Source organism: Rhinolophus sinicus, chromosome 12 (assembly GCF_057876585.1).
Source record: "Rhinolophus sinicus isolate RSI-liver-muscle chromosome 12, RSI-T2T, whole genome shotgun sequence".
Lineage (NCBI taxonomy): Eukaryota > Metazoa > Chordata > Mammalia > Chiroptera > Rhinolophidae > Rhinolophus > Rhinolophus sinicus.
This window is the reverse complement of record NC_142512.1, coordinates 12,078,519-12,319,685: the sequence shown is the minus strand read 5'-3', so window position 1 is coordinate 12,319,685 and position 241,167 is coordinate 12,078,519. Positions and strand designations below refer to the sequence as shown.

The following is a 241,167-nucleotide window of genomic DNA, read 5'->3' as shown; positions in this document are numbered from 1 at the left end:
AGTTGACATGTACATGAGGAAGCAGAAATTCAGAGGTGAAGTGACTTCCCAAAGTCTCCATAGTAGACATCTATTTTTTTTAATTCACCCTTCTTATAGTAGTAGCCCCCAAATTTTCCCCTTGGAAACCACACATCTCCTACTCTCGGTCCATAAAGTTTGAGTTGTCCCAACTCCATCCTCAGCCCCAAGGAAGGACATGAAAATTTGTTTGGCCAATCAGAGTATGACACCCCCCTGGCACCAAATATTGGATCAAGGATGGGCATATAACCAATCAGAGCCAATTAGAGTCAGCCCTGGGACTTTGGCTAGGACTCACAACAGGAAGGTGTTTCTCTTTTCTGCCGAAATTAGAACCATGAAGTTAGCCTGGATCTGCTGGTGGCCATCTTGCCAGCGTGGGGTAAAGCCTGCCTGAGAATGGAGCCAGCACAGCAGAAAGCAGACCCAGGAGGTGGAGAACGAGCCCTAAGACACTGTTGGGGACCATGGACTGAGCCAGACCTCAAACTAGTGCTACTCCTGGAATTTGCATGAGTCAATACATTTTTATTTGTGCAGTAACAACTCATATTGGGTCTTCTAGCCCTTGCATCTGGAAGGGTCTCGATGACATAGCTCATCACCACCTCTATCTCTTTCTCTTCTCTTCAGTTAAGTTGGACTTTACACTGCTTCTGGGTTCTCTAAGCATCTGCCCCACAGAATGCCCTAGAGCTGTATAGAGCCCCAGCCCAGGAAGCATTGTCAGCCCAAGCTAACCTAAGATGTGCTCATTAGATTACCACTCTTGGGTTTTCCACTGCCCAGAAGATCCAGTGGCCCCAGTATGTCTCTCATTGAACCACGGACCTGCAAGATTATTATGCAGCATCTATCCTTTTTATCCAATGACATGGATGCTCTGACCTCAGAGTGAAGTGAAAAGCCCCCAACTTCACATCCTAACCAACCAGATTCACTCATGGAGGTGGTGTGTGGGGTCGAGAAGGAGCCCTGGAGTGAGGCATTGAGCCCTTTGGTTCTATCCTGAGACCACCCTGGGCTGGACCCAGGGTCCTTCTTCTCCCCATGAGTTGGCTCCTGGGTGGTCCACCATGTCTGATACCAGAGCGGTGCCTTGGGCAGGTAATTCTAATAACAACTCTCCTCCTCCCAGAACCACTGGACCAGATGCTGTATAGCCCCCTCTCCCTTCCTGCTCCCGCATTGTGGGGTCCCAGAATTCTGTATCCTGTTATGTCCAGGACAAAACTGTGAGACAGCCTGGTGCAAGCAAAGGGACTCTGGTTTAAGTACCAAATCCTATTCTCTCTTTGTGGTCTCAGTGTCCCCATCTATACTACGGAGATAACAGCACCTCCGTCAATGAAATAATGCCGAGCATCTAGCAGGATGTCTGGCTTATAGGAAATGCTCCATATCTAAGTGTTAGAATTACTTTCAAGTTCACACAATGAGCAGTACTTTATGGTGGTGTTGATTGTGCCATCGATTTGGCTAAAGCTTGTGGGGGGATCACACCCAACACCAGCAAGAGGAGATACCCCTGCTTCAAGGGATTGCACATAGGTTGGTCAAGTGTCCATGACATCAAGGTATTTTTTTGACCTTATCTTGGAACTTCAGGCTGGAGAATACATGGGCCTTCAAAACAATGACTCCTATGATTTTGAGAACCCACATGTGGAGTGATTTTTGAAGTGTTGCGGGCCCTGGAGCTCTGGAAAGTCAGTGTGGGCCAGTGGGCAGTCCTGGCCTGGCTCTCTGCTCATTAGCTGGCTGCCCCAGGCCAGCTGCTTGCATCTCTGGACCTCCTTTTCCTGTCTCTAAAATGAGGGGCCTCCAGCACATTTGTCTTCGCCTCTCACAATATCAATACTGAAGTTGTTGTTATCCCGAAAGCAGCAACTGTCCCTGTTTCCCATCTCAGCAGATGGCATCACTATTCACCCAGCACCTAAGCCACCTACCTGGCTGCCATCCTTGTTTCTCCCTCCTCTGCCTACAACCAGAAAGGTAGATTCTGCCTCCCAAATATCTCCAGAGCGGTCCCATTCTATCCCCTGGCCCAGGCTGCCTGGGTGACTATAAAAGTATCACCTCCAGCTGCCCTGTCACCCGTTGTGCCCCCTCTGATTTATTTCTACCCCGCCATGGGGTTCTCTAAACACAGATCCCTCTTACTCCAAACCCCACAATGGTATTCACTCCCCCCACGGTAACACCCAAGACTTTCCATGGACTGCAGGGAAGGTCTGGCGCGGTCTGGCCCCTGCCTGCCATTCAGGCTTAACTCACAATTGGCTCTCCTTCCTCCCTCCGCTCCCTGGCTACACTGGCCTTCTCACAGGAAATGCTCATTCCCGCCTTCGGGTCTCTGCTGAGACAAAATGCTTCCCCACCCTTTCCCCCACCACAGTGCACTGGGTCTTAATTCAAATGTCTCTTCATCAAGAACAACTTCCCTGATCTTCTGGACAAGGCAGCCCCTCCGTGACATCTTCCCACAGTGCTTTGCAAGTCTCCATGGTAACCTCCCCACTTGTGATGGCTTCTTCAAGGTCGGTAGTCCCCTCTGCACCCTGCGCCCTGCAAGGGCGGGGCCGAATCCATCTCCTTCACCACCACAGTGCCAGCACCCTGGCTTGTGGCTGCAGAGGCAACACATCCCTGTCTTTGAGGCTGAGCCCACAGCAATCATTTCCTTTTCCAGTTCAAGAACGACCAGGCAGCTGTGTACCAAGCTTCTCTTGCATTTATTTGAACCTGCTTACCCAGCAATCCACAAAGGAGCTTACATGGGGGTGATATTTAGGACTCTGGTGACCTAATCCTGGGATTATCGTGGGAGGCATGGGCTGGCGGGCAAGGGCGAGCATGCGGGGAGGTATAATGGGAGGGATTCTAAAGACATACTGTGTTCCCCCGAAAAATAAGACCTACCCTGAACATAAGCCCCAGTTAAGATCGTCAGCCAGATGGACGCATTTAGTAGTACGTTACAACGATTTTCCAGAAGAAGATGACATGACTGCATTTGAATAAATGTAGATTGTTGTACATGAAAAAATAAGACATCCCCTGAAAATACGCCCTAATACGTCTTTTGGAGCAAAAATTAATATAAGACTCTGTCTTATTTTTGGGGAAACATGGTAGAGAAGAAGGAACCGGTGGATTGCCAAAGACACTTCCGTTTGGCAGGGAGCTTTGCTGTGTGTTTAATGTGCTGTGGGTTTGGAGGCCTCTCTCTTGGCCCCTGGGGTGTGTATGTGTGTGCACATGTGTGTGTGAGTGTGTCTGAGCAGTGAGGGGCAGCAGGAGAGCTAAGCAGTTGGCATCAAGGGTTCTTTTCCTTTTCATTTAATCTTTCCTTCACTTTTTGAGGCTCAAATTGGATCAGTCGCAGAATTTCCCTATTGGCCAGGGTCCTCTCGATGAACTCTTCCTCTGTAAGTTTATCTGTATATGGGGAAACAATACTACAGTCAGGATTGGCTGTTCCACGCTTCAACAAAGCTGATATCGGCCAGCATGCCCCATGCAGATGTATCTATTATGAAAATGCTGAGTCTCAGTCCCAAGGGTACCCCCCACCCCTGCCCTAGACACCCAAATCTTCCTCCTGGCCCCTGGATCTCCCCATGAACCAGCAACGAGAGGGTTAATGACAAGAATGGCGAGGGGTCCAGGATGCATTCCAGTGCTGTGTGTCTCTTCTGACTGGCCAACGCCTCTGTCTGGCTGGTTATTACATATTTTGAATGTTACCCCCGGTCTCAAACCTCAAGTTCTGGGGGGATTTCTAGGGGACTGAGCAAAGCAAATAGAGCCTCAGCACAGAAGCAGGGAACAGCATCCACCAGGGAGAAGGGAGTTAAAAGTGAAGGGTCCGATGTGGTGCCAGGCAGAGCCTGGCTTATGGAGAGTTCTCTCTGCCCGCCCTAACACCTGGGCAACCCTACAATTCCCGGCTGACAACTCCTCCATGATTCTTTCCTCTGCATCTCTGCATCCCCCATCTACCTCCCCATCTGAGACTCTGAGAGAGCCTTGCCCCCACCTACTATTCAGTTCTATGCACTTAAATGCCTCACTGAGCCAGCCCTTCTTCTGTGCCAGGGCCACTGTGCTTGGGGCTGGGGTCACTGCAGGAGGCAGAGGGCACGGTGTGGTACAGAAGGGAATGAGATAAAGTCCCTGGCCTCAGGAAACTCCTTGTCTGGCGGGGAAGACAGTCACCTGTAGAAATAAGTCTGAAATGAGAACGGTGCTCTTTCAGCTCATGATTATTCTCCTAGTTGCCTGCACGTAGCTCGGTGCTCAACAAGGCTTGGCTGAACTGAATTGTACTTAAGCCTTAGGAACATCCTTAATCCCTCCTGGATTGGGATCCAGGCTGGTTCCCTGTGTAGGTCTGAGTGGTGAAACTTGGGTTGTAAAGTCCCAGCTGCCCTGTCAGCCTTACAGGGGGCTAAAACTGCCATCAGAGCCCAGTTCTGGAGTGAGGTGTTGTCTCCAGGTGGGCTGCGTGAAAACACACACTTCACCTGGCAAGAGTAACACGTCAGCCGCCTGACACCACCACCTCTTGTGATGCTGACCTGGGTCAGTTTTCAAGTTCACAAGTAGCAGAACAAGTGACTCAGCACATGGCAGACCCACGGGGATGTTATGGGGGTTAAACAGCAAATGGGGTGAGGTGCCACAGGGAGTCATCTTAAACAGCTAGGATCTGTGTGAATGAGGAGGAGAAAAGGTGCCTAAAGGGGAGGTGACATCAGGGCTAGGACTAGGGTGAAGCAAGGGAGGCGCCTATCCTGCAAAATTTAAGGAGGCGCTCCCTTTCAGGACTGTGCAGCCCAGGTGTGTATCTAAGAATGAGTGCCTCCTTAAATGTTGTGCCAGGCACCTCACTTGCCTCGCCCTAGTTCTGGCCCTAGCTGTCAATGACCTTCTTGTTTAGTAGGGCAACCGTGTACTTCTCTCACTTTCATCATCCTGGCCCCTGTGGCCACGTGACATCAGCTCCTCTACCGTACCCTTCCCAAGGTGGCCGTAAGCGTCATGCTCTAGCAGCTCCAATTCTGGAATCCATCACCTCTTTCAGTGTAAGAACACACTCCTCGGGCTGTTCCCAGCCTAAGACTGGACAGGGCAGGATACCAAGACAGGTCAGCTCCTTGAGAAGGGGGCTGAAGGACACCCCATCCACTTTGCCAACACTTTCTTAGAACAGCACTGCAGTCTGAGACTTTTTTGACCCAACCTTCCTCTCTGCCCACAAGCACCCCATTCACTTTGCAGTCTGAGCCTTCCCAGCCTCTTCTAGATCCTTCTCCATTTCCTCTCATAGGGTTTTTCCTCAACAAATCTCTTGCAATCTAATTTAAATCTAATCCCATCTGGCGGTGCTTCTGGGGAAACCTAAACTAACTTCCGAAGTAAAACCATATAAATTGAGATCCCCCGTGCGTGGGATCGATGCTAATTCAGATGTAGGCTGAGCTGAAGTTTGCCCTGTCCTAACCGTCCAGAAAGCGTTTTTAAAAACAATAAACTGACATGTCTACACACTGGCACTTCGCTTAAACAGAAAGTGGTTTGCAATTCCTCTAAACTCTCCGTCTGCACACAAACTGCTAACAAGCTGTTGCCTTGCTTTTTACTATTCCTTCAATATGGGCTAACTCTGTTATAACCAAAGATGTTGCTCTTCAAAAGCACTCCATTTCTAGCTTTCCTTCTCCCCCATAGACTCTCAGGCCAAGACAGAGTTGTATAAGCGATAGAGTGTGGCACCCTTCCCATCAGCAGTGTCAGCCCCAGACAGGCCCCAGCACTGCGTTTGCTGACTGTTCTGCCCATTCCCCCCAGAGGCCCTTCAACCAGCCCTGCACAGGTGCATGATGGGATAAGGTGTCCCCTGTCCTGCCTGGGCACTGGCACTCAGTAGGATAAATCTTGTTGGGTCTCGGTAGTGAGGGAGGAGGCATTCACCATCATCTTTCTTTCCAAAGAAGCCCCAGATCTTCTCAGCTCGCTTCTCAGGGGTATTTTCGTCATCTGGAAGGTGCTTCACGTCCTCAGGACTGATCATTTTGAAAATCGCCTGCAGCAAATCAAGAGTAACAACACATGTGGGGAGCAGTAGGGGCTGGCGGCCCTGGGGAGGCCCACGTCGCTGACCAGGCATCCTCCACGGCAGAGGTGAAAATGCAGATACCCAGGCTTCATCCTGCCCTACACAATCACAACTCTTGGCAGGAGGCCGGGCATCTGCATTTTTGAGATCTTCAGATGGGAGAGGGAATGTCGGGGAGGGGTGGAGAAGGCTTTCGCTTCTTATTTTGTTCCTTTCTGAACTGGTTGAATTTCCTAACTATGTAAACATATTACTTTCACCTTACTTAAAAAAAAAAAAAAACAAAGAATAAAAAGCTCCTGATGTTGCAGTTTGGGAACCACTACCTTGAACCCTACCTCCCAGAAGTTTTAGAATATCTAACGGCTTTCAGAGTCCACGTGATACCCAGGTTTCCCAGCCAGGTTGGCTTATGGTAATAATGGCTAACATTTGTTGAGCACTTAACATGTGCCATTTTTTCTAAGCATTTTTACATGTAACCTTCATAAAAAACTTTATGAGATAGGTATACCAGGCCTTATTTTACAGATGAAGAAACTGAGAAAACTAACTTGCTAAAAGTCAGCCAGCTAGAAGCAGGAGATTCTAACCCAGGCAGTTGATTCTACAACCTCCATACTTACATTACCTCACCCGCCTCCTGTTCGTATGCCTTGGAGAACATTCCAGTGGCTGGGGAAGGGACAGGGGAGGTGTCAACAAGAACTTCCCGAAGGTCTCCCCAGGGCACAAGAAGCCCCTCATTTACCCTTCTGCTCACGGAAGGAACCAGAGAAAGGCTTGGCATTAGACTCAAGGATCCTTCTCACTTCCCTCTGCTCTTACTAATCAAGGACCCGGATGTGCGATGTGCGGCAAAGGAGGAAGAACCTCTGGACCTGCGATCAGGGAAAGGGACAAGGGGATCTCCATGTACCCTTCCAGCTCCAGGTTACTTCCAGCTCAGTAACTCCAGGGCTGGCCAGGCCCAGAGAGGACACTCAAGGTCATGGCCCCCGAGCCTGTTCCAGCCTGCACCCTCACCTCTTGAGGCAGGCCCGGGGTGCAGGCAGTGTGTTGGGTGGGAGCTGAGAGAGCACCTTGGAGATACCTGGGAGCACGGCCAGGCAGGGACAGTAATGCCCATGAAATTAGCCTGGAGGGAAGGTCACTAGCTTTTAGAAGTACCCTTTTAGCTCCCCATCCCCGCCCTGTGCTATAACAAAAGGAGCAAGGAAATCAAACCGAGCAGCTTGGGGCAGCAGCCTTGGCTGGCAAGTGCCCAGCAACTGAAGGGTAGGTGGCTCCCTTAACTCTTCTCTCTGTCCTGAGCCATGGGAACGATGTGCAGGCCTGATGGCTAAACACTGGGAGTGGCTGGCGGCCTGCCCCACTCTGCTTCTAACACCAAAGACAGACTGTCAGGGTCTCGTGAAAGAACTGAGAAAGAACCATCAAATGCTCACCCCGGGACCTGGGAGGTTATATGGTTTTTCCAAGGCCATGCAGCTAGTTGGTGGCATAGCTGGGATGAGGACCTGTAACTCTTGACTCCCAGGTCAGTGACTTTGTGATCTGGTGAATAACAGAGCCTCGGTACCACCTTGCACAGCCTCAGCCATGGATGCTCCCCCTCTCTCTTCCCTTCCCCTCCCCTCCCCACCTCACCCTTCCCTTTCTTTCTTCCTTCTTTCCCTTCTCCCCCTCCTCCACTTCCTCCTCCTTTTCCTCAAGGAGCATCGACTTGTAGGCCTCTGCTGAGCCTGGCATCCTTTAGGTGGTTCTGAGGACGTGTCTCCATCCCAGGCTCCCCGCCAATCCAGGGGAGATTGATCTGAAGGCCCTGTCCAGATGCCAGTGTGGTTTCCACACATGCCTGCCCTTAATGGGAGATCCAAGCAGAGTCCACTGACCAACCGTGAGATGCATGTTTGGCAATTTCATTTATGGTTTCTCCTAATAAGAGTGGAAGAATTGCTCAAGTGAAAGCAGAATTATAAATGCATAAAAAAATTATATAAAATATGCTAAACATTCTCCCTCTTAACAATAATGGAATTAGAGAAAAAAAGCAAGTGGCGTGGAGTAGAGGGATAAAAAAGATCAAAGGGAAATACAAATAATATAATAGGGAAAAATGGAAACATCCTAATTGCCCCAAAATATGAGAATCATTAAATAAAAATATGGAAAACATTAATAACTAAACAGTAATTGAAAAGAGGATAAAATCATATAGGAATATATTATATTTCTAAAATTATTTTAAATATACAGATAAAAGACTAGAAAGGTATATACCAACATGTTGACAGTAATTTTTCTCTAGATGATGTAAGTAAAGGTAATTTCAATTTTCTTTTGCATCTGTTTCTAAATTTCATGAATTATTTATGTATTAAATAAAACTATTTTCAAGACACCTAAAATCTTCACAACAAATGACCTGATACTGGACCAATATGGACAGAGAGGAGAATGCATGTTGGGAAGCACTGGCCGCCAAGGAGCCTGAGGAGCCCGTGGTTCGGGCTAGAACACAGGACGGATGAGAAAGCTGAGGCGGGCAGGGTGAAGTGACCTGCCCCATGTTACGTAAACAATCAGAGCTGGCACCCAGATTTCACGTCCTCCACTCTGGCCTTTTTCTACTGTATTTGAAACATGTCGAGTATTTAAAATGAATTGTGAAAGAATTTGAATATGTACTGGTGAAAGTTTTGAAGGACATTTTAATGAAAAAAGGAAGGAGGGAGGGAGGGCGGGAGGGAGGAGGAAGGAAAAAGGAAGGAAAGAAGAAATGTAAGCAGGCAATTCCCAGATTCTTCTTCAGGAGAAAAATGAAGCTGTGGGAAAGTGCCCAGCTTTCCATTAATATCGGTATATGAGAGACCCCCTCCTCACCAAGGTCTCAGAGCAATTGAGTCACAGTGGACCCCCCCACTCCACCCTCCAGCCCCGCCCCCAGCCCCGCCCCCAGCCCGCCCCCAGCCTCGCCCCCAGTGCAGCGCACCAGCAGCAGTATCCGCAGCAGGGAGGCCCTGACCCTGGGTGACCCCAGGCCCACCCAGCCATCACAGGGGAGGTGGAGACTGACCATGACAATCTCGAGCACTTCGTTCTTGCTGATGGCCCCATTGCCGTCCACGTCGTACAGGGAGAAGGCCCACTCCAGCTTCTGGTTGGGCCTGCCCGCGGTGGTCATGTGGAGGGCGATGACGTACTCCTTGAAGTCCAGGGTGCCGTCGCTGTTGGCATCGAAGCTGCGGAACACGTGCTCAGCGTAGGCCTTGGGGTCAGAGTCGGGGAAGAACTTGGCGTAGATGCTCTGGAACTGCTGCCGCGTGATGCGGCCGCTGGGGCACTCCTTCCGGAAGGACTGGTACCAGGCACGCAGCTCCTCCGCCGTGAACTTGGTGTTCAGCTGCAGCTCCTCCAGGATGTCCTTGGACAGGGACCCGCTTTTGCTGTTCCCCATGGGTGAGGGGGCGTGGGCCCTGCCCGGCAGTCGCCGCTGGACGGGTGGGAGCGACGGGTTCTCCGCGTGCCCGGGCTCGGTGCTGCTGGCGATGGATGGATGTTGAGATGTTGCTGGATTAGGAGGATTTGCAGCAGGTTCACCCCAGTACTTGGAGGGAGGAGGGGCTGGGAGCTCATGGGGGATCGGGGCGGGGGGGCTCCCAGAACCCTTCTGGGATTAAAATAAAGAGCTGACCGCAAGTGGTCAATCCATCTTGGTCTTCTGGGAGGACAGGACAGGCGGTCAGAAATTTGAGAGCCCAAGCCTTGGGCCAAAGCCTTCCCTTACCCTCTCCCAAACTCGAGGTCTCTAAGAGCAACGATGTTCACGGCATGGCCTCCCGCCTAACTCTGAGGTCTGGTGGGTGGCTCTTTCATTGAGCTCTACAATGCAGGGGTTAGGAGCCAGGCTCTGGAGCCAGCCCGGGCTTCAAATCCCAGCTTTGCGATTTACTAGTTGTGTGACCCCAGGCATGTTTTTTCACCCCTCTCTGCCTAGAATGCTGTTCTCCCATTCTTTCACCTTCTTCGTGGCTTTCCTTAAATGTCACCTCAGCAAGGCATGTACTGTCCATTCTATTTACAATAGCAAGTCCCACTCCCGACAATCAGCACACCCCAGGCTGTTTATCCTGCTTTGTTTTTCTCCCTCCCCCATACACCTTCTGACGTACTGTTTTTTTATTCCATGTGCTGGCTGTACCCTCATCAGAATGAAAGCTCCATGGAAGCCAGGATCTGTCTCTTTTGTTCCCAGCTGCATCTCCATTGCCAGAATGGTGCCTGGCAGGTTTGGGCCCTCAGTGAATATTCCTTGAGTGGACGGGCATAATAATAGCAATCGACCTCATTGTTATTGTGAGGCTAGAGATAATATGTGCAACACACTAAGACTAGAGCCTGGCACATAGTAAGTGCTACATACATGTTAATTTTTGTTATTATTCACCTATGACAGGGATCAAAAATTAAACTGCCTACAGGGGCTGGCAAGCAGAGGGAGGGAAGCAGCTGGAGCAGGGAGATAATAGGGAGAGGTGAGGCCAGTGTCACACATGGAAGAGGCTGCCAGTGTTCGATCCATTTCCATGTGGTCGTATGGGATTATGGCCCCGTGTTACTAAATTTTTTGATTATCCACGAGGCATCCATAAATCAGATTGTTAGACAAAATTTCCAAACTTTTAAACTTTGGTTAATTCATAAATTTCAAAAACACGGTGTGGGCCAAATACAACCTATCTGTGGCTCAGTGTCAGCCCGCACGTTGTCAGTTTGCTACCCAGCCTGGTGTCCAGAGCTTGCAGACAGAAACCCAGGCTTGTTGAGTGAGTGGAGAGGTAAATGGGAGACAGAGAGCTCTGCAGAGGAAGACTTCCCGTCCCTGCCGTCAGCTCAGGTGCATGTACAAGACACAAGGAAGAACGCTGGTGAGTATATTTGGTAACTGAATTCTCATCACCCAAAGGAAAGGTCCGTGGTGCCCTGGCTTAGCAGAGCATGCTAGAGGGGACATGCCTGGAACCCTCAAATGACCAAATTGGATGGGAAACTGTCTCCTCTTTGCCCAGGGGTGGTAACTACAAAGAACAAACCCCACAATGTCTAGGCAGGTGAGTTGGGGTTTGCACCCTATTTTATAACAGGTTAATACTAGCAGGGGACAGCAGGTCCCCATTCCTGGGAGAAAGCCACTTGCCAGGCCCGCCCTGATGTTGCTTGGGAAGGACTGAGAAGTTCAGGCGCTGACCTCGCCCGCTGTGGTTCCAGAGCATTTCTCAGGAGGCCTTAATGTTAGGGTGTGTGTGTGTGTGTGTGTGTGTGTGTGTGTGTGTACTTCCCCTTCAGTTTGTGAGAGCATATTATTTCTTAATAGGTGCCCTTTCTCTTCTTCTAGACTTTCACTATTCTGTAGCAAGGCATTTGTTCTCAACAGCAGTGAGAAATAGGACAGTCACCCAACTCAAAAACCAGCAAACAAACAAAACCCAGGCCATGAAAACGGGGCCAGAGGCTTCACCTGTTGCCTCCGAACCAGGTGTGGGAGGCCATTAGAAGTGCCCCTGGGTGCCAGGCCTGTCCGCAGCAAGCCTGCAGGTGAGGCGAGGCCAGTGTTATAGGGAAGAAACAGGGCTCCAAAAGGCATGCTTCCTGCTGGGATCACACAGCTGCTGAATGGCAAGGCCTGGAGGAAAGCCCAGCTCTGCCCGGCTCCCCGTTCATGGCTCTGCTCATTACAACTCCTTTCTCAAGGAGGCCTGAGTCCAGGGGCCAAAATGCTCCATTTCTGTGGATGAGGAGCTGGGGTTGCCATAAAAATGGACAAGGCCGTGGGCAAGGAAACAGGGCCCCAGGTTAATGCAGAAAGCAGCCAGAAACCCACCAACCTGCCTTGCCCTTGGAAGGAGCTGGAACCAGGTCGGAAGCAGCCTGGTGCTGTCCACAGTCTTCAGGTTGCCATGCCCGGCATGGGTGGGCAGGGTGGGGGGGGCCCAACCGTGGGACGGAACCACAGGCAGCTGTGTTGATGCTGCTGAGACAAAAGTCATGACCTGGAGGTTTGTTTGAAAACCTGCATAAACATCTTCTGTCAAAGGGACTGTTTATGCTCCTTAGCCAAACAAGTTGTTGGAGATGATGTATTGTGAGTGGATTTGTTAAGTCTGAGCTGGGGCCCATAAACTCTCCCCAAACCCCAAAGACCATTGGGGAGAAGGCCTCGTCTTCGGTCGGAGTCTCAGTTTGTGTCTTCCCTCCCGGTCCTGCCTTGACTGAAAGAAGCAGGCTCTTCCCAGAGGCTGGCCTGGCCATACCCCAAGCCAGGAGCTCTGTCTTGGCTGTTAGTCGGGGCCCAGCCCCGCAGCCCTCACCCCCATTCCTCTGCCTTCCCCTGCCATGAGCTGAAAGACAAGATGACCCTTCTTCTTCTGACCTGGAACTGGAGCCTGCACACAAGTCTGCACCGAGAGGGCAAAGGGGGCATGGAGAGGGTGGGTGGGGGGCAGAGACTAGGAAAGAATGCTCCTCCTACAGCTGTCCCATTGCACTGAATGGCAACCCATCCTTTTGGGTGCTTAGACGGAAATCCTCAGCACCTTTCTTTCTCCCACAACCCCACTCCAGTCTGTCAGAAATTGTGTTGGCTCCACCTTCAGAGTACATTCAGAACCTGACCATTCTCCCCATCTCCACCTCTCCACCCCCTCAACCTGTCCTGCCCTTTCCAAGGGCAAGGAGGAAGGAGCTGGAACCAGGTGGGAAGCGTTCTGCTGCTGTCCGCATTCTTCGCATAGCTTCTGCGTTACTGCATCTTTGGCTTCCTGCTTCTGCCTTGTCCCTTATAGGTCTGCAGCGAGCCCTGTAGCAATGAAGCCAGGCCGTTTGCTCCTAGGCTCAGACCCCGACTCAAACAAAGGCAAAGGCCTTCCATCACTGTCAAAGCCCCGCAGAAGGTGCCCCTCCCCACCACCCCTCTGCTCTAGCCACAAGCAGCCCTCCCCACCCCACCCCAACTCCACCCTGGGCCTTTAACCAGGCCACATTCTCTGTCTTTGATCTAATGCCACATTCTCAATGAGGCCACCCTGACTTTCCTATTTAATATAGCAACTTACCCACCCTCACACTCTGCCCTTTTTCTTTCTCTGTAACTCTTAATACCTTCCACACCCACAATGTGTAATTTTTTTATGTCTATTGTTTTTGTCTGTTATCGTAAGCTCATGAGGGCAGGAATCTATTTGTTTCAGTCACTGTGTTCCCAGTACCTAGAGCAGTGTCTGACCTATAGTAGGTGCTCAATAATTATTACAGGCAAGCAGGCAGGAATGGATGGATGACTGAGAAAAAAAGCAATAGCCAGGAGCCCCTTCTGTCCATAGGGACAGAAGTCACCAGGGGAGAGGACTGAGGCCTGGGTCAGGTGTGTGGGTCTGGCAGCATGGCACCCACCTGGGGATCAATGCCCAGGTGCCCTTTGTCCCTCTGCTAAGTCATCAGGAGTAAAATTATCACCAATCCTGGGAGCCTGGGAGGAACACTGAGACCGTTTGTACAAAGGAGTGTGGCAGCCCTCCAGGAAGGAGGGTCGCCCAGTGGGACCCAGTATCTCTGGACAGTTTCTTTCACATGGGATGAATCAAAGCATCTCAAGTGTACACACAGCCAAAGGAAAAAAATAGGAGAGCATTTAACTTCCTGAAAACGCTTTATAATAATGCAGAACAATTATATATAGCAAACGCCTTCAAAATTTAAACCCTTTAAACATTTAATTCTTCAGCATTAATACACACAAATGCTATTACGGGGAGTGGGGAGGGGTTGGCAAGGGCGGATAATAGCCTCCATAGGGATCAGAGTTTCAACAGTGTTACTTATAAATTATATTACATCAATTTTATTTACTGATCTAGGCAGCCAGAGGGTGGAAGGATATACAATGTGGAGTAAACACATTCATACCGGGATGAGGAATGCTGGCAGGAGACACAGCCTTTTAACATTAAAAATGTATAAAGTATTTAGCAAAAGTTACAGAAAACAGACCAAACAAGCAAGTTTATTTTGTTAGAAAATTCCACTTTCATAGGATTTGCTGATGTGCTCGTGTCTGTGAAGGTCGACCCCCACCTCCCATCCCATGTTCTCCTTCCCCAGGGAAGGGCAGAGATGTCAATTTGGGGCTGGTCACCAAGGGTGGCTGGTGTCCCTTTGGATGTCTCTCGCTGGGTCCACATGGCTGCCTGGAGGCCACAGCTCCTGAAAACCGGTCTGCTGCATGTGATGCTGGAAGAGGAGAGTCTCCACTTGACAGATGAGTCCACAGAGGTGCTGGGAGGGGATGTGACTTCAGGTTATGAGACAAATGAGACAGCAGAATGGGGTCGGTCCAGTGCTCTTGCCCTGGTACATACGTTTTCCCTCTCCGTCCGTGTCACACCCACCCCATTAGAGCACCCATGTGCCAGACCCTTTGCATTCCACCACTGCAATCCCCTTAGAAATGTCCCTGAAACACAAAGAGTCAATGTCTCCTGAATAGCAGAGAGATCGAGGGTGGTCACAACCCCTCGCCCTCAGTGGCACCTCCCAACGAAGGTTCCTGAAAGAGCCTCACCCTCCCATCTAGAGGGAAAATGGAACATTGCTTTTTTGTCACAGGTCTTATTCTTAGTCAAACCTGCTAAAACAGTAATTGGGTCCCTCACCTTTGGAAAAGACCTGACAGGAATAAAACTCCTGGGTGGGGGGGGAATGATGAGAGTCCCCCCTGGCAAAATTCAGCCCAGAATCATCCCAGCAGCATAGATCCTTGGCTCCCCGCCACGGGACCCTGTGGGCCTGGGCTCCCATTCCTGACCTTCACCTGGCCAGGACTCAGGTTTTGCTTGGAGAGGTGCCTGGTTGCCTTCCAGAGCTCAACCTGTCACTGAACAGGGCATGATCAAGACACGGCTTGGGGGAGTCGTCACCATGGGGGGTCCTAAGAGGAGCTGCCTCATTCTCAACAGCTCTTAATTTTAGCTTCATTTGTGTCTCCAAGGAGACATGCCAGGGTATCCCCCTCATGAGGATTTCAGGCACCACCACGCACAACTGTGCTGATGGGACCCAGAGTCGGTATGACCATGTGCATAGGGTATAAAATTGGAAATGAGAAGGGGAGGAGATAATGCAGTAACCGGAGGAGGCCTAAGTGACCTTCTAGAACAAATACTTTCAGTTTGCAGATGAACCAAGAGACCCAGGAAAGGGTCATGATAAGCCCAAGGTCACCTCCCGCCTTCTTATCCATGTGCCTTCCACATCCCAAGTGCTCAGTGAATGCCAAGGACTCAGTGAGCTGACATGAGGGTTCCCAGGAGGAAGTAGATCTGCTAGTTGAGGGCACAGCAGCAGTGGAAGGCAACTGAGCCCTGCTCACCCTCTTCCCCAAATCCTTGCAGCTTTCTGCGTTGTCAAATCCTAACATGAACCAAAAAGGCAAGTGTGGGCCCCAAGAACTGCCCGTGGGCACAGCTGGCGTTTGGAGTAGGCTTGTGAGCCATAGGAAGCAGGCTAGAAGCAGCCATGCAAACAAGCTGAAGACCCCAGAACAGGAACTTCTGGGGCAGACAACTCACTTTAGCAGCAAGGAAGCAGTGTGGTACACCCATGCAACGGAACACTGCGCGGCAACGCAAGGGAAGAAATTATGGACACACAACTACATGGGTGACCCAACCACACTCAGCTGGGTAGAAAAGCCACTCAAAAGCTACGCAGTGTGACTCCATTTATAGGATGTTCAAGAAAAGACAAAACTATGGGTCAGAAAATCAATCAGTGGTTACCAGGGGCCGGGGGTGGGAGGAATAGATTGACTACAGAGGGGTCTGGGAGAATTTTTGCAGTGATGGAAATACTATGTTTATTTGGGTGGTTGTTACGAGGTTTTACACATTTGTCAAATTCACAGAACTGAATACTTCAAAAAGGTGAATTTTACTGTGTCTATAAACCCCTACACTGTATGTTAAATACTTCAATAAACCTGGAAAAAGAAAAGGCAGTGTGTCTTGTAGGGGTGGGCTGGGTTAGGGGAATAAAATCGTGTGCTGGCTAAGTAAGCATGCGACTGACCTGTACCCCACTTAACATTTGCAAAGTGCTTTCCCTACCTACATAGTAACCAGCGGGACGGCAGAATCCTGTGTAAACTCTCCTTGTCAAGGCCGCTCACAGCTGGAAGTCAAATCATTTAAACAAGCCGAGGTCTTTGACGTCCTTTGAATTTAATGGCTTGTATTTCCAAGAAGGGACTTTGGCTCAGGCAAGATTTGTATGCACCCACCCACTAAATCTAGTAATTGGTTTCACAAAGGGAATAGAAACAAACCCCTGGTTTACGAGTGTGCACACTTTCTGTTTGCTTCAGCCACTGGCCAGCCCCAACGAGCAAAGCGCCTCGTACTGCAGAAGTCCTTCTTGCCCAACAGGCATTGGGTGGAGGTGGAAAGAAGGCCCAAGGTGAGTCCGCTGGCAGAACCTCAGGACAGCCATCCCTGTGGTTCAGCTGGCCAGTGCTTTGCAATACTGATCCAAAGCACTAGAAAAACTAGAGAGGAACAGTGGCTTTTCTTGGAGGTTGTTGTGGCAAACAGCTCACTGGGAACACCACGTGTCTTAGAGATATTTCTTAAAATCAGGTTTTCACAGACAAAACTAAGTGCATCTGTGTCTCCCAGGTGGAGGCCAGTAGAAAGGGCTCACCTGATTTCAAACATGGAACAATGGATGTGCTCAAGAATAACCCAGACTCACCCACTCTGAACAAACCCAGCCAAATCCTCTTATAACCTAAACACTGAAACATAAACAAAAACAACAACACAACAACCTAGAGCGCACTTTTAGATACTCTAGACTTCATCCTGAACTTGACCTAGTGGGGGGCCCTGTTAACAGGGACCGAGGGCCTGGACTCTCGGCTCCAGCCCTGCTCCTCATTCCCTGTGTTCATCTCACAGCACTTACTGGCCACACTTGGGCTTCATTCTTCCTCTTTGTAAAGTAAGGAGAGTTATTTAAAACAAAAACAAAATCTTGGAAATTCGAGTTGGGTATGGGCTGTGAGAGTCTCGTGACCAGGTGATTGAATCCTTGATGCTGTCTACCTTTGACCCAGTGTGTAAATGCTGCTTGGTGGTCGCTTATATTGTAATTACAGGCTCACAGTGGGTTAAATGTGGAAGGGATGCCATGTTCTCCTTCTCCAGAAAGGTCTACATAGTCCCATCTACATGGAAAATAGAGGGGACGGCGGAGCGTGCCTGTCTTGTGTGCCAAGTATCTGCTAAGTAAAAGAATGAATGAATAAATGCAGATCTATCAGCACAACATAAGAGCATCTCTGAAAACCTAAATTCTGCATGGAGTGTCTTGTATGTAAGACAGCCCGGAGAAAAGATAAGTCTATACAAAATAAGAGATTGTGGACTTCCCTGCTCACAGGGCCACATCTTGCCCTCAGATCTTAGCACAATGCTTGGCCTTAGCTAAATACTTGACGAATGAACAAAGGAGTATGTGAGGAAGCTATCGAGACTGAGGTGAGGGACTGAGAGGGAAAGAACAACTTCAGAAAACAGACTGGCCCACAATGGGCCAACTCGGGCTACTCTGGAAAAGGCAAGAGCTCCGTCTGTCCCAGGGAATCCTCAGATGGGAATGAGAAGACAAAAATCAACGAGCCATATCCACTCAAAATATCTGTGTTAATAACAAGGCTATTGGCTTTGAATATTTCAAAATCATCCACAAATTAGTTTACTAAGCGATTACTACTAGCACCCATGTTCAGTAAAGAAACCAAGAAATCATATCTTAAAATTGGTAGCTGGTACCATGGCCAGACTCCAAATCTGGAAGGAGTGGTTCTCCATGCCATGGACAGATCCATTCTAATGACCTTCAAGTTGGTTAAGGCCTTCCCTCACATTGACCTTTTTGACTGGGATGCTTCAAGTAAAAAAAGAAAACTGACAAAATTTGATTTGCTTTAGTATATATTTGACATCTTTCTACCATAAACTAAGAGAGAGTAATTCTGACAATGAAAGAAGTGCAAAAGATTCAAGATTAATAAGTCATCAGTTACCGACATGGAAGATTGTGAGAAACACCAGTGAGCTGTGCGCTTAGAATTCTGCCCTCCTGTGAAGTATATGGGTCCTGTAAATTTGAAGTAATTGATGGGAAAGATTAACCAAGAAAGATGGGTTCTTAGGGTGTGGGTTCCAGGCTAGAATTGGCCCCTTGGCTAGCTGTGTGACCTCCTTCAGGTCCCTTTTATTCTTCTGGCCCCTTCAAACTGATTCTCAAGACTTAACATGATGGAGAACATGGTTTGGAAAGGGAGAAAGTGATAAGCAAGGACCTGATGGCAGCCCTGAAAGCTGTCTAAGTCACACTCTGACCAGGCTTTTCCAGGAATCAGGAGATGGAGAAAGGGGACGATGGTACCAGCACCAAGCCAGGGCTCGGTGGAAGGCTCTGGAATGTGCAAAAGGAGCTAAGAAGCCAAGGTGGTAAGACACTGCCTAGTAGGTGACAACTTACTGTGGCCACATGAGTCTTCAGTGCCTGCACAGGGACCACCAGTGAGAGAAATCCATACAAGGGACAGCAGTTCTGATCCAGCCATGCAGAAGCAGGTAGAGCATCTGGGGGATGACAAAGACTTGCCCCAACCCATCTCCCACACAGGACGGACCCAGCCCCATTAAGGGCATGGGAGCGGGTGGGGTAGGGAGAGGGAGTGTCTGAAGGTTGGGTGCATTGGGATGTCCAGAGAGGAGACTTTACAGAAGATGCCTGCTCTAATAGGAAACACAATTCAACGCTCTGACTCAGGGCTAATTTGCTGAATGAGGTAGTTCCATCCTGACCTCTCCAGGCAGGGTCAGTCTGGGAAAACAGGAGCCAAGCCATCTTCCCAAGACCCTTGATGATGAAACGTGACAGAGAAGAGCAGGATGTGGGCTCCCAGAATGCAATGGGAAAAATAGAGGACTGCAAAGGATTCTGAGCGTGGGCTGTTCAGATGAATGGTGACTTCTATCCACAATTCTGATCCTGACACTTGGCTTGGAGACAGAGACGTCCCTCCCCTGACACTTCAAAGCCCTGGAGACAAGGGGGCCAGCTGGAGGAAGGGCTTTGGGGCTTCCAGGGGCGCACACATGTGACATAGCTGGCTCTGGGTGGGGAGGTGACCCATATGTTGCTCAGCAGGGATCATAAAGTTCCAGCCTCAGTTTGTTCTCGGAGCGGCAAGCACGGCACGGCAGTTGGGGGGGCTTCGGCCTCAGAGACAAGAGCAGGGCTGTGAATCCATCTTCCTGGCCTGGGAACACTGGGGAGCTCCCAGCAGGGCCATCCAGGCTGTCCTGGAAAAACCAGCTTCTTGGGGAATCAGCACACCCTCCCCTCTCCTCAGTGGACCAGGAGAGTGGGTGGGAGGCAGCTCCACTCAGCAGCAGGCCCCATGATGGGAACCACCACCTCCTCTCCATTGGTCCCTCAGCCCCTCTCCTTGGCAGGACCCCCGGGGCCGCACGCGCCCTTCTAGATCTCCATGTCCACAGGGCGGATGTTGCCTGTCTTGTGCTCTCTAACCCACAGCTCCCTGTCTTTGGCTGGGTCCACTTTTCGAAGCAGTTGGTCCACAGGCTCGACTGTCTGCAAGGGACGGAGAAGAGGAGACACTGTCAGAGGCAGCAGCCAAGCCAGGGACATTGCCTCTGAGCCATTCTGCTCAGGCCTTTGCGCCTGTCAAAGCAGCTTCTACAGAGGGATGTAGGGCCTCAGGGGAAGCCCATGGGAGGGACAGACGTGCACAGGGCAGTGCCAGCAGGGAGCCTGGACCTCTCCTTCCCACCTTGCTTCTCACTCAGTGCACTTTACCCTGCAGACCTCACGGCTGGATGAAAGGGCAGAAATGTCTCCAGGTCTGTGACCAGTTCCTCCATTTGTTCTCCCATTTACCACCACAGAATAGGACAAATAGAATTTCAGCTTTAGACATTCTGAATATTTCTAGAAGTTCTTGAGGGGGGGGTGGTGGTAAGAAATTCCCTGGGGTAGGCAATAATGTTTTTAGGTATTTTAACTATGATGCGCTAATTTCTCCTCAGGGTAACAGCTCATGTGTGTTGCATCTATTTCATGCATTTCAAATGGGTTCACAGGGGCATCCAGGACAATCTACAATCCATCCCAAGAGGTCGCCCGCAGGCCCGAGAACCTGGCCACTGCCCATCTTCAGGACAGATTTATTTGTAGTGACCACTTACTTAACCTGCCATGGCACAGTGGCAGTTGCTCTCTTTGGCCTGGGGTACCCCCGGGGTCCTGCTGGCCTCAGCCTGGGGAAGGGGAACTCACGCTTTGGTTGAACATATCCGTTTCATGCCGCAGCTGTGTGTACTGGCACAGATGTTGCCGGATCATCTCCACCCTCTCCACCTCCAGCCGCTCCAGCTCCTGCACAGGAGGAAAGGACCAGAGACCTCTGAGCATGTCCCCTCAACTTGGGGACCTTCTCACCAGACAGGTCTCAGACCACCTTCTATGTACAACACAAGCTGCCACCTGCTTAGACCCGATCCCATCTGAGCCTCTGGGATATGACAAAGAACTCACTCTGTATCTAGAGGTGCAGGTGAGGATAATGATAACACAGCAGCTATTATTTCCTGAATCCTGTCCTGCAGGCACAGTGGGTGCTAAGAGCTTTACACGTATTACTTAACTGTCCTTACAATAATTTTAAGACATAGGTTCTGTTTGTATCTGCTTTGCAAACAAGGGAATAAACCCAAAAAGGTAACGTCATTTTCCCAAAGCGCCATGGAATTATGGGAGGGGTGGGGTTTGAACCAGGGTCTGTCGTGGTCTTAATCATGGTTCTGCACCAGTGCAGCCCCAGCTCCAGTTCCCCAATGGGGTGGAGAAATGGGACACATGAGGGAGTGTCTGTGCCCCAAACTCCTGGGGCTTTGTCCCTGGGCCTCTGCTGGGCAATCTCTCTCCTCTGTCCACCCCTAGTGCTGAGGGACAGACCAGGCCAGGGGAGGCGGGGGAGGTGGGGGTGGGGGTGGGGGGGTAGGGGGGTGGGAGTGGGGTGGCCCCTGTCAGAGGGAAGAGTGGAAAGGGTTTGTCCTTTGGTTTCTAGGTGGTGCTGCATCTTTGGAATTTAGGGGATCAGGCTGTTATTCTGTAAGCAACTAGGTCACTGCCCAGGTGATTAACCAGAGGGGGAGTAAAGCAGGGGGCTTAATTAGGAGATTAACCAGGAGGAAAACCGGGTCACCATTCTGTGCTGCATGGATGGGGATGGTTTCGGGCAGTGGGACAATGCGATAAGCACCTGGCATGATGCCTTCTTTCTCATCTGGCCCAACAGCGCCAAGTACCAACTACATTTCACTGCAACAGGTACTGACTGAGGAGGAGATGCGGCCCCATTCACAAGAGAAACTCAGGAAGGCAAAAAGAGGGTCTTGTCTATTCCTCACACCCCTTGGTCATGGGCCTCCCCCACCCCAATTCTTCCTACACAGCTCCCCAATCTCACCATTTATGCACCTTGCAAGGATCTCCTTTCTAGGACCTGTGACTCATCTGGGGGTAGGAGGGTCACACTTCCTACAACTTGGCTATTTGTCCAAAAGGGGCCACTGTCCACTTAATTGAGGGCATCCTCAGTTGAACCTGATTCCTCAGGGGACAGTCAAGGAGGATATAGCAAGACTCACCCCTTGCCTGGGTTCATTCACACAGATAGGAAGTGCCAGAGCAAGGACTTGAATGAATGGAGACTAGCCCAGAGTCAAGGTCTTGACCCCAACACTAGAGCAGATCTAATGCCCGTCTCTATAGTCACCTCTACTCTTGGACCTATATGCCTGCCTGCATTGATCCAGGGTGTCCTGAGCGCCAGTCCCTAGACTGACATACATACCCATTTCTGGGCACTCACCAATGTGGTGGTCACCATCTCTTCAAACCACTTGGACTGGGCCTGGTTGTAGAGGTCCACACAGCGCATGAGGTCATCTCCTGGAAAAGACCAATACCACAATCACGTTCTGCCCTGTCCTTGCCATAGCTGCCCTCTCCCACGTGCACCCCACAGCCATGCCCTCTCCTCTCCTCGGGGTCATGGAGGCCATTGGAAAGTGGGTGGGAGGGGAAAACACAACAAAGAGAGGGGACAACGCAGCACCACAACAGACCAGCTTCAGAGTGCCCATCTGCACTTGACCTCAAACCCCAAGAATTCAGGATGGGGGTTTCTAAGTGTATGTGTGTGGGGTGGGGGTGAGTGGTGGGTTACTCCTAGGACCTACAACCCTATCATGAGTCCAAGAAATGCTTCCTCTCTAAAGATGGCAGTTTCATTTCACATTGGAGAGTCTTTCTTGGTTAAAACATGTCACAAGCAACTTGGTACTAGTTAAGAGTAAAAGAAGAAAAATTTTCAAATTATGGCTGTGTGTGTGTGTGTGTGAGTGTGTGTGTGTGTGTGTGTGTGTGTGTGTTTACACGCATGTGGCAGGATGCCATTCTGAAACACAAAATAATGTGTCTGATGGTTTATGGCTCATCCATGTGTGGTAATGGTATGAAAACATGAACTAGAGCGTTCCACACCAATGTCAGGATAGCGCTTATGTTGGGAAACAGAAAGGATGGGTAGGAGGAAATGAGCTCTTTTTATAGCATTTCATTTCATAAGAAAGAGATCTCAAACAAACAACTATTCCATCTTGATGACTAGTACATTGTTTTCTGTAATCATATGTACGTTTGAAACATTTTGTAACTAGAAAGAAAACGAACTATAAAGTAATTGCAAACATTACGAAGGTACCAGCACCCCAGAATCCTGCTACACAAAACACAGTTCCTAGAACAGCAGCATCAGTTTGCCCTGGGAGCTCGCTAGAAATGCAGATCTCAGGATGTGCCTGTTACGTGGTGAACCAGAAACCACATTTGTACAAGATCCTTAGGTCCTCCGTGGGCACATTACAGAGAAGCAGCTCTGGAACGCACCTCTTGGTCTAAATGTAGGTTAGATCATCGCATGGTTCCAGAGAGCATCAGGGTCTTTGCTCTTGACGGAAAAAACTCATGAGCCAACCAAAGCTACCTGATTTACTCTTTAAATCTAGTAACTGGAGCAGATTCAAAGTTATTCCTATAACATCACCTTGTTCATATGTATTCTCATATGAAAGTGAAAGAAAACATGACCCAGGGCCTGAACAGTAGCCCCCTTCCCCCTGAACCACACCACTGGCTAGGAGACGACCCTTGAGTAGCGGAACCCAAATCAAGGCCTTCGTTCATTTTGTTCTTGGTTCAAGGCCAAGGACTGGGCCCTTGATCCCAACTGGACTGGAACTGGAGGGAAGAAAGTTGATACTTCACTACAAATGCATGCCCACCAAGACCCCGTGCCTAACCCAGCATGGACTTAGCATTGTTGTCCTATAAAGATACAACCAACATAAAATTCCCAAAGCCCTATTTGTCAATCCTGATTTTGAGAACATCCTTTGGTAACTTCCACAACATCAGGAAATAGGGGAGTTGAAGGAAGGTGTGTCTTCTCTCTGCAGCGCAAGGGTTTGAAATCGAACCCTTCTGAACAGTACATGGATTCTGGAACCAGAATACCTGGGCTGTCACATCAGCTCCACTGTTTACTAGCCATGCAACCTTGAACAAGTCAATGAACTTGCCTACTTCACTTTCCTCATCTGTACGATGGGGATAATAATGGTACCTTCAGAGTCATGGTGAAGATTAAATACATCAAAATATGTAAAGTGCTTGGAACGGACACTGACCCAGAATCAGCAAACTGAAACACGAGCTACAGTGATGAGGATGATGAGACAAAATAAAGTCAAGCCATGTGAGGATCCAGCTGCCCTCCCTTCCAGTAGTCTTGGAAAAGATAATGGAGGGGGAGGAAAGGGAGCAGTAGGAAAGAAAAGACGGCATTTTGGGGGTAATAGGCTGTCCAGCAAAATGGTGACAAGTAAAGTCTTTGGAATAAGAGAAGAAAGAATTCTGGGCCACACGCTCCATAACTTAGGCCTTGGGGATGTTTCTCATCCTGTTTGCAATCAGTTTCCTCACCTGTGAAAGGGTATTTAAAAAATATACCTCCTGGGCAGCCGGTTGGCTCAGTTGGTTAGAGCGCAGTGCTCATAACACCAATATCGCTGGTTCGAGTCCCACATGGGCCAGTGAACTGCACCCTCTACAACTAGAGTGAAAACAATGGCTTGACTTGGAGCTGAGTTGCAACCTCCACAACTAGATTGAAAACAACGACTTGACTTAGAGCTGATGGGTCCTAGAAAAACAAACTGTTCCCAGTTAAAACAAAACAACCTCCCTACAGGAAGACTATGAAGATTAAGAGAGAGAATGCTCTGAGGCACGTATGTAGCCTGGTGCCTGGCGCACAGAAAGGTGGTATGTTTTAGAGTTGGGTCTAAGGACTAGTCATTTTCATCACAAAGAATTCCAAGCTATAGGGATAAGAAACTATATTATCTGATGACTGCAATAAAGCGAGAAACAAATATCAAGATTAGAAAACAATAGCACAAAATCTGAACTCATGAAAAGATTGTATTTTAAATTTGGCTCAAAGATGAAATCAAATCACAAATAACAAAATATCTACAATATGAGAATGAAAACCCTGCAAATCAGAACTTAGGGAATATGGTTAAGGCATGGGTGTGAGGAAAAATAAGTGTCTTGTGGCCTACATATTTAAGTTTTTTTTTTAACCTGAGGCCAAAAAAAAAAAAAAAAAGGAAAGGAAAAAGTGATTTAAAAAGGGAAAGGTCTTTCTAAGTCTGTCAGTCACAAAACCTGAACTCATAAGGGAAAAGGTCACTATACAAAAAAATAACAAGAAACAAGCCCCAAAAAGCCCCACCAAAAGGCAAAAGCACCAAATTAAAAGATAAACAACAACCTAGGAAAAGTATCTGCAACTCAAAGACAAAAGAATATTTTTCCTAACACATAAATAATCCGTATTAATCAATCAATAAAACGACCAGCCACTAGAAAATGGGGAAAGGATATGCATTATTCAGTTCACAGAAAAAAGTCACAGATGACTTGTAAGTCTATTTTTAAAATGCTCAAGTTCAATGAAAAAAAAAAGTAAATTAAATTAACAATAAGATAATTATTTTTCACCAGAGAGCTATAATGTCACAAGTTGATAACACACACAGCATTGACAAGAGTTTAGGGAACAGGCATTTATCACTGTTACTGGTGGGCATAGCTCTCTGGAAAGCAGTTTGGAAATATCAATCAAAATGAAGATTTAGTCTCACACACAGACACATTTACAAAGACATAGCATTGTTGGCATTGCCAAATGCTCCGAAACAATCTGAAAGTCCTACAAAAATCAATTAGGGAAACGATGAAATAAATCTGGATAACAATCATCCTTGGAAACTCTTCAGACATTAAAAATGTCTGATGGACATGAATAGATGGATGATTAAATGTATTGGTAATGGAATGTAGCTATCTCTATGAGTTATCAATTAAAATATAAGTTCAGAACAGAGAGTACAACATGATCTAATGTGTATACATTTAAATATAAATATTTAAAAGCTTTAAAAATATTAAAACACTAGGAAGTATTGACAGTGATTATATCTGGCAAATTAAGATTTTATATGCTTATGTGCTGTTTAAAAATTTTTCCCAAGCAAAGATATTGATTTTGCAATATAATTTTATTTAATAATTTAATAAATTAAATGAATTTAAATATGCCTCTCCTCAACCTGTTTCCCTTCCCACTTCCAACAAGTATATTATGCCTTCTGTTTCTGGATCCAGTCATTTAGCACTGTGTGTTATATGATCTTTATATCAAACGTTATGTTTATATTCTATTATTTTGTTACTGACTTATATTTATACCATGTTATTTCAAAATGTCCATATGGTGGCGGCTTCATTCTATAATGAACTCATCAGAAGTTGAGGTGAAAGGGATCTACAGACCATCTTAATCCTACAGCACACATTTCAATGCCAGAATGCAATTATGTATTGTCCTTGCATGCAGTGAAACTGTTTTTTGTGGTTTTTTTTTAAATAAATATTTGGTAAGTTTTTTACTATTAGGTTGGTGCAAAAGTAATTGCGGTTTTTGCAGTTGTTTTTAACCTTTTAAACCGCAATTACTTTTACACCAACCTAGTAGTTCTTAACTGGCTTTTCTCCCCCTTCTTTGGGCATTAGCTAATTTTTACCACTAGGTGGAAGCAGAAACCAACTCACTGGAGGCATCTTTTAGGGAGAATCTGACATATGGTTATTTCATGGAACAAAATGTCAGCCTCTGGCTGGGGCAGGAGCCCATCACCAAAGGTGAATCTCTGGAGTATCACCCCCTGGGTGGGTGGGGTTTGTACTTCTCCGAGGGGCTCTACACAGGGCCAGGACCCCTGAATTCTGGGTGCATGGAGGAGTTACCACCTCCTGGTCAGACAGCCAGGGCCTGGGCAGGAAAGAGCCCTTGCTGGGGAGAGTGGGAGAAGCCCAGTCACCACCATGGCCTGGAGACAGCTTAGCCTGCTCTCCGCTCCACAGCCCCACCCGCCAGCCTTACCAAGGGCGCTGTACCTTCCTGGGACCTCATCCCCCAGCCCTCTCCTTGCTGTGCTGTGTTGCCTTCCCCAGGCGAGGACAGGTGGGCCATGGTTCCCCGCACTCACCAGCCTGTGTGGACTTCCTCCTCGCCTTTTTGATGTCCTCCTCTGTCTTGTTGCTCAGCTTGATCTCCAGCTGCTGGGTCTTCATCTCCAGGTCTCTCTGCCGTTCCGTGAGGGCTTTCCGGGCCTGGGGGCCAAGGACACGGAGAAGCTGTTCACAGGGCTCAGAGCGACGAGGGCCCCACGGCTCATGTGGCCCAGCCTTCCCTTTTCTAGGGAAGAGTCCTTTCATTTGTTTTTGTGGATGACGCCACTTGGCTCCGAGAAGAGAAGCAACTAGACTAGCGTTCCTCAGCAGAGGCTGCAGCACGTCTTCTCACCCTCACCTCTTTCAGCTGCATCCTGACCTGGCCTACAGCAAGCCTCTCGGACCACATTTTCATTGGGACATGTGCACGTACTGAGGGCCAGGCAGTCCTAAAATCACAGTCTTTCCAGGATGGAAGGAACCACAGGTCATCTATGTTACCTGGCACCAGTGCTTAGCAGATGGCAGCACCAGTCACACCATTCTGGGGCAGGACAGGCCCTTTGGTGGCAGTTTGGTGGTGGCAGCTGGCAGGTACCTGCAGCTGAACATGCCCTTCTCCTAAACCCTTCCTACGGCACTGGAGTCAGCCCCTGGGGAGAGCTCTCTTCCCTCCAGAGCTGGCCATCAGCTCCCACCGAGCTCAGACCTCTCAGGCCTCTGGCAGGGGAGTAATTCAGTCAGGAAGGAATCTGCCAGGCAAGGCCCACACAAAGGGGCCTTCTGTGGTCAGACAGCACATCCAGGCTCCATGTCCCACAAAAACATGGGTGTACCTCTCATGTCATGTGCCTGATGGAGCCCACTACATCTCCCATGGCAGGTGTACCCTATAGAGCCTGATCCCACTGGCCCTCCAAGCAGTAGTCCAAGCTCCATGGGGAAGTAGCTCCTATCTGCCCTTTGGCTGCGGAGACAGGTAGGTCCCTCAAGTGTGGGCTGGAGTGCCTCCACCCACCCATGCTGCCCTGGCACACACAGCCCCTGCTAGTTCATAGCCCACCCTCTTCCAGCGGCCCCCACCTCCCGCCCACCCAGAATTCTGGGCCCCCCCACCTTCTCCACTGCCGCGTAGCGGCTGGCGAGTTGCTTGCGGAGGTCAGCGATGTGGTGGTCACACTTTTTCATGTCTTTCTTGAAGTTCTCACGGAAGTTCATCAGGGGCTTCTCTACCTCGCTGTGAAGCTGTCAAGGAGAGTTGGGGGGAGACACACTGAGGACCCCAGGACATCAGCTGCAAGCAAGTGGAGGTAGGAGGGGGCATTCTCCCACCTCTTCATGTAAGGATGCGGCCTGAGACGGTGGCCTGGTCCCTCTCACAGGAAGGGTAGAAACGAGTGGCTGCTTGTCAGGTTGTGGTTTAGGAAATCACGCCAGGCCCCAGCGTTCACACCGATGGTTGGACGGGTTAGAGTCTGGAGCTTTCCAAGTCCTTTGTCAGCTACCTCCTTCCTCCTCTAAGCTCCCACAACTTCTTGGAGGGCTCTGCTTGGGTGTCCATCTCCCTTACTTTCCAAACTGGGAGCTTTCTGGGGGCAGAAACCAAGCCACCCTCTCTGTCTGTAAGACCTTGGCACACAAACGCCGTGTGGATGCTAATTAGGTGATCTCAGGTCGATTCTATTTATTGAATATCTGCTATGTGCTGGGTGCAGAGATTACGAAGGTGATCTGGACATGGTCCAAAGCTCAAGGAATCTGTGGTGGGAACCACCTGAAGTGCGGTGGGAACTTACAGGGTCCCTCTGGTGGGCTGTGCTCAGGGGGGTTCTCACCTCACTGGTCTGCAGAGACTGGTACACTTCCCATCCCACCACAGGGAACCAGCCTCATAATACGCACGCCAGAGAAAGAGTTTTGCTCTGAGAGGAGCTGGGTGACCTTGTGTTTCCAAACTTTTTTTCCTTTTCTTCTATTCCCTCCCTCTTTCCCCTTCCACTCCCTTTTGAAGAACTTTTACTTAAAACTTTTTTTGGTTTGGTGTGAACATGAGATGTATTTGATAGGAAAACAGATCAATGTGGACCTGTTGTGGTCAAAGCCAGTGAGCCGCCTAGAGGCCCCCTGACTCAGCCTCTCAGAGTCCCTACCCACCTCAGCCTCCTATGCCCTCCTGACTTGCCCTTCTGGGACCCCACCAACAAGGCTTTCCTGGGTCCTTTGGCCTCTACCTGTCCCAGAAGTACCTCTGGGAAGGAAGCACAGCTGAAGTTCCCTGGACAGATGACCCCACACCCACCCACTTGGGGATCCTGTGACTTCTCTCGTCTTCCTCCTCAGCAGGCTCTCGTGACCTGATCTTTTCTCTGGAGACCTGGAGGACTTAGGTGTTCCTAGTTCTACACAATCAACTACACGTGACTGTGAGTTCCAAGAGGGCAGGAGCCGTGCTGGCTTAGCCACCAAGAAGTCCGCAGCATCTGGCTGGAGCCAGCGCGGGCCGAGTGCCCTTTCCCTACTGGGGAGAATGACAAAATCTTCAATGCCTGATGCGCTGGGTGACAAAACAAGTTTTGTTGGATGACCTTTAAGGCTCAATAGGGAGTGGGCCATCCAAATGCCCCTCACCTTCGTATGTTAGTTGTAAATGTCTGTTATTTTTCTGAGCCCTTGAAAGTCTCCTTGTATAGGTAAACACCCCCATCTGGTGGCAGTTTGTAAGATGCTACAAACTTGAGAGCTACGGAGGGCAGGGCAGGCAAACCCCTTTCCCCCTTTTCCACACAGATGAGATGTTTGCTGGGGAGACGGAGCTGCATAACTTAGCTGCCTGGGCATGTATGAGGGTTAACTCACTCTGCCTGTTGACTCAGTAACTCTGGGGTCTATTTCTGAGGACCTGGAAAGCAAGTTGATCTCTAGACTTTAAGGTGCCCAGGAGGGGCTTCTCAACATTCCAGGGACCCAGCCCCAGGCTCCGTCAGCCTGCCTACACACCAAAATGCTTTCCCCAAATGGCATTCTGGAAACACAGTGCTACGCACTGTCAGGAGTGAGTCAACCCCATGGATTCTCCCTCTGTATTTTAAGTACGTTTAAAAAACGTAATTTCTTTTCTTTAAAAAAAAGTTAACTGGGTATCGTTTTATACTAATTGTTAACTTTTAAGTATTTTTGTTTCACGGGAAGTCAGAAGTCCTTCCAGAAGCTTATCCTCATGAACTCTTGAGCTGGCCTGTCTTGGGTGGGACAGGCTGTTGGAGCCATTTAGTTTGCCTTTTTGGAACTGCTGCACGCTTAGCCTCTTCCTCCTTTCACCTCACACATCAGAAGAGAATTAAGAGTCACATGAAGGGGAAATTTCAGGGACTACCTGGTCCAGTGCTTTTCAAAGAGTGGGTTGCTAAGAGCTGTGAAATCAGTTTAGGACCAAAAAGCTGGTTCAGGAGGACCGCCTTTTTGATGGGAATAGACCAGACATGAGGAAAATATCAGAGTGCATTTTAGGCAGAAAGGTAAAGTACTGTTTCATGAAATGTGTGTGTTGGCCATGGACGTGCACGTGTAGCTATATGTGGATACTGGGTGTGGATACCTGTGTGTCCTGGGTAGCCACATAAAATGTATTACTGCACGTTGCAGTCAAATAAATTTCAAATGGAAGCTCAGAGGTGCTAGTGACTTGCCTAAGGTCAGAAAGCTTGTTACTGATAACACGGAAGTAAAACTCATGTCTCCTGACTCCCACGCTCTCCCCCAAAATCTTCTGACTGGAGGAATGCATGGCCTCTCACTGCATGATTAGATTTTTCTCCCATCAGAAAGAATTTTTCTATTCTCCCTTCTTCAGCTAGAGCCAGGTGTAACTTCCTTTGTACGAGTACATAGCAATCTTACTTCTTTTTAGCCTGAAACATGGCCATAACAAAATTGCATTTCTTAAAGAGCCCTGACACAGAAGAGTAGAATTTCAATGAGCCTTTTAGAGGAGAGGTTAAAATGGGTTTCATGCACATGGAACCATATTATCCACAGTGAATAAATCCTTGGAGCCCCTTTCTTTTCAAAGAATAGCCTTACAACCACTAGGCTGCTACTGCGATCGCCTGAGGCCACCAAAACGGACCACAGGCTGGAAGCAGCAGAGGTTCTAATAAAACAAAACAAAACAAAAACCAACCTGTTTTACATGACATTCCTATGCCTTCCATTAGCTGAATGGTGACGTCAGCCCTGACTTAAAACGTCATGTCCATTTGGAGGGCCAGCTGCACCACCCTGGACAGCCCCTTAGAGAGGGCAGAGTGCGCCTCAAAACAGGGTTTTATGGTTTAAATGCCACCAGTCTGCCTGGGGAAGAGGTCTGGGGGTCAAGTCTCCCTGTCCCTCAGTCCTCTCCATCGCTTCCTCTGTAGCTGAGCCCTCTAGGCCATGAGACCATAGGCTATGATTTAACCTCTCTGCCCCTTCCCATTTGTCAAATGGAGATGCTGTCTTGTAGGGTGGTTGATAAAATCAAGTGAGATGACTTACATCCTGCACGTCACCATCTAGAACGTTTATATGACTGTGATATAATAACAAATACATACGTTGGGTTTTGTCCGTGGCTCCTGGCTAGAGCTCCTAAACCTTTGTAATTTCCTAAGCGATAAACGTGCTAGAAGCATCTTTTGTTTTAATATTTGGTCGTTGACCCCAGTTCCTGTCACAGAGCTCCTAAATCCCTGGGAATTTCCTGGGTGACTGGAGTGCCTTTTGTTTGAATGAGGTGACTCTTGGTGGGCTCCTGAATAGCTTCAGGATGGGCGCAGGTACCCGCAAAGACCAAACCATGATTTGAAGCTTGAAACTTTCAGTCCCACTCCTCCACCTCTGGGGAGGAAAGAGGGCCTGGAGATTGAGTAAAATAATGGATCATGTCTACGTGATGAAACCTCCATAAAAATTGTAAACTACAATGTTCAGAGAGCTTACGTCTCTGAAGAGGATGGTGAACACATCCATGTGCCAGGAAGGTGATGCACCCCAACTCCACAGGGACAGAGCTCTGGGGCTCAGGACCCTTCCAGACCTTGCCCTGTGTATCCCTTCATCTGCATCATCCATCGTATCCTTTAATAGATAACAAACCAGCAAACCTAAGTGTTTCCTGAGTTCTGTGAGTCATTCTTACAAATTATCAAACCTGGGGCCGGCCCGGTGGCTCAGGCGGTTAGAGCTCCGTGCTCCTAACTCCAAAGGCTGCCGGTTCGATTCCCACATGGGCCAGTGGGCTCTCAACCACAAGGTTGCCAGTTCAATTCCTAGAGTCCTGCAAGGGATGGTGGGCTCTGCCCCCTGCAACTAAGATTGAACACGGCACCTTAAGCTGAGCTGCCTCCAGGATGGCTCAGTTGTTGGTTGGAGCGCGGGCTCTCAACCACAAGGTTACCAGTTCAATTCCTCAATTCCCGCAAGGGATGGTGGGCAGCGCCCCCTGCAACTAAAATTGAACATGGCACCTTGAGCTGAGCTGCCGTTGAGCTCCCGGATGGCTCAGTTGGTTGGACTGTGTCCTCTCAACCACAAGGTTGCCGGTTCGACTCCCGCAAGGGATGGTGAGCTGTGCCCCCTGCAACTAGCAACGGCAACTGGACCTGGAGCTGAGCTGCGCCCTCCACACTAAGACTGAAAGAACAACAACTTGAAGCTGAACAGAACCCTCCACAACTAAGATTGAAAGGACAACAACTTGACTTGGAGAAAAGTCCTGGAAGTGCACACTGTTCCCCAATAAAGTCCTGTTCCCCTTTCCCCTTCCCCAATAAAATCTTTAAAAAAAAAATTATCAAACCTGAGAAAGGGGGCTGTGAGAACCCCTAATTTGTAGCTAAGTCAACAGAAAGGTAGGTAACCTGGGGACCCACGACTCGCCACTGGCATCTGAAGTGGGGGGCAGTCTTGTGGGGCTGAGCCCTTAACCTGTGGGGTCTGTGCTGACTCCAGGCCGTTAGTGTCACAATTGAATTATATTGCAGGACACCCAGCTGGTGTCAGAATTGATCAGTGTGGGGAAAACTGTTTGGTGGCCAGAAGTGTTGGTGCAGGAGTAATAGTGACAGGAAATAGTAGAGGAAAAGAGAGCACTGGAGCATGTTCTGTCACCTGGGTGCTCTATAAACCATCTAGAACCAAGGGTCCTACTGATGGAAGGTAAATGCCATCAGGATTCCTGGGGACCCAGCAGGAGCCCTTTCAGGGGCTCATGCAGACCGGGCTCCCAGCCCCACCCAGCACAATGGCAGCCTTCCCATTCATCTCTCCAGTCATGGAGGTTTCTACCTTGCAGAGGACAGAGCTGCCGAGGGCTAGGATGGAAGGGAGACCCCGAGGGTACTCTACCCATGATCTGCAGCTTAAAAATAACTTGTTGCTCTGTATGCGAGGCAGAAAAGAGCCTAATTCAGAGCTTCTCTACCAGAGTGTGAGTGGCAATTTCCTTGGGAAGTGCTTGGTATAAGTGGTTAGTGCGCTATTTGTGAGCCAGGAATTCTCACTCACACCTCTCTGGGTATCAACTCACTCTTTGGGCACTAACATCCTTTAGAAGTGGGGAGATGGTAATAGCACTGTTCCTTCCTTCCATCCCAGCTCCTTATAAAGCTCCTTCACGTGTCTCAGCCATTGAAGTCATTCATTCTGCCTTCTGTGTACAGGGAATCATAATGAGGGGGTGTGGGGAGGCCTGGTACAAAGCCAGACTCCTGTCCTCCAACAGAACACATTCCGTGGGGATCCCAAAGCCCAGCTTTGCAAATGCCCTGGGGAAAGTACTAGAAAAGAGACAGGACCTGTGAGCATTGAGTGTGGAAGCCCCAAGAAGGAGCAGCCATCTTTGGGGGGATACTACCTGCAAACAAAAAAAGGAGGTAGTGTGCCTCCTAATTGAAAAATGGGGGCTTGGAGAGGTTAAGCACTTTGTCCAATTGCCCGCTCAGGCTGTCGTGTCTTATTGGTGATGGTGGGAGGGTGGAGGGAAGAGTGTGGGCACCCGGAAGCAAAGGTCACCGGGAATGGAGCCGCTCTCAGGGGTGTCTCTTCCTTAAATGGTAAGCATGCTAGTGGGTAGCCCCACATCCTGCACACTTTAGTGTGAATTATTTCATTTAGATACCTGGTTTATTTTTCCCCTGAAAAGTAGCTAAGAGCCTGAGGGAATTGGTAGATATGAGCCAGGGAGTAGGGAAAGGTCATTTGGAAACATGGAGAAATCTTGAGAGAAAATAGGCCTGAAAAGAGTAGGGGGCCAAGAGGAGATAGTCAGAGGGTCCCATTCATGCATTACTTCAGAAAATATTTACTGATCATCTACCACGTACCAGGCACCAGCCTGAGTACTGAAGGCAGAGTGAACAGGACAGAAACATCACTGTCCTCAAAGCCATGGTGCTAGAGTCTTGAGAACCAAATGAAAGAAGGGTCAGTTACCTAGTCTGAAATTTTGTAACAAAGCAAAACAAATCTCTCTTTGGCGTAGTCTAGTCTCTCCTGATACCAAGAAGCAGCAGAACATGAAGTACATTCTTTCAAAACCCGCGCAACATGATGGCAGGTTTTCATCACTCAAAAGCCCACCTGAGGAGCTGCGGGGGAATCCACCCTCATCTCACAGAGGTATGCTGGGGCAGCTTGTACTGGCTCACCAGAGCCGAGTGTTAAATTTGTAGGAATTGTGTGAGCTGGTTGCTAAAGATAGCCAGTATTAAAAATTAACTGACCTAAATTTTCAATTAATACATTACGTTGAAAACAAGGGTACTAAATACTCAGCATGCATCACTTCCTAACTACATTTTGCTAACATCCATGCTCTTGGTGGATATTTCTGGTTATTGATACTATTGTATTGGTGTGGTGGAAACATTGTCCAATAGTGTGCTACTGTGCATAGATTCCTGACTCTTGAAATTTACCGTCACAGCAATTGGCCAACACTATACATTGAGAGGACAGCTGTTCCACATTTAACAGCACACCTTGTTTAAGACCAACCCAGACAGGCAGTGGGGAGGGGTTACCTTGGCAGAGAACTTGAGATGAACTTCTGCCTCATCTGCAAGGCTCTTCTTCACCTGTGCCCATGCTTCTCCCAGGGAGCTGCAACACGAAGGAGAATGTCAGACTCGGAGACAGCCACAGCGACATTATGTCTGACACCACAGCCCTTCCTGAGGCGGGACAGTGGCTCTCGACCCTGAGTCTTGGGGACGCACATAATACCCGAGACCGTGGGTTTGCATGAGGCAGAGGCCAGGCACAAAGCAAACTTGAGCATTGCATTTCAACCCATGGGCCAGATGAGCCATCCCAAACCGAGCTGAGGGAACAGACTGTAGCAGACAGCCGAGGAGCTAGGGAAATACCCAGAAATGCAGGACTGGGGAGATGCAAGGAAGGCGGGATGCAGCTGCAGTGAGGGCCGTGGTACCTAGCCAACCACTCTCCCCATCGCCCCTCCCTGGTTTGTTGACAAGGGGCACAAACGCCTGCTGGTAAATCATGGAGAGGGGACAGGTGCCTTCTTGGGGAACAGCCTTGTCAAATGGAAAGTACCACACAGCCCTGTTTGCAGGCAAACCTCCAACAGCCTGACGTTGCCAGGGTGGGCGGGGGGCAAAGGAGGACCATTTGGGTCTAGGGGCCTCCTAGGGATGCCCACACAGCAGAGAAGGCTCTCCATCCTCATCAGCAGGATTGTGGCCCTCCACTGGTACTGATTCTGGATTGTGAGCCCTCGTGTTGCACACAGCTTACTAGAAAACGGCAGTCCTCTAAGCTCAATCACTTTCACTGCAAGATGCTTCAAGCAGAAACTATCTCCTGAAGTCCCCAGGACTTTGGAATGTAGGCCCCCAGGCCATACTGTTGTTATTTACAACTCTTTAACTTTGCCAACATCCCAAACGATCCCCCTGAGACCTTGTTCCAGACCACTCCACCCTGAATGTTCAGTTGACTTCACTTCATCAAAAAGCCACTTCCTCCGGAGAATTCATTAAACTCCAGTGGCAAAAGCTGATTAAAAGATAGCATGCTGTGAGGCTTCTGAGTCTCAAGCAGAGAAGCCAGCAGTTGAGAATTACCCAACAGAACATAACGGATCCCTTTGATCACAGTCCAGGCCTGTCTGGTTGTGGTGCTGGCTCAGGCTGAGGTGGGTGTTTATGGGAAATGACTGACGGATTTTATCTCAGAGTCTGGAAGCAAAGAAAGTTCCCCTCGGGTGATCCCGGCTGGGGAGCCCACCAGAGAAGAGATGGAGTGATAAACGGAGCAACCCAAGCTGCTGACATGTGTCTCGGCCTCAAGGGTCTGAGTTTCAGGGAACTGTGCTATGGCAGCTCTGGGTGGCCTGGCTCATCACCTGTTTTGGCAGGTGGGTAGGATGTCCAGGACAGGGGAAGGAGGGGGTAGAATCAGACATGGTCGTCATATAGATATGGGAACAGGTCCAGAAACAGACTCACAGGAGCGGGTGATTGAAGTGCAACACGGATGCCAAATTATCTCAACGTAGGATGGACAGTCTTTTAACAAATGGTGCCGACACAACTGTATATCCATAGAGAACACAAGGAATCTTCACCTTGACCTCATGCCATACACAGATTATCACAAGATGGGTCACAGACCTGAAGTGAAAGTCAACGCTATACACAGCATACAGAAACAGTCTTAGGAGGAGTGGGGACTTGATAAAAGGGTGATGGAGAGGGGTTCATCCCTGCAGCTGAGCTATACGTATGAGCCTGCAAAGGTGAAATAAAAGCCCACAAGCCAAAAGGCCCCGGGTAGGACCGAGAATTTGCAAGTCCACCATCAGCAGAGCATGTGGTCATTAAGTGGCCCAGTGACTATTGTAGTGGCCTGGGAATGTCATCTGAGGGCTATTGGGAGGACAGAAGGAAGCAGTTACACACTTAGGACAATGCCCTCAGCCCCACCTCTAGGCTAGGCATTCACAGATGTAAGGACATCAATCAACTAGCCTGTCTGAGCTAATATATCCATGCAAACCCTCCCGGCCCCGGCCCCCAATATTTCTGTCCCCTTGGAGCCACATGACAATTTAGAAAAAAGGCAATTTAGAAATTCTTCCATTTGAAGAGAGATTTTTTCATTTGATGAGTTAATGAAAATAAATGAAATCTGAGATATAGTTCTATTCCAATCAAGAGTCTGAGGCATGCCAGATCAGAATGCATGTCACCGTCACAATTACCAACCAGAAAAGACCAAAATCCCATTTCGTTTCCACACAGGAGAGAAAAATTGAAGGCAAAATAAATAACCTGATTCTTTTTATTTACCAATGTGCACATATCCTATGGAATCTAATTTGGACACAGCACTCGAGTTGCAAAAGCAGCTCAAGTCTCCCCATCAGCACCTTCCTAGGCTGCCCCAAATTTCTAGGCTCCAGCACTGCGCTTAGTTTCAAGGTGGACCGGGCTAATGTTGAAAGCTGTGTATAAATGCAAAACGGCATTGCAGCACATTGTGAATAGGGGACCCATGTATTCACCCTCCCCCCACACACACACACATCCCAACAGTGCCTGCTGGAAGGAAGAGTGTGCGTGGGGTTAGTGTGTGAGTGCAATGGCAACGGGGCATGTGTTTGTGCCCGTGTTGGAGGTGAGTGTTACACACGGATGTGAGTGTGTTGAGTTGCCCCGTGTTTGTAGGTATATGTGTGTACAGCTTGGTGGTACAGGCCCGACTCGTTCTGCTGGGAACATATGCTTATGCATGTTGGCAGGACGGACTGTCCTTGGCAGCAGCCTAGGCCGAGGAGTTGGAAGCAGGAAGACGCTGGGGCAGCACTGCAGTCACAAGGCATGGAGATACCTAGAAAAGCGCCCGGCCCAAGTGGGAGGGGTGACTCCTCCACGAGCCCCCTTCCTGCCCTGTCTCAGGCCCAGTGCATGGAGCAGAAGGGGGCCGGAGGTAACCTCATTTACGTCCGTGGAAGAAGACACTGGCCCTGCAGGGCCACCTTGTGGCCTGTGGCCAGTGGGTTGGTGAAAACCATTCAGAGGAGCCCTGTTGGCTGCACAGCAAGCCCATGCAGAGGCCTTAATCAAAGCCTCATTTGGTTGGCAAAGCCATGTCCCCTGAGAGATGTCAAGCCATGCACGCAGATCTGGACTTGTTTAACATCACAGCCCTCTGACAACCACAGCCATCCCACAACAGAATGTCTTCCTTCCTCTGGGGCTCACTTCTCCTCACAAGAGGGGTTCAGACATTGCACTGGAGGGGGGTCGGACTAGACAGAGGACCTCGGGGACCTTCCAGCTCTAACTTCTGGAGCCTTGGCTTTTATTATAAAGGTGAAATTCACATAACATAAAATCAATCATTTGAATGAGAACAATCGAGTGGCATTTAGTACATTCACCATGTTGTGCAACCACCACTTCTATCTACTTCTGAACTATTTTTATCACCCTGTTATGGACTGAATGTTTGTATCCTGCCCAAATTCCTACGTTGAAGCCCTAACCCCCCAATGTGACTGTTATTTGGAGATGGGCCCTCTATAACAGTAATTAAGGTTAAATGAGGTCATAAGGGTAGAGCCCTGATCCGAAAGGATTCGTGTCCTTATAAGGAGACTCTGGAGACCTTGCTCTCTCTATTTAGCAAAGAAAGGAAAGGCCATGGCGAGAAGGAGGCTGCCTGCAACGCAAAAGGAGCATTCTCACCAGACACCTACCCTGCTGGCAGCTTGATCTTGGACGCCCAGCCTCTAGAAATGTGAGAAATTAAACTTCTGTTGTTTCAGCCACCACCCAGTCTATGGCACTGTTACAGCAGCCCAGGTAGAGGAACACATACCCCCACCAAAAGAAACCCCATGACCGTTAAGCAGTTACCCCCCGCCCCCCACCACCCAAATCCCTCTTTTCCTTCAACCCCAGGCTGCCACAAATCTTCATTCCGTCTCTACAGATCTATCTATTCTGGACGTTTCACATAAATGGAATCATACAATATGCAACCTTTGTGTCTTGCCCCTTTCACTTCATCCACATGTAGCATGGATGGGTACCTCATTCCTTTTCAGGGACGAATACTATGCCATCACACATCCTCACAGCCAATGTGGATACAGCACAATTTCTGTATCCAGTTATCCCTTGATGGACATTTGGGTTGTTTCTACCTTTTGGCTATTGTGAATCGAGCTGCTCGGAACATTTGTGCACATTTATTTGTTTGAGTATCCGTTTTCAATTCTTTTGGGTATAAACCTATGTGTGGAACTGCTGGGTCATACAGTCATTCTATGTTTAGTTTTTTGAGACACTGCCAAACTGCTTTCTACAGTAGCTGCACCATTTTACGTTCACACCAGCAGGCTGAAACTTTGTTAACGAGACAGAACAGAGATGGCTGCAGTCTTCCCTCCATTAGGGATCCTTCTGTGGCTGGCGGGGTGGGGCTCTCCCAGCCCAGGGCCCACCCAAGGTCTGGAATGTCACCACTAGAGGGGTAGGGGAGCCTCGGCCTCCGGCCCATAGCAGAGAATGCTAAAGAAGGGGCCAGGTGCAGAATCCTCTCACACCATTTCCTACCAGCCAGCCCTCAGAGAAAGGAGAGTGGGAATGGCTGTCTGAGGGCTGGTGCCCAGCTACCAGGGGACAGGGCAGAGGGGTCCTGACATACTCCAGCATATGGCATGAGGCCCCTGGCCATGAGAGAGATGACAGTGTGGATGTGCCAACCCTGAGCATACATGCCCACATGCGGAGTCATGGCCGCCCACCTTGGGCCAGGCCTGTGGAGACTTCCCCACCACGGGGCCATGGCAGTAAGCAGTGCTTGGTGAAAAGGAATCCCCCCTCCTGAGTGTCCCTTCTTCCTCCCCACTCCCCTCGCTGTCCTCCCCACTCACCCTTCTTCCTGTGCGGCCAAGGAGTTCTGAGAAAGCTTAGCTAAGTTCTTGGCATAGTCTTCTTCAATCTTTATCCTGCAAAGGGAGAAACGCCAACACGTCAGCTCTCCAGTGCTAGACTGTGGGTCTGACCTGCAGCCCTGCCACTTATTAACCGTGTAAAGGAACGCATTGAACCATAAGCTCTGAGAGTACGTGGTTCTTGCCTGTCTGTCTGACACACGGTGAGTACTTAATAAATATTTGTTGAATGAATGAATGAATGAATGAATGAACGAAATTGTCTGAACCTCCCTCTCTTCAACTGCAAATGGGATAGTCTCACTGATCTCTCTAGGCTATGAAGATGAGCTGTCATTTGCATAGCTCCTAACACAGAGCTGGACACATGGGAGACCCTGAAATGAATATAACTTGTGCTGGACCACAGGGACACAGGGACACGCAGGGCTGTCTTCCACTCCCTTCCAGCCCCAGTGCTCTGGGTTTAGATGCTCCAAGGTGGTGTCGGCCCCTCAGAAGCAGAAATAGAACCTTTCCCTAGGTCTCCCAGCCCCGCAATGCCTCTAAGTGTCAAGCCTGCAGGGCACAAGTATTTCCATGGAAACCAATCTCCCCAGAGAGGGAAGTTGCCTTGGATTTTGCTTCCAGCAGGCAGGCCCTTGACACACTTTCAAGGCAACTCTCGGGGAGTGTTCTGTATTATCTGGCACATCTGTGTTCAATGTGTTGTCAGGGGTATTGTCCGCTGCCTCAGGGGCCTTGTGGGACATGGAGGAGCTGTCCTTGTGACATCAGAGCCGGCCTCAGAAAGCCCCTGGTCCATCACTTGGCAAATAGTAAATATGCAGAGTCTCTCCCGGAGCTATAGCATCTGCTTCCCGGCCGCTCAGAAGCTGCTGCCCAAAGGGGGTGATGATGTAGAGATGGCAGCCTGACCAAGCCCCATGGCAGCATTTTGAGTAATAATTATTTCACGATTTAGCCCAAAAATAATTATTTCACTGAGAGACCCGCAACCTTGTCCTTCTCTGCTTTGCTTTCAATATCATCTCTGGCTGGTCTCTAGGTCCTCCTGTGTCTATCTCCTGCCTCCATTGCTTCTTCTTCATTCACTCTGCCTTGAGCCCCCAACGTCCTCAGGATGACAGGGACAGCCAGCCTGAAGTCTCCAGCCTATGGCCAAGAGATCTCTCTGGAAAGCGGATCTAACCATGTCACACTCTGAACTTCAAACCTCCAAGGGCTCCACAGTGCCAACCACACGTATCAGGCACGGTATGCTCCCTGGGCATCACCTCCAGAGCCAGGGCCTGCATCACCTCCCCCTCTGCCTGGCTTCCTTATGCTGAGGCCACAGAAACCACCAGATACCTGCCCCCTGGCCTGGCACGCTCCCCACTCTGAACCTCAGCTCTCGCCTCTCCAGGCTCTGAAAGGCTCTCCGTCTGAGATCCCAAGTGGACTGAGAAAAACTGCAGGAGCCTGCACTTCTTACAGAAGACCAGAGTTCCATTTATTTGCAAACATGACATTTTTATGAAAGCATAAACCATAAATGTGTTCAAACTTCGGCTTTCACAAACAACCATTTTCCTAGTGGCCTGTTTGATACTACGGTTTTCTTGGACCTGAGCTATATAACCTCTCAATTCCCTACCTGTTTAATGGGTCATAAAGATTTCATTACATAAATAGAAAATGGGCCTCTTAAGGAAAAGAGATGCTTTAAGGCCAAATAATTATAACTTGATTATTGTTGTTACAACTAAAAAAGAAGTATTTTTAAATATATTGCAATTTGCTATAAATATTTCCAGTGTGCTCTGGAACTCCAGGTAGAAAGTTGTGTATACACACGAGTGCACACTTTTGGGGGGGCAGGGTATGTGCATCTGGGGGTGGTAGAGATGCAGGTGTGTGGGTATGTCAGTGTGTGCTTAACAGGTTCTCCGAACTTGGAGAGAAGGACGTAGAAAAGGAACTTCTTCTCTCGTAGCTTTTCCTATTTCGATCAGGCTGAACTTCTTAGCTCATCTATGTTCAGATAAACCACTATTATAATCCCTGCACTTATCATAATCACCTTCTCTAACTCTCCCATTAGACTGAGCACCTTGAGGCAGGGATGGGATTGGCAGGGTCGGGGGTTCTGTACGCCTAGGCCCGGGACACAGTTTTGGTTCAATGATGAACTGAAAGGTAACATTCTCCTTTTTTGTTATGATAAGGGACAGTGCTTCCAGTGAGGGCCCCGGAGGTAAGTATAGGAGCCAAGCAGTCTGTGTGGGGAGACAGTAGGGAATGGTGAGGACTGTGGCAACCTGGGAACACATGCTCCCTCTCCAGGGGTCGGTACTCCTCAGCTCCAGCCAACTGTTTTGTGAGGGATGCAGAGCCACTGTTCCCGGACTTATTGCTTTCTCCAGAGATGCTAGATATCCAGATTTTAATGTAAAAAACTACCAATTAAAAAAAAATGTTGGTTCAAATCTTTAAAAATGCTGTATCGGCCAAAGCAACACATTTGCTGGCCAGATGTGTCCTGAGGGCCATGAGTCTGTGACTCCAGTCTCACGCTCCCTGTGGTGCTACCCAAGCCCAGTCCTGGGTGAGCAGTGCTCATTCCTGATGCTGACTCCTCTCAGGCAAAGGGCCAGCGTGGGTGTGCCACCCGCCCCGGAACTGGGAGGGCCCAGGCCTCACCTCTCCCGGATGAATTCTGACATCTCCTTCTGCATCTGTTTTCCCTTCAGTTGTTTCTGAAGCAGCAGTTCAAACCCAGCCACTGTACCGTTGCCTTGAGGGTCCTTCTTATCAGCCTAGAAAGGAAACAGAAGCATGAAAGAGGAGGTGATGGCTGGAGCCATGGGGAATGGAGGACTGGGAAGACAGACCCCAGAAGGGCCCCTGATGCACCTAGCAACTCCGACCTCAGCCTGAGAGGGAGGATGGGCGCCCAGTCTTGGCTCAAAGAAGAGGAGGAAGGGCAAGTGGCCAAGACCACAGGTCCTTTTACTTTCTGATCCCCAATGTCCTATTACTTTCAACCAGGCAGCTGCTGAGGCCGGCTGGACCCTCTGGGGAGTCTTGGCATCCTGACTGTAAGCTGGCACAGTCTGTGACCTTGGGGACACGTGCCCCTAACCCTGTGCCATCCCATTTCCTGTTAACTTCTTACACCGGCCAGGCAGTGACATCCTCCAAGGCACATTCATAAAAGATCACAGTGGCTTCTGGGGAGAAACTGGATGGAAGGGAAGCCAGAGTGGAAAAGGGCAGGCTGCCAGGCTTGACATCCCAGCTGGGGGACCTCAGACAAGTTCTTCACTCACTCCAAGACTGAGTTGCTTCATCTGTGAAACTGGAGAAATGATGGCACCTATTGCATATGGTCATTTTGGGATAAATGACATGTGAAAACGGCTTAGCACGGTGCTCAGCATATATTAAGTACTCAATAAATAGTATCTACTCTTAGGTATTTTTCAATAAAAATCAGGACTCAGAGAAGATGGCCAAGTCAATAAAATGGAAACTTAGTATCCAATTCATTTTGCAAGCAAAGACTCTTAAATTTTCAAAATTAAGTGCTTTGGCTTTGTTTTGGCTGTACTTCCTCAAGGATGTTTGCATACCTCTTTCTTGCTCTCCCCCTGCCCCACCTCCTGCCTGGCACCCCCAGCATGACATTTGGCATCTGCCCTCACAGCCATGGCTGCTGGAGAACAAGTCTCAGAGCCTCCCCAGGCCCTGGCTGGCACCTCTTCCATCACAGCCATTCCCCACCAGGAATCCAGGGTCAAATGCTTTGATACTTAATGGAAGGAGTCAAAAAAATGTCCTTTGACATCCCAGAGGAATGTAGGTATGTCGGTGAGAATCCTGACCCAGGGTCAGCTCAGCCACTGGGTGACAAGGTCAGGTCCTTCCAATCCTAGGCTGTGTCCTCCCACCCCCACCCCCACCTTTGAGATAGGAGTGAGTTGTATACTCAAGATCCCTTCCAGAACAAACATTTTAGGAAGGGAATGGTAAGGGGTTGCTGATGCCTGGAGAAAACACCACTTACCATTGTCAAGTAGATGAAGGTTTTATGGACCCTCCCAGCTCCCTCCCAACGAGGGATCCTTTCCTCAGCTGCCCTGACCCAAGGCCTCTGAGCCACACTGTAATACCTCTCGTGACAGGGAAATCACCACCATATGGAGTACACCATGTCACAACGGGGCTGCTCTGGCCATTTAAAAGTTTCTCCAAGTACATTTAGGATTTGTGCTATGAATGAATGCTACATCTTGATTAAAAAGCAAAAGAAAAATGATCCAAAATACTGAGCCCCACCTTCCCCCACAGAGGATGGATACACCGAGCAAGTCATCCACCCTGGGAAAAAGCAGCCTGAAGCAATGGGCTCCAATGGCTGTGTCAGCAGAGCAGGGCCCGCGAAGTCTTGCACACTCTAAGCCCTGCTCACCCTCACTTCTGAGCTCACCCCTCACCAGGTCTGTCAGATGCCAAAGCCAGAGCCCTATTTATAATATTTGCTGCCTCTGCACAGATCTCAGAGGATCTGGAAGAAACACAGCTGGGCCAAAGAAACACAGCTGGGCTGATAGGAACTGGCCCTGCCAGGAGGCAACAGGAATCATTGAATGTCTTCTACAGCACAAGTGATTTGGTAGAAAGAAAGAAGCACTTTTACCTAGGGTAATACTTGGTTAGCAAATTTTAAAAGTGTAGAGGATCCGTTCTAAATAGTGGTGAAAAAACATTTTTATTTTATTTTTTTATGTTCTTCAGGGTCTTTGCAAAAGGTTTTTTGTGTGTTTTTTGTTTTGTTTTGTTTTAAGTGTACACAGTTCAGTGGTTTTCAATGTACTGACAAGGTTGTGCGACCATCACCACTATCTGATTCCAGAATGGGCAACATCATTTTGAAACTCATGCTGACTTTAAAATGCAAATGCCCAGGACTCTTCCCAGGGTTTCTGAGGAGGTGAACTATGCGTTTGTCAAAAGATATTTATTTGTGGAAAAATGCTCATAACAAAATTTACCATCTTAACCATTTTTAAGTGTGCACTTCAGTGGAATTAAGCACGTTCGCATTGCAGCACAACCATCACCACCACAGCTCCAGAACTTTTTTTATCTTGCAAAACTGCAGCTCTATACCCATTAAACAATATGCAAAAGTTCTGAAACCACAGAGTTGTTAAAGCAGGAGCTCTCCTTGTGCCCAGCCTCCTCAATTTTGATGGAAGGGGGGGGGGGGGGCAGTAGGTGAAGCCCTTGTCCCAGGTCACGTACAAGAGTGACAGAGCAGGTCTGGAGCTCAGATTCCTTTACTGAAGCTGATTCTAGTCTCCTGCCTTTACTGAGCAGCAAAAAAAGTGACCCTCCAGCTTACCTGCTTTCTGGCTGGGGTTTCTCTGTTGCCACAAATGAAAACCCTAGAAATTCTCTCAGATTTATGGAATGATCTGGACTCCAAGAGGGTCTTAAGTTCCTGCCTCGGATGCTAAATCTACTGCCAGCCCTTTAGGGGCCACGAGAGGCCCCTGCCTTCTTTGAGCTTGTGGCCCTTCATGCCCCTCCTGAGTATTGACTTCTGGGCCTTGGGGCCACAGTGTGGGGGAAATCGAGGCACCACTTACCCAGAAATAGTCACAATAGCTCCACTCAGTTGGTTTCAGCAGTTGCTGCTCTGGCATTGTGTCTGGATGAGGGAATGTCACACAGTTTATCTGTAGGGCACAGAACAGGAAAGAAAATGACTTGGCTGGAGGGTTGGGAGAAGCTGGGAAGGTTTTGCTCCTGGATGCAGCACTACCAGGCCTCCCTTCAGGATCTGCTTGATAGAACATGCACTGGGATCCTGAGAGGCTCCAGCAGCCAACATTTCAAATGAGGGGCAACCGGCACTCACACCCGCCCCACAGGGGCTGGCTTTGGTACAAACCCTCTGGAGGGCGGAATAACCGGATCCATCAAAATTGTAAACACCCACAACCTCTGACCCAGTGTTTATACTCCCAAGAGTCTAGCCTACAGATATATCTGCACATGTGTGCAGTGACATATGGGCACGGTTCTTCACCACACAGCACTGTTGGTAGTAGCATAAGGCTGGACATAACTCCACTGTCCATCAGCTGGGGAATGGTTAAACAAAGAACGAGACAGGCACCTATGGAAATTGTATCCATGGTGATAGACACAGCAACAAAGTTCTTATGGATGGATAAGAAAGGTGTGTCAGGACAGACTAAGGGGGAAGGGCGGGAGCAAGGTGTACAACAGTACTTACTGTACGCCACTGTTTGTGTAAAAAAGGGGGGGATACATACACATTTGGTTATTTACATACAGAATACTTCTGGAAGCTGACAATATCATTTGCTTCCAAGGAAAGGAATTATGTGGCTCAGGGTCAGGGTGAGAGGGTTACTTTGTGCATTTTATTTCATAATGTATTCTATGAACAAAAAGTGGTTAAAATTATAATCCATGTGCACTTTGGGGGCTGGCCCTAGCCCAGAAGAGTGCAGTGGAGAAATCTGTAGGATCTGTCTCAGACTTTTCTTCCTGAGCATGTTCCTGGTACCCCTGGTTTTCACCGCTTGGTGGAAGTGGCTTTGCCACTTCTCCTGCGGATGTCACTTCAAGCCCCGATCCCCTCCTATGGAGCTGGATAATTTGGTTCTTTGTGGAAGCCGCAGAGCCTCAGGGAGGCAAGGCCTGAGCCCTGTCAGTCTTTAACCCTTCATCGCAGCCTCAGCATCTGCTGAAGTAGGAGCCATCATGTGGTCAAGGCAAGAACAGTGCAGAAAAAACCCCCAGTTTTGGACAGAGGCCACAAACTCCAATGCCAGGCAGTTCATGCAACAAGTGAGGTGCTTGCGTGTCACAGAAACGGCAGCTCGAGCGTGGGGAGGGTGACCAGCTTCTGCTTCGGGAAGGGGTGGGGGTGTATGGAGATCCATCTAAGGGGCAGATTCCTCTCAGCTCCCACCACCTGTTATCAAGCCAGAATGAGGAGTCTGATGTTGTCAGGTTAGGTGATAACACAAGAGAAGCGAAAGATTGGCATTTTTATGTGAAGTGTCTCAATTTTGAAATGTTGGCAAATTAATTCAAAGTTAAGAACTGTAACAACGTCAACAATAAGGCTGTCTGTGTAAGTCAAACCAACTCCTCTGACAGCTGATTCAGGCCCATGGCCCTTAGCCACGACCTCTGGTTCAGGGGCCTGAGGGCAGCTGGAGGTAAATCGAGGCCTCCCGGCTGCCCCGGGTTCAGTCCTGCGAGGAGAACATTGGAGAAGTCTAGCCAAGGAAAGGAGGCCCCTCCTCTCAAACACTGACATCAGGCAATGGTCTCCCAACCCCGCTTTTCGGGCTGACACCCCAAAGTATGTCCAGAGGTGAGTCTCCTTCGGGGCTCTGATGACCCACTGTGGCATGGGGCTCGTTTGCAGCAATCACGGAAATAAGGGACGGATTCCAAAGTTTCACAGTCTTCATTTCATGTTCCAGCTAGTCTTGTTTCAACAAAAAATGGTGATCACAGTCCATCTTTATTTGGCTTAATAATGTCGTCCATGAAAATTGCAACCGAACTTAATGATAAATTTACTATGACATTAGGCATTGAGAATCATGGAACTAGGAGGTCGAAGGCACTCAGAGTGGTATAAGTGCCCTGTTGGGGGTCTCCAAGGCAAGGGGTCCTGCAAGTGGCCCAGTACGAACCACTGAAGGAGAGCTAGTTGGGTTGGGGGAGAGGGGCTGGGAGAAGATAATGTCTCATCCCCCTTGTGGCTTATGCCACTTTGAGAGAATACTAGCCCTTGGATGGTCTAACCAGCGGCCGCAGGGTAATTGTCCTTACCTCTACGGACTACGGTTGGGGGATCTCTCACTCCCAGGTCTCCCACAGGGATTTCCCAGAATCCTCACAGAGCCCGGCACCCCCTGGTGGTCACCTCGAGAACTACACCTTGCTGCCTTCCAGGAGGTGGTTGTAAAGATGGGTGGAATTCCCGGGCAGCCCTTCCTCAGGCACCCTGCCAAGAGTTTTGCATGCATTCTCACTTCATCTTCCCAGCAACCCCATGCGCTGGGTAACACTGGCCTCATTTTATATGAGGAAATGGAGGGTCACAGAAGCTAAGTACGAATCCAGAAGAGCTGACAGCAGAGCTCAATCCCTCACCTCCCAAGCTACCCAGTGAATACCTGCTCGTCCACTTTCCATGCAAACATTCGTTGAATGGCTACTTGGTGCCATGCACTACACTAGATCTTCCCAGCACTTTGCACACGCACATGTGTAATTACACTTCTCGTGACTGTTTATTTAGCATCTCTTCCTTGCCAGACTGTGCCACGAGGGGAGGAAGACCATCGGTTCCTGTTGTTTCCCTAGTACCTGGCACAGCCAAGCACTTGACGGGTGCTCAGTAGATGTTTCTTGGTGCAATGACTGGAGGCAAGAGGCTTGGTGCAATGACTGCCTTTAGTGGTTTTACAGCCTCATGAGGAAGGCAAACAAGTAAATAAGCAATTGCAATACTTTGGGATACATCAACCAGTGGGGTAAGCACGGGGTGTTGAGGCTACAGGAAGGGGAGGAAGCTGGGAGAGAATATTTAGGTGAGGCAGTCGGGAGGGTACGGGGTGGGAGGTGAAGAGTGTTGCAGGGATAAAAGAGCCTGGGGGTCTGAGGACGAACTACGCAGTTATGGAGGGCGCTGCTGTGGGCTGGGGCTGAGTCAGAGAGCAGACAACACTGAGGCAGGAGGGGGTCTTGCAGGAGTGGGAGCCACAGAAGCACCTGGCATGGGAGTGATGTGAGCGGGTTGCGAGCACTCCCGCTGGTGTGGAGGACAAATGCAGCCGACTTAAGCCACCGGGGCAGGCCCCGCAGCGACCAGGAGGTGTGAAGGTGGCTCAGAGCAGTGCAGTAAAGTGGACAAGCAGAAAAATGTGGGGTCGACATCGCAGACAGACTGCAGAGCACCATGAAGTTAACTCAATGACTGTCCACCAGGGGTGACTTTGTCTCCTCCACCCCAGGGACATTTGTCAATCTGGAGACATTTTCATTTGTCACAACTGGGTGGGTGGTGGATTTGCTACTGGCATCCGGTGGTAAATATCCCACACTGCACAGGACAGACCCCCTCACTAAGGACAGTTATCCAACCCCAAATGTCAGTAGTGCTGAGGCTCAGAACCCCTGAGTTGACTGGGTGGACAGGAGTGCTTCAATTCACTGGGACAGGAAACACGGTGGGGGGTGGAGGGCTCAATTGGGGGAGAGAGAGGCTGTGGCAGGGGAGCGGGATGGTGAGAGCGGTGGGGTGTGCTGATGTCCTGAGCATTTAGAGCTGAAATGTCCACTTGCAACGACCTAGTGCAAGCTCATGCACAGACAAGGAAACTGAGGCACTGAGAGGTTAAGTCCCTTGTCCACTACCATGCAGCTAAACAGTGGCACAGCAGGGTCTAGAGTCAGTTTCCTGGGCCACCACTCTTACCATTGCCCTGTACTTCTATGGCCTTAGGCCTCAAAGTCAAGGCTCACACATCTCTGGATTAGAAGGGCGGGCAACGGAGAGGCAACCCTGGGCTCCATCCAGCATGGCTCCAAACTCCAGAGGGAAGAGAAGGTGGGAGACGCCTTACCCCATGGAAACCTCCACGTATGGATTCCCATCCCCTCCTGAGTGACACTGTCCAGGTGATTACCACCACCTCTGCACTTCTGGGACACAGCTTATCCTCTCCTAGGGCCTCCTGGGCACAGCAAGAGCCCCGATCCCTATCTTCCACCCGACAATCACAGGGGACGTGGTAAGGAATCACCTTCTGCTCTGACAAGAGCTCATAACGTGCCAGCCTCTGTTCTAAATGCTTCACATGTATTACCTCATTTAATCCTCACAGCTTACTGTTATCCCCATTGTACAGATGAGGAAACTAGAGCACAGAGAGGTTAAGTAACTCACACAAGATCACACAGCTTGTGTGTAGCGGTGGAGTTAGAGTCTGCAGCCTGGCAATCTGGCACTTAACCCATGTCACACTGCCTTTCCAACATGCTGAGGCGTCCACCCCAAGGACACATGTCTTGCCCCCACCCAAGGCAGGGGCTCAAGTTGGAAGGGATCCTTGACAGGGGGCAGGAGAGGGAGGCTATGCACTGTTTAGGGAAAGTTCCAGGAGCCAATCCCACCCTCATGCCCTGAGATCACCATCTGCAACCAGCAGCATCGTCACTCTGACACCAGCTCTGTTTGCTCTAACCCTCAGATAAATGGAGTAAATGCACCCCCTTCCCAACGAGATGGCATGGTGCTCACTGTGCAGCTGAGGTTCTTCCAGAGCCATCCTGCAGAGGGGCAGCCAGAATCACAGGTCTGCCCCCCAGAATTTGGGGAATTCCGCGGGGGTTGTAGTCACCACTAAGAAACCTGGCCATGGCACGAGAGCCACTGAACAGAAGTGTGACCCACCCCAGGGGCCTGACATGGGGCGGCCCTGAGCACAGCCCCGTCCCCTTCCACCCAGGTCTTGGCCCCAGACCAGCACAGAGGCTGTGCTGGAGGGCAGAGGCCACAGCTCCTCGCCCACCTATTTGGCCAGCCGCCTGTTCAAAGAGAAGATGGTTTCACAACCAAGCAGGCCTTGAATTTTCTCCTGGAGGGAGGCTGATCTGGGAGGGCACAGGAGAGGAAAATGTCAGAGCTGGGTCTGTAGAATGAAGCAGGAAAGAAATGACACCAAGGACACCCTTCCAGCCCGTGAACTCTCACACAGGGTTCCAGGGACCCCAGCAGGCCACAACAGTCCCTGGATTCCTCTTTCCAGGACAGGAGTATGGCTGAGTGGCTTTGTTGTCATTTTTCAGGAATTGTCTAAATTCGGACATATCATGTTTATGCCGAGAGCTGTGAATTGCCATTAGCGTCCACCATTCTGACCAAGCAGCTCCCTCCATTGCCAGCCAGGCCCACAGCTCCACTGCACTTGTCTGTCCTTTCAAACCTCGCTCCAGGCACTGGGGGGGGTGAAGAAGCTGGAGTGTCAGAGTCAATCTCAGTCCTCACTCCTTGCCCCACCAAGACCCAGGCTGGCACCTGGATGCACCACCCTTTCCTTCCTAGGCCCGCAAATTTCTATGGGATCAGACAGTGTGGGAAGTGCTCACCCCAACCCCACACGCTGGAGTGGTCAGCTGTGCCCCAGCCTCCTAGAAGCCTGGACTCCTTGCTTCCCTCCCCCAAGTGGCCCTGCAGCATCACACTATAGAGCAGCTCTGTAGGATCAGAACCCAGAAGCAGGGGCTGGGCGCAGTGAGCAGTGTCATGTGGAAAGGAAAGGGCAGCAGACAAAGGTCTTAGCCCATCTCCAGCCTGGAGACGTGGGGCACCTGGGTGGGCAGCCAGCAGGCCTTGGTCAAGTCTGGGGCTCTGCCCCTCACTCATTCTACCGTTGGCCAGTCCCTCCCATGCTCAGTTTCCACAGCAAATACTTCCCAGGGCTGGAGTGCTTACTTAAAACCCTGGGGGGGACTGGTTACCACACAAGCCCGGCCCCAGAGACAATGGACTATACGTCAGAGAGTCCATTGAAGAATCCTGCATTTGAAACAAGTATCGCAGAGGCTTCAGATACTGACTACACTTTGCAGGCTAGCTAGTGAGAAGCACTGATTTCGGTCAGCAGTAAGGAAGAGGGAAGATACCTAGAGATGGACAAAGTGTGCTGTCTGAGAAGATCCTGGGCCATACTTGGCCCACTCTGACAGAGCCCGAAGCTCTGGTTCAAAGACAAGGCACAGCTCTGGTTCAAAGATGGCCTGGGCCATCACCAAAGGTCTTTCAGGTAATTTTGGGAGGCCTCACTCTCTGCGTTTCACTTTTCATTTCTTTTTCACTTATCTCCTCTAATTCTAACATACCAGCCCCCCCCCCCCCTTATGTTCTTCTCCCTCTTTCCCCTATTTCAGGGGACTCTGGGAAGCTCCTGCTTTGCTCTAGCACTCTGGGGCATTTTGTGGCAATTTGAAGATGAGGATTGTGCCCTCGGGAAGTCTACCCATGGCCTGTCCGGCCCGTCAGCTCCAGTAAAACAAGGAAGCTGCTGCTGAGCCTGTCCCGTGGGGCTGAGTCACCCTGGCCTGCCCTCAGGAGGCAACTTCCACCGGATGTATTGCTGGGGGGTGGGGGTGGGGGGGAAGGAACACAGGTCTGGAATCCTGATGGTCCCCAGCTGTGTGGCCCTGGGTGGGGTGTGGCTCTGTGCCTCAGTTTCCTCATCTGCAAACAGGGTGAAGAGAAAATGAGTGTGCATGGAGCATTTCCTGTGTGCCACCTCTGTTATAAGTGCTTTCTGTGTAGACTCAGTCCTTACACTGTCCCTAGGGCACAGAAATCTCATTATATAGATGTGGACACTGAGACACAAAAAGGCAGAGAAACTTGCCCCAGGTTGTTAACGGCTGACAGGTGCTGCAACTGACACTTTGGCTTCAAAGCCCAGGTTCATAATCACCATATGTCATCGGTTCTATCACCTACACTACACACACAGTGAAAGGAGAGCTAAATGAGCCACTCGGAATACCACTTGTGCATAATAAATGCACACAAAAGTGGCAGCAATTATTGTCATTGTCATCGTTTGCTTAACCCTCTTTTTCCTCCATAGCAGGATTTTCAGCCTGCATGAGCCAGGGAAGTGCACCCACTCTTGGATTCAGCTCCGTGGGGGTGGCCAGAAATGCTCAGAACTGCGTGTGACGGAGCCCGAACAAGCAAGTCCCTATTCCCAGCTCTGCTGTGCTTGTGGCCAAATGGCAAGCCTAGGACCACACTTCTCACATGTCCACGTCCTTGGCTGTTTGAGCAGCTGGACAGCTCATCCGCCCACTTAGAGAGGACACTGACGTCCAGTGCCCACTTTCCCCAGGGACAGGGCTGATGGGTGTGTGTGGGGGGTGGGGGGGGAGGAGTCCTTCTCAGCCTGCACGTGGGGACTTGGTGGCCTTTTGGAAGAGCCCTGGGAGGCAGTGTGGCCAGTCTAGGCAGGAGCTGCCTGCCTCCTCTGGGGAACTTCCAGAACTCTATTCTTAGGGTGCTTTCTCTTGCCTTTAACTTTGACAGCTTCCAGAAGTTACCTTGTACAAAAGCAACACTGCTGCGGCTATAATTTACACGTCACGTCACTTGCACAGAGCACAGTCCACCCCCCTCAACCCACTCCTGCCCGCCCTGCAAAAATGGCTTCTGCCATCCTTCCACTCATTCCTCCAGAGAGAAAAGTGAGATATGAGATCAACAGAAGAGGGGGTCCAGGAGGTAACCTCGGCTACATCCAAGCTTCGGGACTTCCCAGATTCCAGGCTGGGCATCCCCACTTGGTCCGCGTTGTCATGGCAACAGCCCTGGCCGAAAGCCCCAGCTTGCCGCCCAACCTGTGAGCGCTCTGTGGGAGGCACTTACCGTGATGGTGTTTTCCTTGCTGTGCTTTTTGCCTGGTGAGGAGCATCCCAGGTTCTGGGGAGAGACACAAGAAGCATCATCAAAGCTGTTCTCCATATTGGACACTCTTTTTTTCATTCGGGTTCCCTGAAGGGGGTGGGACTGGTTACAAGCCGCGTGCTGAGGAAGTTCGAGATGCTCAGCCTGCCGTTAACTCCTAAGTCACCATATTCTGGGAGAGGGCAGGCAGGAGTTCCCCTGACTGCACGCTGCTCCTGTGCGGAGCTTGAAGGCGAACGAAGTAGGGGAAGCCTCCAGCACCGGCTCTGAGGGAACTGCTCCAAACCAGGCTGGCCTCCTCGGTCCCCAATCTGTGATATGGGAGTTAACCCCTCAGCTGCCCTCTGCTGGTGAGTGATTCTGCTTGCTGCTTGCTTCCTGAACCTGCAGAACCCACTGGGGAGCAGAGAGTTAAGGCAGATTGCCGGCCACCACCTCCTGCCACTGAGGATTCAGAACATGACATCTTAATCTGAACCCTCGGGTCAGACACATCAAACCCTATATGTGTGTCATGCGCACTGGGGCACTCAGCCACCTCTGTGCCTCCTGCTCTCCAACCCCGAAAGCAGGGAGGGATTCCTCAGCCAAGAGCGCATTTCAGCTTTCATTTAGACTTTGGATTGCCTTTTTATGTCTTCCTGTCGCTGGCAAGAAAACCACTGTCCCAAGGACCTCGGAGCCCACAGGTCCTCAGCAGCAGCTTGCCCCAGTCCCAGGATGGTTCTGGCACAGAAAATTAAGGACGGCCAGCTGAAAATGCCACATTGGTCATAAGAGCCTGTGAACCCAATGGGGAAGGTCAGTTCTGGTCTGCATTGTCCCACTAGTAGCAGTTACATGAGGGATTCAGTAGGGTCCTTAGGCAGCACAGGTGATGTCCACTCCTGAACTGAGCCACACAACGGCCTGGGAAGCAGGTTAGCCTGTGAAAACTGTGTGGCTGTTGTGAATCCTTCTTCCTCTAGTGGAATGCAAGGAAGTGGCTGTCAAGACTTTATAGATAAAAGCCCAGGAAAAGCATGGAAGGACTTCTCCAGTGAACCTCAGGGACCTAGCACCCTTCCCCCCACCCCCGCCACACACACACACACCCGCCAGGCTAGCACAGCCCCGCTCCACAGGGCAGGAAAAATGTCTGGGGATGGGGACAGCCCCATGTGCTAATTAGGCAACCCCGGGAGCTTGACTGAGTCCCTGCTGGGTCTCCTCATGCCCTTAGTCCCACCTAGACCTACTTTGCCTGGTAAGTAGAGTCAACAAATGAAAACCAATGTCCTAAGAGCTCTAGATAAAGAGGACCTCATAGATCATCCATGCCACAGACAAGAAAATGTGCCAATTAATATGACTTCTTTGAGCCTTGTTTTCACTATGTTACCAATGGTCCTCAAGTTTTGGAGTCTCAGAATTAACTGAGAAATTTGCCCTAAATCGAGTCAGGTTGCACCTCCCAGAGCTTTTGATTCAGCAGGACTCAGGGGAGCTAGCACCTCTGATAAAGAGTCTGGGGACCTCCCTTGGAGACACACTGATCTATGTTCTGTCATGTCATAGAGGCTCCCTACATCCAGCAGCCCTAACAGGATCTGGGGCAACGTCATGCTTGTGACCAGGTACAGCTTCTGTAGATGCTTTTAACTCATCAGCTCATCCAGCTTACCTACACTGGAACCTCCCAAGTTATCAGCTCTGCCCCAGGGCACTTGCCAAAGTCAGGGCACTTGCCAAATCCTGGAGGAAGGCAGACAGATGCTGCATGGCATGAACCCAGGTCCCATTCTCCAAGGAGACGAGACCGGTGCAGAGCTCTCTCAAAGGTTCACTCACTGGCCAAGCAAATACAGCTGACCCTTAAACAACGTGGGCTTCAACTGTACTGGGTCCACTTATACATGGATTTTTTTCACTAAAGATACAGTCGGTCCTTTGCATCCTAGGTTTCACATCATAGGATTCAACCATCAGCGGACTAAAAACAATATATTCGATCCGCGGCTGGGAATCCAGAGATGCAGAGAGTGGGCTGTATGCATTGATCCATGCCTTGTATATAAGGGGCTTGCATATCTGTGGATTTTGGTACCCACAAGGGGTCCTGGAACCAATCCCCCATGGCTACCGAGGGAGTATAGTTAAATTTGGGGGAGTCAAAAGTCATCTGTGGATTTAACTGCACAGGGGGTCGGCACCCCTAATCCCCGCATTGTTCAAGGGTCAACTGTACAAGCCCCGGAGGGAGAAGGGGGAAGAGAGAGAGCCTCTGGGATGGATTCTGCAGTTTACAGGAGTCTCCCTGTCACTCACACACATCACCACCAGCCCCACCATGCTCCCACTCCAGCACACCAGGAAGGGCAGCCAGTGCTCCAGCACCTCTGCTGAGAGCCCACGAGTCTATGCCGATGCTGTCAGTGATGAGAAGGGGAAGGATGAGGAGGGTAACTACCGGAGGGGGCAAGCTCTGCGAGAGCCCCTGGATGCTTCTGCTTAGGCAGCAGACACCAGGATAGGCATGTGACCTCATCTCATTTAATCCTCACAACCCCAGCAAGGTCGGTGGCATCACCTCCGTTTTACACATGGTGAAACTGAAGCTGGCAGAAACCAACTTATTTGTCCAGGGTCACAAGGCAGTTAAAAGGAGGATACTGGAACCCAAGCCGGAATAACTCTTCTCTGTCTCTGCCATCTCTCCACTTTGAGACCTGGGACAATCTCTTGTTTTCCAGGTGTCTCTGCAGGGGTCAAAAAAGATCTCCATCATCCACAAACACTTACTTTGGGATCACTATGTCCAAGGCTCTGTGGAATGAGGCAGGACCCAGGGGTCAGGATAGGGTTGCAGGTAGTGACATTGCAGGGGGAATGGTAAGTGTGGGCGTCAGTCCTTCCTAATTTGGGACAATTTGAGCATGAATATGAAAAATGACTACAAATGATTAACTCCAAAAGTGGTGGGAGGGCGGGGAGGGCAACGTTTCTTTACCGAAAAAAAATGCCAAATAAAAATGTATATGGAATTAGAAAATCACCATTTGCAAACCAAAACGTCAAAATGGATTCCGGCCACGATCATCAATGATGCTCAAAGTGCTGAGTGAAAAGCCCGTTAGGGAACAGGGCATGTGCGTGGTCTTACCCTATCAGCCTACAGATTATGGAGAAGTGACAGAGGGGAAAGGTACCCGTGGTAAAGGAGAAATCTGGTCGTCACCACGTTAACCGAGAGCTCAGCCTCAGCATCAGCCAGCAGGGTGGTAACCCTGAGTGTGGGTCTCCACACATACATAATGGGAAGTACTCAACCAGCCCCAGGAGCTATTCTCCGCAAAACTGTGTAACCTGCATAAGAAAACAATTAGACCAAGAATGTAGGTCCTTCTACAAGACAACTGACCTAGACTCTTCCCCAAAAACATCAATGTGAGGAAAGACAAAAGAACAAATGGGTAGAAAATATAGTGTCGATTAAAAGAGACTAAAAGGATAATTTAGACGAAAGAGTAAATCCATGCAATGGAATATTATTTGGCTATAAAAAAAAAAAGGAATGAAGGACGGATACATGCTACAATATTAATGGACCTTGAAACAGTATGCTACGTGAAAGAAGCCAAACACAAAAGACCACATATGGTATGATTCCATTTTATGAAATATCCAGAAAAGGCAAACGTATAGACAGAAAGTAGATTAGTGTTGCCTAAGGCTTAGGGGGATTCTTTTTGGGGTGATGAAAATGTCCCAGAATTGATTGTGATGGTGGCACAACTTTGTGACCACACTAAAAACCACTGCACTGTACAATTTAAACAGGTGAATTATATGCTATGTGAATCATACCTCAACACAGATGTTTCAAAAGGAGAGAGAGAGAAACTAAAGAGATACAGCAACCAACGTATCCATGTGTGAAACTTGAATGGATCCTGGACTGGGGAGAAAAGCAGCTGTAAAAGACATTCTGAGGACAATTGGGGAGTTTGAACATGGATTATATATATATATTAAATGATATTACTAAATTAATGTTTTCTTAAGTGTGCTAATGGTATTGTGGTTATGTCTTCCCCTTTAGAAATACATACATTAGGAAATGTTTACATTTAAAACAATATGTCAGGAATTTGCTTTAAAATAATCTAGTGGGAGTCGGGGGAAGGAATGGGAATATAAATGAAACAAGACTGGCGGAATTGTTGCTGGAGTTAAATGATTGGTCCATGGTCCTTTATTATAGCATTTCTTCTACTTTTATAAATGTTTGCAAATGTCCATAATAAGTTTCTTTCTTTTTAACTGCCTGTACCAATGATTTTAAAGTGGTTCTCCTTCCCTTTTTTAAGTGACACCCCAGCCTGGTTTCCTAACCTCACCTGGGCCTCCTAGGCCACTGTGAGCTGAGGACAGATGGACCGAGGCTGGTGTTGGTACATGAGGCAGTCCTTGGTAGACTGCAGGGGGGTGAAGGGGGTGGGGTGGGGTGGCGGGGGTGGTCATTCACAACTGGTTTAGCAAGCACCCTCCCGCCCCTGCATGTCTTCTTTACCCTGTCTCCCTGCCCTGTGACTAGTCTGGGTACTACTTCCTCAGCAGGTTGGATCCACTATGAAACCGCTCAATGGCTTGCCAGTACTATTAGGACAAAATCCAAGCTCCTTACAACAGGCCTGTGCAGACACCTCCGGCTTCATCTTCCATCCACCCTACACTTGCTAATTTCGCAAACTGCAGCCCTACTCAGCTTCTAATGGGTTCTTTGAAATCACTGCTCTCCTTCTTGCCTCTAAGCATACACGTGTTCTGTTCCCTCCACCTGGAACTGTTCCCCCCACCTGTTTGCCAAGTCACACCCTTGCTGATCTTTCCAGTCTTAGCTTATGTACCTTTTCTTAAGGCGTCTGTCCCTGACATTTCCACGACTACTCACCACCACCCAGCTAGGTCCTTGTAGCACACACTTCCTCCAGCTCTTATCACTGCTAAAATGAAATAATCATGTTCTCATGTCTTTCTCCAGCACTGGTTCTAAACCTCCATCAAGGCAGGGACTAGATCGGTCTGTGACTAAGTGCAAAGAAGACGTGCAGGAGAACAGGTATTGTTGAATTGGGGTGTGGGGGTGGGGGGGCATTAAGTAAAATTAAGTAAATGAGCTCAGCATTTCACCTTTCTCTACCTCAAACTCCATTCTCCAGTGGGACCCTTAGGTTTCCCACCCTCAGTCCCCCTCCCTTTCCCCTCTCCTGTGTCTTCCTGGGGGGAAGTTCAAGGGAAGCCAGAACAATTGAAAGGTGGGTCACAAAAGGACCCGGGCATTGGTGGGCAGGTCCCTTGCCCTCCTTATCCCTGTTCAGGGATCAGAGAGGGACCCCACCACCACAGCACCAGACAGGCAGGCGTGTAGGGGACAGGCTAGGACGTGCTTCTACAAAGGCCAGCAAGACTAACAGCCTTTGATTCCCCTGTCCCCCCAAACAGGTGGGCCCCATTTATCCGGTACCCAGGAAGCTGGAACAGGGCTGCAGACTTAAAAACCGCCACTGGGTGGCACCACATCACCATCACCTGGGCCCACCCGTGAAGGTCTCCCAGGGCTGTCAGGAGAGGCAAGCACTCCAGGGGCTGCTGGACACCCAGCCAGGACAGGGCACAGTGGGGACACACGCCTGGTTTCCATGAAGATTAGGTATGCTCCCACCCCCACCACCTCCAACATTCCTGATTCCTAATTTTCCTGATTCATTTGTTCAAGGAGGGGCAGCTACCAAGTAGCAGAAAAAGAACACAGCCGGGGTTTGAACGAGCCACTTATAGATCCCCACCCTGCATCTCAAATAGCCCTATGTTCATGTGCTCATTCATTCTTCCTTCCAATATTAAGTCATAACTGTTATTAATTCTACCTGACAGCCTGGGATAGCGTGAGTAAATACCATGCAGACCCCAGAGAACTGTGTATGCTTTGGGTATCATCTGCTGGCAGCACTGTAAATATCAAACCTTCGTATTCTATTTCCATGATTGGCCTCTAGCACCTTTGTGGATAGCAGCTCCGTAGGCTCACAAACCCTTTCACAGCCTCAGAGCACAACATTCTACCTTCCAGTTCTGGAAACCCGTGAACAAATGCGCATTTGCTCTCTCCACACACTGCATTACTTATTTTTGGTACTTGGATGACACCTCAACTCTCAATGTTACCTTCCAAAAAGAATATACTCAACTCCACCTGCCCTGAAGCAGTCGTTGCTTGCCCAGGCCTGGCTCTCCAGAGCTGACCTTCTCTGCTGGTCATCCCCAATTCCCGTGCCTCTCTTCTAAATTCTTTTTTAAAATAATGCTCATTATATCCTTCTATAAAAGAAAAATGTGTCCATTTTAAGAAATTTGAAAAGTATTAAAAAAAAATTACCTTAGACTAAGGTCGCTCAACCTCAGCACAGTTCATCTTTCCGAGCTGGATAATTATTTGGTGATGAGGGCTGTTCTGCGCCTTGTGGGATGGTTAGTCATATCCCTGGACCTTACTCATTAGAAGCCAGCAGTACCCCCTCCCCAGCTGTGATAATCCAAATATCCCCCAAACATGGCCAAATGTCCCCTGATAGAGAATCATCAGATTGAACCACCATCAATGTCCTGGTTTATTTTCCTCTTATTTGTCTTCACACACGTGTAGAATTCCTCTTCCCAAATAAGACTACCTACAAATGCAATCTGTGTTCTGCCTTTCCCACTCAATATTATGTTCTCAGCATTTTCCTAAGTCATTAAATTTTCTTCAGACGAATACTATTTATTGGCTGCATGATATCACTGGCTGGCTGGATGTTCGGTGCCATAATCCAATTTACCCATCCCCTGTTGCTGGACAGTTAGGTTGGGTCCAATGTTGCAGTGCTGTAAATACTGCTTGAGTGAGCAGCTTCACACATAAATCCGAATCCCTGAGTATATGCCAAGAACAGATGCTGGAAGGGAGATTCCTGGGGCAAAGGACTATGGCACACACCATCAAATGACTTCTGAAAAGGTTCTATCAGTATATACTTTGAGTAACAACTTCATAGTATTTCGTGGGTGGGGAGAGCCATGTTCTATTAGGAAAGGAAGGGAAATGATGGTGGGGAGGGGCTGTTTCCAATATTCTCCCTGATGATGCCCAGGGCAGCACCAGCTTTTTCAGTTGTTGACAAACCACAGCAGAACTTAGGCTGATGTTTTCAGAAAACATTCTGCGTTTGGGTGGTAAATAAGCTTTATTTCAAACAGACTGACGGGGCTGTGTTGGGAAGGCTATCTGGGGGCTCAGCAGGAAACACACAAGGCCAGGGCTGTGACGGGTGCCACAAGCAGGGGAGCAAGGGACACACACACACACACACGCACACACACACACTGTGCACCATCAGCTGGGCTTACATCCTCACTGCGCAAGACACATCCCCCAGTCAGCAGCATCACCTGGGTGCTGGTGGGAAACTGAGCCTCGGGCTCCTTCCTAGACCTCCTGAATCAGAATCGACCCTCTAACCGGAGGCCCAGTGATTCTCAAGTCCATCCAAATGTAGGGAGCCACGGCCCACACAGATGTCCAAATTCTTTCCCTGAATATTAACTGAACTGAACCTGAGCCTAGCACTCGGCTTCCTAAGACAATAATTACGTTTCTGGAAATTGGCACTCTTGCCTGCATGAAAGCTGAGTGTCACATTTTAGCCGACTGTAGTAACAGATCCCAAGGTCTTTCTTTCCGTGTCTTGCACGTACTATATCCGCTGTGGTTGATAACAAGCAGCTGTTGTAGCAGCGGCGGCAGCACTGTGGGGCCTGGCATTGTAATTCCTGGAAAGGGATGGTGGCATTTGGAGGCTTCACTGGGAACATCTTGACCATTTACGGACAGATTAAATAAGATTAGCCCTCAGTGCTCCGTTGCAGCTGAATGCAACCGAGAACCACGGGCTTGGCATCAAGTCCAGTCTGAGAATTATAGCAATTATGTCCACCTGCACGAGTCACTCAACAACAGGTCTGGGCCTCAGGGACCCCATCTGTAACCTAGGAATGGTACTGACACCTACCTCATGCGTTTGGACAATAGTCAACTGAGAGGACGAATACAAAAGCAGTTTGGGAATCTTAAAACACACTCCCATCTCTCCATCCCATCACTGTCTCTCTGCTCGATTATTAAATGTGGTCAAACATTTTACGAAATTCCATGCTGGGTGAGAAGGGGGTGTGTAGAAAAGGAAAATGGACTGGCCCCTCCATATTCTTAAAGTCATGGGAAACCTAGACTCTAAGTATCAGGAATCCAGACAGCAGGATGGAACCCTCCACCGTAACAACAGTATCATCCCATCACCATCTCCCCACTCCAAACCCCTCTCAACTTCTAGAGAAAACCAAACAAACCACATCACCCACTCTGCCCCTTATCAAGGTACATTGAAATGACCCAGATAGACCAACCACTTTCTACTCGGGGCAGAAGTGGGCTGTAGCCATCTGGACCCCCATGATGTACCCATCTTAATGATACCGCCCTGGAGCTGCACAAATGCCTCTCCCTACCTCCCATAACAGGACCCCTTACCTGGGGATCACCGGCGGATTTTCGGACACTCATGTGGGCAGTCTCAGGAGGGTGTGCTGGGGTCCCTGATGCGTGGTATCCATTCACTGTGGGTACAGAAACATTGCTCAGATGCCGTACTGGCCACAGAGGGGCTTCTCTGACTTTCTGCAATTGCTGCCCCTTCTCCCACCTCACTGCCTGGTTCTGAGAGGTCTTGTGCAGCTAGGACCGTCTCTCAGGATCTTACCATGATTTGCGGAGCTGGAAATGGGTTGAGAGCATCTCTCTAATCCCCAGCACCCAATTACTGAACTCTTGAGGGAACGAGTTTCTTTTTGAACCAGAGAAGTAAAGGAGTGTGCATATAGGAGGTCAGGTAATGGCAGTCCAATGACCATCACTGAAAATGCCACATCAGTGATGGTCATGGGTGCTGATCAGGGTCCAATCTCTCTTGCTCTGGAGTCAGGAAGCCCTGCCAGCACCTTCCTGCAAACCCCTGCTGATAAACTTCGCTCTGAGCACCTTTCTACCTTCACCCTTACGGCAGTGTGATGTGGGTGTAACGGAATGAGGACCATGTTTACTGGTTTTCATGACATTTGGCTTTGCCAATTAATAGCCAGGTGATCATATACCATCCTTCTTGAGTGGGTCTCCCCCCAAAAAAGTCAAGCCTCTAAAATTGTACCCCTATGACAGTCACTCATGCTCCCAATGTGACTAACGTGAGCTGGTGGTAGACTTGTTCTCCAAGGGAGGTTGGGGGTAAGGAGCCCTGGTTTGTAGCATTTGCCAATTTCTGTGCCATAAATATTCCCATCATAGATGATGTAAAGCCCCCAACACCACTGCATGCTCCTGACATCACAAATGCACACTGCAGCCCATGCAATCCCAGTTCCCAGAGGTACTGCTGCCTGCTCTCTCACGGGTACAGTAACATGAGCTTAAGGAATGGTTCCCCCTCCGTAAAGCTCAGCTTCTGTGTCTGTAAAATGGGGATAATTCTACCCAGTCTCCAAACCTACTTTGTTAGTATGAAAATCAAATGAGACAATCCTTGCACAAGGGCTCTGTAAGTTATCAAGGACTTAATGAAAAAAGAGGGGAGGGATGGAGAGAGGGAGGGTCACGGTTTCTGTTCCTTAAATCTAGACGCCTTGCACCCCAAGCCTGCATGATCTCTGGACACCAGGAAAGCATGCCTTCCTCATGCTCAGGCTTGGAGGAATCGCCACAACATATATACTGTGCAGATCGAGCTGGAGAAAGATGCACAAGCTGATGGCCAACTCACGGTTCTTGTTGAGAGAGCTCTGCAGTGAGGCAGGAAGCAAAGGGGAGAATGACTGCAAGTCAGTAACACCGACTCATGTGGAGTGGCAAGGGCGGGTGGCAAGCAATGAGTGAGGAAGGCCACCCATGGAGAGCCTTTCTCATGCTGTGGGGTGCCCCCCATCTTCCATTGCTTGCAGTGAAAAGTCCAGGGCCACCTGCAAGCGGGGTCACACTCAGCAGATTCCTGCAGGTAGCTGGGGTGCTCCCTGATCTGCAGGCCTGGCCTGGTGCTCTGGAAGAAGGGTGAGCACAAACACACCAAGACAAGAGAAAACTGGGCACAGAGCTGGCCCCCAGTGCAGTGCCTTGGGAAGCAACAAGAAATAACAAATTAACCCCATGTGGCCAGCCCTGGTCCTGATCTACACTCACGCGCTTCAGGCAGCTGGCCAAATGCTGGTATTATCCATGAGCCCCTCCAGGTAAAGAGAGGGGGCCAGGATTCCAAGGGCTTCAGAGAACGCCATGTCGGGGCGGGGCAGAGACAATCTACTGGTATCAGCATCAGCTATGCCAGCAAGGGCATCAGACTTATGTTAAATATAACTCACAATGAAGGCATAACATTCGAGAAATTTTACATATCAAGCAGCAGAGCACTGAAATAGAAAAAAACATAAATGCCGGGGAATCTAAAAAGAACAGTAGGAAACCTTAATACACTGCTTTCCGTCTACGACTGATGAGTGGACCAAAATGCGGATGTGGAGAACGTTGGTAATTTAATTTAAAAGGCTGATTGGACTAGATGTATGAAACATGATACCCTAACGAACAAAGATAATAATAATATATTTTACCAAGAAGCCATGGAACATTAAAAAAAATTAAAAAAATAAAAGTTGGGCCTATTTAAGCCACAAATAAAGTATCAATAAATTGCAAAGGGCATAAATAACACAAGCCACGTTCTTTGACCAGAAAGCAATAGAAGCAGATATTAATAATAAAAGAACAAATATACAAGATCCCCCCCCCCACTCCCAAATGCTTAGAAATTTAAGAAAATGCTTTCTTAAATAATCTCAGGTCAAAGAGGAATTTTAAACAATAATTACACAATATTTAGAAGATAATGAGGAAGGGCATATCAAAAACAAGTGGGACAAGGTCTGAATTATATTTGGAGAAAAATCTATATATAGCCTTAATTATTTCATTGCCAAAGCCAAGGAGAAATAAAAATGGGTTAAACATTTGATTTAAAAAAATTCAAAAGCCAATAAAATAAACCCAAGGAAAACATGAGAAAGAGATATAAATATGGCAGTAGAAATTAATGACTTAGGAGACAAGATAACATAGCAACCCTGGCTGTTCCTCTTTGTATGGGGTGGTGCGGGGGTGGGAATCACAATTCAAAAAGCACATCAGTTTGCATAATTTGAGAATGAAAGAACACAAATGCTCAGAATTGGGAATTAGAAAGAAAAGATAAGCACAACCAATATAGTACAGATTTTTTTAATGCAATAGCGTATGATTTATAATTCTATGCGAATAAATACAAAACAGGCTCAAATTATCAAAATAGTTTCAAAAGATACTAGAAACACCAAAATGAGGAAAACCTTTACAAAATGACCTCCCTCCAAACGGCACTGGACCCAGATGGTTGTATGGGCAAATTTGTTTAAACTCTCAACAAAGACATACCTAGGCATAAACTGCACCTTAGCATAGAAACATGTGGTTAGTTTCCCAGTATAACAAAGCCAACAATTACCCTAATCCTAAAATCTACCAACAACAACAGAAAACAGAACCACGGTTCAGTTTGACTATGAAAACAACGTATATAATTTCTTACCTGAGCAGGTCTTAGTTTGGAATCAGTCACTACCTTTGAGGGTGTTGGGTCCCTGTAAACGAAGGTTGTCCCCAACTCCTTGACGGCAGAGGCTGCCCTTCTGATCCTGTACTTACTCCCTTCACAGCACCTCAAACGTGCACCCTGAATATATTGCTCTCTTTCTTCTGCTTCCAGCATCCCCCAGGCTCACGGCCCGCCACGCTAACGGCCGCCAGGAACTGTCTAATGCAGGGGCATTTTGCCCCTAATCCAGTCTCTTGTTCTCACTTCAGTTCTGGTTAGCGGTTGCCTAATTACTGCTCATGTCAAAACAATTACTGGGAAAGAAAAAATTATTTTCCATTCAATCATTTTTCCCCACACAGCAGCTTTCCTCTGACACGGTCTTGCTGCATTTCACCCTCACAGTCGCAGGCACATTCAGAGAAGGATCAGTGGAGATCTGAACAGTCACAGCTCACCCACAAGCATTCTTAATTGTCTTTCCCAGTCCTCTGGGCTCCTAGCCTACCAAGGGCTAGATACAAAATGAATGAGGCCAGAAGTGGGTGCTTTTGAGGCCGTCGGCTTCCAGGGGCAAAAAAATAAAATAAAATTGATCAAGGATTACTCATAACTGTAAGGAACATAATTCAGCTTGCGGCAATAAGAAAAAAACGTAAAATGCCAAATCAAGCTGTTTTTAAGATATGAAAAGGGAACAAAAAGTTTCATCTAGTAACTTTAGTAACTTCAGATACAGATAGAAACACACACATGCACACATTTCATTCCTCTTTGTGGGAAGTTACACAGAGAGACAGGGAGAGGGCCCGAGAGATGTGTGACAGGAGGGGACAACATTTGGGTAGAAAGGAGAACAAGGTCTTGAGAGGTCTGGGGGAGAGGGAAGTAGATAAAAATGGGAAAGCACGGGAAGAACTGCCGAGAGAAGGGAAGCAACAAAGAAGAGCCAGCAATTCTGCTGCCCAGAATTCACCCTCCCGGTAGCTCTGCTTCCACTTCCCAGCTCCAATCCCCCATAGAAAGTTCCATCCCCCAAGTTACGCTGTCCAGGTTCCTACTCCCTAAAGAACCCCAAAGAGTAGACATACTCTTTCAAACAAGAAAAGCAGCTCTGGACACGCCCCTCCTGCATCCTTTAGGTTCGGCTCAGTCTCCCGTGTCTCTGGAATAAACACAGGAACTTCTTTCCTGGGAGCCCAGAAGCCTTGTTCCCTCCTCCCTCCCTGCCTAGCTGACCCCTTCCCTGCCCCCACCCCCAAAGCCTTGGAAGTTGCTCTTCCAGCATCACACTCACCTTCTCAGGAGTAAGCAGTGTCTACTCTGGTTTGTTTAGAGGTGCAGTTTTACAGTTATAGCCATCTGGTCTGGAAATACCTATCTGGCCACCTCGTCCTCACTGCGTCCCTTGTTTGTCTAAGATGTAAATTGTATTCCCCCAAATAGAACTCACAATACACCCTCCACGAGAGGATGAATGGTTGAAAACCTGTGGCTTTTCTCCTCGCCATCAAAGGTTAAAGAGGACTTTGTAAGGTCCACCGGGACCACTGTTTCTAAAGGAACATGCAAGCCCCTTCCACCTGGGGGTGCCATGGCCTCCCTTGAAATCAGTGGTAAGGTCAGGCTGAGGGCTGCAGAGCTGCTCTGGGCGTGGCAACTTGCTAATTCTGCAATGACTGAAGGTCCCGCTTTGCTCCTGGCCTGGGAGCGGAGAGCTGTTCAGGGCTTCGTAGTCTGGAAAAGAAGGTGTGATGTGGCTGAGACCCTGGGCTCTGGAGCCCCTTTCCTGGAGGCCTCTCTCAGGAGAAGCACACAGTCTGTCTGCACATACTCCTAGCTGGCTCCACAGGCTCAAAGGCAGGCTCTCCCAGCTCCGCACAGGAACTCTGTCACTTCCCTCCGATCTGGCTTCCCTGAAGCTGCTGGAGGCCTGAGGATGAACCCTCAGTGGGCTCCAGCTCCAAGACGGGGCAAAGCCAGAATCTGAACCCAGGCTTCCTGACAAAACAAGCTCCAACTCCCAGGGACAACAATGACAGATTTCCTCCATCCCTAAGAAAAACACAAGTGTGGGCTCAATGCCTGTCCCAGGCCCAGAAGCTCAGGAAGGCATTCACTCTCCACATCTGCCGAGTCTGGTGAGGTAACCGCTAGGCAGAGGTGGCTCCTTAAATTCTAAAAAATTAAACTTAAATGAAATCTAAATGCAATGTGGCATCCAGGATTGGATTCTAGGACGGAAAAAAAATACTGGAAAAAAGGTGAAATCAAAGAAAATCTAGTTTCATTCATAGTAATGGTCAATATTCATTGCTCAGGTTTGACAAATGTGCCATGGTTATGGTAGGGTGTTAACATTAGGGGAAACTGAGTAAAAGGTATACAAGAACTCTCCGTACTGTCTGTACAATGTTTCTGTAAATGCAAAATTATTTCCCAAAAAGTGACTGAATTAAGTCGAATGAAATTAAATTCAGTTCCTCAGGAACACTGGTCACATGTCCAGTACCCATTGAAGCACTTGAGGCCAGTGGCTACCATATTGGACAGTGCAGACATAGAACATGTCCGTTCTCGTGGAAAGTTCTACTGGACAGCACGGCTCTAGTCGGTCCTTCACTCCACCCAGTGACTCACACGTGAAATGTCCAAAACTTCATTTTCACTCCCATTTTCTATTCCGCTGCCTGTTAGTATCTCTCTCTCTACAAATCATTCCTTCCACACTGCATATTAAACCAGCTCAAAGATGATTTTTAACATTTGCGGCAGTTACTGAATAATGAATGCCTTAGGTATTCTGTTTGGGTTTAAATGTTACTCGCCCAGGAGGCCTGGCATTAAATGTCTCTAGTAAAGCTACCAAATAAACATAACTCTGGTGATGAAGGAAGCCAGCAGGGAATGTCCCGAGCCCAGCACTGACCCTACTAGCACCCAATATTCAAAAAGTGAAATCCAGTGTGTCGGGGGCACTGGGCAAGCTCCCAGATCTCTCCCCAGTGGGTAACCTGGCTGGCTGTGCTTCCAGCACCCAACAAACCTGCACTAAGAAGAAAAAGCCAGCCTTATCCGTGGGTGGCCTTTCAAACCCTCTCCAGAAGCTCACGAAGGTACAACTCACAAGTAAAACCAAACCCCAATGACTTTTTCACTCCCCCACTCCCACAATCCGCCTCCAAGAAGGGGAGGCTGCCTCAGCTTGGCTTGGCTGGGTTACTTTGTGGTTCCCACTGACATTCTTCTTGACCTGATTTTCCATGTTCTCCTTCAGGAGCAACCAAATGGGATGTGTGTGGTCAATAAACGTGGTGGAGTTTCCACACTGCCCTGAACCCCCACCCACCTTGCAGGTAACCACCCCAACACCCATCCCGGCTAATGAGGAGCCGTCTCGACAGAGCCATCAGCTCCCTGGCTGCTTCAAGGCAATATCTTCTCATGAAGACAAGACATCTCTGCCGAGTTTTGCTTTCACCGCTATACTGATCACATTCAGAATGAAATCCCATCACCTTCCTATGCCTTAGGACACCCAGCAGGCTCTGCCAACCATCTCTCCTCCCCCTCATCACCTGCCACTCTCCCTCTTGTCCCCCACCTTCTGGCCACACTGACCTGCTTTCTGTTCTCAAACATCCCAAAGTCACTCCTTCCCCAGTGCCTTTGCACTAGCTCTTCCCTAGCCTGGAATATTTCACCACCACCCCACACACATACCCATCTTCTCATTGCCTTTAAAGGTTGACCTGAACTGTCACTTCCTCACTGAGCTCTTCCCTCCCTGTCTACTCTGTCCCTCTGCCCTATTTTAATTCCTTGCATTGGAAGATACAAGAAAAATCTGACGTATTTCATGTGTGCCTGAATGTAGAAAATCTGACATAGTTCATGTGTGCAACTAGAATGTAGGTTTGTGGGAACAGGGACCACACAGGTCTGGCTTGTGTGTGGCTATATCCCCAGTACTGAGAACAGCATCTGGCATATTTGTGGAATGCAAAGGTTTAAAACTCCATCACTGTTGCTTTGTAAAAACATGAGCCAAACAAAAGGGGCTGAGATCCAGCGCTGAGTGGTCTCCAGAAGAGGAGTCAACCACCCCAGGAGCGTGAGGATGGGGATGGTCATGTTTTAAAGCAACCTCGTGTCCTCACTGAGTCTATTTCTCTCCCCACAATACAATTCTATCTCCTGCAAGTTGCTTGTAAAACTGAATAAGAAAAAAGATGGCAAAACACCTAGTGCTCCCCTGTAGAGAGAGATACCAAAGCCACTATTATTTTATTCTTCAGTGATGGGTTCAGGTTCAGAAACGAGGAAAGATGTCAACGTATCCCAGATCCTGCTCGAGCATCATTGGTGGGTTTTCTTCCCTTGCGCCCCAGAGGATGGATGGACAGATGACGTGTGTTTATGCCCCAGAGGAGAGAGCAGCACGAATCACAACTGCGGAGGAGTAGCCAGACCCTCAATTTATGAATGGACCAAGTGAGGCCTGGCACGGGGAAGCAAGGTACCCGAGGCTCCAGTCTAACGCACGTTGTAATTTCACAAATCTAAGATATCGTTGCCTGTTCGAGACACCCTTATTTTAAGTACCACTGAGAAAGAAAAAAAAAGATGCTTCCAATTAAACTGGGGTACACCAATGACAGGATGCCTCTGATTTCCCAGATATTAAAATGTGGGTAAAAAAATGAAAGGTGGGTCTTAGAAGCAAAGAACTAGAGGTTTGCAGGTTTTACTGCTGCTTCTCCTGTCGATAGGCCATGGTCTGCTACCCGGGGACCCTTGGGCAGTGCTGAACTGATTATCTGAGTCACCCTATAACAGAGCTGCTCAACTGTGGCACTCCTGACATTTGGGGCTGGATAATGCTTTGTGGTAGGGGCTGTGCATTGTAGGACGTTTGCAACATCCCTGGGCTCTACCAACTGCATGCCGGTAGCAGCTCCCTCCGTGGTGACTGCCAAAAATGACAGACATTGCCAAATGGCCCCTTGTAGGCAAAATCAATCACCCCAGAGTTGAGAACCACGGCACTAGGGCGAGAGAAACTTAACAAGTATGCACAGTGGTTCCCTCCTCTCCTTATCCACAGTTTCACTTTCCATCGTTTTAGTTACCTGTGGTGAACTGCGGTGCAAAAATATTAAATGGAAAACTCCAGAAATAAACGATTCATAAGTTTTACATTGCATGCCGTTCTGAGCAGCATGAGGAAACCTCACGCTGTCCCATGCCGGCCCGCGACAGCCCACCCAGGACGTCAATCATCCCCTTTGACCAAGCTGGACACGCTCCCGCCCACTGGCCACTTAGTCATCATCCCTGTTATCAGATGGGCTGTCTCAGTAACTCAGTGCTTGTGCTCAAGTCACCTGTTAGAGTCAATAATGTCACATTCACATCACTTTTATTACAGTATATTATTATACTTGTTCTATTTTATTCTTAGGCTTGTTGTGAATCTGTTACTGTGCCTAATTTATAAATTAAACTGTATCATAGGTATGTACATATGTACAGGAAAAAACAGCATTTATAGGGTTCGCGGTTGTAGGCATCCACTGGGGGTCTTGGAACATAGCCCCCGTGGATGTGGGGGCACTGCTGTATGTATGTATGCTGCAAACAAACGAAAGGGCACAAGCACCAAATTAGGCAGGTGTCTTCCTTTCAGGCCTTCTCTGAGCCTTCACAACGCTGATGTGCACATTGAATCTCCAAAGGGGAGTAGAGTGGGCAGGGTTTCCAACTGTGTTTAACTACAAAGTCCTTTTTGGCAGAGAACCTGATGGGGCTAGGTACCCACAGACTTGGGAAACAGGTTCTCTAGGCCCCTGACATGAGGCAGAGGAGGGAAAGTCAGTGTCCACACATTCGAACGCCTTGGCCACCTTGCCAGTTCTCATCCGTGGATGTGACCCTCCCTACCATCTCCCCACCTTCCTTGCCCCCACTTAAGGCCCTAGCACCCAGTTCAGTGCTGGGCGGAGCGACCTCTTCCTGTGCTTGTCAGGAATCTGTCATGCCTAGGCATCGGGCCTGGGGCTCTGATCCAGATCCTCCCAGCCCTCCTTCTGGGGGACGGCACCCACAAACAGTGGAAGGGACAGAAACTGCCTGGGGATGGTGCCAGGGACAGCAGGCTTTGGAGAGGTGACCCCGCTGACTCAGAGTGTAAACGCCCTGACCAGCTCTGCAGAGCAGGCCATGGCCGTTCATACCCGTCATCCCCACGTGCCCACGTAGCCCCTTCCTCTATCCCTGTCCAGCCCTAGTTCATGGACCACTTGAGTCAGAAAAGACAGCTGAATTACTTTCTAGTGTCTGGCTGGCCTGGAATCAGCCGGGATAGAGGGCCACACCTCACATTATTCACACTGGCATTTCTATAAAACAAACAAAAAATACAACAACAATGACAAAAAAACACAAAAAAAAACAAAACAACAACAAAACAGAAGGCAGTGAGCCCAGAACTGCCTACTGTCATACAACATGTAGGAAAGCTGAATGAGTCCATTTCTGGGGACTTGGTCCAATAATGTAGCACTCACCTCTCCCTAGGAAGTCAAGAGTAAATGCCCCAATTCCCTCCCCATCAAGGGAGTTCCTTTAATTTAAGTAAAAATTTAAGTAAAAAAATCAAAATAGAAATTGAAAAAAGTCAAAAGCCTAGAAGAACTTTCAGTAGGAAAGGCCCACTCATCCCCTCTCCCATGCCTCAGTGGATCCTCCAGAGGTTGGTTTTTCCACCAATTCGGTTTTGAGTTCTTCTGTCTGTTCTGGCGATCTTCATATCCCTAAATCTGTCCTTTGATCATGCTTTGATTTCTTAACGAATCGGTGGTAGAAAATGTCTAAAGACTCCTGCTAATGAAAGCTGGGGCCTGGCCCACTCCTCCAGTGTCCACCCTCCCTTTTCCCTGATCCAGGGTTTAAGAGTCTAGTTATTTTTTATTTTTCATTATTATTATTTTATTATTTTAGCTCTTCCTTTGTTCACCTGGGATGTTCACCTATTAAACCTTTGATGACGTTGTGTTCCATGAAGGTTAAGGAAGTTCCCGGCTCCCCTCCCCTACAGATAAGCTGCTTCTGCCCTCCCCTCCTAAGTGCCTCCCCGCTTCTGTCCAGCTACCAGCACCGGCACATTTTCAAAGCTATTTACATTTCAATTCCAAGCTGTAACCACAACCATCCAGGTTGACAACTAAAGTCGAAAAACAGCAAATGGGGTTTACACACCATATGACTGTGGAGACATTCATGAATTCACTCACCCGTGAGGCCACGCTCTGTTTAGGGACTGAAGATTCAACAAGAGAAAAATAGAGACCAAGCCCCTATCCTCAGGAAGCGTGCAGTTGAACATGAAGAACGACAGCCAACAGGGAGACGTTCCCCAAGGGCAATGAAACAGCACGCTGCTGGAACGCAGAGTCATGGGCAAGGGGCTCTAAATTGAGTGGTCAGGGAAGGCTTCTCGGAGGTGGCATTTAAAACAGGGCTAAACCACAAGAAGTCACAAGCTGTTCTCCCAGTGGTGTGACTCACAACTCACCGTCCTGAGATCTCAGAACCCAATGTCTCCTAAGAGTAACAAACCTCCCACCTATTACCGGAATAGCTACCTTGACCACCTCCCCTTGATTACCTTTGCAGATGGAGAACACATATCCTCACAAGGAATCCTATTTTCTTTCCAGAATGTTCTGTTTGGACGTCGCCCTAGAAAAATCTGCCTCCCTTCCACTTCTCCACCTTGATGCCTTTGGGAACAGTGTGGAGGCATTCTGCCCCTGATTTGGGTCCCTGCAGACAGGTAAGAACTCTGATGCCTCACCTCACCCAGCCAACTCCTTTCTCTAAGCACCAGGGTGGGAGTGAGCGGGAGCCACCAGATTGCTGCAGGCGCTGCCAGGGAGATACCATCCTGCAGGGTAATGGGGCCTCCTACCCCTCCAGAACCCTCCCCGGGTTTCGTCCATAAGATCACCAGCCAGGTGTCAGAACCCAGGATCCAGAGTCTTGGCCTTTGCAACGTAGCCCTTCCCAGTAGCCCCAATGTAGTGAGTGGACAGTACCTGTTGGAGGCAGAGCGCTCCTGAGAAGGCCTGGGCTGGCTGGAATCCCAGGAGAACTGCTGGGACGCTCCCAGGTGGTCTCTGGTCAAAGAAAGAAACAAAATCGTTTTCAGAATTTCATAGGGTAGAACCAAAGAAGGTCATAGGACAGAACTAGATGGTCAGAGCTTAAAACAATAGTCATGGCCGGTCACCTTGCTCCCTAACCCCAGGACTCAGGAGCCTGTGCTCTGCTCCCACACCCTTCCCACCTCCCATGATGACAGATCTTCTCTTTGCCAGGGACCCTTCTTTGAACAGCTGTAGCCTCCTGGTTGGGAGCCACTGAACCGTTCCCCTAGTCCCCCTCCCTCTCTTATCCCCTGAGGCTGCCAGTTCATGCACCCCCTGCAACGCTTCTGTCGCTAGTCCTGGAACCCTAGCTGACAACTGGGCATTTCTCCCCAAATACCACTATCCCTGAAAGCACAGAGGAAGGGGCACTGGCCCGGGGGTCATACAGACATGGTCGCTCCAAAGGACCTCCAAAGGACTTCCAAAGTCCTTCCCGGTTCTACAGTTCTGTGTCTTGTTTGAATTATAATTGCTGCATCTGACTGGCTACCTCTTCTGATGCCCAGCCATGCAGTCCAGCCAGAAATAAACCTAGTACTACAGCTGTATCATTGCCTCCTAAACACTACCTTACCTATTTCACCACCGCGAGCAGAGACTACTCATAAAATTATCTAGTGATGAAAAGAATAATACTTTCTCACTATAAACAACTGGATAACACAGAAAAGCACAAAGAAGAAAAAAACTATCACCCATAATCCCACAACTTGGCACTACCAACGCTTTGGTATCTACATGTTGATTTGTTTTCTAGTCATATATACAACTTTAAAACAAAACAAAATCATACTGTACATTCTTTTCACATTATCGACTTTTGTGAGTAGCTTTCTAAAATCACGAAAAGAGACTGGAGCGTACAGAGGTTGGAGTCTATTAACAACGATGAGTCTAGAAGCAGACGACCTGGGTTTGAATCCCAGCTCTGCCTCTTACCACCAGTGTAAAGTGCAACCTTGGCCAAGCTAATTGTCCTCTCAGTGCCTCAGTTTCCTCCACTGTAAATGAGATCAATAATGACATCCACCCAAGGCAGTCGCTGTATTCAGGCCAAATGCACACATACAAGCTCTTAGCATAAAGTTATTTTTAATGTTAGTCGAATGTATGAGTGTAACATTAATCAAAAAATTATATTACTGAAAATTCAGTTGTTTCAAATATTAAAAATAAAAACAAGCAAAACGCTTTCAATGGCTTCTCTCAATTAGAATACAAGAGAACTGGGTTTTTGCTTCACCTCTGCCTCTAAGTTGCTGGGAAGCCCAGGGCAAGTCACTCTACCTCTCTGATCCTTCCAGTCTTCATCCACAAGGAAGGGGTTGGGCTAACTGGTGTTTAATGCCCTACCACTCCTGCCCTCCAGCTTTGATTGATGGTCTTAAAACCTTAAGACCCACTGTTAAGGTTTAAGGTGCTTGTGGCTCTAGAAGTTAGGTAGTAATATGATCCCTTCATGTCTTAAGGGACAGAAAACAGAACGGAGGGCAAATGAGGGAAGCGGCAGGGAGGATTTGACCAGGAACGAGAGCAGTGGGGTCTTTCATGAGGAACGGGCAGAAGAGCAGGCCCAGTGGCCTCCCCGAGGGAGGAGGGATGTGGCCGGGTGGCACTCAGACACCAAGACTCTGAGAATCTACCAGGAAGACCACTCCTACTCGGAGGCCAAGTGCAGTGGAAAGCATTCCAGGCCTGCTGCACATAAGCTGACCTTTGGAAGTAGCTGACCCTGTATCTTGGCTTTCTTTTAACTCTAAAATGAGGATAAAAATGGTACCTAAATAGAGTTATGTTAGCCTGAAATGGGTTAACCTGTGTAAAGTGTTTAGGATGACATCAGTACACAGTAAGTGCCTTTATCGGCGATAAATAAAACAAACAGATAAGCCAAGCTGGATGAGTAAATATAGTGGAACTTAGATGAGAAAACAGCCTTCATAAGAAGTGAGATAGGCTCCCCCAGGAAGCAGACACGCCACACAGCCTCAGCTGATTTCCAGAGGCCTCTGCCTGCTGGATCGGCTCTACTTGGAGGCCACACTGTCACCCCCACTTGCACAGGGTCCAGCTCAGCTTCTCCTCTCTAACCTGGCCCCTGGTGCTCCTAGGGCACAACCTCCACAACTTCACCAGCTCCTCCGCACGTCCCACCACCCACATCCAATCAGTTCCTGGGGCCTGGGGGCACCCCTCCATCCCATCTCTCACCTCCTCACCTCTTCTCCATCTCACTCCTAAGTGGTCTCCCTGCTTCCTGTCTCTCCCACTTAAAATCAGTCCACACACAGCTAGCGGACTGCTCCCCTGGAGCCCCACTCTCGCTGCAGGCCACGCACTAGCAAAAAACCCTTGCTAGCTTATTTCCAACATGGTGCACAGAAGAAAGTCCAAACTTTGTAGCCCCCGCCCCACCTCCTAGCAAGGCACCCCAGTCTGTCCAGATTGACTTCCTATTGACATCTAGTTAACTCCACTTGCTGGTCTTGGAACATGCCTTTGCTTGGATGTCAGAATTTTGTCCATCAAATCGCAACTAAAACGCCTCTTCCACCATGCAGCCTTCCTAGATTGCTTTTTTCCTTTGCTGTCAAACCCCAAACTCTCTAGAGGGGACACTGTACTACATCACCCAGATGCCCCCAGCTGGAGAGGCTCATCGCGGACTCCTTGGAGTACTGCCCTTGGCCAAAGGAGCTGCGTTGCCCAAGGTTATGCCTGGGGTAGGGGAGTAGGAGGTGCTGCATATCCAAATGGCGGTCAAGACAGAGATGGGGGGGGAAGAAGGGAGATAAAGACCCACCAATCCCCTTGCCTCAAGGTGAACAATTTCAAAGGGCCATCCAGCTGAGAGTTGCCCACTGGGCTGGCTAAGGCCTTTCTTGTAACTGTACTGCAATGTTGCTTCCTTCCCTTCACTGGGGGGCTGCTCCCAAGACCACACCCCCTACTGAACCTCCTGCACGTAAATCTGTCTCAGATTTGTCTGACAGCCTGGCCTAAGAATCCCTGCTCCCCGTCCCACAACATACACATTCCATCCAGCTCCTTCCAGGGAATCAGCACTTTGCCCCACCTCTTAGCACAGATTTTAATCTTGACATCTATCTTATCTTGAGGGCAGAATCTGTGGTTGGCTCCCCCTTTCAAACATAGCACCTCGCTTGAGGACAGACAGGCAAACAGAAGGATGGACACCGATGGCTCAATGTAGATCCCCATCTGACGCGTCCTTCTACTCTCTAGGGATAAACAGACAGTTCCATTCTCCTAGAAGTAGTCAAGTTCCCCCAGAGAACCATCTCCTTTGTGGTGTAGCTTCCACCTCTTTGGTGGCTAATACCACTGACCTTATTTCAAAAGAAGAACCAGCAGCTCTTTCTGTCAGTTCCCAGTTTGCTGGGAACTGGACTTCTAAAACTGCCCTACACTCGCGGGCCTGTGTCACTCATAGGCCTCCCAGAAGCTGCAGTCCCTTTTCCCCATAAGTATTGTATCTCTCTATACAGCCTCCACCAGGGCTCCAGCAGGGACAATGCAGCTTCCTGAAGGATTCATTCCTCCTGTCTCCCAGTCTTGGCCAGCTCTGACCAATCCAAAATACAAAGCCCTGAGAGCCTGGAGCAGGAATGGAGCCAGGCAGGCCAGGCGGACATCTGGAGAGAGCCACCAGGGCTCTGGCTGACTGACCTCACTAGCAGCAGGAAAAATCAACCCAGATGACCATACCACCCAGAGGGAGGAAGAAGCCATTTCCAGGCAGGTCTTTTCCAATAAAAGACTTGCTGATCTATTTATAGTACACCAGGTTCCTTGACCGAGCGAAAGCAAATCTGAAGTGACAGCTTGGAGGTCATGTTACTCTGGATTGAGGTCCTTTTGCATTCTCTGGGGTTCCATCCCTAGAGTTCTACATCATTCCAGGTGACCATGCAGATTCCTAACAGAGTCGCTGCCATGCAGGTTCCAAAGTCTCTGGGGGCGCAGTGAGGTCAGAGTGGAAGAAGTGACAATGCTGTGCTCCCAGAGAGCCTCTGCCCATCCAACGCAATTCATGAGAAACACATTTTTTTCCTAAAGGCAATTCCAGCTTAATTCGGACTTCTGCTGAAACCAGGGAAGCCAAACACACACACATGAACTGATCATGGATCAAACTGTGACGGTACAAGTCAGAAATTTTTATTTCCCCATCAGTGGATTACAGTGGCTGCGCCTGGCAAACTAAATCTTTTAAAGAGAGAGTACACTTTAAGGGTGGAAAGTGATGTAAATCTGGGTTTCAGACCACAGATGTGCCAACTTAATATTAGGTTGGTGCAAAAGCAATTGTGGTTTTTGCAATTATTTTTAACCTTTTAAATTGCAATTACTTTGGCACCAATTTAGTAATAACAACAACAATGGGAATACTAATAATAAAACAGTAAATGAGGCAGGAGTTACTAATTTTAAAGTCACTTCTAGACTTCATTTCCCCCTTGTTAAGACCTAACCCTGCGTGTACTAGAGGTATTGGCCTCCAGTGCGAAAACCACAAGGAGCCCCTGGATGTCGGCCACTGGTGATGGTGATTTGCCCACCAGTAAGTCTCCGCCCCACATATTCCCCTGATCTCCCTGACCCCACCCACCAGTGGACAGCTGCTCTTGATTGGTCCATTTCCTTGGCTGTGTGGTTGCTCTCTGCTGCCCCAGTGGGTATGAGGTGAAATAACCACAGGTACCAGCCCAGGGGGAATTGGGCTTTCCTATCCTGGCTAGAATCTGAGATTCCTGAAGTCTCCTCTTTGCCTCTCTTCCTTTTCCTTGTCTGGTGGTGGCCCCAAATGTGGCTTCTCTCTTGGCAGCTATTTTCCTCACCAACAGGGTCTGCTACTCTGCTCAGGTTTCCCTAAGCAGACAGATGGCAGGCAGCCCTGCTGCGCCTTCTTCCGCCACTGTCCTTCCTCCCCTGGAAGCTGGATTGCCACCAGGCTGCCCTGTTCTGCTTGGCCATGTCCTTTACCCCCACCAGGAAGGCAAGTCCCAGGAGAATCACAGCAGTCCCCATGCCCCAGGCCAGGAGTGGGGCCGGCCCCATCAGAATGCAAGCTGCAGCGAGCCGTGGGAGCCCATCAGCATCTGGGGGTCCTTCTCAGCTCTCCCTTGGGACACTGAGCAGAAGAGGCTCTGGTCCCCTCCTACATACCAGTGTTTCCTCAGCCCCTGGCTTTGCAGTCACCTTCCAGTTAGGGGTCTCTGGCTAGAGGACATCCCAAACCCCTTCTCAAAATTAAATGAAATTGGGCCTCTAACCATGGACTCTCAGCAGAAGAGGAACTACTCTGAACAGCCATTTGGGCCTGGCCCAGCCCAAGTCCCCCGACATTGGGTGTCACCTTCAGTGGCCACAAAATATCTATGAAATGGGTGCTATCGTTTCTAATTTTTGATGGGAGAAACCGAAGCATCAGTGAGAAACAGTAGAGCTGAAGCTCAGTCTGATAGCAAAGACCAGCACGCGCCGGCCACACCTCTGAGCTCTGCTGGGGCTCTGCAGCCAAACTGTGCTGTTTTAACCTATATGCCACTCTCGATTTGAGGACCACCTTCAAAATTAACATTATTATAGTAATTTAACATAATATTTATTTTAATGCTAGAAATAGAATCTAAACTATGATAGATATTTAATACATTAAATTATTAATTATAGTATTAATATATTATTTTTTATATTGTTATTTATTAATTATTATTATATTTGAAGGCCTAGTCTATGTCTGGCACTGTCCTGGGCACCGAGGATACTGCACGGACTTTGACAGGTTAAACTCCCTCTGCCTCCTTCAGCCTACATTCCAGTAGTAGTAGTCACCATGCTATTCTATTTTTGAAAATCAATATAGAAAATTTTTGATGGATGAAAATTTCAAGTTTTTCTAATGGGACTGGTGGGAGGAAATCATGGCAGGAGATAAATAATAAGTCAAACATATCAGGTTAGATAGTGGTATGCACAAAAGAGAATAAAGCAGGGAAGGGGGATAAAAAGCATTGTCAGAAAGGGGTGTAATTTTGGTCAGGCGGCTAAGGAAGGCCTCACTGAGAAAGGCACGTTTATTATTAAGTATCTATTGCTGCCATCACGAATGACCCCAAACTTAGCAGCTTATATCAACAAGCATTTCTGATCACGTGGGCGGAGTGAGTCGGGATCTAGGAGCGGCTGAGCGGGGGGGTTGTGGCTCAGGCACCCTATGAGGCCGCAGTCAGTATATTATCTATCGCATCACCTGAGGGTTTGACTCGGCTGGAGAAGCCACTTACTTCTAAGATGGTATATCCACATGGATGCTGGCAGGAGCCAAAGTTCCTTGTCACACGGCCGCTCACACCGTGGCAGCTAACTTCCCCCAGAAGGAATGAGATGAGAGGGCAGAAGCCATGTCTTTTATTATATAACCTAGCCTCAGAAGGGACACTCCACCATGACTGCCAGATTCAGCTGGTCACACAGCCCAGTCCTGGCAGAAAGTGCGAGGGACTCATAAGAACGTGTGTGACGGCAGTGGGGGGAGCAAGCCATGCATGTATCTGAGGGAAGAGAATTCCAAGCACAAAGGCAGTGAGGTGGGCACGTGTCTTTTATCTTCAAACAGAAGCCAGGAGGGCGGCATGGCTGAAGAGGATATAGGCAGAAGCAGAAAAGGTCAGAGGTATCAGGGACCAGACTGAATTATCCAGGGCAGCGGTTCCCAAAGTGGAGTCCCCAGGCCAGCAGCCTCAGCTTCACATGGAAACTTGTTAGACATACACGTTCCCGGCCCTACCCAATTCCTGAATCAGAAGCTCTACGGGTGGACCCCGTGATCTGTAACAACCAGCCCTGCAGATGTTCTGGTGCACACCCAGCTTTGAGAATCAAAACTCTATAGAGTCTTAAAGATCATGGTAAGGACTCTGGCTTTTATTTTGCATGTAGGCACAGCCATTGCAGAGCTCTAAGCAGAGAAGTGACATGATCCAATGGCTGCTATTGTGCCAGGACCTGCCTCCGAGCAGGCTTCCTGAACTAAGCTACCACATGCCCTCAGCACATCTGGTGCCCTAGATGTGTCACTTGTGAATATTGCCTCTTCCCGTCCGGCCTGTCACTCCTCCAGAGGTCAGATAAGGTTGCTCTTCCCTAAGTCCTTCCAGAAAGAGCAGCAGGAGCTACCGAGTGTGCCATGAGTGGCACAGGGACCATCCAGGTGTCTTTGCAGTTGGCACAGGAAACACGACCTCCACCAAGAGCTGAGACGCTGTGGGATCTGGGGGTGTCTCACGCAGGTAGGGTCGGGGCCAGGGGTACACAGGCACCCACCTCCCACCCCCAACTCTGGAGCCATAGTCCTCCAAGCTGGTTGAAGATCCTGTGGGCACGGATATAATTCCTGAATGATCTAGTGACACAAGGAAGAATAGCTCGGCTGAAGACATTCTTGCTGGTGAGGCTTCACCCAGATTCCCCTACTGTGGGGGCTTCCACACTGCTCTAAACCCAGCTCCGAATGCTACACGCAGGGGCAGCCTTCAAGATGGGCTTAAATTGAGTCGCGCTGCCCTAACTTCACAGCACTACAGCATCACCTGCAGGGCTGATGAAAGCAGATCACAGGGCCCCAGTCCCAGAGTTTCTGATTCAGGAGGTCTAGGGAGGGCATTTCTAACAAGTTTCCAGGGGGTGGCGATGCCGTCTCCCGGGCACCAAATACAGCAGGCACTTAGTAAGCAATGATGAATGAAGACTCGGCGCAAAGCAACTGTTAGAACTCAGTTTGATTGCACGGCCAATGGCTGGCTGATTTGAAAAATGAGTGTGTGAATGTGTGTGGGTGTAGATAAAAAGACAGAAATGGATGGAAAGACAGAGAAGGGCCAGGGAGAGCAGGCAGAGACCCGGTACCCCTCACATAGCATGAATTACAAGTGTGCTTCCCATAGCATGAATAACAAATCAAGCAAGCAACCCAATCTAAAAAGAGCGAAGACCACACATGGGCGGTTCACAAGAAAAATGATTACAAATGACCAATAAATAAAAGCTGCTCAGTCTCGCTCAAAATTGGAGAAGCACAAACTAAGACGACACCAAGACACTGTTTTTTTACCCATTGGATATATAACATCTTTCAAGACTGATAATGCCTAGTTTGCAAAGCTGAAAAGCAGTCTGGGAATGTCTCTGAAAGGCAGTGTGAAGATAGCTATTAACATCCCCAATGCACATTCCCCTTGACCGAACGACAGTTCTAGGTGTACAATGACATAAGTATAAAGACATGTTTCGGAGTATTTTTTGTTAGAGGGAAAAAATACTCTGGAGAAACACCATGAATGCCCACCAATGAGGGACTGATTATGCTGTGTTAGCAGGATAGCATTCTGTGCAGCTGTTGCAGTGAATGAGGTACATCTGGGAGTGTCATGCACAGCATTCCCAAAGCACACTGCCACGTGACCAGTGTACAAAGGCTCTCAGGTGCATTTAAAGACCACACAAGAATGTGATGCTGGTTAATTCTTAAAAATGAAACCAAAGCAGAAAGACTCTATTTTTATGGTGCATCCCATTTCAATGGTTTACCAAGAACATGAGAACTTCCCATGAAAGAGAGACAAAACTGTACAGTGCTGGTGCAGGAATAAAGAGAAAAATCGACAGAAAAAGAAAACCAAGAAACAAACCCCGGCAGACTGGTTTAGTATAAAGAGGCACTTTTCAGGGTGATGGTGAAAAGCTGATCAGTCAGTAAGTGCTGTTAGAAAGATAGATCTATTTCTCACATATTTTCCGAAATTAAATGCTATCTGAATTAAAATTAAGGGAGGGGAAATAAAAAAAAAAAACGGTCCATGAATGTTAGAAGCAATATTACCTTCTTTTGCTGGCAAAGGCCTTTTTAAAGCGTAACCTCAAAAGGCAGAAATCGGGGCTGGCCCGGTGGTTCACGTGGTTAGAGTTCCATGCTCCTAACTCCGAAGGCTGATGGTTCGATTCCCACATGGGCCAGTGCGCTCTCAACCACAAGGTTGCCAGTTCAATTCCTCAACTCCCGCAAAGGATGGCGGGCTCTGCTCCCTGCAACTAAGACTGAACACGGCACCTTGAGCTGAGCTGCCGCTGAGCTCCCAGATGGCTCAGTTGGTTGGAGCGCGTCCTCTCAACCACAAGGTTGCCAGTTCGACTCCCTCAAGGGATGGAGGGCTGTGCCCCCTTGCAATTAACAATGGCAACTTGACCTGGAGCTGAGCTGCGCCCTCCACAACTAAGACTGAAAGGACAACAACTTGAAGCTGAACGGCACCCTCCACAACTAAGATTGAAAGGACAACAACTTGACTTGGAAAAAAGTCCTGGAAGTACACACTGTTCCCCAATAAAGTCCTGTTTGCTTCCCCCCGCCAAAAAAAGGGCAGAAATCATAGAAGGTAAAGATTGGCTAAACTCTCTAGAAAAATAGAGTTTAGAAAAATCACACTCAGAATTATAAAACATCATTAAACAAGTACAGTCACCTGCTATACATGATAAAGGCTCTTCTCTAGGAACTGTCCAAACCCCAGAGCACTTCCTGTGCAGACCCCGATCACAGGGGAGTGCCTGCTGGGCCACTGAGAGTATCGTACACAACATGTCTTGGGGGGGTCAGGGGGGCAGAGTATCTCCCTCCCACTGTCAGTGACCATTTTCTGCTAAATGGCTGCTACAGAAAAAGGACAAGTCTGCAGAGAAAACAAATATATGACGTAAACCCAGAGAAAGAAGGGAGGCATTAGACATCACAAGGTCCCAGAGACAGGACGCTCAACTCAGCACCTGATTTTCTAGTCCCGAAGCCGGGGCTGCTATGAGATGCCCCATACCCTCTAAAATGTCCGTTTTCATAAGCTAGTTGAATGGGCCTCTATTCCCATAACAAGACAACCCCTGCCCACAGTCACCCACGGAACTACAATGCCCTACAAATGGCCAGCACCAGCCCAGAGGCCATTACATCCGCATCTGCCATACACTTCTGTGAACATGCTGACTGTGGCTTCTTCACATGCCCCAAGTAGGTTGTCCATAATCTCTGCATGGAAAAGTCATACCACTCAACTGTTCAGAAGCTTCTCTTCCCAGGAAGTGGTATTTTCCACTCACTCATCACCTTTCTATTTGTTTCCTGAGAAACTCGGCATTTACGGACTTCAATCGCTCTGCATTGCTGATCCATAGTTAGAAGACTTTCCAGTAAAAGGTGTGACTTTACATTTAGAAATAATGCTCGAAATCACTAAGAGTGTTGCTTTTCACAAGACGGAAGAAACTGTCAGAAAGAGCTATGGTTATTTTGGGAAGTAGAAATAAGTAATCATCTCTCTGAGGTGCAGCCACAAAACCACGTCCAAGCTGCTGGATTCCTGAGGAAGGCCAGGCAGCCCCCTCCACAAAGGGCCCCAGCAGCGCCTTCAGGCATGTAGGAGAATCCTTATCGTGAACCAACACAGCAAAATGCATAGAAATTCTGGGTGAAATAAGCTATTCTCAAACATCCAGAAATGGCATTCAAGATAGACGAGACCACACAAAATGGGGAAGAAAAGAGGTAGCATTTTAGAGTTGAATGAAGTAAGTAAGGTTCCTCGGGAAAGGGCATGAGTAGGTTGAAATAACCTCTCTGCAAGGAAGCCTGGAAGTCCCATCCATTTAGGGAAATGCTGGAATGCTACACCCAGGGGCAGCCTTCAAGATGGGCTTAAATTGAGTTGCGCTGCCCTAACTTCACAGCATTACAGCATCACCTGCAGGGCTGATGAAAGCAGATCCCAGGGCCCCAGTCCCAGAGTTTCTGATTCAGGAGGTCTAGGGAGGGCATTTCTAACAAGTTTCCAGGTGGTGGTGATGCTGCTCTCCGGGAACCCCTCTTTGAGAACCACAGGTCTAGAGGAAGACGAGGAAGGGCAGAAGTCTCTGCAACAGTCCAGGTGTTGGAGGTAGGGCCATTAAAATTTTTTTTTTTTTTTTAAGGCACAACAATTAAAACAACTCACAAATTCCTCCTGACTTGAAAGCACTCACTGCTTATGCCATTTCCTCCTGAAAACTGCAGCGACTATTTAAGTTGGCCTGAGAGATCCAGAAAAAGAAAACTGAACCTAACAGGACAGATGTTCTAAGAGCAAAGAAGAGATCTACCAGGACCACAAATAGTTAGGGTGTCATGGAATCCTCTTGAGGGTTTCTTCTCCTGCTCTAAAGCCCGCGAGCTAAGAAGATTTTGTATTTGCATGCCTGGTAATAAGAATTCACTCTTGGTGTGCACGAGGTGAGCCAGCTGGGCAGGTAGGGATGTGGTGTCCCAAAGCACTGAGTGCTCCCCGGCCCTTTCTGCTTTGTTCCCCAAGACTGTGCCCTTTTCTGTAGTGTCCTCCATGTTTATTTATCAGCAGCAAAAAGCAAGGGAAGACTTTATCTGTGGCAAAGAGGCTAGGGGGGTCTCCTTGACTCCCAAGCTGGCACACTCCTCCTTTCCTGGCAGAGATCACATAGCCCGCCATTTGTGGACGCTCTTCACACCATATAAAAATGACCAGGGCCCTTTCAGGCTCCCGTCTGTGCAGCTCAGCCCTGGAAGAAACCTCAGAACACAGGCCACTTCTTTAGAAGGGCAGAGGAGGATGGGAGATGTTATGCTGGGGAAGGGGAAACAAGAGAAGGCATTAGAGCTCAGCTCCCGTCCTCTCCTCTATTTCAGAGAAATTATTTTTATCCTACATGTAAAAGTTAATACAGATCCAGGGAGAAACACTGGAAAACACCGAAGAGAAAAAGAGAAAATAAGAGTCCTCCCTAATCCCATGCTCAGAAAGAATCACTGCAAACAAAAACCTCCCCCCACACCTGAATGGGAGTGGAGGGCACCCCAGCCAGCAGGAATGAGGGACAGAGAAGTGGCAGCAGCGAGCTGGGCCCTGTCTGCACGGCCACTAGGCCTGTTCCTTGAGGAAAATAAAGAGCTTGAAAGGGCTTTCAAAACCAGCCCAATCCTCCTTTTAGAGATGGGGGAGTCGAGACTTCCAGATGGTGGGGTGCAGGGAGGAACTGACTAACCCAGAAACGAGCAGAGCAACGGCCATGATCTCCAGCCACGCCCTCTCTGGGATACTCAAGAGAAGTCAAGAGAAGGATCAGAAGGATCTGGAAATCTATTGCTTTATGTGTCTCTTTTTGGCACTGTCTAAAAGCTTTTCTACACTGACTTCCGGAACCACCAGAATTCTGGGACCCAGGCAGCTATTTTAAGCCAGAGCTTATGCCCACATTCACTGATAGGCTGACAATGCAACAGGAAAGCAGGCCACCTTTCCTGCTGTTAGTGCTACCTGAGCCTTACATGGGAGATGTAAGTGACAGATTGTGCTTCTCCAGGGCATCATGGAGAACATAATACCACTTGCTTGGCTTAGCAGTGTCCAAAGAGACCACTAGTGGCATGTTATGCTGGGGCATGGGAAGTATACTGGTTTCCTGGCGCTGCCCCCAAATACCACAAGCTAGATAGCTTAAACAATAGAACTGCATTATGTCACAGTTCTGGAAGCTACAAGTCTGAGGTCAAGGTTAGCAGGGTTGGTTCCTTCTGAAGAATGTGAGGGAGAATCTGTTCCAGGCCTGTCTCCTGGTTTCTGGTAGCCTTAGCCATTCCGTGGTTGATGGATGGGGTTCTCCCTGTCTTCATATCTTCATCCCTCTGTGCCTGTCTCTCTGTCCAAATTCCGCTTTATGTAAGGACCCCACGTGTTGGATTAGGGCACATCATGCTCTCGTATGACCTCATCTTAATTTGATCAGCTGCAAAGACCCTACATCCAAGGTCGCATTCACAAGTACTATGGGGTTAGGACTTCAACATCTTTGGTGGCAGAGGGGCACAGCTCAACCCATAGCAGGAAGCATATGGGGACACTGGGATGCCGGGGTGGGGGTTGAGTTAACACATGGAGTAGATCTGGGGCAAGAATGTCTAGACGAATAAATGACAGAGGCGTCCGGGGATTCAGCAGCAGAGGGTCTGGTTGGCGGCAGGGCCCAGAAGGGCAGCAAGGAGACTGACCATCAGGGACCAGAGGACAGCTAAGCCCCAGCTCTACTGCAGGTCCCAGAGGGCATCCAGGCAGAGCACATGAAAACACTCAGACTGCTTGTGAAAATGATGAAAATTTTCTGTGCCGGTTGCAACACTGCTTTGCTCCGACCTCCTACCCCAAGAGCCCCGTCACCAGCAGCCCCTACTAGGACCATGAAATGGCCACTAAAGGGTTAATGCCTGGGGTGGGGGGCAGGACCCCCTCCAGCATATTTTTCCCACCGTCCGTCCCTGTGCCAGACCACCTGATAATTCCCCCACTCTCACCCGGTACGGGAGCTATTTCCTCTTGGGCTGAGGCTCCCTCTGCGCACGCAGTCAGGCAGTTCCCACAGCTGGCAAGAGGGCAGGAGCTTCACTCAACAGCAATGTCCGGGAGGCCTGCTGTGTACAGGCCCATCTTACGATCTGTCCAAGGACGCCAGGACCCTTCAGAGTAGGGTCTCCGTGGCCCTGCACACAGACCAGCACACGGCAACCAGGGAGTGACATACAGTAAACACAGGCGTCTTGCATGACTAACATCTCACCCTGTTCTCCTCCCACGCCTCTTGGCACTGCCTACTTTGGAATCCAACGTGGACTGAAATAACAAAAATGCTGTTACCCTACTCCAAGATCTTCCCCCAATAATAAAGATCTGATCTTCGGGCAATCATGCCAGCTTTACATCATATGGAGGCACATTGCCAAACAATGAGGGGTGATGAGCATGTTGGTGCTACAGATTCCTGGTTTCCCGGCAGAAATCTATTCAGGCAGGAAAGAAAAGTGACTCCAACCACAAGGAAAGTCCCATTGAACAATCTCCTTTCCACTTCAGGAAGCATTCAGCCTTTGCAAACATGCAGCCATTTGCATTATGTTCACCCACTCCACCCCTGCATGAAGCCATCCATGTGGATAATTAGAGCTGGGCACAGAGAAAGCATTTAGCAACCACTTGTTGTTTGATAATCAATGCACATGGTCGTTGCCCACTCACTCATCAGAATATAACCTACAGATAATTTCCATGTTGCATGGTTGTGTCTGTACTGACTCCATAGGACTTAACCCTTTAAACAGATACACTGGTTCTATCTGTCCAGACCGCCCTTCCCTGTGGACCCCAATTTCCTGCTTCCATTGCCCACTCCCCAACACACACATATGCTCCAAGAGGCAATGCTTCCTGCCCATCAAGGCTCCAGGACTAAGGCAAAGTGTGGGGAGAATTTAAAGGTCCTTCTCTTGAAACTGATGCTTCATAACTGTTGACCAGTCAGTCATTTCTCCCTAGATCTTTCATTCTCGTGCCTCGTCCCCTTTCATAATCTCCAATTTCCAAGTGCATTTATATCTTCCAGACTTTGTGTCTAATGCCAATTCTCCCCGGCAATGCTTGGTGCAAATCCACGAGGCTGTGTTTGAACACAGGGCAAACTCAATACCCACAACAACTGGATACATAAAATGTATGCATGAAGCTGACTGAATATAACAAAAAATGGGGATAATGGCAACCTTCTCCCCTCCACCCAGCTGTGTTCGGGCAGGAAGGTGGGTCCAGTTTGGCCACACCCTGTGACTTTTCAAAAGAAGTGGATGTTTATGAAAGACCTCGCAATTTTTCAATGTTGGCAGCTAATTGAACATTTTCAAGCACTGTGTACAAGGAATTAAATACCTCTGTGGACAGCCTCTGGCCTCAAGACAATCTAGTGTGTGACATTTACCGTACTCTACCTGCGTCTTTGCAGGACAGCTCACCAGGACCTGGAGGTCCTGACTCCGCTGTGACTAGCACACCTCCTGCCATCGCACACAGAGGTGCTATAATGCCACTTCCCTCGAAATTTAGTCATCATAGACCATCACTGTTTTTAAAGAGCTCAAACCAAGCAAATGTCATTCCTTGTGGGTATACAACTCATAGTCATCTATTTTTTGGCTTTTAATTAATGAATAGTGGTTGATCTAATGACTACCCCTTGATAGGAATTGGCCGTTGAATACATTCAGACCCCACTGGAATCGGGTGGGCCACTGGGCTGTGCAGTATGATGAATGAATGGTGAGAGGACAGTGACCATCCGCTGGCACACACTTCCTAACCAAAGCAAAAGTAAAAATCTCTGGAGAAGAGAAACGTGAAAGAAGAAACTTGACAACTCCTCATTTCTAAGGCCTGAACTGTTTCACTAGATTCTCAGTTGCTTGAAGGTAAGGATGGTGTTCATTTTGTCCAGATGTCAGAGTGTTGTGCAAAATAGGAAAATGAAAACAGTATAAGCCCCAAATTCTCTGACTTAGACTTAGCAAGAAACAAAGTTGAAACTAGAGTCCATAAGTGTTTTTAAAGTTGCATGAAATGCTGAGATTAAAAAAAAAAAAAACTGGGCTATTGACTCAAAAGCTTTGAAAGCATGAGACCTACTGTTACCTCCTATTATACATATAAGAATAAAGACCAGAAACTATAGTTGGTAGGTATCCACAGGTTCTGTATCTGTGGATTCAATCAACTGTTGGTTGAAGACATATTTTTAAAGTTACATTGTTGCTGACGTGTACTGTGTAGTTAGGTCTATGATGGGTGCTTCTGTACTAAACATGTACAGGCTTTTTTTTTTCTTGTCATTATTCCCTAAACAATACAGTACAACAACTGTTTACAAAGCATTTACATCACATTAGGTGTTATAAGTAATCTAGAGATTGTTAGATAGGACAAGGGTCTCAAGGTCTGCATGGTTCTTACTAAATGCAATTCTTGCTAACTGTTAAAATGTAGCACAGTATTTTGCAGGCGCAGCTCTCACCAGATAAGTTTGATGCAACTCAACCTGGTAAGTAGCCAACTGCAAAGAAGAAATCAACATGCAGTTAATCAGAATAAGTTTAGCCAACTGCCAAAAAGAAATCAACATGTAATTAAGCAACTAGAGTATATAAGCAATGGCTAAGCCTCCCTTCCTGAAGACAGAGCTTTGGATGTGATTCCCCTCTCCTATATTTGCTGCAAGTAAATAAAAATACCTGAGACAGCCACGTCTCGTCTCGCTCTTGGATAGAACACCCCAAGTGGCAAACCCCTTGAGTTCCGTAACAAGGTGATTTAAAGTATATGGGAGAATGTGCATAGTTTATATGCAAATACTATGCTATTTTATATAAGGGACTTGAGCATCTGAGGATTTGGGGATCAGCAGGGGTCCTGGGACCAATCCCCCACAGATATCGAGGGACGACTATATGCACAAATCAGCTATCCTGACAACACTTAAAAATATAAACATTAGCCGTATAAAAGCAAACATAAAAATACAAACATTGGGTATTTTATACGCTTTCTCTATCTTGCCACCGTAAAATCAAATAGTTTGTCTTCCATGAGATTCTACTTTACCATAATAGCTTATGGTTATATAACCTTTAACGATGGGACTATAATGCACATTTACTTGTTTGAAGAAAAGTGTTTTCTCATTGTATTTCCATAAGAGAAAGTCAGATTTAAATTGACTCAACTTCCTAATATTAGATCCACTGACTATGCCTTCATCAATCTTGTTACTACAGTAAGTCTCCTTGCCAAGTTATAAATAGGTAGTGACTATTAGAAAACACTTAAAAATACAAAGCAGAAATGTTCACTCTTTTTAAACAGCAGATTCTGACTCACTAGGTCAGTGGTGGGACCCGGGTATTCGTATTTTTTAACAAACTCCTTAGATGCTCCTGATACCCACCAAAGTTTGGGAACCAGGCAGAAGGAATCCCCAACCAAGGCATCTACAGAACTGTTTCTGAATGACACCAAGAAAGTAACCAACTTGCCAAAGTCCCCAACATGCTTGTTTTTATTAACTATTTTATTGTGATATAATACATACAACATAAATTCTCTAAAAGCATACAATACAATGGTTTTTAGTACATTCCACACTCATGCAACTGTCACCACTATCTAATTTTAGAGCATTTTCTTTACCTCAAAAAGATCCCCTATCTATTAGCAGTCACTCCCATTCACCCCTTCCCCAGTCCCTGCAAACCACTTACCTACTTTCTGTGTCTATGGATTTGCCCATTCTAGGCATTTCCTATCAATGGAATCCTACAATACGTGGCTTTTTGCCTGGCTTCTTGCACTCAGTATGATGTTTTCAAAGTCCATCCATGTTGTAACACGTGTCCATTAGTACTTCCTTCCTTTTTATGGCTGAATAATACCCCATTGTATGGATAGACCACATTTCGTTTGTCCATCAGTTGATGGACATTTAGGTTGTTTCTGGCCATTATGAAGAATGCTGCGATAAATATTCGTATACAGGGTTTTTGGTGGACATATTTTCAGTTCTCTTGGGTATATATATACCAAGGAGTAGAACTGCTGGGTCACATTCCACATTCTTTTTGTTTCACTTCCATATCTGAACCATTTGCTGCTCATCAGTGCCTCTATCCAACAGCCAATGAAGCAAGTTTTTACATTGTTTACCAAAAGCAGTCTTTTTCAAAGTAACTCAACTTCCTAGAATACAGCAAACAAAATCCTTTTTGTCTCCTTTGTCTTTTGATTTTTATGAGTCTTCAATTTACTGGCAGTGTGAATGACTCTCTAACCCACTTGGCATCTGCGAAAATTCCAAGAGATTACCGGTCTTAAAAACTGCTGAGAAATGGGGGATGTGTTGTGCACTTAAGTACTAACTTAACACTACAAATTAAAGTGGATTCTCTGGGGCGGGGTGGGAGGGGGAGTGGAGCGGGGAGGAACCCACACAGAAACACAGAAGCAGATTATATAGTAAGCTTTAAGGTCTAACAGCCTTTCACTAAAAATCCGTTAAAGAAAAAAATAAAGCCAAAATGTACACACACACACACACACACACACACACACACACACACACACTTTCAATCAACCAAATGTGCCGAATGAAAGCATCTTTTCAGTCTCACATTTGTTCAACACAGACGGACAGGAGAAAACAAATCTATGTTTTGGGGTATAGAAGTTTCTCAGAGCAACTTTTATTAACAGGGAATTATCAGGGCTGTTCTATCCCAAGAGTTAGGCAAATATACAATTATTTGTAAAAAAGAAAAGCTCAAAGAATGCTTTTAAAAGTGTCCTACTGGAAAACTTATCCAGAACTCACATTAGCTCCTAGTGTAATAAAGTTAAATGGGAATCTACTCATTTAAAGAAAAATTAAAACACAAAATCAAGAAAACAACCAACTATTTGGCAAATAAATCCAACAGCTCAAATCCTGGTTTTGTCCTCCAAGTTTCACTCACAAACATAATAAAACATTTACACATATGGATTGTTTGTCAAAAGAGCTTAAAAACAATTCCCAGCTTTCCTGGGTTTCAGCAGATGCGCTAACAAAATCGTTATGTTTCCCTTAAAAATAAATGTTATTTCAGATTTTTTTTTCCTACTAATCCATTAACTAGGCTGTCCTTACTGCCAATTAAGTTACCACCACCCCCAACCCAACCCCACCCCCGTGCCCACAGTCCTGAATACTGAGGCAAAAAATTAAAGATTAAAAGACTGGGGACCCACAAGTATCCTGGCATATGAATGGCCAGGTGACTTTGAGTAAGTCTATCACATGGGGGACTCTGTTTCCTCACGTGTAAAACGAATGGTTGTATTGGTCCAGGGATCATCAAATTTTGTCTTTCAAGAGCCAGATAGTAAATATTTTTGGCTTTATGAGCCACATGGTCTCTACGCAACTCTGCCATTATCACGCAAAAGCAACATTAGACCCTATGTAAAGAAAAGAACAGAGTGTGTTCCAAAAAAAAAACCATTTTACTTGCAAAAATAGGCTACAAGCTGAATTTGGCCCATGGGCTGTACGTACTCTGCCAACTCCTGTGTTAAGCGATTTGGAAGGTTCCCCCCTCGGATGAGTAAACGTCACTGGCCACTGAAACCCTATGAACAATCAAGTCATCAAGGTCTGACTTTGGAGGGAGAAGTGCAGCACACAAATTCTATGGGAATCTGCACTGGGACACAGGCACTGCGCTCTTCCTCACATTCCCATCAACGGTTTCTTCCTATTTCGGTTGCTACCTCACTCATGCCCCATTGACCCTCACCAAGGCCTTGGATGAAGCATCACTATGTGGGGGTGGAGTCAACCTTCCTGAAAGGATGCTGAGGGTCAGATGACACAGCCCAGAAGTGTGGAGGAAATAGCTCTCCAAGGGGAGAAGCTTGACCAATGGGAAATAGGAGAGGAGAGGGGGGTGAGCAGATCAAACACCTCTGCTTTCTTATGGACTACTCAAAGATACAGCTCCTCTTTGCAAGCCTTTCAGAGAAGTGAACACACCTGCTAAGGGACCCACTCACTGGGTTTCCGCAGTTCACTGTCAACAGTAGCCAGCACATGAGGCATCTTCCTCTGTCTCCCTTCCCTTTCTCACCCACTCGCTGCACTGAGCTTACACTTCCTAAATAAGGTGTTAATACTTAATCCTTGCCTCAGGCTTTGCTTTCTAGAGAAAGAGAGCTATGGCATTACCCCCCCTTCCTGCCCCTCCCCTGCAAATGATCTTCTTTCTTTAGAAATCAAAGACATAGATAAAATAAACGCAACTATTGGATTTAAAGTGTACCAAGACTAATGCATAACAGGTAAAATAGTGATTTATATATTAAACAGAACGACTCTTGGCCTTCATTACTGGCTTGAAATACCCTTTCAATGTCCAAATGGTAAAATATATCCTAAAAATGCCTAAAAAGTCAGCATCTCTCAAAAAAGAAGACCTGAATACCTATAACCATATCACTGTTAATGATTAACTGTGCATATCTGGCCTTCCAATTATAAATGGAACAAATGACATTGTGCTAGATCTCTTGAAATGTAATTATCTGTTGTGCAAGTAAGAGGTCCCCCCCTTAATACCAGTGTAGGTCCCTGGGCACGACAGGCTATTGATAATAGCTTACTATCCAAGAACTAAATACAGCCCCAATTTTTGGCTCGATGAGTCAACTTTTGGTGGGAATGAAGGATTTTCTGAAATAGTAGAGGACAAGAAATTTCCTGATAACAGAACCCCTAAGGTTCCTGGGGCCAGAGCTCAGGGTCACCCTGCATAGCAAAACGCTCTGGAGAGCCATAAACATGGGAGATAAGGGGAGATGGGGACTTCCCAAAGTCTCATAAAGCATGTTTGCCGGCCTTACTGAGTGTCTGTGAACAACATTATTACATTAACTTACCCACTGAAACTTCCTATTAGCCATTTGGCCCAACACTATTTATTAAATAATCTATGTTTTCCCCAATGATTTAACCTATCACCCCTAACATAAATCTGATCTATATTTCAGTATGTCTCTGACTGCCCCTCCCTGACAATCTTTTCTCCCTTGCCTTTTATTCCATTACCTCCTCCTAGGTTCCTCATATCTCTGACAATTCTTTCAAAGTCTCCTTCGCCCCTCCCTAAAAGGTTGTTCTGCAGCGCTCTCTCCTGGAGGCTTGCCCTGAGCGGTCCCCTGCATTCTGACTTCATTTCTCTGGTGATAAAATGCAAATTCTGGGTCACCACCCATGGTTGTGCAGGTTGGTCACTGCACAACAGTCCGGGCCGAGGGGGCATGTAGAGGTGAGATCCATTCTGCCTCTGCTTGCCAAGCCACACACCCACAGCGCCTCAGATTCCCATCCCTAGCCCAGATGTCCCCTGAGTCACAGACCCATCCATCCAAACATATGCTAGCCATCTCTCCCTGAACGTCCCCCAAGGAACCATATACTGGATTCATCTTCTTTCTTCCAAACCTGTGCCTCCCTCGTGCACCTGTTCTCACTGCATGGCTCTGGCACACAAGGCAGAAAACTCAGAGGAATCTAAGCGGTCTTCTTTCCCTGACCTGCCACATCCTGTGTGACAGATTTACCTCTTCTCCAGTCACAGCTATAGACGTGGAGTTGACCTCATTACTTCTCTTCTCATTTAGGCTGCCAGGCTCCATGCTTACTGTCTTTAAACCTTTCACTCTGCTGCACAAGTAATCTTGCCACAATATTCTGATCATGTCATGCCACCGCTCAGCATCCTACCAGAGCTTGCCACTGTCCACAGGGCAAAGTCCCAACTCCTCAAAGTGCCTCAGGGGGTCTTTAATGGGTCAGACCCCTCACCCCCCTCTCACCTCTCTGTTCCTTACCAAATACATCAGCCTTTCCTTGCTGCCTCTCTTTTGCTCATGTAGACACCTCAGCATGGAATCCCTGAGTCAAGGGCTGCCTCTTCAAAGACTTGTTTGATACCTGCATAAAGTTGATGCCTCCCTTCCTTGAGCCCCCCAGAATTCAACACAAACACCCGCAATGCTTATTAGTCTCTATGTGTCTCTGACTCCATTAGATCTGAGGTCTTTGAAGGCGGAGATGGCCTTTCATTGGATTTTGTATCCCCAGCCTAGCTGAGCAATGGGACAATCCCTATCCATAAAATCCTAAATGGATTTGAAAATAAGCAGATTAGCCAGAGCAAGGTAATACAAATGTAAATTGGTCTGTAAACTAGTTGTATTTGTATGTGGTATAAAAAACGAGGACAGAACACCTATTGTGCCCGAGCGCACGCTGCAAAAGAAATGATTAGGGATTAAGGAGACTAGAAGTATATATTTGGGAAAAAAGTGGACAGAAGAGAGGACTGGCTCGTGGCGGCTTAGAGCAGGGTACTGCTGGCATCGGCTTCCTGGGCAATGGTGCACGGCTCTGGCCGGAGTCACAGGCGGAAGAGCCGTAAGAGTTGGGGAGAAAGGTGGACACAGTGGGCCCCGCTGTTAGGAGACAAACTCAGATGGCTCCAGGATTCAGGAGGTCAGATAAATGCAGGTGTGAGAAGAGCCAGCGGCTATTCTGATAGGTCCTTCCCTGAAGAGAGGCGGTCATATTCAAAAATTTAGAAAGCAGCCCAGCAGCCAAACAAAACGTGTCTAAGAAAAGATTCCAGAGAAGACAGCCAGGCTTCCTATTTCCATAGACTAAGGAGGGAAATCCTTAACATGATGGCCATGGGCTGCATGATCCTTGCAAACATGATTAACTCCTTGCTATCAAGAAAGCATTTCCCATTGGCAACTCCTTCATCCTTCCCATGTGAGCTGAAAGGTACCTCCTTCTCCAGGAAGCCTCCCCTGACTTCCCAGTGTCTCACTTGAACATGCTCCCAAAACACCCTGGGCTTCTCCTTAACAGCCCTGGTCAGGATTGTAATCAAGCACATACTCACTCAGAATCGGTTTCCACTATAAGATGAAGCATTTTGAGGGCAGGGACTGCTTCTTTATTATTATAACCCCAGCATCCAATACTCTGCCTAGACTATATTTGAGGCCCCATAAGTGTTTGTTGAATCAATGATTCAGTCAAACAGATAAAGAAGGAATTAAACAGTGAATGAATAAAATTGGCATGTGTTCTACAATGCAAGACCAAGGAACCAGGATTATCAGCAGTGTATCAGAGGAGGGGACGGGCAAATAGGGCCAGTCATACTGCAGATGACAGAGCGACTGGAGCAGGGGTCGGCAGCCAGCATGGCCTGCAAGCCAACCCCAGCCCACCCTATCATACAGCGCGTGAACTCCTGAACTAAGATCATTGTTTACATTTTTAAATAGTTGAAAAAGAAGACTATTTCGGGGTGGCTGGTTAGCTCAGTCGGTTAGAGCGCGGTGCTCTTAACAGGGTTGATGATTCAATCCCCACATGGGCCACTGTGGGCTGCGCCCTCCACAACTAGATTGAAACAACTACTTGACTTGGAGCTGATGGGTCCCGGAAAAATACCCTTAAAAATAAATAAAAGTTTAAAAAAGAAGAAGACTATTGCATGACATGCGGAAGTTATTTGAAAATCACATTTCAGTGTCCATACATAAAGTTTAATTGGAACACAGCTACACCCATTGGTTTATGTATTGTCTACGGCTGCTTTCAAACGACAGTGGTAGAGTTGAGTAGCTGTGACAGAGACCATATGCACCTCAAAGACTAAATGGTTTACTACCTGGCCCTTTACATAAAAAGTTTGCTGAACCCTGGCCTAGATTCTCTTGGGATCGCTATATCCCAGGACCACAAAAAGTCCTGACCTAGTAGCATATGCTAAAGCCAGGACCTCAAAAAAAAAACGCTGCCAGACACTGTCTGTTAATGTAAAATGGGACTTAAATATCCCCTTAATAAAGAGGGGCTAGTTAAACTAATGATAGCATACACTAGCGATGGACTATTACACAGCTATTTTTTTTTAAATTAGTTAGGCTGAAACGTACAAATATAGAAAGATGCCCATCATAGACTGTCAGAGCAAATTATAGAACAATATGGATAGTATTTTCCAATTTATTAGAAAGAATAACCATGCATATGTTTAGAAGGTGAGAGAATATGAATATCTAGAAGAATATGTGTGATAAATAGCTCCAGGGACTGGAACCAGGTATTTTTATTTTAAACACTTTTCCAACTTACTAAATTTCTTTTTACTGAGAATATATTATTTTCTAATTTAAAACACACACGCACACAAAAAAATGCTGATTTTAGAAAGCCACTTTTACCCCCACCCTGGCATGGATCCAAATTCTTGATGAGCTCAGGATCATATGGTCCAATTTCTGCATTTTGCAGTTGGGGAGTTGCACATAAAACATTTTCCTCTGAAACTTCAAAGTCTGATAACAGTACAAAGCTGCTCATGTGTTTGTTTTGAGGAAGCTGAAGAATAGAATGGTCAGAAATAGTCCTACTTCCCTTTTCCTAGAAACCCCGCTTACCTATTCAACTGGAACACCCACTTGGGGCCCGTGGAAGGCCAGGTTGCCAGGGCATATGAACAAACCAACCGCCCGAGTGGCAGCTGGCAGCTGCTTTCTCTGTTGCTCCCTCTAAACAGCACCTGGCTCTGCTGTCACCAGGACACCTTCAAGTGCAGGCTCCTAATCATCAGCCATATTAAGGATCCCATCAGGTGGGACGAGGTGGCCATAAGTCAGGTAGACACAGATGAGGGAAGTGAGAACCACGACTGAGCCAACAGGTGGATTTAGGTAAAATTTCAGGTTCTGACTTGGCACAAACATCTGTGATTTCTACCGAATCTAACTTTCTGTATTTCTATCCTTTGTTCTCTCACAGCGATATCCTTGGGGAGTCCTGGAGGTCAAGAGACAGAGCTGTTTGCTGGTTTTGCTCTGCCCTGCCCATGACCAGTCAGCAGCACGACTCTGCTCACTTGTTATAGGAACCCATCAAAACTCCTTTTATTTATTTATTTATTTATTTATTTACTTACTTACTTACTTACTTATTTTAAGTGTGTTTTTCCAGGACCCATCAGCTCCAAGTCAAGTAGTTGTTTCAATCTAGTTGTGGAGGGCACAGCTCATAGTGGCCCATGCGGGGATCGAACCGGCAACCTTGTCGTTAAGAGCACCTGCTCTCTAACCAACTGAGCTAACCAGCTGCCCCTACAGGCTCTTTCATAAACTTTCTCCCCCCTTCTTGCCAGTTACCCTCCCGTCTACATCCTGTGATCCTGGAGTCATTGTGAAGGCTCAGGAAGTCCCTAGTAATTGGGGGCATGGAGATGCGGTCCTAACACAGAAACGCATATGGAAACTGTATAATCTGTTAGAATAAATAATCCATAAGCAGCCCCAGCATTCCCCAAAGAACATACCAAGAAATGCCAGCCAGTGAGACAATTCAGGGAAAAGAAAGATATGCTGTGAAGGTAGGAAAACGACACTTGCAATGCCTGTTTGGGAGATCCTGCATCATTTAATACATTCAAAATGTCCAGAAACCATGCAGTAGCTAAACCTGTTCAACTTGATTTAAACCAGCTGTTGACCACAGAACTGTTCGAGATCCCAATTCGGAAAACACAGTTCCACACTGTGAGGTTGGGTTCAACAAACATGCTCAGGTTGTGAGGGTCTGAAGATGACCCCAACCTTGAAGGGCAGCCTTCCCAATCCAGCTTCAGGTCCCTAGCACGAAGCTCTGGGCACAAAACAGACTCTGAGGTAGATTTCTGAAGAAAAAGTCTGAAAACCAGGAGGTGGAGGAGGGAGGAGAAAACTTACTCCTCCAGAGAGACAGAAACCTGGGGGCTGGTGAGAATGCTTCCCAGGCTGGGACTCACCATTGGTGGTCGTGTTGACATAGTAACGCCGCCCCTGAGGGGACAGGTAGCTTTGCCAGCCAGGTGGAAGGACAACAGTCTGGCTTTCTTCTCCTGGCGGAGGGGGGACCATTCCAGGCTTCTGTTGAGGAGAAAAGAAAAGGTCACACACATTTGGCATTTCTGCAGTAACTGTTTTTCAACCAGGAAGTCAGAGGCAGATGAAGTCACCCTGGAATAGCTCCATGTTGGGGGCCGGGGGGATTGCCCACAGGACTCCCTAAGGGAGGTCACAGGCCACACGTGTGTGATTTTGGCAGTTGCCTGAGTGTGAGGTGTGAGGAGTGCTTGCCTTTTCAGAGCCACCGCAGCAGGGACAGCCTCCCCTAGAGGACAGAGGGAAGTGCCAGTCAGTTAACAGAGCTCGAGTTTCTCGTCATAGCCCCTAGAAAACTCTCACTGGGGTGCTCCACTTCCTGGGGGTCCATCACTCTACGCACTCCAGCTGTGGAATGTGAAGCCTGAAATCCTGGGACCACCGAGCAGAGCAGCAGATAAGCCCCAGGGCCTGCTGTGAGAACCTACCAGAAGTAATTAATACAAGTCTCAGCAGAGCAAGATGTAAAACCATCTATAATAATGCCCAGAATCGATGAAGAGCGAGGTGGGGTTTTCTCAAGTGTCCGAATCACTCAAAGAGAACTGGGAATCTGAGACAAAACGAAGACTGTCCTTTCATCACACGCACTTATGTGCAGTTTAATTATTTTAACCATACACAGTAGTACTTTCCTTAAAAAAAAAAAAAAAAATGGAGGAAAATATATAGAACACAGAGAAGCTAAGTATAGACACAGATGCTAAAACAGAATTGATTTCCAGTGGTGGAATTACAGGAAGCTTTTATTCCCTTCTTTGTATTTATCTCTTCCATCTAAATTCTCTTCAATAAACACAAAAATAAAAGTTGTTAGCTAAAGAACATTTGAATGTAAGGAAAGAAGGTTCAAATTAGCTCACATAATTTCTGTGCCTTGTGAAGAAAGTAAATTGACCAAAGACAGGATTCTAGCCACAGGAGGAGAGGAGCCATGAATTTCTCAGCAAAGCTGGACCCTGTTCAGAAATATTAAAACGAATCAGCTCTAAATGTCCTCAGCAACCCCCAGCCATGCCCACAAGGTAGTTTTTGGTCACTGATGACCACAGCATAAGAGAACAAGATAACAGATTGAAAGTGAGCAGTAGACACTCAGCTCCCCGACTGCTCTCAGCTGTCTGCAGACTGCAAAGCCACGTGCTTCTGCTTCCTAAGGTGCCCTGTGTGCCCCTGCAGGATGGGATCGATCCTAGATGCTCCTGGGACTTCAAGTAAACATGGCCTCCCGGTGGCCCTCTGTGTAGCTGCAGGATATGTTTCATTATGAAGTTTTACTATTTAATTAAAAACCTTCCCCTTATGCCCTGAATGCTTCTGTCTCCCACACCTGTTAACCTGCAGCAGCTCTTTGATTCAGTGTGAAAGCCTGGCTTTTAAACTGCCAGGTGCCAGGGAGATGGACAGCAGGCGGGCAGCCTTCTCACTAGCAGGCACATGAGCATGTTTACTTGGGCCTCCAGACACTGCTCTGGCCGCTCCCAGATTGGCAGGTGGTCAAAACACATGCAAGACAAATATAGCTTTCTGTTGAGTAGTGTGTGTGCGTGTGCGTGTGCGTGTGTGTGTGTGTGTGTGTGTGTGTGTGTGTAATAACCCACATACAGGAGATACACATTTTGTCTGAGTGGGGTTGGGAGTCAAATAGGAAGATGGAGGTCAGGGGGCTTGGCTGAAGAAAGAAATATTCTACAACCAGGTTGCTTCTGCTTGAGTCAGGCAACTTATAGCGTCTAAGATGGGAAGGCCAGACTGGTGTTTGTCCAAATAACCAGGGAGGACATGGGAAATTGTTAAAGGGTATTAAGTGAGTGTCTGAGATTGACATGGCCAGAAACGGGTTGCAGGGGACAGAGGGACCCGAAAGCACAGTGAACACAGGCCTCTGGCTTCGGGCTCAAACCTGACTTGGCCACTTAGTACTCCCGCGACCCAGGGAAATGACTCAACCAGCTGTGTCTATTTCCACATCTATAAAACGGAGGAGGATGTTATCCCAGTTGTGGAAGACACTGTGGAGAGTAATAACAACAAACTCAGCACCTGGGAAAGTTCCGGTCACTAAGAATGCTCAATAAATGGGGGCTTCCAGTATAAGGGGGGCCACCTAGGTGCCGAGTAAGACCAGGCTTCATGCAGCCTCCACTGTGGTGTCAAGTTCACCCCAACCTCACCATCATTGCGGCTGAACTGTCACTATTAACAGTCACATCTCCCAGGTTTCTGTTTCCAAGGCGACCTGACTTAAAAGACAAACACAGGCCTGCTGGGGAGATTAACACACTAAGACACTGAGGACCACATCCTGGTGAGAAGGCTGGGCGATGAAGAGAACGCTCCTTAGCTGGGCCGGCTGAGTGAGTGGACTGAACCTTTGACTCTCTGTGCCCTACCTGTGACGTAGCAACAACACCTGCTGCATGGTGCTTTTCTCTTTAGAACGACTGTAGTTAATTTATCTAAATAACCCTGTGGGGTCAGAAAAGGCTCTGGTTTACATTTGAGAACTCTGATGACCATTTGATTACTGCTCTGAAGTCTCCCCAGCTAGAAAATGCAGGACCCGCCATCTTGAATACTATAAAAGGTGCCTGCAGGGAGGCACCCATGATACTGAGCCAAGAGGTGCCAAGAAGTGCCGAATGAAGGGAGGAGGGCACCTAGGCCAATTTCCTAACTTGGCCAGCGTGGCAAAAGTGGTGTCCGCATCCCCCTCCAGAACAGCCATCAGTCCCCGCTCTGCTTGCCATCTGACTGTGCTTTTCCTCCATTCCCCCAAGGCAGCCTCCTTGCCTTTCCCGTCTCACAGAAAGAAGTTATTCCTGTTGGCTAGACTGAAACAAGTCAGGAGTCAAAAGATGTGGAGACAACTGTGTACATACTCAAGGGAATTGAAAATACTCTCAGACACTTATACACCCTGTTCTAGCATTATCCACAATAGCCAAAAGATAGAAACAACCCAAGTGTCCATTAACCGAGGAATGGACAAACACAATGTGGTGAATCCATACAAAAAATAGGTAGCCATCAAAAGGGACAAAGTACTAATACAAGCTACAACATGGATGATCCTTGAAATCACGCCACGTGAAATAAGCTAGACACAAAAGGCCACGTACTGTATGATTCCACTTACGTGAAATGTCCAGAATAGGAAAATCCACATATACAGAAAGCCAATTACTAGTGGTTGCCAGGGGCTGGGGAGGGTGGGTGGGTAAGTACAGGGTTTTCTTTTGGGGGTGATAAAAATGTTTTGGAACTAGACAGTGGTGGTAGTTACACAAAACTGTGAATGTGTAAAAGTCATGGAAGATAAATTTTATGTTAGGTGTATTTTACCACAATAAAAAAACTTTTGGAAAGACATAAACAAGGCAGAAGTTAGCCTCTCAACCTGCAGGCTCTCATTTACAACCTCCAAACCACCAACATTACCTCACCACTTTGCCCGTGGAGGTGCAGGCGTCCTGGGAGAACTGCTCCACAGCCACCAAGAGGATACAGCATGAGCAACTACCCAATAATTAAGGTCTCTACCAACTTATTCTTCTAATTAGCTTCCTGCCAAGTCAAATCCTTCCCTTCCCTTCCTTAGTCCTGTGGCTTCTCCCCCCCTCCATTCTGTCAGCTCTTTCCCATGGGAATAGGATCTAGAAGCAGGGCTGACACAGGTCCTACCTACAAGGAACAAGGTCAGAGGGAGTGGGCAGAGATGAAGATGGTTTTCTCAACTCAGAAATTCTTAACCTAATGCACAATATGACTTTGTGGGAGTTATAAAACCCTGCCCCTTCTTCCCCTGGATGGACCACCCACCCAGAGTGCAAGGCTGGGTGTCAGGCTCCCTGGGCCCTGTCATCTGGGTCCCCTTATTCAGTAAGCAACTTGCTCAACTACATATGGAAACTCATCCTCTGAGAATTTGAGGAAAATTAGATCTTCTGCCCCCAAAATGGATGCATGTGTGCGTACAGCCTCACTCTATTTTATCAAGAGGTTTCCACACCACTTCAGAACCCTAGCCTAATAGGTACTCAAGATATGTCTGCACTCAGATTCTATTTCTGCCCATCGATAATGACTTTGACCACTCACTAAATGTCTGCAAGTACACCAAGGACTGGGTCAGGCACTTAACACATCATCTCGAATCTTTGCAACAAGCCTGCCACATAGATGCCATTCTCCCCCCATTTTAAAATGAGGAATCTGGGACTCAGAAAATTTAACAACTTTCCCCACATTGCACAGCTAATTAAATGATAAAACCGAACTTTAAAATATCAGCTTTGTTCTAGACACGTCCATCCAGTTACCTACATCCAGGCTACCCTCGGTCGGTCTTTCCCCAGCTCTCCATAACAAGCTCCATTTCTTCACCTGCACCACCTGACATCCCAGCTCCCACCCAAGGAGGATGACAACTCAGGCCTGATTCTCCTGCCTGGAGCAGTCTCCAGCCAAGTGTGCACATGCTTTCCCAGGAGATGTACAGAAATATCACCACCCACATCCAAGCAATCACGTTCCCCGGCTGTACTTCATTATCTCCTTATTTAAAATAACACAACCAAAAAAAATTGTCCTGTTAATGATGGCTACTGATTCCCCTTGGGGAGAAGAAATGAGCAAGCAAGCAAAGGGAAGTTACCCAGAGATGAAAACAAATCCCCCTACAGCAATGTTTCTCAAAGTGTGGTCCCTGTGCCACCCTGTCAGTCACCTGACATGGGGGTCACAGTGCAGATTCCAGGGTCCTGATCCAACCACCAAATCAACCTGGAGCCTGGGGGCCACCTTTTAACATGTATCCTAGGTGAGTCTTACACTCACTGAATTCAGAAGAAATTGGTTTGCAGCCTTAGAGGGAGCAACCGAGAGAAGACATCCCTTCTGAAATCAAAACTGGAAACATAAAATTTTAATAAGCACAATTTATAAAAAGACAGTGTTTAGCTGCACAGCTCCTTATTAATGAAAAGGATCCTAGCCCCTAGCCCAAACCCTTCAAATAAACTATTTTAAGAGAGATTCCATCTTGTCTCTGTGGCCTCCAGTCAGTATGAACCCCCACTCTTTGCTCCCCACAGCCATCACCACTCTTTTTTCAAGTTCAACCTGGGACTCCTTCCCCCTCTGGGGGCTTCTGGGAACACCTGATTCTTACCTTCTGCAGATGTGAGCAAATGTTACTTGCTGATGTTAACTGGTGGTCGTCAGGTACCTGTTTTAGCAGCCAGATCAGACAGTTTTAAGGTCCTCCCATTCCCTGTCTTCTCACTCCCCAAGCCCAGAAGCAATAGGAGTGCTAAAGAAAGGCATATCCGCAGGGCCCCACACCCCCACTCTCTGCACACCCAGATCTATATATAACATGTCTGAAGTTGTCAGCCTAACAAGCCACTTTCTGGCAGACCCGTTACCATGGCAATGACTGCTAATGAGCCCGGTGCCGTGATTGGCACTACTTGAAGGCTCTTCCATAACGAATTCTCCAGCAAGTTCGGCTTTCCCAAACGCATAGCCAGCTGGACACCCAGAAGCTGTCAGGGCATGGCGGGGTGGGCCTGGAAGGCCTCAGTCCCTGGGAACCAGGTCCTTGCTAGTAGTGCTCCCTGAGCAGTCCCAGACCCAGCAGCCAGGAGGGGCCTCCACTGTCACTCACAGGGAGTCAACCAATCAGTGACAGGGGCTGCAAGGGAGCCACCAAGAAGACCCAGACCCAGCTGGGCCAGAGACTGGAGAGTCCGCTCCACACCTTTCTGCTGGACACCTATTTAGAGTGGAGAGACTCCTACACAAAGCTGGAAACAGCTACCCAAGGATAGATGATGTCCTCTGGCAACAGGTAAAGACACAAAGCATGAAGCAGGGCACCACGTCCTACAGTGATGCCACCAGCCTCAGGATCTGTGTCTACAAGGATAATGGGCACCTCTCCTCTGCCTCACCGGTGGATGTACTATTCTCTCCAGCTCTGGCAGCCTTTCTCTATCCATTCAGAGAGAGCAACTCACAGAAAATACCTGGGGAGGAAGCTGGGGACTATGGCAATGGCACGGTGCATTCTGAGAAATGTAATCCCTACAAGCTTTACAGGCGGGTAAGGAAAAGATGGACCCAAGTAGCATCATTATGTTCTTTCAATGGTGAGAGATTTGGAGACCCGGCCAGAGGGAGGAGGAGAGGCCATGCAACAGAGAAACAGACTGTTAGATTCAGGAAGGCAGGGCCATGTTCACCTCATTCCTAGCTTTAGTCTCAGCATAGTACCCGGAACATTGGATGGATAGATGGATGGATGGATGGATGGATGGATGGATGGATGGATGGATGGATGGATGGATGGATGGAGGGAGGGAGGGAGGGATGGAGGGATGGAGGGATGGAGGGATGGAGGGATGGAGGGATGGAGGGATGGATAATGGGAATTGCCGTAGAAACTGGGCTTTAAACAGATTTGAGGAAGCTTTTTCGCCAAACAAGTAGACAGAGAATGGCAGTCCAAGCAACATGTGTGCCCCATTTGTGAACAAATCCCAGCTCTTAATGGATCTGATGGAATGGACTGTTCAACATTGAGCAATGGGAGGTGGGCGAAACAAGATAACAGTGTTTCTTTAACTGCAGAAAATGAGGGTGTCCAGACGCCTCAGGAGAAGCACAAACTTCTAATGATGACCGCATATAATACATACAAAAGAAAAATTCCAGGAAACCATTGAGCAACCTTAATAGAGGGCAGAAAGATATAGCATCTATATATCTTTCAGATATAGCATCAGATAAAACATCATAAGGAGAGAACAAACTAATTCAAAAAGCAAATTGGTTTGACAAAGAAAATGATATAAAAAAGGGACAGGAAATGATCAAATTGTAGGGGAATTTAAAAGGTTGTAACAGAAGAAACATCCGTATTGGCTGCAATAATAACGTATAGAATTTGTAGTGCAAAAAAATTAGTTATGGACAAAACAAATTTAAGAATGTTTTCCCAGAATGCAAAAGAAATGAGAAAAAAAAAAAAAATGAAAACAGAGGTACAGAAAAGCAAGCCAAGATATAGATGGGTGCTAGGAGTTCCCTAAGAGACTAGAACAAAAGCTCTAACAGAAAAGAAACTACCAGGAACGATAGATAAGGTGGGGAAAAAACTTCTCTCAGCTAAAAGAAAACATATTTGTGCAAGGCCCAACACTGCCCAAGGCAAAGCGGATTTTTAAAGCCCAACAAGCTGACACACCCTAACAATATATTTACACAGCGAAGAAGAGGATAAGGTCTTATCACTGTTTAAGTGGGAGGAGGGTGTCTCCCACGAAGGAGCACTAATAAAGCAGGTGACAGACTTCTCTGTAATCATATTTCAAAAGACACCTCTGGATTGTTTTGTAGAAAATGTGAGACCTTCCTATGTGGTCGAGCTGTCTTACCACAGTGAAGGTGATCAAAATGTATCCCTCTACAGATAAAGGTTCACTCGTGTGCCGTCCTTAGAAAAAGTGCTTAAAAGATATATTCCAAATGCCTGGAAAGTTAAGATAATTATAGGTGAAGAATGAAGCAGTCAAGGTAAAATAAAATCAAGGCTGACCATGAAATCAGCTTTAAAAATGTGTAAATATTATAAATCTAGTTACAGCACATATGTACATATGTATCACTACCCTCAATATACAGAGTAAAAAAAAAAAATGAAATAATAACCTGGATCACAAATTCCACATGATAATAGAAAAGACAAAGAGGTAGGAGGAGAAAAGTGAGGACACCTAGAGAACCAAAACCAGAGCCCCATTCTTCCTTTCCATCCCAACAAAGAAACATCCCCTTCCTCTCCCTCCTGCCAAGCCTACCAAGAACCTGCCCAATTTGCTCCTATCCTCTGGTATCTAATATCTGCTCTTGTCTCTTTTCTGGAGAAAGACGGGTTTCCAGCCACAGAGAACATGACAGAACGGAAGGGTCCTTGGAGACCACAGACTCTTTACTGGACCCAGGTGTTGCTGAGTCTGACCTCCAGCCACCTTTTATTGGCCACATGAGTAATCAGCTTCCACAGGGAGTCCTGAGCCCCGAATCCATTAAGGTGGACAGGGGGGGACCAAAGCACTTTGCCTGCAGAGGGAAAACTCAGTAGGAAGCCCAGGGCTTCCTGAAGACCTCATTCGTACCAAGCTTTGCCTTTGGATGTCCTAAGAGCATTCCAAAAGCCAAAACCTCTCTCAGCACTTAGACAACTGTCCAGCTACTTTCCATGCTGAGTCTGAGCGTTTCTGCTTCCCCTCGAGCCACTCTGGTTGGAACCCCTGTCTGAAAAGGGGGTCAAGCACATGAGGCTCATCTCCAGCTTTTTACCAACAAGACGCCTTTCTTCCTTCCATGTCTCTATCTGCAGAATTTCTCAGTAAATGTGACTCGCTCCTCAGAGGTTTTACCAGAAACTTCCAGGTGTGTACTCAAACCCCTTATTAGAAATCACCTGGTCAGCAGGGATGTTTCTTTGAGTCCATTAAAGGAACTTTCCAAACCAGGCTTTAAACCCTTCACTGCAAACGTCCCCAGGACTCTTCCAAACCCTGGTCCAACCCAAGTGTCCTCAGGTCTCACTGCTCAGGGTGGATGGATGGATGGATGCATGGGGACACATTCCCAGCAGTAATCTCACTGGCTTGAATCCCCTGCTTGCTCATGCCAGACCTCCACCCCTGTGAGAAGCCTCCCTGGATGCTATCTACAGGTGCCCACAGGGTGACTCACTGGGCTCCCCAGCTCGTTCCCAGGGAGCACCTGCCATGCTCTTCCTTGCCTGCATTAGCTACCTTCACTGTCCTCCGTCCACAAAGCTGTTAGAGGAACCCTTGCACTGTGGCTGTCACGGGTGCCCATGACGAGTGGTGGACTTTAGTGCCATAGGAATTTTCTCCCAGAACCCACAAAGCTGCCAGCCGTGGGCCTGGAGGCTAAACCACTTCAAGAACTGCAGATGTGTCTAGCTACTTCAAGACTCAGCGAAGGTCCCAGGCCACCCTGAATATCCATCTGCAAGCCCCACAGTGCCCCCCTGATGGTCAATCAACTCACTGGGCCTGTTTGTCAGGACTGGGCAGGGAGAGGACACAGAACAATAAACTCCATTTTCTGACCCTAAAGTGGAATGGAGTGATCTGGTTGCCCAGGAATTTTGATTAACACAATTACAAAGTAGTCCATGCAAGGATGCAGGAAGTCAACCCTCCCAGGAAAAACCACTAAACTGGAAAAACATGGGGTCTTCAGTGAGGCAAGCATGGATGAAAAGATTTGCAAATGATACTGGGAATTGCAAGGATGAGTTGTGCGGCTCTTCCTGGTTCAGAAGCCATTTCACGGCCTTGAAGTGTCTGCGGGTCATGCAGCAGAGGGTAGGAAGAAATAGATCATGGAGAAGTGGCTTCCGTGCGGGCCTTACACACATTCCTGCATGAGCCTTCACTTCACCGACACAGGAAGAAAAATTTTTATTACCGTTGCACCTGCCACACAGCTGGAGATAGAAGGGCCAATTAATAGGGTTCTGAAGGAGACAGGAACTCTGGATGTCAGCAAACTTTTTGTATCTGAGATGGCTGGTGCTGTGCTGACGGCTTCTGCCCAGGGGCACCAAAAAGCATGACAGGGACCTGACAGACACCCATCTCTTAGGAGAATCTCGGCATTGGCCAACCAGCACAACTGTGCCACCAAATATCGCAGTCACTCCTGCCATGTACAGGGGTTTGGAGGAGGTGCCCCAAGTCTTCGTGGCTGTGTTTAAGGCCACTCAGGGAAGGGGGTTCCCACAGGTGCTCCTGAAATACGGAGAACAGCTCCAGGAATCAGATGGGAAGGTGCGGCTGCTTTCTCACCTTGGAGTCTAGTGGGGAACCCCAGAGGAAGCCCCTGAGTTTTGTCCCCTTTCTAAGGCCTGCCTGATCCTGTTGCTTCCCAGCTATAAAGGGCAAAGCAGTGCTCCCATCAGCCTGTTCTGGCTTCTGGCTCCTGAGCAGCAAAACCTGAGGGATTCTGTTCACAGGCTTGGGATTAACATTTTATTCACACACTCAACTTCCCAGCAGGCTGTTAAGGAAGGCTGACCCCTTTCCCCCTACCCCTTACCACTTCCTTGGCAGGTGAAAGTCACATGCGCCAAATACCCTATCTCCACCTCAGAGCTACAGAAGAATTAGTAGAAGTCACACAGGCCTAGGCATAAAGAGGCTGTGTCCCCAGACAAGCTGTAATTTACAGTCCTTTTTGCTTCTCTGGGCCTCTGTTTCCTCATCTGTAAAACCAGGGACTTCCAGACTGCAAAAAAACTGGGATTCTAGCACCCGAGGAACTTCTTTCATAACAGAAACCAAAACCACCACAAGGGAAATTTCAAGGCATTTAAATGACCAGCATAAGCAAAAGGAGCAACCACATAAACACAAGACATGACAAAGACCTCCTGACAGGAACACAAACGTTCATAAAACATTACTTTGTGTGTGTGTGTGTGTGTGTGTGTGTGTGTGTGTGTGTGTGATGTCTGCCCCAACTCTTTTGAGCTCTTTGGGTCTAGAGATATGGTTTCGTTTACTCACCCAAATCCAATACAACTGGAGGGAAAGGAATGTTGTCTGAGACATCCTTAAAGTGAAGAGATTTAACAAAATTTTGAAATCATTCAAAACATGCCCAAAACAGGATATTAAATTGTGGGCATTATACTTCAGACCCGTATGAAGAAGCTGAACAGTTACTCTCCCCCTCTTTGCCACAAGCCACTGTTCTAGCCTCTTTAGGGCTGAAATGTCCCTATGCGTCAGAGGAAGAAGCTGGGCTCGACATGAGCACTTCCCATAGTCCTAAAGGATCTCAAAATACATGCTCGATTTTCCCTACTAATTTATATCCATAATAATGAATCAATTATCCGGCCCTCGAAGATAGTTTTGAAGGACATTTTGAAGATCTGTCACCCACAATAGGTCACCTCCCTAGGGATCTCCTTATAGGGTGAGGGCTCCTCTAGATGATTCCTGGGCAAATTCCCTTTGCAGAGGGAAAAGCCTGGGAACAAGAGAGTTTTGCCAACACTTGGTATTAGGAGGGGGCAAACAGAAAAAAATACTAGTGAAGCCCCCTCCTCAGCCTTCCTTTAATATTAAGGTACAAAACCCCAAAATGCCCTATGCCAGTGTTTCTGGCACATTCTGAAGTTGTTACACCTCTGAAGAAAACCCCATAACTGAATTTACCAAGCACTTTGTTTCATTCAAAGGGGAGCGAAGAAGTGAAGGAGGGAGTTGGAAGTTGCTTGTTCAGGCAGTCATGGATGGGCTCGGTGCCTCATGCAAAGCAGCCTGCCAGGAACATCAAGGGCAAGTGAACAGCGGCTGCCCACAGATGCCCTGGGGGCAAAAGCAGGCTTCCTCAGGGAGTTGGTGCTCTTTTAGAGAAAGGAAGCCAGAGCTCATTAGGGCACAAAGGTGGGTGCCTCTGACGGCCTGCCGGGGCTGAGATCCAGCTGGTCCGGCTTTGTGGTTGGCAGTTGCAGGACAAAGGGCACCAAAAGAACACCAGGGCAGCGAGTCTCACCAGACAGACTCATTCCAGTTCCTCTGCGGTGCTAATGCCTGTGCTCCAAGTGGTTCCAATCAAAAATGTCTGACTCGGAGACCTGGTTTTCTGTGAGACCGAATTGGTTCTGAACCATGAGCACCAGAAGGAGACAGGCTAACAGGAGCTGGAATCGTTTCCTTGAGTCCTTAGGGGTACAATTCCTACCAACCCCATTCAGCTGACACTTCTGGAGCCTCTGTTACTGGTGCATATAAAACTAGACAAACGGTGAGAGCCCAGGGCCTTACTACTATCGAGGTCTGGGACCTCCAACCTCTCTGTGGCCCCATGCAAGGAACGCAGGATATGAACTGGCAGGCCTGAGTGCCAGGCTTACGCTGCTGCTGTCTTGCTGTTAGATCTTGAGCAACCTACTTCATTTCTGCTGGTTGGCCTCAATTGCCTCATCTTGAAAATACAGAAGTTGGACCAGATGGTCTCCAAGCAAAGTCACATTCAAATGTAGACACGGGACTCACAGGCATCAGACTATCCCCGGAACGCTGCCCACCTCAAAGCCCTGGGGTCTGCCTCCCCACCATGGAGTTCTGTGCTCCCACCTCTCATCCTGGTACATGGTGGTCAGTTCGGTCCTGATGGCCCTGCGTCTGCCTGCTCCTTCCCTGTCATTCCCAGGACCTCACTCAGTTGAGCTCTATTTGCCCAGCAATCAGATTTCTGCCCTGGCATCCTGGGCTTCCCTGCATCCAACGTTCGAATTCACCCCACACCAAAGGCAGGCACCAGTGGAAATGTTCTGGGCCTGCTAGCAGCTAGCACTTCTGTTCACCACTCACATGCACTCCAAACACAAAGTCTACTTAAGTTTGGGCACACCACGCCGACGGCTTGCACCCCACACGCTCCAGCTGCTGCCTTACTCTGCCAGTAAGAGCTTCGCCCAGGCCCTTGCCCGCCCTCTGAATGTCCCTAGTGCCCATCTTCTCTGTTAATCCCTTTTCCCCATAAACCTACCAGACCAGCCACAGTCCTCAGCACTCTGCAGTCAGGTCCTGGGCAGCTTAAGTCTGTCAGAACTAGATTGATTGGCCTGGGGTCTTCACAGCAGTCATTCTCCATGGGTGGTCCCTGCACTGGCACGATGGGCATCCTCTGGGAGCTGATTAGAAATGCCGAGTCCCAGGCCCCACCCTAGAGGCACACATTGCATTTTAAAGGTCACTGGATAATTCAGATGCACCCTAACCTTTGAGAAGCCCTGCTGTGAATTTTCCTAGGAGGTCAGCCGGCCCATTAGACGGTGCTCCTAGGTAATAAGCACCCTCTGTCTTCGGGCACAGGCTCAGGCTATCAGAAGTCAGGCCAAAATCAGAGATGGTACCTGACCCAGCCAGTGGGAGAGAGCATCCTGGAAGAAGGTACGTACAGACACAGGCTAACCTTTCCATAGAAACTGGACCTCCCTCAGACTTGAGAGAGTGGTCACTAAACTCTAGACTGATGAACGGGCCCTCATTCCAAAGAAGGGCGGTTGGCGGAATAAGGCTAGTCTACCCCTAAGTCTCAGGAGAGTGTCCATTAGTTTTATTGTGGCCATTACTGCCACCACCAAACTGGACAGAAGCATCCAGCCCAGCCAGGAACCACCATGTAGATACTGGGTGTACTGGGAAGATACTCAACTACCTTCTGGGGAGCTGTGTCCCCTAATGAGCTTTCCCTCCACCATGTCCTAGCCAGAACTAGGCCATGGGGTGGTAGATGGGTAGGTAGGGAGAAGCCAAGCTTCAAATTTTGGAAAAGTTAAAAATGAGGGAGGCAACACGTGGACTCCAATCCCCACAACAGAAATCCGTGTCACCACTCTGCTTCTCAGGTAACCAGGACAGCCAAGACTCCCCTTCCCGCCACAAACATTCCTTTTAAATTCTTTTTCCTCCTCCCTTCCTCTCCTCCTGATTTCTCACACAACGGCCCAGTATTCTCATCTCCCTGCTTAAACGTGCCCCCCAGCATTCAGGGCCCCCAGACTTTCTAAACTCAGAAGTTAGAGCCCACATCGCAGACGGTTGTCAGAATTGCCTCTGTAAAATGTCAAAGTCATTGTAGAAACATGCAGAAGAAACACAAGCTGAGCACATACATCTGCCAGCAAGCAGAATTGATTCTTACCATCAGAGGACAGCTAATCTTCTTTGGGGGCTGCTAACTCAGGGGTGAGTCTCTGAAGTCTCTAGACTCAGACCCAGGTCCCCGCCAGCTTCCTTTCCACGGCACCCTCTGCGGGAAATGAGGCTGAGGAAGCAGCTACCCCAGGGTCAGTGCTCTGGGCACCCTGAGGGATGTTCCTGTGGCTTTTCTCATTGCTATTCTTTCACAAAGAACCCACGACATTGCACAGTTCCTTCCAAATCTGCTCCAGCTCTTGTGGGGAAATCAACAACGCATGCTGGACTTTCCAGATGCAAAGTTTCTTGAAGCTTTCTTTCTTTCCTTTCTTTCCCCCTTTTTTTTTTTACAACTTTCTCTCTTTTTCTCCTCTCTCGGCTAAAAAAAGTTGGCTGAGGTCACAACATACAATAGCCAAGCTTGTGTCACTGACCAGATGCCTCCCACCCCCAGGCCAGTGGACAAGAGCGCCTTTGTCCACTGTATTTTAGGCGGGACTCCCTGGGTCTGCCCAAGCCCTGCTGGGGAATGTTCCACCAACTTCTTCCCAACCCTAAGTCACGGCTCTGGCCCTGGCCCCGGCCCCAGCTGTGTGAACCCAAGGCCAGATAAAACCCAACATAAAAGGAACAGAGAATGCTCCCCCAAAGAACCTTTGTGTTTGACCTTCCCAGGGCTGGAAAGCTAGTGCCCCCAGAGGGACAAGACAAGGGTCCCCTGCCTTCAGCCTGCCCTCAGCCCCTCCAAATCTTGACGAACAGCAGGCGAAAGGGAGCAATGCTGTGCATCTCAGATGAAAAGGGCCTGACAATCACAAAGCTGTTAGTTGCAAGGGAAGAAAGGATTGGACCCTGAGAACAATACCGCATCCACCAACGAAATGAATTTAAGCAGGGACTTGGATCCTTGGTGAATATGTCATTTCACTCTGTTTAGAAAGCTTTTGGGAGCAGCTGAGGGTTTCGCACTTAAAATGCCATACATTTCTGTGTTTCCTTCCTAGGCAAACCTTTGGGATTTTAGGAAGTGATTCTCTATCTAAAGGTCAATGTGATTTTCTGGAGGGACCACGTTCCCAAGGCCTGGGTGGTTTGCTATAAAATATCACTTCTTCCCTCAAACGCTCGTATGGATGAACTGTTTCCTCACGAAGACATTGGATGAAGCCAGGAGATCTGTACGAACATCTAGAGACCAAGTCAGACCCGGGTCACGCCCGTATTGCTTCACCCGCTGTGCTACGGGAGCAAGGCCTCTAAACTGTGGATTCTTCGAGGGTAAAATGCAGATGACCACAATATCTTTCTCAAAAGGTTGTTATGGGAATTAAAGGGGGTAGAATCCTTGTAAACACTTAGCATAGTTGAAGGGGCTGTACATGCTGAATAAAAGCTAGTTGTTGTTATTGTTACCATCAACAATGGCTGAAGAATAGCAGCTGCAGTGTCCTGGACACGAAAAGTGTTTACACTCAACAAGGAAACATATAGCCCAATTAAAAAAAGGCAGAGGACAATTCTCCAGAGAAGATCTACAAATGGCCAAAGCCCACGGTAAGATGCTCCACGTCACTAATCGTTAGGGGACTGCAAGCCACAAGGAGGTATCTCCTCACACACACTGGGATGGCTTCCCTCAGAAAACCAGAAAAAGCAAGTGTTGACGAGGAGGTGGAAAAATTGGAACCCTGTGCACTGCTGGTGGGAATGTAAAGTGGTACAGCTGCTATGGAAACGGTGTGGCAATTCCTCAAAAAGTTAAGCATAGAATTATCAGGTGATCCAATTCCATTTCTGGGTAAATACCCAAGAGAATTGAAAGCAGGGACTCTAACAGGTATTTGTACACCCTTGTGTATAGTAGCATTAGTCACAACAGCCGAAACTTAGAAACATCCCAAGTGTCTACTGATGGATGAACATATAAACAAAACGTGGTGTATACAGACAACGGGATATTATTCAGCCTTAAAAAGGAAGGAAATTCTGACACATGTTACAACATGAATGAACCTTGAGGACATTATGCTAAGTGAAACAGGGCAGTCACAAAAGGGCAAACACTGTATGATTCCACTTCTATGAGGTTCCTACAATAATCAGATTCTTAGAAATACAAAGTAGAATGGTGGTCGGCAGGGACTGGGGTAGGGGAAAATAGGAAGTTATTGTTTCACCAGTACAGAGTTTCAGTTTTACAAGATGAAAAAATTTTGAAGATGGAAGGTGGAGATTGATGATTGCACAACAGTGTAAATGTACTTAATGCTACTGAAAATGGTTAAAATGGGACATTTTATGTTATGTATATTTCACCAAACACACACACACAAAAGATACTTTAGATCAAGGAACCATGGCCAGTGTGACACATGAGCCACATTATGAGACACACAGGGGCAGAATCTCCAGGGAAGGTGAAACGTGTACCTACCCCAGCCTCTTGCTGAACGCAGTGAGAAAGCTGACTAGGAAATGAGCCTGGGGCATCTACAGCAGGGCTCTCTGTGACCTGTTTTGTGTCCAATCTCAGGGACACTGAGGCAGCACGGCCAGCATCTTAATGTCAGTCACAGGTTTCTCCTCTTAGGAGTAGAGTATGGCACTCTCAGGGGCCCTGTGGAGTTGAATGGCCATCTGGGCACATCAACTCCTTGCCTTCTGCATCTACGTTCCTCCTTTCTGGTCTTGCCCTTCCACCCTGGATGGCAGGGCTCAACTCATCCTTCTCAAAGCCACGAGCGTGGTTGTCCGGGGGACGCTACTTCTCCTCTCTGATTGTTAGGCTCCAATCAGCTGCAGGAATGACGACCACAATCCCTTACTGAGCACTCGCTCTGGGCCAAGCACACCAAGGACTTCACATCTTATGTCACTTAATCCACCTAACTAACCAACAAAGGAATTTCTATCATTGTCCCATTTAGTAGAGGAGAAAATAAAGGTTCTTGGGATAGATCAGGAAGTGTGGGCAGGATGAATAACTTTAGGGGTTGATACTCCATGTGTGGCCAGCATGAGGAAAGGCCCAGGAAAGTAGTGTGCAAAGGTATGGGGAAAAGTGGATGGACCACTTCCATCAGAGTTTAAGAAGCATGGAAGGAAAGAATCAAATATACGGTGATGGGAAGAGAACTGCCTCTGGGTGGTGAACACACAATGTGATATATAGATGATGTAATACAGAACTGTACACCTGAAACCTATGTAACTTCACTAATAATTGTCAGCCCAATAAACTTTAGTTAAAAAAAAAGAGCCATGGAAGGTGAAAAAGTAGTAGCTAAGGAAGGAGTCAGATCATGAAAGGCCATGAGAACACCAAGGCTAAGAAATTCAGGCTCTCTTTTATAAGCAAGAAGAAACCATGGATGGGTTTTAAGCCAGGGAGAAAACACCACCAGCACTGCACTCTTGACATCAGGACTCCAGGGAATAAAACGATCAAATGCCAAGAAGACTAGAAACAGGGAGCTGGTTAGGGAATCCACCCCTCTCCCCCTTTCTTTTTCTCTCCCATTATAAAAACAACAAAAATGCAATGCTTACATCTACATTTGTAAAACAGTCCCAACCCAGCCACAAGAGAAGAAAGTGAGCCTGTTATCCAGAGGTGAGGGGTTGGCCAGCAGCTGAGTTATTTGCATCTTCTCTCTGTGGTGTGAGAAGAGGGGCCAGATGGCATATCCACACCCCGACCTTTGAGGTCAGCCATGCCACTGGAATACACAGATAGGAGCAAGGTCTGTCTCTGCTCCTGGAAACAGGGTCCCACCCATGAGGAGATAAAAGCACAAGACCTTCACCTCCAGTCCTTCAGGTTTTGTGGAATTAAAGTGGCCACGGAAGCTTTCACAACCCATAAATTCTTGGTTTTACAACAGCCAAGAGGGGACAGTGTTAAGGCCATTCAGCCTTGACACCACGCTGACACTGCATCATCACACAATCACGCCCGATAATGCACCACTACAGACAACACACAGAAATCCTAGTCATCGCAGATCCCAGTGTGGCCGCCAGCCAAAGGCAAGGGACCTCTCTGGGCCATTATAAACCAAGAGGCTAATCTGCTCTGACCTGAGCTAAGCAGAACCAATCCTGCAGACATTCTTTAGGCTTCACCAGTTAATATGTCAGGGTGTGGACGGCTTGCAAATGCATTCTAATGGGTTTACTGTTTGGGGTTCCTCTGGCTTCTGAAAGCAGAAGTCACTTTAGTTTTGCTTGATTGATAGTCCTGTATCATTAAAGTTGCTATGAAAAGCATGAATTGTTCTGCCCTTTTGGGTCTCTGCAAACAGGTAGGTTTCTACATATGGGGCCATGTGGGCAGAAGAGAAACAGTAAGAAACCCATGATCCAAAAGCAAAGAGATTGACAATCATTTCCGCTGAGCAGCATGTTCCTGAGTTTAATGGAGTCAGATGTGACCAACCCTCTTGTTATTATTCTTTGTTTCAGTTGAGTTGAAAACTGTCAACCAAAATAGGCCACATTCGCTGTAGGCCCTTGTCTGCTATAGGACAAATCATGTTGTCTCATAATGATCATTAATAAGAAAGAACATCTGGGTATGGCGATGACTCACGTTTTCTAAATGCTTCACAGTCGTGAAGGGAAAAATTGTTGAGCAGCCCATGCGGTCTCCAGGCTGCAGGATCTGAGACACCCCCACCCGATACGTAACCCATGGCCACGTGATCGATGATTCACCTAATAGTTACTAACTACCCTTTCCTGAATGCTGTGGACGATGCAGGCAAGTATAATACAAAGGACTGCACTTCTAAAATTTGGAAGACAAGGCACAAACACAAGTGGGGGGAAAAAGGAATAATTAGACAAGGCAGTCTATAATAAGTGCCAAATAATAAGCTGACAGACAATAAGAGCTTTCAGAATTCAAAGGAAGATCACTTTCAGCTGGGGTGGTCAAGGAAGGCTTCTCAGAAGATACAGAATTTGCCTGACAGCAGGAATGAAAAGAAAGGGCTTGACCAGAGCGGGGGGACATCAAGTCAGAAAGAGAATACGCCTGGGTGACTGATGAGGGAAATGGGAGAGAAGTAGAAGCTGATTCTGAAGGGAACAAGAGAACTAGAACAGTAACCCAGAGAGATCCAGCTGTGGTGGGAGCCAGTTTAGGGGGATGTGGTACAGTTTACTGGCTACATACCCAAGTTCAAAGTGACCGGTGGGCAACTAGGGCAAGTCTGGCCTTTGGCACATGGAGCTGGAACATCTGCATGGAGGTGGCAATGAAATCCTATGGGTCAGTTTAGAGTTCATAAAGAAAGGATGGAGAGCTGGACCTTGAGGTGAGTTCTCCCTTATGTGGTGGGAGAATGAATTCTCCCTGATACTCTTTCGGCCCCATCCCTCCCTCCCTCCCCGATGTCCTCCATCAATGCATGCAGACCCTGGGGCCCTTCTCCAGGCCTCTCGAAGGCAAGAACACTCCAATCCAGTCCATGCCTCACACTCAGGGGCACCATGTCCGGGAAGGAATGGATGTGAGTTTTCAGCATCAGAGTCACAGAAAGCAAATGAAGAAGGGGTCATAAGAAGAAATCTGAAGTTAACAATGTCCAAGTGAGAGACCAAAAAAAGTGTTCACGGACTGCAGAAAGGATGTTTCCCCTGCTAATCCCAGAAAGAGGAATGTGCAAGAGAGGTGGTCGTGGTAGAAATATGATCTTCACACACACACGAGGCCATGAGCATAAGGACACACCCTCACGGGGGGTGGGGGGGGGTAAGATATTAAGATAGACGCCATTATAGAAGAAAGCAAGAAAAAGGATGGGCCTGAGGGTAGTGCCTGGCCCCAGACCCACCAGGCCAATGGCTCCCGTGAGGTGACTAGCAGCCAGTTTCCTGCACTCAACATGGTTGGCTCCAAGGCCCTTCATCAATTTGGAATATCCAGAGGGCCAGGCAGTAAAACAGCAGTGCACCAGGTGAGAGCCAATTTGAAAACAGCAACTGGGTTGGGAGATGTGTGCATCACTGAGCCTACTGGCAAGTAACTGTGAAGGGGAGTCAACCTTCCCCCAAGCGCACAGTGCCAAGGCTAGCAGCTGACTATATATATATATAAGAAGAAATCTGAAGTTAACAATGTCCAAGTGAGATACCAAAGAAAACTGCTGGGAAAATCACCAAACAAAAACTCTTTGTTTCCTCCCTCCGCCCAGGCAACGTCGCACTGTGTAAAGCACCAAAGTGGCTACTTTGGTTGCCAGGGAATGTTGATTTTATACATATATTCTTCCTGCTGATACAGGCAGGTCTATATAGATCCTGTCTTGTTCAAGAATGAGTAAAGAAAGGAGGGGTTGGGGGAAACATGGAATAAAGGTGAAGAAACACCACCCTGAAGGCTCAAATGAAGAGCACATCTCAGAAAACAATTCAGAAGAAAATGCCAGAAAACTGCTAGAATGCAAAAAGTTGTGACCTCTTTGAAAGAGGAACAGAAATTCATAATGGAAAAAACAGCCAAAGTAGAAAGAATGACACAAAGAAGAAAACAGATGAGGTAAGGATTACCAAAAATTGCTCATTTAAATCCACATTAGTAGTTGTGAGACAATAAAAATATAAAAAGTGAATTCAGTAAAGCGCAGGGCATACTGAAAAGGAACTCCCTAAATTGCAAAATAAAAAAAGCAAGGAAATAAAGAAGCAGTGTGTGTTTAAGAAGTGTTCCATTAGAAAAGACCAGAACTATGGATTAAAATCAACAATCAGTTGCAAAATAATAAAAGATAATAAAAATCATGCATGCAAACAGGCAAAGAGAAAAGTTTCCTAGGAAATCAGTTTTTCCTCAGACTTTTCCTCTACTCCTACTAAAGCCTAGAGAATACTTCCCACTAGAATAAAAGCCCCAGGAGGCAGAGCCCGTTTTGCTCACTACTCCCAAGGTCTGGCAGCATCCTTCTGAAAGTATTACAAATGCTAGAAGAGAAATCCCACTAACGTCAGTTTCATGGGACATGTTCATTGTTTTGTTCATTACTAACGGCGTTCCATCAATATTTGTTGAATGGTGGGACAAACTGAGCTGCACATATGAGTTTCGAGATCCAAGACATCCATATCCAACCAAGTTGTATCAGTATTTCATGTGCAAGAAACAGGAAGGAAGTTTCTCTTAGATATGCAAGTGAAGATGCCACCCACTTACTCTCCGGGCACTGAGAGATAAAGCAAAATTATTTCGATGGCAATGGGGAAGTAACCATATGAACGCATCCGTGAGTCATTTCTCACTCAGTGCAGACCCTCCAACTCAGAAGTCCAACCAACCGTGTGCCATCTGGTGGGTTGTCCAGCTCAGGGGTAAAGCTAGGTGCCCTAGCGTTTTCTCTTCTGCTTCCCTCCCATCCCGGAACCAGGATACATGTTTCTCCTGCAACATCCTTCAAGGCCAGTACAGATGAAGCCTCCAGCCATGTGTGAGGAGCACTTGTAACTGAGGCTGCCTTTTCTGGGCAAGCACATGCCGACAATGGGGGAACTATTGAGGCTTTGGGGACACTGCTGGGAGAGTCACCAAACAAAAACTCTTTGTTTCCTCCCTCCGCCCAAGCAACGTTGCACTGTGTAAAGCACCAAAGTGGCCACTTTGGTTGCCAGGGAATGTTGATTTTCTGCATATTTAAAACATATTGAATGAACCCCCTTAAAACAGTGAAGACTAATAAACCACCCAGTGGCCAATGTTTTCTGTCATCAAAACCCTCTTTTATATCACCTTCTAAGAGTTGTTCCTGCTTTAGATGTCAGGGTATGCAGCATGATCTCAACTATGGAAAATAATGCTCTCCCCACCCCAAACTAAGCAAAAGGAAATACACAAAAATATTAACAAAGGTTATCTTTGTATTGTGGGATTCCTCTAGCTGTTTTAATTGTACTATTAATTTTATTGTTTTACATTTTTATTTATTTTTAAATATGTTTATAAAATCACTTTTACACTCAGAAAAACACTGCCCTCCCTCAGAAATCAGCATATACAATTCCAAATATACCATATGATCCCAATTACGTACACAAATATAGACAGCATAAAAAGGAAAAGAATGCTAAATTTTTATTGTTTCTACTTTTCTTTATTTTTCAAGTTTTCTATAATAAATATATTAATTTAATGCATTTTAAAAATCTTTATTCCATTATACTGATATAGCCTTACTTAAAACATTTAAATAATTTTTGCTAATACGATCCCCCTTGACATAGCCCCTAAAGTGAATATTGTTTATCAGATTAGTATTCATGATACTATCTTGCAAATGATGGGGGCTTTACTTTTAAGAAAACGAACTGAATTAAAACAACATGAGCAACAGTGAAAAAAAACATTCTCAACATTATAGACAGAAGGCACCTTAGAGATCATGTAGTCACTTTACAGATTGGGAAACAGAGGTCCAGAGACAGACAGGATTAGGCACCACGGCTCCCCGGTCCAACGCAAAGGCCCCTCCTTCTCACTCTTTGGCTGCCCTAACCCTTGGTGCTGATGTTGCCATCATGGCCAGATGACTAGCTCTGATCAGATGGCACAGCAGAAGCCAGAGCCCGACCCCGTATGGATCCTTCGCTGGCCCCAACAGTGCTCTGTGCAAGGCCACCCTCTCCATTGGGTCTGGCTCTGCTCATTCACCCGGAGCCACTTCCCATGCTTGTGGGGCCAGTGAGCCCTGTGAAGGGAGGGGACCCAGAGAGGAAACATCTGTGCACACAAGAGGAGCAAAGGCAAAGGCACAAACGCAGTTGATTTTCCCTTTGGCAAATCGTCTTCTGCCTGTTTTTTTCCATTCATTGACATGCAAAGCTCCATTCCAACAAGGGGACATGGAAGATTCCAGAAACTTCTAGAAACCACAACCTCCACCCTGTGACAGGGATTCCTAAAACAAGGTATGCATGGATGTGTTGGCGTATGGACATGTATAAGAAACAGAAGATACTGCCCCATAAATCACTCAATTGCCCACAGACATCCATTTGCTTGTCCCCAAACCCAGCTTCTAGAATTCTTGTAAAGATCTGAGGCCCAAGATGACGGTAGATATTCGGTAATATTAGCTTTGCCCCATACTTCCCATTCCGTTAAATCACTGAGCAGCCTTTGAGGAAATTCATCAGCTGAGGTCAGCAACACACGTCATTCATGTTGCACTGCCTGAGTTTTCCCAACAGCCCAGGCTAACCTCTCCAGAATGACACATTCTAACTTTTCTGACAATTGACCGAGCCCATAGAAGGAACAAGAGAAAGGACATGTGGAATTACTACGCTCGGTGGATAAGACTGGAATTTAGAGGACATCAGAAGGAGCCAGTAAAACCCACGCAGCCGAGAACGTCCAACATCCACGGGGGCTGCTGGAAAGCTGGCAACCCCCCCACAAACCAGCCCGAGAGACCAACACAGCCCTGGACAAGAGCTGCAAACCAACCCAAATAAGGCCCTGACGGCCTTCCTGGAGTGACCCGCGTGCACCTTCATTTGATCTCTGTTGCCATCACCAAGGATAGCCCAGACAACACCCCCCACACACACACTTCAAGCTCCTAAAAATGAGACTGGTTGGGTAATAGACAGGACAAAAGGTCAGCTGTCGTTTTCCCTCCATTGCACATCTACAAGGTTGACCACATTGCCTATACTTCACCACTAGATATCATTTTTTGTTATTCTACCCTGTTTCCCCGAAAATAAGACCTAGCCAGACCATCAGCCCTAATGTGTCTTTTGGAGCAAAAATTAATGTAAGACCCAATATTTTATATTATATTATATCATATCATATCATATTATGAGACCTGGTGTTCTATTAAAATAAGACCGAGTCTTAGGTTAATTTTTTCTCCAAAAGACGCATTAGAGCAGATTGTCTGGCTAGGTCTTATTTTCGGGGAAACATGGTAGTTGCTGAAGCACTGTCTATTGCAGGCCAGTACCTGGTACATATTGTAATTTATTTAACCCTTACAAGAACATCAGGAGAAAGTATTCTTATTTTCATTTTATAATCGAATAAACCAAGGTGTTACAACTAACAAGACAGAGAACCCATTTGAACCCAGCGTCCTATGTCCAAGGCTAGCTAGCACAACACCTCCTCATGTCACTACCCCATTGTACCCGGGGCTTCTCTGTAGTGTGTCCCGGAATCCTCTGTCCAAACATAAATACTCCAGGGAGAAGGTACAATTGAAGCCGTGATCAGCCAAGCCCCTACTTATCAATTTCACAGAGTAGAAGGTAATAGCTGATTGTTGGTAGGGAGCCTATTAACTGGAGACAGGTGCCAGGGGAGAGAACAAAAGTGCCAAGATAGGCATTCTACAGCAAAGACCCCTGACCAGCACCCACAGGTAAAATGACACCTGAGAAGAATATCAACTGAGCCCCACAAGCCAAGTAACCGAGCAATTTTGTGTTTAAGTTGCCAAAACCAAGAGCTCCATCCAGCAGGCAGCCCCTGCCCATCCATGTGAAGCAATAAGTCGAGACAGCATGGAAGCTCAGCTCCCCTCTAGGATGAAATTTGGAAGCCTGGGTTCAATGCTCCAGCGGGGACAGGGACCCACCTTGCTCTGTCCAGCAGCCAGGCTCCTCACTGCTTGCTGTCTCCTGGGAGATGCAGCCCCCGCATCAACCTGCCTCCCTCCCACGTGGGCTGGTCCACTGTTCACCTCCACAGCTGCAATTGTTTATGTGGCCTACGATAAACAGTCCTCACCCCCGTGGTCTGAGCTCCCTACGAACAGGAACACTGTTCTACTCAAATCTGTCACCAGACACAGAAAATATACCCAAGAAATATGTGCTAAATAGATGGAGTCCCCCAGTCCCTGCATAGGATGTGACAGTCCACTTAGAAAGGTGTTTCTTACTTGCCCGGGATCACCTGGGCACCAAGGTGAGGGTAGAAGAAGTGAGGGAGACAGGAAAGTAGAGGGAGAAGCACTGCCCATTTGTTTATTTTACTCTAGGAGGGGTTCTTACATACTGAACTGCCTTCAGTGGCCCCCAAATCACAAATAAACAGAACGAGCCAGAGGGAAAAGGCTACCAATGGCTTGGTCAGTGTCTGAAACAAGCCTCTCACGGGGCTAGGGCACTCCAAGTGAACACATTCGGAAAAAATGTACTCCCTTGGCTCGCTTAGACTGTCCACTAAACAGTTAAAGCCATTACCCAGAGAGAAAGCGGACAGAAGAAAAGCGATCACCTATGACAACAGCAGTGCTAGACTTGAAATGTTCCTATGTGATTGGCTTTTACCCATATGTTTTTAAAGAACTGTCATATATATTCACCTAAGAACTACCAGCCCATGAATGTCTGGTCATCTTTGATAAGCTTGGGAAGCCACCCTGATGTCTCTTGATGTGATTCAATTCCTTAGTCTTGTCTGCTAGGCTCACACACTGCTTCTCCCATGGGAAGCCGGCCTGGTGACCCTCTGTCTCTCCAGGACAGTTGAAGGCCCCCTACAAGGTTGTTCACCATGGCTGCACTAATGGCACCCACAGATGGAAGTGCTGAATAGCCAATGGCTGGACAAAAAGGAACTGGGATTTGCTGAGATCCCGTAGCTGGCAGAACTCCTCTGGTCCTTGAAGCACACACAGAACTCTGCCCTCTGCCCAAAGGGAGTGGGTAGAACCCTTGACTCCTTTTCTTCAGCTAGGGACCCCCACATTCCCTCCCCTTAAAAGGATAGAAAGGGACCATAGCAGGTGCTGGCATCCCATCTATGCTCTGAGCCTCAGAGCAGTGGTTCTCAGCTTTCAGCTCTTCCTGCTGTATCAGAACACGGACTGCTGAGTCCCGCCCTCCAAGTCTGATTCAGTAGGTCTGGGTGGCACCCAACGACCTGCATTTGTAACAAGTTCCCAAGAGATGCTGCTGCTGGTTCAGGCATCACACTTTGAGAACCACCGGTTTCAAGGGGACATCAATGAGTTTGTTCCACCTCTGTTCCTAGAAGACTAATTTTTGGGAGACTGATAAATTTACTTTCAGAAAGAGACTCTTAAACATCTTCTGGGAAAACATGGCCCTCTTATGTTCCCTCTTTTCATAGACATAGATGACAGCTATAGCGCACATTTCCCTAACCGAATGAAAAACATCACAAATCTAATGAATAATGGCAACTGTTCCACTATAAGGGTCTCAGTGCTGAAGAACAGCAGAGATGGGTGGGGACTGAGGCAAACTAGAAAACCCACCATCAGCATATGGTTGCCATGCGGGAACAGACTCAGTGTTGCCAAAGCTACCAATTTTTGCAAAAGAAGCTGGAAATCTGAATTTTTAATGTGAATCTGCTGATTTTCTAGATGTTGCCAACCAACTCAAAATATCTAGCTGAAAACATTTCATTCACGGGCAAAAAAATGAAAAAACAACAACCACAACCAAAAACCCCCCAAGTTTTGCTCTTGATTTTGCCCATTAGCCACCAGTGTGCAACTCCTGGTTTTAATTGTCGGGTATTTGCATAAGCAGTCATTTGAAGAGAGAGTTCCCTAGTTTTAAAGAACTGAATACCGCCATCCTAGACTGAAAATATGAATTAGCACTTCTACCTCCTACATCGTTTTGCTAAGACCTCTAACTACCAACATCTCCTGGTGGGTACAGCTGGATTGCCAGCTTCTGGGGTATCGATGCACACTTTCCAAGGGCTGCCAACGTGTGGCCAACTCCCTCTTCTTACCCCAGAGCTAGATGCCCCATCCCAGTAATCTTTCTTGAAAGAGAAGCACAGGAGAAGGTTTCTGGGGCAGAAGGGACCTTGGAAAACCTGTCCTACTCTGTCTATGGAAAAGTGGTACCCCATCAGCTGATGAGAAGGTTCAGAAGGGGAGGAGACGTGTGAGGAAGCTGAATGAAACAGCTTAAGCAGTGAGGCGTACACCACCAGCTGGGGACAGGGGCAGAGAAAGGGGTCTAGAGGCAAAGCCGTACACCAAGCAGCCTGAGAGATGAGCAGGGATTCTGGGGCCGAGGAGAAAGTGAGCCAGACACAGCAGTCTCGGGCAGGGCAGCCGCACATCTGTGGGGTCTAAAGGTGAAATGACACCGTTGCCACAGTGAGCAGACTACCGTGAGGTGGCAAGACTGAGCAGCTGGAAGCCAGCACCTCGGAACGCACCAGGTGGGAAGGAAGGTTGGATTATCTTTCCTGGAGGAGTGCAGAATCCAAACCTTCAGGGCTCTGGGCCATGGGAAAGTGTGTTCTGAGGCTACTGGGAAAAGTGCAGGGTGAGCGGGGCAGTGGCTGCAAGAATCACAGGCGTCTTCTCAATCGACCCACAGGGAGCAATCCTCCTGACCTCAGGTCCTGGGAGGAGGGCTGCCACCTCCAGTCCCCAGACCTCATGCTTCCCAGCTGGCCTGTTTGTCCCTGTCTGTGCTACAAGGGGTACCACATCAGCTCCTCAAAATGAGGCTTGCAGGGGGCTCTCCCCCACTGAGAACCCTTCTCCTCCCAGGCTTTCCTTGGAAAGGAAATCCACAGCCACCTGCAGGAAAGACTTCCAGTTCATTTGGTCACTGCTCAAGGCCAGCAGTTTTCATACTTTTTTTTTTTTGAAAGTGTGACCCACAGTAAAAAGCACATTTTACTTCACAACGCAATATACACACAAAGCAAAATGTTCACATCACAATAATCACCTTACCACATGCAATGCATGCTGGGATCTCCCATTTTGCATTTATGCTGGTTAACACAGATTACCTATATATATGGTGTGGCTCGTGACTCAACGTTCAAAAGCACTGCTTTACCGGGTCCGGATCTCCTTCATTAGACTCCCCTCCTTTACCTCCCTTTGTAAGAAACAAATTCCTATAAGGGAATCCTTCGCTCTACTTTTCTTGACCTACCCAGGCAGAGATGAATCTCCCAGGCCCTGCAGACTGTATACCACTCACAAGCACTGAGATAATCAATCAATTTTCTTTTGTCAAGAACAGGGTCCAAGCCTTTGGATACAATGCACTTAAAATATTTGTCAAATGATGCGATAGGAGAGGAAGCCTGAATGAAACTTTCAACACATGACAGTAAACTTGCACTGTGTTTCATAACACACTAAGAAACCCAATCTTCAGAGAACTCCTCTGTTGCTGGCGGTACCCTCGCGCTGCCACGGGGAACGGAGCTGTGTGGATGCCTTATGGTTTCCAAACGGCGCTGCCCTCAGACGCCATTGCCCCCAGTCGGGCCTGATAGGTTCACACAGGCCATGACTTGACTGTCAACAACATGTCAGGGGGAAAGATTCCCACACCTAGGACTTACGTGGGGAAATGGAGCCTCAGAAAAGTTGACAGAATTGTTACACAGGAAGTGGCTGAATCCACACGAATCCCAGCTTTCTAGACTCCGATTTCCATGCTCTTTCCAAAAGCCCAGATGGCTTTTAAGCCTGTTATATAAGCCTGTTCATTGCCCCCAACTTGCGACACCCTGAATGTGCCGCCTTCTTTGCAGCCCCTGTAACTCTGTCGTGTACACCCACAAGCTGCCCTGACCCAACGACAGAACGTGCACACACACAGCACATGTGCGTGAGCCAGGAGATCCCTTGTGGACCTAGTTCCCGTCCCTCTTTCTGCCGGACTTGCTGTGTGACATCTGGCAGAGCAGGGAACCTCTCTGGGCTTCTCCCTTATCTAGAGCCCAAGGAAGCTGAACCTGCTGATACCCAAGGTCCCTTCCAGGCTACTCCTGGGAATTCTACCCACAGCATCGGGAGGCATTTGGCCCGACAGGGACTGTCATACTCAGGAATGAAGAAAACACAAACCAGGAGATTAATATCCAGACCAGGGAACTGAGATAAGTCCAAGGAAACAAGAAAAACTTCGCACTGGGCTTACCTCAGATACCACTCCTGCTTGAGTGGCCTGCTCTTCTTTCGAGAGCCTCGGGACCCCATGCAGCCCAGACTCACTGAAGAAATGAGGAGTGGGACGTGTGGGGAAACTGAAGTCCCCCTAAAGCAGATCCAAGCCCCTGACCAGCAGGAGGCTGCCCAAGGAAGGGTTCCCTCCTGCAGGAGCGGCCGGCCTTCACTCCAATGAGCTCCGAGTACCTGCCCTGAAGATGACAGCACGGTCCCTGGTTCCAACTCACCTCAGCCCCGCAGTCCCTCCTCTTGCAAATCTGACACGCTGGTCATTTTCTGCCACCGTCTCCACATCCCCTGCTTCCCCGTGGCATCAGCTAATTCACTGTGCAAAGCAGCATTTATATATAGAAAGTTGCAGCCACGCAGGTTAGCATTAAAATAGAGACTTGATGTTGCCATGGCAACAAAACAAATGATATTCAAAATGAAAGAGAAGTATGCTGCAATCGGGAAAGCATGTCCACAGTCTTCCAGGGCAGCTGCGCCCCGTCCCCCTAGGGTGGGTGGGACAGCCTCCAGAGAAGGAACCTTCCCTTCCATGAACCTCCTCCTCCCCATTAAGTCACTGCTCTGGTTTCAGCTGTGGCCATGGCCCCCTGCACAAGTTCCTTCCTAAAGCCAACTCTTGCCTGGAGCAGACCTGAGGCCAAGACACTGAGGAAGTGTGACGATCTGGACCAGGTATGTCAATTTGCAAAAGCTCTATTCCGCCAGCCCCGAGGGGAAGCAGCCTGTGGCCCTGGTGCTATTACCAAGGGTGCTTCTGGAAACAAAGGTGGCTTCTATCACTGCCCACAATAGGCAAAGAGTCAAGAAGGCACCAGTAAGCTGGGTGACATTCTGCAGGCTGCTTGCTTCAACTCTCTGAGCCTCAACCTTAAAATAAGGGGGGAACAGGAGGAATGGAAAAGTAGCTTAGCGCCTTCCACCTCTGTAATTTTAGCATGTGCATCTTTTCTCCTCTGCCACCTCCTTTTCCTACTTTCCTCTTGTTTCTCTCATCCCTGGGCATAAGTCCTAGCCCTGCGGCATGTGTCGTGATGTTGCTGGAGCCCCCAAGCCCACACAGCAGCTACTGCCCAGAATGTTTACAGCCTTCAGGTCAAAAGGTCTGGATTCCAGTGTTCAAGGAGCCACCAAGAGGCTGGAGGCCTTGGACAACTCTCTGAGCCTTTCTGAGACTCATTTACATGTCTTAGCATCAAGCATGATCTAGAACGACTAAAATTAAAAAGACTGACAACACCAAGTGCTGACAAGGATGCAGAGCAACGGGAGCTCTCCCCAAGGCTGCTGGGAATGCAAAATGGGGCAGCCACTCTGGAGAGCAGTTTGGCAGTTTCCTATAAACATACACTTAGCATGACCCGGCGATCCCATCCTCTGTATTTACCCAAGAAAAAGGAAAACACATGTCCACAGAGCCTTATACACGAATGTTCAAAGAAGCTTTATTCCTCATAACCCCAAACTGGAAACCACCCAAACAATCATGAACAGGAACAAATGAACAAACGATGGTACATTCATACAATGGAATACTACTTACCAATAGAGAAAAAGGAATGAACAATTAATACGTGCAACAACCTCCATCCACCTCCATCCAACATATATTATGTTAAGAAGCCCATCTCAAAAGGTTACACAATATGATTCCATTTATACAGTATTCTCAAAAAGACAAAACTGTACGCGTGGATGTCACATGAGGGGTTGGGGGGGCAGGTGTGAATACAGAGGGAAAGCATGAGACAGGATCTTGGAACTGTTCTATAGCTTGGTTGAGGTGACAATTACATAAATCTCTAATATGTGCTAAAATTCAAAGAACTGTACACCCCCAAAAGTCAATTTTACTGTATGACAGTCTGAAAAATAAAATAAATGCTACTTTCACCTTGGGGGGGGGGAAAAATCACAGATGATGACAGAATCTCCCCCATTGGATTAGTCCATCAAAAGGGGGACCTCACACATAAACTGTAAGCCCTGAGAACTATTAGTTATTAGTAGTACAAAAATGTTCTTTTTGTTCAAGACCAATGGTTCTCAACCTTGGACCAGACATATCAGCATCACCTGGGAGTTTGTTTGAAAGTACAAACTCTCAGGCCTCACTCCAGCCCTTCTGAATCAGGAACTCTGCAATAGGTTTGAACAAACCCTCCAGAGGACTGATTCTAATACATGCTGAAATTGGGGACCACTGTCCTCCAAATCCCAGTTAGATCTGGAGAGGCCAGCCCATCACGGAAGGATCTGGCCCTTTAATATCAAAAACCACAGACACAGGCAATGTCTTCCTCTATATCCTCCTTGTTCACTGACTTCCTTTTTCCTTCTTCTCTCCTGACCTCTGCCTTAGTCTGCCCCCAAACATGGCCAGCTATTGCCCTGCAGGGACGAGCCAAGGCCGAGACTCCATCTGACCACCCTGTGGCAGCCAGTGACATGGAAACCACCTGTTGTTTCAGCCAGGACATCTGGAACAAAGAGTCTTTGTGACCTAGGCTGGAGACCAGTAAGGGGCCCTCGGCTGCGCAAATCCATTCAGTCCTCTGACCCAGCCTGGCTCCTGGGTCAACACCAGAACCGACTGTGCCAGTCCACTTCCCCCTCTCACCTCCTGGAGCGCTTCTCGAATCCAATGGGAACCCCAGATTTGCCGCGATGAACCCTAGAATAGCTCAACTTCCTACTTGCCCCAGAACAACAACTTCAAAGCTGCTTTGCATGGTTTCTGGCTCTGAAGCCACACAGAGATGATGGATCACAAGGAAGAAATCAGAACCATATGGATTTCATATTCAGCAAAATAAACAGAATTACAGCATCGGGGTTGGGTCCAGAAACCAGGGGGCTGTGCGTTTGGCCCAGAGCCCAGGCTTGGTGGCCCCCAGTGTGGGCTGGGCTCCCAGCCTCTCCTCCCCACCCATGACTCCTACAAACAGTGCCAGCAGCGCCTGGCGTGTTGACCCTCCTTGCTGAGGTCTCTGCCTACAATGCTGCTTCGGCTGACATTTGTGTTTTATTGAGTTTTTATATTCTCTTTTATGGTGCAGTTGAAAATAGTTCAGCTTCTTTTCTAGTTTCATTCAAATATGCACAAGCACCGACAGGAATCCTGTGCCCTTAATGACAGTGTGACAGCTCCAGGAGCCTCTGGGAGGAGAGTGGGGAGTAGCAGCTGTGGCACCCATCCCCTTTTATACCCCTGGTTCCTTCTTCATAGAGCCAGCCACACAGGGTGTGCCCACTCCCACCCTGATTCTCATTACAGAACAGAGAAACTGTTTCCTTTCCCAGTTCCTAGACAAACAGTACGGCCTTGCACACAGCCAGTGCTCTGAACCAGGGGTGACTTTGCCCCACAGAGGACAAATGGAAATGTCTGGAGACATGTCCTGGTTGTCACAGTGGGTATGGGAGAGGTGAGCAGGTAAATCAGTTCCCTACTGCTGCTGTATCAAATTACCACAAACTCAGTGGCTTCAGACAACACAAAGTTATTATCTGGGAGTGCTCCAGTTCAGAAATAGGTCCCACTGGGCTAAAATCGAGGTGTCAGCAGGGCTGTGTTCCCTGTGGAGGCTCTAGAAGAGAATCTGTTTTCTTGTGTTCTTCAGCATCTAGAGGCTGCCTACATTCCTTGGCTTGTGGACCCTTCCTCCATCCTCAAAGCCAGCAACGGTGGGTCGAGTCCCCTTCACACTGCCATCTCTCTGGTTCTCTTTTCCATCTTCCTCTTCCACTTATGGGACTCTTGTGATTATATCGGGCCCACTGGATAGTCCAGGATAAGCTTCCCCTCTCTAAGGCATCTGATGTACAACCTTAATTCCATATGCAACCTCAATTCCCCCTTGACATGTAACCCAACTCACAGGTTTCAGGGGTGAGGACATGAATTCTTTTGGGGGTAAGGGTAGCCATTACTGTGCCTACCCTAGGGAACTACTGGCATCTGGTGACTAGAGGTCAGGGGTACTACTAAACATCCTATAACGCATAGGACCACCCGCACACAACTAAGAATTATCCAGCCCCAAATGTCAATAGTGCCAAGGCTGAGAAACCCTGGTACAGACTAACACTGACAAGGTTTTTGGTGGTTCCTGGTGACACTGACTCTTGGTCCATTTCCACAGAGACGACAACTATAAGACTTTTGGAGATCACAGAAAAGAAGCTTTGACCCACAACGAAGGAGAATTTTTTTTTTTTTATACCATTCTGTGAAATATTTTAAAGTAGATTCTATCACTGTTCTGGAATCATCCTCAAATGATTCTTTTTCAATACTCAGAGAATATACACAGATGCTAAAAACATATAAAATGCATTTTGTATATAGAAGACACATGAACACAATGAGCACAGATCACTTAAATGTCTTTATGTGAATAAGTTCAAATAACCGGCTAATTCTGCTTTGCTGCTGGGTCGCTTTCTGGTCTCAGGAATCCCTGAATTAGCCAGCATAGCTGCTTACCTCCCCATTCCGTCTCCTCCCTCAGGAATGTTCAGTGACCACCAGCAGATGAACTTTCCTAAGGACCTGCAGCTCTCAGTCCCCACACCAAATGCCCTCTTGCCCCTCAGCTCCTGTGGGTACCCAAGAGAACCCTGAGCTCTGTGGGTGAGGTGTGCAGCAACTGGGGCTGCCTGGGGGAGGAGATGGCTGCTCAGAAGGCCCTGTCCAGCCCTACTGATAGCAGGGGCCATCCTACAAAAGATGGTCCCCAAGCAAAGGTCCCTCCGCCCCGCCCTGTGGTCCCATTTACTGCCTGAGTTCCTCAGAGTGAGTCGAGAGGGGCAGCAGAGGGTGGCTCTGTGGTTTCACTGGGACTCCCCAGGAGCGACAAGCAGGCAGGGCCTGCTAACACCACTTTTTGTTATTCTGATAAAAGGAGTCCCAGCTCCCTCCCCCCTCCATTAAAATGATGAGCAGAGCTGCAGCGGCACCTAGCGCACCCACGCAAGTGTGTACATACACATGCATGTGTCCCTGTGCCCTCAGCCCCAGGCAAGCCCCTGCTGTTCCACAATCAGTGCTGGGTACCGCGAGGCGCTTGTTTAACTTCTCTGTTGCAATTATCCAGCATTTTCTGCCAAGGCCACATCTCTACTCCAAAGCATAGAAGCGATGGCTCTAGTGAAGCCCGGACAAGATGGCTGAGATACTTTAGGGCTTAGGACCACCTGTGTCTCGACGTTGCCTGCAGAGCACAGTGCCTTTGTTCATACTCCATCTGGCCGAGCCCCTAAGGTGTGCTAAACACCCTCCTGAAACCAGAAACTGCAGCAGCCAGCAAGACAGAAAGGCCCTGCCCACAGGAAGCTTACCTCCAATGAGGGGAAAATGGTAACGCCCCATTCTAAACACTTATGTGCATTATCTCATTTAATATTCACACCAGTGTTGGAGGCAGGTAACCTTAAATTGTCTCCATTTCCAGAAAATTACAACCGCGGCAGTAAACACATGTGACATTTATAATGTGCCTCATTATGCTCATCAGTTTTCGTACATTCACCCAGTTTTCACCACCCCTCTGTGAGGGAGGTTCTGTAATTATACTCATTACATGGGAAGAAACTGAGGTTCACACAGTTAGTAGCTGGGCCCAGGTGTGTGGGTGCATTTACAGCCAGTAAGTGACAGCACTGGCAGTGGACCCCAGATGGTACTGAGGATTCATCAGGGGGCCAAGCCCCAGGTCATGCCCTTAACAGTGACACAGAAGGAGGGCAGAGTTTGCACAGCTGGCTCCGGGCCTCCTACTGCATCACCTCTCCTTTAACCTGCTCACCGTGACAGCTTCCTGACCCACGCCCAGCACAGTTCAACAGCTGGTCACTATCCTTGGCCAACTGCGCCTTCGGACACCTGGGCCCAGGGCTCCCATTTACAAGGGACAGACAAGGGGCAGAGGAAGGGCTTTTCTTCATGCAGCCACAGCAGTTCCTTTGTTGCTCTATGCCCTCAGTGAGTCACCTCCCTCTAAAGACAGATGCCAAAGAGAGCCCCATCATGGGCGTGCTCACCTGACTTCCCTTTTCCATTTCCCAAACACAGCGCTCACCAGAAAGATGCTTTGATAATGGGATATTCAAACACAAGGGCCCAGCAGTGGCAGCTGGGCTGCAGCTTCTCGGCCCTCTCACTCATCCCTACCTCTGGGACTTCCTGAGTCAGCTGCTTCACGCTGTGTGGGGCTGCAGGTCTGGTTTTCACACTTGGGATTCTTGTGGCAGAGCAAAGGCCACAATAGTCAATGGCATCATCTGGCATTTCCAAGCACGTCATGGGTGATACGGTGGCTTGCAAACCACCCTGGGCTCCAAAGGTGTTTACCAGCCTCAGGAACCACTAGACTGGCAGTGAATATTATCTAATTGGGGAATGGGTGGGGGAGGCTCTTTGCAGATATAATTAAACTAAAGATTTTGACATGGGGAGATTATCCTGGATTATCCAGCTGGGTCCTAAACCCAGTCCCAAGGGTCCTGATAAAAGGGAGGCAGAGGGAGAATTTACTACACACAGATAGGAAGTATGACCAGGGAGGCAGAGACTGGAGTCATGCAGCCACAAGCCAAGGAATGCTGGCAGCCCCCAGGAGCTGGAAGATGCTTGTGGCAGCTGTCTGCTGCGTGTGCCTGCCCCACAGCCATAGGCCCCCCATGCTTCTGGTGAGAGTGCCCTGATTTTCCTTCAGGGAAGCATCTTTACCCCCACTCTCAGTCATCATGGTTTGTGGGGCAGATGGCCCCCACCTTTCCAATGAGCATAGTCCATCCTCCTAGCCATAGTGACTAGGTAAGGGATGAGCAGGTGACCCAAATCAGTCATCTGAGGCTCCATCCTTGGACTCTGGTTGGAATTATGGGGGAAAGGAAGTCGTATTATGCAAGCCTGAAGCTGCTGGCACCTTACAGGGCAAACCTCCCTAAGAATGGAGCCAATGCAGAAGAAAGGGGGCTGGTGAGGAACAGAGGGAGGAAGGCAAAGGGACACATCACACTATGATGACACTGTGAAGCCCCTGGATCACACCATGTCTGACGCTGACACCTGAGAGTGTTTCAGTTACACCAACCTCTCAATTCCTTTTTTGTTTGAAGCCAGCTTGAGCGGGATTTCTGTAACATGCATTAGAAAGAGTCCTAGTGGTCCCTTCCTAAAGGCCAGGGTATAATACCAATGGCAAAAAAAAGCCTAAAGGACATAAAGTAGAGGCTGGAGAGTCAGCCCCTGTCTTCAGCCTGCCGGTAAGCTCCTCTCCCTAAGATATCTGCATTTCCAAACACCCCCCGTATTAGTTTCCTATGGCCACTGAAAAAAGTTACCACAAACTTGGTGGCATAAAACAACAGAAACACCTTCTCTTACAGTTCTGGAAGCCAGAAATCCAAGATCTGTATCACTGAACTGAAATCAAGGTGTTGGCAAGGCCACGTTCCCTCTGGAGAGTGTAGGGGAGAATAGGGTCCTTGTCTCGTCCAGCTCCTGGGGGCTGCCAGCACGCCTTATATGTGGCTGCGTGACTCGTCTCTGCCGCCCTGATCATACCCCTTCTCTTCTGTGTGTAGTAAAATCTCCCTCTGCCTCCTTTTATAAGGACACTTGGAATGTATTTAGGACCCAGCTGGAAAATCCAGGATACTCTCATCCCAAAATCCATAATTTAATCATATCTGCAAAGACCCCTTTTCCAAAGAAGATAATATTCTGGCCAAGTCAGACCATTACGTGGATGTAGATGAGACATGTCACTGTTTCTTCCTCCAATTGTTAGGCAAAATGGTTCCTGGTGCTTGGCATGACGTACGCCATCTTAAAAGGCAAGTTGTTCTCAGTGACAGCCAGTTCACCCTGGGAGGGATGGGTCCTTATTGCCTGAAAGGAATGTTCTTCTGTATATAAGTAGGCTGATTTAGTTGTTTATTGCTTTGGAATATATAGCTTTTAACAAGCACATGCCACCAGCTACAAGCCACCTGTATTCCTGGAGGCTATATATATCAAGCCCCCATGCCCCTTTCTGTTCAAAGATCTACCATCTTGCTGCCACCCAAGACTCTGCTTCTGTCCGTAAGTTCCCTTAACAAATTCCGTTTAATTTTGGAGTTGTCAGTCTCTTTCTTAGGCCTTCCAGCCACATCCTCTTTCAGAGATCGGGTCCAGTATACCTCAGGAAAGTTTTCTAATACCAGTGCCCTGCAAAGTCTGGTTGGCTGGGGCTCCACAGAATCACAGGGACCAACCAGGCAATTTGCATGGCACTGCGAGAAGAAATAACAGGAGTGTCGGAAAAATGGGCTCAGAGTAGGAAATACACAAGAGAGCAGCGTGCCAAGCACAGCTGAGCAGGGCTGGCAGCCCCAGCAGGAGGTCTGCTCAGGGATATTTGTGGAGCTGGAGTCAGGGGCCTGTCTGTCTGCTTGGGGGGTAAAATGCAACTTGATCTCAGAGTAAGATGAGAATGATTAGAATACCTCCCCACATTACCCCAAGTGACCAGGAGAGCTGTGAGGTAGGGTAGGGTGGAGAGGCACCCTCTGTACTGGAAGGAAAGGGACGGGGACAGGGGATTGAGGGAGAGCCTGAGAGGATGACAGGAAGCCAGGTCCAGCTGAGACTTTCTTACAACGCAGCTGATTCTGACCTGCAGCTACTGTAAAGGGGGCTCAGGGGTGGTCCACGCCAGAGGCATGGGAGAGAAGGAAGGTGAAGGGCCACCAGCTGGAGGTAACTAGAACCTGCCGAGGCAGGTGCTCACCTGTGCAGGGGCACAGGCGGTATTCCCCAACCCCCACCATTGGGAGAACAGCGGCTGGCCATGCCTACCAGGGTGTCAAGGTGGACCTGGATCCAAGTTGGGTGACTGCAGCTGCCACCCCCACAGAGGACTCATGCAGCTAGGAGAAAGTCTCTCCTCTCTGACCACATCCCCAAGCCACACGTCTGCTACGGGGAAGTGCTGTGTCAGCACATGCACAAATAGCTCTAGGGAAACATCGTGAGCAAAACCGGACTTCTAAGCTTCCGGTGTGGTCTGCAGAGCTGGACCATGAAGCAATGCAGTACACTGGGGTTTCCCAAAGCACAGAGGTTCTCTCACAGCGTGAGCAGCACCAAATGATCCCGGAGGTGGTATACGCGAAAGCCCTAAGAACCTCATTTAAAAATAGTTACGTATTTATTTTAAGGTCTATTAGGAAAGACCATGTAACTAGTATATAAAGCCTGTAATGTCATGTTCATTCTGCAAGGTGGCCTTGACCTGCTTTGACTGGCTGCTCGGGGGTCACTGAATATTGGAGTCAGAAGGGACCATTTCTAGGTCATCAAGTCTTACAGTGTAGTGGTGAAGAGGAAGGAAGGACCAGGGAGCCAGACTACCTGGGTTCAAATCCAGCTCTGCCTGGGCAGAGCTCTCCAAACTCTTTGGACACATTGGGATTCCTGTGACCATGGAAATAATAATAAATAATAATGCCTCTTACAAGGATTAAATGAGTTAATATACAGAAAGTATTTAAAATTGGCCTGCACTTGCTTACACTGCTGGCGAAGTGACAGCTTCTTCTCCCATGGCAGAGTTTGCCATCCTTTATAAAATGTGATGAAATCTAGGTAATTCCAAGCCTCTAGCCCATGTCAGTGGAGTCTCCTCTGCCTCCTCTTTCATCTCAACTCCCTTCACTCCTCGGAACAGATAAGTGCCCCACCTCTCTCAGCTTACCTCTGTGCTACCTCCCCTCACCCCCACGGGCCTGGGGGCATCAGACAAAAAGGCCAGTAGGAGGCTAAATACCTCCCTGGAGACCCACACTGAACCCAGGGCACTGTCTGCCGATATGACCCTCTAACCATGATGGTTCTTTGAGACACTTTGCATGCCCGGTCCTACCCTAGTTCCAGGTGGCTGTGATCAGAAATAAGAAACTATCTCCTGATGTCTGAAAAGAGATCCAAAGTAGTAGACATTGATTTTGTCACTGAGCTGGATCCCTCGGAGGGCAGTTGATACCAACATTCCTTAATCTTGACATTGACCCCTGGGGTGTGGTCACATCACATTTTGTAAAGAGCCTGGGGGTGGTGTTTCTGACACTATTGATGCCAGACCAATGGACATCACCATGATCACTTCTCCAAGAACTAGTTTGGGGCTGTAATTTAGAGATTTAGCACGAGTCACAGCTGAGGCGGAGGCTGCACAAAAAACACCCACTTGTGCCTCCCTAAGCTCTTAATCTATTTTGTGAGACGCTCAGTGAGATCACACCAGAACCCTTAAGAGGGGGCCACTCCCCATCTGTACTTGACAGGCTAGCTCTTCCCAGAAGCAGCCTCAGCCCTCTAACCCTCCTTCCCTCAGTCTGACACTAGGAGACCTTTCGCTCAAAGGGCTGACAGAGCCCTGGGTCTCCGCTGAGCTGAAGGCAGAGAGAGACCTGGCTCCTATTCCCAGGATCACCCCTGCATTTGGTGATTCACTAGGAAAAGTCCCAGGACTCAACATGTAATCCTGCTTAAGGCCATGATTTATTACAGCAAAAGGAAACAAAGCAAAATCAATAATGGGAAAAGGTGCCTGGGCGAGGTTCTGAAGAAACCGGGTATAAGCTTCCAGCAGTCCTCTCCCAGTGCAGTCACGCAGGACAAGCTTGATTCCTCCAGCAATGAGCGGTGACACAGGTAAGAAGTGTCGTCTACCAGGGAAGCTCAGGGACTCAGTGCCCAGGGCTTTCACTGGGCGCTGGTCCTGTAGGCACCCTCTGCCTACATGTACCCAAACTGCAGACCCCAAAAGGAAAGCGAGTGTTCACTATAAACATTATTATTTGTATGAACAGTTTAACCTTATCATTTAGGGAATGGTGGGAACCCTCCCTAAATTCAAGTTCCCAGACGCCAGCCAAGGGCCAATAGTGCAAGCAAGGCTTTGTAAGGGGAGCGCTCTCAGGCCTTCTGTGTTCACTGGTTCTGCACACTGGCTATAGAACGTGCATTAGACGGGACCTCCCCTGCTGTCCGGCCCATTCGGCAGCAGATTCCTCCCACCAAATCCTAGACAGGTGACAAGGCTCTAGAACACTTGTGCTGACAGGGAGCTCACTCCCTGACAAAGTATGCTAGTCCACCGCTGGCCTGTGCTCACTGTCAGCACTTTTTCCCCAGGAAGACCAGCTTCCGAGTGTAGAATATCAAGCTGAAATACTTCATATAATAACAACCACCACTTACTATTACTCTGTGTCAGACATTTGGCCAAGCACATGACATACATTTAATTTAATATTAAATGAATATTAATATTGATGCTCATTTAATATTATTCACGACTTACGGTGGAGTCAAATATGGCTTCGAGGTGTGAAATGACTTGCCCATGGTCCCCCTGTTAATGAGTTTGAACTCTGGCCTATTTGACCTTTAACCTCTATACCCACCTTTTCCTGGGAGCCTGTCTTTCACTGACCACTCAACGTAATATCATACTACTTGTTCTCTTGTTTACTTAGTATTTTTTGTTGACTCACTTTTTCACTTAAAGAAAAAAACCAACACCCTTATTTCTCAGAAAATGTTACAGTATTCTCTGAATGGAAAACTAGTAACATTTGCCAGAAATATAAGGTGAGCACAAAAATAACCACAATGAAAACCAAACAACTTTATTCAATCCTAGCTGGATACCACAACCCGCTGAGGCCCGTTCTCACCCAGCACTACCCAGCACCACTGGAAACTTTCTGCTTAACAGAACGAGAAGCATTACATAAAACTGCAAAAGGAAAACCTTTCTCCCTTTCGTGACTCCTTGGTACTGAAAACCTTGCCCATACATCCTCTAAACCTATCTTTGCATTGTCTCTTGGGAACTGCTACACTGTACCATCTGCACAACACAGACCTGCCCCATCTGGCTCACTAATCAGGCAGCAGGGAAGCAGGGGTTCCCATTTCCTATGTACTCCATGCCCCATCCCGTACCCTGAGGCGTGTTCCAGCTCCTTCCTCCCTCTTCGCTCTCATTTGTTCCCCAGACTCAGCAGCCACCAGCCTTCATGAGCTGTCTCTACGGCCCCCAGCCTGTACTTCATTCCTACTCTCTGCTTCCATAGGTTCCACTCAGCTGGCCAGGCTACTGGACTGACCTTCAAGAGAAAAAAAATACCAACAAAGACGTCATCCCTTCAGCCCAGTTCCAAAACCAAGAGGAGGCTAGGGAGAAAGGGCCAGAAGCTCTCTCATGGGCATGTCATAATCTAGAAAGTGGGGGTGGGTATGGGGGCGCTGAGGGCATACAGAAGTCAGAATGTGCCAGTTCTTTAAAACTGGGGTCTACATTCCAAATTCCCATTTCCCCATCCTACCCAACACCACAGACCCCTCCAGTCTGGCCCAACCACAGGCTCTGAGAAGTCACCTAATCAGAGTCAGAGGGTCGTACTCAAAGGCCATTTGGTGGGGTATTCCTGAGCAACAGGCCAGAAGGTCACCAAGAAATCTAAGTAGAGAAAGGCAGGGGGGTAGCTGAGGGCTTGGGTTTATGAGGCAAACAGACCCAGGTTCGAGTCGTGACTCTACCATCCCCTTGGCCAAGTGACTTTTCACTTGAGAAACGGGACCCAAAATAATACATACCCCATAGGGTTGTTACGGGATAATACAAGTCACCCAGGGTCTGTGCTCAGTAACCTATTGTTACAGAGCTGGGCTATAAGTCTGGGACCAAGAGCAAGAATAGGAAAAGGGCAGAAGGCAGGGTATATGAAGGCCAGCTCATGCACCCTCGTGTGCAGAGCACTGCCAGACAGGTGGAACCAGCCCAACTGGAGTTCGTGTCAGAGAACGAGGGACCCAATATATAGACCAGTGGCCACAAACTGGACCGTGGGCTGAATCCAGCCCCCTTGCTTTGCTTGGCCCACAGACATTTGAAAAATGTTTGACTTAATTTGCTACATATAAAAACCAGGAAATTTCCCATGGAAAAAAATAAAAATTTCAATTGTTTCTTATAAAATCAAGGTTACATACTGAAGTTCCTACTGAGGGGAATGAGAAGAAACGCTGCCACCTTCCCCCACCATTCTCTAATACAGTGGTTTTCAACGCTGGCTGCCCCTGACAATCACCAGGGAACTTTCAAATCACCCTAATGCCCAGGAATCCCCCGACCCATTAAACAGGATATCTGAGGAGGGACCTGGACCTCAGCGGCCTTTTGAACTTGCGAGGTAATTCTAATGTGCAGCCAGCAGGGCTGAACTGATGTCTGCATTGCCCTAAGGAAAACACCTCCATCTGCCTCACAAGTACTGTTACCTGCCTGGCCCAGAAACTCTGTTCCAACAGCTTGTTCAGCCAAAGTTAGAAATAAGGAAAGGCTGGAGCCACAGGACACGAAACCAGCACAGACCCCTGCCAGCAGCCCCTGCTTTAAAACAGAGTCCATTCCACAGCCTTTCCGGAGATGATGCAGAGCTCGCGAGGCCCCCCTGGCCTTCTCTCGGGGCTGCATCACCTCTACTCTTCCTAGGAAAAGGAAAAGGACACAGCTTACTGCGGTCCAGGAGTGTGCTGGAGAAGCACTTAGGCAGGCTTCCCCGGCCCGAGGTCTCGGAACAGCCCTGAAAGGCATTCAAGTTTCAGATTTTCCTGCTGTGTAAGAGGTTCCTCTGGCTTAAAATATATTTTCTGTAAAACCCTGGAGCCAGACCACGCCCAGAGCAACCCCAGGTTCCATCACTTACTGACAGAATGATCCTTCTGTTTACAAGCCTACCCTCCGCAGCAATCGAGAGGAACATAAGGAAAAGAATAGAATGGACCACTTGCCAGCACTATTTCAAGATGTGACGGGGGAGCTGGGCAAAGAGGCGTAGGGATGAGCCGGTGCCTGTGGCCTGTCCGGCCTCAGGACTGGTGCATTAGTGATGTATCTGCACTTTGGGACACTGCCCACTGGATTTGTGCCATTTGTCTAAAAATGGGCGCTAAAAATTAAGAAAAACGTGGGTGTCAGGATGTCATCGCTCTCCAGCCTGTGTCATAATTCCAAGTGTGCAGAGCGAGGCTGCCTCTGTCTTGCCCAGGGCAGGCAACACAACGGAGACCGAAGAGGATGCCTCCCCTCCTGGGGACCAGAGTGACAGCAAGGTGAATGCTTGTAGGAACAAGGCAAGGAAATGAGATTTTGATTGCACAGACAGAGTGTGGCGGGGCCAGAGAACAGCGACAAGCAACATGTGATTCACAAAGACAAGGGTTTCCCAGTGTGCGTGCAACAGGTTCCAACAGGCCGCATGGCTCAGCCTGAGAAACAGGAAAATGAGGAAGAGTGTGATCACTGTGTGTAGGGAGCTTGGAGAACTCATGCCACCCCAGAGGCCCTGTGCAGAACTTGGGATGGGCCTGTTGCTGTCACGCAGTTTGAGGCCAAGGGGTACCCCTCCCCGGCCAGCATGGGCTTGGGTCTTTCACATTCACTGGTAACGATCCTGGAAATTAGAACAGTTTCCATTTGAGCCTATTCTCCAAGTACAGGGCCACTTTTTTATTGTCCCCAAAGCATCTGGGGAGAGCCTCAGTGTCAGTGACAGCCTAAAGCCTGATTACATACAGCATGGTCCATGGACGAGCAGTACTGAGCTTGTTAGAAACGTAGCATCCAGGCCCCGCCCCAGACCTCCTGCATCCGAATCTCCGTGCTGATAAGCGCCCCGGTGAATTGTGCTGAGTGTTACGTGCTTGAGAAGCACTCACTTGCAGTATAAAGGCTATTTTACCTGCTCAAGGTAAATCTCAGGGCACTACCGTGTACTCATCAGCTCTTAACAGTTACAAAGGCAGTTCGGGAATTTATAGGCAGTTTCAGTTTCGGCAGCTCCACTGACTCTTTTCTCCAGTTGAATCCAAGGCTGCAGGTACTTCCTCAGTTCCCTAACTCATGCATCATCAACCAAGGCCATCACAGATTAAAATGTCTCCCCAAAGCCACTGAAATTGATAAGAGTAACGTTTCAGGATTTATTTGCCCATCTGTTCATTTATTTATTTACTTGTTCGTTACGCATTCAAACATTTTTTGGGTATCTGCTATATGTCAGGCAGAGAAATGACCCAAGCCCAGTCCCGGGAAGAATTTGCCTCCTGTAAGAAAGATAGTAGACAGGCAGTCACAGTGCAGAGTGAAGAACGTGTGTACTGCTAAGGGAATAAAACGGGGGGGTCCATTCAGGAAGCCCTCTTTGGAGGAGGTGCTGCCTAAAACGCACCATCATGACATCCTTTCATTTTATCAGGCTTTTCTCTTTGTTTTTACTGCTCCCTCCTGTCTTGCTTTCTATTGGATTGATTGCATTTTCTTTATTCTCCCTCCCACCCCCCACAAACTTAGCATTTATAGGGTCTACGTCGACTACTTAGTTGGTTACACTGACACTTTTACCATGGACACTTGAGTTCAAGCATAAAGTTAATCAATAGCTCTTTTCTCCTTCTGAATAATACAAAATGCTGGAAAGCTCTGACTTCGATCTCCTCCCTCCTACCTTCGAGGTGTTGGTACAGCATGAATCAGCTGAAGGTGCTATTTTTCCACAAGTCTTGGAAACACCTGGTTATTTGCTATCTCCTGTCACTGATCATTTTCCCCAAAAATAAAATATTCCAAATTGACTCAAGAAGAAATAGAAAACTTGAATAGATCTATAACCTTCAAAAAAATTGATCCAATAGCCTAAAATCAATCTGAAAAAAACTATAATGGGTCTATGAGGTTTAATTGGCAAGTTTTCTCAAACCTTGAAGGAAAGGATAACACTTATACAATCTATTCCAGAAACAGAGAGAACACTCAGTTCTTTTTAAAATACCCTGATACTGACCTTCAAAGAAAAACAATATAAGAAAAATTTTAAAGCCTACCTCCTAACCTCACAGGGCATAGGTGTAAAAATCCTAAATACACATTAGCAAATCCAGATATTAAACCATCAGAAAACTCATTCATTAAACCACCACATTAAAAGATCATAAGAGGGGGCGGCCGGATGGCTCAGTTGGTTACAGCACGAGCTCTTAACGACAACGTTGCCGGTTCAATTCCCGTGTGGGATGGTGGACTGCACCCCTTGCAACTAAGATTGAAAACAGTCACTGGACATGGAGCTGAGCTGCACCCTCCACAACTAGATTGAAGGGCAACGACTTGGAGCTGATGGGCCCTGGAGACACACACTGTTCCCCAATATGCCCCAATTTTTAAAAAATTAATTATTAAAAAAATGATTGTAAGAAAAAAAATAGGATAATCTAGATGCAGAAACAGCATCTGACAAAAACCAGCATCGATTTGTGACTAAAACTTGAAAACTAGGACTAGTACATAATTTTCTTAGTCTGATAAATATTAACTATCAAAAATTAGAATAAACTTCATACTGAATGGAAAACACTGGAAGTTTTTCACTTAAAATCAGAAATAAAACAAGGTTATTCATGACCACTGTTTGTTTTCAACACTGTCCTAAAGATCCCACACCGCAGTCAAGAAATAAAACTATAAGGATTGCAAAGAAAGAAACTGCTGACATCTTCATATATCTACCAAAAAAATCCAAGAAATTCTATAAACTATCAGAATAAATAAGACAGTTCAAGATCTATTTATAAAAAGAGCAGTATTCCTAAATATCATCAACAATAACAAAATCTATTTACGGTTAAAATGGATGACTAAGAATAGGTTGTTTATCTCCATGCTTTCCTGAAATCCTATTCAAAATGACTGGAAAGAAAAAAAATAGGTACGAAGCCACAAAGAGGTAAAAAGAAAAGAAAAAAGAAAGAAAAGAAAAGAAAAAAGGGGGAAAAAAAGAAAGAAGAACTGACAGTAAATGAGACATAGCCACAAAATTTTGGACAATGGAAAACAAACGGATAAATGGTAATGACTTAGCATAGAGGAAAAAACTGAGTCTTTATACCTTTGGAGGGATATATCAATAAAAAACTAGCCCATTTACAAGGCAGTACTTAGGAGCGGCCCAGGAAGACTCACAGGCACAGGATATCTACAAAATGGACATTTAAAAAGGAGGCAAGGGATTGCTTCTTAGATCATTCTCTACCCTTGGCCTCTAAGTGATTCCCCCTACCCCTCAAGGCAGGAAGTGTCAGACCAACTCTCTAGGGAAACAAGTTCAGAGCTCCTGGACTCAGAGACACCTAGAGGACAGGGTGACAAGTCTTCATGAAAATGGGGCAATTAGGCAAAGGATTACATACTGCAAGTTTAAGATCAGACCCACTTCCTTCCCAGCGAGTTAATAAAGGGGTGCTCCAACAAAACAAGGGAGAAAACCAACAAAGAGGAAAATGTGAGATCCAAGAAATGGCCAAAAGCAGAAGAGAAGGAAAGTAACGGGATGATGATAAAGGAAGATCCCAAGATGACAACTGACCATCAACTGGAAGAGAGACAGACCAAACCAGAGCAAATATATTCTTCTATTGCCAGTGAAAAAAACCCCAGCCCTGATAGATTACTTCATGTGTTGACAGTATTCAGGGGAACTTTACAGGTCTGGTGAAGAGTCTGGGGGAAGAACTGGTACCAGAGACAAACAACACCAGCAAATTAAAAACAACTGTTTTTGTTTTTATTTATTTCCACTTTTTTTAATTAACTAGGGAAAATAAAAAATTGCCTTACCAAAGAAGAAGAAACCAATAAATAGCTCAGCTGTAATTAATTTACACAGGCATACTCATGTAAACCCCAGACTCTGATATAACCCAACCTCATGGTGTCACTATTTTGGGAGGTGAGGAAAGGGGCGATGGAGGGGTAGAATGATGGTAGGTTATCCAGGTCTAATTTTCTATAATAAGTTCAGTAGGCAATGTGTGATGCTGGGAGGTGGGTGGGGGATAGGAAATAACAGTATAACTATATTACTTACAAAAATGAAGATAGAGCCCTAGAGTTAAAAGTGGTGACCTTTAAGGAGAAGGATTTGGGGATGGAGTAAGGTAGGGGAATGCACTACTTTTTAAAATTCTATTACTTTGATAAAAAATAACATCTAATTTAAAAAGAAAAAAATTAAAGGTGCCATTCACAAGAGCGACAAAACCGTAAGTTTGCTATGAGTAAATGTAACTGAAGAGTACAAGACCTGTATGAAGAAAAGTATGAAACTGTACTGAGAGAGACTAAAGACCTAAATAAATGGGCAGATACAATTTGTTTCCAGATGGGAGGCTCTACACCACTAAAGAGCCTTTTCTCTCCAAATTAATCTCAAAATGCAGTGCCATTCCAACAAAATCCTGATAAAGTTGTTCACAGAATTCAAACAGCTGATCAAGAATTCACACAAAATAGTAAAGGGCCATGAACAGCCAAGGCAAGTTTGAGAAAGAATGAGGACTTTTCTCGTCAGAGAGTAGGACTTCTAATAAAGTTATAATAATTAAAATAGCAGATGAATAGACCAATGAAATAGAAGAGCCCAGAAAGAAACCACACATGTATGAAAACATTTGATGACAAAGAGGTCCATCCAATCAGTGAAGAGAGGATAGATTTTTAAAAAAATAAACAGTAATGGGATGATGGGTGACTTACAAAAAAAAGTAGAATTGGGCCCCGACCTTAGAGCAAGCAATAGAAGGAAATTACAGGTAGAACAAAGATCTGAATGTTAAACACAAAACTTTAAAACATTTAGAAAGTAGTTTAGACCACCTTATGACCACAGTATAAGAAAAGTTTTCTGAAACAAGACATAAAAAATACAATGCATAAAGTAACAGAATAAATTTGATTAGGTTAGTTAAAAACTTCCATATGACAAAATACACCATAAAAAGAAGAGAGAAGAGGGGCAGTCGGATGGTTCAGTTGGTTAGAGAGCGAGCTCTGAACAACAGGGTTGCCAGTTCAATTCCCACATGGGCCAGTGAGCTGCGCCCTCCACAAGTAGATTGAAGACAACAAGCTGCCTCTGAGCTGCCAGAGGGGCGGCCGGATGGCTCAGTTGGTTAGAGCGTGAGCTCTCAACAACAAGGTTGCCGGTTGGATTCCCACATGGTATGGTGGGCTGCGACCCCTGCAACTAAAGACTGGATTTAGAGCTGAGCTGCACCCTCCACAGCTAGATTGAAGGACAATGACTTGGAGTTGACGGGCCCTGGAGAAACACACTGTTCCCCAATAAAATTTTTTTTTAAAAAAAAAGAGGATAAAGCAATAATTAAAACACAACACAGTACAAAAGTGAGCAGAGTATGAATAGGAAATGCACAGGGGAAAAGATTCAAACCACAAACACACAACCTCAACTAGCAATGAAGGAAGTGCAGAGTTAAATCCAAGGTGCACTATCTCACACCCTCAGATGGTAAAGACAAGTCTGACATGCTGGCAAGGGGAATAAAAATTCTACTGCCCTGTGGGTGGCAGTAGATATATACCGGGGGTGCCAAAAAAAATGTATTCAAGTGGACACTTTGGTCAACGTTGCTCAAGCAGTAGTTCACCGTAATCAGAAGTGTCTGGATGCTGATGGTAACCACTTTGAGCACCTCTTGTAATTGCAGAAGTCACACGTGACTTGCATTCATCTTTTGTTATCGGTATATATTAAGCATTACAATTTTAATTCAGTTTTCCTTTCTTAAAATGTGTATACGTTTTCTTGGCACCCTCTGTATATATATGATACTATATGTACATAAGGATAAACACTGCAGCATGTTTATAATAACCTAAAATGTCCACCAATAGGGATAAACGAACATGCTACAAAACTACACAGCAGGTAAAACCATTTCTACATGTATCAACGCAGATAAACCTCAAAAACATAATGTGTGAAAAAAAGCAAATTGCAAAACGATAAATACAGTATGACACATTTAGTGTGAGTTTAAAAGCACAGAAATGTAACAAAAAAATTAGTGAATACCATTTTTGATTCATACATGCTAATACAATTTTTAAACATGCTTGTGAAAAAGATACACCATCCACAGAACACAGTGGTGACCTCCAGGAAGAGAAGGAGAAAGGAACTAGAATTAAAGGGGCACACAAGAATTTTTAATGCCAAGTAATGTGTTATTTCTGACTGACATTTGGCAAATGCTAATAATACTTGTCGAATCCAGAGATGGTGATAAGCACATGAAAAATGTTCAACATCTTTAATCCTCAGGAAAATGCCAGTTAAAAGCACAGTGAGAAACTACTTCATACTCACTAGAATGGCTTAGAAAAAGAAAAAGTTGGCAAGGCGCTAAACAATTGTAAGCTTATACATGGCTGTGAGTGATGAGTAAAGTGTAGTAACCACTTCAGAAAATACTTTTGCCATTTCTTATGAAGTTAAACATACACTTATCCTATGATCCAGCAATTTCACTCCTAGGTATTTATACAAGAGAAATGAGAGCATGTTTGAAAGACTCGTATACAAATGTTCCCAGCAGGATTATTCGTAACAGCTAAAAACTGGAAACGACTCAAGTGTCTATCAACTGACAAATGGATAAGCAAATTAGAGTATATTCAACTAATGGAATTCTACTTAGCAATAGAAAGAAATGAACCACTGATACAACAATATCTGAACAAATCTCAGACATTATCCTATACAAAAGAAGCCAAGAGTATATATCACATGATCCATTTCTATGAAATCCTACAATAGGCAAAACCAATCTATAGGACAGAAATCAGAGGTGACCCGAGGAGATGAGTGGGAGGAGAGGAGAGAAACTAAGTGCAAACGGTCAAGGGAGAACTTTCTGGAACGATGTCCTATACTTTGATGAGAGTGGTAGTTAGATAGGTGTATACATTTGTCAAGTCATTGACCTGTACACTTAAAATGGGTGAATTTTACTTTATGGTAAGTTACAGCTCAGTAAAGGTGATTTTAAGAATATGAATGGTAGACACATTTGCTATCATTTCTGTAGACAGACTTTATTAAAAATTAAGCGGATTTTAGAAAACATTGCTTATTAATTACGTATATTGGGGAGCGAGAGGTTTAAGGGGGAGAATGAAAAATTCAGAAGACTAATAATGCTAATTCATGTTTCTTTCCAGTGGAAGAGCTGTTTCTTTCATCATTAGAGTAGTCCTATTAGAAACCAAAGGGTTCTTTGAGATTATCTAGTTTCAAGTCTCTCATTTTCAGAAAAGAAGCCCAAAGTGAGATTTATCCAAGAGCATCGCAGCAGACATTGTTGTTAAGCTGCCTAGTGTCCTATACCCATCCCAATAGTATGCCACGTTTTTTAGGGAATTCTCTCTCTCCCACTTGGCACTTCCGCTGTGAAGCTATTAATCCAGGTGCCAGCCCTTCCACTACAAATCCAAAGGAATCCCAGGGTGTTCCTTTTTCGCAGGGCAAAGGTGTGTGACACATGCTTGCCTCCAAATGCTCTCTGCTGACACTTGCAGACATGGGTGGAGTTCATGCAACATAACCAAGCACAACCATCACACCACACTGCTTGTGCCCTAAGACTGTGCCCATTATCCCTACCTCCTGGCCTCACTCAGCTCAGCACCTTGGTGTCTATCTGTTTGCAGCCTCCTGCCCATTCTGTGACCTTCCAATATCTTCGCATTAAATTCCACTTTGCTTACCTCAGCCAGAATCAGTTTCTGATGTTTGCAACCACAGAACTCTGTGTGACACATCACCCAACCGGCACAAAGTAGACCGGACCCCCAGCCCACAGTTCTGAATCCTAGGCAGCTGTCCCTGGCCGTGTCAGCCACCTGGCTAACTTCTCAGGACCCTCAACACTAATACCTCAGTGGCTGCTGGGAGACAGAATGAAAGAGAATGCTCATTTATTGAGTGATACGCCAAGGTCTTAGACACGCTTCAACTTGACATCCTTCCCACAGCCTGGTAAAGTAGGGATTACCCCAATTTACCTATGAAGACACTGACGAGGAAGAAAAATATTTTTTCAAGGTTACAGAGCTCATAGATGACAGAGAGGGAACTTGAGCTAAAACTGTCCAACTTTAGAGCCCACTGCTGGTTATATCAGACTGCCTCGCCTCAAGAAAATATTGAGCTCTCTGCTTCCCCTACTTCATAATTAGGTCACTGAAACTTCAAATGAGGCATCAGAGGCATGAATGGATGTTGGCTGCACTTACAAAGTAGTGAGGGGGGCAATATGTACTCTGGACCAGGACACCCACCCAGAAGAGAGTGATGATGAATGGGGGGGGGCAGATAGGGGTGAGGAGCACACTGCAGCCTTAGGGAGAACAGATGTGCCCAGGGAATGGTGTGGAAACATCCACATACCAGAGGCGTAAGTGAATTCTTTCTGCTTTGAGATGAATACATGTTCACGTTCCCATGGCAACGGAGCATGCTCACTATCATCCATACCTGTAACTGAATGACTCACATTTTTGGCATTGCACTAGCCCAATCCAAAGTCATTAGCTAAACAGCCTAGAATGTGTGGACTCTCACACTGATTGTACCTGGGAGGATACACAGGATCTGTCTGTGTCCCTCTGAGGCTCTGAGAGCAGGGATCACATCTTTGCTTTTGCACAGCATTTGCATGCAATACCTGCCACAGTCCCTGCCATCAAACCATGTTCAGGGACCTGGGTTTGTTCTGGGATCTCTAAACGTACACAAGGGATGGTAACAGAGTTTGAGGTAAAGCCAAGGGGCGGGAACTAAACATGACACAAAAAGGGAATAAACTTGGATTGCACAAGCTGTTGAAATCAGTAAGAACTGATGGTAGGTAAAGAATTCTGATTTTATTTTTTTATTATTATTTTTTAAGTTGCGTTTTTCCGGATCCATCAGCTCCAAGTCAAGTAGCTGTTTCAATCTAGTTGGGGAGGGCGCAGCTCACAGTGGCACCGCGCTCTAGCCAACTAAGCCAACCGGCTGCCCCAGGAATTCTGATTGTAGACCAAAGTTAGTTAATAAATCTTGAAGGGTAGAATGTGAAAGAAATAATCTTAAGAGAGCCTGCTGTGGGGCAGGTATAAGCTCAGATTGACTTGGGTTCAGTTGCACACATTTCCAGAGGGGAAGGAAAGGAGTCTTAGAAGAGATACTACACAGCCACAAGCTCATAGGAATGTATCACAGCTACGTAAAGACCCCTAAGAGAGACGAGGTGGGGGCTGTAGCACAGACACAGGAGAGATCCCAGTGCCAGAGGCCCCTCTAAGAAGAGGAGGCCTAGAAGCTACAAGGATACCACCAGACCAACCTGGAAAACCCTGAGAGGCTTCCAAGTTACTAAATAAGTTTATCAGTTTAACAAAGGACCTCCACAGAGTACTAGCAGATACTACTAAGGAGCCGTAAAACCCAGTGTTTACATGAAAGGGGTCTCTTGCCCTCTAAACAAAAGGAAACCCTGTGGTTCCTACTTAGTTTCTTGAGAGTCATCAAGAGATTTGGGTGTGCATGGGGGAAACCCAAGGGGGAAACCTAAGGGGGAAACCATCATAGAAGGAGAGTCAAAAGTAAGGAGACACCTTACCTGCCCAGATTTCAGAGTGAGTTCGACCTGGCCTCCCAAGAGGGCAGTACACAAGAGCAACACATGGGTTCACTACTCCAATCTCTGCTAAGCCCCAAAGAAGAACTGGAATGTACCACAGCTCATAGGAATGTATCACAGCTATTAACGAAGAACTGGACCAGGATGTCCGAAGGGCACTCCTCATCAACACCACCTCAACAGCACTTGTCACATAAAAGGTTTCTGCTAAAGCACGGCATGTGCTTTACTCCAACTGGGCAAGGAGTGTGGGAGCCCCTGGGATGCAGAGGCCAAGTGTCTACACTGGTGTCTACATGGCACCCGGCACCCAACACGCATGCTTCACTCACTGCAGAAATTCAATAAAGGTTCACTGAATCACACTGAATGAATGAAGAGGGCTTTCTGAACAATTTCCTCAAACAGTTTGGAAGCCTTCGTCATTACAAAGAGGACTGACTCAGCATGCCTCCAAGTCTCAGAATGCAGCCAGCCAGCCAGCGCTGAGCTCTGAAACGAAGGGTGCAGCGGGGTCCAGGGGCAGATCAGACACTGCGGTCGGTCCTCTTTACCGCAGAGAAATCGAAGCAGTGCTGAAATCAGAGGCTCTTCTCAGTCCTGAAATCCATGGGGCCCTTAGAATCCTCTATTTAAAAAGGAACTGAAAATAACAAAAGGCATCAGCCTATTAGGGGGTGTATTCAGGAAGAAGGGAGAGAGGGAGGGAGGGAGGGAATAACACCTGAGGCGCTGATACCAAGCAGGAGGAGACAATCCTCCCTGTTAGAGGGCTGTTGGAGCTTCAACCAGGCTGTGACCGGACAACTGCACCAGGGGCAATTTCAGTGCGGTGTGGAGGGGAGGTGGGGAAGAGGCTTGTGCTGCTTTAAAAAAAAAAAATAATGATTAGTGAGCCAGCAAAACGGTGGCTCTGTGAAGGCTCTTGAGGAGATGGGTCAGGGTCCCAAGGAGCGAAGGAGGGGTGGGTACAAGACCCCAGGCAGCCTGGCTGCTTGTCAGCATCCTTTTTGGCATTAACATCCCACTATTCTGAGCCCCTAAGCTGAGGCGTGGAGAGGTTCAGAACAAGGGGACCCAAGTGTCCCAACAAGAAGTTCTACTCATTAAAGCTGTGCAGGCCCGGACTGGAGGGCGACTCTACACGCCACTAATTATCAAACATCTTTTTACAAGTTCAGCCCAGCACTCGGGACAGATTCAAGGTAAACCCTCACATGGCCTCGTGTCTCTAACAGAGAAATAAATCATCTTTAATTACACAGGGCAAATTGCCACGTCATCCTATTTCTGGAGTGGCGGCTTGGGGAGGGGAAAGTGCAATGTGGGCACAAAACACAGAGAAGGGACGTCAAATTCAGCAGGTCCTATTTCAGGAGCTGGAAAGTGAAGTGCCAGTCTCTGTGATAATCAGGAGTAACGAAGAGGATTAGTGAAAGTCCCCATGCTATGTCTTCCCTGATCTAGATACCTAGAGTGCAACATTAAATGAAGAGGAAATAGGAGCAGAAAAAATAAGACAAAGTCTGTGTGAGGTCAGGAACCTCTTCCATGCAATCTTCCAGCACAAGAGGTGGGCCCCAAATTTGGCACAGAGCTTTGCAGCCAGTACACGGAGGCAAAAATGTTTAGCTAAATGCTCTTCGGTGTCTTTAAGATAAAATAAGCCACCTGCTCAGAGGAAGCACAACCATTCCCGCCCTAACACCAGAAGACATTCCTCCCAAGCGTTCATAGAAAGAGATCACACAGTTAAAAAAAAAAAAAAAAAAAAGTCTTTAAGGACCATAAGTTTCATAACACTGTTAATTTTAACACTTGGTTTGGACCAAGTCCTTAAAAAGTAATCGCTGGATATCAGTTTCCAGCTGCAATTCCTACCACCCAGGTATCAGAGACGGCCTGGCTCATAGGAGAAGTAAAAATAAGAAGCAAACTTTCACATTTGGGAAGAAATGTAAGGAGGGGAGGCAGGGCAGAGTGTAAACGATTCCTCATTTTACATAACACGGAAACAATAGATAATGTTAAAGTTAATAAATCTTGAAATATCTAAGCATTTTATTTTAAAATTTTGGAAATAACCGCCAGGAGAACTAAAAATAAAATGTGCCTGGAAAGGGAGGAGTGGGGAGTAAGTATGTTGCTTTGCATTCTAAACCGTTCAGTACAATTGGATTTTGCTTTTAGCCACCTGCATTTTATCACTTTTGCTTCAAACAAAAAGAGAGACTCTTACATTACAGCATAGAAAGAGTAAAGAACACACACCAGAATGCATTACAAACAAGAGAGTGTGTGGTTACAGGGATAACCTTGAGTTTGGTCTGATTTCTACACAAACATAAATCTCTCACAAACTTCATAATTATTAAACGATCTCTACAATAGCAATACACCTCACAACCCACAGAGACACAAGTACATTACACCCCCACAATGGGGGTGTCCCTTGAAATCCGCATGAGGCCAATGAGACAGGTTTCCTTCACTTGACTCTTTCAAGTCAGCTAACTTGCATAGAAACTCAATTGGTCTATATGAACTTAGGTCCCCTTTCCAACTCGATTATGTCAGCCCTACTTACAACCTGCTCTTGGCTTTCATAGCCTAGTGGGGGTGCGGAGAAATCCAGGTAGGCAGACACAAAGACACCCAATTTCCCTAAGATGCTGCAGCATTTGCGCAAATGATGGTGATTTATCCTTAGGCACAAAATCACTGAATTGTGGGATCTTGAAGCTGGTTAACATCCTCAGTTTCTGGATGAGGATTTGGAGTGCCCAGATGTGAAGTGAGACTGGCCCGAAGTCTTAAAACTCAAAAGTGGATTCTTACGAGTTCAATCCAGCACTCTTTCCACTATGTGGTGTCTTCTGGAACACTTCAGCATGTTGAATAGCTACTTGAAAAAAGTGGTTCCGCTGTCAAATGTAATGTGGAAACCAAGTCTTTCAGAGGCCTTACGTGGTGGTGATAGCACACATCCTGAATCCAAACCCTACTCACCATCTTCTTCTATTCCCTCTACCTTTAGCCATGGCATGGGCCAACCATCTCTCTCACCTGGAGCAGCAAGAACCCAACTGCTCTCTTGGTTTTTACTAAGGCTACCACCTCCCATTCATTCTCTACCCAGCAGCCAGAGTGAGTCTTCTAAAAGACCTGTCAAAAATCATGCCACAATAGACAATCCACAGAGATCAAAAGCAGACTAGTGATTGCCAGAGAGGGGCGGGGGGGGGGGGGGGGGGGATGGGCAGTGACTGTTTCGTGGGTACAAGGTCTCCTTTAGGGGTGATGAAAATGTGTGGGAACTAGACAGTGGTGGCGGTCACATAATATTATAACTGTAACAAATTGCCAGTGAACTGTACACTTTAAAATCGTTCATTTTACGTTAGGTAAATTTTATCACAATTTAAAAAAAAAATCATATCATGCTTCAAATCAAACCTCTCCAGTGGATCCCCAAATCAAACCTCTCCAGTGGATCCCCACCTTCCTCTAAGGAAAAGCCCGTGTCCACAGTGACCTGAACGTCCTCCCATCTCTCCTCCTCCCTCCTCCATTCCAGACGCAGTGGAGAGGCCAAGTGCACGTCCACCGCTTGGCCCATGTACATTCACTCTTCCCTCCCCCCAGACCACTCTTCCCTCAGATACCCACAGGCTTCCTCCCTATTTTATTAGGGTCTCTGTTCAAATGTTAGTGACCAAAGACCCTTCTTACCAACCTCATCTAAAACAGCACCTCTGCTGAGAGAGGAAAGCAGTACTGACTGTACTAGCCTCACTCGCCTGATACCACATCATAGTTTTTTATTGTCTGCTTTCAAGAGTGGAATCTAAGCCGTGAGGGCAGCGCGACAAGCTGCTCATCTCCAACCTAAGGCAATGACTCCTAGAGCAGCCTCTTGCAGTCCCTCATGTGCGTCCTTGTGGGTCAGTCCCCAGTTCCCACTCAGGCCCAACTCATGTGATAAACCATGTTCTTCCGCAGACACACAGGCCACTAACAAACACCTCAAATTCAACACCCCCAAAGCCAAATTCCATTCATTCCCAAACCACTCCCCGCCATACATGTGTTAATATTTATATTTATGTTCCTAGCCCCCAGAAGCCCAAACCCCAAATCCAACATCTTTGATTTTTCCATTCATCAAATTCCCCATACTCAATCCCTTCCAAAGTGGGCTTTTAAGACCATGAGTTTTATAAGGCTGTTTATCTTAAATGTAAGTTTGAACTAAGTCCTTAGGAGGCATTCCCTGGGTATTCGTTTCCGGCTGCAGTTCCTACTATCCAGATGTCAGTGATGGCCCAGCTCATAGAATTAGTAAAAGAAGAAGAAAAGTACCACATTTGGGAGAAAGGTAAGGAGGGGATCTCCCAAATCCTATCTATTCAACCACCAAAGTATCTGCAAGTTTTCTCGCCCCTCCCCCCATCCCTCTTCTGTTTGCCTTGACGGTATTCACCTGTACAAAACGACTTCTGATGGGTCCTGCACAGCATGCAAAATAAAATCGATAAATCCTTCAACATTTTGGTGAACCAGTGGTGAACATCTGTAGATTCTGCCCCAGTCCCTTCTTTTAGCGCTAGCACCTCCTTTTTCCTGTGGGGAGCCACACCTCTGCATTCTCAGGTGTGGGCACACTACCCACCGCCCAGACCCAGGGCCAGGACCCGTTCACCAGCCCATGAGCACATTCCATCCCCATGACCACAGCGCTGTTCTGAAAGGCCACCTGATTCCATGAAGCTTCATCTTGGTACTTGGTAAAAAAAAGCAGCTCCCTTGCTGATGCCCCAAAGCAGTGGGGAGCCAGTGTGAAGCTGCCGATCTCCAACCCGGGGCGAGCAAAACTAGTGGGAGGCCAAGGCAGCGGAAGTGAGAAAGACCCTCTCCTGACATCTTTGGAGCCTCTTGGAGAGTCCAAACATTCCCTTCTTTGCTTAAGCAACACTGAGCTGGTGTTTCACATTTGCAATAGAAAGGTCCCTCAGAGGTGACAACTTCCCTCCTTCCCTCAGAATCTCAACCCCTCACCCCACCCCTCAGCTAAGCCAGATCATACATTTCCTAAATCAAAATAAAATAAACACTATTCAGGCAAGTTTCCTTAGTTAATTCCCAAGTACCCCTTTGGGCCTCTGTGCTTTGGCTCATGCTGGTCCCTGGTCTTCGCTGCCCTTCCTTCTGTAGCCTCTGGGCATCCTCTCCTTTCACAGTAGACGCCTTCTCCTCTGTGAAGTCCTCTTCTAAGCCCCTGTAACGTTCTCAATAGGTTTACTACAGTTACCTGTTTACAACTGGCCTCCCCTACAAGACTACAAATTTAAATGGCAGTGGTTATTCACTATCCTCTCCGCGTCCTACCCAAGAGATCCTCATAAATACTTTCTTAAAGGAATGGGAGGAAGGAGCATAGCAAAAGTGAGACTCTCCCACCTCAGGTGCTCAGGCACTAGAGGATGGACCAGGTCGAGACCTTACAGGCCATGCTCCCAGGACATCCAGAACAAGCCGGGCATGTAAATCAGGTGAAGGAGGGGCCTGAGTGCGAGTGACAAGCCCGGCCTGAGCAAGCTTGTGGGCTCCCTTCCAGGCTGCTTTCTTTTTCAAGTTTTCACAATCGCATGACCTCAGAACTGTATTAACTCACTTGGACTCCCAGCCTTTGGCCGACTCTGCAGGTAGACACAGCAGGTACACATTTGGCCCTCATTCCAGGGAAAAATGTGCATAGGGATCCACCTCCTTTTGCCCAAGAGGTCGTGGGGCACCCCAAACTAGCTCCTCTTTCTCCTCCCCTGGGCAGCCAGAGCACCTGAACGATCAGAGTAGGAATCTGGGGAGGTGGAAGAAGGAAATGCACCGGGACCTGCCCCCAGGGCTAGCCTGGCCAGGAAAGCAGAAGGCGCTTCCTCAACTGCTGCAAAAACTCTTCTAACCGCAACTCCCCATCCACCCCAGGCAGATGGGGCTGCCCTTTGCCCTTTCCCCTCTTTCATTTTGCCCTTTAGTGACTTTTCTCTCAGATATTTACTCTGTATTCCACTACACAGAATGACCCTAATGGGAAGATAGGGTGATTGAGTCACCAAGTAGGGAGGAAGCCTTTGTTTCCCTAAGCTGGGGCAGGCCTTCTTGTTCCAGTGACCAAGATGGCAGAGGAAGAGTCAAAGGTGGGATTGGAGAAGGTATGAGGGTCCGCTCAGGGCTGTGGGAGCCACACGTGCCACCCCCCCTCACCCCACCTACCCCCATACCAAGCACTCACCTCCTCCTGAGTATAAAATATCAAAAAAGGTTAATTGAGGGGCAGAGTTGTGGTCGTGGATGTGAAGGCAAGACACGGGTACCCAGTGTCCACTGACTGCTCCCAAGGCCCTTCTGTAAGCCTTGCTTCCTTGTGCTTGTGAAACAAGCCCGCTGGATTTCATGATCTATCTCTGAGGCCCCTTCCAGCATCACAGTCTGAGTCACTGGAAAAAGCAGAAGGAGCTAGGGACACACCCGTCCAACCTTCCCTCTGCCACGCCCCTGTTTACCAAACAGCACTTGTGCTACCAGCCTATTGCAAAGTCAGGATGCATTCCTCTGGAGCTCCAGGGAACAGGTTCCACAGGGCCTGGCGATGCAGAAAGCCGTGATAGCTTTCCACCATCAACGCTGAAGCCTGAGCAAGCAGGGACTTTGTAAACCTTTCTGGTCAGTGAAACACCGTCACAGTGTCAAGTGATTTGAGAGAGGCATCTTTCTACGGCCCTGGGGTAGATTTGGCAGACGTCTCCTTCCTACCCTGCCGCTGAGGCCTCTCCACAAACTAACTGTGTTTCTTAATGCCTCCTCCAATGTGTTTTCCCCCCAGTAGTCTTACTTCAGCAGCCAAGTTGCATGGTCAAGCACGAGCTGATTCCTCTACTGTCAGTGAGGTGGAGACACACTGCAATAAGGAAGACAGCCATCATCCCAGGCAGGGCAGACAGTGCAAACATGCCCACATACACAGCACTTGATTTCGCAAAGAAAACTGCATCTCGGAGACTTTTGTAGTATCAGTTGTTCCGGGTGGGTCACCTAAGTGTGCCAGCCCATATAGTGCCCTCTGCCCAGTCTTTCTCCCCAGAGCTATACTCTCACAAACCTCACACACCCCAGATGTGACAGCATGATAAGCTAACTTCCTCCCAACTCACTGGAAACTGTCAGCCTCCATTTCATAGCAAAAGGTATATGACAGGGACAGTGAAGGGCCAGCACTCTTCTCTCCTGCTGAGCCTGAGGAATATCCTTAGTGTGTTACCCCAGCTCCTTAGCACCTACATGGGAGACAAGGAAAGGGAAGAGAGAAGAGGAGGTTGGGATCTGCTTATTCTCTTCCTTTTTAGTTTTAAAGGCTAAAGGAGGAAACCAACTTTTGGTTAAAAGAAGGCCTGGTGGAATTACTCAGGTTCACCGGATATTGCCATGAGTGATTTATATCGGGTTGTTTGCAGCCTTGCCTTTTGTGATTAATTTCATTATATTTCTAGCCCAACCTACAACCTAGTCTCATATTAGCGCAGATGACAAAACCCTGCCCTAAGACTACTCAAAAGAATGGTCTCTATTTGCCTGCCTTGGGGTACTCACCGTCATGTTCCCTTAATGTCTGCATGGATACGGACACACACTCTCTCTCACAGTTAAAACAGGGAACACTGCTTCCCACAGGCCTTTCTCAGCCCTCATTCCCCCTGCTCCTTGCACCTTTGCCTTCATACCTTGAGACATTTCCATTGATTTCTGTGACACTAACCATTTAGCTTCCCTCTGCCTGAGAGCTGGATGAGTTCTCTCAAATCTCATCCAGGCTAACATCAAGGATTCCTTCACTTCCCTATCTCATCAGTTACCATTTGGGGTAGATTCCCATTCTCCTCCCTCTATAATCAACTGACCTTGATTTTCCTTTGGGTACTATTCTTGCTCCTTTCTCAGTCCATATGGTTAAGATGGGGTTGACCCCACCTCCCAACCATGTCACCCCAGGCTCCACTTGAAAATGGATGCGCAAATGAATCATCTGGGGATTTGTTAAAATGCAGATTCTGCGTTTCTAGCAAGCAGGTGATGCTTGAAAATGGAAATTGCTCACTGACTTTCTTTTTTTCTTTCGTTTTGGAATTACCGAGACTCTTTCTGAGGAGGTTGCTCAGGTAAAAAATGAAGCCAACACAGAGGAAAGGAAACGAAAGCCAAAAGGTGGAGACTTCTGATGATGTCTCCTCTATTAGTTATATATTGTTGCATAACGAGTCAGCGCAAAACTTAGTGGCTCCACACAACAGATACTTATCATCTCAGTTTCTATGGGCCAGGAATCTGCGTACAGCTTACCCAAACCTTGAGCCTTATCCAGGGTTTCTCACCAGGGCTGTAGTCATCTCAAGGCTCAATTGCAGAAGAATCTGCTTCCAAGTTCATTCATGGGGCTGTTCACAGACCTCAGGTCCCCCAGCTGGCTGCAGAGGCATTAGTTCCTTGCCACATGAAGAGATGCTTTAGTCCCTCACTTCCATCATGATTCCTGTCGTGAGTTTTGGCAACTGGATGAGAGGGTACATCTTATAAGATGGGCTCTCAGTTTTTCAACCTTTTTGTTCCGTCACCCTTGTCCATGACCAGGTTTCAGGGCTCAAGGGACCCCCACCATTTGAGTGCCTTTTTTGAAATTTTCTAAGGGGCCTGGGACCAGCAGGGATTGGCAGAACCATCTGAGCAACCTCCTCCCCATGCCCAATTGGGTCCCCCACCCATGAACTCCAAACATGAGGTAGACCAGATGCCCCAAGGAACTCTGAACTGTGTACGGATAGGGTCATCTCAGAACCATGTGAAGATTCCCGAAGGACAACCTGGTGAGGAGATTGCTCTAGCTGGCTGACACGGTTTTCTTTGATGAGACTATGCAAGACTGGGCACCTAGAATAGCCTTGGCATGCTGACTTGGGGTGATTCAAATCGTTTATATAGACCAAAGCCCACACATCCTAAGAGCCATCCTGCCTCTACCCCAATTTGGCCACCAACACCCACGGTCATCCCCTTGACCTGGTATTTTAAACCAGAGCTTCTCAAGCCTGGATTAGAATCACCAGTGGAGCTTTTAAGAAGGAGAGTACCTGGGATCTACCCTACACCAATTAATTCAGAATTTCAATCAAAATCAAAGTCCCCAGGCCTTTTTTTTTAATTCCCAAGATAATTCTAACATTGAGAAGACCTGCTTTAAATGGATGGCCACAAATCTCAAATAGGCACTCAATTCTTGCTACTCTGCTCTAAATGTAAGTTCAATGGACAAATACTTTAGGCATCTCCTGGACATGTTAGGAAATTGTGTGTCTTCCTAAGCTTCCCATTGCAGAAGTTCTGTGGAGTCTTAATACTCAAAGTGGGATCCAAGGACAGCAGCATCAGCCTCACCCAGGAGCTTGCTAGAAATGCAGAATCTGCATTTTAACAAATCCCCAGGTGATTCATTTGCACATTCAAGTTTGAGAACCACAGTTTAAGCCATCTAGTAACCCTGCTATAGTTACACCTTAGGTTTGTTTTCCACCTTCAAAACAACTATTTCAGACTCTCTCTCTCAGATAATGGCCTTGCCTCACACTTCACTGAAGTCATGAGAATCTGACAGTAACTGTTCATCAACCCACCACCCCAATGCCATCCTACCCACATCAGTGCCCACATCCTCAGCCTTCCTCCCGTTACAGTGGCCTGCCTGCTTTCCACCTATCAGCACATAACACCTAGTTGAGAGAGAGAGAGAAATGCCCTTTGACATAGTCCTCCAGGCCCTGCCTATGCCTTTGCTTCTCATCACAGCAGGTATTTTTACCAAGAGTTGCTTATAGTCACGACCTCTACTTTCTTACCTCTAATGCTCTCCTACCCACTCCACTGAGCCTGCTCTCCCAATGTCACCAGCGACCTCCATGCTGTTACTAAATCCAAGGACACCTTGGACTCTCCCTAGAGTCTGTGGCCAGTCACCAACATTCAACATTCACTCCTTCTGGAAACTATGACTTCTCCTGGTTTCCACGGCATCGCACATGTGTTCTCAAGTAGTCTCTTTTCTGGATCGTCCTCCTATGTCCACTCTTAAATGCTGCAGCAATCTCCTGCCTCTACCCCACTTTTCTATCTATTTGCTCTCTTTAGGGGCCTGACCCTGTCCCATGGCTTTATACACCTTCTACTTCCTGATGACCCTAAATTCATATCTCTAGTCCTGACCTTTCCCCATGTCCCCCTGGCTGCTCTACATGGGTGCTCAGCAGGAATCTCTAACAAATCCAAAAATGAATCCATCTTCCTCACTTCCAAAAACAAATCAAATGAAACCTGCTCTCCACGCCTCATGTTAGCAAATGGCACCACAATCCATCCTAACCTAGGCTGATCAAGTTCTCCTGCCTTCCCCATCCGGTCCGTCTCCACTACAGTCAGTTCTACCATCAAAGCTCGTCCAGAATCCACCCACGTTTCTCTGTGTCCACTACTGCCACCAGTTCCCAAGGCACCACCAACACTCCTCTATATTATGACAGTGATCTAACTGGTCACCTTCTTTCACTTTTCATCCTTTACAATTCATTCTCCACATGGCAACCAGAGTGAACCTATAAAACAATAATCAGATTATGTCACCCTTTAAGTAAAATCATCCAAAGACCTTGCATTCCTCTTAGAAAAAAGAAACCAAACTATTTAGCCTAATTTACAAAGCACTAAAGTCTGCCTTCTAGCTACCTCATCTGTGTCATTTTATGCCACTCTCTCTCCAGCCACACCGACCTCCTAGCTCTGTGCTGTTCAATAGCAGTAGATACTAGCTATGTATGACTATTTAAAGTTAAATTTAAGTCAGATAAAACTAAAATAAAATGTAGAATTCAGTTCCTAAGTCTTACTAGCCACAATTCAAGCGCTCAGTTGTCACACGTGGCTGGTGGCCACATGCCTAGTTCAGCTACAGAACACTTCCATCATGGCAGAAAGCTCTGGATGGTGCTATTCTGGCTATTCCTTAGATGGGGCAAGTTTTGTCCTTCCTTACGACCTTTGCACTTGCTGTCTCCTATGCCTTTCCCCCACCTCTTCCCATGGCTGGATCTAGACATCAGCTTAAACGTCACCTCCTCGGACAGCCCTTCCCTGAACACCCAATCTAAAGAAGCCACCAGCTGGTTATTCCCAATCACAGGAACTGATTTAACTCTCCACAGCTAATGCCTTCCTTGTTTATTAGTGTTTGCCGGCTTATTGCCTAACTCCACCACGCCACCTCACCCCAAAGTATACTTATGTGATCAGGGACCTTGTCCGTCTTGCTCGCCACCACATTCCAGCTCCGCCTCCTGTGCCCGTGGAGTAGAACTCCCAACACACTCTGCTCAATTAGTATTAAATGACTGTTAGACCCATGTCATGCTCATATTTCCTCTTACATCTCTCACAACCAGCATCATTTCTCTATTTTCCCTGTCACCACCCAGTTCTGGCCTTCATCCGCTCCACCCTAAACAGAAACCTGCCTCTGCCCTCCAGTCAACCCTAGAAACATAAGCACATTAACCTTGCTAATAATATTCCTCTTGTCAAATCAATCCCGTACCCCTGCCCCTTCTGTCTCCAAATGGCCTCCATGTCCCCAAATGTGGCACACTTGTTCCTACCTCAGGGCTGCTAGTAAGGTCTTTCCCTCTGCTTGTAGCACTCTCTCTGCTTCTTGGTGGAGCCACACCTTCTCTTGCCTTCAGGTGTGGCCCAGGTGGCAGTTCCTCTGCAGACATTGGCCCCTCCTCGGTCTTCTCCAGCACTTCCTGTCTGCAGCCCTGCTTCGGCACTTACTCACAGAAGACAAGAAGTTCCACCTCCCACATAAACACAAACAGATAATCCGTGTGATTTTCCTAAGAGCAATGGTTCTCAAATTTCGTTGAGATCAGAATCATCTGGAAAGCTAATAAGGAACACATAGGTCCAGGCTCATTGAAGTAGGCTAGGGTCCGGGCCTCTGTTCTTTTTCCACATTCTCTAGGCGACTCGGAAACCCAGCAAATTTGAGATCCACTGCTTTAGAGCATCAGACCTGCAACACGAGCTGCTCAAGTTCTGCCATTTCCACCGATTCAGAACACCTGGGAAGTGACCAACTTGGTTAACAACCTTCTGTCACACAAACTTGCTCTTCGCCAAGTATTGAAAGTTACTCCCCATGATAGGCTGAAAATGGCCCCCAAACATATCCACATCCTAATTCTGGGAACCTGCAAATGTTAATTTATATGACAAAAGGGATTGTGCAGGCATCATGAAGTTAAGAATTTGAGATGGGGAGGTTATGTTGGATTATCAGGGTGGGGCCTAAATACACTCAGTAGGGTCCTTACAAGAGGGAGAGAGAAGAGCAAGGAGGGAACGAGCCTATGTGGGGACAGAAATGGCGGGGAGAACAGGCAATATGACGTGCAGCCATGAACCAAGGAAGGAGTCTGTAGAAGACAGAAAAGAAAAAGAACAGATTTCCACCCCCACACACAGAGCCTCCAGCAGGAGCCAGCCCTGCGACACCTTGGTTTTAGCCTCACAACACTCATTTCAGACTGAGAACCTTTAGGACTATGAGAGAATAAATGTGTAGCTTTAAGCTACTAAGTTTATGTCAATTCATTACAGCAGCAATAGGAAATGAATACACCTCCTCTTCTTTTTTTCTTTTTTTTAATTGGGAAATAGTGGGGAACAGTGTGTTTTTTCAAGGCCCATCAGCTCCAAGTCATTGTCCTTCAATCTAGTTGTGGAAGGCGCAGCTCAGCTCCAAGTCCAGTTGCAGCCCACCATCCCATGTGGGAATTGAACCAGTAACCTTGTTGAGAGCTCGTGCTCTAACCAACTGAGCCACCGGGCCACCCCCACCTCCTCTTCTTAATGCTATAAGGTATAAAGTTTGTTTTTTAATTTAATTTTATATATATATATATTTTTTTTGAATGCATCATTTTTTTTTACTTTTCTTTTATATACATATATATGTATTTTTTTTAATGCATCATTTTTTTAAAATTTAATTTTCAATGACAGTAGACATACAATATTAGTTTCAGGTGTACAACATAGTGATTAGACATTTCTATACCTTACGAATTGATCACCCCAATAAGTCTTGCACCCATCTGACACCATACATAACTATTACAATATATTGACTACATTCCCTATGGTCTACTTTACATCCCTGTGACTATTCTTGTAACTCGCAATTTGTATTTCTTAATCCATTTCAACAAGGTAGAGTTCTAAGTGTACAAGAATCATGATTTCCCAAACTCATGTGTTGTATTTAACTCCCGTATTGAAGCACAGCACAAGATGCTTCCCTTGGACAGGGCTGGCTTGCTTTGTACTTCTGTGCCCACAATGCTTAACTCAGTGACTGCTATGGATGTCAAAATTCTTCAAGGAAGGCCAATATTCCAAGTTAAAATTTGGGGTCCTCCCTAATGGGGCTGGTAGCCTAACCCCAACTGTGTTTCCAATACACATGAGCTCCAAAAAACACATGAGCTCCAAAAACAGACAGGTCAGCGAGCTTGGATACCTTGGGGAAGAAGTGCTGCTGTATTTTGACTTGAGGAAACACAGGCCAAATGTACTCTGCTTCTTAGATTTTTAGTCTCATCCTGAAAAGTTCACAGCTTAGAGCGGTGCTGTCTCCAATATGGTAACCACTAGGCACATGTAACTATTTAAATATAACTTAATGAAAGATAAAATTGAAGACCCAATTCCTCAGTCACACTAGCCATATCTCAAGTGCCACATGTTAGTGGCTGCTGTATTGACCAGGTGGCACAAATATAGAACATTTCCATCATCACAGAACATTCTACCGGATTGTGCTGGCTTATCGCATCTTTCCAAGCATTCTGGCTCCAACTCCACCTCCAGCCCTCTGACTAGAAAAACTCAGAGGGAGAGAAACACAGCCACCACACCCTAATCTACCCTGGAATTCCTTCTTGAGCATGTGTATTAAGACACACAGCTAGGAATGGTATCCAGAGAGATTTGCCGAAGCCTGACTTTTCACTGAAAAGACACTCTCTTTGGAAAGTAAAAAGCAGAAGTAGCAGTGACGAAACTGAGATAGGACTTATGCTGGGAGTCTAGTGGGGGACGGTGGAGATTAGAGAGAGGAAGAAGTAGGAAAAGATAAGGAAGCAGCACGCATGAAATGGAATCTAGTGATGTTATCATGAGCAGAAAATTCATATGTCAAAAAGGAGGTCTCCCTTGAGAGCTGAAAGCATGTAAAGCAATCTGCCAGCCCACAGAAGGGCCAGACCACTGCTCTGGGAAGGGTCTGCAGGACAGACCCTGGGGCTCTCGGGAGCTTGGAGAGACCCCCCCACCAATCACTGCCCCCATGGGAGTTAGCAATTGTGGGGGAGAGATGGGGAGAGGAAATCAACTGAAAGCAAAGACACAAATCTTTTCCATACATAAAATTAAAAAATTTGAAAGTACACGGTCCTGGCGAGGCTATGGGGAAATGGGCACTCCTAGACATTGCTGGTGGACAGGTAAGCTAATCTGCTTGGTTGGAGGCTATCTGGCACTTTCTATCAAGATTACAAACACTTACACTCTTTGCTCCAGCCTTTCAACTCCAGGAATTGATCCTTCAAAGATACTTGCCCATGGGTGGAATGAACATATAAGGATATCCTCAACAGGTAAAGATAACAGGAAAAGATTCGAAGCAACCTGTATGCCTATCAGTGAAATGAGTTCAGAAGGCATTAAAAAGAATGAGGAAGCACTTACAATTGACTAAACTCCACAATATATCTTTATATGTTTAAAAGAAAAAAAAAAAAAAACAGCAGCAGCAAGGTGCAAAAGAAAGAAAATACCACCTGTGTGAAGGAAAATAAAGGCGCCCATATATTTGTAAATGCCTGCATTATTTCTGGAAGTCTCCACAGGAAACTGGTAACTTGTTTGCCTCTGGGGAAGGGAATTGACGGGGAGAAGACAGAAGTGAAGGGAGGCCAACTTTTCACACGATATTCCTTGGTACCTTTCAAATATCAGGTCAGATATCAAGTATCTATATATTACCTATTGACTAAGGGTAAAATTAGCAAAGAGAAGACACACTTCTGGGTATGCATAGTCAACGAGATTAAAACATACCCCATACGCACACTTCTGCACTGATGCTACGATCTCAATGGAAAGACAGCACCTGCCAAGGGAGTGAGCCCAGGATACTAGCTGAATAGCAGCCGTGAGCTCCCGGGGGTGCCATGGCTGCCTCTGTTCCCTCTCCCAGCTGCAGGTGTCCCTTCCCCTATGGTCTGGAGCCTCAGAGGAGGAGTTCGCAAACCCCTGGACCTCAGCAAATCTAGGCTGTCAATCAGCCTTGGAAATGACTGGGGATTGTCCTCCCCCTGCCTAAATCCTGATTTCTGGGTCCTGTTTCCGACCAGAGTGCCACCACATCCCTGTGGTCCTTTGAAGGCAGGGTGCCCCGCAGGCACAAGCAAATGATCCCCTGCCAGCCTCTCACTCTAGGGAAGAAATGAAAGCAAGTCCCATGGCTGTCATCTGATAATCACTATGGACACTGGACATCAGCCTGTATCAGGTCTGGGTCCAATTAGCCACCCCCACAAAAATGCCATAGCAACAAAGGTAATATTATTGTTCTAAAAAGAAGAAGGAAAAAACCACACACACCGTGTTGTGTGGTGGCTTTTAACGCCACAGAGATAATGGTTTTCCACACCCTACAACTGGTGCCTCTCACTTCCCCAGGACGAGGCTTCTTCAGTGGGAAGTCACAGGCTTGGGGCAATCACCTCTTCAAACTACTCCAAGATGTGTGCCCTTCACAGGAAACAAGCATGAGGACAGTCCCAGGCAAGGCAGGAGTGGCGGCTGTGTTCACCCCTCAGCCTCCTTCGTGGAGGCAGGGAGGCCGGCGCGGCCAGCTGGAGACAGGACAGCCTCCAGGTGTAGCTCCAAATGGCCCTCTGTCCCTCAGTCCCTGAATAGCTGTCTGCAAGCCTTGTCCATGCCAGACCCCAGCTGGGCACTGGGGTTTTGGTGGTTGCAGCAATGAGCCAGCCACACACTAATCTTCAGACCTAAATGTGGAAAGCATTAACCCAAATAAAGAGACATAAATCAGGAGAGGAGCTTATGGCACGGAGGAAAACAGCTATTCTCAGAGAGTGAGAGCCTGGGCTGTTGCACAAGAGCTGAGTGAGTCACCGGCCAGCAGCAGGAGGACCAGGGAGGGAGGAGCCAGGAGGGAGGGGAGCCCCCAGCAGGACTGGCGGGTGTACAGGCAGGGGGAGTGGTGCAAAAACACAGCTGTAGGTTCATCACTAGCCACACTTCATCAGTAGTCTGCAGGGACGGGGGCAAGATGTCACCTCCCCTCTCCAACTCAGGAAGTGTTTCAAAATGTGTCCTCCCCAGAGAAGACAGCAGGAAGGAGTCTTCCTAACAGCCCACTGGTCACCCTTACAGCCCGCAGCTGCATCCTGGGGAAGCAGACCTCCGGCCCTCTAGGAAGAAGGCCTCCCTTATCCTTCTCTGCTCCTCCCTGGGCACGTGCCTACCTTTCTAGGGTCCCCAAGCCTGAGGTACCCATTGTAGGCACCCATCCTCACTGCTCGTTCTTTTCTTCCTTCCCTTCTTCCAAACACCACCTTCTCCACACAAGCTGCTGACGACACGAAGAACCCCTTATTTTCCCCGAGTCCCTGGGGAGAACCTACTACCTTCCTTTAAGACCTTGCCTCACCCACCCCCTGCTCTGCCAAGAATGATTCCCAACTTCCAAGTTCTACGCACCTGCTACGAGCAAGGCCCTGCTGCCCCTGGGTGTGGCAGTGGGGAGTAGGAGCCCCCAGACAGGCAATCCAGCTGGGAGTGGAAGCACCAGGCGGTCTGAGTCCTGGGGGCTCTAGAAATGACCATGATAAGTACTAACTTTGAGCAAGACCCTCCCTCTCAAGGTCATCTTCATCTTGCTCTGATGAAATAAGAGGTTGGCTTTACAGATCAACTGGGTCCCTTAGTGTCTGACAACGCTCTGTAAGAAACACACGAAACAAAACTAATTCCCATTCGAGTACCTGGCTGCTGTGGGACTTACTCCAGAGAACTCATGGAGAGTGGGGGTGCCCTGGGCAGAGTGGGGCTCAAGTAGCTGGTTTGCTCACAATTACTGGGTGCTCAATAATAGCGATCAACGGAAGTACCACTGCGCCCTGAGAGGGAAGCTGCTTACAGGAGACACCTTATAAAGGGACTGAAATGGACTTAGAAGACACAGGCACAAAGGACAGGGTAGGAAGAGAGGGCAATTCTGGGCCAAGGAACCATTTGTTCATTCACTCATTCACTGAACAAATATTGAGTGCCTGGTGTATAAGAGTGCCTCTTATTCACCAGATACAGTTTTAGGTGCTGGGGTGCTCCAGGGGTGCCCCAAGTCAATGAAACAAAGACCTGTGCTCCAGTGGAACTTAACATTCTTGTGAGTGCAGACACACAACCCACAGCTGGCCTGATAGACAGGTGAATGATCCAGTTTTGTTAGAAGGGGATAAGTGCTGGAGAAAATAGAAAAAGTGGTACAGGATAAAGAGCTGAGATGGCAGAGGGAGCAAGAGACTGAAAGGAGATGAAGGAATGGATTAGCTTGTTGGTTGCTGGACCGAATTACCACAAACTAAGCAGCTAAAATTACAACACTGAGATATATGCCCTTACAGTCCTGGGGTTCAGAAGGCGGAAATGGGTTTAACTGGGCTCAAGTCAATGTGTTGGTAGGGCTGATTCCTTCTAGAGGCCCTAGGAGAAAACCGGCTTCCTTGCCTCTTGCAGCTTCTACAGGCTACCTGCTTTCCTTAGCTCGTGACCCCTTCCTAGCATCTCTCAATCTCTTGTTTCTGTTGTCACATCTCCTACCCCTGGCGCTCCTGCCTCCCTCTTGTAAGGACACTTGTCATCACATTGGGCCCACCTGGATAATCCAGGAGCATCTCCTTCTCTCAAGATCACCCCTGCAAAGTCCCATTTGCCATGTAAAGTAACAGTCACAGGCTCTGAGGATTAGGACAGGGACATCTTTGGGGGACCATTACTCAGCTCACTTCAGGGAGTTAGCTATGTTGGCTGCAAAGGTCCTAACAAGGAAGTGTGCCCAGGGCATCTGAAGGGACACCCCGGAAGCCAGTTTGCAGGAGAGGAATGAATGAGATGAGGGGGAGGTGTGACCTGTGGTCGGGGCTGTAATGGGGCCTGATCAGGTAGCTCCTTGTCAGCTACTTTGAGGCTTCTTCGCAGGGACCCATCGGAATGATCTGAGGAGACGCAGGACACTATCAGCCTCACTATGTAAAAACGACAGACTGGAGTCTAGCCAGTCAGGAGGCGACTGCAATCGTCCAAGGGTACAATGAGGGTGGTTGTGGCTCAGACCAAGATGACGGCAGCGGAGGGTGGTGAGAAGTGGTTGGGTTTTTCAAAATTCTATTTGGAAGGAGGTGTCAACATACTCCCCTGACAAACTGAAGAGAGAGAGAAAAGGCGGAGTTGAGGATTTTGACCCAAGCAGCTGGAAAGACAGACTTGCCATTTACGGAGTAGGAAAAGCTGTGGGTGGCCCAGACCTGGGAGGAAAGACCAGGTGTGACGTTTTAGATAGGATGAATGGAGATGTCAAGTAAGCAACTGAATATATGAGTCAGGAGGTCAAAAGCAAAACTGTGAGCAAGGATTAGAAATGGACGCAGGGATCCACAGCTGAAGGCTCTCACAGGGGAGGCTGTCAGAGGTCTGGGCTGTTGCCTAAGCCTGGAGCCGAGAATTTGGGTCCGGACTGTACCCCGAGAGTAATGGAAGTGCACAAGGTGTGGAGACGGCCGTGACTACCCTGGATTAAGTCTGTGAATCGGACACTAGTTGCAAAACAAGAAGATAGAAGCTGAGTAAACAGGGATTGCCAATGCCTTAGCCCTCAATTGCTCAACCAGGCATTTTTCCACTTCTCACAGCCCATAGGGTAGGAACTGATTGTGGGGAAAGGAAGGGGAGCAGGGCGGGATTCAGGAATGCAGTCCTACCAGAGCTCCAAAATCCCTTAGCTGCAAACAGCTCCACTCCTACCTGGTGGGCTCTCCAGCTTGCCCTGGGGCCCTCACTGCCCTGCCATGGAGTCTGGAAAAGCCTTCTATGTCTGAGAGCTGTGCAGTTTCAGCATGGCCCTACTTCAGGTGCCCAGTAAATCCTGAGGACAAAGCAGCGTCAAGGGCAGGCGGCCAGGCTGTGTGGGCACCTCTCAGGGGATGCAGGGCTTCCCCACCTACGGGATACTAGCACAACAGGCAACCTGTTCAAATGCCGTGTGTACTGCCAGCAGGTTCCCAGGGACAGATGGCACAAGGTGAGTGCTTCCTGGGCACTTTCATCCATTCATTCATTTGACAAATATGTAGTGAGCACCTACCAACTGCCAGGCACTGCTTCTAAACCTTTGGAGCACGTCAGTGAATGAAACAGAAGGAAATAAAACCTGTACCATTCATTTCACAATGGGGGCGGCAATTGGGGGGGAGCAGACAATAAAAATAATAAGTACGTGGACTATAACGAATATTAAAAGGTGACGGAGGGAAAAACAAAAAGTAAAGTAAGGGGAATCAGGAGTTTAGGGTAGATAGGGGGCGTGGCAATTTTAAATAGCTCAAGATATTACAATTGAGGGTAAGGGAGATCAAATATATGGTGATGGAAGGAGAACTGACTCTGGGTGGTGAACACACAATGGGATTTATAGATGATGTAATAATACAGAAGTGTACACCTGAAATCTATGTAATTTTACTAACAATTGTCACCCCAATAAATTAAAAAAAAAAGATATTACAATTGTTTCTAAGTCACAGTTGAAGATCTTTCTAGCTTGTTTGCTCACTTCCTTCCTTCTGCTATTCATTCATCAACTTACTTCATCAAATAGTTACTGAACGTTCATTCACCATAGGCCTGCCCAGGTGCTGCCTACTCTCCTAAAGCTTACATCTTATGCAGGGAGACAGAAGTTAAGACAACTAGTTCTAGAAGGGTTATGAATGAGCAGAAACTCACTGTCTCATCGGACTCCTGCCAGCGTGCCAATCAAAATGAAACACAAGGGGCCGGCCCAGTGGCTCAGCGGTTAGAGCTCCGTGCTCCTAGCTCCGAAGGCTGCGGGTTTGATTCCCACATGGGCCAGTGGGCTCTCAACCACAAGGTTGCCAGTTCAATTCCTCGACTCCCGCAAGGGATGGTGGCCAGCGCCCCCTGCAACTAAAATTGAACACGGCTCCTTGAGCTGAGCTGCCGCTGAGCTCCCGGATGGCTCAGTTGGTTGGAGCACGTCCTCTCAACCACAAGGTTGCCGGTTCGACTCCCGCAAGGAATGGTGGGCTGTGCCCCCTGCAACTAGCAACAGCTACTGGACCTGGAGCTGAGCTGCGCCCTCCACAACTAAGACTGAAAGGACAACAACTTGAAGCTGAACAGCACCCTCCACAACTAAGATTGAAAGAACAACAACTTGACTTGGAAAAAAAAAGAAAAAGTCCTGGAAGCACACACTGTTCCCCAATAAAGTCCTGTTCCCCTTCCCCAATAAAATCTTTAAAAAAAAAAAAAAAAAGAAACACAAAACACACCGGAACAAAGTGCTGCATGCAGGTGTCTCTGGAGAGGGTCTGATTCTTGGTCAAGGGCCTTGCCCACGTCGTTCCTCCTACTTCATGTCTCCTCCCCCAACCACCATCACCACTACAACCTGGGTCAGTTAACAATGCTCTCTTCTCAGCTACCAGAAACCACAACTCAGTGTTTTCCGTGGAAGCTGCCCACAGAACGCCCTTAACACCTTGCCAGGTTGCTATCCCAAAGCACCTACTGGTGGTAGGGCCTTATCAACTACCACATCTGTTCCATCCTTTAGACCCAACATCTTCTCAAGAAGCGCCAACCACAATATTGAGTGGGCCAGGCAGGCTGCCATCTCCTCTGATCTGAGCATCTCTGTTGGGCAGGCTTTGCTTCCTCCTGCCTGGCTGTGCTCACTCCTGGGGCCACGACAGCCTAGGGGCAGAGGATGAGCAGAGGAGGATGTCACACCTAGGAGACCAAACTCACACCTCTGAGTACAACTGGGAACTCTCTTAGCAGCACTAACCACCAGATGACTACAAGTGAGTCAAGCACAAAGGCTCTTCCTGTTTGGAGGAAAGTCAAGGCCGACCTTTGGTGCTCACCCGACAGTCTCTTGGGCTCTGGACCCTTCATTTCTTCCCACCCCACATCCAGCTGTGAGCCAGCTGGACCAATGCTGGCCTCAAGCCCCAGGGGACAACACAGCCACCAATGAAAAGAACAGCTACCAGGAACTGGTCCAGCTGCCATCCACCTCCCTAGGCCCTACCATAAACTCTTCCAATCTCATCTCCCCACAGAGTTGTGGGGACTTGAGAAGATGGGGCACTACTGCTTTTCCTTCCCTTCCCAATACTGTGTCTCCCCCAGTGGTTCAGCTAGACCAGGACTCAATCCCAGACCAGGAGTGGAAGGTCTTCAAAGCACAGGATGATTCTCAGCAAGGCTGTTCTGAGCCCTTCACACCTCAACAGCTTCACAGGCAGGCTGCTGGGAGCAGAGGAAGGAGGCACGGAGAGACAGGAGGCTACGGATGCCTCTTCCCGACTATTCCTCCCACTCTCATCCTTTCCTCCCGTTCACAAAGGCCACATGAAAGCAAAGGCTTGCTGGGACCCCAAAGTGCAGAACCAACTAGTTATTCAAACCGGGTGTGCAGATACATCTAGGATGACAGTAGTGACAGAACTGCAGAGGCTGGAGGGGTCCTTCCGTCCTCTCTATGGGATGGGGATACAGAAGGAAGGAACATGTAGTGGTTTAGATCAGGGGCTCTGGAGAGAAATGGCCTGGGTCCAAACCCTGTTAGTGGCTGGACGACACTGAAGAAATGATTTAACTTCTCTGTGACTGAGGTTTCCCCTATGTAAAATGGGCCTGGCAATATTTATAGGCTTGCTGTGAGGATTAAATGAGTGTTTAGAATGCTGCCTGAAAAATAGTAAATGCTGTCTATTATTATTAAATTTTTTTGAATCGATAAATCTGAGTTAAAATGTTCTATCCACCTACGAGGCAATAGGCCCATTTATTGGTTGAGAAAGTATGATAAATACAGGTACAGGGGTATTGAAGATCTAACCTTATACCACAGGATTGCTTACGTATTCCTCATCAACTTCTCTCATCTGCTCCTCCAAACCCATTCCTCCCGACTAAGTGTCAGAAGCCCAGATGAATCCCAGGTGCCATGGGCACCCCAGCAAAGACCTCCCCCAAGCCCAGCAGAGTCATCTCAGAAACCACTGCGGCGAGTTGTCACGGGGGGAGGTGGTAGGTCCATGGCTGCCTGGAGATCTGTGGCACCTGACGCAGAGCCTCCAAAAGCATGTGGTGACAGCCTTCCTTACCTCTCACCCACGGCCGTGGCACTGAGATATGACCGCGAAGCCAGCCATGCAAAGTCCACACTCATACAGCACTAGTCAAAGCCCTACTTTCGTAATGATGTCAGCACCCTAGCCCTCGGAGGTGGCAAGGAGGAGAGAGAAGAACGTCCGGGGACACAACTGACGTATTGCTGCAGGACTCCCCCGAGCGTGCTTTCTCATCATCTGTAAACAGTCGTGGTACTGCTCTCCCAGACACACCCAGAGGATGGTGCTTCGGAAACTCCTAAAGCCTCAAAAACAGTCAGCCACTGTGTTTTCATTCACCCTGTCTGCTCACTGAAGACTTGCGCATAAATGGTGCCTTCTCCAGCATCTTTTATCCACCTACGTCTTCCCCTCCCTCCTAGGCGCACACACGTTGAGATGAGGACGCAGATGTCCTTCACTCAAGGCACAGTCCCAAATACTTAGGTTTATGTGTGTGGCCCTGTTCAAAAAACATGCTCCTTTTCTCAGACCAGGCAAGGAGCCACGTGGGGCCTGGCTCACCAGGAGCTCCCCACCAGAAGGGGCAGCCCCACCCCCTACCTTAGGGCTGATATTTGATGGTTTAACACAAAAGGGAGGGTGGAAAGCCCCCAGCTCCCAATCACATCTCCACCGCACCAACAAATCATTTACCACAAGCCTTCTTTTTTTTCACCCATATACCCAAAATGCTACCTCACACGGTTATAGAACTGAAATAGGTGAACATGTGCAGGTTGAAGATTTATTTTTTTAAGGCTAAATGGGAGTCTCCATGTTCACACAAACAAATATTTTTATATCTCTTGATTTGAGTGCCTTTAGATGGGGCACATGCCCTCCAGGTCGCCGGGGGCCCTCACCACTCATCTGAGTTACCTGTCAGACTCTGGAAAGCATTGAAAGCTGTTTTTCAAACACCCTATTTAGAGCAGTGGTCCTGGAAGCTTTGGAATGAGGGCAGGATTCCCTGGAGGAGAGCTCGTTAAATACAGATGGAGGGGAGGGGGTCTCCGTTTCTGATGGAGCAGGTCTGAGTGTGGGGAGCATCTCTAGCAAGTTCCCAGATGATGCTGGTGCAGAGGCTGCTGGTCCAGGGACCACACTTTGAGAAGCCTCACCTTAGAATCTGAAAGCTAGAAAGTACAGTAGGGGTCACCTGCAATGATCAGAAGGAGAGCCGGGAACACACTGCTCCCGCGGGCTGGTTAATACTAGTGCCTGATCCGTCCTGCTGTAGAATTGATGCATGACTGGTCCAGCTCCCTCCTCAGACACAGGTGGAGCGAAGGGTGGAAACCCCAGCACCCAGTCATCACTCACAAAATCTGCGGCCCCTGCTGGTTCCTGTTTCTTGTCCCTTGCGGTTGCAGAAATAGGCCACTGGGGTCCGCAGGCTGCTGCCTTCAAGGCCGCTGGCCCTCTCCTGGAGCTGGCTACCCCCTCCAAGCAAAAGCTCTCTTCCCTTCTTCCTGGAATAGACAGGTATGGCTGCTCATGGGAGTTCTCAAAGTTTGAAGGTGGAGTCTGAGGCCCCAGGGAAGGGAAGGGGCACAGCAGAGCCCTGGGACAGCAGATTCTAGGCCAAGCCCCTCCATCCTGAGCACAGCCTGGAGACAGTGTGGGGAGGGGGAGCAGGGTCCACCCATGTACACTGTACCCAGTGTCCCAGCCACACAATGCACAAGTGGCCGGCGGGGCACGCAGCCAGGGCCCACTCATGCCAGTACCATCTGGGAGCCCTTGCCAGGCCTCAGAGGGCCAGTTGAAGAAGCTGGACTCTGTCCTGGGGCACAGTCAGGCTCTATTCTTATCTCAAGGGGGAATGCGTGACTCTCCTTGCAGTGAATGGAGGCCCCTGGTGAGATGGAGGAGGAAACAGAGCGGTCACTGTGTCCAAGAGGGCTCTCCGCACGGCTCCGGGCTCCAACCGGCCCTTCATGGCGGGGCCCTGTACAAGCCTCCGACAAGGAAAGGCCAGTCCAAAGGTGAACAAGGAAATGGACGGTCTGGGGCAGACAGGCCCTCACTTACACTGTAGGGCTCGGGCCACACATCCAGGTCCTGAATGAGACCCACAGAACAAAGCCCTAGAGGAAACACAACCTCCATGACAGTTCCTTACCAAATCCCAAATACCCTATGTACCCCACAAACAGGCATGAGCCCCCACTGGCAGAGACAGCACTATTTGCAGGTAGCAACAAATCTCATTAAGAACTCCCTTTAGGCCTACAAATCCCAGTCTTGGCCAGGGAATGGGACATCAGGCATTCCCAAGGGCTGTAAAATTGGCACCACACCCTTCTTTCCAGGAAAGTAATCGCAGTGCAAAAAGATGCAATCACAGGGAACATCAGCTTCAGTGATTCTGATAATAGAAGGAAAAAAAAAAGGAAGGAAGCAACCTCAGTGTCCATCGATAGGGGATTTAAATAATAAATAGTTCATCCATGCAATGAACTAATAGCAAACACTAAAGATAATGCTTTAGATATACTTACTGACTCAGGAAGATAGGCAATAAACATTTAGTTTAAAGAAAAAAACAGATTGCACAACTGTACATATAATATGATTAAAAACAAGGAAGCAAGGAGGTTGTTCTTTCTTTCCCAATAGGATGAAAGAGGGGAGTAAATGGTGACAGGACAAACTGGGGGTGGGTGGGGTCAGGGTGGTGCTGGGAATGAGGCCAGAGTGTGAGGGGTCTGCTCAGGGTGGGAACCACTGGAGCAGTTAGATGGAGTTCTGTTTAGCCTTCCCTCTGGATCAGTCTTAAAGAACTATGAAAACATCCGGAAAATATTTAGCTAGTAAATCTTCTAGAAGCCCTCCACCCTGTTTTATTTATTAACACTTCCCTCCTATTCCACCCACCCTCAGACACCCACCCCTCCCATTCCCAATCCCTACCACAGAGCCAGAGGAAACTGGACATGGTGGACTCTGTGAGCTCCCAGGGTCTGATCACTGTGGGAGCTGCCAGTCTGCCGGCTGGACTCATGTGTCACCTGGTTCATCATCTTGGAGTGGCCCCCTGATCTGCAAGGCAGGCACAGTAGGGGCTGAGCCTAGCAGCACTGTTTGAGTTCACTGGACACCAACTCACCAGCAGAGACTTTCCTGCAGAGAGCAAGCCGATTCTTAGACAGGGAGAAATATTTGTTCCAGCTCTCTTCCTTCTGGGGAATTCCTTGGCGTTCTCAGAGAGGAAACCCATGAATAATGAATGAGTATAAGAAGAGGGAGGGAGAATTCACATGCACACATGAGCACACACGAGCACATATGAGCACATGTGAACACACACCCTCAAGATCTCCTCCTGTTCCTCAAAGTCCACAAAAGACCAGAAAAGCTGCTTGCTAATCTAGCAACAGCCCTGCCAGTCGGTTCTGGGTTCAAATCCCAGCTCTGCCCTTTACTAAGCTGAGTGATCTTTAACCTTATTGAGTCTCCATTTCCTCAACTAGAGAGTAATGAATGACATGGTTGACCCGACACAGCACCAGAGCTAGGAGTCTAGAAACGGGGGTGTGTGCAGGCTGCTTACCGGAGTGGCGCATGTGTGCAGGGAGATGAATGCCACCTGAAGGCTAGATCCAGGCCCCGCTGTGTTTTGGCCAGCACACTGCATTGTTTGCTGTTATTTTTGATTTGAGTCAATTACCAACATTACAAGATGGGAAGATTTCACATTTCCAGCTAGGCTTATGGTACCCATGATTGGCTGATGCTGCCTGTTTCCAGTTCCACATTAATTCCTTGGATATTAGTGACCTACCTGGCCCCTGGTGTCTGCCTTGGTCACCACCCACTGGAGATGATACAACATTCTGTGATTGTGGGTACCAGCTCTGCTCTGAACGTTGGGGTTAATTACTAAGCAGTGACTCGGGGGTACCCAGGAAGAAGGCAGCAGTGCCTCCATGAGTCCCTCCTGGACCCAGCTCTGGCTTTCATCAGGGGAACTCCTGGCTTCCAGGGACCACCAAGTAGCCCTCCCACTTTTGCACAGCCTGCAGTGTGAAGTTGGGCCAGCTGGGGGCTGACAGAGCAGGGGCTGGGGCTTTGCTAACTGGCTCCATGGTCTGTATGGAGGAGACCTGGGCTGGGGGGACTGCATGGAATGTTCACTTTTTCTTTGCTCCAGAACTCTCATCGTCAACAGCTCCACCCAACTCCCTGAAAGCATTTCAACTGTGCACTCACAGAGAGAAAGACTCAAGGCCGGAGGACACAATGCTTACTTTGATTTTAAGAACTTTGATTTTAAAGACACTAACCTGAACCAGGGAAATGCTGAACCTAGGCAAAGAATGCCCCTAATCCAGAGCTCTGACTGCATTCCCCTCCAAGACACAAGCCCCCATCTCCAAACCCCTAAATCCCTGAAATGGGGCAAGTTCCAACAACCAGGCTGGGTGGACCAGGGCAAAAAGCTCTGAGTAAATCTTGGAACCCCAGTCCTCTCCCTGGAAATGCTGATTAAACACCAGAATCATGCAAAGATCTGAGCCAATTCCAGGACCACCTCTGGGGCCACATAAGCTCTCGACAGAGCACACGCAAACCCTGAGTCAGGGCTCTAAACATCTGGGGCTTAGCTAATCCTCTGCTCTCCAGCATTCAGCTTGGGTGGACTCCCAGGAGCAGCAGGGCCGGCAGGGGCTCCGGGTTCAGTTTCCAGGGAGCCCAGCACACAGCCCTGCCCGGGCTGGGGCCCCAAGTCACACACAAGGCCATGCATGCATCCTCCTGGCCCACACCCGAGGTTCCGGGGCGGCTCCACCGCCTAACCCACACGTGGGAGGCAGAGGCCGCAGCGCTCCAGGATTCCATTCTGCGGTGGAGGCTTCTAGAGGAAACAATTCCCTAATCCCCTTCCTAAATCAAGGCCAAGAAACAACGTGTGGAGTGTCCCACAGATGACTGCTCCTTCTGCCCGCTGTCCCTACACTGACCTCCTGCTGCCGAGGAGTCATTAGGGGAGAGTGGGGGCTGGGGGAGAACAGGAGGAGCCTGTGCTCACAGACCCACAGTCCGGGCTCCCACACTTGGTGCGTTCAGCTGATTTTCAATCCACAGACCATTGAATTCCAGAGCAAACTGAGGCCAAGTGCCTCCCCCGCTCAGCTGTAACTGGGCCAGAATATAAAACTCAGTATTTCGTTACTTATATTTATTCAACAGCATTGTTTGTTGCCTATTTTCATTTTCAGCAAAAGTTTTAATTGAAATCTTGTTTAAAATCCCAAATGAAAGCATCTCTTCATGTAAATGATCCTTGATTGATTTGATTTCTCCCTGTGGGTCAGTAGACACATGACAAGATGTTTCCCCACCCACTGACTTAAGTAAATAACACAGTTAAAAGAAGTTTTGATGACAAAAGTGCCAAGACTCCATAACATGGGGAAAGAACAGTGTTTTTAACAAATAGTGCCAGGACAACAGATATTCACATGCAAAAGAATAAAGCTGGTCCCCTTTCTCACACCATTTACAAAACTTAACTCAAAACAGCTCAAGTTGTAAATGTAAGAGCTAAAACTATACAACTTTTGGAAGAAAATGTAGGCGTAAATCTTCATGACCTGGGATTAGGCAATAGTTTCTTCAGTATGACGATAAAAGTACAAGTGGCAAAAGAAAAAAATATATAAAATAGACACCAAAATTAAAAACTTTTGTGCGTCAAAGGAAACCATCAAGAAAGTGAAAAAGAGAACCCAAAGAATGGAAGAAAATTTTTGCAAATCATATATCTAATTAGGGACTTTTCTCTGGAATATATAAGGAACACTTACACTGGATAAGAAAACATTTATGATTTAACCCAATTTTTGGAAACATGGGCAAAGACTCCGAAAAGATCTTTCTCCAAAGAAGATATAAGAACAGCCAATAAGCACATGAAAGATGCTCCACATTATTAGCCTTCAGGGAAATGCAAATCAAAACTACAGTGAGATGGGTGTTCACGCCCACTGGGATGGCTAGAATCGAGGGACAATGAAGTGTTGGTGAGGATGTAGAGAAATTAGACCCTCCTACAGGTGGAATGTAAAACTGCAGAACAACTTTAGAAAATAGTCTGGCAGTTCCTCCAATATGGTTAGTTACGTAGTTAGTTACCACGTAACCCAGCAATTCTGAATCCCTGCTCTACAACCCCATACCACCCTGCACACACGTATACATGTAAACACATGTGTACACACACAGGCGATTGTCACTCATCATCTATGTCTTTGTCTACACCGCTGTGGCTCAGTCTCCACATGGTATCATGTTTGAAGAAACATCACTCAGGAAAACCAAACTTACTTCAAAAGCAATTTGATTTTTTAACAAAAGTCTCTTAAAAGGTGGTGTGTGTGTGGGGGGGGGGGAAGCTTCATTCATAACACAGAGCAGAACTGAAAACCTTATCCTCCCTTTCAATCTGACTCACAGGCAGCAATGGCTGCCCAAATCTCTTTCCTCCCTTTCTCCAAAGGACTTGAAATTCCTCCGGCACCCCGGCCACCCAGCCCCCATGGCTTGGGCATTTCTCTCCTGTAGGCATCCTTCCACAGAAGACAGACAGAAGACAGACTCCCCCCCCCCCCCACACACACACACACACACACATCTTCAAGATTAGTCCATTCTCTCTTCCTCCTGAAGAGTCTTCCAGATCTAATTTTGTCCCTCTGCCCATTGCTCAGACTGGTTCCTACAATGAAGGCCAGGGACTGAGCCCGCCAGAGGGAGTTCTCCTAAATGAGTAAGGGTGGGGGAGCAGCTACAAATGCCCCAACACGCTCGCTCTGCTGATTTACGTTTGTTTATGTTTCAGATTTTACCTTTTCATATTATTTTTAACATGTGCTTTCCTCGCTCCACATGGAGGGAAATGGCCGGCTGTGCAGGCACAATGCTTTCTTTTTCTTTCCTCTCCATCCACTGCTCTGGTACCTCCTTCTGAGCTCGGTGCCCAGTGAGCCCACAAAATGCAGTGCGGACATCCCCAGGCTTCAGAACCAGGGGCGTGATGATGGGGCGCCTGCTGGCCAAAGGAGAGGGGGCTGCACTGCTCAGAGCTGGATAGCTAAGCTCTGGGAAGGAAATTAATTTTCAGCGGAAGATCAAAGGAAGCAACATGAGCAGAAAACAGTGGGGAAGACTTCAAGCCGTAATAGTTAGGGAAAGATGAGACTTTTTCCTGTTCAGAGTTGGGGGGGAGCATTTAAAGAGCAAGGACATAAATTAGCAACTTGGCCCCACTGGAGCACAGGGGTGGGTTCAGGCTGCAACAGCACAAAGGGCTGTCTGAAGGAGGCCTAGACGTCCCAAATTAAAACAAATGCCTCCCAAATGTTGTCTGTCTTTTATTAATTAATCACGATGTCACCCGTGGCAAAGTGTCCCATGACTAACGTCGACTGGAACAGGGTGTTGTTGAGCCAACTTGCTCATCTTCCTGTCCGAGCGAATGGCCGATGACCCACGGGGAGGCTGGGCTGTGTGGGTAGCTCCCTCTTCTGTGGATCAGATCAACCCAAAAGTGTGTTTCTGGGCTTGGCCACAGAACAGAATTTCTCCCGGGGACATCCAAACCCCGTAGTTATTTTCATCTCTCCATCCAGCCAGAGGTTTGGAGAGTTGCTGGGGGTCCTTAGAGTTTCTCCCAACTCAGAGGCAACTTCAGACTGTCCTTGAGGAGTTTCAGCTCAATGGTGCCATGGAAAATGCAGGCCAGATTGCCCCAGACCGTAGAAGGGGAGCTGAAATTTTCTTCTCACAGGAAAAGTCAAGTAGCTGTCTCTAAGATGAGACTTGCAATCCATCAGCAAATCCTGTCAGCACCTCCTTCCAACTGGACCTCAAATCTGGTACTTCTCACCCCGTCTGCTGCCATCATCCCAGACAGAGCCACCTATCCCTTCAGGTCTCTCTGCCTTGACTTATAACCCACTTCAATCTATTCTCCACAGGCAGCTAGTGATCAATTTATGATGGGAAACTCGATCGTTTTACTCACAGTTCACAATCCCCCAATGGCTTCCCTTCACACTTTAAACAAACAAAAAAAAGAGTTGCTGTGATGGCCCACGCGGTACTGCATTATCTGACCCTCCTCAACCTCTCAGACTTCAAATCCTTTCCCTTTCCTCCTACTTGTTCACCCAACTCAAGCCACATGGCATCACTGCTGTTCCTCAGGGACTTGGCACTCACTGTTCTTCTGCTGAGAGCATTCCTCCCCCAGACCTCCATCCAGCCCATTCCCTCTTCAGTTAGTTCTCTGCTCAAATGTCACCCCAGAGAGGTCTTCCCTGAACACCCCACTAAAGTAAGCTTCCCCTCAAACGGCCTCACTCTCCACGCTCTCCCCCTGCTTTATACATCTTCATAGTATGTGTCACTTAGCTGACATGTGAAAGTGTGTGTGTGTGACAGAGGGAGAGAGAGAGGGAGGGAGAGGGGGGGGGAGAGAGAATGAGAGAGAGAGAGAGAGAGAGAGAGAGAGATTATTGGAATGTAACTGTGCTGCTGTATTCCCAGTGTCGGGAACAATTCCTAGCACATTGCAGTTGCTCAATAAATACTTGTTGGATGAATGAGTGAATGAACACGTGGATTTTTGGTTGATGATGGTACAATGAGCAGGATCATGATACCCCTTCATCTGACATTGTTTTCGTGGCGCTTTCATAGATGGGAAACCATTTAAGTTCATGTAGAAGGCACTATTGATTCATCGCTGTCCTTCCAACTCATTAGTAAGAAGGGACAGGAAGCGTAACTATGCCCATTTCACAGATAAGGAAACCAGGATGTGGCATGTTATTCAAGGAATAGTGAAACATGCTGGCTCATCCAAGGTCAAATCTTTAATCAAGAACCACACCAGAGCTAAACGAATCCTGGTTTCTAGATACTCTGTCCTATGCTCTTTCTACTGATCGCCTTTGATTTCAATGTTCTGTCCTGCTAAAAAAATCTATTAATATCGTTAATCACATTAATATTTCAAAAACGAAAAAATATGATTATCTTGAGAGACGCTGACAAGGCATCACTGGAAAAAATTCCACATCTATTTGTGGCTTCAAAAGTACCTCTTCTCGGTATTAGGGCCTAATCTTATACTCTCCATGAGGACACAGAAAAACACACATAAAGGGGATATTAAAATGCTAAATAGAAAATATACGTGCTATCTGAAACCAACAGCCAGTATCAGTTATGAGGAAACCCCAGAGAAATTCCCATTAAAGACAGAACATGACTATTTATTAACATCCTTCTGGAACCATGTATCATAATACACACACACACACACACACACACACACACACACGCACACACAAAATCAATGTTTAAACATAAATAACCAATTTGAAAACATAATTAAATTTCACACACTATAACAAGAAGAAATTTCAATTTCCTAGGAATGAATTTAATGCAGGGGATATATATGCCCTATGTGAAGAAGCCATTTATTGAAGGGATAGAGTGAAACTAAAATTGGATGGCAATATTATGTTCCAGGATAAAGTCAAAAACTGTGCAAGGTCTGAGATTTCTTACCCCAGGTCCAGGAGCAGAGTGAGACACCTGACATCTTTAATTCCATTTAATCCATCCTATTAATGACCCTCTATAAAGAGGAGATATGTGCTATTAATCCCCTTTCGTGCAAGAGGCACCAATCAGGAAATTTCCCTAAATTTACATCGTTCTGACTCCCAAACCTGCTGTCTTCCCACCAGCTCACCCAGCCTTCTGGTGGTGTGATGGATTTCTAATGTGTCAACTTGGCGACACTGAACTGCAGCTCCCAGAATTCATTTTCTGGTATGTTCTGGTTAGCGTGGACCATAGGAAGATTCTTGGGAGGCAGCAGCCATGCACACTCTTGCTGATGTGCTGACTCCCTCACTGGCATGAAGCAGTGGCTGGGCCACAGCTGCCCCACCCTCCCTCACATCCCCCTCAGCTTCTTCAACTCCTGGGCCAGGTGTGTGTGGTTCACTTCGTGACGAAGGGCCTGGCTTCTGCAGGACCCCCACGCCACCAAGGTCAGAGGCAACGACTATCCTTGAGGAGTTTCAGCTCATGATATTCCCTTCCCGACTCAGCCTGCTCTGTGGCTTTCAAGCTCCAGCATCAGATACGGAGACCACAGCCTAACAGAGACTGTTTAACCAGCCCCACAGTGACATAAGACCAAGGCCCTAGAAAGCCTCCTGAGAAATGTATACATTTATGCATGTACGTGTCTATGTGTATGTGTGCCTGTGTACATGTCTGTACATTGCATGTATGTCTGTCAACGTGCCTGTCTACACGTGACTATGTCTATATGTGCATGTGTGCCTATGTCTGCACGCGTGTATGTCTTTGTGTAAGTACATACATCTACATCTATGTGTGCGTCTCCTCCTGTCCTCTGGGGAGTGCCTGGCTGATACTACTGCTAAGGCACTCCCCAGAGGACAGGGTAATGTCCTCTAGACAAGTTGGAGATGGGCATTGAAGGCTGGGGTAGTAAAGAGCCGAGAGTCTGCCACTCTGCCCCTCTATGCCACCACACTGAAGTAAAACGAATTTCCGAGTCCCTTCAATGTCCACGGTACTACTGACACAAGTGCTAAAGATGAAGGGCCCCGGGATGGTCACCACCCTGCTGTGTCTCAATAGGTCCCCCAAACAGGGGTGGACACACACAGAGGGGTCTCCATCAGTACTGCTGGCTGCTGAGCTGACCACACCCCAACCTGCACCCACCCAGCGAGGCCCATCTGAGAGCCAAGGAAAGGCTGCTTCTGGAGACCAGGGAGCCGCCCCAGGGCCCTGGCCCTGACTCACCTCTGGAATTTCCGGCCTCAGGAGGCTGCTCACAGACCACATCAAGGGGACTTTAGAGCCACTGTTTGAATGAGAGCCAGGGCAGCCCTAAACAAACACTGCCCTAAACAAACCTTGCTGACACCCCCAGGGCAGGTCCAAGCACCTAAGATGTACAGCTCTGAATTCTCCCCTCTGGAGAACCCAGCTTCAAAGAAATAAAAAGGAGGGAGTGGGAGCAGGGCTGCCGGTTACCCCAAACGTGCAGGCCTAACAGGACAGGGTTAGGGGCGGAGCTTCAGAATCAGACCCCAGGTCAAATTCCAGTGCTAATCCAAGTGGCCCTGGGCAAGTTTTCTCTGAATTCTTCACCTTTAAAAAGTGTACCATGATACTTTACAACGCAGGGTTGTGGAGAGGTTTAAAAAAAATTGTTTTTTAATAAAGTATAATAAATGTTAATTATGTCTGTTAAGATTTTCACTCATCAGAATAATTATTTCATAGCTCATAGTGGTGAGTCAGTAAGTAAATTTAAAAAAAAAGGGGACAGAGTATATTATAAAGTTGTATAGTCCTTATGAAGGTAACTATTAAAACTAAAAGTAGATTGTAAATCTTTCAAATTATCTGAAGAAACACATAGAATAAAGTCTATAAAACAGACTATGTAGTAAATATATAGTAAGTAACTACATATTTTTAAAGGTTTAAAAAGAAAAAACATAACATGAGAGCACTAAAATCAATCACAATCTTATAGAAAAAGATTCTCAGATGTCCCCAATATATTCCAAACTTACATAAATTTTATTATTTGTTTCGAATTCCATGCAATCTTGATCAAGCCACACAGCTCTGTATGCAGGCACAGGCTGAACTCACGGGGGTTCAGACAAGAATAACAGTGTGTGGGTGGGGGGTGGGAGATGAAGGTAAGGGGGATCGAATATATGGTGATGGAAGGAGAACTGACTCTGGGTGATGAACACACAATGGGATTTATAGATGATGTAATACAGAATTGTACACCTGAAATCTATGTAATTTTACTAACAATTGTCACCCCAATAAATTTAATTTAAAAAAAAAAAAGAATAACAGTGTGTGATACAAGCTGAATCGTGTTGCCCCCAAAATTCATATGTTGAAGTCCTAACCCCCAGTATCTAAGGATATGACTGCATTTGGAGACAGGGTCTTTAAAGAGGTCATTCAGGTAAAATAAAGTCACTGGGGCGGGCCCTAATCCAATATGACTAGTGTCCATATAAGAAGAGGAGATTAGGATACAGATACACAAAGAGGGAAGACCATGTGCAGATACACCGAGAAGACACTATCTACAAGCCAAGGAGAGAGGCCTCAGATAAAAACCAACTCTGCTGACACTTTGATCTTGAACTTCCAGCCTCTAGCACTGGGAGAAAATAAATGGCTGTTGTTTAAGCCCCCTAGTCTGTGGCGTTTTGTTCTGGCAGCCCAAGCTGACTAATACAGTGTTGGCTGGACTTCATGGGCAAAGGGGGGTGCTGTTGGAGCTGGTGAGCATGGAAGAAAAAGGAGGCAACAAAGGGGAGCTCAGGTAGACCCAGCCCCCATCTTTATCCTGACCTGACCCAGGGCTGATTACAGTCGGGGCTCCAGCCAGCTTGAAGAAAGTAGACGGGGCGTAAACAGTGGTAGACCAGCAGCCTGCTCAAGGTGTGATCACAGGAGATTCTCCTCGCTCCATAGACTCCAAAGGGGCAAGAGGAGGCTGGTGATTGGTTCCATTTTGGGGTCCTGTTTGAAGCTGAGGAATCTGTTACTGTGCCCACCTGCACTCCTACTGTCCTTAAAACAGGGTCAGAAGGGTGTCCTGACCACAGGTGGTAAAATGCTCGCCAAAAAGTGCTCAGGAAGACAAATGAACCCCTACCTCTTATGGGTACTGCCAGGCCCAGGGACATCATCCCCAAGTGAATGATGCAGATCAGAGCATGAAACCTCAAGATGTACTTTTGGGGGTCTGGGTCTATCAGGCCAGAGTGAATTCTATTCAAAGTTGTGAGATCAGCCCGAAATGGTCCATCTCTGCAGAACCTCTAATATGTCTCTGCAGAGACAAGAAAAGGTCTCAGAAAGTAATATCTATGGACACTGGATTTCTAAGAGAAAGTATAGTATTTCTTTATGCCAGAAGAGAATGACATAGCAGACACGAATGGCCAGATCAATAGCTCCTGCCTGCCATTTGACCAGAATCCTCTGGACACCAAATTCCTAATCAAAGAGTGACAACTGGGTGAAGAAGAGGGGAAGCACATGACAGGAGCCACTTTGTACCAAAGATCACAAACGTTTTCTGGAAAGACATAGCCAGTTCCTGAAAAGGAGTTGCAAACTATGGCTGGGCCCCGTGAGATAGTCTGAGAAAGGCTGGTTCCCCAGACAAGGGTGGAAGACCAACAGAAACCCCCAGTCCACCGCTGGTAGAGAGCCAGGCTCAGCTCAAGGCTGCAAACACCCTGGTGTCTGGGGACAGTCCTGGTAAGGAGTGCTCAAATGCACACCCAAAGGAAAGAAAACAATGTCTGTATATCAGAGAAGCCCAGGGAAGGGCATGCAGAAAGAAGAGCACTCCCAGAATCCTCTGGAGCAAGTCATACCCAGGTTAATCTAAATGAACGATGCCCGGGGAAGCTCGGGCAGAGTGTAAGACTGAGAGGGCCCCTCAATACCATCATTAGAAAAGTTAGTTAAGGGAGGAGGCAACAGAGGCTTGGAAGAAACCTTCAAGGCCATAGAACCAGAGGTGCAAGCCCCGCCCAGCCCCTGGGGGTCTGTCAGATACAGCACTAAGTAGCACCCATGGCCCTCAGGGCCAGCCGACCCCCAGGCCCTCCAGGTGACTGCGAGGCCCACTCAGCTTAGCTGCACCATGGCTGGAAACTGACTACCTCTGTATAACAAGCTACATCACAGTCAAGGCGTAACAGCTTAAAGAGTACTCGTTTTCTGTAGTTAGACAACACAAATGCCTTCTTTTAGGACTCACTATTTTAGAATCTGTGTTCCTTTGGGCATGCTCAGTTGAGATCTACCTAGTTAATCAAGAATTTTTATAAGCCAGTAGGAAGACAGAAAGTCCTCTTCAAATGCTTAGTCGTCTGTTTTACTTTTACTATTTTTTTTTACGCGTGAAATAGCAAAACATTTATCTGAACCTACCCAGTTAGCTTTAAACCATTTTGAAGTATTTTGTTCATCATACATGCACAAGATCCACTATGTGCCTGGTTTTCAGCTAATGAATAAATAGGTGTTTTCACACTTCCGGGCAAAACCCCAGCAGTGGGGTTTGGGGTTTTGAGGGGAAGAGGAATGTATGTGTCCATTTGTTTAACCACAATGAAGTATAAATACACAGCTGCTTCTCTGAAATTTGCAAACACCCTCAGACAACCTCAATTAAGTTGATTTTTAAAACACTCAGACAAAAGGAAACATCCCAAATGTTCCTATAAACCGTTTTAGATCCCTCAGCTGAGCCTATCTACCAGTTTGGAATTTACTACTAGCTATTTAAAGCAACAGGAACATCATTCTATTTCCTCTTAACAGCTCAAAGTGAAACTCTAGGACCAGCCAAAGATTCAACCATGATTTGATTGAAGTTTCTCAAAGCCAAGCTCAAACTCTCTTACTAACATGATACTTAAAAAAAAAAAAAAAAAAAAAAAATCAGAGTACCTTTATCTAGATTTTTAAATGAGTGTGAACACTGCCAAGAGCTCATAATAAATGAGTACAAAACTCCAAGTCAAGAGGTCTGAATGCTGCATCTGTCCTTTACTAACGGCGCTTCCTAACTTGGAGCAAATCACAAATTCCAAGGCTCCTGTGTCCTCGGGTGTAAAATTGGGATCATGGGAGAAATAACTGCTTGCCCAAGCTCACGGAGCTGCTGCGAGAATCCATCCTGTATTACACGTGAGAACATCTGATAAAACGGAAAACTCATCCATGCCTTAATTATTGCCTACACAGGCATTGCTCACTGAAGAGCTTGGGAAAAGGGCGAATTGGGATCATTTGTGTTTTGTGTTTTTTAATTTCTTGGTTGCATTTTGGTGTTGGGGTCACTTTCGTGGGGTGAGGAATTGCTCTGTTGGTTTAGATTAACCTAGACCATTCTCCTCCACCCCTATCCCTCAAATGACCCTTTACTGCTGGTCAAGACTCACCATGGGGGTGGAGGGGTGTGGGGACAGAGCCCCAGTTTCCAGGCTCTCGGCCTCACATGGAAAGGTGCTGGCTCAGGTAGTAAATGGCCATCAACTGTGATTGCATGGCCATCAGCTGTGGCTAGTTGGCCATCAGCTATAACCAGTGAGCCATTGGCCACTAATATAACTGCTGTGGCTACGCAAGCATAAAATGGGGGCTAGCAAGAAGATGGTGCTGAGCTAGCAAGAGTGGATTGCAGAGAGGCAGATGCCGCCAGCGAGAATATAGTGATATGACTCCCCTACTTATGGCTCCGTGGGTGTTACTTTTTGGCCTCACCATATCCTGCGTTCTTATGTGGGGAGCGGGAGCAGAGACCCCGCCAGACGCCCCCCACAACAAATGGCGCAGCGAGCAGGGTCTCCCGCATGACAGGGGGTCCTCCCTCAGGAAGTTGCATCCCCAGGTGGCATGGAAGGCTGGTCTGTGTGAACCCACAAGCCCACTTTCTGTTCCAGAAGGTTGTTGCATGGCATGTCACCTTCAACAGAAGAGGGTCCATTTTTTTTTGTTTAAAGGGCATACCATATCCCATCTCATAGAATTTTAGGATACTGCAGCCAAAGAACGCAGACACCAAGTTATATTTGTGCAACCACCCATAAATGACATTCAAGGATTAGAGGTTAGAGGGCTAGAAATAGTTTGGCAGTTCCTCAAAGAATTAAGTATATGGTCACCATGTTACAACTCCTAGGTATATATCCAAGAGAAATGAAATCGTGTCCACAGAAAAACTTATAGCAGTGTTATTCACAACAGCCCAAAAGTAAAAACAACCCAACTGGCCAGCAACTGATGAATAAATAAAGTATGTTCTATCTATACAACGGAATATTACTCAGCCATAAAATGGAATGAGGTACTGACACATGCTACAACATGGACGCACCTTGAAAACATTAGGCTAAGTGAAAGAAGCCAAACACTAAAAGCCACGTATTGTATGATTTCATTTATATGAAATGCCTAGAACAGGCAAATCCACAGAGATAGAGAGTAGATTAATGGTTGCCGGGGGTGGGGGCGGTGGGAGGGGAGTGACTGTTAATGGGTCCAGGGTTTCTTTTTGGAGTGGTAGGAATGTTCTAGAATTAAATAGTGACTATACACTGAGTTATACAATTAAAGTGTACAACTCAGTGTAGTCACTACTTAATTCTGTGTCATGTGAATTATATCTCAATTTTAAAATCATTATAAAAACAAAGAGCTATGACTACTGGTTAACCAAATAATTAAGAGGGCAGCCTAGTAAGAGTTATTCACTAATTCCTGAGAAAATCAGGTGTGACATTACAGCTGATTCCATCTTCCCCTCAACCTCATAACCCCATGCACTCTTTTGCATGCAAACTTTTCCTTTCCCTTTCTCCCTTTCCCTCTCCCATTCCCTCTTTATTCTCTGTGTTTCTTCTCTTCTATTTCTTTCCCTTACCTGGTTAAGTCCTCAAGGGAAAAAGAAATGAGTAACTGAATGCAATTTAGTTAGGTAATGTGCCTTTTAAAAATAATTTATCCTTTCAGATAGCAGTTGTTCAATAAATGACTGTGAATGGCAGCATATTGTAGTTATTCAGAGTTGAGGGAGACGATGCTGGGTTTAAACCCAGGAGCCACCGTGTGACTGTAGAGAAGTCACTTTACTTCTGTGCCTCAGTTTCCTCACCTATAAAATGGGAATAATACCAGACCCTACCTCATGAAGTTGCTGTTAGGAAGAAAAGAATTAGGACATGCCTGGCACATAGCAAGTACACTACAAGTGTTTGATAAATAAGGAAATGAAATTCAAGATGGTTCTGAGTTTCCCCAGACGTGACTTACAAGCACTCTTCCTGATGTAAAACTTATTTTAAAGATTGTTTTCTAATTGCAAAACTAACATATTTTCATTGTTCCTTGTGATATTTTGCCTTCTTAAGTATCATTTAAGGGTAACACATTAAATATGCTACCATTATAGCTACATTATAGATTATAGGATGATACTGTAGATACGTTTTAAATAAAATCTCCCAGTTTCGACTTTTGACTTATAACACTCTCTCTTTCCCTTTTGCTAATGGGACAAGAGAGATCACCGCTGCCTTCCAGGATGGAAGGAAAAGAGAGTCAGGATTTTCACTTGTAAGAGGAAGAAATCCAATCCACAAGTTTAAGCCAAAAGAAGGGGCGAGGTGACTTATGAGTTCCTATAACTGGTTCAGGGATGAGACTGGTTCCAGGCACTCACCTAACATTAACAAGGCGCCATCTCTCACTTCTGACTGGCCATTCTGTGCAGGTGGACTCTCCCCAATTAGGGGACAATTCATTAGTAACTTCCTCCCAGCTTGGCAACCTATCTTGGTTGACAAAGCCCCACCAGAACCATCACATAGAATTTTAGGATACTGGGCTGTGGGGTAGGGAGAGTTCCCCCGAAAGATGAGAGAAGGACATCATGAGAGGCAAATGCTATAGCAATTCACTCTGGAAAGGCATCAACTCCCCAGGAGGATTTTAATGGGAAACTATTATGTGCTCAGCACTAGCTAAGGCATTCTAGGGGCACACAGGAGGATTAATAACAGTACCCTGAGTTCCTATAATACCACTTCCCAGTGAAGAATTGATTTCACATACATTGCTCTCTTAACCCTTACAGCTCCCAGTATTATTGGGTTCGTTTTACACATGACAAAATAAGGCCCACCTAGAACCAGTGACTCATTCAAGGTCACAGAGCCGAGAGAGAAACCCAAGTACATACAGTCCCCAAATCTTGCTGCTTCACACATCACTGCACAGGGGACAAGAGACCATATGAAAAATCACAGAAGAAATAGATATGGTCCCTGCCGTCAATGATCTCTCTACCTTACCATATATGTTTTAAAACTGCCAATTCAGGGCGGTATATGACAGGTACCTCATAGGTGCTACCTCCCAAGGAAGGAGATGCTCTGAGAGCTGGATGATCAGGTAAGACTTCCTGGAGGAGGGCTTTGCAGAACGCAGGGAGATGGCAGGAGGGCCAGACAGGCCAAGCCAAGGTGCACGAGTGCTCATTTGTTAGACTTCTTTAGAAGGTTCCCATAAGACATCAGTAGAAAAAAAAATAAAAATTGAAAAAGAAAATCTATGAACCACTGTTCTAAATTATTTACAAATATTAACTCCTTTACTTCATTCTTCCGACAGTTCTATGAAATGAGTCCCATTATTATGCCCATTTTACTGATGAGAAAACTGATGCATTAAGAGGTTTGTGTGGCTTGTCACAGGCCAGAAGGACCAAGCTGGGATCCAGGTTCCCTGTGCTCTTACTGACCATATTATGCTGCCCACTGGTGAAGCTCCAAGCCAGTCAGAAAACATCTGCATTACAGTTGACACGAGATGTTCGTCGCATTGTGTTCTAGGGAAACCTGTCCTGGAGAAACGTTTCATGACAGTGAAGCCACTATCAACCCCAACCCTGGCCCCACCACACACAAACACAACACCTACGGAGAACCCATCTCCACAATGCTTCACGGAAACCTCCACCCCTCAATCCTACTGGCCAGTAACTCTTCAAGATCAGAAACAAAACATTTAAGCAAAAAGTTTTCTAATTCCTCTACCTCCCTTCCCCTAATACTCTGCCTTCTGAGACTCATGTCCTCACGCTCTCCTCCAACTTTGCCCTATTCAGTACCCGAAGGTCCTCAAACTTATTCATGCTAATGTGTAAATGACTGGTGAGCTTCAACCAGCTGCCTCTGGAACAAATGCCAGCCTCCAAACAGAAGCTAACTCAAGCCCATTTCCTTGGCTCATTTCCTACTGCTAACTCAAGGATCAATTTGGATCATGCCTTTCCTCCCATTTTCTCTTCCCTGGTAGTACCACTCTTCGCATCCTCCCACCCTGACCCCAAAACTACTCTACTTAGTCCTTTCCAGAAAACCTGCAGGTTAAACCGTGACGCAGTGGTTCTCAAGTACATACTAGGAACACTCAGGAAGCTTTAAAAATCTGCTCATGCCTAGGCCCAACCTCCAGAGGATGGACACTGGCTTAATTCCTGGGGCCCAAGCAATAGGTATTTTTAATATAACAATCATATTAATAGATAACTTTGATTGCCTGGTTACTCTGTGCTGGGCATTATTTTTAAAATTTGTGTCTATATACTCGTTTGAACCTCAGTACAACCCTATGCAATAGATATTATAACACTCCCATTTCCAGATGAGAAATCTGAGACACAGAGAAGTTAAGTAATCTGCCCACAGCTTTACAGCTAAGAAAGTGGCAGAAGAACCAGGACTCTGGCTCCAGAGTCCACACTCTGAACCACTATCCTGCACAAGCACAGATGAGGTTGTCACCAGGAATCAAGTTCCAAGGGAATACCCTCTCCTCCCACCAGCAACTGGCTTAAGCTCAACCCATTCCCCAGCCTTCTCTGCCCTTGGCCCTTGTACTTCCCTTCTTGTTCCATGAGCCAGCTCAGAGACTGAGTTTTCTAGCTCTCACCCGCTTCTTCTCCAACTCCAAGGCGCCTTTTCCTTCTTGTTTGACACATCCTTTGCTCTGCCACAATCCTCCCCTTTCCATCTCTGTTTGGTACTTGGTAACAGTTCCCTAGTAAGCAGACTTCTCAGGTGCCCTCCCGCCGCCCCATCCCCACACGAGAGCTCATTCTGGCTCCCCCAACCTCCTCAACCCACAGCTCCTCCCAGGTGCCTCTGTCCCTCCCTGCCCCTTGGGGCCACAGCCCATCAGCGCCCCTCTCCCACTGTTTCCTGACTGAAAGCCCAGCAGAGGAAGGATCTCCATGTTCAAAAGCCACACCCCATGTTTCTGCATTTGATTTCCTATCAGTTCCTAGGGCAAAGCTCCCTTCCAAATTCACCAAGAGGGATTTTAATATATCCCTCCAGAGCAAATATTTTTGCACTAAACACGGCACAAAGGTCTGGAAATACCTCCAGGCTGGTCACTCTCCGCGTGCCCGGCTGGATCTGCATTTAGCCCTTCTCCTGCCTGCTCTGTGCACCAGGAGGCTGCCCTGGAAGGACTGCATCTAAGGACTCCTTGTCCATTGGCTTCCAGGTGGGTTCAGCCCATGGGAAAGACAGGTAGGAGATGAGAATTCAGGAAGAGTGAGGTCGTGGACTTTTACCAGCCCCCTCTCTGTGGGCTGGCTGTGACTTCTTTCCACCAGTCCACCCCTTCAGCTCCAAATCTCTCTCTAGTTTTCTGTCGTTGCTCCCTCTCCTTGCCTCCCCTGGACATGCTTCACCATCCCCGACCCCACCCACAGCTCTGTAAACAGTCTCTTCTTTGAAGTCCCCACTACCTCCACAATTATGTTTTTTCTCTCTCCAGACCTTTATGGAGGTACACCCTGATGGTGGAATTCAGACACAATTGCCACAGAGAATAAGCAATTTGGGACATTTTGGTAACCACCTTCTCTTACCAGTAGCTCCTTCACAAAACAACATCTGATAAGAATCAGAAAGCTGGAGGAGGAGGTGAGAGACCTCACTTCTCCCCTCACCCAGCCCACTCTTCATGGCAAGGCTACATGTGCCCAGAGGCAGGATTAGAGAGAGAGGACCCAGGAAGAAGGAGGAAACACCCATAGCTTACAAACACGCAGCAAACCCTGAGACCGTGGCCTACGACATGGCTGGGGGCAGAGCCTGAAATCCTCCTGCAATGTAAGACTTGCCAACCTTGTAGCCAAACAGGGAAATAATTTTTTAAAAGATCCATTCCTGTTACCTGCCCTGAAAACATCTGGCGTTGCACCAACCAGCACCCTGTCCTTTCACTATAAGAACAAGTGTGAAATGCAGATGGGAGCTCAGAGTCACACTTCCTCTGGCAGCTGCTGGTCAAATCTCTTTATCAACCTGCTAATGATTTTGAGATCTCCAGCTAGACTAACACGCATCGGAAACATAGTTAAAGAACTGGAAATGATTAGAAGATAAGACTTCAAGTGACATGCTTAAAAATGTCACTGTTCTACCCGATTTTCAGATGAGTTTTTAACAAATAAGCATTTCCTTGTTGGGAAGTCTTACAGAATGTGAGAGTTCACCTTCAATGAATGGCAGAGGCTTTGGAATAATATTGTCACAGGAATATACTCTTGGTCCCCCCCACACCACCACCACCAATCAACTGGACTCTCCTTCATCCACCCCCCAAAATTTTTAAAATCATCTTCAGACGTGTTACAAGAGAGGAAACCCAAATGGCCAATAAGCATATTAAAAGGTACTCAGCATCATTAGTCATAAGGAAGATGCAAATTAAGACCACAGTATAATTCTAGAGTAGGGAAAAAAAATTAGAGCAATGGTTGCTTCTGGTGGAGTGGGAGCAGGGATTAACACGGAAGGGGCTTGTGGTGATGGTCATGTTCCATAACTTGATAGGGTTTGGGGCTGCACAAGTGTAGGCATTTGTCAAAACTCAACAACTGACACTTAAGAAATGTGCACTCAAGTGAATATAAATTAAAGCTCAAAAGAATAAAATAACTGTGAACATTATACTGTGGTTAATGTAGGTATGCTGAAGTGTTTAAGGTGAAGTGTACTGAGGTTCTCAGCTTACTTTGAAGTGCTTCAAAAAAAAAGATTGATGGATGGATAGAGGGTAGATATGGGATAAGGCAAGCATAATAAAATACTAATGGCAGAATCTAGATGATGGCACAGGAGAGTGCACTATAAAATTCTTGCAACTTTTCTGCAGATTTACAATTCTGCCTAATAAAATGTTGAATTTTTTTCATTAAAAAGGTGAAGCTAAAACACATATACACATACACACACACATACACACACACAATGTGAGACCCCTACACACTCACCTAACCGACTAAAATGAACAAGACCAACTATAGCAAGCTCAGACAAGGATGGAGAACTACGGGAACACAGGCATTGCTGATGGTAATGAAAAAAATTATTTCACAGTATTTAAGAAAGTTGACCATGTGTATACTCTATGACTCAGCAATCCTACTGCTGGGTATATACCCAACACAAACGAGGGCTTTGTCCACCAAAAACATGTACAAGAATGTTTGTAGTAGCATTATTCACATTAGTGTGAAACAACCCAAGTGTCCAAGAGAAGGATAAATAATTGGTGGCATATTCATAGTGACACACTATATAGCAATGAGAATGAACCACTGTTCCCAAAAATGTGGGTGAATCTCACAAATATGGTGTTGAGTGAAAGAAGCCAGACACCCTCCTCCCAATAAAAAATAAACACCTACTCTATGCTTCCATTTAACACATTTTTTGCGGGAAACGAGTAAACTCGTCATATCGCCTCTAGTTGGAACCAGCAAAAATTTTGCAAAGTAAATAAATAGAGACCTCTTTTTAAACTAAAACACTGAAAGTTTCATAGAAAAATATCAAATAGATCGAAAGATATGAATATTTTACGGAAAGTCTAATTTTGGCGAGAAAATATCAAAAAAGCCCCGCGTTACGACGCGATTTGGCGGGAAAATCCCCACTTACAAAGTGTTAAGTAAAATTCAAAAATGGGCAAAACTAATACATGATATAAAGCCAAGATCATGGTCACCTTTGAAGGAGGGTCTGACTTGAAGAAAAGAGGATTTCTGGGGTGAGGTTCCATGTCCTGGTCTGATGGTCATTACATGAGTGTTCTCAGTTTGTGAAAATTAATCGAAGTATACATTTAACGATTTGAGCAATTTTTGGTATGTAAGTCGTACTTCAATTTAAAAGTTCATGATGAAAAAAAAGGATGGCTCTTCAAGCAATTTGCAGTGATCTAGAGTTTGGGGGTATTTTTATTTGTTTGCTTTGGGGTTTTATACCTATTCCAACTATCCATTTAAACCATGAATATTAAGTAAAACTGTTACAGGATCATATACAGTTGAAAGAGCCTTCAAAGAACAACTAGTTTAATGCCCCATTTTTTAGGTGTTGGGAGCTACAGCTCAGAAAGGTTAAGAGACTTGCCCAAGTTACCCAACCTGTGAGCCTCAAGGCACCCTACAACCTGTGAACCCCAGCTCCTCATTTAGCAGTCTCTCCACTGCATATCGAGCGTCAGCAATCGCTCTAAGATTTCACAGGTCTATCCTTACCACCAGCAAATCACATCAGTGTTCACAATATGGTGCTTCCCTCTATGATATGGGAAGTTCATGATGTAGATCTTTTAGACAGGACGCAATAGGTTGTCAGCCACAGAATCTAAACCAAATTGTGTTAGATACTCACACAACCATACATGCACACAGACACACAAAATGGAGAGGTAGCAGTATTTATTGGCTTATCTAACTTAGAAGTTCAGGAATGTACTGCCTTCAGGTACTGATGGAGCCAGGTGCTCACACAATGTTACCTGAGCTCTGTTTTCTTTCATGCTAGTAGCTTCATTCTCAGATGTTCCCTAAGTATTAACAAAGATAGTCATGGCAGCTCCAAGTTTATAATCCCACTAGCTTAACAACAGCATCTCCTTCCCAAACTGTACAGCAAAAGGCCCTAGAGAGGGAGGAATCTTACAGAACCAGTTTGGGTCACATGCTCATTCCTGGATGGCTATCCAGGGAGAGTCAGGTCAAGCCTGGGTCATGCAACTGCCCTTAGAGTTCAGACGCAGCACCAGCTCAAGCCAAACCATTTGCTTTCTATGAATCCACTGCGCCTTTGGTTCTCCAAAGGAAAACTGAGGTGCTATTACCAGAACAAGAAAAATTAGAAAACAACTAACAGATAATCTACCACAGTAGGTGTCATCCTAGTCCCCTAACTCAAGCATTAGCACAGAATGCTACCGCGTCCCTGGGAAGGAAGGTCACAGGCTTTGAACTTGAGCTTCCTGCAGGCGCACATTCCCACACATTTCAGCTGACCGCTCAGCAGTTAATCTCAACAGATCTCAGTCCTTCCACTCACTGATGAAGTATTAACTGTAAGTCAAACATGCCCTCCAGCCCTAGCCCAAAACATCCAATGACAGATGAGGGAGCCAAAGACAAAATGTCGATCTGCCAATCCACCGCACGACACGTCTTCCCAGTATGCCCGCAGAATCCTTCCACGGGCTCTCTCTCTCTGCCAGCACTAACATCCTCAGGCACATGCTGGGCCCCTCTGGAGATGCAACTGAGAGCGGTGACTTGGCCCAGGACCATCCCTGCTCTGGCAGCTGGGCCTGGGGAAGCAGGAGCTGCCCAGTGTTAGAATCACACACTCTGTGTTCAGAGGGCTTGGCAGACTTGGGGGGGAGAGGGAAGGCAGGAACCACATGAATCCTCTCTCTCTCTGGGAGAGAGCTGCATTTTTTATGAATGGTGTGAATTGCTCCTGGCTGTCGTTTCCTAAATTTACTTGAAGAACTGAATTTATCCATCAAGTTTTCCGGATCCCCCTCCCACTCACTCTTGACAAGCACTCTAGGGGAGCTCACATCTTCTGATTTTTTAAACAAGAAGAAGAAAAAAAGGAATTGCAAAGGTCCCAGTTTGGGCTGTGGGTCATTTTTTAAAAGTTTAATCTTTTCATGTCACTGACCATTGGTCACATTGCTTTCCTAGACAGGTATAAAGTGAGACAAGACCATCACAAAAGGACAAATACTGCATGACTGCACTTATATGAGGTACCTAGAGGAGTCAAATTCATAGAGACCAAAAGTAGAATGGTGGTTGCCAGGGGCTGCGGGGAGGCGGAGAGGGCAGCTGTTCTGTAATAGGCACCAAGTTTCAGTTTTGCAGGATGAAAACGTCTGGAGCTAGATGGTGGTTTGGTGGTGACGGTAGCAAAACAATGTGAATGTACTTACTGCCACTGAACTGTACATTTTAAAAAGATGAAGATGGTCATTTTTATGTTATGTATATTTTACCCTAGTTTTTAAAAATAAATAATAAAAAAATGAACATGGAAAAAAAAATGTTTTAGATAGAAAAACATGAGGACAAGGTTTAAGGAAATAAAAATGTCTCGGTATCAGAAATGCTTTAAAAGGAATACACAGATTAGAACAAAGTTGAAAGAAATAAAAATACCTCTCTCACAGTAATTTTAGTGAACTCATATACGGTGAACTAATTTTTTGAAAGAAAATTTTTGCCTATTCTGCTTAGTCAGTGAAGGCACAGGATGATAAAAACAACTTTGAGCACTCTCATTCTTGGAAAAATAAGGAACCCTTCACTGAATTTTAAAAAGACTAGCATGTTGATAAAGCCAGGGCCCAGCCTACCATGAGCTCTGTCCTGGGCAGCCCCCCAGGCACAGCCAGTCAGAGGACCCAAAGGACCCCCAAAGGACCCACAGGGTCACTCTCACTTGCCATCTCACACGTTACGGACAGAGACCCAGTTCCAGGTCTACACTCTTCTACCACCTGCCATGTGACCTTAGACAAGTTACTTCACTTCTCTAAACTTCAGTATTCTCATAGCTAGAGTAGGACATGAAAAAACACATCTGTCTTCAGGAGTTGTCATAAAGATTAAGGAGACGTGCCCCAAGGCCTGTTACAGAGTCTGAAGGAAGTTGGGTGTGCAGCAAATGTTAGAGGCCTTCCCCTTTTCCACCTCCCATTCCTAAGATTTCAGCCTGTTTCGAGGACCTCGTCACCCAGGAAATCCTCTTCTTCTGCTACCCCCGAGAAAGAGTATTAAACACTGGCACGTGTGAAAAATAAACACTGCAGTGATACTTTTGATAGCGAAAACAAACAAAAAACCTTAGAAAACTCTAAAAAGGAAAAAAGAAAAACTAGAAACACTAGATACCTATCAATACAAAATATAAAATAAACCATGCTACATCCATACCTAGAATACCATACAGAATTTATAAATGACCATTGATGTATATGCACTAACAAGAAAATATTTTCAAAGTATACTATTGAGTGGAAAAAAAAAAAAAGACATTAAAAAATAATACATTCTGATTATGTATGTGAAACAAGAACTAAACCCACAAATCAGGATATGGTTCCACAGAGGGCTGGAAAGGACGTCAAAGGGGGCTTTAATCTAATTCGGGTTTCTTAACATTTTTTTCATGATCTTTCCTAATCACTTCCCACCACCATGAAATTTTAATAGCACAGCTCTTCTGTGGATCTGTTTGTGTACCATGACCTTTGGAGGCTACAAGCCATTGTGAGACCCAGGATGTTTTTCCATCCAAGAACCAATGACGTCCTCCCCATGGCATATGTATGGTCTAATACATACACTGTGGGATTAAAAATTAATTATTGAAAAAGTCTTTCCTCAATCTCCTTCCCAAAACTATTTGTGGCTAGGACTGCTAGTGAGGCCTGGGCGGTAGTAAGGGAAATGCAAACACAAACTTTAGCAGTGCTAATACCAGGTCTGACAATTAAGTTAGCGAACTCATCCTAGAAAAAGTGCTGCATACCTCATTGCTGAATGTCACTACAGTCACCTTCAAAGAACTCCCCTTGGGAAGTTATGCACCTACGCCAGCACCTAGTCCACCCTTCAAAGCAATTCTGGAACTCTTTTTCTCAAATGGCCATCAGAGCTGTCATCGTATTACCGTTGAAGTCCTGAATGTTATCAAAATGCCTGCCTTTCAATATTTCCTTTATCTTTGAGTAAAGAAAGAAGTCATTGGGGGCCAGATCAGGTGAGTAGGGAGGGTGTACCAATACAATCACTTGTTTACTGGCTAAAAACTCCCTCACAGACAGTGCCGTGTGTGCTGGTGCAGTGTCATGATGCAAGAGCCATGAATTGTTGTCGAAAAGTTCAGGTTGTCTAACTTTTTCAGGCAGCCTTTTCAGCACTTCCAAATAGTAATTTGGTTAATTGCTTGTCAGTTGGTACAAATTCATAATGAATAATCCCTCTGATATCAAAAAAAGGCTAGCAATATCGTTGCAACAAGTCCACGAACTTAATTGCCAGATCTCCTGCACACATAATGCCACCACAGGTCCCTGAACTCAAAGGCTAGTGAGCACTTCCCGTGGCTGAGTCAACAGACACCACTGGTATCAGATGCTTTCTAAGTTCAGCAATTTGTCGAGGTTCCAGCCAAGGGCAAGAGCCGCTCCTCACTGCCAGACACCCATTTTTCTCTCCACAGCTTCACCTAAGCCTCGAAGAACCTAGGATCCATCAAGCTCTGACCTCCATTCATGGAACACTCTAAAACTTCCTTCATCCCTTAATCAGACTCTTTTCCTCTTCTGATTTGGAAGAGACCCAGAGGTGTTAAAAACGAACATCTTGACCGAATTTCCTCCAGGCAAGCTTTCCTTGGGCTTACTCATCCAACACACCCGTCCCTCCTGCCAGACCCAGTAGGAGCCAGACTTTTCAGTAACTTGCTCCAACACAGAACATCGGCAGTGAACCAGGAACCTGATTCCAAGCTACACTGTCATTGTGAGCTGGCTCTGCTCCTGTCACCAACAATGACAATAGTTCCTTAAATGAGACCCTCTGGTAGCAAATGAGGAACACACCAATTTAGCAGGAGATCGGCTTTCCTTGAAGCTTCTCTGAAGTTTGGAGAGAAAAGAGGAATCTATACTGATTGAGTAACAGGAAAAGCCACCTGCAACTTCTATAGAATTTCTGGACTTGAAAATTCTAAGATGTTAAAAAAAAAAAAAAATCTCTGAAATGAACAAGGTCCAACTGCACAAGATTCATTTCCCATCTTCCTAAGTCAGTGCCACCACATGGTTCCTATCTGCTGCAAAGTCTCTGTGAGGGAGGGGGAAGCAGTGGAAAGCACTGGTTCCAAGTAAGGAAGCCTGCTGTACCTCTTTGTGTCCTGGCTGTGTGTCCTGACCAAGTTTTGTAACCTCTCTGAGCCTTAAGTTTCTTTATTTGAGAAATGGAATCCACCTTGCAAGGCTAAGAAGATAAATGAAAAGTCCGCTGTGAAAGCCACCTGTAACCATTATAGGCCTAAACAAACTAAGTTATCACATACATTCAAAACCATTTATGTTCAGAACTCTCTGAGGGGCACCATGAGCAAGCACGATGGGGAGAAATAAATAAATGTCATTGTCCTTGCCTTCAAGAAGCTTAAGCTTCAGCTGGGAAAACAACACACACAGGACTGCAGAAGATTTAGCACTTGCAAAGCAACATGCCAAGAAAAGCATACACCTCCATCTGCTGCTTTCCTCCCCATGTCCCTTGGGTCTGCTTGTTTGGATTCTAATATCTGCCTAAGTATCCATCATTCTGGCTACTTCCTCAAAGCTGTCAGTAAACTAAGTCTTCAAAGCCAAAGCAGATGGAATGGCAGGGCCATCGCAGGCCTCGTACTCCCCCCTCAGATTCAGCCATGGCTGACTTCACCCCATCACCTAGCCAATGCTGCCAACCACCTCCCTTGTCAACTTGTCCGGCCTTTCTCAAGGATGCCCACACTTTCCCCACACTTTATAGAAAACTACCTACTATGTCCCCAGGGCAGCTGTAGAAAGAGGAAAGGAAAAGGGGATTCAAAGGCAGCCCATTAGCAAAAGGAGAAGAGGAAGCAGAGGAAAAAACAGAAAGCGAGAAAAAAAAATCAAAGGGAAATGAGGAACATAAATATCATTTGACATCTGACTTTCAGTTTAGGAAGGGCTTCAACTCACATCCTATGATCTGTGCCAACATTCTGCAGGGCTGAGTAACGAAGGCAGAGAATTTTATATCTATCTCAGAAATGAGCAAACTGAGGCTTGACAAAATCTCACAGGTGGAGTGAGAGCTAGGACCGTGAACCTGCCTCCGGATTTCACAACCAGTGCTGTTTCCACTGCCAGTAAACCATGCAGCCTCAACTAAGACTGAAGAGCACTTGGAGGCAGAACTAGAGACAGCAAAAGCAGAGGGTACGATTTCCAATAGTCAAAACATGGAAAAAGCATGGAAACAGTTCAAATGTCCACCAACCGAGGAATGGATAAGCAGATATGTATCCCCAATGGAAAGTTATTTAGCCATAAAAAGGAATGAAGTCCTAACACACGCTACAACATTGATGCACTATGAACACATCATGCGAAGTCAAAGAAACCAGAACACAAAAGGTCACATATTGTTCGATTCCATTTATATGAAATGTCCAGAATAGGCAAATCCATAGAAACAGAAAACAGATCAGTGGTTGGCAGGGGCTGGGGAGAGGGAAATGGGGAGTAACTGCTTAAGGCATATGTAGTTTCTTTTTGGGGTGATGAAAAAGTTCTGGAACTGGATAGCGGTGAGGGTTGCACAACATTGTAAATGTATTAAATGTCACTGAATTCTAGTTTAAAATGGTTAAAACTGTGAATTTTATGTTATGTGAGTTTTACCACAATTTTAAAAGTGCGCGAGGGGGACGGGAGGGAGGAGATGGAGAGAAAAATGAGGAGAAAATTGGACACAAAGTGGGGGGAATGGGAAGTAGCCAGAGATTCTTAGGCAAGTTATGAGTTTCCCCAAATTAGACCAGGAGAGCTCTGCCATTCCTCTTAAACGAAAGAGGTAATAGGAGGCCTTGATCGGGGGCTGTGGACAAAGGGCCACCAGCAGCCTGAAACAGAAAACAGAGCAGCGAGTAGAAGGGAAAAGAACTTTGAGGCTTGGGGCTGGCATCCCTACAGAAAGACCAGCTGATCCCACCAGGAAACGCTCAGCATTTACTTATCGGTCCTGTATATTGACGGACTCATTCACTCACCAAATACAAACCCAACTCTGGGTCAGCTGCTGTCACTGGTATTAGGGACACCGCAGTGATCAAATGCCTGGCCTCATTGAGTTAACCCTCCAGAGGGTAACAATGTTCAAAGTCACTGGCTGGTATGACCTAGTTTAATATAACCTGGGGCTCAGTCCACCAAGTGTAAACAACAACTAATAAATGAACCTTTCTTCTCTGATTTTTAGCACATTTTAATCACATTTGGTGGCTGGGTAGAGATTAGAGAGCTGCTGTACGGGACACAGTCTGTAGAAACAATAGTAAGTCACCTTGCAGGGTGAGCTCTAAGCAGAGAACTGAATGCGAAAAACCAGCTATTTTAATTAAAAATTCTGGATTTCCACCTGGAGTAAGGAATTTGACTTCAGGCCATTGTTTCAAACAGAATTCATCCAACAGACATGTTCCAATCCTTTAGAGGGCCTTCAGCTGTGCTCAGTCCTGGGGACCCTACAGGAAACAAACCAGACACATAGCTCTGCCCTCGTGGGGCTCACGTTCTAATGAGGGAGACAACACAATAATGGAACATACTTCGTGTTCACTAGGGACACGTGTTAAGGAGAAAAACAGGGACAAGCACAGAATTCCTATTTTCTTCCAAGGTTTTGATCCCCCACAGAGCTACGCAAGTAAGTCTGCTACCCAAATCTGGGTTAAAGGCTTTGGATCCATCTGCTCAGGCTGCCAGAACAAAGTACCACGGGCTAAGGGGCCTAAACAACAGTAATCTATTTTTCTTAAGTTCTGGAAGCTAAAAGTTCGAGATCAAGGTGTCAGCAGGGTTGGTTTCTTCTGAGGCCCCTTCTCCCTGGCTTGCAAATGGCTGCCTTCTCCTTGTGTTTTTATGTGGTCTTCCATCTGTGTGTGTCTGTGTCCTCACCTCCGCTCCTTATAAGGATATCCATATAACCTCATGGGTTATATGAGGTTATATAAGGTGGGGGGCACAATTCAGCCCATCACAGGTCCCCATTGCTCCCATCACCCTGGACTGCATCCTAGGGCCACTGCGCTGGGCATATTCCCTGGCCACTCACCTGGTGCCCCATGGATGTTGAGCCCTCTTACCACAGGGATCCAGGAGTCTTGTCCATTCTCTCTCATTCTCAGCTGCATCCCAGGGGCCTATAACACATGTGGTGCCTCAGAGGGGCTCAACTAAAGGCCAGTGGGAGGGACAAAGAGGTGAGTAGGCTGACTGAGTTCTTACTCTAAATGGTTAAAGCTTGTCTGGGCCAAGAATTTCAACAGCTTTTTTAAGGAGGCCTCAGACGCAAGTTCAAAGGGTCTAGTGGGGAAAGGACCACAACATAGGGTTGAGCGGTTGGGGCAAGGCCGCCAGACAGAGTCAGACAGCAAGGTTCATGAGGCCAGCCTTCCCCCTACTTCCTGCACAGCCTCTCACAAAAGGCCTTGTACTTGTCACCAGCTCACTCCTGAATTTTAAAGTGTGCTCACATCCACTGTCACCTTGAAAATCCTTCTAGTCAATGTATGAAGCAGCAGAAGAATGGTCGTCACCTCTCTTTTGGACAGATGAAGAAACTGCAGGTCAGAGATTTTAAATGAACTTTACAAGGTCAAAGAACCAAAATGTGTGTAAAGTAGGAGGTCCTGCAATGAGAACCCAGGGCTCCTGATGGCTGTCCAGTCTTCAGCTACACCCACGTTCCTGTAGCAGCCCCACTGAGAAGCAGGATGGGGAGACAGGACCAGTCCATGTGACACTTGCTCATCTTTCACCTTGAGCGTCCTGTCCTATAGCCCAAAAGGCCTTGCTCTCCAGGATCCAGTGGCCTTCCTTTGATGTTTGGCTTTCTGAGCTGACCTGGAAACACCTCTTCCAACCTTGGTCTTCTATGAGCCCAAGCTTCACCTCAGGACAAGGCCATTCACGCCATTTCGGAGAAAGGCTGGTTAAGCCTTGACCCAAAATCAGAGCAAGATGTGCCTAATTCTCTAAGGCAAGCTCTCTCTTTATCCTCTTTAATTCAACCATTCATCCAACCAGCCATCAAATACGTACTGAGCCAGACTTCAGAGCTGCCAAGTACTGCGCCAGGCCAGGGCACTTACAGAGATTTACGAAGCAGGTTTCCTGCCCCGGAGGAGTGAGGAGCACAGTGCAGGGAAGCAGTCATATAAACAAGTCATTGTGGTCCAGTGTGGTATGTGCCTTCACAGTGGGGGGCCCTACAGAAACCAGAGGAAGAATGGAGAGAGATCAAAGGCCATACTTGGCCTGGGTCTGGATGAGGATTATCATTCCCTAGACAGGCATGTGGGAGAAGGGACTCAGACAGAAGCAGCAGCTGTGTTAAGGCACAAAGGCACAAAGCTGTGTGCCAGGACAAGTGAGGAGGCCAGGCGCAGTTTGTGGAGGCCCGTTAGCCCTGACAAGGAGCACCGTGACACCGGGGGCAAAGGGGAGTAGATGACTCTAGGGGACCCAGGTTTTAGGAGGATACCATGGGTAGCTCTGTGAGTCTAGGGCGAGAGTAGAAACACCAGCCCTAAACCTGGGGTCCCTGGCTCAGTGGAAATACAAGAAATATTTACCAAGGACGGGGTTAACGGAAAACTTGTCCACTCCCAGGGGGATGTCCAGCACCTTCAAACGACCTCCCTCCAGCCCTCTCACTAGGAGTACAGCCTTCCAAGAGCAGCTATTGCTCTTCCTTCCCCCATAAACCATGTACAGGTGACTCTGTGATTATTAATCATGCCAGCTGCATGTCTGCATTGTAACCCTTTCCAACTTGCCCATATCTCACATCGGTCCTCATTTGCAAGAGACTTGTAGTTCTAACTGAATATATATAGTCTTGCTGATTTTCAGTGAAGCGTAAATTACACCTTCTACTGCTTCTCAGAGAAATCATTTCCCCAAGACTAAGAATAATAAAGCAGACCAGCCAGCCAGAGGAACAAAGCGCCCCAACCACCCCCTGGCAAGTGATTCACAAACAAACCAGAATGGAACTCACGTTTGGCACCCCCACGAGCAATGTTGATGGACAGAGAGGATCTGAGCCTCCAGCTTCACACAATACTGGGCTTTTCAAACTGTCCCACAGAGCACTAGGGCTTCCAGGAGGAGTCCCCTGGAGTCACTCTGAAAAGGATCCAGAGTGATCAAGGACCCATACCACAGTCACAGGAGGTGTGTGCAGCCAGAAGAGCACGTGAAGGCAGCATCAGTGGACAACAGGTCTGGGAGACACCGAGCCTTCAGGCGAGCTCGGACTCCCCTGATTCCCATTCACGCTCCAGCATGAACGGGCTGAGGGGCCTAATCAGGAGCAAAGGCTCAGGCCAGAGCTAGCTCTGCTGTCCGCCTGGAGTGCCTGGTAGTGCCTTCGCCAACCCCCATTCCGAACATCTCCCCTAATGGCCAGGCTCCCCACCCTCCAAATATGCTGGGATGACTTTGCACAGAGGAGGAAGCCTAGCTAGTACGTTTTCATTCTGGCTATTTTCTCCCGGTGACACAAAGGAAGTCCATCTGAAATTCTAAAGTTTGGCGGGATCTCTGTGGCCACACCCACCACAGGGCTCCTTAACGACACACACAGATCAGGCCTCCTACGCCTCCTCTCCCTATGAACACCCACAAACCCCAGCTCACTGTCTCTCTGATCCCAAGGCCAGGGTAGCAAACAGACCCCTTCAGAAAATGCGCAGCACCATAGGATCAGATTATAGGGCCAGGGCAGATGGGAACTAGGGCACAGCAGAGTTTCCCACTACTGGATCGTGGTACCCTCCTACCCCCAAAGAACCTACAACGGTGCTCAAACATTCAGCAGCTGGCTGGCTGAAAGAAAGAATCAACGTCCCCTGTGCCATGTCACAAAAACACGTCAACTTGAAAATATCCACAGGTCCTAGGATCCTAAATGAGAAGTGGGCACTCTGAGCAGTAACTGGCCCATGGGAAGGGAGATGTCTCAGGGGCCTCTGGATGCAATCTTCCACAGAAAAAAAATCTGTGTTTGCAGGCTGGTTTACCTGCCACGTGCACCAAGATAAGATTCCCCGTAATTACTACCTGTAGTTAAGATTCTCATCTTGGTCACACCTAGGAACCATCCGGATGGGAGGAGATTCAGACAACACTGATGTTTCCACAAAGGAATTTCTGGTTCAACTTTGTGGTCTAAATACACCAAGACAAAGCTGAAGACCCATCCACAGAAGGGCTATGACTTCCTGGGGCAAACACATCTTCAATTATAATGCTAAACCTGAGACAAAGAGACTTGGAAGACCCAAGATGGAAACTGAGTGGAAAGGACAAGAGCCACAAAGACAAGGTCACAACCAGAAATGGTGACCAAGAGGTCTGGAGTCACTCTCAGGGAAGCCGAGTTCTTTTACTAAGAAAAAGCCAATAATGCCCAGCACCCTTGAGTGATGTGTGGGAAATAAGGAACATGTAACCGTGAAGGCCACCAACACATACTGAGCACTGACACCAGGCTCTCTGTGGAGCATTTACTTTAAAAGACACAATTCTAACTTTCACAGTGATCCTCTGATGTGGGCCTTACTATCCCCATTTTAAAGATATGGAAACTGAGGTCCAAGGTCAGGTAACCAATGTGTCAAAAATCTCATATGGCCAGCACCCAAATCCAGGTCTGATTAGCTCTCTATACCATTCTTACCAGACTGGCCTCAAACTGAGAACACTCCCATTCTAGGATTCTAGGAGTGACCCAGTAATCAAACAGCCCCAACGCAGGTCAATTTCCTCATCAGCTGTTTTCCTCTCCAGCAGGAAATAATAATGGTTGACTGCCCTGTATCTACATGGTGACAATCCTACTTCGTGGAATCCTAGTAATTTGCTCCCACGGCAAGAAGCTTCTGCTCTGAGTAGCACACACCTTCTTCCCCAACCTGTCTTGTTAACCCAGAGTCTGTAGGTGACCGATGCCTGGTTGGGGATCAGAGATTCTGTAAGAATGTCACTCTGCAAACTCTTTTATTGTTGTTTTCGTATATGAAGCCAAATAACTATCATGGGTGGCAAACCTTACATTCATCAGCACCGTAATTGAAATCACTGAAGTATGGTCCTCCATTTTTTTTATCAAGTGGCTATGCCTGCTTGTGCACTGAGGGCTGAGTCTAGAAAGGTTAGCAACCCAATCCTTGACCTCAAAAAATCGACAATGTAGTTAGAGCAGTAAACAATCCCGATACAATGGGGCGAGTGCTAAGAGGTGTAGAAGGATGCAGGAGAGGCTATGTCTGCACAATCTTCCTAGGAGATTAACACCAAAGCCAAGAAATGAGACCAAGTTAATCCAGCTAAAAAGGAAAAGAAAAAGAGACCAAGGAAAAAAATGAGTAACCCAATTAAAAATGTGCAAAGAATTGAATAGATAGTTCTCCAAAGAAAATGTACAACCCACTTATAAGCACATGAAAAAGATGCTCCCCGTGATTAATCACCCGAGAAGTGCATACCAAAACCACAATGAGACACCCCTTCACATCCACTAGGATGGCTGTAATAAAAAAGACATACTTGTATAATAACAAATGTTGGTGAGGATGTGGAGAAATTGGAACTCTCATACATAGCTGATGGCATTGCAAAATGGTGCAGCCACTTTGGAAAACAATCTGGCAGTTTCCCAAAGTGTTAAACACAGAGTTACCACATAACCCAGCAATTCCACGCCTAAGTACCGTGTTTTCCTGAAAATAAGACCGAGCCGGACAGTCAGCTCTAATGCGTCTTTTGGAGCAAAAATTAATATAAGACTCGGTATTATATTATATTTATTATATTATATTATTTTTACTATAAGACCGGGTCTTATATTAATTTTTGCTCCAAAAGACACATTAGAGCTGACTGTCCGGCTAGGTCTTATTTTCAGGGAAACACAGTATATTCCCAAGAGAAATGAAAACATATATCCGCACAAAAATTTGTACACAAATGTTCATAGGAGCAATACTTTTAATGGCCAAAAAAAGAGAAACAACCCAAATGTTCACCAATGGATGAATGGATAAATAAAATGTGGCATATCCATACAATGGAGTATTAACTCAGCCATAAAAATGAATGAGGTACTGATACATACTAGAACATGGATGAACCTTGCAACCATGCTAAATGATAGAAGCCAGTTACAAAAGGCTACAAATTATATGATTCCATTTACATGAAATGTCTAGCATAGGCAAATATAGAGACAGAACATAAATTAGTGGGTGCCTAAGGCCGGAGTGATTGGAGGGGAAATGCAGAGTGACTTCTAACGGGAAGGGGCCAATGAAAGTGTTCTAAAATTGATCGTGGTATTATTAGCTGCACAACTTCATGAATATACCAAAAAGATCACTGAATCGCACACTTTCAATGGTATGTGCATTCTATCTCAATACAGAGAAAAGGGAGTGAGATTAAAAGAGAAGGGGTAGGAAGGTTACTTCAGAGGGAAGAAACAGCATGTGCTAGGACACAGCAAGAGAAAGCAGAGTTGCACCCCAGAATTAGGTAGTTCCATGTGGTTTTGATAGCATTTCACATGTGAAGAAATGGCTAAAAACACAGCTGGGGAGGTAAGCAGAGGCCAGGTCAGAAAGGGCCTCCTCGTATGCAAAGCTAAGGCGTACTATATTATAAATGCAATGAAAACCCTATGTAAGGCCTTCAACAGGAGCTCTGAGATCAAACTGGCTAGAAAAATCACTACGGTGATGCTATGGAAAATGGACATCACCACCCAAGGGATAAAAGAGATGGCCACGGCCGTTAGGGGCCAGGGCAGTACCCGGCAGGAGAAGCGAGAGGTCAGTCGCAGAGCAGTGCAGGCCTGAGGGTTCCACCAAGGGGCTGCGGGAGATGCCTGCTTACACCACCTCCATTTCCAGCCCCAGAACATTAGCTTCTGAGCTCTACAGCAACACTTTATAAAAAGAGAATTTCCTTATAACTGAAGGTTTGTACCTCTTGTTTCCCCTTCACCGTTTTTTACCCAACCCCTCCTCCCTCCCCTCTCCCCTCTGGCAACCATCAGTTTGTTCTCTGTATCTATGAGTCTGTTTCTGTTTCATTTGTTCATTTGTTTTGTTTTGTTTTGTTTTTTAGATTCCACATATAAGTGGGGGAAAAAAATGTCACAGGCATGTAATGTATACAGCATAGGGAAAAAAGTCAATATTATCGAAATAACTTGGTAGGATGACAGATGGTTACTAGACCTATTGTGGTGATCACATCGTAAGGCATATAAATGTCAAATCACTATGTTGTACACCTGAAACTAATACAATATTGTATGTCAACTATACCTTAATAAAAGTAAGTAAATAAATAAAGTAAATCAAAGGAGAATTTCTACCCAGCCCCTTGAAATAAACCTTTCCTTTGCTCCAGGATCAGGCAAAGACGAAAAGACATGCTTAAGCCCTTTTGCCACCTTCTGCATTTCACCTCTCTCAACAAACAGCCTTTGCCTCCTGACAAGGAGCATCAAACAGCCGGAGGCCCATCAGACCCAGGTTGGGGAAAAAAAAAAAAAAAAAAAAATTGCAGTTAAGACTAATTAGCCCAGCCTGAGCAGCAGCAACCATCATGCTGCAGTTCCAAATAAACTACAACTGACCGGCTTTACTTGCTTTAACCAGTAGTACCTGTGTCCTGAAAACCCACCAACAATGTTCTACAGTCTTGCTGCTCAAAGTATGGGCCCAACACCAGCAGCAGCAGCATCTCCTGGGAGCTTGTTAGACATGCAGATTCTCAGGCCCACCCCAGACCTTCTGAATCTGCATTTAGTAAGACCCCCAGGTGATCTGTGCCCACAGGTCAGAAGGCCTTGACCACAATGCTGCAACCAGTCTAGCACTGTGACCCCAGAGGGGCCCACAGAAAACGGTTTCTCCCACCACAGCAACCCCTCAATAGAAGCCCCAGGTAACTGGCAGCTCTCAGCATTCAACTTGGCATGATCCCCAGAACGTGTGGGATGCAAACTCCATTAACAGAGTGTGTACAAGGCACCAGCTACCCTCACTGGAGCCCTATGAAACTGAGAAACATTCTGCAACTTGCCTTGAACATGGTGTAAGCAATCCACATCAGGGTCAGCTGCAAGGCTCATGTTCCAGCCCACAAACCAAACCACACAAGGCATCCAGCATCCCTTGGAACCGATAAAGTGTCTCGAGATGTGGAGGCTATGTCCCTGCTGCATGCCTTTCCTCACACTGCTGGTAGCTGGCAAGTCCATGCCTAGTGCTCGCTCTGCCATCTTGTTCATACTGAAGTGAAGACCCTGAGCCGGCCATGTTCGTGTCACCCATCACGCTGCCTTTCTTCCTCCATAGCCAGCTCCTGGTCCTGGCCCCAGGAGGGCACATAAGAACACCAGCCGCCACTCTCCCCATCCTGCATTTTTACCACCTCCATATCTCTGTCCTCAGATTAAAGAGACTCAAAGAGAGGTCTAATTCCAAAACCTGTGTTCTTTCCATGACCGTGTATAGCCTCATATCATCCACTTAAAAAAAAATAAACTAAATCCAATCTAATTCCAGGATTTAATTATGACTTGCAAACTTAAAAACTCCTTAGGGTACTCAAATGCTTTGCTACTCAAATTGTGGCCCACAAACCCATAGTCTCAGCATCACGTGGGAGACAGTAAGATAATGCAGTCTTGGGCCTCACCCCAAACCTACTGAATCATAATCTGCATTTTAACAAGAGCCCCATGTAATCTGCATGCACAGTAATGTCTGAGAAGCGCCACGTTTAACGCCCTTCAGGAATGTTGATGTTGTTCCGGAAGGTTCTATGTGCCCACACCAGAAGACAGGCCCAGGTATTCAAAACCTTCTTTAATAATATGAAAATATTAGGCTGAGTACCAGATTAGAGTTTGTATCGAGTATGTCCTTGATTATCAAAAACTCAACAAAGTTTTCTTTTTCCCTCGAAGGACAACAAAGGCTTGCAGCTATCTAGCAATAAAACACTTGCTAAATGAGAACAGTAGATGCAAAGTTCCTATTTCTGTTTCGAAATTACATTACGTATCAATATAATTTCGTATCAAAAACAAATGCCTCAATGACAGTCTTCCATGAGCCACTGCTAAAATAAGGGGATCCTCTGTCATGATTAAATTAGGACAAGGGCTCAGTTTCTGTAGAATTTTGGAAGTATCATCTCTAAAGAGTTTTTACAATTTAACTAACTTTGTTGACTAATCTGGAGTTCTCCGTGTATTTGACAAGCAAATGAGAAGGGAGGCGAAATTAAGGCATCCGGGAAAGAACAATGGATGCTAAATGTCTGGAAGGACTTTCATTCTAACAGAACAAGTGTGAAACTGAAGTCTTTTAGGAAGGTCACCTGCCAATCACCCTGGAGAGGACAGTACATCCCCAAGGGCTTCCGAAGAAGAGCTGCTAATTTCAGCTCCATGTCTTGGCTGTATCCTCCGAGCCTTAAGGAAAGCAGGGCACATAGTAGGTGATCAAATATAAATATTTGTTTTTTGTGGAACCAGAGGTTGTGGCAGATGTATTTACCACAACGAAAAAATCCTAGGAAGTCTGGGCCAACTATCTACTAGTATGCCCAGTAGTGTAGATACAAAGATAGCTTGGGAGAGGGGAGAGCTGATTTGAGAGAACGTAAGAGTTCATCCTGGCTCTCAGGAGCCAAGGGCACCTGCTGAGGCCTGCACTGTGGCTTTAAGTACTTGCAGCAATAGAAGCTTGTCAGATATGCAGGATCTCAGGCCTCATCCCAGACCTACTGAGTCAGAATCTGCATCCAACAAGATCTAAGGCATTCGTTTTAAGAAGCCTTGCTCTAGAAGCACTGAAATCAGTCTGAGAAGTACTTCTCTAGTTATGGCCATAAAATACTAAGACTGGAATAAACCAGACATGGGGGCATTCCCCAAGTGAGAGCACATGTAGTGGTCAACAGAGGTGCCCACATATATTCAGCTTGCTCTTTTTCTCCTTCCTGGCACATGGTAGGACTGCATTTTCCCCACTGACTTCAAGTCGGGTGTGGCCATGCTTTAGTCAATGAAATATGAGCACAATGTCCTATGCCATTCCGGGAAGGAACTTTAAGAACCAAGTGCTGTTTATCACAATCACCAGCAAGATTCCAGATGGTGGTTACTCAATCATCCTGGGTCCTGGGGGGTCTTACAGCCCCAAACCAACTTGCAACAGACGAGGAAGAAGTGAAACTATGTTGTTTTAACCATCGCAATTTGAAGGTTGTTATGGCAGCATATCCTGACCCATGCTGACTCATACAGCACATAGGCTCACAATGCCGCCATTTCTAGAACATTTCTGTTACTTCCCATTGAGAACTGCACAAACACATTATTACTTGACAGTAGGGTCTCTTGTTAAACCCTGAACATCATTACTTAATTGCCATTTTCTCTCCTCACTTCACCCCAACAGTCATCTTATTTTCTCCTTTCCCTAGATTTCCTCACATATTTATGCTTTTATCTTATTGTGCCATATGATTTTTGGTAAGCGGCTTTAAATTCTTTTTGCAACAAGGTGATAGACAGTCACACATACAGACACACCAGACTTGGCTCCAAATGAATTTTGGCTGTTTCCCAAAAAATCAAATCCACCCCTCAAAAGACAAAGATTTGCTGTTACTGAGGATATTTAAAAGAACGTGGCCCTGGGCCAGCAAGTATTTCTTCAACCTGTTCTTTCTACAAAAGGATACTTGCAGAATGCATGGTACACACAGTCCCTGCTCTTAAAAAGCAATTCACTCCTGAACACACCATCTTTTGTCTCATCATAGGTGACATCTGAACTATGCTAACTTCATGAAAACACTTACCATCATTGACCAAAAGTTTTTATTTTTAAAATTCAGCTTCATTATAGTGACGTCTGCCCTTGCGTTAAGAACAGGTTAACCTTATTTTAACTAGTTCTTCCTGGTGGGCAGTTAGGCTGTGGTCCGTTTGCATTCTATTAGAAACAGTGCTGCCACAGGCTTTCTGACACTTACAGTTCATCTATCAGAGATGCTTCCGAGTCCAAATTTTTAGAAGTGGAATTGCTGGATCAAAGGGCATGTTCACTGTTAAGGCTTTTAAGGTATATAGCCAAATTACCCTCCAGGGAGCATACGACAATTTTTCCACAGCTTTCCCAATACTCATTCTTTTCTTTTCTTTTTTTTTTTTTTTTTTTTTTTTGAGTTTTCATTAAAGTCATCTTCTAAAAAAAAATTGCAATTCTTTGATCACTAGTGACACTGAATATGCTGATGACTTTGTATATCTTTTATTATAAAGCATCTATCCAAGTTGTTTGCCCATTCTTATACTGATGTATTCATTTGTGTGTTTTTTAAATGCATAAAAGCACTTCAGCATTAAAGATACTGACAGTTCCCCAATTTTTATTTGCTTTTTACGTCATTTTTTAAGGAAGATGTCTCTGGTAGCAGAACGAATGATTCACAGATGAGGAAAATCCAGTAGGGAAAAGTGCATCACAACTGATCTGCAGGAGGTGAGACCCCTTGTTCCCCACTCCCGCCCCACCACAGTCCATACATCAAGTCCTTTTGGCTCCATCAGCAAATACATTTCAAATCCATCCACTTCTCACCATCTCACTTCCACCACCCTGCTCCCTGCTTCCTGACTGGTCTCCTGGCTTCCCTTCCAGCCCTCTTCAAATCCATTCTCCACACTTCAATCAAACCAAAGGCTTTCTGTTGCACTTAGAAAACTATCTACCAACCACTAAAGAGAAAGGATAACGATGTTAGGTGATAGAGGTGCTAAATAGCACTACAATGGCAACCATATCACATGTATCAAATCAACACACTGTATATCTTAACTTTACCAATGATATATTCAATGAAAACAAAATCATTAGTAGCTTGAAATCAGCCACAGTGAAGTATTTATAGCCCAGAAACTGGCAAAAGCTACAAATCAGGACTTCCCTCTCTTGATCTTCCACCCTACACCCCACAGAGCTGGTTATTAAACATTTACCAGCACACGAGCCTTAGACAATGTCAGAGAATGATATGTCCTCCCAAAAATTGCTGATGAGAGGAGAGAGCTCCAGATGGAAGGAACCTTCAGACAGGAGACTGTCTCTGGCAATTGCATGGATAGACAAGGGAGACCCACTCCGGGGGAGGACGACTCAGCAGATGCCCAAACGACATTGAGGAGCAGCTGGACCCTTGGAATGATGTTTTTATTAAGTTCCCCAGAACATAAATGCAAATCTGGGCAAGAAAGCCCAAATTATGTGACAGTACATTTCTTCCAACATGCAGAGTAGGGGCTCGAAATATAAATTAAATTCTTATAGAAAAATAAAGTTACACATATTGGAGGGTGATACCAGGGAGCTCTATTCAACTAACCTGCCTCCCTCTCTGTCCCGCCCCAACATCTCCTGCCCTTGTTCATCACTCTCTAACCATTCTGGAATATTCTGGTTCTCTCAAATACATCATACATACACCCCTCTTCAGGGTTATTTGCATTTGTAGTGTCTTCTGCCTCAAATCATTTCTCCCCAGATACTCACAAGGCTGGCTCCTGTGCATCATTCAGGTCTCTGCTCAAATACCATCTCCTTAGAGAAGGCTTCCCTGAGTCTTATCGAACCCCCTTCCTGCAGCACCCCCTCTCCATTACAGCACCTTGTTTTACTGGCCCCTCACTACTTTGAAATTACCTTTTATTTTTTGCTAGCTTACCAAGTCCCCAAAAGGTAAGCTCCTTTCCTGCTTCTTTCACTGCTTCACCACCAGCACCTACAACAGCGCTTGCAGCCCACTGAAGGCACTCCATTAGGGATTGCTGAATCAATGAATGACTGAAGGACCAACTTTTGAACAGGGACTGGCAAACTACATCTAGCCCATAAGCTAAGAATGGCTTTGACATCTTTAAGTGGTTGAAAACAAAACAAAAGACGAGTAATACTTCAGGGCACACAAAAATTAGAATAAATTAAAATTTCAGTGTCCATAAATAAAGTTTTATCGGAACACAACCACGCCCATTCATTTGAGGATCAGCTGTGCCTGCTTTCGTGCTCCAAGGACAGAGCTGAGGAGCTGTGACAGAGACCATATGCCCGCTCTCACGGCTTCTCACTGCCTCTGGCGCACTGCAAATCACAGTGACACAGCTGTAACTCGATTTGGCCTCTTGGTCTACAAAGCCTGAAATGTTTCCTGGACCTTTACGGAAAAAGTTTGCCGACACAAGTTAAGAAAGAGAAGGCTCTGAGAAATGTTTCTGAGGGAGAACAGACAAGGCTTGCTGTCCTAACGAATGGGAGAGGAAGGGAAGAGGGGGCAGGTGTCGGGCGATGTGGTGGACAAATAGATGGGGTGACATTCACTCCAGCATGGAGGGTGGGGGCAGAAGGCAGCGAAGAGAGGAGAGAGGTTGCGTTTAGTTTGGACATGTGAAATTTGAGTACCTGGGGATCAAGTCTAGATTCCAGCTCAAGAAGTGAGGCAAATACAGTGAACCAGGAAGTTAACCTAAAAAAACAAACCTTTATCAGATGGTAGACAGGGAAGACACTAAGTGTGAAAGGAGGAGGTGGGTGAGTCCTCTTATGTGTCCACAGAAACCTCACACAATTCATACACCTGGTACAACTAAACCTCCAAAACGTCATGCCATGCTCAGATTTACCAAACAACAAGCCAGACCCACCCGCTGGCCACCATTTCTACTTCTCTCCATAGGTACAAACACCACGCCAGAAGACTTGCCACTGCAGGGAGAGAGGTATATAATAATTTTGCAATTAAGTACAAGGGGATCAGTCCTGACATTCTGTTAGAAAGCTTGTCATGTGTCGCCTTGCTGCTGTGAGTAATAAAGGAGCAAGCTGGGAAAACAATGTCCCCTGGAGTGGCCTGATAAAAAACCCTAATACTCTACATGTATACAAGGCTTCCTGGTTTACCAAAAATTTCCTTTCATCAGCAAAGTGGGGACCAGCATCCATGCTCACAGATGAAGTAGACCAGACTAGCAGATAAAAGCTGGGCTTTTTCAGGCTGAGAAGAGTACAAGAAGGTCAGCATCTCATTCATGTTTCTAGGTAGTAATGGACGGCAGGGGTTCACGCGGTGGTTAACAGATGTCAGGGATTTCTGCCGACTTGTTGCTAAGGGAACGTTTGTGAAGATGCCCCAATCCATAGAATCCATAAGCCCTGCATACTGCTTTCAAGTCCTGTGATGAGGTCACCTGACCAGACCAGCACACAGCAGTGAAGGGGTCGCGGGAAGGCTCCTCCAGAGCAGAGGTGGACAGGGGGGTGGGCAAAAGGCAGATTTGCAAACAGCAGGAGCTACAACTATAGGCCACAGCCCCCAAGTCAAAGGGCAAGATGACGTAGTGAAGTTGCTGAAAGCAGCACCTTAGTCTTTTCCATCACAATTACATACTCCGCGAACCACCAGCCCTAATTACACCTTTTGTGAACAGAGCTGATGACCACCTTAAAAATTACTGGCATAATGAACAAAGCCACACCCATTTTAGGAAATTTTCACATTACAGAAATGCCATGTATTAAAATCAATTTGTGTAACATATTAAGCATCTACTAGATGTCTGACAGCTCAGATAACACTGCCTATTAATAACCAGCACCAAAAGCTCTGACCTCAAAATGCTGGACTGGTATGTCAATGGCAGTGGACAGACCCAGGATTTAGGGACAGGAAAATCCAGTTTCAAATTCAGCTGCATCATTTATCGTGTGACCTTTATAAAGAAATCCCTGGCATCTTGAAAAATATATATATCCTCCAAGGATAACAATGGAGAATTTCCTAGAAGAACTGCCAAGTCTCCTGCATTTCACCTCCCGCTGGGGGCTCTCTCTTCGGTCTGGCCTGGCGCTGCTTCCCCTGTAATGGAACATCTGTCCCAGGTATATTCTCTCTACCCTTCTGAGGTAGCTAGTCTGCAAGATGGCCCTGGTCTCCCTATTACCCACACCTGTGTGCACTTCCCTCCCACATGGAATTTGGACTGGTCCCGTGACTCACTTTACCGATAGAATGTGCCAGAAGTGATGTGCTAGTTCTGAGCCTAAGCCTTAAGAAGGCCTGACAATTTGCACTTTTGCATTCTTGGAAGCCAGCTACCGTATAAAAGCTCCCATTGCCCTGCTGAAGGGAAAAGCCATAGGCAAAGGCCCTGAAAGACAAAACACCAGTTGGAGAGGAAGGTCACGTGGGAGAATACCAAGGCGCCAGACATGTGGAGTGAAGAGGCTGTTTTGAAGGTTCCAGCCCAGGTGAGCTTCCAGGACTCTAGTCCCAGTCACCATCTGCCTACAGATGCATGGGAGACGCCCAGGCAGACCAGCAGAAGAACAATCCAGCTGAGCCCTGTCAACTCAGAAATATGTGAGACAATAAATGGTTGTTTTGAGACACGAAGTTTTGGGGTGGCTTGTTACATAGCAATAGATAAGACAGCATTCCTTAATTATCCATAGCACAGCAGCTCTACATCTCTCTCCCACAGCCACACCTTATAAAATGCTGCAGTAATCACATGAACCCAAAATGGGAGAACAGAAGGTAGAGAGAAGGAGATCAAGTTCAAGGGTGACCCTCTGCAACTGTCTAGTTCCACTGACAAACAACATCATACTGTTAGCATCTCTGAGGTCCACACCTTCCAGCCAGATCACGGATTCTAAGAACAGCACATAGGTCAAGGAAAACTCTGTTGTATTCGCATTCCAATCTTATTAACCCCCAGAATTATTTTCCAAAAGCTCTGGTAGTTTTTCCAGATGCCTTACAGTATCTTCCAGGTCCCTGATTTCTGCTCTCCATTCCAGGTAAGAACAGGCCACAAGAAATTCCTGGGCCAGGGTTAGGCGATCCAGCTATGGACCTGTCCAACCATTGGACCATGTCTGACTCTCCAGCTCCTCCCTGGGGATGGAGATCTGGGCTCTTTTCTCCATCTACCTTTTCCAGAAGCTGTTTCTCAGCCTCCATGTACCTCCTAGAAGTCTGGTGGAAATCTCCCCTGTAGGGCCTCCAAGTCTATGGAGGTGATCTCAGGCCTGGCTTGGAGCCCACAGAATGTGCTTCTGCAGACTCCAACCCCATCTCAGGTCTCCTTTATCACAGCTCCTCCTCGGTCATGTCGCTCAAATATTATATGCGTTTTCAACTCTTCTTCATGGCTAAAGAGACCCTCAAGAAAGCTTCTACTGGCTGCTTTTATCTAAGGGCCTTTATATCTCATAGGCAGCAGCTGTGGGTCTTTTCTATTAAGCCTCCTCCTTTCCTGGGAGAAGCTGGTTCCCTCCCGCTGGCAGGCTTCCCCATCCCTTGAAGAGCCAGGATCCTTGGGGCCAATCCTTGATCCCACCAGGACCCTCCACGCTTCTCTGCTTGGGCTGAGGTTTTCATAGAGGCTGCCCCGAGTCTTGACCAGAGATTTCCCCAGTAACCAGCATCAAAATCCACCAAACGGGCCTCTCCCCAAGGACTGGCTAGCCACCAGGGCAGATCTGTCAGCCCTCTCAGACTTAGCTCCCAACTCCCCTCCATGGGGTATGCTTCCTACAAAGTCAGGGCTCTCAGTGCCCCTTTTTTCATATGAACAAGGACAAAATCCTTGGGGAGTGTCCATTTTGCACATACTGCTCTCCACCTCTAACACCGTCTTCCATCAAGATGGTGTTTCCTGGTATCACTCGTTCCACCCAAAAGCAAAAGGTACACTGGCGTGGGGGTTACAGTGGAGGTGCCATGCCCAGCTGTGCAGCCACCATCCCCACTCCTCTCCCAGGAGGCTGGTTGTGCCCAGCAGCTCCCCAGGCCTTCTGAACTCCATGCCCCCAGCAAGCTCAGTGCCAGGCACTGCATGAGGTTTACCACCTCCAGGATCAGGGGCCCCTTCTCTAGCCTCCTGGTCTCTGCCCTGTCAGCCTTGATGAACACCTGGCTGGTAGTCCTCCAGACTCATGTTTCCAGATGCTGACCAATCTACCACCAGTGACTCCCATGGGAGTGCTGCATTCACCACTAAGTGATTCTGGATTTGAGGACTCAATCCATCCCAAGGGACTCTACTTGCATAGCCTCCATCCCTGCCCAGCCCTCAGCCTTAAGGTCCAGCCTGCTCATGGATGAGGTTCACAGACACAAAGGACCTGACCTATGATCCTCTCTGCAGAAACTGCATCAGCTTTGGCCCTGAAAAGAGTCCCAGGGCTCAGGGCACAGCAGCCCCACCCTGCCTCCACCTGTGGAAAAAACAGCTGGCTCTGAGTGAAATCAAACTTCAGGGTTAGCAGGAGAGATGCTCCAAGTGGGAAGGAGCAGCTGCCCTCATTTTAGCACCAGCATCCCTAACGGGAGGCTGTCACCACCATGCTGACCTCGGGAGCTGCACTTACCCTTTCCCACATGGATCTACTGGCCTTTTAGCACAGTTAAGCCCAGGCTGTCATGTTCAAAAGAGACATGGGCACAGGAGCAATGTTGAAGCATCTGAGCTGCTAACCAAAGATACAAGCATTACTCCTGGGGCAATTTCCTTCACCTCTCATATTCAGTTTGCCTGACTGTAAAATCGGGATGGTACCTTTTCCTACACAGAGTTGTCAGGGGAATTGATGACAATGTACGTCCCATGCCTAGCACCTAGTAGGCACTCAACAAAAGGAAGGTCCTCTCAGCATAGCTGCTCACACGGATGACACTTCTGTCACAGGTCACCAGGTGGGAGTTGTCTGAATGCCCCTTAGGCACCAGAGATTTCCTAACTATGTCTATGCCATGGAATGTGACTGACACACCCAAGATTGTCCCAGCTAATCATTCTGCTTGTCCCTGGGTCTGGTCCACACTCCCTTTCCCTTACAGAGAAATGCAAAGCCACTCCATTCTTGCTAACACAGCCTACAAACCCACCAGCTTCACCCCCACCCAAAATACAGCTGGCTGATTCTAGCCAGGGACGCTCCTCACCAGACAGACATCCCACAGCCAAATTTCCACATTGGTATTTCCTCGAAAAGTGTGGCCACCAGAGGAACTCTAAAACAGGAGTCTCCCTCAGGGCTTCAGAGCTAGAAAAAAAGGAGGTGCCAGGTCTTCATAAGAAAAAATACACTTGCTTTCTTTCACATCCAAATCTCAGGAAAGGAACTGGGAAAGCTGAGGAACACACGTGAGCCTCTCCCAAACTCACAGGTTCTAAAAATACAGAACCAAGAAGGTTAGGGAACATACTCTGCTGCCAGCCCATGAAAGCTCCTTCCAGCCTAAACTTTGCTCAAATGCTACTACATAATTCATTTAGGAGGGATTTTGTTGTTTTCCTCTGGACCTGAAAGAAACTTAATGTACTTCTACGAGGCCAGGCTCTATTTTTGATCATATTTCCACAGGATACTTCTCAGGCAAACTCACCCTATAATCATTTTCCTTCCTTCCTTCCTTCCTTCCTTCCTTCCTTCCTTCCTTCCTTCCTTCCTTCCTTCCTCTTTTTCTTTCCTTCCCCTTCCTCCTTTCCTTCCTTCCTTCCTGCATTTCTTTGAATTACACGGAGCATTTTGGTCAAAATTTGCAATTATTTTGTTCTTTGTGAAGTTGGTCAGGGGTTAAATTATAAACAAGTTCAGTCTCCATGATTTGGGCAGCGTTTTACCAGTACGGTTCTGTATACCTGTGGGTAACTGCTCATTTAATCTTTACAGTCCTGGGTCAGGCAGCCTTTTACTAAAGGAGATGTCCTGTAAGGACATCCCCCACCCCCACCCCCACACCCCCGACCTCCCCCCCACACACAGGACTTTAGAAACTTCGGATCCCACTTAGGCTGTGATCATGAGCTCAGCGATTAGAGGGCAGAGAGGCCTCCCAACTGTCACCCAGACAATAAACAGCCAGCCGACTTGGCTCATCAGGTCCCCTGTAGACCTGGGGCCAGGCCAGACGCCCAGAAACGAGCCACTTTCAGGTTCTGGAGGGGCGGGGGGCGCTGGCTGGGGGCTGCGGCATCCCTGGGTCAAGCCTGCTGACGGGGTTCAGGCTGGTGGCCAGCCAGGCTCAGCTGACCAGCAAGTGGGCGGCCCCAAGGCGGCCAAGCAGCCTAACCCGGGACAGCAAGACGGTCCACCGGCTGGCAGGTTCCGGACTCAGGGGTGGTGACACGGGGCTGCGCGGCCAAATCGGTGCCACTTTTCCGATCACTGATGCGTCTCCCATAGACCGCCGGACTTCGCAGCCCTTCGCCGGCCCCTGACACTGTCGGGAAGGAGCCCGCCAGCTCCAGAACTCACACAGGCAACAAGTTCTCGCTTCCTCAGGGCTCCACGATGTGCTCTGGAGGCCCGGCACGGGGGGCGCTCAGGGGGCGATCCTGGCGCTGCCCATGCCCTGAGGGGCTCCCGCTGCCTTCTCCGCCCCAGGTGCGCGGAACTACGGGTTCGACTAGCAGCGGCTGCCCCCGGGGCGCCCCTCGGAGAGTGATGGCTCGGGCATCCCCGATGCGGGCAACAGGTCTGCAAGAGCGCCAAGGACCGGAGCCACGGGTCTCCCAGTTCCCGGCCCTCGCCCCTTACCTCCAACAACTGCACGTAGCTCGCTGGGAACCAGCCGCGGAGCCCATCCTCCTTCTCGCCTTCCCACCAACCGCCGTCCGGGACCTGCAGCAGCGTGATCAGCTCGCCCGCGGCGAAGCGCAGCCCCTGGCCGTGCCGCTCCCCGGAGAAGGGGTACAGGGTCCGGCAGCGGGCGCCGGACATGGCCTTAGCGCCCGGGCTCACAGCGCAGCCTGCATCCCTGCCGAGCCCCGCGGGTTGGGCAGCGGCTCCGCGATGTCCAAGGCGCCCGGCGCCCCGGGCTCCCGCGCTCTGGGCACGCGCCGTCTCGGGGGTGTACAGGGGTCCCCGGCCAGGCGGGGGACGTGCGCTCCACGCAGGGAAGCGGAGGCTCGCGGGCTTCTGAGAGCAAACGGCGACGCCCCCGGACCGGGCAGCTCTCAGATCCCAGCTCCGGGCGGGGGGGGCGGGGCTCGGGGGGAGGAGACCCAGGCGCCGCAGGCTCGGGAGACAACTTCCCGGGTACGAGGAACGCGGGCTGCCGCCGAGAGGGCCGGCCGGAGCGGCCCTGGCGTGCGGAAATGCGCAGCTCCCCGGGGAGGTGGGATCTGGAGCATCACCCTCGGCCGGGCTCCGCGGCGAGGGAGTGGCCCGGCGTACGTGGAGAGGAGGTTGGCTGCCGGGTGGCCGAGCGGAGACTCCCACCGCGGCGAGGGGGCGGGGCAGGGGCCGGACCAGAGCGGCCACGCCCGCTGAGGGCTGGGCTCCCTCTCGCCTAGGGGGCAGGTCACTCGGGAGGGGTCTCCCATTCACACTCCCACCCAGAGGGCCACTGGAATAGAAACGCCCCTCTATTGTAGGTCTGTTTTGTAGGTCTGGTGGCCGATGGCTGTGAGCACCCCCTCCGATGTACCCGTAAGGGAATGTGTTTGTGGCCGTCACGGTAGGAGTTGAACCTGGGGTTGAACTTGACTCACCGGAAACTGAACAATGGATGAAAGACAAGTTTGAAGCTTGGCGCCTGAGCCGGGAAGCCCGGTGGCAGCGTGTTACACAGGAGGGACCGACCGGGGAGGCGACGAAGTTGGAGTTGGTAGAATTGGAAGCAGACCCCGTGAGGATAAATGAGGGAAAGGGGAAAGGTGAGAGGAACAGCCCCCCACCCCACCCCCGCCTTGCCTGCAAGGGGAGGCTGGCCCAGGGTACCAGTTCTTTCCTGAAATTGAGATTGGAGGCTGAAGCGTCTACACTCAGTCAACAAACATTCGTAGGAGGCTGCCACGTTCCACGCAATGTGCCCAGTACCAATAAAGATCATTTGGACAAGTCCCTGCTCTCCAGGGAACAGTGGACCTGGGTGCTGAGGGTATAGAAGTAAAAGAAAGCTAGGTTTCTTTATTAGCCTACTCCATAGGAAAAGTTAAAGCCCATCTCCTAAACCATAAATAGCTGGATACTTTAATCTCTCTGTATACTTCTAACTGCCTACCCTTACATCCTGCTGAATAACCTTCTATGGCTCCCTATTGCCTATTAAATTAAGTAGAGATTTCTCAGCCTGGGTATTGCAGGCCCTCCACAATACCTCCCTGGAGCTCATCTCTCACTGTTTGCCTAGATGTCCTTTATAAAACTAATCAGGCTGGGCTACAAGAGCCTTAAGATCTTGTATGTCTTCCTATGCTTTGAATCAGTGGTTCTCAATCCTGGCTGCACATTAGAATCACCTGAACAACTTTAAAATATGCTTGTGCCCGGGCCCACCCTAGCTTGGAGAATCACTGTTGAGCCATATTCTGCATGTAAGCCATCTCACCTGAGTAGCCTCAGTTTGGCCTCTGGCCATTGGCAAGCTGACAAATGCAGATTGTTTATAATATGTCATCGATTGCAAATTCACAAAACCTTACTTGGCTAAAAGCATGGGGAACAAACTCTTAACAACAGTCATTACTAAGACTCCCTTAATGCAGAGCTGCAAAATTTGTTATAGAAAACAGTCACTACAGGCAATTGACCTAATCAAGTCTTAGAAAGGACTAAAATTCCCTGTATCGGGAATATGTGACTGTTAGCAGTCTGACCTCAGGGTTCATATCTGATGATAGGGCCCAGCTCCAATGGGAGAGCTGGTCCAGAGCCTTCCTGCCACCCATAATCCTCCATGGTGCCTGTGAGCAACTTGTGATCCAGTTTGGACTTGAGATCTCTCAACCTACACAGTATCCCATTCGCTTCAGCTCCAAATCGCCCACCCCAGTTCTGCTGCACCAAAATTGATAATGGCTGTCAATTTCTTCAATTCCTCTGTTTCGTTCCTGTAATCCTATGAGCTGGTATGGTTATTGCCCCCAGTTTATAGGTAGAGAAACGGCTCAGAGGGTATGACTTGCCCACCATCATATGGTCGGTCGCCAGCAGAATCAGGCTAGTCCATTCTGCCAGTCAGGAAATGTGTATCCTTGTAGCTCATCCATAAATAGTATCTTAAGGAAGGGCTCTTTGGTGATACGCAAAGTCAGTCTTGGTAGAAGTAAGACTGGACTAGCAGTCCGTGGAACTCCTGTCCCTGATCGCCCATCAATAAAGTAACCTTAGACAAATCTCCTAACACCTTTGGGTCTATTTCCCCATCTGTGATAGGAGACTGAGTCCAGTAGCTGGAATATGGGACTTGAGATGGTTAAATGTGTAGGCTCTGGACTCCCAATAGCCAAACCTCAGTTCCACCGCTTGCTAGCTGTGTACCCTTAGGCAATTTACTTAACCTCTCTGAGATTCATTTTCCTCATCACTGGAAGAAAATAATAGTAGTATTTATATCATAGAGTTATTAAGAGTATTAAATGAGTAAAAATGTAAATTATTTAGAGCAATGCCAGGCATATTAATTACTCAAATATTAGCAATTATTATTATATATCTTGTCCAATGGTGCTGGTTATTTATTATCTAACACTTCTTTTTGAACTGAGATTTCCAGACAATAATAGAAGTGGAAACTCTTACATCTTTGGAATGCCAAAAATTTTTAAGGAACACACTCTGTGTTTCTGTTTTCTCACAAGATCTTGGAGGAAAGATGAGTTTCTCTCTTACCTATTTTTCCTTTTTTGTCTTCCTCCTCCCTGATCTTCTATTACTATCTTGAACTTTTATTTGACTCTTTAATTATTTACCTTCTTTGATAACTAAGTCTTATTTTACTGATTAAGCTCTTAGTAACTCAGCGGAGGGATAGTGTGTTTATTTTAAATTTCCATCTATCCCTCTTAAAGCTTAGCACTGAGTTTTGCAAAAAGTAGGCGTTCAATACTTCCTGAATTCATTGTGCACAAATTGTCTGGACCCTTGGTTTCTATTCTGATTTTCCATATTGCCAAGTTACTCTATAAACACGTGTTAGAACATCTGGATTAGACTGTATATTCCTAAGAGTAGCCTTCAGTCTCTCTTTCTTAGCATTCTCTCGACACTGTGCATTTGATAACTATGTGCTGGCAGAGATTTCTTTTCTATCCAGGACAGCCTTATATGCCTTTCCATCATCAGCCTTTGGATGGCAGATAAATACTATGAGGGTTTCAGTTTCTTAAAAGGTTAAACATAAATTTGCCATATGACCCAGCAATTCCTAACAGAAAAGAAAATGAATGGCTACATAAAAACTTGTAGTGAATGTTCATAAAAGCATTATTTATAATAACCAAAAAGTGGAATAATCCACATGTCCATCAATTGATGAATAGATAGACAAGATGTGGAATATTCACTCAACCATGAAAAGGAATGGACACATACTACAACATAGATGAACTTCAAAGACATTATAAGTGAAAGAATTCAGACACAAAAGGCTACACATTGGATGACTGCATGTAGATAAAATGTCCAGAAAAGGCAAATCTATAAGAGACAGTAAATAGATTAACAGTTGCCTGGGGCTGGAGTTGGGAATAGAGAGTAAATAAATACACAAGCTTTCTTTTTGGGGTGAGGACAATGTTCTAAAGTTGGGTTGCACAACTCAGGAAATCACTGAATTGTACACTTAAAACAAGTAAACTTTTGGTATGTAAATTATACTTCAATTAAGCTTTTAACATAAACCAAAAAATAAACAAAAAATATATAAAGGCCTCATTCATTTGACAAGGGTATTCCCCCCCCCCCCATGTGTACTAGTTCATTCAACATCAACCTAAGAGCTATTAAGCACATACTGTAAAATGGACAATGTGCTGGGCCTGGGGATAGAGACAAACATATGGCAGCATCTATAAAGAATTCCTATAGATCCATAAGAAAAAGATGGATGACATAATAGAAAAAAGGGCAAAAGAACAGGCATTTCACAAAAGAAGGTATTCAAATGGCCAATAACATTAAAAAATTAACTTCATTAATCGTCAAGAAAAGCAAATTAAGGGGCTGGCCCAGTGGTTCAGGTGGTTGGAGCTCCATGCTCCTAACGCTGAAGGCTGCTGCTTCGATTCCCATATGGGCCAGTGGGCTCTCAACCACAAGGTTGCTGGTTGGATTCCTTGACTCCGGCAAGGGATGGTGGGCTGCGCCCCATGCAACTAACAACAGCAACTGGACCTGGAGCTGAGCTGCACCCTCCACAACTAAGATTGAAAGGACAACAACTTGACTTGGAAAAAGTCCTCGAAATACACACTGTTCCCCAATAAAGTCCTGTTCCCCTTCCTCAAAAAAAATCTGAAAAAAAAAAGCAAATTAAAATCATAAGGAAGTAACAATATATACTCACCAGGTCATAAGTGTAAACACAAAATGGAAAATACCACAAATTGGTGAGAATGTGATATACTGGAACTCTCACACTGCTGATGGAAGCCCATTGGAAAACTTGATATTTAGCAAGGCTGAACATAGCATCCTCTATGACTCCTCAATTCCACTCCTAGGTATAACCCAGACTGAGATGTGTTCATAGGTTCACTGAAAGACATCTACAATGTTCATAGCACTATTCATAATAGCCCCACACTGAAAACAGCCGAATGTCCCTCAATGGTAAAGTGGGTAAATGATGACATATTTCTACAGTGGAAAATGCTACGCTTTGAGAATGAACAAACTATTGCTACACATAAGTGGATCATACACATTTGTGATGTTGAGCAAAAGAAGCCAAGGGCACAGCACATATCGCATGGTTCCATTTTATATGAAATTCATAGAGGCCAGGAGACCGGTTATTTTGGGAAAGGGCATGTGGAGGTATCTGGGATGCTGGTAATATTCAACTTCTTGAACTGAGTACTAGTTACACAGGGCTGTTCTCTAAGCTGTATACCTATTTGTACACTTTTCTGTATGGATGCTATATTTCAACACAATTTATTAAAGAAAATAATATAGTCCCTGACCTCAAAGGACATACGAAGTCTGACAATTAAGTTTGCGAACTTGTTGCAACAATGTTGCTAACCTGTTTTTTTTTATATCAGAGGGATTATTCATCATGAATTTGTACCAACTGGACAAACAATTCACCAAGTTTACTACCAGGAAGTGCTGAAAAGGCTGCGTGAAAAAGTTAGACGGCCTGAACTTTTCGCCAACAATTCGTGGCTCTTGCATCACGACAATGCACCAGCTCACATGGCACTGTCTGTGAGGGAGTTTTTAGCCAGTAAACAACTGTATTGGAACACCCTCCCTACTCACCTGATCTGGCCCTCAGTGACTTCTTTCTTTACCCAAAGAAAAAGGAAATATTGAAAGGAAGACATTTTGATGACATTCAGGACATCAAGGGTAAGACGGTGACAGCTCTGATGGCCATTGCAGAAAAAGAGTTCTGAAATTGCTTTGAACGGTAGAGTAGGCATTGGTGTTGGTGCATAGCTTCCCAAGGGGAGTACTTCGAAGGTGACTGTAATGATATTCAGCAGTGAATATCACTATGTAGCACTTTTTCTAGGATGAGTTTTGAGAGCTGAATTGTCTAGATTCTAGAGTGATACTCTCCCAACTGTTTTGACTATGCACCTCTATCAGTAAAACTCCCAAATACATGTATTTCTATTATTTATCAATTAAATACATGAACCACTAAGCTAATAAGAATCTGATAATACACCAAACGAGAATTTTGAAAGTTATATTACAATATAGAGTATGTACAAGTAGAGGTTTGAAATTGTCTTCCCGCATTATAGTGGGACTTTTGTGCACTTCTTGGAAAGCAGTGATTTTGAGAGACGGCGTCAAGAAGACAGTGGGAAGGGGGGGAAAGTTAGTGTGCGAAAATAAGCATTTTGGAATCATGACTTCGGAGAAGATAAATGGAACCAGTTCTCGGCTTGGAGTCTTGGAGAAATCTGACATTGGGCTCTCAAGGAAGACAAAGTGTTAAGAACTCTCAATCCATCCCCTCCCCAATTCTATCTAGAGCCTGAGCAAGAGGTCCAGCTAAAGGTTCTAAAATTGAAATGTGTGTAAGAGTCACCCACAGAGCATGCTAAAAATGATGCCTATTCCGGGGCTCACCCCCAGAGATTCTGATTGAAGAGGTTTGCAGTGGGACCCAGGAATCTGTTTTTAGCAAAACTCTCAGATTATTCTGCCTGGAGTCCTCAGACTGCGTTCTAGAGCAGACCATCCTAAACACCAAGGTTGCCATATGTTTTCAGAAAGTATTTGTGCCACCAGAGAGCATTGTATTTATAAGCAGGTGGGGTTTACATTTGCATCTTATTTGGCCAGGCACACCACCATTGAAAAAGATGGTGGGGGAGTGGAAGCAAAGCAGAGGCAGACAGAATATTGGGAGGCAGAGCTCCTAATAGATAAATGAGGAGAGGAAATAGGGCAGACAGAGAATATAGAAGAAGAAAAAGGGAATGGAATAGAAGAGAGATGGGAAGGGATGAGAGAGGAAAGAGAGAAGAGGAAAGCAAGCCCATCTTTCTCCCAGCCAAGCCCTCATCTCCTCACACACTCTCTGTGCAGCCAGAGACCCCAGCCCAACTTTGCTTCACTCATGAAACCTAGAGGTTTCATTTGCAAAAGAAACACGGAGGGAAGAAAAGAGACGGGGGAAGAGAGAAGAAAAGGAGGGCCTCAGAGAAATGAAATGAGTTGTGGGACCAAAAATAACACTTAGAAACCAAACTCCGTCTTTTCCTTAGACTTGCCGGTTGGGTGGCGAAAGGAGTTTCTGCCCTTTCCCCCACTTGTCCCCAGCTGCAGCAGTAAAGTATGGAACTGAGAATGCCTTTTGGGAGTAAATAACAAAATGTCCCCCTAGGAGCCAAGCAGAGATATGCAAAGCCACCTTAAAGAGACAGAAAGTCTCCAGGGCCAGAAACTACCTCCAACTTGATGACCCTATTAACATATCTAAAGCATGGAAAAATCTGCCCAAAGTGGGCTCGGCTCTCTGGAAGCTTAGAAAAGAAGTTTAAGATTCTCTCTCTCTCTCTCTCTCTCTCTCTCTCTCTCTCCCTGCCCCCCCCCCGCCCCCCCCCCGCCTCCTCTGCCCCTTCCCTCCCTCCCTCCCTCCCTCCCTCCCTCCCTCCCTCCCTCCCTCCCTCCCTCCCTCCCTCTCCCCCTCCCTCCCTCCCTCCCTCTCTCCCTCCCAGGACTGCCTTTTGTTTAGTATCTCAGCCTAATTCGTTTGCCCCCAAAACAAACCTGACTCTAATTTCTTTCCCCAAAATTGTGGCTGAAGCTGGGGTTTTCATTTGTCGGTGGTGCCCCTCTTATCAAGGTGTGAAAATAGTTCTCCAGGGCTCATTCAAAGTAGTTTAGGCTGCCACAAATCCCTGGCGACTCTTGAGCTTTGAGAAAATGCGCACTGATGAGCTGGCTGCCGGTTGTTGGCTTTCTCCTGGGAAAAGGGACAGCCCAAGGAAGACGGTCAGGATAGCACGTTTCTTGCTCTGAACAAAACCTCACCACGAGTCTCCATTCTTTTAAAGACTAAAAATAAAATCGGAATTAATCACAGCAGAAAAGGAACAATTTCTTCAATGACTATAATTAGCTCTCCATTTATTAATGAAGCCTCGAATTATCAGGCTCATCTGAGTCCCAACTTTCCTGCTTACTAATTACACGTCTAGGACATGCGGCTTCACCTCTCTAAACCTCCGTTTCCTCAGCCGCAGGATAGGGGCCATGGCACCTTTTCCATGATACCACAGAAAGGATCCACCAAGGCCATTTGGGGAATGTTCTCGGTCAAGGGTCCAACTCTATCCAGTGCTCACAGGGCTAATCACAGACCAAAAGAGAACTCACTCTGGGGATTTGAGAAGCCAGAGAGTGGACTATGGAAACTTCCAGGCCCCATATGCTAAGGAGGTGGAAGTAATGCTTATTTACTCTCTAGACTAATAAAAAGTCCTTCCAGAGCCTCCCATAACAACTTCCGAGAGGAAGTAGCATGCACGTGGGTTTACATTCCTCTTGACCTACCCAGCAGGATTGCCCTGTCAGACTTCCCTTCCTGTCACCGGGAGGTCAGAGCCCGAGGAGCATGAACTAGTCAGTGTGGACCTGTGGGGCAGCCCGAAGAGTGGGCAGAAAGGCTTCATGAGAGCCTTGTAGCAAACTGCCCTTCAAAGTGGCCTGTGCTAACGAGCATCTCGTGACGGGGGTCCTCTCTGAGTATCCACCGTTGGCGGTAATGGCACAGGGATATCCAGATATTTCTGGAATCGAGAACTCAGCAAAAGGGATTTTGAACAAGCAAAGCAAGAAACGTGTACCATGTTGTTAATTGCCCAAATTATAATGGAGGTTCATTATACTATTTTACTTTTGTATAGGTTTTGTCAAGATAAATAAATAACGGAGCCACTTTAAAATGGAGCCAGAGCTGCTGTCCCAGAGGAACTGCCTTGCATGTCTAATGCTTCAAATTGTTGGAATGTTGAAACAGGGCAAATAACCTTTAGACTGGGCCTTAAGCAACATTGTGCCCCAAAGAACTGTTTGTGAAGATAACAAGAAGGCAGATATTATGGCTACCAGACCAAAAATTAAAACATTCTTTAGAATTAGCGTGGCTATGTTAGCTTATCTGCACCTATAGAAATGCCTTCCTTCTTTCGATATAACTGTTCCTGTTCCCTTTCTCATAAATACCCCTTTCCGCTGTCTCCAAATCAGAACACTACATGGGCTTCTGCCTGAATCAGTGGGTCCTGAATAACTGTATTTTGATCTCAAACAAATGCGTGTTGCCTCTCACTTTGAAGGGCCTAGTTTTAGGTTAACAGTTTGAAATTTTCCATAATGAATAAAGGAAATATATGCACCTGAGCCTACTCCAGACACTTAACTATTATGAAAGTCCTTTAGAGTCTCAGTTTGAACCTACTCACTCCCAGTTTTCAAACAATTCTAAGAAAACTAGTTTTTCCTATCTAGTTTTTCAGTTCATGGTATGTAGACCAAGGTATCTTGAAAGCAGAAGGAAGCACCAGCTGACAATTTGACACTGGGTAAGGCTCAGGGAGAATCACTAAAAAAGACTCAAGAAAATTAAAAGAATCTTAGCCCAGAGCTATTTTGCACACACACCTCAAGAGCCCCTAAGACAATGGTTATGAACGGTCATTGAATACCGAGCAGCAGTGTAGACAGTGGAGACAGAGTTGAGTGAGTAAATTCAACCTAAGCTTAAAAAAACAGGTGACGTGGATGCCAGCTGGGCTCTGCCCCTCCTAGCAAGAGCCTCCGGTTCCTGTCCGTGCAACAGGAAACACAGTTGTCTGCTCTACTAATCTTACAGGCCTGTCGGAGAAGCCACAGTAGGCATGCATTGAAAGGCGGCTTCTGAACTATAAAACAAATGTAAAGTATTGTAAGAAGGGCAACGACCCTGAGTCCTTCCATTTTAAAAGTCAAGACACTGTGTTACCCTTTTTTGAATGATGGTTGTCTTATTCCATTCGCTATAATAGAATACTATAGACTGAGTGGCTTGGACACAGAAATTTATTTCTTATAGTTCTGGAGGCTAAGGTCCAAGATCAAGGTGTTAGCAGATTCTGTGTCTGGTGAGGACCCGCTTCCTGATTCATAGATGGCTGCCTTCTCTCTATGGCTTCACATGGCAGAAGGGACAAGAGAGCTCTCTGGGGTCTCTTTCATAAGGGCACTCGTTCCCTTCAAGAAGGGTCTACCCGCATGACCTAATCACCTCCAAAAGGCCATACCTCCTAATACAATCACGTTAGGCTTTAGGTTTCAACACATGAATTTGGGGGGGGAGGGGGTACATATTCAGTCTATGGCCATCTTCATCCACAGCAGTTCAGTTACTTCAAGTTATTTCAAGTATCTACAAGCAAAAGGAACTGTTTTGATTAGTGGGCAAACTATTAAGTGAGGTGGCTGTTAACATCAGTCACTTGGGGGTACGGTGGGAGGAGATTGCCCTTTCGTTATAAATCTTGGCATGGTTTCATTAGTTACAATGAGCTCACATTAGTTCTGTAATCTAAATTTTAAAAAGATTAATAAAGGAAATTAGATATTCATAATAAGCAAAGGAACAATGAGCACAGATTTTGTACCTGTGGCCCATCATCAGGTTAGGTAGGGGATCCAGACACTTTAGCCCATGATGAGTTCTACTTTCCACCAACGCACTCCTCATAGCTCTTCTTATGGTGCAGGACGTGCTGGCCTCCTGAGCTGGGAGTCGGGTGCTGAAGCTCTGAGCAAAAGGCTGTGCCTGCTACGATAGGGAATCCAGTTCTACTCGTATGCAGGTCACGGGACAGGATCAAGAATTAACATCAGGAAGATAACTCTAGCAGGTGCTATAATTTCATGTATATCACATACAGATATCCCTTTGGTGCTACTTAGGATTTTGGACTCAGACCCTCCCACTCCCACCAGCCCCACCTTGGAAATTATACAGAAGCTTCTTGAAATCATTGTCTTCTAACGAGTTCGTGTTAGATTGAACCATACAACAATAACAATGCCAGATCATTTTTGGTGTATACAAATAACAATTTTAACATCAGTTAGAATGTAACACCCCCCCCCATCCAGACCTACTCCCAAGAGGTAAAGTGAGACCTATGGAAGCCACCAATCCACCCCCTTCCTCCCACATTTCTTATTGGCCATTCACTCTACAAAGCTAAGCTTTGTCTGTGTTATGCTGGATTCATGATACGAAATGCCAGCAGCTCACCAGAATCACTGGGAGCTTGTGACAAATTCAGACACATGGGATCAACTCAGGAGATTTTGCTTGAGGTGGTGTATTCTTAAATTCTCCAGGAGGGTTCTCATGCACAGCCCTGGCTGAGACCCTTGGCATAGTGTAATGTTTCCCACTCTTTGCTACACATTAGAATCACCTAGAGATTTTAAAAATCCTGATGGCCAGGTTATACTCCTTACCCGTTAAATTAGACTGTCTGGGAGTGGGAGCCAGGCATCAGCATTTTTTAAAGCTCTCCAAGTGAGGCCAGTATGCAGCCAAGTTTGGGAACCACTGACGTAGTGAATGACGGGGTTTGCTAACCTTCATTTTCAGAGGCAGGTGTTGCCTGCAGCCCCTAACTGACCACATCATCAGGGAGTAAAAACAGCACAGGGAGGGTAAAGATCTGCCCATGTGGGTCGTTCTCATTAGGCCCTGGGTCAAGCTTACCCGTTCTCTAGTGCTGGACTCGCTGGCTTTTACCCACCTGGCTGCCTGCCTCTCAGGATGGGACCCCTGCTAAGCCTTGGTGCCTCAGCCTCTTCTGTTTCCTGGGCAGCTTTGCCTTCGGATGCCCACGCTGTGAGGGACACACACTTGGGAGCCACTTCCCCTGCCTGGGAGTGCAGCCCAGGACCCACCAGGGAGTGTGTTACCATGACGATCCATCAGGGCACACTGCTCCCCAGGCCCCTTCTGCCGCTGCAAAAGCCCTGTGAAAAATCAGAATTCACTGGGCTTTTCAAACTGCCTGGACTGCTCCACAGGAACTGGATGTGGGAGATTTTCCCTCTCTGTGCTTTGGGAAGATGGGGCAAAGGAGAGGCCAGCAGCCTCAAAAGAAACCGAGAATTTCCCAGTCTATTGGGATACATAAAGAAATCTACTTTCTTACAGCAAGGATTATCAACCATAATTGTTGTCATGATGTTCCTTGAGAGGAAAATGACTGGGGACATATGAAGAAGAAATAACTATTTCTTCAGGTGGAGGAGGATGGCAGGAATAGAGAGAACGGAGAGGAAGTGTGAGGGCGGCACTAAAGGATGACTTTTACAGAGGAAACTGCAACTGAAGAAAGAGGATGAGATTGAAGGTCTGTGTGGAGCAGGGAGTGGGTCATAAAGAAATCAGGGAAGCTAGCCATGAAAAGAGATGTATCTGGGAAGAGAAGACTAATGAGGAAGAGTGCACTCGCTGTCTATTGTTGTGGAACAAATTACTGCAAAATGTAGGGGCTTAACACAACAATAATTATTTTCTTTCTCCTTAATAATTTTTATTCTGAAATGATGAAGTATTTAATATACTACATTAAATACAATATACCATTAAAATTGCTTTCACCTTTCTTTCTACTTTTTTTTAAATGTAGCTACTAGACATTTTATTTATTTATTTTATATTAAAGATTTAATGTACAATGAGAAGATTTATGATACAAATTCCCCCACTGCTTTTCCATTAGTTTTTTCTTTATATTATACTTACGTTTTTTAAAAGACTTTTACTAAAATATAGTTAACATACAGTATTATATTAATTTCAGGTGTACACCATAGTTGTTCAGCATTTTTATACCTAAAGAAGTGATCACCATGATAAGTCCAGCAACCATCTGACACTGTACCACGCTATCATAATATTATTGACTGTATTCCCTATGCTGGACATTACATCCCCATGACTTATTTGTTTAATACCTAGAAATTAGATTTACTATACCCCTTCACCGTTCCCCCCTTTTTAATTTTTCAATTACAGTTGACATTCAGTATTATTTTATATTAATTTCAGGTGTATAACATAGTGGTTAGACATTTGTATAATTTAAGAAATGATCCCCCTGACTAGTCTAGTACCCACGTGGCACTAAACATAGTTATTACCCTATTATTGACTATATTCCCTGTGCTTTAATTTACATCCTCATGACTATTCTGTAACTACCAGTTTGTACTTCTTACTCCCTTCACCCTTTTCACCATGCCCCTAACCCTCTACCATATCTATCATCCCCAAAAATCTAGTATCTACTTGACACCATACGTAGTTATCACAATATTATTATATTATTGACTATATTTCTTATGCTATATCTTACACTCCCATGACTACTTTGTAACAATCAATTTGTACTTCTTTTTTTTTTTTTTTTTTAATAATTTCTTTTTTTCCCTTCTTCCGCCTCCCCTCCCCCGCCACTCCGGTTCAAGCCGTTGTTTCTTAGTCTAGTTGTGTAGGACACAGCTCCCTGAGCCATGCTAGTATTACGGGCCTTGCGCCACCCCTTCGGGGTCGCCTCCCTTCATAGAAGCTCATGCCCGCTGCCGGCTGCTCATGGTAGCCCAAGGCAGCCCAGCTCCAGGGAGAACTGTTGTTCACAATCTTAGCTATAGAGGGCGCAGCTCACTGGTACATGTGGGAATCGAACCAGTGACCTTCGCGTTAGGAGCACTGTGCTCCAACCACCTGAGCCACCTGGCCAGCCCCAATTTGTACTTCTTAATCCATTCCCCATTTTCACTCACTCCCAACCCCACTCCCATCTGGCAACCACCAAAATGTTTTCTGTATCTATGAGTTTGTTTCTGTTTTTTTTTTTTTTTTTTTGTGGGGGGGAGGGTTGTTTATTTTGTTCTTCAGATTCCACATATAAGCAAAAATCTCATTGCATCTGTCTTTGTCTGACACTCCACTCAGCACAATACCCTCCAGGTCCATCCATGATGCCACAGATGACAAGAACCCACTCCCTTTCATGGCTAGCAATATTCCATTGTATATCTGTACCATCTCCTCTTATCCATTCGTCCATCGACAGACACTTAGATTGCCTCCACATCTTGGCCATTGTAAACAACACTGCAATGAACATATGGATGCGCACATCCCCCTGAAGTAACGTTTGGGTTTCTTCAGCTAAATACCCTGAAGTGGGATTACTGGGTCCTTCTTTGTCTCTTCTTATAGTCTTCATGTCAAAGTTGATTTTTGTCTGGTATAAGTATTGCTACCATAACTTTTTTTTTTTGTTTCCATTTTCATGAAATGTCTTTTTCCTTCCCTTTACTTTCAATGTGTGTGTGTGTTTTCTTTTCTTCTCTTCTCTCTTTTTTTTTTTTTTTAAGATTTTATTGGGGAAGGGGAACAGGACTTTATTGGGGAACAGTGTGTACTTCCAGGACTTTTTTTCTTTTCCAAGTCAAGTTATTGTCCTTTCAATCTTAGTTGTGGAGGGTGCCGTTTAGCTTCAAGTTGTTGTCCTTTCAGTCTTAGTTGTGGAGGGCGCAGCTCAGTTCCAGGTCCAGCTGCCGTTGCTAGTTGTGAGGGGCGCAGCCCACCATCCCTTGCAGGAGTTGAACCGGCAACTTTGTGGTTGAGAGGATGCGCTCCAACCAACTGAGCCATCCGGGAGCTCAGCGGCAGCTCAGCTCAAGGTGCTATGTTCAATCTTAGTTGCAGGGGCTGCTGCCCACCATCCCTTGTGGGACTCAAGGAGTTGAACCGGCAACCTTGTGGTTGAGAGCCCACTGGCCCATGTGGGAATCTAACCGCCTGAGCCACCGGGCTGGCCCCCCATTGGTTTTCGCAACTAGATGTGAGGGGCTCCTTTTCCTGTACCAGTGCTCTGGACTGGGGAGTCTGGTTTGTGGCTGGGGTCCCTTACTCCTCTGTGGGGGAAACTCTACAGCCGAGATATCCCTCCTTGTTCTCAACCACCACATGGTGGTTTGGGGCTAGCGCGTTTCACATCTCCACCCCTCCTACCAGTCTCGACATGGCTTCTTCTTTATGTCCCTAGTTACAAAACTTCTGTTCAGCTAGACTTCAGATGATTCTTCAGCTTGACTGTTCTATAGTTTAGTTGTAATTATAATGTGTTCACAGAAGGAAGCAGGCACAGTGTTTATCTACTCTGCCATCTTGGATCTCCCCAACAACAATAATTATTATCTCAGGGTTTCTGTAGGTCAGGAAATAGAGAGCAGCTGAGCTTGGCTCTTCTGGCTTGGTGTCTCTCAGGAGGTTGCAGTCAAGGTGTCAGTATGGGCTACATCATCTGAAGGTTTGACTGGGGCTGAAGGAACCACTTCCAAGATGGTGCACTCATGTGGCTGGAGAGCTAGTGGTGGCTGTTGGCAGGGGCCTTCAGTTCTTCAACTTGTGGTCCCTCTCTGTAGGGCTGCTTGAGTGTCCTCACGACATGGCAGCTGTCTTCCCCCAGAGAGAGTGATCCAAGACCTGCAGTATCTTTTATGACCAGCTTCCGAAGTTACTCAACTTATTTCTATACTATCTTACTGGTTACACAGTCAGCTCCATGCGGGGTTGGAATGGACAATAAAAGGCTGTGAATACCAGGAGTTGAAGATAGGAGGCCATCTTGGAGGCTGGGTGCAACAAGGAGAAAATCCTTTCTGAGTCATAGGATTGCCAAGTATGCTTGTGCAGGTTAATACCTGTACAGGAAACCCAGCAGACAGGGCAAGTGGGGATAGCAATCTAGGCTGAACTCTGATAGTCTGACCATGCTCCAGCCAAAGCAGGCAGACATACCTTTTTGTAATGTGCCTCTCTAACAGAGGTACATGTACTGTTCCTACAAAAGTGCAGCTTGTATCTCAGTCTCAATTTATCAGGATACTTTTAAGTGTAAGTAACAGAAAATCCAACTGAAAAAAGAAAAAACAATAATATATCGACTGATATAAATAAATGGTACAGGAACATGAGGTTCAGGCATGGCTGGATCCAGGGTTTCCAACAATGTCATGACATCTCTCTATATCTTAGCTCTGCTTTCTTCTGCTTTGATATAACTCAGTATCAACTTTATCTCATAAAGCTCTGTCATTACCATGGCACCCAGCAGCTTCAGTCTTATTGACTCAACTTTAGCCCAGGTATGGAGATTCTTTCTTCCAGCATTTGAAAAAAATGTTCTGAGCCTGACTGTCTTTGAACTCCTCTCCCTCCCCGCCAATATTCACTTTGTCCAAGGAGATGGGATGTGTTGATTGGCCAAATGCATGATATATGGCCACTCCTAGAACCAAAGAGGATTGGCTTGGCTCCACAGAACAATTTCAAATAAGTCTTCCAAAAGAGAGATCCTGGATACTAGTTCCAGAAAAATGAAGAACGATGCTGGGAAGATACAAATCACAGGAGTCTACCACAGCCCTGAGTCCGCATTTGAGTGAATCTGGAGGGAGAGAGTTCCTCTTGGAGCCTTGGGGTGATACTGGCAATCAGAAGATGGGACAGATTCGTGCTGAGGCACAGAGGTACAGGACGGCACATGTGACCACTGACTTAGGTAAGGTCAGAGGCTTTGATTTTCTCCAGGTTTGGCTGGTGGAGCCTTAGATCATAGGCTTATGATCCAAACTAGACACCTGTTGGAATTAAAAAGTAAAATTTTGTTATCAAATTACTTGTCTCAACAGTAGAAGCAAGGTACAAACTAAAAGAGAGAATCTATTCATTTATCAGTTTTTCCATCAAACATGTTTGAAGCACTTCCTACATGCCCGATGCCATGTGATAAAAACAATATTTAAAGAAATGGGAACTGTAAGTGCGAATCTAGGACTGGCTCCTTCTAGAATTTAATTGTTAGCACCCATTGCTTGTCAGGACTCGCCTGGCTTTCTTTTTGGAGCTAGAGACCTCCACATCTGTGCCCATTTTGGCAGTTCCAACTTTTGGGATGAAAGTTTGCTGCTTTGCCCATTCCCCTGTTGGAGTCATGGGAAACTTATTAATACTTATTCTTCTCCAATTGGAGGCTTTATCAATTCTACCACCTCATTATTCCTCAGCATTAAAAAATCCTTGCACTTTCTCTTTCATAGTCATTCCTGCTTTATGCATGTGTCCCTCTGTCCTGAGGCAGAGAAGAGAGACAAAAACATGGAGACCTGCAAGTCTGGCTCAGGCAGGGAAAACAAGACTTTTGTTAGCTAGATTCTGCGATTGGATCCTGCTCTCTGCTAGTGCACTCTATTGCTCCCTCCTTCCCCTTTAAGGGTCCTTATCAATATGTTAGTAACTCTACCAAGATCATTTAAGATTCTGCTAAATTCTGCATTTTGAAATCTGGTTCTGTGGAAATTTGCAGGAGAAATGGTTTCTATTTTTAAAGGGGCTGATTCTTTCTTTTTCTTATCATTTTCAAGTGAAGTTTGAACTTAACAGAGCAGTTTTGAAAGCCCACATGTACCATGGATTCTTCCCAAGCTGTGTGACGCTGGGTCAGTGTGTCACAAAGTGAGGGTCACTTTCCCTGGTGGTCTGGTGTTTCATTAGATAATTATAGGGGACACAGAGATGAGAATTTAAAATGATAAGCTGACTATTTTTCGGGTGTATCATGCTTGTGATTTCATGAATCTTAGTACTAGCACAAAGTGAAAGTAGATAGCTATGTTAGCTCAGAATTGATTTAAAAGAAAAATGTTAGTAGACAATTATGCTACTGGTATGCA

General features: G+C 47.1%; 2 protein-coding genes across 13 annotated transcripts; both read right to left on the bottom strand.

The window, feature by feature from the left end:
* Window positions 1-2,811: 2,811 nt before the first annotated feature.
* On the bottom strand, window positions 2,812-9,695 carry RCVRN (recoverin). The gene is made up of 3 exons (XM_074320038.2): window positions 9,231-9,695; window positions 6,007-6,118; window positions 2,812-3,468 (listed from the first exon to the last, which is right to left on the bottom strand). Exons 1-3 carry the CDS (start codon window positions 9,609-9,611, stop codon window positions 3,347-3,349), a joined length of 615 nt encoding a protein of 204 aa, XP_074176139.1. The 5' UTR covers window positions 9,612-9,695; the 3' UTR covers window positions 2,812-3,346.
* A 4,145-nt stretch (window positions 9,696-13,840) lies between these two features.
* GAS7 (growth arrest specific 7) lies at window positions 13,841-224,122 on the bottom strand. Of its 12 annotated transcripts, none has more exons than XM_019755228.3 (15): window positions 223,483-223,654; window positions 98,784-98,904; window positions 73,301-73,381; window positions 63,345-63,363; window positions 62,063-62,148; window positions 53,416-53,469; window positions 45,560-45,649; window positions 42,606-42,721; window positions 39,900-39,974; window positions 35,014-35,092; window positions 28,070-28,198; window positions 26,989-27,112; window positions 22,179-22,258; window positions 20,582-20,680; window positions 13,841-19,876 (listed from the first exon to the last, which is right to left on the bottom strand). In XM_019755228.3, exons 1-15 carry the CDS (start codon window positions 223,527-223,529, stop codon window positions 19,763-19,765), a joined length of 1,314 nt encoding a protein of 437 aa, XP_019610787.1. In that variant the 5' UTR covers window positions 223,530-223,654; the 3' UTR covers window positions 13,841-19,762. The 12 variants fall into 12 exon arrangements, with proteins under 12 accessions (XP_019610787.1, XP_074176849.1, XP_074176845.2 ...); XM_074320748.2 differs by lacking the exon at window positions 223,483-223,654 and adding an exon at window positions 127,876-128,032; XM_074320744.2 differs by lacking the exon at window positions 223,483-223,654 and adding an exon at window positions 127,620-127,774.
* Window positions 224,123-241,167: the final 17,045 nt, after the last annotated feature.

What these genes read in the sequence shown, in the direction of transcription:
- RCVRN (XM_074320038.2), bottom strand. Translation starts at nt 9,611, where the DNA reads ATGGGGAACAGCAAAAGCGGGTCCCTGTCCAAGGACATCCTGGAGGAG. An exon ending in AAGTGCTCGAGATTGTCATG is followed by an intron (nt 6,119 to 9,230) that starts GTCAGTCTCCAC and finishes GATTTGCTGCAG; the next exon opens with GCGATTTTCAAAATGATCAG. An exon ending in CTTTGGAAAGAAAGATGATG is followed by an intron (nt 3,469 to 6,006) that starts GTGAATGCCTCC and finishes CCCCATATACAG; the next exon opens with ATAAACTTACAGAGGAAGAG.
- GAS7 (XM_019755227.3), bottom strand. Translation starts at nt 223,665, where the DNA reads ATGTCCGGCGCCCGCTGCCGGACCCTGTACCCCTTCTCCGGGGAGCGG. An exon ending in GCTATTGTGACTATTTCTGG is followed by an intron (nt 42,722 to 45,559) that starts GTAAGTGGTGCC and finishes TTTCCTTTCTAG; the next exon opens with GCTGATAAGAAGGACCCTCA. An exon ending in GCTACGCGGCAGTGGAGAAG is followed by an intron (nt 27,113 to 28,069) that starts GTGGGGGGGCCC and finishes CTTGGCCCCCAG; the next exon opens with GCCCGGAAAGCCCTCACGGA.